The following is a 284,514-nucleotide window of genomic DNA, read 5'->3' as shown; positions in this document are numbered from 1 at the left end:
ATCACACACCTCGGCTGTTTGGAGCCCTCCCCGGACACCCTGCCAATGAGGACCTGAAATAAAATGTTTGGTTCCCTGGGAAAAAGCTGGGTGCCTCCTGGGGGAGTTGCGTGTGCAGGAACGAGGCTTTTCACAGTCTGGGGAAGAGCTCCACCAATCTGTTACTGCGGGTGCCTGCTTTCCGTGCCGAGGCTCATAGCGCAGCTGAAAAAACTTGGCAACCTGCTGGAAGAACTAATTTTGGATTTCCAGCTCCTTCCTTGGCTGAGCCGGTTTGGCGGAGAGGTGGCTGGTGCTGGGCTGCCCTTGGCTGTTGATGCATCTTCCGGCACCTGTTCAGCCCACGCGTGTGCGGACATGCAGGGATCGTGGCTGGTTTGGGTTTTGCTTTCACAAAATGCCACATCGCTCCACGGTTTGAACGCAGAGGAGGCCCTTCCCAGTGGGAATGTTGTCATTCTGGAGCAGGGAGGCTGCCTGCGCTTGCCAAAGATTCAGGTCAGAAGCAGCGCCTCCGTCGTTCACCTGACAATCTTTTAAACAGACTAGAGATTGTGCCGACTTAATGCAGTGTTTGCCGGAACTGTTTACGATAAAGTCATAAATATACCAGAAAAAGCCCACCTTTCCCTCTGCAATCCAGCCAGCAGAATAAACGCAACTACCTTGTAAAAGCTGGGGGAAATGAACAGGTCTCCCCCAGGCCCCTAAAAATATTCCTGATAGTTTCCAGTGAGCTTCCAGGGTAGGAGTCCCACAAGCAGGGTCCTGCCCCTGTTCCACCAGCCTGAAGGAGGACCACCCCAAGCGGCCAGAGTTTGTAGAAATCTTGGGGTGAATGTTGCAATCGCTCAGATAGGCCAGGGCCAAATTCAGCATCTTGGGCCTAGAAGGAACACCAGCCCTTGGATGGCTTGGGGGCTGGGGTTTTCCCACACAGACCCACAGTATTTTGTTTGACTTCCGTTCCTGGGCAGCCTTCAAAGGCAGCCCTGCAGAAACCACACTGCAGTAGTCTAGTCTGGAGATGAGGCAAGCATGAACTGTTGCCGCCTTTGTTCTGGAAGATCCCAGACTTAAGACAGGACCCGGGGGTGGATCTGAGTCAGCAAGTGCCGTTGAACTCAGAGGCAAGAGCGCAGAATGGATCCTTCGCGTGCAGCCCCGTCCTGGCGAGATGCCACCTCCCTGGCCAGACTAACCATGCTCCACCAGTGGGCCCTCTGTCTTGTCAGGGCTGCATTTCACTTCAGCGGGGCTCACCTGGCACCAGATGTGCTCTGGTAAGGGCACATGTGGGAGAGCAGCTGGGGATCCTCTTGAAGCGTTGGAATCATTCAGCGACTTCTGGTAAAACAGACCAAACTTAAGCACAGTTCTCTGAACAGCTTCCTGGCTTCTGGCAAACCACTAACTCTGTTTACAAACTCTACTGGCCAGGTTCAAACAACACACTAAGCCACCAACAAGCGGTCACGTTTTGGCTTAACATGCTGTATGACCTCAGCCTGGTGATCCCAGAAGCGGCACTACTGTGTTCTTTTCAGCCCAAATAGGTGAATGTGTGGTGGGAGGAGGGGGCTTTGCACACTGCTGCAAAGGCACAGGAGCCTGGCTTCTCTTTGAGCCCCTGACTGGTGGGGGCTCAGAAGAAAAGGAAAACCCAGGCTGGGGGAACGTCTGCTGTATTTCTCTCTCTGGGTACCCAGGAGTTTGCTGGCCACCACGCTCCCCCCCAGCTTCATCTGCAGGCTCCTGTTTTGGCATATAACCCCCCCTCTCCATTGGGTGTGCTGCACCTCACTCCAGCAATCACAAAGGCAAAGGGGTTGCATGGAACAACCACGGGGCGGGGGGGGGGGGATGAGGGGAAACTGAATCTCAGAGCAGCTGGAGGGGCAGTTTGTGGAAGGCTGATCCGGGGCAGGAGGGGCCGGGGATTTGAAAACGGGGAGATTAATTGCAAATGCTCAGATAAAGCAGATCTGTGCTCAAAAGCCCATTTAAACCCTTAACAAGGTTTCTTGGAAGACAAAGCCCTTTGTGATGTCAGATACGAAGCAGATACCACGCTTCTCTCTGGGCTAAAGCTATTTAGAGGTTGTTCCATGCAGGGAAAAGGCGGGAGCTCAGAGCCCCCCCCACCCCATTTTTGCCTTAATTCTCCTAAAGGTATACACAAAGGCCTGGGGGAAGGGGTCATAAAAGTCAAGAAGGCAGCTGTGACCGTGCAACCCAAGCCCCGGTACTTTTTTACACGCATTGCACGGATGACATATGTAAAAAGGGACAGAGCTTTGACCCTGCTGTTGCCACCTTGACTTTTTTTGTTGTGGGATTTTGCCAAAGCCAGAAGTGCAACACTGAGGACAAGAACCATGTTTATTGCAACATGGTGGGAGGCCTACTTTACAAGAAAAAGGCACCCCACACAACGGAAAAACAAAGGTTTTTATAGGAGTTGAGGGCTACAAGGCGGGAAATCCTAGGGATCTGACTGGCTGGCCAGTTTGGGGAAGCTGGGCAGGTCCTGGTCAGTGTACCTGAGTGAGTTCTCTTGTCAGGCAAAATGGGCCTTTCAGGTGGGGAGCAGAGCTGGGGAAGAAGGGGGTGGAAGGCTGGGGTCATCAGCTAGGAAGAAGATGGAAAGAAGGCTGGGGTCTCTCACCGGCTGCAAGTCCCTTCTTAGGGCTGCCCTGGGGCGGGGCTGCAGTGGGTGGCAAGGTTTCTCTTCTTTGGTCCAGACGGGATGGTGGCAGGGGGCTTTGTCTGGGGCAGGGAGGTCAATTTGGGTCTGATGGGATTAGGCAAAGGGAGGAACTGGGTTTGATCCTGGTCATATCTAAAGGACCTTTGTTTGCTAGGTTTATTTTTTCCGTTACATTTTACCTCCCCGGCAGACGTCCTGCTACACACCTGCTGATGTCTCCGTGGGGTTGCACCTGAAGAGCATAAACTGTGGGAGTCCCTTGGAGAGAGGCCAAAAACAGGCAAACAGGATTCTTCGCCATCCTGTTCTCTCCAGCCGGGCTCTGTAGGACCCCAATTCAGAGCATTTTCCTGTGAAATAATGGGAAGAGGGAGATCTGGAGGGTGTGTATGTGTGCGCACGCGCGTGTGTTAAGGTGCTGAATTGGCAGCAGGGTGACCCAGGACTAGTCCCGCTCAGCCACATAAGTTCCCTGGGGGACTTTGGGCCATCCCCTTCCTCTCAAGTCAGCCAACCTCACAGGGTTGTTGTTGGGGGAAATGGGAGGAGAGAGTGCATGCCATCTTGAGCTCCTGTACAAAAGGGGGGATATAGATAGAATAAATGAGGCTTGCTTTTGTCCTGTCCTTCCATGATTGCATTTCAGGGGAAGATTATATATATATATATATATATATATATATATATATATATATTTAACTGTATCCATTTAACTTCTACAGTTCTAACTTTATGGCTACCATAAACTCGATCACTCTATTCATGCAACTCACTGAAGTTGAACCCATTTTCTGGATTCGCACAGAACACTGAAGCATAAATTAACTGAGCAGGTTGGATTTGCGGATCACACTAAGATACAAAAAACTAATCATGACTAACACTGACCAACTTACTGTGTGAATGCAGCCACTAGTTCCTTAACTGACCAGGTTAAGCATCCAGGACAAATCGTGGGCCTCTACAGGGGGCATGTGATGTGCATATGATGACATCATTGTACAAATTGCATCACTGCATGATGGCATCCCGACATCTGGACAATGTGGCTGATAAAAAATGCCCCTGCACAACTAGAGCAATAGATATACATACTGTATATAATAGACCTCTATTAGATTACCCAACTTTTAGCCTAACAAGCTGTGTCCATGGTTGACTTTATGGCTCAGGGTTCTGTGCAAATCCAGAAATGGCATTGAGCAAAGAAGAGTTCAGATTACACGGAGAAGCAAACCACGTACACATAACATTCCCGTGGTTTGAGGAAGCCAGTTCACCTCTTGCTCCACTTCTCTGTCTCAACCAGCCTTCAAAGTTTTGGTGCTTTGTGCTCTCTGGGCCAGCCTTCCCACCAGGTGGTCCAGATGCGTCAGAGATGCTACCGAGCAGCGCAGTCCCTGGACTCTTGCGGAGGCTGCCCCGGATGGAGCAGCCATCGCTGGCCATGCAGTTATGGGCCCCTCAGCACCTCTGGCATCTCTCCTCAGCAGCTTCTGCCAGGCCAGCAGATGCGGCTTTTCACCCGCAATCTTGGCACAGAAAACCACGTATCTGGAAAGTATGCTTTGTTTCCTGCATAGCACCTTCCTTATGCGCCAGGATGAGCCTGTGGTAAGAATCTCCCTCCTCCCAGAACAAGCTTTCAGGGTGAATAAGCATCAAATAGAAAACTGAAAGAGAATGGCAAGTGAAAACTGACTGAAGAGGAGAAGGGCCATGTCCATCAAGGGCCACGTCCCCCGAGAGCAGGTTCAGACAACCAAGCGCTTTGCAACCCCCTTGAAAATGCCACTGGACCAGAGCTGGCTGTCTTGGGGATTTCCTGGAAGCAAAAACAAACAATCTCATGGAAGAAATCCAGGAGTCCAACAGAACCCTGGTGATACCACAGGTCCCCAAAGAACATGGAAGCCATGGTGGCCCCTTGGGAGCCTTGGTTCAGGAGATGACGTGTCCTTACAATGTGAAGCCCCCTTTTCCAGCCAGACAGCCCCTCTTGGCTCTGGTGCTTCAACCTCTGAAGTCTGTGAGTGGCCGTGCTGCGGTGAAGCCTCTAGTCGGGGTGGGGCTGACATCTGTGGTCCTGTTCTTCCATTTCCATGAGTGGCAATGGTAGTAAACTAAGAGGGTAATGCCTTGTGGATACATTTTTTAAAATATTACTTTTAAGAAAGAAATTAAGCCCAGTATATTTATTTATTTATTAAACAAATGTCTATAGCCACCCATCTACCTAAGGAATTCTTGGCAATGAACAGAAATAAAACATGACCAAACTATATACATCTAATTCGAAAGGGTCAAGGCCCCTACACATTACACTATCCATGTATCAAATAAAACCACACCACCCCAGAGCTCCATCAGCATCCTGGCCCCAGCGCCTGGGGCAAGACCCAGGCCTTCACAGCCTTCCAGAAGGCCAGCAAAGTTGGGGGCGTCCATATTTCAGGGCAGTGTTTCTCAGCCTTGGGCGCTTGAAGTTGGGTGGACTTCAACTCCCAGAATTCCCCAGCCAGCAAGGCTGGCTGGGGAATTCTGGGAGTTGAAGTCTACCCATCTTCAAGCGGCCAAGGTTGAGAAACACTGTCTCAAGGGGAGGCTGTTCCCCAAGGCAGGTGCCATGACACAGGAGGCCCGCTTCCTAGGGCCCCCAAATGACGCCGCTTCACTGATGGGACCCAGGAAATGCCTACTCTGCCCATTCTGGTGGGAGAAGCAGAAACCATCAGGGATAGGCAGTCCTGCAAGTACGTTGCCTCTTCATTCTTTTAGAAAAACAACTGCACCAGTGAATCCTGTCCACTGTTGCTGAATTTGGCAGCGTGACCCTGATGGTTCCACAAACCAGGTCAAGAGATGAATGAGAAAGGCTGGTGTCCAGTCGCTGAAGTTCTCATCTCTGATTTGGGTAGAAGAGGCTGTCTTGGAAGGTCTCCCGGGCTGTCAGCAGATCTGCCAAAGGCCCCGAACTGCTAACTGAGAGGTGGTCTTGTCTTCTGCAACTGTACCCACCAGATATGGCCCACCTTCCGCAGTTAGTTAAAACCAGCCAGGCACGTGGCAGGGGTGCAAAACCCGAGGCCCCGGGACTACCTGCACCCAGCTCCCCCCTCCCTACAAGCTCTTGTAGAACGTCTGAAGGGTCATTTGTCATGGAAAATGTTCAGTAGGTGGGGAGGACTCACATTCATACCTCAGCAGATGAGGGCACATCTTGGCTGCTCTCCGAAGCTAAGCTTCATACTTGGATGGGGACCACCAGGAAGTCTCGGGGCTAGTACGGGAAGGTGGAAAACATCCCGGACGAAGGCTACAGCAGACCAAAGAGGGCCAAGAAAACGGCAGGGATGCCCACCAGTCAGAGGCACTTTTAGCACTCGGGTCCACCAGCCTAGACCTGGGGAGGAGGCAGCCCTCAGGTGTCGGCCCAGGGAAGAGGACCCGGCGGTGGGATCCTGCCTAGGGAGGCCTTTCAGGGCCGGGGGAGCCCTTCGCAACGTGCTGGGACGCCCATTCCACCCGCGCGTCTCTCACTGGAGCCGCGGATTTATTGCCTGCATTTGCCTGCTTTATTCTCTTTAACGGCTGTAGAACTTTCCGTGCTGGGCGTGGGGCAGACTGCAAGGGGGACGACAGCAGGTGGCCCGATTGCGCGCCCAAGGCCGGGGGGGGACTCTCGGCGGCCCCGGGGCAGCGGCGGTCGAGTTCGGCTTCGCCGGCCCTGCAAGCTGCGAGGCCCCGCTCCACTCGGGGGGGGGGCGCAGGAAGCAAGCGCCCCGCCGACGGAGGGCAGCCGCGGGAGCCGCGACCCGGCCGCCCCGTCTCCTCCTCGCCGAGCCCGAAACGCCGAGGCTCGGCCCGCGGGGCCATTTCTGCCCGAGGGGCCGGGCTGCTCGACTGAAGATGCCACGGCCCGGGAGGGGTCTCCGGCGGGGGGCGGGCAGGGAAAGCAGCGACTCTACGGCAACCGCCTTCGCTTCGAAGGATGCGCGCTCCCTTCTCGGGAGCCCTTCGGCTCTTCGGCTCCGCCTGCCCCGCGCCGGACCGGCTCTTCTCGGCCCCCGAGGCGCAGCAGGGGAGCGGGGGCTCCGTCCGGGCGGAAAACCTCCCCCTCCGCCGCGACTCCTCCTGCGTCCCCAACCCAGCGCCCGCGCCCTACGGCGGCGAGAAGCGGAGCCGCGCAGCGGCCTCGCCCTTCCTTGCGGCGATCGTGGGGCGCCCTCTTGCGGCCGCCGGGAGAACAGCGCGAAGCTCTGGCGTCGGCTTTCGAGTTCTGGGGCGGGGGGCGGGCGGGGGAGAACAGTTTGGCAGGAAAAATGCCCGTTCCCGTTTGATGCGGTCTCCTTCCTGCATGAGAAAGAATGAGGAATCCTTTTGTAAAGAAAGTTCAGGGAGCGGCGTTTTGCCATTATCAAACGATTTATGTGTGTGGGTGTGTGCTTAAAGCATGCCTGATTAGCCAGAGGCATGCATTTAATTCAGCCACATTTTCGATTGAACTTTTGGTCATTCACAGAGGATTGATTGAGGTCTGTCAAGTCGGTGGGTGTCAACTCTTAGCAGTCTCGTAGGTGGACCTTCTCCAGGATGATCTGTGCCCAGCCTGGTCCTTCAGGTCTTCCAACAGTGCCCCCATCGCCACTGGAACTGAGTCCATCCACCTTGTTGCTCTTTTTCTCTTTTCCACCCATCTTTCTCAACATTGTGGACTTATCAAGAAAACGAGGTCTTCACATACAGTAATGTGTCCAAAACATAATTTGAGCCTTGAGTAAGAATTCTAGATTGATTTGTTTGATGATCAATATGTTTGTTTTCTTGACTGTCCATGGTATTCTCAGGCGCCTTCTCCAAAACCAAGGTTCAAAAGCGTCAGTACTCTTCCCATCCTACTTCACTTCCAGGGAAAACCATAGTCTGCACGATTCTAATCTTTGTAGGGATAGGCACATCACGGCATTTGAATCTCTTTTCCAAGGCCTTCATGGCTGCTCTACCAAGTGCTAGTCTGCGGCGTATTTCTTGACCGTGTGTTCCTTTACTTTGTGCAAGTAAAATGGCTAGTCGGATATAATTAAATACAAGACAAAGTAAACTGACAGTTCACACCCTCTGATGTCTTTCAAGCTGGAATTGCAGGTTTGCATCAAAGGAAACTCACAGGGGTTGTGTTACAATCTTCTGTTTTGGAAGCCCAGACGATTAACAAGCACAGCCCAGCACAACAAGAAACTTTCCCATGGAAAAAACAAATCTCATTACTACAAATGGAGTTTCGTAGAAAAATGAACTTCTAACAAATAAATTTTCCCTTTTCACTGTAAATAACTTTTAAGTCTTTTTTATCATCTCCTTGTCTTCTCCCAGAAACGTCCCCAGTAATTTCTCTTTGTCTCTTCCCAGGAACAGCCTCACCAATTAAACACATTCCTTTTGCAAATCCAAGATAAAATTTTTTTCCAAGCCACTCTTCTCCATTATTTGTATGTCTCCTTTAAACATTGTAACATCAGTTGATTCCATTTGTAAACCCATTCTGGCATCTTTTTCCATATTGTTCTTATCCTTTGGCCATTTCAAATCCATATTCGAATCCACAACTTCTTTGTTCGTGTCACCTCCATAGTCCAACATTTTTTTAAACTCCAATTCCACATTTGACTCAATCTCCACCTCTTTTTCAAAGTTAACTATCTTATCCACTCTTTCCTCTATCTTCTTTTCAGGGGACTTGAATTTAGCTCCTAATTCATCAAACATTGACTGGAGTAAACTTAAAGGAGTTATTTTATCTTTTAATGGCTGCTCCAAAGGACCTCTTCTATTTTATTCCCCCCAAAGCAAAGTTTGTAGCCATGTTCTTTTTATTTTTTTCTGTTTACACAAGTAAAACATATAGCCGGATATAATTAACTACAAGCAAAAGTAAACTGACAGCTCAAGCCCTCTGGTGTCCTTCAGGTTGGAATTGCAGGCACGCGTCAGAGGAAAACAGACAGGGATCAAGTTAGTCTTCTTCTATTTTAGAAACCCAGCCAATCAACAGACATAACCCAACAAAACAAGAGACTTTCCGATGGAAAAAGCAAACTTCGTTACTGCAAATGGAGTTTCATTAAAAAAAAAAACTTCTAACAAATAAATCTTTCCTTTTCACTGTAAATAACTTTTAAGTCACTTTTAAATTCCACTTGTTATCCAGTTTTTTGAGAGTTAATCAGATTCAAATTACTGCTCTATTTCTTCTTTTGAAAGTATAGGCCCAAAAGTAAGGATAAGCCCCAAGAGAATTACTTACCTGTTGTGAAGAAAGGTCTCTCTTAAGTTGTAAATAATTGTACTCCACAGTGTTTAGAAATGATGTTTGGCCGGATCTAGAGTCCATAAAAAGGCTGCACTGCAGCTTCGAACTCCTGGCCGCTCGACTTGAAAGTTGTTTGCGGAAGCTTCCATCTCCATGATTAGCTTTTGAGGAACGGCCATCCGAAGACCGTACGGGTTGATATCCTTGCTTCTGGAGCAAGTTGGGCGTCCAGCGCTTGCTGCCACCGATCCAGCGACGGTGCCATCTCCCCTCTCACAAAGAGATGACTAAGCCCCCATTGTCCCCACCGGAAGTCCTGTGTTCACTATTTCCAACTTTGGTGTTTGTTCTAGACTCCAACCACAAGCAGCAGTACATTTTGCTTGTGTATTCTGTTCATTTCAGATTGAACTTGACCATAAAGCTCATCAAATTCCTTCTCTTCTGCATCAGCGGTTGGGGCAAAAACTTGAATAATCATCAAATTAAAGGGTTGTCCAGAAAATCGATTTAATGTCATGCAGTCATTGACTGCAATGTACTCAATTACAGTTAGTGCTGTATCCTTTTTGATTATAAAAGCCATACTGTTCCATATATGTTTTGTGTCCTAAGCAGTAAACAGTCTGAAAGAGAGTGTTCAGTTCCAGCCCATTTCAATCTGCTGATGTGTGAGATGTCAGAATGTGGTAGATACATTTAATCTTTCATGTGCTGAGCTTTCCCACGTCCATTCTTCCATATTCTGTCTTCGCAGATGTCTTCACAGCTTCACAGCTTCTTTTCCTGCATAGCAATGTCAAGCAACTAAACATAATAAAAGCTTTAATTTGCTGCATCATAAAAAAATCATTAGTGCTGTAAAAGATCCTCTGCTGTTCTTCAGTAACACGTCAAGTGCCATCCAACCTGAGGGACCCATCATCCATCGCTTGATATTGTCCATCCATGTGGTTTTCTTGGTAACATATAGGAGTGATTTTACCATTGTTTTTTCCCCCCACAATGAAATGATTATGGGGTATGATCACTTTGTGTGAGATGGGTGGCTATATAAATACAACAAACAAATAAATAATAAATAAAATGATGAGATGTGCTTTTGAAACGAAGCTTTTACCATTGTCACTGAAGTGATCATCCATTTCCAACATCTTCCTATGTAATAGGTGCTACTTTAGCTGGGCATGGTCTCACGGTTGCTTGACCTTGTTGGTGCCTCTGCAGAGATAACGGTAGCACCTGGCTTGGGCGTCTTCCTCCCCCTTCTCTCCTAACTTTGATGGCAGGAACAAGCAAGCGGGCCCCCAATTAACCATCCTAACATTTAACCCTGTCAACTATGCATCACTAGTCTACATTTAATTAAGCTTTAATTTCTAGCTTGCACAGATCCTGACAGAGCAGCTGGGATCCCCTCCATGCCTTAAGTGGCTCTGCTGGGAATATATGCTCTTGGCATTCGTTCCTGGTATGCTTTGCTCGTTCCTCCCCCTGCCACACACACACACATACACAGAGATACAACAATGAGGTAGCACGGACCTGGGCTTCGTAGCTGAAAGCAGAGCCTTCTCCGAGACAACATGGACAGCGTCTGTAGAGGGTTGGACTTAATGGCCTCATTGTGCCCCTTTCCGCTCTCCAGAGTTCTATACTCTTTTCCCTTTCCTGAAAAGATACAATGGAAGCATTTCAAAATGGATTCTGCATCTGCTCTGTGAAAATATTTTAGATTTAGTTTGTCAGAAGCCTTGCAATCAATTAACCAATTTGCTAGCTAGCTTGCTTTGGTTCTGCCATTATGAGGAAGGGGGGGCAGAGAGTAGAAGACTAACTGTTGAGCACAGATGGACCGTTATCTGGCTTGCAGGAATGCCAAGGTCATACCAGCGTGAGACCAGGAGAGACCCAGGGAAAGGCGCAAGAAGGACTGTGGCTGGAAAGGGGGGTGGTAGGGGAAAAGGAGTTAAGTAGAGTTTGGCATACACAGGCTTTTTAGTTTCAGCAATCACTTTGCAAACTGTGTGTTACTTCTCAGTAAATGAATTTTTCTTTGAACTTATCTGAGTTTCAAGAGGAGTTACTTTTATTGGGGACTGAGTACCGCAGGTCCTGACGTAGTTACTGAATGCATCTGTTTCAGCAGCCAGCAACACGTTGCTAGACTCATCTGGGTTCTGAAGCAAAGCAGAGTCAGACTTCAGTAGTAGTTGGGTATGAGACCACCAGGAAAAGGCAGGGCTGGAGGTCACACTGGCAAGTCAAAACATCCTGGAAGACCAATCTCACTTCCGTAGTGTTGCTAGGAAAAGCGCAAGGCCGGGGAAGTAGAACTCCACCTTAGAACCTGCCAAGGGAAAGCAGGAATTGAGAGCCTCTTGTGAGAAGGCAGGGAGAAGTGAGGGCCTCAAACGAACCATGTTTGCTAGGGGAGAGCGCTGTGCACCATGGGGCAGCCCTGGGGGGTGGCAGGAGGGAGGATGGGCAAAAGGCACACTCGCACCAGAGTGGAGAGGGGCGGCAGGAGGGAGGAAAGACTGCAGGCAAGAGGCACGTTCGCTCCAGAGTGAAGAGAAACGGCAGGGGCGGCTGTCGGGTCAAGTGGGGATTGGAATGTGTATTGCGCTGATTGAATTCGGAAGTGGAATGTCTGCGGTTTTGCGGTTAATTAGCGGCGCTCCGGGGCGGTAAAAAAGGTGAGATTGTGAGCCAAGCCCTCGTAGGAGGGGGAGGACAGATAGGGGGTATAAAAAAACCTGTCAGACCTTGCTTCGGGGTTCCTCCATTGCTGCGGGAGGGACCCACCTTTGCAAACGTGCCCAATAAAAACTTCTGTCTACTGGACAACCGAACCCGTGTCTGTCGTTTTCTGACAAAATTGGCGAGCCAGCCAGGAGTCCTCGACGTGGACCGGACTGTGGGGAACCGGTGAGTAATCGGCCGTAACACCCCGTTGAGGTGTCTCCCGTTTTCCCCGGAGTCGGGTCCAGGACGGGACTCCAATCGCCAGTCAGACAGAAGTAAAGAGGAAGTCGGCCGACGAGGAGACCTCCGGGAGGTCTGGTGAGTACAGCCTACCCATAATCTCGGGGAGATTAGCGTGGTAACGAGGCGTTGGACGCCGCAAGGGGACAGAAGAGTCCGGGACCTTCTGTAAGGTGGGAAACGTAGTCAGGAAGGATGGGTAAGGCGCAGAGTAAGAGTGTAAGGCCAGGGGCCAGTGGGAAAAATGCAGTAGGGGGAATCCCCATGGATTCTCCATTAGGACAATTGTTGCAACAATGGGAGACACCCTGGTTGTGTCCATTCACCAGGGGTCTGGAAAAACCAACCATGATAACTTTGTGCACTAAAGAATGGCCAAAATATCCACTAGTGGACCCCGAATTTCCCTACCATTGGGATACTCTTGGAATCCCCAGTAATTACTGGGTGACCCAACTAAAAAACTACATTGTGGAGCATAAAATGTTAACACAGGAACCCTATGTGGAAGTCTGGTTCCATGTTCATTGGGAGGGGCCTCGACCCAAGTTAGCCAAAATTTTTGTCCAAAAAGAACAGGAGGATGAGGAGGAGGACCTCTGGCTGACTAGACCTCAATGGGGGCCGCCACCTCCTCCCCCTCCTACCGCTCCCCCTCCGGCGCCCCCACCCTATCCCGGGCTGCGGAAAGAGCTGGACCAGCTGAACCAAGACATTCAGAACTTGCCCTTTAGTCTAAGGTCGGCCAGTGCCTTCCCCGTCCGGGAAGTCCCGAACGGAACGAACGCACAGGGGGTGACCGTCACCAGTTACGTAACAGTTCCCATCAAACCCAGTGAGTTGAGGGAATTAAAAAGACCCTCCCTCGTATGCAAGAGAATGCCCATACCGCCGCCGAACAATTGGAACTTTTCTCGGCCCGGTGGAATACTCCTGGGGGGAACTGAATTACATTTTAGCCCACCTCTATACGCCAGAAGAGAGGGGCCAGATTCGGCGAGCTGCGCTCGGGGCTTGGGAGCGAAGGAATGCAAATGTCCCAAATGCCCCGGCCGCAGATACTAAATTCCCTCTGGCAGACCCAAATTGGGATCCCAATAATGCCGCACACCGGCAGAACATGAGAGACATGAAAGAGATGATTCTGGAGGGCATCCGAACAGCAGTGCCCCAGGGGAAGAATTTAACCAAGGCTTTTGAGGTAACCCAGGGGAAGGATGAATCGCCCGGAGATTTTTGTGAGAGGATCCGAGTTGGCCTGACCAAATTCTCGGGCGTGACTCCGGACACCCCAGCCTTTGAGACCTTGTTAAAAATGCAGTTCGTCACCAAAGCATGGCCAGACATTCAGAAGAAGATACAAAAACGGGAGGGTTGGACTGAACAGGGGATAGGGGAACTCCTAAGGATTGCTCAACAGACCTATGTGGGGAGGGAGGAGGCGAAGACCAGGCAGAAAACTCAAATGATGATGGCAGCCGTTCAGGCGGCGGCCAAGAATGAGACGAAGGGGGAGAGACTGAGGGAGGCGCGACCTTCTCCCCATCTGGTCCGGGGACCTTGGCCCCGGAGAGGTGGCGTCGACCCCAGAAGGGAGAGGTGGACTGGGGATAGGCAAGGTTGTTTCCGCTGCGGGCGAGTAGGACACTTTGCTCGGGACTGCCAGGTGGATCGCCCCACGGGTGAGAGGAGTTTCCCCCTGTACAACTAGGGGGTCATGGTTCCCCAACCGGGACCCACGGGGAACCCTTGGTAAACATCACGGTGGGTCCCACCGGCGAGGAACGGCAGTTCCTCGTGGATACCGGAGCTTCTCGAACATCGTTGTGCCAACCGATCCCAGGGATTGCGAAATCCCGGGGCGCGTCGGTATCGGTGATGGGGGTGGGAGGTTCTCCGGTCAAGGCAGACGTACTGGAGGGAGTGAGACTGGAGTGGAATGGGAAGGAGGTAACTGCAGATGTGTTACTGATCCCACAGGCAGGGGTGAACTTGCTGGGAAGGGATCTAATGGGTAGTCTAGGAGTGGAGTTGTGGAATGTGGAACAGGCAGAAAGGATGTGTTTGTTGCGGGAGGCGGACGTGGAGGTTGTGAACCCTGAGGTATGGGCAGGAGAGGGGGGGGCGGGTCGGTTCCGCATTGCCCCAATTAGCATCCCCTTGAAACCGGGGGTGACTGGTTTGCGGCAAGCCCAATACCCGCTGTCCCGGGATGGGAGGCGTGGGCTGAAGCCCATCATAGATGGGCTGAGGCGGCAAGGGCTGTTGGAGCCGGCTATGTCCCCCTTCAACTCCCCTATCTTAGCTGTGAAGAAGAAGGACGATAGTTACAGGCTGGTGCAGGATCTGAGGAGGGTCAACGATTTGGTCTTGGCCCGGACCCCGGTAGTGCCTGACCCCTACACTTTGATGGGGAAGATCCCTCCCGGGGATCGGTGGTTCACGGTGATAGACTTGAAGGATGCTTTTTGGTCATGCCCTCTGGCAGAAGAAAGTAGGGATCTGTTCGCTTTTGAGTGGGAAGATCCGGAGACTGGGAGGAAGCAACAACTAAGATGGACGGTGCTGCCCCAGGGGTACACCGAGAGCCCCCTCTTGTTTGGACAGGCATTGGAAGAGAAACTCCAGGGGTTCCGGGCCCCTGGGGGTTCTCGGGTGCTGCAGTATGTGGATGATTTGTTGGTGTCTGGAGAGAAGGAAGTAAAGGTGAGAGAGGATTCAGTGGCTTTATTGAACTGGTTGGCTGAAGAAGGATTGAAGGTGTCAAAAGGGAAGGTCCAATTTGTGGAAAGGGAGGTCAAGTATTTAGGACATGTACTCCGGAAGGGCGAGAAGTTGATTGATCCTTCTCGGATACAGGGGATAATGCAGTTGAAGCCCCCTCATACTAAAACGGAGGTGCGGCGGTTTCTGGGTTTAGTAGGATATTGCAGGCTATGGATAGATGAGTACATGAGCAAGGCTCAGTTTCTGTATGAGAAGTTGAAAGGATCATCTGACAGGGTAGAATGGACAGACAGGGACACAGAGAAGTGGGGGGAATTACGAAGGAGCCTGGTGACGGCCCCGGCTCTGGCTCTACCGAACTTGGCCCTCCCCTTTCACCTATACGTTACAGCCCATGGGGGAACTGCCATTGGAGTGTTGACTCAGAGACGGGCTGGGAAATATCAACCAGTGGCCTTCCTGAGCAAAGCCTTAGAACCAGTGGTGAGGGGATGGCCGACTTGTGTACAGGCAGTGGCTGCCGCTGCTGTGCTAGTGACAGAAGGGAAAAAACTCACTTTTGGGAGCCCCGTGATTGTCCATTCACCCCATCAGATCTTAAGTGTGCTTAGTCAGCAGGCGGCTGCTTGGATGACAGAAGGGAGGATGTTGAAATATGAGACAGTTCTCCGGATAAGTCCTGATGTGGTGGTAGGAACAGACAGGAATTTGAACCCAGCGGAGTTTCTTGCGGGGGAGCGGAAAGAATGGGAGCCGGCGGAGCACGAGTGCTCCACCCTGTTGCAGCTGCAAACAAAGACCCGGGAGGACCTGCAGGAGGTCCCGCTGGAAGAGGGTGAGGTCTGGTTCGTGGATGGGTCTAGCCGAGTAGAGCAGGGACAAAGGAAGTCAGGATATGCGATAGTGACGGCGGAGGGAGAGACAATAGAGAAGGGGGCACTACCAGGGGATTGGTCGGCTCAGCTGTGTGAAGTGCACGCTTTGAAACGGGCACTAGAGTTAGGAAAGGGAGTGTCCCTCACCGTCTACACAGACTCGCGATACGCCTGGGGAGTAGTGCACACTTTCGGGAAAATTTGGCTGGAACGGGGTTTACTCACAACTGCTGGGAAGGAGGTGAAAGCTCGGCAACTGATAGAGGGGATGATGGAAGCTCTTCAAGAACCCGACAGGATTGCAGTGGTGCATATAATGGGACATCAGAAGGGGGACTCGATGGAGGCAAGAGGGAACCGACTTGCTGATCGAGTAGCAAAGGAGGCAGCGGAGGGTGTCCCCATTGCCATCATGATTGCAATCCCCCAGATAGAAGAACCTCCGGCTTGGACGCCGGGGAAGTTGGATGAGGTGCTGCTGGAAAGGGAAGGTTGCAGGGAGGAAGCAGGTCGTTGGGTTACAACTGAGGGGACCCCAGTAGTGAGCCGTGCTGACATGAGGGGGATGTTGGAGAAACTGCACGAAGGGTCTCACTGGGGGGTGCAGGCTTTGATAGATACTGTAAAGCCGTGGTACTGGAGCCTGGGGATGTGGACAGAGGTGCAGGCTGTGTGCTGGAAATGCCTGATTTGTCAGAAAACCAATCGCAAAGCCATGAGGAGAAGGGAGAGGGGAGGAAGGCCCTTGGCAATATGGCCTTTTCAGCGAGTCCAGGTGGACTTTACAGAACTCCCTCCTGTGGCTGGGTTGAAGTACCTGTTGGTACTCAAAGATCACCTCACTGGCTGGGTGGAAGCGGTGCCCAGCCGGAGGGCGACTGCACAGGTAGTAGCAAAAGTTCTCCTGGAACAGATCGTCCCCCGGTATGGGATAGTAGAGAGTCTGGATTCTGACAGGGGGACCCACTTCACCCACAAGGTGCTGCAGGAGGTCATGCAAAGCCTGGGGGTTCGATGGGAACTCCACACCCCTTGGCATCCTGAATCCAGTGGGAAAGTGGAAAGAGCTAACGGGGTATTGAAGCAACATCTCACCAAACTGGGATTGGAAACAGGGCTACCTTGGACAAAGACACTTCCGGTTGCCCTGCTTCGAATGCGGACAGCCCCTCGCAAGGATGTGGGGGTCTCCCCATTCGAGCTGATGATGGGAAGACCTTTCCTGGCTCCAATGGGAGAGCCTATCCCCGAGCTAAAGGATGCCTTCCTGAGAAAGTATCTCCTGGTACTGTCACAATCTCTCTTATCTTTAAGAAAACAGGGACTCCTCGCTCAGCGGCCCCCCTTGCTGGAAGACCAACACCCCCACAAGCCAGGGGATTGGGTCCTGATAAAGACGTGGAAGGATGAGAAACTGAAGCCGTCTTGGGAGGGACCATACCAAGTTCTCCTGACAACTGAATCAGCGGTTCGAACCCGACAGGGGGGTTGGACCCACTACCATCGGGTTAAGCGAGCTCCCGACCCCCGACCGTGGACTGCCCAACCAGGAGACGGACTCAAAGTAAAACTTAAAAGGAACTGAACTAAGGCAGGGGAGGAGATGAACAACATGAAGGCTTGCATCCAGGTTATTCTATTATGTCACTGCTTAGATGCTCTACAGCACAGCTCTAACAACAATTTTTTTGTAGAATTGGCACAGACAGCTTTGAACAGCACAACTTTTTGTGTGGGGCAACTCTTGACTGTGAAGGGTGTCACTTCCACCTGTTTCTTTGGAATACCCATCAGTTTGGAAGCATTGAAGAATGTTACTCAGATAGCGAATATTGATATCACTGGGGATGATCCCCTGTGGGGGGGGATGTTCTATCATTTTGGGTCTTCTCCCACTCCAAGACCCTGGACTAATCAAAGGCAAATAGCTCTAAATCTCTTGGGGATAACCAATGCAACTCAATGTGTATATTTCAACAATACTCAGAACCGTACCCACCCACTGCCCTCAAAAGGTCCTGTTTTCACTTGTGGAGGGATCTATAATATCCCTTACGCCTCAACCCCTCTATACCTACCTAAAGGTTTCTTTTTGTTATGTGGACATGAAGCTTACACCTATGTTCCAGCCTATAGTTCAGGGGGCCCTTGTGCCATAGGACGCCTGACCTCTCTATATGCCCTGCCTCCAATACAAGCGCACCCATCAAAAGAAAAAAGAAAAAGGGAGCTGCCATCTGATTGTGAGAGTGATGTGACACTCTTGTCTGAAACAGAAGCCATGGCTCTGGCCCTCTCCTTAGTAGGGGTTCCTGCACTAAGTGGAAGAACTTACCTGGACCTAAGGAAGGTGGCCTGCCTCCTGGCTAAAAGTGTCAACCTTACATCCTCTCTCATTGCAGCCCTCACTGAAGAAGTCACTGAGATCAGGAGGGCGGTCATTCAAAATCGGATGGCTATAGACTATCTCCTATTAAGGGCAGGACAAGGCCGTGAATCTTTTCAAGGCCTTTGTTGCTTTAACCTAACCAACAATGAGAATTATATTGAAGCAAAACTAGCCAAGTTGAAGACCTTAGCCTCTCGCATATCCGAGGATCCAGAGGGATGGAATTGGTCGTGGCTCACTAGTTGGTTACCTAACTTTGCTTGGTTAAAACAACTTTTTGTACTAGCCATTTGTTTCATTGCCTTACTGGTCCTAGTATGTTGCTTAATGCAATGTCTCCCTGCTTGTGGGAATTACCTGTCCCAGTGTGTGAAGCCCCGGGTCCGGGACGAGGGAGCAATCCTGTTAGCCAGGTTTGAGGCCCAACAGAGGCGTGAAAAGAAAAAGGGGGGATTGTGAGAAGGCAGGGAGAAGTGAGGGCCTCAAACGAACCATGTTTGCTAGGGGAGAGCGCTGTGCACCATGGGGCAGCCCTGGGGGGTGGCAGGAGGGAGGATGGGCAAAAGGCACACTCGCACCAGAGTGAAGAGGGACGGCAGGAGGGAGGAAATACTGCAGGCAAGAGGCACGATCGCACCAGAGTGAAGAGAAACGGCAGGGGCGGCTGTCGGGTCAAGTGGGGATTGCAATGTGTATGGCGCTGATTGAATTCGGAAGTGGAATGTCTGCGGTTTTGCGGTTAATTAGCGGCGCTCCGGGGCGGTAAAAAAGGTGAGATTGTGAGCCAAGCCCTCGTAGGAGGGGGAGGACAGATAGGGGGTATAAAAACCTGTCAGACCTTGCTTCGGGGTTCCTCCATTGCTGCGGGAGGGACCCACCTTTGCAAACGTGCCCAATAAAAACTTCTGTCTACTGGACAACCGAACCCGTGTCTGTCGTTTTCTGACACTCTTGAAACCTGACTTTTAGAACAAACCTAGGGAAAGTTTTTGCAAGGTCTTATTTGTAGGAACCTTACCCTGCTGAGTCCAAATGTTTCCTTAAATGTTTCCAATTCCAGGGAATATAATTTGAGAACAACAACGTAAGAAACTAAAACCGATTTCCTGGGGTGGCGAATTCTGAATAACAAGCATTTGCATCTAAAGCCAGGAGGGCATAGAGCAAGGTTTTCCATGAGGATCTCAGTGGATTCCCCCAGGGGAGAAGTCCTTCTCGAAGCCTGTTCTCAGCTGGTTAGGGCTTTAATGGGAACAACCAGCATTTTGAGCTGGGCTTCACAACAAAACAGAGCAGTGTTTCTCAACCTTGGTCCCTTTAAGACATGTGGACTTCAACTCCTGGAATTCCCCAGCCAGAGTGCTGCCTGGGGAATTCTGGGAGTTGAGGTCCACACGTTTTAAAGGGGCCAAGGCTGAGAAACATTGAAATAGAAGTTGACCTCAAGTGGAGTCATATGCAAGCTGGAGAAGAAAAATCACACCAGACCTCAAATTCAGCATCGTATAATCCATTGTTGCTTTAATGTGGCCCACCCTCTTTAGCCACCTGTTTTGGAAGCAGATTTCAGCGTTGAAGTTAGGGTTAAAGTTAGTAACAGGGGAAGAGGGAAGGTTGAGAATAGAGAAGCCTGTTAGGAAAACATTGTGCAGGTGGCCATGACAGCTAAATCTGAGAAAAGGCAACTTCCAGTTCTTCACAATGTAAAGGCAGGAGAGTTAACCACAGCTGGGGTCTCTGCATACGACTGGACTCTTTAGCTTGGTACCAGCTACTCTTCATCTTCATTCAGACTGAATCCTACAGTAGATTTCCTGGGTGTGAGTGTGCTGCGTTCCAGAGACAATTATTGCAGAACCTGGGGCAGATGGTTGGCCCGATTTAAAAAACAAAAAACAAAAAAATTGCCAGATTGGACCTGGAAGCAATTGGAGACTGCATTTACTTTCTGAAATGTCTGAGGGTTCTTTTTTGTAAACTGGATTTTTCTGTAAACACTTCTTGGCACCCAGTGATCCCGGCCAGTGCTTGCGGGCTTCTCTCTCTCTCTCTCTCTCTCCCCCTCTCTACTCCTCCTCCTCCTCCTCCTGGATTTCCCACCCCACTGTTGGATGCTATAGGAAACAAGATGCCTGCAGGGTATGGTGAAAAAGAAAAGTTTGAAGCTCCACCTTTTGTTGTGTCACATGTGCAATGCACATAAAAAACAGGCAGCGCTTCATTGCACCATCGTGGTCTCCAATTTGACCATGCCCTACGGACACTTCTGCAGGATGCTGGACAAGGTGAGACTTTGGCCTGATCTCCTTATGCTTCTGTGTTCGGGATGCAATTGCAGTGTGGTGCTTTTCCATAGTGCTGCAGTTGCCTAGCACGCCACTCAGTGGCAGCAAACCCACATGGGTCCTTATTCCCTGGACTCAAGGCTGCAGCCACAGGGGTATTCGCCATCTTCCAGCCAGAACTTCCACAGGTCGATAAGGCCAACCTATCTTGCTATCCTGCTCATCCCTGTATTGCCACCAAGGCTCATTAGCCAATTTCCCCATGCCCTCAATTCCCCTTCATGATCAGCATTGCTCAGCTGCTTTGCATTCTTCCTGAAAGAAAGATATGACAGATCATTGTTGTTGTTGTTAAAAAACAGAAAGGAAAAAAATAATTAGATTTGCCCATTAGGTAAATTATTCAGAGTGAATCCTTCTGAAGAACGCTTGGGTTACAACCCAAACAAGTTTACACCCACCCGATCTCTAAAATGACCCTTGACTCAAAAGAATGCAGGGTCCAGAATAATGGCTTTAAATACAGGAAGGCAGATTCTGTTTGAATGTTAGGGGGAAAAGTGGCTAGCAGGAAGAGCAGCTGGAGGGTGAGGAGGTGGACCCCCTTGCAAATCTAATTATTTTTTTTCCCTTTCTGTTTTTTTAACAACAACAACAATCTATCATATCTTTCTTTCAGGAAGAATGGAGACTAAAGAGCCATTTCTCTGCCATGGATTAATGCAGACTCCTGCACTGAGCAGGGGTAGGACTCAGTGGCCTCAACAGCCCCTCCCAGCAATAGGAGTCTATGGTTTTTAAGGTTGTCCTGATGCCATGAAATATTACATTGGGATTTAGCCATCTATGGGGTGGGGATGGAGCAGGAATTCTGGTGCACAATGTGGACTCCAGGAATAACAACAGCAACATTGTTATGACAACAGATTCTGTGTGGCTTACAAAATCCAAAACAGACAAACAAACAATAAAAACAGTTAAAAACATAAAACAACACTGACGGCCTGGACTAAAACGTCCATGACAATAACCAGAAACCACAACAGGGGCCCCACAAACACACGAACCCCAGGCCTGGGAGCAGAGCCGGGTTGTCCAGGCTTTCTGGAAGCCCAGGAGAGGACACCTCCTGGATCTCTGGGTGATGACCGCGTTTGATAAAGTGGACCAACTCTTATGAACCTGGAAGACCAGGGAAACTGTGCATTTGCCTAAGTCGTTGATTTATTTCATGGGTGAACATTTGCAATGTTTCTTTTCCATGTTTCGGTACAACATTTTCCGTAAGCAAACTGAGGATAACACTTCAGAAGAATGAAGTGATGAGAAAATAACAGGACAACAATCGGGATGGTTTAAAAAAAGCACGTATTTCGCTACAAGTCCAAGGAAAAGAAAATGGTCTTCATCTGGAAACTGAAATTTATAAGAAATTACTTCAGCATCCAAGAATTTTGGGCCTCGGGTCCGTTGCTTTTAAAGTCCCCTTCCCCACCCTGAAGAATGACTTTAAGGAAGGGGGAGGAAAGTGGAACCTAGAGAGGAAATTTGAACCAGTAACAGCAGTTTTTAATGTTGTTTTTTTGTTTTTTGTTTTGTCTGAAGGTAACTTAATGGAGGAAGCAGCCTTGAGGAAAGGATAGGAGTGCTCCAAATAGTAAATAACAGCTGGACTGCCTGAACACTGCCCTGAAGGAGGGAGCCAGTTGCATGCAGAAGTCTCCTCCAGCAAGACCTTGGGTGCCTTGCTTTTCCTCCCTCAGCTACTTCTTCAGCTGGGCTCTTGAGCAGGATTTTACACTTTCATAGCTTTCCCCCACCCAGAAAGACATGGAGATGAGCTCAGCAGCCTGAAGATAAAGCCTGAAGATCATTTTGCAGCAGGACCTGTGACCTGTGACTGGAGAAACTCATGACCGGCTTCATGGTTCTTCCTGGGACCATTTCATGGACCATGTGAGGGTCCACTGCCAAAGAAGAGCACTAGACTGCGTCTGGAGACCACCATCCGGGGTGACAGACTCCTCTGAATGCCTGCTCTGCAGAATGTCCTCCTTTCAAAGCAGGGAAAGGCAATGGAGAAAGACTGCCAGGCACCTCACCCGTGACCTCACAGACCATCCCTCCTTTCAGATCCATAAACATGGATCTTAGAATTGGAAGGGACTATGTAGGCCATGTCTGTTGACAGCAACTGAACGATCCACCCTAGTTCCTAACACCATTGTCACGAAGATCCTTCACAGGACTGATTTTATACAAACCTTTGGAAACTGCTCATCAGCACAACATTTTTGGCAAAGACACTAATAAATGATACCACAGGGTATGACAGTTAATTCAGTCTTAAGACTGTTCTACCTGGATATTTAAAACATCTCGTTTTGGATTAGGGCAGGTGATCCACAGTGGATCCCTGGACAGTCCCAGCCCCACTGTTCCATGGGGCTCTCAAAATTGGTTGCTATAATAATTAATATACACATGTTTTATTGCCGGAGAGCAGAGATTAGGCAAAGCATTAAGCCTCAAACTAAATTCACCCATTTTTGTTTTTTAAAAAATGTACCTCCAATGACTTAAAAGGGTAGAAAAGTAGTTATGTCAGTATGATGCTACCTTGCTCCTTATAACCTTCCACTACCCCCAAACACTGCTTTATGAAGATGCATCTTGTTCCTTGTTTTAGGGAAAGTGAGAGTTATTACAGTTTTGCCTCAAGGAAAAACATAGAGATTCACTGGAAAATTTATTCCTGTTTTTTTATTATTATTATTATTATTATTATTATTATTATACATTTTAGGGAAGGTACATAAACAACACAGGTTAAAAAAACAAAAAAAATAAACAACTAAAGCACAAGTAAAAAAAAACAAGGGATCTAAACATGTCTAGGAGGTTACAATTTTCTTAGAAGGTTACCCAGTATGAATCACCAAATAAAGCTATAAATTACAATAAATTGAGTCAAAACTGAAAATCTGTTCTAATTTAAATATCCCATGAAATTGAAATATAGACTCAGTACACTGAAAATCCCAAAGCTTGGATGAGTTACAAACTGGAATGGTTTCCAGTTTGAATTAGAGTCTGTATCAGAGTTACTTTTAAGGTATGAAGTTACTCTGGACGTCAAGGCACCTTCACAGAACTTGCTTAACCGTTCTTCCAAAGAGGGAATCAGATGGCCTTTCCAATAAGCGGCATATAATATCCTTGCAACAGTTAACATGTACAAAGCTAATTCAATATACTGTACTTTGCAGGAATATATGATTCAGTAAAATTTAATAAGAATATCACAGGTTGAAATGGGAAATTCAACTTTTAAAATTTGTTTCATTCTAGGATGACTCATTTTCCAAAATTGTTGAGCTTCACAACATTGCCAGCAAATATGAAAAATGATCCAATCTGCTTATTAAATTACCAACAACTTTTAGAAAACGAATTACCCTTTTTAGCAATCAAAACTGGAATGATAAACCATACCAATTTTCTCTAAGTACAATATTCAGAGTAAATTTAATATTCTGCTGCCATTGAAATTCCCACTGGAAATTTTACTCCTTTATTTCTTCCATTTATACACTGCCAGACTCAAAAATCTTCCCATGTTGCTATGAAGTTTATGGATGTGGGCGATCGCTCTTCTGTCTAAACTTACACTCTGCAAAAAAGCCAAGGATTGCTCAGGGGCATCTGCACTGTGTGGTTAAAAAAGTCAAGATGCTGGCTGCAACGGTGTGGTTAAAGCTGTGTGTATTGCCTGGGATCGCTTTTTATTCTTTTTAATGTTTTTTTAAAGATATATATTTACTTGCCTTATACTATGACATATATATGAGGCCGCAGTTCAAAAAAAATTGCAGGAAAAAAATAGCAGAATGCAACAATTTGCCTACCATTAAGAATGGATCTCCCAACCTTGCGCAAAAATGTCACGGAAGCCACAAACAACCCACTTTCCAGCACGAGGTGGAAATGGATCTGGGTGCGAAAGAGGAAAACTTTCCCCACCTTATATCCTCTGGCCATGTTGAACTACAGTCCCCCTCATCTCCAGCCGGCGAAGGGAAGGAGCAGGTGCCCTATCCAGAAAATATGGGTGATGCAGAGTGGAATTGGGGGACAGCAATAGCCTGGCCTGCAAGCCCTTCTTAGGGGAAGGAGGTGTCAGAGTCTGCACACTCACTCCCAAAGTTCAGTAAATCTTCTGGAGTCTAATTAGTTCCATTAAAGATTTGTTTATTAAGAGAAATGCACAGCATCTATAGTTTGCTGAGTCTAAGCATTGCCAAGCAAAACCTTCCCTTTTAAGCCCATTTCCCCCCCCTTCTACTTTCTTTTCCCGCTTGAAATTCCTCGCGCCTTTCTCCTGGTCTCACGGTTGCTTGACCTTGTTGGCGCCTCTGCAGCGATAACAGCAGCACCTGGCTTGGCATCTTTCTCCCCCCTTCTCCTAACTTCAATGGCGGGAACAAGCAAGCGGGCCTGCAATTAACACTTTAACCATTTAACTGTTTAGTATGCATTGCTAGTCTAAATTAAATGAAACTATGGTTTGTAGCTTGCGTAGATCCTGACAGGAGGGGGGTCTGGGGGTCCATGGCAGAGGGTCAAAAAAGGCAAGACAGTGGCTTCAACCATGCAGTGGTGGCTGCCCCCTTGACTTTTGGAACCCCCTGGACATGACATCCTGCTAAGACACCAGAGCAGGCATTAGAGATGCCCCCCTGCATTTCCAGTGGGCCCAAAGCAGCTCCAACCAAGTTGGGTTGGCAGAACGTCCGAACGTGCCCTCACACAAAAACCTGTCATCAACCTTACCAACTGGGTGTAAGCCTAGAAAGAGAATATAGTCCTTAGGAATGCAAATGCTTGGACTCTGGCGATGTCTCTCTGCCTACCTATCCGTCTCTCTCTCTGACCGTCTGCCGTGCTTCTATCCTGCTTGCTCGTGGTCAAACCGGCCCCTAGTGGCTTCGTAGACAAGATGGCAGCAACATTTGAGCAAGGCCTACAAAGGAATGGAAACCGTCGCCTGCGGACCAACCATGCCCCCCCCCCTTTTGCAGCCTAGGAATAAACTGCCCAACTGCCAAATCACAGGATTTCCCATACATTTTCAATGGTAAACAATAGGCAATAAACAGTTAAACTTAACACGCGTATTATTCTTAGAAACAATTATTTCCCCTCTTCTTCCCAGTGAGAGAATGTGGGGAGGCTGGAAAGGAACGGATGGGAACAGAGAGATGGACGCTCAAGCGCTAGCAGGGGCAAGGCAGTTGGCCACTCGCCTCATAGATAACTTAGTCCGGGTGGAGAGAAGTCGGGGAAGAAGCGTTGCAAAGCAGCCCAAGAGACTCTGCCTTAGTTAACTCACCCTAAATGAGGATAGGACACTCCTCTTCTAATTTTCAGGATTCTGTATTTACCCTGTATTTAATTAGCGTTAAAGAGATCTTACTGAACGGTGTCCTTGCTCTCGGGGTCTTGCTAGACTGCTGGAGCTTGACCCTTTCCCACGAAGGAACTGCAAAGATCTACTAGATCCCTCCTGGTGAAATCTGGCCAGTGTAAATATCATTCAAGAAAGGTTGCCTGCTGCCCCCAGTAGCAGCGCCGCTTCTTCTCCGAGGCAAGGGTGTTCACAGGGTGTGGTAAAAAAGTCAAGATGTCACCAGTGACTGTGCCACACACACACACACACAGAGTAAGAGTAACTTCAAATGCCCAGTCGCAGCCACTGGCGTGACTTCTTTGACCATACCCTGCTCACAGCTCTGCTCAGAAATTAAGGGGGGCTAAGACAGAGTGGGGAGACCCAGAGGTCTGAGTCCCAGAGAAGAAAATCAAAGTCCAACCTATTTTCTCCCAAATGGATCCTAATTGTAGATCAGTAGACTTCCCAGTAAAAACAATCATTTGGCAGACCCAGGAAGGTCAGATCAGCCAGCCTTGCCACTCCTGGCTGGCTGTTTATCTCAGCTGCCTCCTTCCTCCAGGCCAGCTCAGCATAACATTTTCTGGGCACTTGGCCATTTGGGTGACGTGCTGGAGGCTGCACCCCAAAATAGGAATTGGTTGGACCAGGCCCACAAGAGTTATATTCTATTGTTATGCATCTTATTGCTGTTTTCTTTCTGCAACATTGCAAATGAGAGGAACTTCAGAAGGCCTGGAGGGTGGGCATCTCTGCCTCAGGTGGTCTGGGCAGTCGCTTCCTTTCCGCAGATGCTTGGGTCAGCTAGTTCAGAAACTGACGTCAGAGGGCATTTTCCACTCATGACCTCATGCCTCCTTCTTTGTAGCATCACTCGCTGAAAAGAGGTAGGAGGTGCTCCTACATACTCTCATTTTGGCCCAACAAAGGTGGGAGGCCGCTAGAAGCAGCTGGGGGGGGGGGGGGCTAGCTGGGAATAACCTCACTGTGCCAGCATGCTTCAAGGCTGTGGAGGGATCTGAACCCAGACCTCCAGCTCCCAGCACTCCAGACCGCCCACCATCCTTCCCAACCCGGAGCCCCGCAGGCTACTTGGCTAGCATAGTTGGACCTGTTCATTTCCTGCGTTGAATGGGGTGAATTGCAAGACTGTCTCTGTAGGACTTGTTCTTCTGGTTAAACCCACAATCCTTCTCTTCAGCATTACCCAGCAGGTCTTGCTTCTCCCATTGCCACGGGGCAGGAAATTGAGGTGAACTGATGCCACCCTGGGCCCGTATCCTTCCCTTATCACAGTCCAGTGAGACATTTCGGTTTCGAACTTGTGGCACGTCTCTTCCTTTCTCCAAGGCTGGCCTCTCTTCTGTAACTCATTTTTAAAGGAAAAGCCAGCTACAGTGGCTTCACACCCATCTCAGTGTGGCTCTTCCAACCCTTTAGTTTTGGGATTAGGCACTCAGACTCCGCACCCCAAGACCTTATCAGTTTCAGCATAAGTTAGAGCTCAAAGTACTTTGCTTCGATGCAGCTTGAGTGGAAATTGGTGAGCGTACCAATAGAAGTGAATATGTGTAACTCAGGGTTGAACTGTGGAGTCCTTGGGTTCTCTAAGCTTGGTTCTTTTCTTGCAAACGTTTCATTAATGAAATGTTTGTAAGAAAAGAACCAGGCTCAGAGAACCCCAAGGACTCCACCATTGGTGAGGGTGTCAGGAGAAAATCTGAAGTGTCCTGACTCTGGGGTGGACTCGGATGTACATGCTGTGGATGGATTCCAACGTGTTGAGGTAGAGGATATAATTCCAAACCTCTTACAAACCTGTGAGCAAGCTGAGCAGAAATGCAGAAGATGCCCACTGATGTTGCCCAAATGGAGAACAGAATCAACCCATTGTGTCTCTTTGGGCACTGAGATGGAGTCCTGGAAACAAGAGGTGAAGGGAAGGGGAGACTGCTCACCTCTCCTTCTTGAAGGTGGTCCAAGAATGACTTAGACAAGAATTCTCCCAAGTGTCCCCAGGCTGCAGGAACAATGGCCTCTTCCAAAGGGGGCTGTATCTCTGGTGTTCAGAGATCCCCGCCTCTCGGCTTCTCCAGACTCCGCCTGGTTCTCCACTGCAGCCACAACTCATGCGCGTGGTCAGAAATAGGTAAATCAGGCTTTCGTAGCCTGAAAATCATTTCTTTGGTCCAGGCATAGCAAAAGTCAATCAATAGTAGTGGATCTTGCAGCTGCATCCATGGTGGGTTTTATTTATTTATTATTTTTTTTAAAGCATCACTGCAATGCGCATATAAATGCATAGAAAGCAAGGAGCAGGGACATTTAGGCCATCAGGTTTCTCCCCCAGCCTGCTTGGGCCGGAATCCAAATTAAAGCAGCCCCAACAGATGGCCATCTAGCCTCCCCATGATGAACATATCCAGGGAAGGACAGCTCGTCACCTCTCTGGGTCTTCTGATGAACTGCTCCGCTAGAAGACGTGCCCAACCTGCTCAGCATCTATGTTTTCTCAATCTAAATCTGTTTTCAGTGGCTTCCACTGAATGTGTGCAGAGATCCTAATTCTCCAGCCCTCCAGATCAGCCTTTTAGAGCCTGGCAGGGGGTTTATCTGACCTGATTTTACTTGGCTTGGTAGTCCTTTACTAACACTTGCTTGAATCCTGAAGCTGCCATTTCATAACTGTGCACGTGAAATTATTCTTGCTAAGTTTCTGCGCCTCCCCTTTGGCATCTGCTGAAAAATGCGGAAGTTCAAAAGTTCCATACGGCTAAACTTGTAATGACACCTCTTGCGATTAATATGGGATTTAGACTTCACCACAAAGGAAAACAACAGGCAGGAAAGGTTTTGTTCGAGGTATCAGAAAAGCGTTTTCTGTTAAAAAGCCTTAAATTGGCTTTAAGGCTTAATTTGCAGCTCTACATGCTGGTGATTCTGGATCTGCTCACAGTTAACTTGATGTGCTTTTAGTTTTCTAACCAAATGTCACACATTCAGGATTAGTCTCCCTTAAAGGGTGCATTTTCCCACTCAGTCATTAGGGCTGCAAGCTTTAATTGCTTTAATAGCAGATTAATCAACTAATGACTTTAGTTGATTAATCAGCAGAGGCCAACTTTAATTAAGGAGGACTAGGACTAGGCTATCTGATTATATTTTCTGAGTCAACCTCAGGTCTTGTGTGTTTAGCTTTATAGGGGATGAAACAAAAATGTTAAAATGCCTCTTTTGTTCCAAAATATGGGGCAGTTTTTGTTTATGTAAATGGTCTGCCTCTTCCTTCTGGCTATTAATGGTACACGGTGATGTCAAGGGAGGAAAAGCTCCCAACTGTTAAGTTTAGCTGAACTAAAAATGTGGAACTTGGACTTTTCAGGCAGAAGGTTTGGATCTCAGTGCATCCATCTGAGCTGACAGGATTCCTGTGAGCACCCCAGAAGAAGAGCTTGGGGCTCTTTTAACAGGGAGAAATCAAATGTTGTGATCTCCACCAGACCTGCTGATTCCTCCAGGCCTTGAGAGCTTTACACACAGGGCTTGGGGAGGAGAATTACTGAATGGGCCCCTCCTGGCTGTTACTGTTACTGGACTCCCCAGTGGAGATGCCCAGGTGGATCCTTGGCATCATCAAGAAATGTTTTGAGCCAGCCTTCTTTGGCATCTCCAAGTGAGCCTGGCATCAGGGCCAGCCGGGACTTGTGCTGCAACCCCCATGAACAGGAGCCCCTTTGGGGAACCCCTCCGAGCCTCCAAGGGAAAGAGTTGGGGCTCTGCTGTCCTTGACTCACAGCCTCAGCAGAGTTATCTCCCTCACTCCGCCAGGTCATGAGTTTCTTCTGAGCTGCCCCACCACAGTTGCACCCCATGGGGAGTAAAACAAGGGAGGATCAAGTGGTAACATGCTGGGGCATTCAAAGGAGCTGCCCACGGCAGGCTTCTAGGGGCGGGAATTTTAATTTTAATCCCCCCTTCTGCATAAACACCTTTAAACACGTGTGTGAGGAAGGCATAATGAGAACTGGGTGAGTGCTGCTTTGAACAGGGAGGGGGAGTAAAACAGTATTCTTCAACCACAGCAGGGATTTCTGCAGGGCATGGTCAAAAAGGTCAAAGGTGCGGTCGGAGCTCTGCCTACACAGCCACAGACTCTGTAGTTCTGCCACAACCCCACTCCTGCTGTTTTGAAAAGAGAAGGCTAGCCATCGCCGGTCATCTGTGCTGACGCTCTTGGACCAAGGCTCTGGCATGATAGGGTGCCCAGGCTGTCCCTCTTGAGGCCTGGAGAAGCCAGTCTCCAGTCCAGCCCGGATAGCTCAACCTCCGTGTTCAGACCTCTCTGCTCCCCTCAGCCCTGTCCTTCCTTGAGGCTCCACTGATGCCCCTTTTGGGCTGACCCTCCAGTTGGCTTTAGTGCTGCCCCAGACTAGTGGGCTCAGCTGAAGTACAGCTCCTCTCTGGCACTTGGAGCTTTGGGGATGGGCTGCCCACCTGGGACAGGTGCAAACCGCTTTTCATCCCTAAGTGGAACATGGGAATACCCAAACAAAAGTGTTATTTTCCTTTGTCCCTCTGCTGCCAAGACTTCTCCTGCAGCATGCACTCCCAGTTAAGGAACAGCATTTCTCCTTCAGTGACACGCTGTGAGACAGCTCGTGTCTGAGAAGGGAAAAATGGCTTCTGTTCTTATCAAGTAGTTAATATAAATCTGGCCACTGCCAGTTTAATTAAGCTAAATGCACATTAATTCCAAGGCCCTGTCTTATACTCACACAACTCTACATTTGGGATATAGATTTCTGCACTAGCCACATTAATCCTTCTTGATAGAATAGTGCCATATCAAAGGAAATGTATGGTCAGTGAGTAGAGTTGACCCCAGGCACACACAAAACCTCACAATTTCAGTTAGAAGTTGAAAAATCTCATAAAACATAAGCAGTTTGATAGATGTGGTGGGAAATTGGCCTTGTAAACTGAGATCCAAGTCCATTCCTCTGTCAGATGTTTTGGGGCAGTCTCTCTGGAATGGCCTTCCTTCCTGTTCTGTTCATGTAAAATTTTATTTGTTTGTTTGTTTATTGCATTTATATCCCACTGCAAATCAATTTTACTGTTGGCAGCTTACATGATATAAGAAAGCAATTTAAAACATCCAGGCTAAACATAAAAATAGACATAAAATCAGATTTCAGTGAGAACAGAAATAGCAATTCAAATAATAAAACAGAAGCTGGCCCAGTCTAGTTAGAATGCTGCCTGAAACAGCTCGGTCTTCAAGCCTCTTCCTGAACGCGACAGAGGCCTGTTACCAGGAAGGAGCACCTCCTTTACCTCTCAAGCCCGGGATCTAAGAGCCGTTTCTCCCTCGATGATCTAATAGATGGGCTTGTAAGGTTTGCCCCGTTCAACAGAGAAACTCTCGTGACACGTGTGGTTCACAAAGAAGGTTTACTCAGGCGTAACGTAGTAGTCTTAACCCTGATTGTTCATTGGAAGGACTGATAATGAAGCTCAAGCTCAGATACTTTGGTCACCTAATGCGAAGAGAGATCTCTTTGGAGAAGACCCTGATGCTGGGAAAGATTGAAGGCAAAAGGAGAAGAGGACGGCAGAGGATGAGATGGTTAGATAGCATCACTGAAGCAATGAGCATGAAACTGAGCAAACTCAGGGAGGCAGTGAAGGACAGGAAGGCCTGGCGCAATATGGTTCATGGGGTCACGAAGAGTCGGACACGACTTAACGACTAAACAACAACAACAACGTAGTAGTCACAAGCAAAGCCAGGACTGGCTTGGTACAATTGCATCACTTATTATATTCCCCCCTTCCCGCGCTTTTTTCCCGCCCCGCGATCACGTTGCAGCTGCGGATTATGGGCCCCCAATAATCCCCCTTGATTGTTCATGATGGCAGGATCGGTCAGGGTCTATTGTCCTTGATTGCCAGTCCCCCTCCGGCTGGGTTGGTTCCTCCCCGTTACGTGCAAGCCCGCGGGTTCTGTGCTGCGTTGCGATCTTGTTTCGCTGCCTGTGGCCCCGTTCATTGCTGGCTCGCGCCGTTATCAGTTTATAGTTAAAAGCTTCCGCTGCGGTTTTCCAGTTTGGCTGGGCGCAGGTGGCTCGTTAATTAGCGGCGCTTTCAGTTCCTCTTTTCCCCGCTAGCTACCGCCGGTGGATTCCGCGTGGTCTGGCTGCGAGCTTCCCTGCAGCCCCGTGCTTCCCTGAAGCCTCGTGCTGACCGAACCTGACATGCCGCCCCCCTGAAGACAATTCCCCCCCCGGCTCTATTTCGGCTTCCCGGGGTATTTCTTGTAAAAGTCCCGCACTAGGTCCGGTGCCCTTATGTGGGTTTTACTCACCCATTCGCTGTGGGACTTGGGAAAATGTTTCCATTGCACTAGGAGCTGGGTCTGCCCCTTGTGCCTCCGGGCGTCCAGTATCTGGTTGATCTCGAAATGCTGCTCCCCCCCGACCATGATGGGTGGTGGCACTCCCTCTGTCTTGTGCCAGGCGTTCCCCGGCTGGTGCAGCTTTAGCAGGCTGCAATGAAACACCGGGTGGATCTTTCCGAGGCTTTTCGGGAGCGTCAGCCTGACGGTTACTGGATTGATGACCTCTGCAATGGGGAACGGCCCCACAAACCTCGGGCTGAGTTTTTTCGATGCCTGGTGCGTCTTTAGGTTTTTGGTTGACAGATACACCTGGTCCCCCACTTTCCACTGCTCCTCGGGGAGCCTCTTGTGGTCCGCGTGTTTCTTGTAGTCGGCTTTGGCTCTTTGCAATGCCGCATGCGCCGCTCGCCAGGTCGCGTCGATTTGGGCGAACCAGGCGTCCAGGGAGTTGATCTGGGATTCCAGCTGAGGCAACTCCGGCATGGGGACGAAGTCTCTCCCGGTGGCTACTTTGAACGGAGAGAACCCGGTACTCTTGTGGACGGCGTTGTTGTATGCCACTTCCGCGAATGGTAGTAGCTCCGCCCAATCGTCCTGTTGGTGCCCCACGTAGCAGCGCAGGTACTGTTCGAGCCCCCCGTTCAGGCGTTCCGTGGCTCCGTCCGTCTGCGGATGCGCCGCGGAAGAAAGGGCTTGTTTCGTCCCCACCCGCTTCAGGAACTCCCTCCAGAACCGCGCGATGAAGTTGCCGCCCCGATCGCTGACGACCCGTCGGGGCGCGCCGTGGAGCCGGTAAACATGTTGCACGAACAGTCTCGCCAACCCCTCTGCCGTGGGGACTCGCCGGCACGCTACAAAGTGCGCTTGTTTAGAGAATAAGTCCGTAACCACCCAAATGGCGGTCTTCCCCTTACTCTCCGGGAGCTCTACTATGAAGTCCATGGCGACCTCTTGCCATGGGCCGTCGGGTTCCGCTACCGACTGGAGTAGCCGTCTAGGTTTGCCTTTGGCCCCTTTCGCCATCGCGCACACCGGGTAACCCCCCGAGTACGCCTCCATGTCCTTACGGAGCGTGGGCCACCAAAATTGCCGCCGGATTAAGTGGAGCGTCTTTACGAAGCCGTAATGCCCCGCGCTCCGGCTGTCGTGGGCTCTTTCCATGATCTCCCGTCGGCAACCCTCGGGCACGTACAGCTTTCCTTCGTGCCACCACAACCCCTCTTGGCTGGTTAGCGCCTCTCGGTTCTGCTTGAGCCAAGCGTCCTGCTCCGCCGCCTCCACGAACCCTTGCCTTACTTCAGGCGCCGCGTCCCGTCGCTCCCCCTTGGTCTGGCTTCGGGTCACCGCCTTTGCAGCCAGTCTGCTGGCAGGGATGATGGAGTCCACGATCTCTTCCCGTAGGCTGTCGTGCTGGGGCATGCGAGACAGTCCATCTGCTAGGAAGTTGCGCTTCCCGGGGATGTGTTTTAGTGTGAACCTGAACCTCCCGAAGTACTGCGACCACCGCGCCTGTTTGGGGGATAGCTTACGCGGGGTCTTCAGGGCCTCGAGGTTCTTATGGTCCGTCCACACCTCGAACGGTTCAGCTGCCCCCTCCAGTAGATGCCTCCACGTGGCCAGTGCCCACTTGACTGCGTACGCCTCTTTCTCCCACACCATCCACCTTCTCTCCGTCTCAGTGAATTTGCGGGAGGCGTAGGCGCATGGGTGGATGGCCCCCTCCGGGCTGGGCTGGAGCAGGACTGCCCCCGTTGCCACGTCTGACGCATCTACTTGGATTATAAACCGCCGATCTGGGTCAGGATGGCGCAGGATCGGCTCCACTGTGAACCGCCGTTTTAGCTCCTCAAATGCCCCCTGGCATTCTGCAGTCCACGCAAGTGCCATGCTGGGCTTGGGGGGTTTCCCAGTGCCCTTGGTCTTCAGCAGGTCGGTTAGGGGAAGGGCGATTTGGGCGAAGTTCGGGATAAACTGTCTATAGAAGTTCGCAAACCCTAGGAAGCTTTGGAGTTGCCTCCGGGTTCGCGGCGCTTCCCAGCCCAGGACATCCTTTACTTTCGCCGGGTCCATCTCAATTCCCCGGCTGAATATTCGGTAGCCGAGGTAGTCTAGTTGCTCTCGATGGAACTCGCATTTCGATAGCTTCGCGTACAGCTGTGCCTTCAGCAGTCTCTGGAGCACCGTGCGCACCAGGCTCACGTGCTCCGCCAGGGTTTTGGTGTAGATGAGGATGTCGTCCAGGTAGACCAGGACGCCCCGATAGAGTAGGTCGTGCAGCACCTCATTTATTAGCTGCATAAATACCCCCGGGGCCCCTTTTAATCCGAACGGCATCACGGAAAACTGGTAGCTTCCGAGCGGCGTGTTGAACGCCGTCTTCCACTCATCTTTTGCGCGGATCCTGACTCTGAAGTAAGCTTCGCGCAAGTCCAGTTTTGTGAAGACCCTCCCCTTAGACAGATGCGACATCAAGTCCTTCATCAGGGGGAGGGGGTATTTGTACTCCGTGCTGATTGCGTTCAGCCCCCGGTAGTCCACGCACATTCGAAGCGAGCCATCCTTCTTCTCCCGGAATAGTACCGGGGCCGCTAATGGCGACTTCGCGGGTTGGATGAATCCCCACGCCAGGTTCTTGTCTATGAACTCCCGCAGAGCCCCCATCTCTCTCCTTGACAGGGAGTACATTTTCGGCTTAGGCAGGGTCGCCCCTGGCTCTAACTCGATGGCGCAATCACTGGGCCGGTGTGGTGGGAGCTGGTCGGACTCCTTCTCCCCGAACGCTGCCGCCAGGTCTCGATACTGCCTCGGGATTCCGCCGCCCGTCATGGGTTCCCCGGGCCCGGCCTCTCTCTTTGCGGTTGTCTCGCCAGTCGCCACTGCCTCCCCACGCCTCGGGATTGTTGCGGGTCTCCGGGGTCCCGGCGCTGCTGCTGCTGCTGTTGCCGGCCGGGTCTCAGGCTCCGTCTGCTCTCGCCCCGTCTCCCGGTGTCCCGGACCCTCCACTTGCCCGTCTGTGGTTGCGGCCGCACCCGTCTCCACGGCTCGGTCCCCTCGGCTTTCGCACTTCGCCGGCCTGTCGACCCCAAACCGCACTGCCTCCGCCGTCCAGTCGACCCGTGGGTTCCGTCGTCGCAGCCACGCCAAGCCGAGTACCACCGCGTAGTCGGCCACCGGGACCACCACAAATCTCAGTTCTTCCCGGTGACTCCCGATCGTCATCTGGACCGGCTCGGTGTAATACTGAGCTGGCCCCCCCCCGCCAGCGTGCCGTCTAGCTGGCTGAATGCAATGGGCTCCCGGAGGCGCCTCAGCTGTAGTCCGAGCCCCGAGACCACAGCTGGGTGCATCAAGCAGTGGGTGCAGCCTGAATCCAGTAGCGCCCGCAGCTGTGCCTCCCCTCCGGATCTCACCCCCCGGATGTGTATTCTCACCCGGAACGGAGGGCAGTCCTCATCTCCTATTGGGTCCGCGCGCCTCGACTCCCCTGCTTGCACTGGGACGCCGTTCAGTGCGAGCGCACCTTGTTTCCCGCCGGCTCCGAGTCCTCTCCAGAGGACGCCGTCTCCGGGGTCGACCACCCCCCGCGTCCTTTCTCGGTCACCGCCGCCACTGCCCCCTTCCGCGGTCGGTCGCCGGCCCTTTTCCCGGTCGCACGCGGGGGCTTGACTTCAGGCCATGGTGGGGCTCCTTCCCGCTCCGTCGGGCACTGCGCCGCTCGGTGGCCTCTGCCTCCGCACCGGAAGCACAGGTTCGGGGCTCTGGTCGCCTCTCGCACCCCGGTGGACTGCCGCCGACTGCTCCGCCTTTCCTCGGGGGTTCTCTCCCTCGGCTGGTCCCTCGTCTGGTCCCGTCGCCTCGCGCTCTGTTGGATCTGCCGCCATGCCGATTCCGCCGTTCCGGCCAGCCAGATCCAATCTTTCACTGTGGACGGGTCGTCCCGCCCCAGTGCCCGCTCCAGGATCTCTGGATTGAGCCCCCTCTTAAAATACTTCACCCTCAGGGACTCCGGCCAGTCCGTGAGCTTCTCTGCCAATCTCCGGAACTCCAGGGCGTACTCTGATACCGACTTGCCCCGCTGTCTGAACTGCAGGATGTCGTCCTCCGCCCGCTTGGCGCTCAATGTGTCCTCGAATCTGTCCCGGAGCGCCTGCATGAAGTCCGGGAAACTCCGTAGTTCTGCCGCGTTGGCATCGTATAGTCCGATCACCCAGCTAGCTGCTTGACCATCTAGCAGCTCGGCCACGTAGGATACTCTATCCTCGTCCCTAGCGAATAGGTGACCACCCCTCTGCATGAACCCCCTAACGTGCGTCAAAAAGTGCGGCAGCTGTTCAGGGTCCCCTGAGAACTTCCCAGTGATACCTCGAAGTCTCAGGGCGTCTGCCGCCCGTCGGTCCACCAACCGGGGCATCGTGGGCGGTGCCGGCTGAGGTGCCGGACCGCCACCCCTGTTGCTCGCCCCCTCGCTCACCGCAGGTGGTCCCACTCTCTGTAGCAGGGTCTGGAGCATCGCCTCCATGGCGTCTAGGCGCCGCTCGACTCTCTCCTCTAGTCGGGCGAACTTCTCGTCCCACTCGCGGTTCCGGGACCCTGAACCTCGGGTCATCGTGACGCCTGAACCGTCTGGCCCTTGGTTCACGCCCATCGACCACCGCTCGGCTGGAGGGCGCCCGGTCCTGGCCGCTGTCCCGTCGCTCCCGGGTGGCTCCGACCGTCCCTCCTCGAGCCTGGGTTCCTCGTGCTCCAGCTGACCCACGGATTCCTCGTCGCTGGTCATGCCTGTATTGGAAAAGGAAACGCTCCTCGGTGGTACCGGGTAGCGCTAACGGTGAGTCCTGGCTTTATGTAAGGTTTGCCCCGTTCGACAGAGAAACTCTCGTGACACGTGTGGTTCACAAAGAAGGTTTACTTAGGCGTAACGTAGTAGTCACAAGCAAAGCCAGGACTGGCTTGGTACAATTGCATCACTTATTATATTCCCCCCTTCCCGCGCTTTTTTCCCGCCCCGCGATCACGTTGCAGCTGCGGATTATGGGCCCCCAATAATCCCCCTTGATTGTTCATGATGGCAGGATCGGTCAGGGTCTATTGTCCTTGATTGCCAGTCCCCCTCCGGCTGGGTTGGTTCCTCCCCGTTACGTGCAAGCCCGCGGGTTCTGTGCTGCGTTGCGATCTTGTTTCGCTGCCTGCGGCCCCGTTCATTGCTGGCTCGCGCCGTTATCAGTTTATAGTTAAAAGCTTCCACTGCGGTTTTCCGGTTTGGCTGGGCGCAGGTGGCCCGTTAATTAGCGGCGCTTTCAGTTCTTCTTTTCCCCGCTAGCTACCGCCGGTGGATTCCGCGTGGTCTGGCTGCGAGCTTCCCTGAAGCCCCGTGCTGACCGAACCTGACAGGGCTGACTCTGGTTGGAGCAGGTGGTCCTGTAGGTGGCAAGTCCTAAATTGCTCCTGGAAGCCATTGGTAGCCAGTATCCACAGCATAGGTGCAAGATGTTTCCGGAAATGGGTGTGTTAGCACATGGGCCATTGCAGCTTCCAAGTGGTTTTCAAGTGAACTAACTGCAGCTTTCAGGTGGTCTTTAAAGGGAGCCCATGTAAAGTATATTCCAGTAGTTTAACTGGGTGGTAATGAAGGCATCAGTTACTGCAGCAAGGTTCTCTTGCACCAGGTATGATCACAACTGATGCACCAGCCAAAGCTAGGCAAAGGCCCCTCTAGCACAGCTTCCATCTGCTGTGCTAGCAGAAGCCATGACTCCAGATGGACCCCCAGATCCTAAACCTGCTTTTTCAGGAGTAATGCCTGCCCATCCATAGACAACCATGATGTCAACAGAGAACCCCAATGTACAAAGAGCAATTCAGTCTTACTTGGGTTCAGATTCAATCTGGTCTGCTCTATTCAGACCAGGACAGAGCCTTCCCTACAGCCCAGGGTGGTGATGTAAAGTTGTGTAACTTCAGGGTACTGATGATACCATTCCCCAAATGATTGGATGACCTCGCTTCATATAGAAATTAAGGAATAGGAGAGAGAGGACCAGCCCCTGTATGTCCACCATAACCTATGCCACCTGCCTGCTGTGGAAGGACAGTGCCTCCAAACCCCAGCTTCATATGGTAATCCAGTAAGATACCATGGTTGATGGTATCAAAAGCTGCTGAAAGATCTAAAATGACCCCATTTTAAATCTTTCAGCGGTGCACTATCCCACCCAGGTCCAGAAAGAGGTCATTAATAAGAGCAACCAGTGCAGTCTTTATCCCATATCCAGGCCTGACCCTGACTGAAAAGGATCCAGATAACTTACTTCATCTAAGGTGTTCTGTAAGTGATCCACCACCATAATCTCAAAACCTTCCCCAGAAAGAGAAGGTTGGAAACTGGATAATAATTACTCAAAATCATGGGCAAGAGAAGGACACTAAGGATAAACTTTGGGGTTTACACACACATAGGACCAGATTCTAAATCTATGCCCTTCCTAGAAGCTGATTGTCATCATAATTAGGATTGCTTGGGTCTGCAATGAAGTATCTTCCTTCCTCAGATCAGTTCTATCTCCTTTGAGAGTGCTGAATTTCAGAGAAGGAATAATTGTAGGGGTCTGGGGCAACCTGGAAAAAGAGTCAAAATGTAAATCTTCTTACCATTTAGCTACAGACTCCCTGATGGAGCCTTGAGGCCTCTTGTATTCCCCTGGCGTCAGTACCTTGGTGAACATTTCCCCAGATTCATTCTGATTCCCTTGTTTATTGCTGTTCAAACAAAGGGTGGCCTCCTTGGTGATTTCAACAGTGGAATTTCATCAGAAATCAGAAGGGAAATGCAAGAAAGCCAATTCTCTCCAGAAATGTTGGCCTCTGCAAAGCACAATAATAGAAACTCAGAATATCAGGTCAGAAGAGAAATCAGCACTGGGTAGAGTAGGGCACTGTGGTTAAGGAGCAGCGGTAGGCGAGCGGCTTCTTTGAGAAAATGGAGGTCTTGCCTTGGTGAGGAGAGGCTGAAGGAACAGAAGCTTGCACAAAAGAAATGCATGGGGAAACCAAGAAATGCTGCCAAAGAAGGGAGGAAGGAAGGAAGGAAGGAAGGAAGGAAGGAAGGAAGGAAGGAAGGAAGGAAGGAAGGAAGGAAGGAAGGAAGGAAGGAAGGAAGGAAGGGCCAGTAATTGTGTGTGTGTGTGTGTGTGTGTGTGTACACACATACATACATACATACATACAGGAAAACAGTTGGTGTGTTGGATAATTGGATAAGCATGGAGGAAATTGAAGACGGTTGACTATTTCACATCTATCTTCATTGCAGAAGTTGTAGAGCAGACCCCCATGGATGAGATGATATTTTCAGAGGGGAGTCATAGCAACTGAACTAAATAGTTGCAACAAGAAATGGAAAAATAATAGATCCCTTGGATCCCTTTGGCCTTGGCGTGCTGAGACATACCCAACCCTCTACCCACTGGGCGCCAAGCAGCACGTTGCTGATCAGGACTGAGAGACATTAGCCTCCGTCTCTCTGTCCTCTGTAGTGGCTTTTTGAAACATTTACTCTCCCATTGTGCATGGGGGGTGGGGGTGGAGGGAGATTGGCTTTTGCTGCATTCGAAGTCATAGCAGGAGGCTGGGAGGGATCTGGGCTCTTCGGTGCCCGCCCTGTCCTTTGGGAACTGGCCAAAGTCACGGGGAAGGGGCCATCCTTATGGGTGGAAGGGGAACTGGGGGGGAGGCAGGGGGCGGAAGAGAGCACTGATGCTGGATTCCCACACCCAGGGACAGCGCTCTCTCCTTCACGTTGAGCTGGGGAGACCAATCAGTTCAATGGCCCAGTTGCAACAGATGGGAAAGAGGTGTGGAAAATGATCCCAGCTTGGGGATCATTAAAGAAGAAATTGAAAATGAATGTCACCGTCCCAACACCTTTCTGCTGTTCCATGCTGTAATTGCTTCAGTATGCAATTACAGAGCTCACCTGCTGCAGAGATAATATTCTGGAACCAGAAACTCTCAGAAAAACCAAAGGATCAAGGGGCTGGGATTCTTGTTAGGAAAGGTTACAACATTTGAAATCTATTTCCTTTCCAAAAAGGTGAGAAAGTGTATGTGAGAGGAAGAAATATAATGGAGATGGAAATAACACATGATAGAAAGTGGAGAAAAACTTTTTCTTCTTTCACAGTCCAGAGAAATTGAATGATTCATAACAGATTGTTTTAATCAGTTGCTTTTAAAGTGCTGTTGAGTTCCTTTGATGTGCTTTTGTGGTGTATGTTAGGATAATTTTAACAGAAATGTATTCTTCGGGGAATAGGCAAAAAAATGAATATTTTAAAAGAAAAGAGAAAAAGAAAAGAGAGCATTTTCACATGGTGTGTAGTTAGATTTTAGGCAATTCACTGTCATAGGGCAGCCTGAAAAGGGCATTAGACAAACTTAGTTTTGATGCCTGAGTCAGGATGGCGAGACAGGGGCATTCTGCCTCTTTGGGAACATTTGCTGGGAAGCAACGGGGATGGTTGAAACCCTTCTCCTGTCCCGTGGCTGGCAGCTGGTTGCCTCTCATGAGGCCAAACGGTGGACTTGTTGGACTTGGTGTGATCTAGCAGAGCTCCCTCCCTCCCTCTTCTCCTATCCTTCCATGCAGGAGCCAGAGACTCCGGCCACATGTGCTTAAGGAGCAGGCGGCCTCTGGCTGCTCTTTCTGTGCTTGGGCTCCACCCCTGCAGCTGGCCAGAGCTGTTATTTAAAGGTGACACGAGTGGCCAATAGAATTTGATTTAGGTGTATCAGGCTAGATAAATCTTTGGATTTTGGCCTGATTCCTACTCTGAGCAAGGCGTTTCTTGAATAGAGAGCGAGCACAGATGAATTCCTGGGTCCTGTCTGTCTCTCTCTGCCTGGCCTCCAGCCCCCAGGACTGGACAGGCCCAGTAAGGAAGTCTCTGGATCACATGACAAAATGTCCAGCAGGTGCACGCCCCCTCCCCAGTCTCTCTTGTGCACCCTGCCTGCTTCTCTCTGTGGGGTGTGCCCAGTCCCTTGGGGCATTTGAGAAGGAAGCTCCTTCAGAGAGAATGTGCCATTTTAATACAGCTTTGCTGTACTTTTCAGGGCCACGGCATCTCCCTTATGGCCAGGAAGACCATCTTATAGCCAGTTTAGATTTTTTTTTCAATCCCACCATTATTATTTTTTAAATAACTCAAGGCAGCAAACATATCTAATACTCCTTCCTCCTATTTTCCCCACAACAACCACCCTGTGAGGTGGGCTGGGCTAAGAGAGAGGGACTGGCCCCAAATCATCCAGCCGACTTTCGTGCCTGAGGCAGGACTAGAACTCACCGTCTCCTGGTTTCCAGCCTGGAGCCTTCACCACAAGACCAAACTGGCTCTCAGGTTCATAGAGATTCATAGAGATGTGGCTGCTGGGACAGCTGAATCACACCCCAGGTGGATTCACTGAGAGAGGAAATTGACGGTTCAGCATGGTAAGATTGAGCAACTCTTAAGCACGGGGCAGTTTGACCTTGTCTGGCCCCAGCTGATCTTCCTCCCCAGAGTGTTTTCATGTCTTCTTCTCCTGGGGCTGGTCGATGAGCACAAATGGAAGAGGATGCTTTTAATTTCTGTACCAATTCCTCCAAATGTTGGCAGAGGGTCCATTTCCCTCCTCCTCCTCCTCCTGGTGCACATTGGGAGAAATCTTAGAAGGGGCTGTGCTGCCCAGTGGACCCCCCCCCCTTTCTCCTTTGGGGCTGCTATGTATCACAGCACCCACCCACCCTTTTGCTTGATTCCTCCACGCTCAGCCACCTGGGCTACCTGTGTGCACTGCTGGCCTTAGCCCCGCCCGTTCTCCCCAGCGGGGGTCCAGGATGACTCTCTCCACTCAAGAAGGGTGGGGGCAGAGTCCCCCCCCCAGCCGGGCTCCCGCCTTGCCTGCGTCTCTCCCTCCGTCTCCAGTCAGCCGAGACACACGCAGAGGAGCGCCCGCCACCAGGGGAGGCTTTTTCCTTGGCGTGCAAGGAGCCATCACGAAATGGTGCCCGTCAGCCAGAGCCAGCCTGAAAGGCTCCCCGTCCCCTCCAAAGCCTGTCGCTCTCCGACTCAGGTTAATGAGGGAGGGGCCAACTGAAGACCCCCCCGCGCGTCCAGCGCGCCCATCTCCACGCCAGGGGAGGGCGGTGTGACTCGGCCGGGGATGGTGGGGGGGGGCCGGGCTCGGCTGGCGGCTCGTAGCGTGGCGGGGGGGGCGGGGGGCGCCGCGCCGTGGCCAGGCTCCGGGGCCCCCACCTTCCCCCTCTCCCTCTCGCTCCCGTGAATGGAGCCGCCCGACTGAGGAGGGTGGAGGCGGCACGTTTGCATCCTGCAGAGACCGAGCGCCGCCGCCGCCGCCGCCGCCGCTCAGCCGCCCGCCTCTAGCTTCGCCTCGCCCGAGCCGAGCCGAGCCCCTCGCCGCTTCCGAGAAACTTTCCCCGGGCCCAGGGCGAGGCCCCAACCCCTCCGGCCTCCGGGGCCCGGCGCCGCGCCGCCCCCCGGCTGTCGCCCCTCCTCGCCGGGAGAAGCCGGGAAGCGGGGCTGCGGCGGCGGCGGCGGCGGCGGCGGCGGCGGCGGCGGGCGCTCTCCGCGGTGCTGAAATGTCCGCCCGGGGGCTCGGCGGCTCGGCGGCCGGGGCGCGCGGCGGGCTGGCGGCGCTCTGATCGGCGGCGCCCGCGGGGCCGGGGCTCCTCTCCTCCTCCCCCCATGCGGGGTCTGGACCTCCGGGGCTGAAGTGGCCCTTCTTTCCATGTGGACGCAGCATGGACTCGCGCGGGAGGAGGATGGCGGACCTGCTCCTCTACATCAACGCAGCCTTCCTGGCTTATTTCAGCTGTGCCAGCCTGTCCTGGGCAGATGCAGGTAAACGGGCACGGGCGGGGGAGGGGGATACCTGCGGCCCATCACAGGGGGGAGAGCAGGCTTCCTTCGGCTCTTGGTGGTGGAAGTGCCCCGAACCTCCCAGACCTACCGTGCTGCCACCTTTGAACGCCTCTCAGCAAATTGCCTCACTAACTGGCCCACCGTCCGTTAAGTTGAGTTGAGGCGACTCAACAGAAGAAGTATTTGTGGGGAGGCAGTTGAGGGTAGTGGGACAGGGAAAACGTTTCACTTGTGGAACTCACGGCTGCATGTTCCTGGAAAGATGAATAATACTCCACGGGGAGTATGGTGAAGCGATCTTTTTAAAAAAACGGAAGGAAGCAATCTCTGTGGCATAGTTTAGTTTAATAAGACCTCAAAGCAATGCACAGAGCCCAAGGAGATGTTAAGAGGAGCTCCTGCTAATGCTGTAAGATTTGGCCTCTGTACTAAATTTTGTTTTATTCAGCTGGGCTGGAGAAAAAAGAGCCAATCAATGACCCGGGTGACTTTCCTTCCAGTCAGCCAAGTGATTCATTGAAAGATCATATGATGCCATCTCATGTGAAGACAATCAACTCCCTTGCCTCTCTCAGGAAGGAATGGCCACTCACTGGACCTTAGTTTGGCCCGATGTTTTCAGAAAAAACCCAGCCCTGAACAGGGTGCCTGAAATATGGGGAGAGACGTGGCAGATATAACGGTTAACAGTTATTTTCTCACAATCCTATAAAGCAACTTTGGACAGGGGGTTCAAGCCACAGACTAGGCAGGGAGGCACCAGCAACTGAAGTCAAATAAGTCCCCAAATCATGCTAAGTGGTTCTCCAGATTACTAGCAAAGCAGGTCTGTGGATGAAGAGCTGGAGAACCCTTTCAGCCTCCTTCCTTCTTTTGCTGCCTTTCCAAAAATGTAGCTGTTCTCAACGGGGAGGGGTTGTGAAACCAATACAAACCTGTAGGTCTTAATAAAATAGGAGGAGCTCCAATTGTTTAAGCAAGTCCTGGGAGTCTGGTTGAAAAGATGAGAGGGGGTACCCAGTACTAAACTCACTAAGAGATGAGAGATGGGAGACAAAAGGAAGAAAAGACTGGAGTTTTGTCTCCTGTGACGGAGGGTAGACATCGCATAGGATGCTTCACAAGGTCGCATTGGCCAAGGAGTCAGTGAAAATACGTAAAATGATAAGCATCATGCTTATTCTAAAATCTGTTACAAGGAGCCACAGAATATGGCAAGAATATTTCCAGTATTGGAAAGTCAGCCCTTATTATTCTATCATCTTCATGGTTAATCTATTGCTATTTGTCAGACTAAAAAGAAGCCTCTCAGAATAATAGATTTAGAAGAAAACATACACACAGGGTCAGATTAAAACTATTAAGACCTCAGCAAGTAAACTAGTCCTCACCTTAAAAGGAGTTCAACTGGATATAAAGTTTAATAGAAAATGAACTTCCTGGAAACAGTAATTCAAAGTTGGGGAAACAGATGGGAAAAAAATTAGGTTGATGGAAAAATCCAAGGAAGTTCTGACTTACAAGTACAGCCGGGAACAGCCCTTTCATGAAACACAGTGAAGTACTTGAGTCAGACAGCAGATTCTGGAGTCGTAGAAAGGTAGAGATTTGTTTGTTGATCGTTGAGCTTATTATACTGCTGATTATTGAGATCTTTTGACGGTTATTGAAAAAATATTGTCTTTAACCTAGATTCAGAAATAGAGCCACAAAATTAATGGGATGTAGTTACAATGAACTGATTTCAGTGGTGGTTGTTTTTTTTCCCAAAGAATGACTAAGTCCAGATCCAGTGCATTGATACAACACACTCAGTCCTAAATCTGAAAAGCACAATTCCTTTCTCCACATAACCTCCAAATAAACTATAGTATGGCTCAATTCGCTGACTTGCTTCACACAACATGCTAATACAATGTTAGGCTTCAACAATGGATCACACCACAACCTACCTAACTCCATTTTCTACTAGGCAAGGAAAATACAAATTGCAGTGCAGGACAGGGTTGGAGAAGGTCATCCCTGAAATCAGCTGGTCTGAAGCCAAGCAGATTCAATAGGTTAAAACTAGAACCTTGCATGAAGACTGCAAATAACAAAATTAATGTGGCTTGAGAGGACTCATTTGTTGCATTGAGGTTAAGAAAATGCTGGGAAACATCTTGTATTCTCAACAAGCTTGCTCAATAGTGCCTCACTAGCCAGATCCATCTTTTGAAAGATATGGACTGGATCCTGGTGGTCCTATCAAATGATCCCTATGGCTCCCTATCTGTTTCACGTAGACATTCTTTCTTTTAAGCCACTGCAAGATTGATTGTCTTCAAGCTGATTCTGCCGTTGTCATTTTGATTGCACGTAAAATGTTAATCCATCCGTTCTATAAGTGAGAGAGCCTCTCCTGTTCCCGAGTGTGCCTGTTGTGACAATGCAAAGTGAGAATTCTGAGAGCTATGGTCTAGCACAAGTGGAGAGCCCCAGGTGGAGAAGCCTGCTTTAGAGTCTGTCTATTCAGTAGATAGAAGTGTGTCTTATGTGTGGCAGTAACATGCAAATGTGTCAGCTCCAGGTGCCGGGGCTCTGGGCCCAAGGCAAGCATTTGGACCTCGGGAGGGACACACTGAGCCTCCAGACCAGGCCACATAGCCCAGAACTATGACTTAGCCTGGCACTGGCTAGAAGTGGGATTCTAGGTCAGGCAGACCAGGGGAGCTGATCAAGACAGGTGGGTGGTCAGTTCTGCAGGCATGGAATTTGTAGGACTAGGTTCATGAGCCTAGAGGAGAAAGAACAGCCTGCCCAGTTCTCAAAAAAGGCTGGGAAGGACCCCCTTGCTCCCCAGAGTGTCTGCTGCCCCTTTTCCAACTCTAACAGAGAAGCTTCAGTCTGGCCTTTCCTCTTCTTGCAGCTGGTACAAAGAATGCAAATCAAGACCAATTCAGCTGCCATACAGACTCTCACGGTGAACCTGCCGGTGCCTTGTAATCTCCTGAGCATTGCCGTACCCCTGAGCATGTTCATTCTCCGGAGTTTTCTCCCGATGAGACCTGCTTCCCTTTAGAGCAGGGCCATAAGCTGGCCTGGCTACCGATGGCTGCTTGTTTAACCTTTGTTCCATTTGCTTTGCAATTAGTTCCTCCCAAGGAGCTCGGATGCGCAGTAATCTCAGATGCTCCTGGTCATCTGGGCCGATGGAGTTTCCCTGTGAACTGGGCAAATAATATCCAGACATAACCCTGTAACTTATTGAGGCTTCTGTTACTGCTGTGACTTCCGGCCACAGGAAATAGCATTCCAGAAAATGCTATTTGCAAAGTGCTTCTTCCTGAGGGCTGTTTAAGCAGCTGGCGACTAACTCCTATTTCAAAAGAGTTTGCTCGTTTGTTTGTTTGTTTTAAAATTCGAATTGAATTAAGTCCTGCTAAGAGGAAACGTGACTGAAGAGTTTTGCTTCTTGCGAATTTCACCCATTCGTGTTCTAAAGCAAGTTTCTAGTCTTCATGGTCACGCTGGAAATAATTGGATTGGGTTATGTTTTATAACTGTTCAGGCATTTTGGTTAAGCAACATCAATGCAATATTTCTATATTATACTTCAGGTAGATTTATATAAGATTTTCAACCATTTGTTTTTCCAAACATTTTCCAGATTTTTTTCCCCTAATATGGAATTTTGGTTTCTTCAGCACAGATGGGGATGAGAATCCTATTCGGTCACAGAGAGATTTTAAATTGTATAGTTGCTGTTTTTTGTTTTTGTTTTAATTATACACGTATTTTTATAGGAGAAGTTTCTCCAAAGAGTTCGTTAGTAATGGGTATCAAACACATTGGAACACAAATTATTTTAATATAGTCTTGGAGGTGGCCAGCAAGAACCTAAAAAGGCACAGGGATACAAGCCCCCTATATATGTTTATGCAAATTAGAATACACTTGGGATTGAATATAGCAGCATAATTTGTTTTGTCGTAATGTATGGTCAGGATGGTGAGACAATGAGGGGGGTGCTCCAAAGACAGAGGTCCCTTGAGTTGGGGCAAAGACTGTGCTCTTTGAGGTGCTACTTCCTCTAGGGGTTATCTCCCAGTGGCCTCCTTCCCCACGGCTGTTCTTCTCTCTTAATACCCTGATCAACATCCTTGTGTCTTAAATGTTTCTTTGGCTGAGTTGATAGTTTATGTTCCCAGGTAGAATGGATTGGGAAAGGGAAACAGGAGGGACGATTTTACTTGCCTTAAGTAACACAATTTTTCTGTTTCATTTTCGATAACTTGTTGAGGCTGATGTCTGTAAAATGTTGTATGCAGGTAAATAGGCTCTGGGGCTGCAGATGCGTGAAGGGTTGGCCCTCTTGGTGAGCAATGTCTTCATTTCTGTGGTCTGACTGAGGCAATCAAGTTGAATGGGCTCAGTGATACTGGACTTGGCTATCGGTGCTTCCCATATTCCAAGTCCTTGTGAAAGTGAAATAAACCACTTTTTTGCATGTACATAATTCACAATCCTGAGGTCTCGGGTGGTTACGTTACTACAAAAAAAGCAAGTAGACACATTATTGATAACAGACACAATGTGGTTTTAAGAAATTGCAGAAATCCACCTCCCCACCCCCCAACCTAAAAACATCCAGACTGCAAGCTGTCTTTTCCCGGCTGACTGTTGCCCCCAGTTTAATGAGGTGATATGCTCTGTCTCCCCAGTCGCGGCGCATTTTCCTCCCTGGGCCAGACCATCTGCTCAGTTTCTTGCTGCTTGCGCTAGGAGAGAAGTCACCCCCCCCCAAAATTAAAGGTGCCTTTGCATTTGACACAACTGTCCTTGACGATTCGGATGGTGAAAGAATGTGGGACTCCGGAAGTTGCAACGTCTGAGAGACACTGTGGAAGATTTATGAAGGTGCCTTTAATACAGTTGTCCATGGTGGTGCAAGGGGGGCAGAGGAGAGACGTGGTGCACGCTCACCCACCAAAGGCAGTTCAAATCGCCTGCCTGCCTTCTTCCCTGCTCTTCTTCTCCCCTTATCCTCAGCTCACCCCAGATGCAGATGAAATAATAACGCAAAGGAAGAGAGTCTCTGCTTTGCATTGGTTTTCTTCTCTCGTTCCTGGTCCCTTTCACCGATAGGTCAGCCTTCCCCACTGTGGAGCTACAGCTCCTATTATATCTTCCACTAGCCATCCTGGATGGGGGAGATGGTAACTGTAGTCCAGCCATCCGGGAGGCACCCTTTGGAGGGAGGCTGTTGCATCTTATGAATTCAGGCCCTGCTGAAGGCGACGTGAGAGAGTTCAGCAGCTGGAGCACAACATCTGGCAGGCACCCCCTCGCTCCTCCACCAGCATGTGAAGCCTTCAGAAAGTTTACCTGCACAGACTCTTCCAAACACCATCCTTAGCCCAGATCCTGCCTTCCGTTACCTCTGTTTCAAGATGTTCTTTGAAAAAAAAAGAAAACAGCTTCCACTTGGAAGAGGCAGAAAGGCTGGAACATGGTTACATGTCAGGAGCGAAGATGGGAAGGCTCATGGACACCTAGTCACACCCTTCCTCCTCTCTAAAGCGTGCCTCATCCCACCCCCTTTGTAGTAAAGAGATAGGCAGCAGCATGGCAGCGTGATCCAGTGTAGTGTGATGATAAAGGCTATGGGCTGGGACAAGGAGACAGGTCCAAGTTGGCTACAGAGTTCCCTGGGTGAATCTGAGACATTGTTTTCCAACCTACCTGTCCCTTTTTCACATGCATCCTGCAGGTCCCACATGTACAAAAGGAGTAGGGCCTCAATCATGTGATGATGGCTGCTATTTTGACTTTTTTGACACCCCCATGGAAACCTCTGATTGCTTTCAGCTTTCCAAAGAAATGGTAGAATATAAAATGTATGTGTGTATATATGTATTCCATTTGTGGGTTAGCAATTAACAGTATCCAGTATAAAATGGTATAATTAAAACATCTTGGTAATACAATAAAAATACTAATTTAAAGAAGCTGGATGAAATTATGATAATAATTACAAAATAAAATATTACAGAGCAAATCCCAAACCAAGAGAGACCCAGTTAATCAGCAGACACTCTCTAGAAGAGAGTCAACAGCTTCTGGAAAGCCAAGTTGAACTTCTAAGGGGAGGCTGTTTCATAGGAACTAGGGCAGTAACAGAAAAGCAAAACCTCTCGACACATCCTCCCTCACTTGGCAAAGGTGGGAGACAATCTGCCATTTCACCTGAGGTGAATGTATTGGATGGGCCAAGTCCAATCAGAGAAGGAGGTCCTGAAGCTAGCTAGCCACCAAGCCATACAGGGCAGTATAGGATAAGGCCAAAACTTTGAATTGCATTTGGGAGACTATTAGCAACCCCTGCAAAGGCTGTAGCACAGATGTAATCTGGTTCTGACAACCAGTAAACAGGCCACTGCATTTTGTACCAACTGCTGTTCTCCGGTGTTTCTCAAAGGCAGCTCCATGTTGAGTGTCTTGCAGAAGCCCAAATGATAGTGATGAGGGCATGAGTTCTCATTGCAAGAACTGTGTATCCTAGGTGGGGCTGCAACTAATACATCACCTGAAATTGGCCAAGATCACCTGCCCATGCCCTCCACCAGTCCATCCAGCAGTAGCTGTGAATCCAGGAGGTCCCCCAAGTTGCAGATCTGCTCCCTCAAAAGATAACTCCAAGTCTGGCCAAGAACCTTGATCAACAAACAGCAACTCCACTTTGCTTGAATTCAGCTTCAGCCTATTTTGTCCTGTTCAGACCCACAGCCTCCAGATACTGAGACAAGGCTTTCACAGAATCACTAGCATTAGTAGAATTACTAGCACTAGTAGTGAGGTACATCATCATATTGATGATATCACACTCCAAATCAACTTTCTCATCAACTTTGTGTAGATGTTAAACAATAGTGGGGAAAGAACTGAACCTTGTGGTCCCCGTGAGAAAGTGACCAGCAAACCAGCCTCTTCCTGCCCTCTTTATTACTGACTGGAACCATCCAAAGGGAAGGAGCAGAACCACTGCAGAATAGCACTCCCTCTCTGCAACTCTTGTAGGTGGTCCAGAAGGATACCATGTTGATAGTATCAAATGCTGCTGAAAGGTCCAGTAGGATCAGAAGGGGACACACTCCATCCAGGTCCCAATAAAGGTTATTTATTGGCATGGCCAATACCATTTCTTCCCCAGGGCTGAACTGAGAATGAAAGGGGTCCAGATAAGCGACTTCTTTTGGGCATGTTACAATTAACTCCCCTCTGTTCTCTCAATAACCTTCATGAAAAAGGGAAGGTTGGAGACTGGATAATAGTTGTCAAGTATGGCCAGAGGCAAAAAGGGCCTCTTGAGGAGGGGATGCATCATAGCCTCTTTCAAGGCTGCAGGCATTACCTCCTCCTGCAAACAAGGCATTGACCACCTTCCAGATCCAGCCACCCACTGCCCCATCTGCCCCACATAGAAACCAGGAGGAGCATGATCTAGCTTACAGATGGCCGACCATGCTGGAGAGCAGTTATCAACTTGATCAATGTCCACAGAGCAAAAGGAGTCCCAGCCAATATAGCAAGATACACCTCCAATAACCATGTCAGACCTTACCCATAAGGAGTCAAGTCTTTGGTGAATCTGTTGGCAAAATTCTATGCCAAATGTTCACAGCAGCCAAGCATGGATGAGACTTAGTTCCCACACTGTCAGTAAAAAGACGAGATAAGAGTCTGACAATTGCAAAAAACAAAATACAGATGGAAACTGGCAGCCCACTCAAAAGAAGGGCCATGTAGTCCATTTTGTGGGGTGGGAAGGAAAATGAAATGGAAGAGGTTTTGATCTTGTTTCTATAAATTGGACTGCTTCTTGAATCACTGCAGTTGTGAAGATGCTTTTGGTTAGGGCTTCCTAACTTTCTTCATAAATATTACTTATTCTAAGTTCTTGACTTTTCTTATGAGCTTATCTAAGTGGTTCCCATGCCGTTTGATGGAGTGAAGCCTGACAGCGAAGATCCATCTGCTCATTTTTCCCCCAAAGGGAGTTTGGCTACTCTAAACAGGGCTGCCAGATGATGCAGTAAGGGAGGTGAACTACAGTCACTTGGCCTCTCTTACGGCCACTCTCTGTACCAGAGCTCAAGTCGGGGTCACTTTTCATCTTCCTCCAGCAATGCTCCAGATGTTGTTTCTGCTGCTTCATCTCCTGGATCTCTTTAGTAAATCGAGGAGCTGTCTTGGATTGGTGAAAAGAGAGAGGTTACTCAGGAACAATCACCTCAAAAATCCAGATTATCTCCTGTTGCCAGTAGTGAACCAGACAACCCAAATAACTGCTTACCAGATCACTGGGAACTCCCCTGAGTGCCCACAGAATCCAAACATCTTGAGCAGGCCATTTGTCCTCTAGAGATCCTGGGCAGCAGTTCATCTCATCTGGACCAGAAAATGATCTGGCCATAATAAAGGGCTATGAGAGATGCCTTCTATCTCCAGATCATCACACAACTGCTCCGAGGTACAGAAGTGCTCCTGTATATTGCCACCACAGAGACCATTATTCCACAGCTATCCCATGTATGACAACCAGGTCATCAAGTCACTCAGCACCCAAAAGTAAGGGAGCTCCAATATCAGTCCTGAGATCAGGTCTAGAACTCAGGCAGTTACTCCACCAGACAGTGGGTAGTCAAGTATGCAAACAGAATCCTCACTCTGTCCCTACAACTCAACATTCGGGCACCCACACTTCATCACCCTGAGAGCAGCCCATGGGCCAAGAACTCCCATGGCCTACACTCTCCTTCTAAGCAAGAGCACTTTTCAGGCTCTCCATCTCACAGCCAGAGAGCCAACCAATCCCAAACATTAGCTGTCATTGTCCTGAGTATAAACCTAGCTGGAACCACCATGCAGCTGGTCTTAAAGAACTGGGGGGAGGGGCTTTTGTCACCTGGAGTCCCCAGCAACATGCACGGCAGCCTGAAATCTTGATATATTACCATCTCCTGATTATGCACAACTTCCCTGTTAGTGCATCTCACTGTACCTCCTGGGACCAACCAAGGTAGAAAGGGAGCCAGGAGCCAGTGCTCCTGCTCTGCCCTGCCCTGCCCTCCTTGGGTTCAAGGAAGCCATTTCCTACCACCACAGCCGCTGCTCCAAACAACAATAAGTAATGAAAAGCACATGAGGAATATTTCCTCCTGCTGAACAATTACACATGCTTGGTTTAGTGGGGTTGAATGGAAGGGGAGGGATTTGTTTTCGGAGCTGATGGAACTCTGACACCTTTCTTGACTCCACCCCAGAAAACATTCTGTAATGGAAGTACATTTAGGGTAGACCTATCTACTAGGATAGGTTTGCTTTCCCTGTGAGGACCTCCTAGCAGTGTGCTTTGAGATGGTCATCCTAGCCATGCTGGGCTTGGACTGACCCTCGTCTGAAGCCGTGTAGAGTTCCTACTGATCACTTTAGGCAACTGTCCTTCCCCAACTTAGTGTCCTCAAAGTATGATGGACTTCAGCTCCCATAAATTGGACTGAAACATATGGGAATTGCAGGGCAACACATCTGTAGACACCAGGTTGCAGAAGCTGGCCTGTGGCATAACGATATAGTTTCCTTCTTCGGTGGTTTTGACAATAAGGAGTAATAAGCAAGAGCAAGGAACAAGAAGGCTCCCCGCTCCTCTGGGCATCCTTTGGCAAATGGCAGTCGGCTAATTAGGTCACTTTATTGGTCTGCTTGGAAACTGAAAGTAAAGGAGAGAAACAGGCTCCTTTTGGTAGAGGGAAGGAAGCAGGAAGGGGGAGAAAGTTAACTGAGCAGTTGACTCCTCAGGCAATCAATGGCAGGGCAATCAGCACATTTGCAGGGATTGGGCGGGGATTCCATTAGCAACACTCTCCGCCACCCACCGCCTCTAATTTCCATTGTTGCCTGCTCAAGGCAATTGCCAACATCATCTTTAAGACGTTTTTAGAGCTTGGAAATATGATTTAGTTTTGCAATAATACCAGCCCCCGGGCTTTGGTGACCAGCCCTGGCCTGTTCCTTGAGCCGCGATAGAGCTGCGATGGAATGGCAGCCCATTACTCAAAGGTTAGTAAAAGGGGGGAGTGAATAGTGTAGAATATTTTAAAAATTGTGCTGAGATGCTCTGGAGTAGCAAAACACAAATGGGGCTCTGGGGTGCAGAGGATGAGGCAGTGCAATTGACTCAGACCAATGCAACGTGACAGAACGTGGAGGAGGCCTTAAATCTGTTTCTCTTTCTTTTGGTCCCACCGCAGGGGCATTTTCACTGTTTTGAGTTCGGCTGGAATTGTAGCCAGAGACTTGCTGCATTTGTAAAGATGCTCAGAAGAGGAGCCTTCTCTATGAGGAGAGCGGGAGTCTTTATTACAGTTGGATCTTAAGAGAGAGGCCTTAATTCTGTCTTGTTGACTACCACGGCTGAGCCTGGAAATTGTATTGCAGCATCATCTTCAAAAAGAAAGTGGCAACAGCAGAAAGTTTATCCTAAATTATGTAGACTATTTAAAAAACGAAATAACCCCAACATTTAAATGTTTGTATTAATTGGTAACCTTCAATATGCACCAACCTTGCAGTGACTTTCTGCCATCTTATTCATTTTCTGCTTCCATTCCTGTGCTGCCTGGCAGAAGGCACGTAAGATCTCACCCCAGTGAATGGGTATGCTTTTTGAGAACCTGCATTCAGCTTTTGTGCTGTCCTGTGTGGGGCAGGGGGAAATCCCCTTGGGTCTCGTCTCTTGCAAATACATTTCCCTCTCTCTTCCTTGGTTTGTTCAGGGTTTGCTTCTTTCGTAGAGAGGCGTGCACGTGAGATTTCCTCTTGCTGGTCTTAGCAAGATCAGGCGACCACATCAGGCAGGATATTTTGGACAGGGAACAAACGGTTAGTTAAAAGACAATGGGCAAGTTGAGGGGGTGGAATCAAAGAGATGATGGGAATATCCTTGGAAGAGCCATGCTTTAATGTTGGAGGCAGCATGAAATTCCGGGCTTGTGTCCACGCAGTCACAAATAGTTGAGCCCAACTGATGACATTTCACTAATGTTCACTGCACAGGAGGAGAAGCGTTTTTTGGTGGAAGTTGGTGCCCCGAATGTCAAAATATGCCAGCTCTGGGTGCTATGAAGCTTGACTGGGCAAGGAGGTCAAAAGCAATCAAGAACTTTGCAGTGGACAGGGATGACATATGTTTTCAGTACTTACAACATAAAATGAGTTTTGCTAGAGCATCTCTGGAAATGAACGTAGACAGACGTGCTCTTCCTGAACAGGTATTTCAGGAGATCATCTGCCATTAGTGTACATCTATATGGAACCCAAAAAGAATTAAAAGCACATTCACTTGGGCAGAAATATGGATGACTGTTTTTCAGCTCCCAGACTACCATCTCTCTCTCTCTATCCATCTCTCTTCAAGGCATCTGAATTTCAGATAAACGAATGGCTTTTGCCAATATGTTATTAGAATCTATTCTCTGGAGGAACGACCTGATTCCCTTAATTAGGGCAAAACATGCAATTTGATGAAAAGCTCATTAACGTGGCTGGAATGAGGGTCTCTGAGTTAACATGCTGCATCCCCACTGAACAGAAGAATACCCAGAGGGAACCGGGTGTTGTCTGTTATGAGCCCAGAACTGGAACCCTGCTGGGGAAATGTGTTACAAGGAGCTGCATTAAGCAAGCAAGACACTCCGAGTTAATTGGATTGTTTTCTGCTGTGCCAACTGTGTCCATTCCAGGAAGGGAGCCCAGGATGTAACCAACAATAGCTTTCCCTGCTGTCTGACTGTGGGATAGAACTGTCTGCGTTTCCATGAGGGATGGCATTTCATGAGTAAAATCTCTCACTCTCTAAGAGCATAAGGATGCTCGTCTTCCATTCTGCCCTTACTGTTCTGAGCTGGCTCACGTCTTACACCATCAGTGGTGTTTCACCAAGATGTGCATGTGCGATGGCACCAGAAAGATTTGGCATCTTCCTCTTCTGTTCATCAAGAATGTTGTCTCTTTGAAGAGCTGCACTTTCGGGATACATCATCCCTTGCAGTGTAATAGAAGCAAGAGGAGACATGGCTGCCCTGGAAAATCTGGATGTTTAGCATCACTGGGGCACAAAATGCAGGAAGACACTGAAGCGATAAGAAGCAGCTTCTGAGGAAGCTTAAAGAGGCAGGAGATTTCAGAAGGCACCTTAGGCAGAGAAGGCAGCGAGGAAGAATGGGCAGAGTCACTAATGGGAGCAGGAGAAGGAGAAGGAGGGAAGAGGAGTGTGGGGTGATGGTGTGGATAATCGGGGGAGCCAACTCAGAGAAGGGAGCTGAAGACGGGTGTGTGAGTGTGTAATCCTGTCTCCTTGAACCAAGCAAACCCAAGTTGTGGGAGGGCTGACCCTCTCCCCCTCAGTTTGTTTCCTAAGAAAATGAGCAGATGCAAGAGATGTAATGCATGGTGGAAAAAAAGAACAGACTTCACAAATCTCTCTCTCTCTCTCTCTCTCTCTCTCTCACACACACACACACACACACACGTGTGCGCACACACACACAGAGCTCTGCCTGCTTAGGCCCCACTCTTTTGGATGGGGGTTCTCTCTCAAGGGCCACCTGGCCTTCTGCCCTGAGGTTTCGGCCTGTTATCTCTGGCTACGCCCCCTCCTGCCCCCGGAGCCCCCCTCGGGAGCATGAATGGTGCTCCTTGTGCCAGAAGCTGCTGTGTTGCTTTTCAGGCTGGGCCTTTCAAGAGCTGAAATGTTGCCTGATGGGGGGCCCGTGTTCCCTCTCCACTGGCAAGAGGACATGGTGGGTGGCCTTTCAGTCCCTAGTCTATCATTTCCCCATTCCCTCCCCCCCCCCCCCCGCCACCCTGTAGTGACTCAAGGCCCAAAGGGCACAAGGTGTGTGTGTGTGTGTTATTCAAGCACTCTGGAAGTGCTTTCAATTCTTGCAAAGAGACCCCCTAAAGTGGACAAGCAATTAGACTCAGCAAGGGGAGCCCCACTGAGTGAGTGCAAAGAAAAGTTCCTAAGTAGCAGAGGGGGAGAGAAACTGCCTTTCTCCTCCAGTCTCTGCTGCAGAGAAAGGAAAAAGGACTCCTGCCGCACCAGAGGAGAGAGGAGAATAAGAGAGGAGAGGTCAGGTGAGCGAGGGAGAGAAGGGGGAGCCCAGGAGTTGGAAGTGCCACGGCACTTAGCGGCAGTGGTGGCAGCTCTTGCTCCCACGCCTCTTTTCTGCAGAAAAGGTCACAGAGCAGGAACAGAAAATGACTGCCATGACATTGCCAGTTCTCCAAAACGAAAGCTCTTTTCTTGGGAAATTCTGTTAGACCACGTTTGGAACTGGACATTGGCTGCCCCTGTTCAAAGTCCTAGGGCAGGCTTAACCCTGACCCATGGCGAGGAAGGGACAGCCCCAGCCGCCACTGCTTTGCCTGAACTGCAGTCTGGCTGTACCTCCCGAGATGGGGCCATTCCTTGTTTCTACCCGAAGCGCTCCAGGAAAAGGAGACTGAGTCTGGGATAGCCTCTAGGTGGGAACTTGCATCCGTCAACAGCCCCACTTCACAAATTAAAGGGGTGATGGTGGGGAGCAGGGAGCAACATAGAGGCTGCTTCTCTAACTGCGAATCAAGACAAGTGATGCTCATAACCATTTGAATAAGGGAGATGTAGGATCATGAAGTCAGAGACACACAATATTTAGACGCACTGGTTTCTCAGCATATGAAAGATTTCCAAGAATGTGAATTACACTGCATGAGATAATTTGCAACTGTCAAGTGTTCCTACATACAAAAAAAAATCAGATTTCTCTAGAGTACGTTACTCATAGCTTTCCAAATCTCTAACTTGGCGAAGCGTGTACTGAGCTGGGGAACTCCTAGTTCAAATAGTCTCCTAACTTATAAGCCAGAACTCTTCAGAGTCGCTGAGTGTGAGTTAAGACATATCCAGGTAGTTTTCTTGGCAGGCGTGGAAAGGTTATGCAGGATTATACTTCCAAGCTTTAGGTGTCGCTGGATTTTTACATCCTGAGGACTGAAGCTGCAGAAGAGGAAAAATCTGAACGGTTTGGTGTTAATACAAATGTCAGGAGACTTAGTGCTGTTTCAAGGGCAGCTGCCCCCCAGCCTCTGCATTCACGGGCTGATTCATGAAGCTCAGTGACCAGAATTGTGATCCAATGTAACCATCACAGTCAGAACATTTGTCCCTGTCTGAAGACTACAATCCTATACCAATTTACTGTGAAGAGGCCCCACTCAACTGAACAGGATTGATTTTTCAATAGATGCAAAGCTACGTTATATCCAATGATTTTTTTAGCCTGAACTTGGATTCTGTTCCTGACAATAACATTTGCCCACCCCAAATCATATACCCACACATCCAGGAGAATTTTTCTTTATCTTGCAGAGATAGGCGAGTTTTTGAAGCAGCATTATAGAATCATAGAATGTTGTAGTTGGAGGGGACCACTGAAGCCATGGAGTCAAACCCCACTCAGGGCAAGAATCCACGCCAAAGCCTTCTGGACTGATGGCTGCCCACCCTCTGTTGGGACACCCACAGCGCAGGAGAGCCCACCATTTCGTGGGGAATTGGTTCCACTGTCAAGCTGTTCTCACTCTTAACAAGTTTTTTCTAACATACAGTTGGCATCCGACTTCCTTCCTGTTACTTAAATTCATTATGCCAGATCTGGCTCTCAGAGACAACAGAGGACAAGCCATGGACAAAAATCAAATTTAGATTCACAGTTGGTTTTCTGATTGAGCTCAGTTACAAACTTTTGCACAAATGAGAATGGGGACTGGTGATCAACTTTAGAATGATGCTGTCCTGAACGCTCTGTGGTTTAAGGTCTGTCTAATCCCTCCCCCGGTTTTGCCTTGAGATTATGGGTTCAGTAGAGCGCAGACTCTTATCTGTAATGCACCAAGAGCTCTCAGGGTGGAGTGAGGAGAAGCACCACTATAATAAAGTTCCTATGGTTCTTCTTGATTATTTCTGCAGTTTGCATACTCATTGATTCTTACAATCCTCAAGGAAGTTTGCAAGATTAAGGACCTTTCCCAGTCAAAGAACAAACACACTCTATAACAACTTCATTCTGCCATGTTCTTTCCCGTGATGCTGCATCACCCCTTCCTCAGCCCACGTGAGACGGGTTTGTCGTTCTCAGCTGTGCTGGGGTTAAAGCAGGGCATCCCCCCTGGTTCCAATATTCTCCAAGGACCGCCTCAAGGTGTGCCAGGTTTATTTAGCCACCCATGACACCAGAGGCAAAGTCAGGTGATCAGTAATGGCGGGGGGGGGGGGGTCAAAGCAGCTCTTAGTCGTTATTTCAAGCTGAAATGGCATAATCTGGAACAAGCATTTGCTGAATATACCCCCCCCCCAAAAAAGTAGGGGAGAAAAATGCTCCATGAAATTCTGCTATGGGGTGTAAGAGGAGGGGCACAGGAAGGGACTCAGATGGTGGAGTCCTGCAGCCAGACTTGCCCATTTGTGCCACAGTCCTATGACTGGCGGAGGTTTCTCTCCACCCTTGTTCTCCCCTCCAGCTGATAATGTGTAGACAAGGGAGGATGGCAAAGCTGGAGAAATCCACTATTCACTTTGCTTCTCAGGCTCTGTGCATGCAAAGTCAGGACAGCCCCATTTGGCAGTGAGGGTGGGGCTGACAGTGAGCCCAAACAGAGGCAAGAGAGGAAAGAGGTTTAGCAATGGGGCATCAGATTTCATACTTGTGTAATTTTCTGAAGACTCAAGGATGCATGGAGTGTACTTTTAACTCAACAGTGGCATAGCTGGTTTGCTGATTTTTTTTTTTTTTTAAATAAAAGAGCAAGTTTTGGCTCCAGAAAAAATGGCTGAGTATCTCCTTAAAAGTGCCTTTGACAGGTCCCTCTTTTCTTAGGGAAACTGGAGCTGGTGAAGTTTCCATGGGATTTAATTATAACGACCTCATTTTGAAGGACAGCGTATACATTTTGAAAATACAAGCAAGTGCATGTGTTTTAATGCCAAACCCTTCTGGAATACTCTGGGTAGGAAGTACCTGAAAGGAATATTTCCCCCCCCCCCCAAAGTAGCTAGGATGATGCAATCAAGGGAGAGGCTGCTGTTTATCTGAAATGGGAGGAAGAGGCAGAGGCTGGGTATGAGACTCCAGACACATCTCAGAAGGGCTGTGTTCACTCTCCCCTCCCTCCAAAGGCTGAGTATGGTAATATGGTATAGTGGACTTGACTGTCTGCTGGAGTATAAACTATCTGCCTCCACTAAGGCTCAGTTTGAATATTTTTAGAAATCTAAGCTTGCCCATGACCTTCTTCTGAACAAGGCAAAGCTGGTTTAGTGCTAGTAGCTCTGGAACTTCTCATTGCTCAGAGAAGTGGGATGAGTGCAGCGGTATTATCCCCATTTCACAGACAGACACTGAGGCTGAGAAATATATGGCTTAAGGACACTAGTGAGTAGGCAGTTGGGATGGAGCATGAACTGAGGCTTCTGTGGCCCTGAAATAACTCTCTTAACATCAGTATTCACCTGTTTCTGCTCACCAAGTGTCAATAGAGACCCTTGAGTCTAGCTAGTAAGAAATGTGGAAGTGGGCACTGGGTTCTTGTTTCCAACAGTGGCCTGGAAGAGTCCCCAAGAAATCTACAAGGGAGTTGAAGGCAATAACCTCCATTACTGCCACCTGCTCCTTAAATCCCACCTGGCTAGCTAAGGCTGTCTGGGTGACATGTGGTTAGGTTCTGGCAGTGGTTAATTCATCTTTGAGAGAGGGGTTTGTCCCTTCACCTCTTAAAGAGACGTTGGTTCACCCCCTCCTCAAGAAACCATCACTGGATCCCAACATACCAATTTCCGTCCAGTGTCCAACCTCCCTTTTTTAGGGAAGGTTGTGGAGAAGGTGGTCACGCAGCAGCTTCAGCAATCCCTGGATGAAGTGGATTATCTGGACTCCTTTCAGTGAGGTTTCAGGCCTGGACGTGGGATGGAAATGGCATTGGTCATGCTTTTGGGGACCATCTGGGGGAGCAGGATGGGGGTAATGCATCCATCCTGGCTCTATTTGATCTCTCAGCAGCTTTCGATACCATCAACCATGGTATCTGTAATGGTATGTGGGCAAGACCTTGGGAAACAGGGTGAAGAGATGCTGCCTAGGTCAGATAAGAGACAGCATAGCCTGCAGCTGGATAGTAGGCAGAGAAAGAGGCTCAGAAGGGGCCCTTCCTAGTTTCTCGAGCTGTAAAGGAGATGGTGGGAGAATTTACTTTCAGACTTGCAAGATTCTGTTAATGTAGCTTTACAATAAAGTAGAATTAACTTATCTAGTTGTGTTTCCTGTCTGGTCTACCTGGTAGGGCTGACAGTATCCTTCTGGATTGGCTCTGGGGATTGGGAGTGGGCAGCACAGTACTGTGCTGGTTCTCTTCCTTCCTAAGGGGTCGATACCAGTTGGTGTTGGTCTGGAATGAGAGATCCCACCCTATGTGGGGTGCCACAGTGTTCAGTGCTCTCTCCACTCCTGTTTAACATCTACATGAAACCGTTGGGGAAGATTATCCGTTGCCATGGGGTGTGGTATCATTAGTATGCTGATGATACTCAATTATATCTCTCCACCCCTGGCAAATTAAGCAATGCTGTGGAAGTTCTGTCTCGATGCCTGGAGTCTGTAGGGGTCTGGATGGGGAATGACAGGCTTCAACTGAACCCTGGTAAGATGGAGTGGCTTTGGGTTTTAGAGTCTACCCAATCCAGAACTTTAGCATCTTTGGTTCTGGACTGGGTGGCACTGCCCCAAATGGACCCACTGCACAATCTGGGAGTCCTTCTGGACTCATGACTCCTGCTGGAGGAGCAAGTGGCAGTCGTGGCTAAGAGCGTCTTTGCATGGCTTTGTGTTGTGCCCATTCCTGGATCATGAGACTCTACTCACAGTTACTCATGCTCTGGTCACCTCCTGAATGGACAACTCTAATGTGCTCTACATGGGGCTGCCCTTGAAGAGCATCTGGAAGCTTCAACTGGTGCAAAATGTGGCAGTGCAGGCAGTTGTGTGTGTCCCTAGAATGGCGCACATTACACCTCTGCTCCACAAGCTGCATTGGTTGCCAGTTTGCTTCTGGGTCCAATTCAAGGTGCTGGTTTTGACCTTTAAAGCCCTACATGGCCTGGGGCCAGGTTATCTGAGGGACCACCTCTGCCTATTACATCTACCCATCCCATTAGGTCTGGCAGGAGAGGCATGTTGCGGGTCCCATCTATAAAAGAGTTTCATCTGATGGGACCTAGGAGGTGAGCCTTTTCTGCCATGGCACATACCCTTTGGAACATCATTCCCTCCTGAGGTGAGGTTAGCCCCAACCCTCATGGCCTTCCAGAAAGCTCTCAAAACCTGTTTTTTTCAGCAAGCCTGGATATGCCTTGGTAATAGGGAGCATGTTGGTTATATTGTATGTAACATTTTCCCTCTCATGATCTTGTTTTATCTATGCTTATTGGATTCTTTAGTAATTTTTATTGAACATTACAATTAAAAAGATAAGAACTAATACAAACTAAAAAAAAAGAATAAAACAAAAAAAATAGAAAGTGCAGAAAAGAAAGAAAAAAATATATAAAGAAATAACTTCCCCCTTCATCACAAGGATAAACAATTTTAGTAACTTATCACCTCCCCTTAAAATACAACAAATGATCTCTTCTCCCCATATCTCATCTCTTATCTATAAACAAATCTTTAAAGCCTCATTCAGTCCTGGTTAGCAAAAGTCCATTAAAGGTTACCAGAGATAACAACATATCTGTTTTAACAATCTTGATCTTTTTATACTCCTTCCTTTTATTTTTAACAGTCTTGATCCTTAATCCCCTCAAATAATGTCCTAGAACTTGATTTTTTCCCCATTTTTTCTTTGTCCCTTCTTACAAAATTCTTCAAAACTTTAACAAGTCTCTTCTGTAAATCCAATATAAGAAAGTCACTCTTTTGGTATGATAAGACATCAACCAGTTTCATTTGTATATCCAGTGTAGCATCTCCTTCCATAGCCTGTCATTTTTAAATCCACTTTCAAATCAGTCTCAGTCCTATCTGGTAAAGCTTGGTCCTCTTCCATATTATTTTCCAAACACAGCCTATCTATAATGGCAGACATTTTTAAAATTAATTTCTGGGTCCATTGTTCACAAATATCCTTCAATACATCCAGCGTTAAAGTATTTTGCTCCATTCTGTATTAGTAAACCAAATTTAAGTGCTCTTCTCCTTTAATTGTACTTTTTAGTTCCTTCTGGTTCCGTCTAGTGTCCAACGTTCAAAATCCTATCTGATCATATATCTTTTTTAAGTATTCAAAACAACAGTATTTTCCCATGGGAAGGATTCTTATAATGAATTTCAAAATCTTATTTCAAATCCATCTGGACCGTTAGTTTGTAACTTTCCAAAATCAATGTTCTAATCACCCTTTTGCTGTTTATTGCCCCCTCCAAAGAATGTTTTAGGCCCTTAACTTGTATAAAACTTCTTTCTCTAAGGATTGAAAGAAACTTATCCAGTGTAGTAAAACTTGCCGTTATGAAGGTCCCTAATATCTAAAAGCAGTTAACAAGCAATTTCCAAAGATGATTGAGAAAGGAAGTATGCAAACCCAGTGTCCTTACTGAAGGCGCCAAAGCACGGTTTGGGCTATGATGGTGTTCCCTCATCTCCCAGAGTTCTAAACCCACCAGAGACTGCTGTTTGTGGTCTTCTCACAAGGAGCAACTGTTTGCAAGCACTTGTCCGGAGAGGAATCTCAAAGAGTTGATCCATTCACCGGCTCTTCATTCCACCACAGTTGTTGGCTCCACTCCTAGCAGATCCATCTTCAGTTCTCCATTTCTTCCCCGGAAATCCATCTATGCTTATTGTTTTAATGGATATGTAAAATGTTTTTATTGTACACCAACCCAGAGTCACTTTGGGTGAGATGGGTGGCCATATAAATTTGACAATAAATAAATAAATAAACAAACAAATAAATAAATAAATAGTCCCCGGTATTTCAGACCACTGGTGGCTTTATATGCAGAACACACCATTTGGTGCCTTCTCTTGTAATTCTTCAGTAAAAATCAGTGTTCATGTCTGCAACCAAAATATATTCGAAAATTAAATATCTCCAATTATTTTGCACGCCCACAAAAAGTGGCCATGTGTCCATTTGTTTTAAGTTGCCCTATAATTGGAGAACTTTTGGGTCCAGTCCAAACACAATGAAAAGATTCAGAACAATCACCAGAGGGAATCTAGGCCTTGGAGGTGCCCTCACACAGTTAGCATCACCTGACTGATAACTAGCAGAGATCCACAAACTGCCTTGCCACAGACTTCCACACTGGAATGAGAGGCATTCTAAATTACTAGACTTATAATTATAATTATTTATTTCCAAATGTACATTTATATATACAGTTAGCCTATGTGAAAGTTCAACAGATCTGTGTACTCTTCAATTCCCTTTCATGGTTGTCCCTTGATAAGACAATGGCAGCTGTTCTAAACATAATTAATTTTCTATTATCTTAAAAAAAGGCTAATACAACAAAAATGTTTAGTATATATTGGATGCCTCAGAGAATGGTTCATAAGGCTTGGTTGCAATGAGTCTGCTATTAGAGATGCAACTCAAGAATTGAATGTTAACTTATACAACTTGGTCTTGTCCTATCATTGTCACATTTTAAGATTACATCACCAGGATAGCTAATTGACTTTGGGGCCCAACCCTTTAGATCAGTGCTTCTCAAACTTGGCAGCTTTATGATGTGTGGACTTCAACTCCCAGAATTCCCCAATCCACACCTCTTAAAGTTGCCAAGTTTGAGGAACACTGCTTTAGATGATGTCTAAGTGTCTACCCAAGGCATAGACCTAATGAAAAATATGTGTATTTTATGCTATGTTTCATCAGATTGGTATGCACTGATTGGTCAGAGTTCAGTCCTAATCTGCTCATAAAGACAGGGCGAAAGGTTTACTTGAGAATTTTTCTTCCTGCAACAAAGCAAAGCAAAGCAAAGCAAAGCAAGAGAGAGGGGATTTAAAGAAAACCCAATTTTTAGAAACATAGGCAGAGAAGCACAGAGGAAGATTAATTTAAGAGAACCTAGAGAAAGGGAAATTTTGGAAGAGGGAACTTCATGGAATTGCTTCTGAAGGCAGATGCCACACTTACTTAAATCCGGGGCTGCTGCTAGGCATGATCTTAGAAGTTGTCTTTGCTTATGGAATGGGCTTCCAATGCCAGCTCTGGGATCCAGCAACTAGGAAGAGCTCTTGGTTGACAAAGGTGAGGGACAATATTGCAGAAGCAGTGGATTAACATGGCTATGAATGGAACTGGTGCCACTAGTCAGGGACACCCTGACTTACTCTAAATAGGAAGGAAAATATTACCTTCCAAAGAACCACTTTTCTTCAGGCCACCTCAATGAATGATCAACCTGGCTTCCTATAGCAGCGTATAAGTAGCATAAACGGATAAACATCTCCATGGTAAATTGCTTCTCCAGGGACTATACCCTAGCCCCTCATTCTGCCTCCTTGCAGACAGCCCCTCCGCTCCTGTCAACGTCACAGTCAAGCTCTTGAAGGCCAACTCAGCTGTTGTCACCTGGGATGTTTTGGAAGAAGAAGTGGTCATCGGATTTGCTATTTCCCAGCAGGTAAGCCTCCTGCCAGGCTCAGTTTCTTACTTTCTTCATCATTCTTGGGTTCTCAGGATGAATTCAGATATTACCATAGCTGCCAACACCAACACCCCCCCCCACCCAATCTAAAGGACAAGGAAGATATATCAAGAAATCCCAGATTTCTAATTTTTCACCCCACACCTTGGATAGAACAGGTTGAAGTAGTTCTTGTTAGGTCTGGAGAGCAATATATGGACATTTTCCCAACCTACAACTCTGATTTGGTTCCTATCTTCCACTCACTGGGACCTTGCTCTTGGGGTTTTGTTTTTTAGATGTAGGGGAAGTATAATAAATATGCTGCTCTCTTCTCCCCAAAGAATGAAGCCTTCAGGAGAGACAGAAGAACGTCTCTCCAAAGGGTTCCAGGTTTTGTCTTCACTATAGGACTGAAAACTGGTACAGGCCTGTCTTGAGCTGGTTAATATCTGAAGGACCAAAGTACCTTTCTCTTTGGAAAGAGAAAGAAATCTACTATCTGTCTCCCTATCTGCATGTCCACCCCGTCCCTTCTTGTGCAAGGAAATCTCTTTCTGCATGGTCAGTATTTAGAACGCTTCTTCCCAGTCTTGTTCTTCTCAGCTTTGCATCTATTTGGAGCCCTTTTTGTCCAAGCCTAATGAAGGAAAGAGCAAGCTGTGGTTCACAGGGCTGAGAGGAAGAGAGGAGAGGCCCCTCTTCATATGACCTTTGGGGCACCCTATGCCACCCCCTTCTTGCATCATTAATGTTCTTTGTTCCTGCTGCAGTTCCTTCAGGGCTGTTCACAGTGGGGTAACTGCTGATTGGAGTGTTTAATCAGGGCTTCGTTTGAAGCACGTGTGGAGAGAGGAGTGGAAGGTCATTCCTTTTGGAGAGGAATGTGCTGTTCATTTCTCCAGAGCCTTTCTCTCATCAAGTCTGTACCCTTGGCCTGGGGACAGATTTCAGGAGTACAACCTCTAGGGAGAGGCGAGAGGGGAGAATGAGCAGGCCCTTGGCTCAAAAGCTTGACCTCTTCTTTCTGGCTCCGTACACAGGATTGGGAGAAGCCCAATTCTCTCCAACGAATGTGTGCCCTTTGAATTTGGATGTGAAGGCAACAGGTCATTGGTTGAAAATCACTTATGCCCTTTGGACAACATGCTTGTCACCCTTCTCTCTGCAGAAGAAGGATGTACGAATGCTGCGCTTCATCCAGGAAGTGAACACCACCACCCGCTCGTGCTCCCTCTGGGACTTAGAGGAAGACACCGAGTACATTGTGCATGTGCAGTCCATCAGCATCCAAGGCCAGAGTCCAGCCAGCGAGCCAGTCCATTTCAAGACCCCACGGGAAGCAGAGAAATTGGCTTCAAAGAACAAAGGCAAGCTGGAAGGGGTGGCCCAGAGGCTGAGGTAGAGCAGGTTTTGGAAGGGGGGCCAGGCTGGCAAAGTTGTGATGGTCAACCAAGAGGAAGCCAGATGAGCCTCAGCTGCCCCATTTGGCCAGACCTGTGCAACCTTTTGGAAGCCAAGGGCCATCCTTGGTCTTTGAGTAGTGTGCCAGTCCCTTCCCCCATCAAAACAAAGATGGAAACTAAATTTAATTTAGTTTACAATTAATTTTAGTGGTTAAGATGCTGGCCTAGAAACCAGGAGACTGTGAGTTCTATACCACCCTTTGGCATGAAAGCTGGCTGGGTGACTTTGGGCCAGTCACTCTCTCTCAGCCCAACTCACAGGGTTGTTGTGGGGAAAAGAGGAGGCAGGAGTATTAGATATGTTCGCTACCCTGAGTTGTGTGTGTGTGATAAAAATACAACAATTCTATTTGCATTTCCATTTAACTACAGTTCAATTTAGTAAACCCAGTAATTTAACCCAGTTAAATTAAATAAATCCACTGCATGTCTCATAATTTTACTCTTATATCACATTCGAAATTGGAATTTAAGTCCAACATTTGGAGTGATTCGGGGGGAGGGCTTAGATTCTGCCCCCAACTTTCAGTGGAGAAGGTTGTAGGCAGACAGATCAATTCCTACCTACTTCAAAAAAAGGAAACTCACCCATGGAACTTTTTTTCAGTCCTTTAAATTCTGCTGGCACAGGAAAGACAAATAGAAATCTCGTTTCAGTTCAGCCGAGAAACAGGAGCAACCATAATTAACCCCCGAGAATGGGCCTTTGCAGCATATGCCGCACAACTGGCCCTCCTGCTCTGAATCTATTAACCTTGCTGGTATGGCTTGCCAGGGGCTTATGGGCCCTCCTGGTTTCCTTCCTCAAAGTTTATCAAGCACCTGTTGCATATCAACCTTATTGCATTTGGCCTGGGGCTCAGCATCACTGTGACAGCCTGTGCAGGCAAGGGCCAGATGGCACACCTGTGACGCTGCCAGCCTGCTAAGAGGGATTTGGTGGTTTGGAGGGCAGGGGAGGAGGGAGATGGAGCAGAGTGACTGGGAGAAGCAGATCAGGCACTCAGGAATGCACAATGGGGCCCTTGTGTCAAGTGCAGAAGAGAGCATTGGGGCAAATGTGGTGTGTCATAAATGTGCAGGAAAAGCTGCTGCTGCTGCTGCTGCTGCTGCTGCTGCTGCTGCTAAAATTCCCCCTCCTCTGCCTCCATCTGTAGACTCATCTCCCGAGAGAGAAAAGATGCTGGGGAAGAGGAATGAGTCATGGGCAGTTGAAGAAAGGGGCAGCCTGTTCTTTGGGAACCACAGAGCAAACTGCAAATGTCTCCTTTTCTACCTTGCAGAAAAGATAGGGACTGTCCAGCACAGAATTTCCAAAGGGGTATTTTTAAACCTCAAGAGCCAGTTCAGTGTGGTGGTTAAAGGCATCAGGCTAGAAAGTGGGAGACCGTGATTTCTAGTCCTGCCTGAGGCATGAAGCCAGCTGAGTGACCTTGGGTCAGTCCCTCTCTCACTGCCCTAGGAAGGAGGAGGCCAGGGCACAAATCACATCTGAAATCTTGTCAAGAAAACTGCAGGGGCTTGTTCAGGCAGTTGTCAGGAGTCAAGACTGACTCAAAGACACACAATAAATAAATTTTTAGACACAGAGGCAAAGCTGGTCCCAAATATATTCCAACTAAACTGTGCCTTTCTCAATGGTTTTTATGCCTCAGATGCACACAAATCAGTCCTTCCTGATGCTTTGGGCCAGGAGGTATCACAATTGCCCTGTTGCTGACTATTTCAAGGCCAAAAGATACGTCATTCCCAAATCCCCCACAATCTTTTCCTTCTATTGTAGTTGTAATACTCAGAGTATAGTATCTAAAAAGATCCTTTGTGCATGACACATTTTAGAAGAAAAAATTAACTGCAAGTTTGATTCATAAAACATTTAATGGTGTAATAAAAGAGTAGAAGAAAGTGCAAGCTTCACCTCTCATTCTAAGTGGCTTCTTAGCAACAGCTATATTGTGGCTCCTGCCACAGAAATGGCCCTACAAGGGGTCATTGCCTTCCCCAATTGGATGCTCTCCAGATGTGGCCCTCATAATTCCCTGCCAGGTAAATAATTATGGACACTGTAGACTTGTGCATGACCTGAATGGCTGATATACCACCAGGAGAACACCAAGCTCAAAGATGAACATCTCTGAAGCATCTCCCTCACTCCCTAGATAGAGTGCATCCACAAACCTCCTGCAACTTCCATGGGAGATTTTGAGGCCTACACTCATTTCTCATGGCAGCCCTTGGCTCAGCCCTTGTTTAGGGGAGACAAAATCCCTGAGGGTAGCTAACCTTCTCCCCCTACCCCTGCTTCCTTCCTTTCTGTGCAGATGAAGTAACAATGAAGGAAATGGGAGAAAAAAATCAGCAGCTGCGAGCCGGGGAAATCCTGATCATCGTGGTCGTCTTGTTCATGTGGGCAGGTTGGTAGGAGTCCCTGCATGCATGCAAAAGGCCAGGCGGAGGGTCTCCCATTCTCAGCTGGAGGCTGCTGGGCACAGTCTGGTCCTGAGGATAGAGATGTGCAGATGTGATTGCCACTCACTGGCTGTTGAAACAGTTTAGAAAAAGTTCTGCATGCTCTTGGGTTCCAAGGAAGCAGAGAAGAGCATAGCAGGGAGCTAGTGATCTCATGAAAAATATTATTTTTCACAAATGTGAAGCACTTGTTGAATATCAACAAAAGGTTTACTGCACAAAATGGGCAGAGGAAGGGATCCAGATAATGATAACATGGTGCTGACTGCTGGATTCACCTTTGTGCATTCAGAAAGTACTAGACAGACCCAGTGGACAATTTGGGGGTCCTTCTAGACTCATGACTCCTACTCGAGGAGCAGGTGGCAGTCGTGGCTAGGAGGGCCTTTGCACAGCTTCATGGTGTGCACCAGTTGCATCCCTTCCTGGACCTTGAGGATTCAGTCACTCATGCTCTGGTCACCTCCAGAATGGATAACTGTAACATGCTCTACTTGGGGCTGCCCTTGAAGAGCATCCAGAAGCTTCAGCTGGTGCAGAATGTGGCTGCGTGGACAGTTATGTGTGCCCCTAGGAGGGTGAACATTACATCTCTGTCTGTGAGCTGCATTGGCTGCCAATTTGCTTCTGGGTCTAATTCAAGGTGCTGGTTTTGACCTCTAAAGCCCTACATGGCATGGGACCAGGTTATTTGAGGGACTGCCTCTCCCCAGTAACCTCTACCCATAATACCAGGTCAGGCAGGAGGGGTATGCTGCAGCTCCCATCCCCAAAGGAGCTCCATCTGGCGGGACCCAGGTAGCATGCCTTTTCTGCTGTGGCCCCCGCCCTCTGGAACATCATCCCTCCCAGGTGAAGTTAGTCCCATCTCTGTTAGCCTTCCGGAAGGCCCTTAAAACATGTTTTTTCATCAGTCATGGGGATCCCAGGGGGAGTCTGCAAGGTGGCTATATGAGGTCAAGTGAGTGTTGCTTTCCTGCAATCTTGGGTTTTTAATATTTTATGTATGTTTGACTGTTTTTAGGTTGTTACGTAGCTTTTAATTGTTGCTATGTTTGTACGCCGCCCAGAGTCACATCTTTGTAATTTTTATTGAAGAGGTTTTTCACAAAGTTAAAAGATAAACATGAAACAATATAGAAAAAAGTAAAAAAGAAAGATAAAGGAAAAAGGGTTGAAAACAATAGAAAGCAAAGAGAAAGAGAAAGAAAACAAACAGAAAAAATACTTACAGTAAAGAAGCCACTTCTGATCTTCTTCACAGCAGTTACAGACATACTTGAAACTGTTTACCCCCTTCTAAATTACGCAACGATTCCCTTCAATTGCAGTTGTTGTGTTTTCTTATTTTTAGTTTTCTGTCTACAAATGTATACACTGCTGAAATATTGTCCCTGTGCATTGGTACAGTTTTCTTGTAAAAGAAATCAAACATTTCTGTCCATCCAGCCCTTGGAGAAGAAGCTCTCTCCCTCTTTTCCACCCTATCTCACTTCACCAACTCTGTAATTAATTGCAATCTAACATTACCAGCAAACAGTCTGTAACATCCACCAAAGCCTCTCTGCTTTGTTTTATCGGCAGCATGCCACTTTCCTTAACGGGATCCTACAAGTAAAAGTATGAAACATGGTGCTCAACTATGCAAGAAGCTACAAATGCTGAACTGATAAAAGCAGTGGCGGGGGGGCGGGGGAATCATTTGTAAGGAAAAATTGTGTCAGGAAGATTTGTTGGAGTTTGCTTTATGTGTTCCATGAGTTTCAGACCAATCCTAGAGAAAGTCTGTAGAGATCTGCCCCTAGCAGCAAAAGGCTGCTTTAGTGGCTTTCACAAGTAATAATTAGAAGTCAATACTATATATCATCTCAGCCTGCAGTATAATAATTATTAGTCGTTTTATGGATCATGGAGAAAATCTATCTATATGGCTGCTAAGAGTCAACACCAACTTGATGGCACATAATCAACCAATCATGGAATTATTACGAGCTAAAAATGATTTGAATACTCCAAGGTGTTATAGAGATGCTATTCACAATAATATTCACAAATGTTCAGCTCGGTGATTTTGACGCGGCCAGTTATTTTTCTCCCCTATTGCAAAGTCTGAGGAAGAGAGCCTGTCCAAAGCCAAAAGAAACGTGAGGTCATGGCAGGGAGGAGGCCAGGCATTTGGTCTTTGAGGGCAGAGTGCTCTCCCTGTAACAGGTCTTGGCTACCCAGAGTTTATCTGTTTCTGGCATTTTAACAAGTTCTGGGGGCTGAGACTCCAGCCTCTTCTGCTCTGTCTTCTGCTCTAGTTTCCCAGCCTGGCCAGGATCTGCCAAGCATGATTTAGTGGGACATAAAGCTTCACCTTGTTTGCTTTTTGGGTTTCATCTCAGCCAAGGTCCCTGGCTCCGTTTGACAGCTGCTTTTGTCCCTTTACAAAATATAACATTTGTAAAAGCAAAAACACTCTGAGAGGTTAGCAATTCACTTAACTGCTTAGGTGAAATAAGCATACCTAAAAACTGTGTAATTCACATCCTGCTGGGGTAGGGAGAGGATCACTCCCTTCTTCTTTCTTTTTCTTCCTCCAGCTGAAGAACATTCCACTTTGTTTTTCTGCTACATACATAGACTTATTTATATGAATGTGAGAAAAACCAACCCGGTGAATGAACTTTACAGTTAAGATGAGAAGAGAGATACAAGGAGTCCCCAGTTTAAGAATGAGTTCCGTTCCCAAGGTCTGTCCTTAAGCCAAATTTGTATGTAAACCGGAACAGTATTATTGTATAATACTGTACAAGTAAGTTTTGTGTAATTAATTCAAACCATTCTGTATTTAACTTGAATAATTGTGTATTTAACTCAAATTTTGCTACAATAGGCTCTGTTCTTAACTATGGGTCATCCTTAAACTGGGCGTTCTTAACCCGGGGACTACCTGTATAACCTTCTGTGGTGCAAAACAAAAGCTACTGAAAAACTAGAATAGCCAACCATATGCAAATTTATTGCTTTAAATGTTGATTATTCTCTGAGACTTAGCAGAAGTAATAAATCTTTGGTTTATTCATCCACCTCACACAAACATATCCATCATGATCACTAGACAAGGTCATTTGCTGGGCAAGTCTGCAAACAAGCTGTTTTCTGTTCAGACATGTATTCTCTCTGATTCTTTCCAACAAGGGCACTACTCCATTTCAGAGGAGTTGTAAAGATTTATTTGCTTTGTACTATGACAGCTAACTTGCTAGTTTTGTATACTGACAGGTACACACATATTGCACTAGACCAAAACGCACCATTTGTTTAAATATGGTTTATAAATAAACCACAATTGTTAGGTCCACATAATATGCTATTACATTAACCATAGCTTAGAAACATAATATTCGGATTCATATTAGAATAGTTGGATTTCCATTAAAAGTATGGTATTTTGGCATAGTCTCTGACTATATGTCTGTTTATTTTTAGAGCATCTCCACTGAATTGCTCTAGCTCTGGGGCTTGTGACGTGGTTAGCTGCTTAGTTGCTAGGATTAGGCAAAAACTTCCCACCTATCTGGGGAACAGAGCTGTCAGAAAGTCTTGTATCTGAAGACTTTTTCTTTTGATGGAAAAGAAAGCATTAAAATCTCACCTAGGCCCTACAGCTGGAGAATTAGGGAGGGTGGGGCGGTAAAACTCTAGTTAATCCCAGGAGTTAGGGCTTTCTGTATCTTTTTGCTGCCATCTAGCGGTCATTCAGATTTCTGCAGCCCAGATTCAGCAGCTCTAAGGAGGAAGGGAAATACAGAACTCAAAGTCAACCGGTCTAAAGGAAAGGTACAGAATAGGAGAATGGAAATCTTAAGTTTTTGGACTTACAACAGTAAGTAACCCAGTAACACTTCCCTTGGCACCAAACAGGCTCCATAACTCTGCCTGATTTTAATATTTTTTAAAGCACTCTACAAAACAAAACAAAACAAAACAAAACAAAACCTCTCCCCCTAGAACATCTAACCCCAAGAATATTCATAGAAGACAAACATGGCCAGCTACAGTCCAATGCTTGGCTTGGAGTCACGCTGGCCTGTACAGAAAAGAAAAAGACAAAGGTAAACCAAGGTGACATCTTGGGGCTAAAGAGAGTGGCAAGGAGCAATCTCATAGGCTTTCCTTTTGGCAAATGACTGGCCATGTCCAAACATCCAGCCATTTTGTGAGTGTGTTCATGAATATTCCTAGAATTCCAAATGTGTGTATGGGCCCAAAAGAAATTGTGGACCCCCAGCTTAAGAACAAGGTAGTGAGAGCAGCTGGAAGAAAACCCTTTGGCTGTACTGACTTGCCATTCTGGGAATTGTAATCCCAATCATTATGGAGGTTGAACACAGCAAAGATTTTTTGCGGTACTTAGGCTAATTCATATAGCATGCTGGGCTAAACTAAAGTGGGTTTGGCAATTTATGATCCAGTGTATTGCAGAATCTGCCCATTGTCATAGCGTGCAGTGTGAACAAAACAATCCTCTTAAGCAATAATATGGTTTATTTGTATGGACAGGGCATATTATAGAATAGACCAGTTGTGTTGCTGCTAACTTGGGTTTAGCATGTGGTGTGAATTCCACCCTTAAGGACAGGAAGCTAAAGTTGCTAGCCATGTATGGTAGCTTAGTCTCAGGCCTGAGACTTAATCTTTCTTAGCTGCCATGAGGACAAAGGGCAAATCGATATGGACCTTGATGGAGCATGGGATACATAGTCCAACAATCCTGCTGACATTCTTTTCTGTCAGAAATTCTTCTCTTGATTTTATGAAACATCTTTTGAACCATGATAGTCTCTATGCAGTTTCTTGTGAGACCCTGTGGGGAAAGCAGAGAAATCAACCTGGGGAGAGTTTTTCTTCCATTGTAAAACTGACTAGAAGATATTATTCAATAGATGGTATCTAGCTAAGACTGAGTTTTGAAACTGAATTGTTGTTGTTGTTCAGTCGTTAAGTCGTGTCCGACTCTTCGTGACCCCATGAACCATATTGCGCCAGGCCTTCCTGTCCTTCACTGCCTCCCTGAGTTTGCTCAGTTTCATGCTCATTGCTTCAGTGATGCTCTCTAACCATCTCATCCTCTGCCGTCCCCTTCTCCTTTTGCCTTCAATCTTTCCCAGCATCAGGGTCTTTTCCAAAGAGTCCTCTCTTCGCATTAGGTGGCCAAAGTATCTGAGCTTGAGCTTCATTATCAATCCTTCCAATGAGCAATCAGGGTTGATTTCCTTTAAGATTGACTGGTTTGACCTCCTAGCAGTCCAGGGGACTCTTAAGAGTCTTTTCCAGCACCACAGTTCAAAGGCATCAATTCTTCGGCGCTCAGCCTTCTTTATGGTCCAGCTCTCACAGCCATACATTACTACTGGAAAAACCATAGCTTTGACTATGCAGATCTTTGTCAGCAAGGTGACGTCTCTGCTTTTTAATATGCTATCTAGGTTTGCCATAGCTTTCCTCCCAAGGAGCAAGCGTCTTTTACTTTCATGGCTGCAGTCTCCGTCTGCGGTGATCTTGGAGCCCAAATAAATGAAGTCTATTACTGCTTCCATTTCTACCCCTTCTATTTGCCAGGAATTGATGGATCCAGATGCCATGATCTTCGTTTTTTTAATGTTGAGTTTCAAGCCAGCTTTCGCACTCTCCTCTTTCACCCTCATCAAGAGGCTCTTTAGTTCTTCTTCACTTTCTGCCATTAGGGTGGTATCATCTGCATATCTGAGGTTATTGATGTTTCTCCCTGCAATCTTAATTCCGGCTTGTGATTCTTCCAGCCTGGCATTTCTCATGATGTACTCTGCATATAGATTAAATAAGCAGGGTGACAGTATACAGCCTTGTCGTAGTCCTTTCCCTATTTTGAACCAATCGGTTGTTCCATGACCGGTTCTAACTGTTGTTTCTTGGCCCGCGTATAGATTTCTCAGGAGACAGGTAAGATGGTCTGGTACCTCCATCTCTTTAAGAATTTGCCACAGTTTGTTGTGATCCACACAATTGAAGGCTTTTGCATAGTCAATGAAGCAGAAGTAGATGTTTTTCTGGAACTCTCGTGCTTTCTCCATGATCCAGGGAATGTTGGCAATTTGATCTCTAGTTCCTATGCCTCTTCGAAACCCAGCTTGTACATCCAGTAGTTCTCGGTTCGCGTACTGCTGAAGCCTAGCTTGTAGGATTTTGAGCATAACCTTGCTAGCATGTGAAATGAGTGCAATTGTGCGATAGTTTGAGCATTCTTTGGCATTGCCCTTCTTTGGAATTGGAACGTAAACTGACCTTTTCCAATCCCGTGGCCACTGTTGCGTTTTCCAAACTTGCTGGCATATTGAGTGCAGCACTTTAACAGCATCATCTTTTAGTACTTTAAATAACTCAGCTGGAATACTGTCATCTCCACTAGCTTTGTTGTTAGTAATGCTTCCTAAGGCCCACTTGACTTCACTCTCTAGGATGTCTGGCTCAAGGTCAGTGACCACACCAGCATGGACATCAGGGACATTAAGATCTTTCTTGTATAGTTCTTCTGTGTATTCTTGCCACCTCTTCTTAATCTCTTCTGCTTCTGTTAGGTCCCTGCCTTTTTTGTCCTTTATCATGCCCATCTTTGCACTAAATGTTCCTTTGGTATCTCCAATTTTCTTGAAGAGATCTCTAGTCTTCCCCATTCTATTGTTTTCCTCAATTTCTTTGCATTGTTCATTTAAGAAGGCCTTCTCATCTCTCCTTGCTATTCTCTGGAAATCTGCATTCAGTTGCTTATATCTTTCCCTTTCACCCTTGCTTTTTGCAATTCCTTCTTTCCACAGCTATTTGTAAAGCCTCATCAGACAGCCATTTTGCTTTCTTGCATTTCTTTTTCTTTGGGATGGTTTTAGTTGCTGCCTCCTGTACAATGTTACGGACCTCCATCCATAGTTCTTCAGGCACTCTGTCTACCAAATCTAATCCCCTAAATCTATTCATCGCCTTCACTGTGTACTCACAAGGAATATGATCTAAGTCATACCTGAGTGGTCTAGTGGTTTTCCCTACAATTTAAGCCTAAATTTTGCAGTAAGAAGCCCATGATCTGAGCCACAGTCAGCTCCTGGTCTTGTTTTTGCTGTCTGTATAGAGCTTCTCCATCTTTGGCTACAAAGTATATAATCAATCTGGTTTCGGTATTGACCATCTGGTGATGTCCGTGTGTAGAGTCGTCTCTTGTGTTGTTGGAAAAGAGTGTTTGCTATGACTAGCTTGTTCTCTTGACAGAACTCTATTAGCCTTTGCCCTGCTTCATTTTGTACTCCAAGGCCAAACTTGCCTGTTATTCCGATTACTCCTTGACTTCCTACTTTAGCATTCCAATCCCCTATGATGAAAAGGACATCTTTTTTTGGTGCTAGTTCTAGAAGGTGTTCTAGGTCTTCATAGAACCGGTCAACTTCAGCTTCTTCGGCATCAGTGGTTGGGGCATAGACTTGGATTACTGAGATGCTGAATGGTTTGCCTTGGATACACACTGAGATCATTCTGTCGTTTTTGAGGTTGTACCCCATTACTGCCTTTCCCACTCTCTTATTGACTATGAGTGCAACTCCATTTCTTCTAAGGGTTTCTTGCTCACAGTAGTAGATATAATGGTCACCTGAATTAAATTCACCCATTCCCATTTCAATTTGCTGATTCCCAAGATGTCGATGTTCAATCTTGTCATCTCATCTCTGACCACATCCAGCTTGCCTTGGTTCATAGATCTTACATTCCAGGTACCTAGGCAATATTGTTCTTTACAGCATTGGACCTTCTTTTCGCTTCCAGATACATCCACAGCTGAGCGTCCTTTCGGCTTTGGCCCAGCCGCTTCACTCTTTCTGGAGCTACTTGGAATTGCCCTCCACTCTTCCCCAGTAGCATATTGGACACCTTCTGACCTGAGGGGCTCATTTTCCGGCATCATATCTTTTAGTCTTTTAACATTGTCCATGGGGTTTTCTTGGCAAGGATACTGGAGTGGGTTGCCATTTCCTTCTCCAGTGGACCACATTTTGTCAGAACTCTCTGTCGTGGCCCTGCACAGTATAGCTCATGGCTTCACTGAGCTACGCAAGCCCCTTCGCCACAACAAGGCAGTGATCCATGAAGGGGGAAACTGAATACAGAATGAATTAAATATCAGGGGATCAAAGAAAGGGGCCCTCACCCCACCCCGATTCTGGCTTTCTGAAAGGCACTGATGAACGAGAAAAAACTCGTTTCCTTTTTGAAGGGATGTTGGTTCCAGCCTATGTGTATTCCCAAACAGAAATGTGGAGTAAAGAACAAGCACTGCACTAACTGAAACTGCAAGGGCATGAATTTGACCATAAAAAGTGTTCTCTGCACCCATGAGGTTACCACTTGCACCCAACTTTTAAACATGGCAGATGCAGATATGCCTCCTGGAAAAAATGCTCTCTTCAATGCCCGAGTCAAAAAAGGAGATCCTGAATGGAATCTGTCCAGGTCCCATGTGGGAAAGACAACCGCCGGGTATGGCAGAAACTGCCATGGGTAAGCTAGAGGCTGGCTGTGGAACTGGGCAGGGTGAGCCACTATCAGACAATTGCAGTCAGCCGCAGACTGTTAGAAGAGATTGTAAAGGTGCAAGGGCTTTAACCTAGTCAGCAGAGATCATTACAGTCCAGAGTTTCTCCTGATTCAGAAACTCTAGACAGAGATCTTCCCTAAGGACCTGTGAGGAACTGGTCAACAGACAAGGGGACTAAAACAAATGGGGTGAGATTCCCAGCCACCCAGAGTAAAGAAGGCTGGCCTAAGATCAAAGAAGAACAGTGAGCAGACAAGAGATGTATCAATGCTAAAGCTGCAGGGGGCTTAAGAAGGTTTGTTTGAGTGCTATACTGAAAAAATTCTACAATTATGGAATGGACTATCCTGGAGAAATCTGGTTAAGCTGGGAACCTAACTGACCTAATTAATTCTGACTGACATTCCAAGTGTTTAAATAACTTAGCATGGTTGCAAGAATGCATCACATTTGCCACCCTGATTTGCAAAGTAAGGAGAGATGCAACCTTCCATTTTCCTACCAGTTGCAATCAAACTATAAAGAGTCCTTCTCAAACATGCTATAAATTGTTTGTCCTGGTATCCATGGATTTTAGTGGCCAGACTCCTACCATCCACTCATTCCCATATGCTAAAGGGAGGGCTGGTTTGCAACACATTTTATCCAGTTAATTCCTTGGCCACCTTAAGTATATCAAAACTGTTCAAAATATGCAAAGAATTTTGAATAGAAGTTTGGGAAGCAAATTTGTTTTTACAAAGTTATCACTGATTTTGCTGTGTCACAGCCATGTAGTCATCCAACTATAAAGAAGCTATTAGTTGTCATTATTACATCAGGGGACAATAATCTCACACAGATTATTTGTTGTAACATAAAGTGTTTTATAATATTTCCATCATGAACTCCCCCCATTGTTTTCTAAATAGAAAATTAGGAAAATTGCTTTTTTGTTTAAAGCACATACATATATCACTAATACATTTTTACAGAGCAAAATACAAGATAGCCTTTTTTCCTGGAGTTTATATTCTAAATCTTATTTATTGGCTCGATTTATATCTTCCCTTTATTTATTTATTCAATATGTATGGCTGCCCATCTCAACAAGTGACTCTGGGTGGCAAACAATGTTAAAATAAATTAAACACAATTCCCATCTCAAATACAAAAATTAAAATACACATCAGCCAAGGAAGATATCACAATTGACAGTCACTAGCATAGCCCGGAGCCAGGACCCTTCATGTGCTCAGGGTCCCAGGCCCAGGCCCAGAACCAGGTCTTTAGGGCCTTACGAGAGGCCAGCAGAATTGGGGCCATCCTAAACTCTGGAAGGAGAATCTTCCATAGGGTGGGTGCTATAGCAGAAAAGACATGCCTCCTGAGCCCACCAACTGGCATTCCTTGGGTGACAGGACCCAGAGCATGCTCATTCTGCCACACTGGATGAGACGGTTAGAAACAACCAGTGAAAGACAGTCCTATAAATTATCTTATAGGGGATTTCTTTCTTTTATTCCCACAGCAACCACTCATAAGGTAAGTTGGGTTGGAGGGAGTGAATGGCCCACAGTCACCCAATGAGTCTCCATGACTGAAGGTGAGGTTGAACCTGCCTCTTCCTGTCCCAGTTCAACTTTGAAACCATGGCATCACCTTGGCTCTCATTTTGGCTCTTCAGATTTTGACCACTAAAGGAGAAGAAAATTAAAAGAAAACTAGTCATGTTTAAATGTATGAGTGGATCTGCCCCTCTCTCAGTTGTTCTTGTGGCCCTGCAGAACTTGAGATGTTAAGAGAGCCAAAAGCAGTGTTGCAGAGAAGTTCCCTTTGGGGAGTTTCCCTCCCTCTGCCAAGATGATGATTTGGAGCTGGTTGTGGGACTTTCAGGAAATGCTTGACAGCATGATCTGTGATGTGTTTTCTTCCCCTTAGGGGTGATTGCTCTGTTCTGCAGGCAGTATGACATCATCAAAGACAATGAACCAAACAACAATAAGGAGAAAGCCAAGAGCACATCAGAAAACAGTACCCCAGAACACCAGGGTGGGGGCCTTCTGCGAAGTAAGGTGAGAAAGGAGGGCTGGGGAGGATAGGCAAAAACAAGGCAACTGGTATCTCCAAATATAGCCTCTGGAAAACTCATGTTCTACTATCCCATCACCATCACCACCACCACCACCACCTTCCATCATCCTTCCAAAGAAGGATGGGCTGAGCAATGTGTGGGCTATAGCCAGAGGTAGTGTATAGTAAAAGAACCCTAAACACTCCAAGGCTTTCCTTGGTAGTAATCCTTGGTAGAACCTTTATTGCATTTGCTGTGACAATAAGAAGAGCTGAAGCACACTGAAGATGTCTTGTCTTGCCTTTCTAAATTCTTCTCTGTTTTGCATGCCAAGAAGGTTGCATAAATCATAAAATCTGAGTGAGGCAAGGCCAGTGCCATGGGGGCCAGGGATAAAAATGAGATTGCCAGCCTACTGTAGTAATGTGTGAGTCACTAATCAAGAAAACCAATGCCAGCATTTATGACCTTTGCAGCTTCTCTCTCTCTGTTATGTGTTCAGCATTACAGTCAGTTAATACATGTTATCCTGTGTAAAATTTAAGCACAGTCATGGTCACATGATTTTTCACTTAGTGACCACTTCGCTTAATGACCGAGTTGCCAGTCCTAAGTGTGGTCGTTAAACAAGGACTACCTGTACATCCTTCTGTGCAGGCAATACTTTTTTTTAACATAATAATTTTATTAAAAGTTTTAATTACAATGGTAAAAGATAATACAAACTAAAAAAGAAAAGAAAAAAGGTGCAAAAGGCAAAAAAAGAAAGAAAAAATTAAAAAACCCCTAAGAAACCAACTTCCCATCCTCATTACAACAAGTATAAATAATTTTACAATCTCTTCATCTCTTCTTAATTAACAGATATAAAACTCTTCATCCCATAATTCATCTCTTAACTACAGGGAAATCCAATAACTAACACCTTCTCCAATCCAGTGTCAGCAAAAAGTCCAAACAGAGCCCTAAAATAGTAACATTAACTAATATATATAAAACTCAACATTCCATATTTCAACTCTTAGCTGTAAGCAAGTCCACATTAGAAGGCATAATGTGAGGCTCAGCCCATGTGATGGAATGGACTTATGAAGGCCAGGCTCAGGGAGATAAGCGTGTTCTTAGCCCCCAACAAGAGCGTGGGAAGTTCAAGACAATGAGGCTGGCACCTCCCTAAGGAATTCACGGTATTGTGGCTGGTTGGCTTGGGAACTAGGGTTCAATCTGGTGAGATTTTCTGTCCTGAGGTTGAAGCTAATAAATGCAACAGAACTGTATTTGCATTGTCTCTTGGAGTTCTTTGGGCTGAACCTGACATCAATCTCACCAGACTGAACCCTAGTTCCCAAGCCAGCCAGCCACAACACCGTGAATTCCTTAGGGAGGTGGCAGCCTCATCTTCTTGAACTTCCCACGCTCCTGTTGGGGGCTAAGAACACGCTTATCTCCCTGAGCATGGCCTTCATAAGTCCATTCCATCATATCAACACGCTTATCTCCCTGAGCCTGGCCTTCATAAGTCCATTCCATCACAGCCCAAGAACAATGAGGCAATCCAGTCCAGTACAGTTGCTGTATTAGCTTGCACCTAATAGAATCTCATCAGACTAAACCTATGCTAAAGCAACTAGTGCATATACCCCGTGAGACTCTAGGGAGGGGCCAGCCTCATTTTCTTTCTCTTCCCATGCTCCTGGTGTGGACCGAGAAAGCGCTTGCTCTAGAATGTTCCCCCTTCCTCCTGATAACCTTGATCCTCCATCCCAGTATCTTCCTTGCTCAAGCCTTCCATTACACATAAAGTGGTCCTGGTATCCTAATGTGAACAAAAGACTAAAGTTTAACATGAAAATGAGGGGCAATTTCTCCTTTAAAGAGAACAAGGTCACAAATATCCCTTACTTTAAGTGGAAAGGCAATTAGATAAAAAGCCAATTTAAATGCTATCAGATTGGAATACATAAAGTAACTGTAGGGGAAAAGGCTTAAATACCATATTAACTCCAAACAAACCCAATACACAACATTTTTCCATTCCAGATGCCAGAGAACCAAAAAGATCCACCCCAAATAACAGCATGTCTCATTCACATATACATTCCATATCTCAGCTAAACAGAGCCCTAAAATAGTAACATTAATTAATTCAACATTCCACACCTCAACTCTTAGCTGTAGGCAAATCCACATTTAGAAGGCATAAAGTAATCCCAGTATCCTAGTATAAACAAAAGACTGGAATTTAACATGACAAAGAGGGATAATTTCTCCTTTAAAGAGAACAAGCTTACAAAAATTCCTTACTTTAAGGAAAAAAGACAGATACAAAGCCAGTTTAATGCTGTCAGATTAGGATACATAAAGTAACCATAGGGAAAAAGGCTTAAACACCATGTTAACTATAAACAAATCCAATACACAACATTTTTCCAGTCCAGATATCAGCAAATCCAAAAAACCCAAAATAGCAACATGTCCCATTTTTCATTCTGGTCAAATAAACTGACTTTGAGTTCCTTCTTTTTACATAAAACAATCTCACTCATTAATCCATTCAGATAACTGTTGATCCTTGTTTCAAATTTCTTCAATACTTTAAACAGCCTCTTTTGTCCAGCAAAAAGAAATTGTTCCAATTGCACTCTGGGACTGTAATTTTTATTTCCTTCTTAATTTTTAAAGCCTCATCCAATTATTTTTTAATATCTGATGACAAATTCTTGTTCAAATTCTCATTCATGTTGATCTTGAGTAGACTTTGTTGCGTATATTTTTCTGCCACATCAATCTTCTAGGAACAGGCTATTCCCAAGAAGACACAACACAGCTGACATTATTTATTCAAGGCCCCGGTACAGGTCCTCAAAAATATCTCTGAACTCTTGTTCAAAACAAAACAAAACTTGTTTTGTTATGGCTCAAATATCAAAAACAGTTTTTCTTTCCCACAAAAATGCATTTATTCTTTAAAATTAATTTCAAAGTCTTAATATTCAAAATCCAATATTCCAATGTTTTCTGAGCCCTTAATCCATTTTAAACTTTCTATAGCCAAATCTTGTCTTGCTTTTTGCTGTTTATTTTAAATTCTTAAAGATTATAAAGATACATCTTCATTTTCTTATATTAAAGATTGAATGCACTCACCCAGTGTTTCCAGCCTTGCCATTTTGAAGGTGTCTAACTTCTTTAAAGCAGTTAATAAGCAATTTCTGAAAGTGGTTAGCAAGGGAAGTGTGAATTTAGCATCCTTTAAAAAGGCTCCATTTGTGGCTGGAGCAAATATGGCAAATTTCCATGGCTCCTGGTTTTCCCACCCTCTGGAGACTGCTGCTTTGCAGTCCCCTCATAAGAAGCAACCATATGGAGCACAGCTTGGGCAATCTCACATCCTCTCTTTATCTAGAGAAGGTCGAAGGAGCCGATCTACTCGTCGGCTCCCTGTTCTTGGCTGCAAATGTTGCAGTCCGCCATTCTTCCCCAGAAGTCTCCTGTGCAGGCAACACTCTCAATAAAAGCAACCAGGTGCACTAAAATCTCTCCATTGTTGCAGGAAAAATTTGAATACATAAAATGACAGAGTTCCAGGGTTCACTACAAAGTTTTATATGGGGGTGGGAGGGGTCTGATTCAAGACTGTTTTGATTCCTTCTTTATGCGAGAGGCACAGAGACAATTAGAGTTTCCCAAAGCAGGAATACCAATTGTCAACAACTTGGCACTACGCCATGCAAAGCAAGGCATTCATTAAGTGATGGGGGAGGGGAGAGAGAATGGATTCAAGGAAATCCACTCTATATTGGCAGGGGCCATCTACTTCATCCTAGGATGGCCTAAAGTTTCTGATCTAGCCATTCTGTGTGGAGCATCTGGAGTAGGTACTGCTAGATTCAAGTTAGGGAACCTATTTGAGTGCTCATTTTGCATGAAGATACCTACCTAATAGTGTGGCTCTAATATTCAGGTACCCTGATGCAACTCTTACACTAATCTTCCCATCAGTTGATTTTGGAAGAAGAATCCCTGTGCAATGAGATTTGGACTTCTTTCTAACCAAGCACTCAACTGATTTAACACCTCTGATACACGCATTCTAGATTGTCCTAAGGTACAATGTCTTTGCATTCATGATTGTCTTCCTTCTTTTTCTCTCTTCCAGTTTCCAAAAAACAAGCCCTCAGTGAATATTATTGAAGCATGACGGAAGGGGCTTCATTTCTTTTCACCTTACTCTCTTCGTTTTCCTCTCCAAGATCTGGCAGCCAAGGAGGTGAAATATTATCAGATGGTCAGAAGTCCTGCTCAACTGCAGGTTGCAGGCTCATTTAAAGCCTCCCCATTTTTGCCATGGGAAAAAGAAAGTCTGACAAACTTAGGCAAAATGAAGAGAAAGAAACTGCAAGGAAAAACAGCCTAATGGGAACATTTCCATGAAAACTGTCCAAAACTTGGGGCCAATCTTCAATAACGGAACTAGTTTAGCTTTCCACAATTCCATGCCTTTCAGATGTACTAACTGATAACTCCCCTAATCTCCAGCAGGTACAGCCTTTGGTGGCTGGGGATTATGGGAGATGAAATCTACACATTTGGAGTGGACCTGAATAGGGAAAACGGAACTATATTTGCTGCTGGAGATAATAAGATGTTATATGTCTCTCTCTTGTCCTACATCCGACTCTTGGAAAATAGTTCATCTTGTTGCTATTTTGCTTTTTTGTTACCATGGCTAAATTTTTAAGGAGGACATGCTATCCTGGATTTCAGGCATCACTGCCTTGGTCTCTCCTTCTGGTGATAATACTGGCAAAACTTTTCCTTGGACAATAGACTAAACAAAAAGTTTGGCTTCATGATCAGTTCCATGCAGACATCTTGTCCTTTGCGCATTAAGCACATATAACTGTTAACAGGCATTCAATGTTCTTTCTTTAAAAAACAAAACAAAACGGAAGCACACAACATTTTCCACCTGGTTTCTCAGGGCTCCACTAGCTGCTGCTGCTTTCAGATTATTTTGAGCAGTTGTGTAAATCCTCATCTTATTCCCACATATTGTGTGTTTTCTCTACTGGGAAATCAACAGAGAATGCAAAAAAGTAAAAGAAAAAAAGTTTCAGCTCTACAGAACAGCAAAGTTTGACAACACCATAGACAAGAATTGAAGCACTTGCTGTTTTTTCCTCTTAAATAGGGAGAGGATAACATTGCACCTCTATTGCAAACATATTGACTTTATACCCCCTTAAGTATCATGGCTTCTTCAAAAGATTCTTGGGAGTTATAGTTTAGTGTAGTGCTGAAAATTATACAATCAGATGATCCACTGAATCAGGCTAAAGAGAGGTTATCTTGTTTACTACCTTGTTTCTTAGGAAGAATAGCCAAATGGATGTTTTGTAGGAGCCCTTAAGCATTTCTTGTTTGGCCCCAATGACTAATCCTCCAAATAAACACACTCTGAGTATCGATTTTATTAAACAATCCAAGATAAGGGCAGTGGTGCCTACCATTAATTTTTTTAGTCCCTTTTTGGGTGTGGTCATGATCACTTTGTGCCATGAGTTCATTGTCCTTTTCCAAAAAAGCGCTTGCACTTGCCTATGTTAAGCTTACTGTTTTCTTGGCCGCCCCTTAGTTTTGGGTCAACTAAAAAAGATAATCAACTTTTTTGTCAGAAGAACAAAATTGAGACCTTACCTGACTAGTTCCCTGGTTCCTTGGATAGATCATCCTTTCTAGTACTCCTTTTCAATGGGATCTGATATGATGCAGCCATAATGGTGTGCCAAGCAATTGCAATCTGGTCCATGAAAGCAGTGTTAGTGATCTCCTTATACTCCAATGTAATATTAACAGCATTGCATCTGAGCAGCTGGCACCAGGAAGAGTTTTTGCATTCTTGAAATCATTCCATGACTGTGTTTGAATGCACAAAAGCTCAGTTGGCGGAAGAGAAAATCCCAGATTAATGCGGGGAAGGGGGGAGACTTTACAAATAGAGTATCACTCCAACTTTCCTGCAAACGTTCAAGAAAAGCGAATGCTTGGAATATTAAAGGAAGTTGTTTGAGGGAAGGGGTTCAATGAACTGGATTTGAAGTGGACTTAAAAAATTGTGAATTTTGTTAGCACTGCCTTAACGTGTCTTATTAGCAAGACTTAAGTTTTTTTTTTTAATCAGTTAAACTTTACTGCTGCAAAATCAAAATGTGGGGGAAATCTATTTAATTCATGTACTTATTCCCTGCCTTTATCTTCTCTTTTCTTTTAATCTACCAGGCCTGTGAGGGGGATTAGGCTGGGTCTTGACCACATTCATCCACTAACCATGCCTGAGTTAGGACATTAACTCATTTCCTACATCCAAGGTCCACCACGCTGGTTACTGCATAACACCACCACAGACACCCAAGAACTGAGCCCAATCAGTGTGTAGTGGATGAAAAAGCAAACTCAAGTTGCCTCCTTCCATGTCTTGTTTATATAGTTCTTGTGCATATGCAGTTACAGATGGAATCTTAAAAACGTGTTCCTTTTAATTTTGTTTGAAAATTCATTACAGCTTTGCCCCCAAAATGCAGGCAAACTCCACCATCCAGGTCTATTGTTTTTGTAGACTGCAACTCCCATCATCCCCTGCCAAGTCTTGTAACCTAGCTTATCTGGAAGATGCCAAGTCAGCCTGATGACTGTCAGAGTTCCTTTATCAATGTGTGTAGATAATCTTCTAAGCCTTCATACAGTGGTACTTAAAAGTTTGTGAAACCTTTTGAATTTTCAATATTTCTGCATATATATGATCTAAAAGGTGATCTGTTCTCCACACAAGTCCTAAAACTAGATAAAGAGAAGCCAACTCAACAAATGAGTCAAAAACATAGTCTCCAGTTTAAGAACGAGTTCTGTTCCCAAGATCTGTCCTTAAGTCGATTTTGTATGTAAGCCGGAACAGTATTATTGTATAATACTGTATAAGTAGTATTGTGTAATTAACTCAAACCATTGTGTATTTAACTTGAACCACTGTGTATTTAAGTCAAATTTTGCTACAGTAGGCTCTGTTCTTAACTATGAGTCATCCGTAAACCAGGCGTTCTTAACCTGGGGACTACTAGTACTTGTATTCATTGAGGAAAATTATCCAAAGCTACCTATTTGTGTGTGGCAAAAGTATGTGAACCTTTGCTTTCAGTAACTGGTGTGCCTGCCTTGGGCAGCAATAACTGCAACTAAAAGTTTCATGTTTTAGGTCATATTCATGCAGAAATACTGAGAATTCAAAAGGGTTCGCAAACTTTTAAGCACTACTGTAGCTAAAAATGGACCCCGACCCAAGGGCTGCATGAAAAACAGGTGTCCTATTAAGGAAGGAAAAAGTAATGTGTTTCACTTCCTCATAAGATGTTTGCACACTGCTCCAGGAGGTCATTCAATCCATATTTTTATTTATTGATCATATTTGTATAGCCACCCATCTCACAAGAGAGTGACTCTGGGTGGCATACAACAGTCAATTAAGAATAACCAATATAAAACAATCATTAAAATGATATAAACTATAAAAAACCACACAAAACAGGAGAGGATGATGTTAATTGTAGTAAGGGAGCCATCACAAAATCTCCTCGGTCCCCTGGAACCCCCAGGCCTGATCACATAGCCAGGTTTTGAGGGACTTGGGGAACATTAGGAGGGATGGGGCTAACCTCACTTCTGGTGGGGGGGGAAGAAGATTCCACACGGCAGTGGCCAAGGCAGAGAAGGCCTGCCTCCTGGGACCCACCAAATCTAATTCCATGACAGGTGGGAGCTGCAGCATGCCTTCTCTGCCAAACTTCACAGGACGGGCAGATGTAATCAGGGAGAGGTGGTTTGGGGGAACAGTTGGATTTTTAATTGCTCCTTCAAAATGCCAACATGGGGTGGTTTGAGCTGGGTTTAAAATCTTGTCTGAAAATCTCCTCTGTGGGTAAAAAAAAAGTCAGTTCCACATTTTCAGTCCCACATTTTCAAGAAGGCAAACAATGTGAGACCTAGTGCTGCTCACTAATTACAGAGTTACAGTTATGAGGCAGTCACTATCTTTTTCTTGACCCTGTTCTTGAGGATTGTACTAGTACAGGTAGTCCTCGCTTAACCACAATAGGGACTGGAAAATTGGTCATTAAGGGGGAGGTCATTAAGTGAGTCACCACCTGACCAGACTTGATTTTATGACCTTTTTTATGTTAAGTGAATCACTGTGGTTGTTAAGCGAAGCCACGTCCCCAATGGACTTTTTTGCTGGAATTCACTTAATGACTGTGATTTGCTTAACAACCATCGTAAAAAAGGTTGAAAATCACAATCATGTGACTATGGGGAGTACAATGGTTTGTGATGGTCTTGTGAGTACGGATCATAAAGCACCTTTTTCAAGGCCATTGTAACTTTGAACCTGTGTTAAATGGTTGTTAAGCAAGGACTACCTGTATGTACGTATGCACAAACTAATAAGCCACTTTTTTTCAGCATTTATTTAAGCTTCCATGCCACTCCAATTGGCTGGACTGAGCACCTTCCATTCCATATTAATATAGCAATGGGAGAATATTCCTTTGTTAAAAGCACAAGTGGTGGAAAAATATGAAATGATAAGACAGTTGAGATCTCCAGCTAAATTTTATTTCAGACTCAAACTCAGTGCTAGCTGTATATATTCCACTGAGTCATAATGTAATTTGTTAAGTTTTGACATAATGAGAACTCCAGCCAGTATAGATTTTAAATAATGGTTTATGGCTCAGCATTCTATGATCCAGGGCATTATGGCTTGTTCAGCAAAGCATGGTTTCATGCAATATGTGAATCTGGCAACCTTACTTAACATGATCTTCTATGTTAGATGTGTTAGTGGCAAGGTGAAGCCTGACTATGTTCTAAGGTAGCCTGACAATGAATGCCAATTGTCAGGGAGAACACTTGAAGAAAGAATTCCTGACCTCCTTTGTGAACATCTGGTTGACCAGCACTGGAAGCAGGGCATTGACAGGACATCATAATCCAACACGGCTCTTTTTTTTTTAATAGTAATTTTATTAAAGATTACAATGGTAAAAACTAATACAAACTAAAAAAGAATAAAAAAATAAAAAGGTAAAATAGAAGTTGCAGAAAAGAAAGAAAAAAGAGAGAAAAATAAAAAGAGAAATAGAAAAGAAAGAAATAATACAGTAAAGAAAAAGAAAAGAAATATATAAAGAAGTGACTTCCCCCTCCATCACAACAAGTATAAACAATTTTAGTAACTAATTACCTCCCCTTAAAATACAACAAACGATTTCTTCTTCCCATATCCCATCTCTTATCTATAAACAAATTCATAAAGCATTGTCATTTCAGTCCTGGTGTCAGCAAAAGTCCATTAAGGGTTACCAGAAATAACTTATCTATTTTAGCCTTGATCAAATAAACCAACTTTATATTCCTTCCTTTTTTTGGAATCTTAATTTTTGGTTCATTCAAATAATGTCGTAGAACTTGATTTCTTTTCATGTTTTCTTTGTCCCTTCTCATGAGATTCTTCAACAAGCCTCTTTTGTAAATCCAACATAGGAAAATTATCCAGGTCACTCTCTTGGTTTATTGTTTGTATATCCCTTTTAATTATTAAGACATCAGCTGGTTTCTTTTGTATGTCCAATGTAACATCTTTTTCCATGTCATTCTTGTAGCCTGTCATTTGTAAATCCACTTTCAACTCAGTCTCAATCTTGTCAGGTAAAACTTGTTCCATAACATCTTTTAGACACAGTCTCTCCATAAAGGCAGATGTCTCTGTTGACACTATTAATTTCTGAGCCCATTTTTCAAAAATATCCTTCAATATGTCCAACGTTAGAATATTTTGCTCCATTCTGTAATTGTAAATCAAGTTTATGTGTTCTTCTCCTTTAATTGTAATTTTTAGTTCCCTCTAGTGTCCAATTTTTAAAATCTTAATATGTTTTTTTTTAATTCAAAACAAAAGCATTTTCCCACAGGAAGAATTCTTTATAATTAATTCCAAAATCTTATTTCAAATCTATCTGGACCCATTTGTAACTTTCTAAGATCAAAGTTTTAATCACCCTTTTGCTGTTTATTCCAAAAAAATTTTTTTAAGTTCTTAAACTTGTACAGGTAGTCCTCACTTAATGACCACAACAGGGTCCAGAAAATTGTCATTAAGTGAATCACCACGTGACCAGACCCAATTTTACAACCTTTTTTAAGACAGTAGTTAAGTGAATCACAGTGGTTGTTAAGTGAATCATGCAGTCATTATGTGATTCATGGGGTTAAGTGAATCCAGCTTCCCCAATGGACTTTTTTTGCTGGAATTTGCTTAATGACCACATGATTCGCTTAATAACCATCATAAAAAAGGTCACAAACTGCTATCATGTGACCCCTGGGGGATGCAATGGTTTGTGACGGTCGTAAGTGGGAGTACAGGTTGTAAAGCACTTTTCCCAAGGCTGTTGTAACTTTGAACCATCATTAAACAGTCGTTAAGCGAGAACTACCTATAATTAAAATTCCTTCACTAAGGATTAAAAGAAACTCATCTGGGGCTGTCAAACATGTTGATACAAAGGTTTCTAATAGCTGAAAAGCAGTTAACAAGCAATTTCCAAAAGTGATTAGAAAAGGAAGTATGCAAACTTAGTGTCCTTTCAAGAGTGCCAACCGCGGTTCGAGCAGGATGGCTATTCCCTCATCTTCCAGAGCTGTAAGCTCCTTGTGAAGAGCACCTGTCTGGAGCACTTATGGGCGATCTCAAGTCTTCTCCTTGTCTGGAGAGGTTCAAAGAGCTGGTCTACTCACCGGCTCTTGGTTCTTCACCACGGTTGCCGGCTCTTCTTTTTGTGGACCTGTCTTCAGTCCGCCATTTCTTCCTCCAGAAGTCCCAACAGGGCTCTTCTTAGGTTCCTTTAGCCTTCTTTTAAGTTTCTTATATGGATTGTCCCAAGTGAATTGCTTTGATACACCACACTGAGCATCCTGTAGTGCTAGGTAGTATTAATAGAGAAGATGATTTCATGATAACATCAAATATCTTCATTATGAAACATTCATGATAGCACATCTGTTTTCAAGCCCTCAATGTCTTCTTCCACCATGGCCAGCTTTCAGCTGTGGGAGTTACATCCAGAGGTAGAGAACTGTAGCTACTTCTTATGAGGCCGTTCAAAGCAGCATCACTTTTGTAGATGACTAAACTAGTGAGTCAAGCTTGAAACATTCCGTACACTGCTTTCCCCTACCTGGTACTCCTCATGCTCCTATGTTGGTCATGTTGTATGGGCATTCTGAGTTGCAATTCCAGGTTGTCTGGAGGGCACCAGATTGAGTAAGACCATTGTTAAGTCACCTTTGAAATGAGGTCCTGCATCTAATTCCAAACAAGGTACCAGCAGTTATGGGGCAATTCATTACAACCGTTTGCAAAATAAGATCTCACTCCACACTTTGCTCTGTTCAGTACTTGCCAAAAAGGAGGCTCGGAGCAAGTTGTTTGACTTGGGAGATAGATTGTTACCTGTGATAACAGTTTAAGCAATAAATCATATTTTTAAAAGTATTTTGAAGGGGAGATCTCCTTTAAATGGAAATATATATTGTATATATTAAAAAGGTCACTTATTCTCAGGCTGGCCTTGGGAATGCATGAGATATCAGGGTTTGAGTAACTATAAGGGGAAGGAATTATTCTCAGCAAAGCTTCTCAAGATTTATGCCTGAATTGACAGTATGCCCCAAAGTGCCATTTTTGAGCCCTTTTTCATATGTGGCATGTATGATGGAGTTATTAAGATTGTACCAGTTCAGCTGGCAGATCAGGTAGGGAAGGAAATTAATGTTAGTGATGAAAATGTTAACCCATCTACAGGATTAGCTGCATGTCAAATGTGTCATCTCCTTGAGTAGATCAACCCTCACAAGCTTGGAATTGTTTCAGTTGGGCTACAGCAATGCCCTATCTCTTTTACCTCAACTATGGATAAGCGACAACCAGAGATCAAGAGGGCAGATTGCGGTAAACTGTAATATGGGTTTACTTAGTTTTGGCTTAGTGCATCAGCTGTGGTTTCTATATCCATTTATGACTTAGTTCAGCCGCAACACAGCTAATCAGTACCTCTGAATTAGTGCTCAAATGGCTAATTTTTTAGTCCTAGATACTTGGCTCTAGCTTCCTCTTGCAAATACATGAGATTGTACTCTTTCACTGTCAAGTCCTAAGTAGCAAGAAGCTGGGCACTTGATCCTATTTAATTTCTTCAGTGTGATTCAGTGGCACTTATGAATTTCCTTAAAGGAAGAGGTATTCAAAGTTTGCTTGGATAACTAAGGCTTTTCATGCTGACTGGGGAATTCTGGGAGTTGAAATCCACACATCTTAAAGTTGCTGAGGTTGAGAAACACTGATCTAGATATTTCCCCAAGCTTTTGAATACCCGTTATTTCTCCTCAGCTCATAATTCCTCCACCCAATCCCCATTTTTACCCTATCCTAACCCTTAAACATGTCGTCCTCCTAGTTAATCACGGAGCAAATGAAAGCCATTTTAAAACTTCACTGCAGCATGGGAAACATTTTTAAGAAGTAGTCACTACTAAAGAGGGAATGACAACCATTTCATAATGTTGTGAACCCTCCCTTCCTCAGATCATCTCTCCTATGCTTGCTACAATGAAGGATTTACCTTTCTTTAACTGCAAATATTCAGCATCTGCTAGGCCTGGAATCCTGAAGAAGTTGCATCCAACCAACCATACAGCCATTTCCAGTTTGTGCTGGGTTCCTCAGAAAGTCAAAAGTAAGGATCAAGCAATGACAGAGGTGAGTAAGGAAAAACAGGTGGATGCAATTTTTTTTTTTTTTTTGGTGCCTTCGAGTAGTTTTTGACTCCTGGAGACTGCTTAGACTAGTCCCTGCAGCTTTCTTGGCAAGGTTTTTCGGAAGTGACTTGCTATTGGGTACTTCCTAGGGCTGAGAGAAAGTGACTGGCTCAAGGTCACCCAGCTGGCTTCATGCCTAATGTGGGACTAGAACTCAGGATCTCCTGGTATCTAGCCCTGGTGCTTTAACCAGTACACCAAACTGGTTTTCAGATGTATCTTTAGTCTCAAGAAGTTGGAGCAACAGCACTGATAAACCCTATCCAGGATGTTTAAATGTTGAGAGGCCTAGAGGCGGAATGTTAATTTAAACCTTCCCATGCCTTCTTACTGCATCCTACATCGATTTAATTATTTTTCTCCATTGAACTAAATGGCCAAGTTAAATAGGAGCTTGTGTGAAAACCCAAAACTCTGGAATAAGTTGGAATTTATATTAAACCTGATTGGATCTACTTCCTTAAGTTACAAGTATCATCCACCTGACTATTTCAAGTTTCAAACCTTTCCACAAGTTAGGGAACTGCTCTCTCCAAATATTTAACCTCATCTAATGTTCCCAGGACCACAATCAGAAGGGCCCTATGACAATACTTCTCCCAGCCCCCCTTGAATACTCTGGGGAGGAGAGGATTTTCATGATGTACTGGGCTTATGCAGCCAAGCAAAGGCAGAGGTGTACAGAAAGAACAAAATCAAATTCTGCAAATAATCTGCCCACACTTAGCAGCAGGCACTTGTGCAGTTGTTTTTCCAGCCCAGGCTCCCCGCTAGCATCAAAGAAAGAAGGTGGTGTTACACTTTATGTCATTAGCTCCGGTAATTGCACACTTCAAATATGGAATAATACTTGCTATTAGGGAATGACAGCGAGAGAAAAACAATGCTTCATGCTTCACAGAGAGGACTTTCAAGCTATCAAAACTAGCCACAGACTCACTGAGGCAACAGATTTAAAGAAGCAGGAATGCATTATGAGTTCACAAGGGTAAAGAAGGAGTTACATATTACACATTACATAAGCAGGAGGGAAGTTTCAGAGGGACAGAGCAAAATGCAAGATGGACATGAGACGCAGCATATCTCTGCATTATTTTAGAGAGGTCTGTGCTGAATCATATTAATGAGTTTTTATGAGGTCAGGAGATAAGACATTTAGCTCACAACAAAAATACCACAAAATGGTATTTTTGCTCCCCTGGAATACTTCCAACAATTGGATGGCTTCAAAAATTTGACACACAGAACTGGTGAAGTGATTTCACAAGTTGAGAAATCAAATATTTCAGCTTTGAGTGATTTTCTACTCAAGTTCTAATTAGGCATAACAGTACAGAGTAAACAAAATCCCACATTAAAATTGTTCTGCTACTTGTAGCTTATGTGAATGTAAAACAAGAATAGTACTCAGCTCACATAGTACCATAGCAGCAACATTTACAAACAGGATTATTTTCAAGTTTCAACTACTTAGTCATTGGTGCTCAGTTGGACAAAGATACAACATTTAAGTTCCTGCTTAGAAAATTAAGCTCTGTAGCACAAAAGGAAGATCCACAGGCTCTCAGAGATGGCCAAAATCTCTGAACACACACAGGGAACATGAATACAATACACTATTCCATAATGTGGTTGCCTAGTTTACAAATTAAAGATTTGTGTAAAACCAGACGATTCTAATTTATTTATGTCAGTGTGACGTGTGAACCCAGTCATTATGTGATTCTGTTTTGACATTCAAAAATCAAACCCTAACTGCATTTAACTTATAATTAGAACCCTTATTACTTCCCACAGTCAATGCCACATTGATTCCAGCACACTGATTCATAAATTATTTTTCAAGTTGATCCCTTCCCACAGAGCATTAAAACATCCATGATGCTGTCTAAACAGCTTCATAGGAGAGGGAAAGTCTGCAGAAAATTATGCAGCTACTTTCTGGCAAACAACAAGGTTTACCAAAAAAAAAAAAAAAGTTCCAACATAAAAAAAAATCACACACAAACATACCATCCTTTAATAAAATCAGTTGCTACAATTTTCTTATTCATCTCCTGCCTCCAACTGGTTTGAGTTTCTCTTCTGTTTCATCTTGTTTTAAGAAACCCCATATTAAATTTTAGTATTTGAAATGGGAAAGCCATATCTTGCCACGATCCTGCAGTTCAGTTGTACCCACCAGCAAATTCTTTTAGCAACTCCAGTAGAAATGAAAGGGGCTTTTATGAGAGGGTCACTGTTCAACTGAAGCCATGAATACGAACATTCAGAATGCTTTGTGTTTTCAGGGGATGAATGAAAAGTAATGCCTCAAATGTTAAAAGTCAGCAACAGCTGGCACTATTGATGCACTAGAACAGTGTTTCTCAACCTTGGCCGTTTTAAGCTGTGTAGACTTCAGCTCCCAGAATTCCCCAAAGTTGAATTCCCAGAAGTTGAGAAACACTGCACTAGAAGCTCTGACATGTTCTTTAGCAACTGTTTTTTCACTTCAGCTGGTGGGATGTTGCTGTTAGAAAAGGTGTGTTGCTATTGTTCGTAAAATGGAAGTTTGTAGTGAGCACTTCTCAGTGCATTTTAAGCAACACACTGTGGCTGAACTTTTGATTGTTAAAAAAAGTCCCTCCAACTGAACTTCACTGCTGAATGCAAGTTGTTTGTGGTAATGACTGTTGACATGAGTATTGTGCATCCCTGGGGCAAAAAGGGTAACAATGGTGAATCAGGAACAGCGGATTTGTGAGATCAGGAACAAAGTGAATGATCTGTGAGAGCAACTGATGTGTTTTACATGAGAAAAGTTGATGAACCGATTAAGGATAATCAGCAGATCACTCAAAAGAAAATTTTTGTCAAGTCTGGCATTCCACAGGAATATGTAGGTCACATTACTGATGTTCTTTGTGCAAAATGGGTTCCTCACATGCTGATGGCAGAGATGAAAGCTTCAAGAGTTTAAATTTGCCAGAAATTGTTGCATAAAGAAAATGAAATTTCTTTACAGCATTATGACATCATTATTATGACCCAGAAACAAAGCATCAGTCCATGGAATATCATCACAAAACTTCACCTGCAAAAAAATCAACTCTGATTTCCGCAGGAAAACTCATGGTCAGCTTTTTGAGAAACAAATGGTGTTATTCACATGGATTTCTTTGAACCTGGCACCAGTATCAACTCAAAAAGCTACATTCCAACACTCAAAAGTTTGAAACAACAATTAAGTAGAGCTTGGAAGCACAAGAAGGAAATTTTGCTGCAACATAATGCTAGGCCTCACACTTCACAAGGCAATTGTGAAGTTGGATCCCACCATCCAAACTTGGCACTGTGCAATTTCCACCCTTTTATTTGAAGAAATATTGAAGAAATGGGTATCTGTTTGACTTAGATGAAGAGATGGAAAAGACTGTCAGGACCTGGTTGAAGAGACCAAGTATGTTCTTTCATGATGGCTTAGAAGCTTGTCCATCATTGGCAAATGTTTAGCAAATGGTGGTAATTAACTGGAGAAGTAAACATAGATGACAAAAGAGCTCAGTTCAAGGAATCTTTTCCTATTTCATTTATCAAAATATTCCTAAACTAACGTTATGGAGGTGGAGGCATTACTTTTCATTCAGCCTTTGTATTTTGTATAATAAAGCCCTTTTTGTAATCTCTGCCTGTGCCATTATCCCTAATAAAAAAAAAGTGACATAATGGTAGCAGAGGATGTTTTTGATTCATTGATTTCTGGATTGTGGGCCCAGCATGCTTCTAATATTTAAGGCAGCGAAGGAAATTTAAGGATTTGAACCACCATAAGCAGCACTGGCATTGGCAGTGAGCAACCACCTACAGGTAGTCCTCAATTTACGACCATTCATTTAACCACTGTTCAAAGTTACAACAGCACTGGAAAAAGTGACTTACGACTGGTCCTCACATTTACAACCTTGGCAGCATACCTGTGGTCATGTGGTCAAAATTCAGGCACTTGGGAACCAGCATGTAATTATGATGGTTGCAGCAAACGGGGGTCATGTGATCACCATTTGCAACCTTCCCAGGGGGCTTCTGACAAGCAAAGTCAATGGAGGAAGCTGGTTTTGCTTAACAACCGCATGATATGCTTGACTATGGCAAAAAAGCTTGTAAAATCAGGTACAACTCATTTAACGACTGCATCACTTAATGACAGAAGTTCCGGTTCCATTTGTAGTTGTAAGTCGAGGACTCCCTTTATTTCATTTGGCTTTATTCTTGTTCTTAATAAAGATTCTTAACTAACTGAGCCATGTCTGCGAGATTTTGGTTAAGTCCTAGCCTAGGAGCCAATTTGTCATGGAACCAGAAGGTTTGTCATTTACTGCGAAGCTCAGGTCTAGAAGTCTGACCAGTAGCTCTAGTCATGCCAGAGCTACTGCTGGATACATTAATTTCCCCTCTTTTAAAGCATTTGTTCATCATTCACAACAGCTCAGTGAGCCTAAACAAGCCATGAGAGCCCAGTGTTTTTGCAATCTCCATCAATAATACCTTAGAGAAGACAAAGACTGTGAGAGACTGGCCATTCCTAGCAGTATTAGTTTAATGGTGTAAAGGCTGTTGTGAATCTGCAATCTCATTTGTCCAATCAACATGGGAATAATAGCAAGTGCTGCTTCCTCAGAAAGAGTTCTACTTGCATTCAGTGGGACATAGAAGTTTTGCATTTAAAACACATGATTAGCTTGATGATGTATACATTTAGCAGTTCAACAGGATCTTCTACACACACCAGCACCCAGGAAGCCTGCTGGTAACCAGTGCAGTTTATAGAGCAAAGATGTTAACATAGGCCTGACATGATACACCAGTAATTATCTATGCCAACCACATTCTGGACCAGCTGCAGCTCTGAATGGTTTTCAAGGGCAGCACTATGTAGAGTGTACTGCAGTAGTCCATGCGTGAGGTGACCAAAGCATGAGTGATTATCTGAAGAGCCTCCCAGTCCAGGTAAGATGGGCAAAAGATGGACTATGTTAACACCCTTGCTCTATAAGCTGTGCTGGTTACCAGCAGGCCTCCGAATGCAATTCAAAGTGCTGATTATTATCCATAAAGCCCTTCATAGCATAGGGCCCGGTTATCAAAAGGACCTCTTTTTTGGCTTCTGCCCAGCCTGTCAATCAGGCAGAGTTGGCATGCTCCAGGTCCTATCCATTAAACAGTGTCACCTCTAGAACACCTGCTTGCCCTCTAGAACACAATTCCCCCAAGATACGACTGGCCCCTATCTTGGCATTGTTAAGAAGAACTCTGGAAACCTAGCCCTTTTCCCAGGCCTTGGGTTAAAGTGGGTAGTGTATTTGATTGCCTTTTAATGGTTGCTTTTCTGCTGGCATTTTTGGAGGGGAGGGTTAATTATATTGTATGATGAAACCATATTGTAACTGGCCAGTTGTTACAGAGTTTGATGTCCTTATATATTGTAAATCAATCAATCTCCTTTCTCCATTTTCATTTCAGAAAAATGCTCCATGAGCCACCATTTTTTTCAATTGCACAGTTGCTCAGCAGGCTGCACAAAGAATGCCAGGTGGGTTTGTCCTACAGGTTGAAAATTCCCCGTAGTAACTTAGGTCTTATCCCAAGTTTACCAGGGCACTATCACACCCTGACAACTCCAATTTTCTTCCTTGGTCACACAACACTTTCCTTGTCTCATCCCCATCTTGCGAGGGAACTTTAAATTGTCATTGAGTGAACTGGAATAAAAGTAAATGTTTGCCTTTTAAGCTGATACTGACCACAGCTCCAAGATAGGTAAAATCTTAAGAGTTTGTGTATATAATGGGCTGTGAGAATAACTTCAGGAGACAGGAGGAAGAGCCACAGCCAGGGCAATGGACTGACAAGAGATATCTCAGCCCACAAGAAGGAATGGGGGTGGAGAAAGTGTCTCAGAAGGGATCCTCCGTAGTTCTCTGGAAAGTAAAGGCAAGGGAGGGGGGAGGTGCTTTCAGACTTGCAAGGTTTTGTTACTATAACCTTACAATAAAGGTATATTAGTACTGAAGAGAGACAGCTGCACAATTAGATTAAGTCCCCCCACCTTGCCTGTAATGAGTAGCTCACTCACAAACCAGAGCAATATGATTCAGAAGTGACTTGGAACAGAGATGACAGAGACAGGCGATGGGGACAACAAAATTTTATGGCAACTTTTTTGTGCCAACTGGTAATTCAATAGTGGGGAAATGCCTTTAGGCTGCTTTAAGCTTTGCTTTACTTATAATCTAGGTGTCAGCAGTTCTCAGGACAGAGATATCAATTACTAACCAATCAACAACTGCTGAGCTTCCTGATCAGTTTCAAGGCTATGAAGTGCAATACAAAGAGTCCATTTAAATGCAAGGGATTGATGAGGCAATCAATTTGAACTGCCCAAGGGTATAAGAGAGAATTTGCATCCTCACTGACAGATGGCAATCAACTGTTTTAATGGCTTCATCCTAATATGCAATAAAGATTATTATCTAACCATGCCATACCTCTGAGAGACTAGCCAAATTCAAGCCAAGCTGAGCCATGAGGCCAGACAGCTTCCACTGAGGATTCACCAGGAAGTCAACACTAAATTACTTACTATTGTAAAATAAGAACCAAATATAATAATACAGTAGATTGGATGCTTGGAGTTTCAAAATTAGAGAGTTGGATCCTTAATTTTTTAACTTGCAGTGGTTGAGGCTTCAACTGGACTGCTAGAGAGGTTCTGCATCAATGCAAGTTATTAATTAATAAATTAATTTTTGCATTTCCTCCGAGTGTAACGAAACAGCAGCATCCAGTTCCCCTTCTTTATTCAGATTGGTTCCCGGTTAATTGTTATTAAGGGTAGAAGCATCGCTGCCATCCCTTCTCATCAAACCACGGGCATCAGGCATTCCCTATCAGGGAAGGATCAGGTGCAGCAGATTTGAAATACTAAAATCCTCGAATCTGGCCGACCCGTTGAAGGTACCAGCCTTTTCCAGTTCTCTTAGTTCACTTGCATGTCTTGATTTCTCTCTCCTCCCCACCCCTCGCCCCCTCCCCTCCCCTCCCCTCCCCTCATCCACGGGACGAACTGTGTGCTTCCATCCACGCTGTGAAGAGACCTCCTCCGCTCTCGCTTTGGCTTACCGTAGAGGTACCTGCCAACCTAGAAAGACCGTCTGAATCTCTGGCTGCGGTTGGGAGGGAGGGTCCTGATCGAGCCGCCTTGCGCTGCCCTGGGGGTTGGACTAGATGACCCCCAAGGTCCCTTGGGGGCCGTTCTCCTTTAGGAGAACCAGCGGCGGCTCAGCCTTCCTGCATTGGCAGCCTTGGAGAACCACTCCCTTTGCCCGGGTGTTTCACACGTGCTCCGCTATCTCCTCGCAAACCCTCCCAGCCGCCTCCTCTCTCCTCTGGCTCCTTCCCTCGAAGTAGCGGAGCAGCGTGGGAACAGAACGTTCGTGCAGGAAGAGGGCTCTCATTGGTCATTCTTGTTGCCTGCAGCCAATCACAGGGCTGAGCAGACTCGCCGGCTGTTGACCCTGGAGACCGAAAAAGGCGGGAAAACGTTCGTTGAGGAGAGAAGCTCCGACGGCCCTTTGCTTTTCTGCGCGAGAAGGCAAAAGTGGATCTCCTCAGAAAAAGGCCGGGATTTAATGGCCTAACTGGTTTCCTCACACTTTGTCCTGAAAAGAACTAGCGAGTGGAAGCTTAGCAGAGAGAGAGATCCACATTTGAAATTAGGGGGAATTCTCTGTCAGAATTAGGAGAAGTGGAACACCCTAGCTCCTAGAGTAATGGAGGGTCCATCACTGGAGGGTTTCAAACGAAGATTGGACAGCCCCTTGTTTGGGTTAGTATGAGGATTCCTGCAGTGGGCAGGGGGTTGGACTAGATCAGGGTTCCTCAACCTTGGTGACTTGAAGATGTGAGGACTTCAACTCCCAGAATTCCCCAGCCAGCATATGCTGGGGAAGTTGAAGTCCACACATCAAGTCACCAAGGTTGAGGAACCCTGGACTAGATGACCTCCAAGGTCCTTTCCAACCCTAGAATTCTATAAGGAAAACTTCTGACCCTCTTTGCTTCCCTTGGTGTTCATGCTTCTGAGAACCGGGGAGAGAATGGGTGCTAACCTTTGATATTCTGAGGAAATTTCACTACAGTACCATCTTGAAATAAGCAGCCTGTCTACCATGCAACCTTTACACCAAGGATTTTATGTTTTGTGGAGACAAATCTGTACTCTCAGGCCAGATGCTCACAAACCATTACTGTACTGTATCCCTTTTCTCTGCCTCTAAGTGATGGGAGAAGGTGCCATACTCCCTCTGCTTCGGAGTAGGGTCAGATCAGGCTGGTGCTGCCAAGTTTTCAGTCCAGCATTAGCCCTGATCAGTAATGAGAATGGGAAGAAAGAAAGAAAGTCATTCCGCAGCCAAGATGGACAATAGTCCTGGGACGCAGCAGCCACACTCAGTAAAGACAGCGTCCCTGATTTATTTGCAGAGCCCAAGGTGATGCACTGAGCTGTCAAAAAGGAGAGAAGTGAATTCCACCTGGCCTCCTGTAATTCTGCTGCCGCCAAGAGGTCTTGGGTTCCCTTGAGGAACCCACACATCATTTTGGCACCACTGCAAAACGGCAGACACCTCAAGCACATGCCTTGAAAGCCAATGTTCAAGAACTAAAAAACGTGTGTGCCAGCAACTCGCATTGGTAGTTCCTCCAGGGATCTCATCTCTATTGGGGATAGAGGTGAGTCCACCACTAACTAGATCTGCTGTAGCTAAGACCAGAGTGATCACCCTGCTGAGGTTCCCAAGGAAATGGGGGAAAGCTGCTTTTGCAGAGGTTACAGCTCCTGAGACTCCCACCAGTTGTGGGCTGAGCCACGAAAGTGCCTGTCTGTCCATTTGAATTGTTTTGGAAGTGCCCAGTGGAAGGGCTGTGCTTTCCTCTCCTTTCAAAGAGCCGGTGACACTGAATGAGAAAAAAGATGGAGTTCCACAGATCTGCACTCATGAGCCAGGCAAACATTGCTTTTAGTCCTGCCTATTGGAGCCAATGACAGGAACCACCTTATTTTTAGGATTTCTGTAGGAAAATTCAATTTTTAATTAAGAGCCTTGGCATATCTGAAGCAGACAGCCTGGAAGTTATAGCTTTTGAACTGAAAGCTCAGTGAAGGATAAGAGGAATAACAGCAAGGTTAAGAATTATTCCATTTGAATGTGAATATACCACACATAATTTTGGTAGCAGGGAACTGTATGTGGGCCCACCCTTCTCTTAGCTGTCAAATTTCTTTTTCAGTAGACCAAGAAGATTCACACCATGCTCAGGTCTCCAGAACTGATTGTACATTTAACTATTTATTTCCTGCTTGAGACTTCCCCATCCACAATGAGACAAGTTGCTTTGTGTTAATATTATATTACATTCTTGGGTAAGCCAGTAACTTCTTTCTCTTGACCTTACATTTTCATTTTGCCTTCCTCTCACCAAATGCCTCTCTAGCATTGTATCGCCATTGCTCCCTTCTTTGGTTGCCAACCAATCTCATATATAACACTAAAATATAGTGTTCATTTTCATGGAAAGTAGTTAGTTTACTCAAACTAGCTACTTCAACTATTATAGTTGAATAAACTAAGATCAAGGAAGTTTCTGCCTTTCTCCAAGGAGACTTGCTACAAATCAGTTTGTATGTATGGCTATAAACCAAAAACCAGGCAACTGTCCCTTTCTAGCCAGGAGAAAAAGTATGTACCAGCAATCCTGTATATCAACTTTTTGTAGTTTTTTTTTTAAACCACTAGTAGGAAACATGCTCTGAGTTACAAAAAGTGCGATACACAGGACAAGTATATCTGCACAAGATCTAGGCAGTCTTTATTCTTGATACCAGTTTTATCCCAAATCTTTTTGCATATGCAGTAGACCATTTTCCCCAAATTCTGCTGGAAATAAGGAAATACTAAAAAAGGCCAAAAGCTTTTCACTTTTTAAATTTCTCTAAATTGTAGAAGGGAAAGAGCCAGTGTGGTGTAGTGGATACGGCACCAAGCTAGAAACCGGGAGACCGTGAGTTCTAGTCCTGCCTTAGGCATAAAGCCAGCTGGGTGACCTTGGGCCAGTCACTCTCTCACCCTAGGAAGAAGGCAATGGCAAACCACTTCTGAAAAACCTTGCCAAGAAAACTGCAGGGACTAGTCCAGGCAGTCACCAGGAGTCGTCAATGACTCAAAAGCAAAAATAAAAATAAAAAAACTGTAGAAACAAGAGGGCAGTTTTCCTCTGGCAAGTACAGTGAGCTACAGAACAATATAGGTCTTGGTCTATATAAAGGGGTAAGAACCACACCAGGAACTCTCCATCAAATGCTTAAGTTTAACAAGCCTCTGCTCCACTTGCTGGAACTTTTGAAAGAGACAAGCAGAAAAATAAATGCCTGCTCTTCTGTCACAAGGTACTGTCATTTTTGCTTTCTTTCTAGAACCAGACCATTTTGCAAACCGTTCAAGAGTTGTTCTTTTGAAGCTTCTGTACTTACTCAAAGACTGGGGAGATCTATTTTTTTCTCAACTATATTAACCTGGAGAACAGAAATGGGGATTTTCCCCTGTTATTTCTATCCTTCACTGTTTCCTGTAAAAGCACATAGAGTTCAAGAGAGGCCAGGGTTTGACTTCAGTTGTACAGCTGGCTGGAGGACAGAAAGAGCAAGAAATGCCTGCTTTCTTAGCAAAATAATACATTATGTAAGCACGTGCCTAAGGTTGATGAGCCTCCCTCTTTAAGCGACAACATTCACTAGCAGAGGCAATGAACACACACCTGCCCTAAATATGCACCAGCCATTACTTTACTTGCAACAACTCAGTTTTGATATTAGAGGGAATGATGTCCTAACAAAAGGCTTCTACATTGTGAGCAATCCTCTAAAACCAACTGTGCTGGATGATCCCCAATACACATGAGCATTTCAAGAAAGGGTGAATGATTTTCCAATTCATCCAATGCTACTTCCTTCATTTACTTGTAACCTCAAACCTTAGCAGTTGAATGTGTGAGTGGCCTCTATTAAAAGTCCTGTATCTGAAGGAACATGAGATGTTTGCCTATGAAATCTGAACTGGTGCCATTGTTCTTCACTGTCGTTGTATAACACTAAAATCAGTGTGTTTAGACTTTCCATCAAATCTCTAAAAATGGAGCAGGTATGCAATTAATCTGGACATACAGGACAGTCAACTAGTAAGCACAGAAGAGGAAAAAGGGTAATAGGTCCCAGAATTTTAAAACAAACATTTATAACATATTCAAGGTACAATATCAAATAGACTAGTAAAAAAACAAAATTTCTAAAACAAATATTTAGCCGTGAAAAAGGTCCAGGACAAAGTGAACAAATATTTGTAATAAAAACAAAAACATTAAACTAGCCTTAACATTAGTAGGAACACATAAAACACTAAATAAATTGAACTGCCAGCAGCTAAACATTCAAAGAGCAACTTCGAATAAAAATGTCTTCTAGCTTAGGATCGGGCTGCGCTTAAAGTGATCAGGGATTCCATCAAACCGGCCGATGTTGCGCATGTTACGGTCAACCCACTGGTTGAGATTAACTCTCTGGGTTGTGCTCTGACTCCGTTTGGCGTAGTTCCTGTATAGGGTAGGCATATGACCAAAAAAAAAAAAAAAAAAGTCAGTGCAAAATGTGGGAACAAAGAAGCAACAACCCCAAAGACACTCTTCATCAGGATTTTTCTGGAGCCCTGCACAACCTGGGACACCATAAAGAAACAGAGCATGAAACCAGTCGCTCCATCCCCAGTATCTTGTCTTCTATTCGCTTTTGTGCCTAATACCTGTAGCCTTCTCTTCCTTGACTTTATCCAGTCCCATTTCAAATATTGTAATCTCCACGCTACAGCCATTGTTAAACCCACAGAAGTAAATTCCTCAAGTAAATTGTTATTATTTTTTATTAGAAGTATGTCAGATTAACTTTCAACAAAACAATGTTAATCAAAATTCAAAAAGTATCAGGAAATCAGAATCAGGATTTGAGGGAAAGGGTTTTGGGTTTTTTTGCACTAGAAAGGTTTCCTTTATGAAAGTTCTGGAGTCTTCTGAGTCTCCATGAGTGACAAATTCAACTTTTCCCCAGGCAAAGAGAAGAATTTCCAGGCAAGTTCAAGTTCTGCTGCTTGTTTCTAAAAACATTTAACTAGCACGTCAAGGGACGATGCTGTTTGCTGTGAGCAGCAGCAGCAGCTTGGTCCCTGGGCATTACCAACAGCCTTCCTCTTCCTCTCCTGGATTTTTTCAGATATAAAGACTTTTTGGAGTCAAATAGATGCTTCAAGACATTGTCTTTCAAAGACTTTGATCACTCTTATATTATAAAAATCCTCTTTTCTTCTCAGTTTCTTTTCATCCCCAATTTCTCTTTTATTCAATTATCTTTCACCTCAGGAAAGTAAATACTCAAAAAGAGCATTTGTGTTTTTAATTCATAGGCATCCATAAATTTCACATTTCACCGCTATTCAACTATGCTGTGACCTCTGCCACCCAAACATCAATATGTATAAGTGAGGATATTTTGCCAACCTGGTGAAATAAATTCTAGTTCCTCAAAGTTGAAATAATTAACCTTATAGTTTTCAGGTGCTACAGGATTTTTGATTCTCGAGGAAGGTTTTACAGTAAAAAGCTTCAGTTTTAAGCAAAACCGTTTCCCAAGAAACTTGCCACTGGGTTCTGCCCTTAGTCTCATAAAGGATGGCATAGTACCTTACTGTCAGGTCTGTTGGGTGGCCATTTCTAGATTCGGAAGCGACCGTATCTACCAGCGTGCGCATCTCATGGACTGAATCTGAAATTTGGTACAGCAGAAGTTTAATCAAAAGTTTACAGTTTGTATCAGGTACAGTAAGGAGAGAAATTCTGCTACTAATAACACTTTGGCATCTATTTTTTGCTAACAGAAGAGAGGAAGTCAAATTTGAAGCAATCCTAATGGGCTTGTTTCAACAAATATTTCTACTAATGTAACTGGCAAAGCTATTGCGAAAACCCAAATTTGGTTTCCTTTACTTAGGATGCCTTTGATTAGAATGGGACTTTACATAAGGAAAATTGTATAGAATGTTAAAGCATGATGAATTTTTAAAAAAGGGTTTGCTTAAATGCATGTAAGCAAGGCATACAGAGAGACCCTGATCTTTTGCAGCATGCAAAAAAACTAATTTCAAAAATGATATAATAAGAGACAATGCTTAATGTAAGTTGAGAAAAGAAAGCAAGAGACAGCATAAAAGAAGATAGGGGCTTTGAATACAACATCTGCTCAGTGCCAACAAAGTTCCAAGTGCTGCTTGATTAAAAACATAATAAAGAAGAGATTCTTAAAATCAGATATTTTTCTTTCCAGTCTGTCCTCTAACCTGCAATCCAACACTATTTTATTTATTAAATTTCTCCCCCGCCCATCTCCCCCCAATGGGGGACTCTGGGCAGTTCACACAAAACATTAAAACCATAAATACATATAAATACATAAAACATAAAAATTTTAAAAACATTACTAAAAAAGAGGAAGAGAGTCCAAGATGACGAAGGATCTACGGCGGAAGACAGCAGGCCTCTATGCGGCTAGCCATCCCCATGCTTGAAGTATTCCCTCCCCACCCCAGGCCAAGCTGCAGAACCAGGTCTTCAAAGCCCTCCGGAAGACCAGGAGTGAGGGAGCCAATCTTACCTCCGGGGGCAGAATATTCCAGAGAGTGGGGGCTACTGCAGAGAAGGCCCGCCTTCTGGACCCCGCTAATCGAAGTTCTTTTATTGTGGGGGTCCGAAGCATGTCCTCTCTGTGTGATCAAGTGGGACGGGCTGAAGTCATGGGGAAGAGACGGTCCCTTAGGTAACCTGGTCCTATGCCATGTAAGGCTTTAAAGGTGATAACCAACACCATGAATTGGACCCGGAAGCAGACTGGTACGCACCGGGTCTGTCTGGGGCACTGCTACCCCAACCAGCACCAAAGATGACAAAGTCCCAGATACTGAGGAGCCATTAACCCACAGCCACTCCGTCTTACCAAGGTTCAGCTGAAGCCTGTTGTTCCCCATCCAGACCCTTACATCCTCGAGGCACCGCAAAAGGGCGGTCACAGCATCACTTACCTCACCTGGGATGGAGATGTATACTGATGATACCTCATCCCATGATGTTGGATGATCTCACCCAGCAGTTTCATGTAGATGTTGAAAAGGAGCGGAGAGAGAACTGAACCCTGCAGCACCCCACAAAGGAGGGGCCAAGGATGGGACCTCTCGCTCCCTAAACACCGATTGGGATTGGCCCTGAAGAAAGGAGGCGAACCAGCACAAGACCATGCTGCCCACCTCCAATTCCCTGAGTCATCCCAATAGGATACCATGGTTGACGGTATCAAAAGCCGCTGAGAGATCAAGGAGAGCAAGGATGGTCACACTTCCACCACCCTGCTCCTGCCGGAGATCATCCATAAATGCGACCAATGCCGTTTCCGTTCCATAACCAGGCCTGAAACCTGACTGGAAGGGATCCAGATAATCCGTTTCCTCCAGAACCCTTTGGAGCTGTGATGCCACCACTTTCTCAACCACCTTCCCCAAAAAGTGGAGGTGGGAGACTGGACAGAAATTGTCTAGTACAGTAGGATCCAGGGAGGGTTTCTTGAGGAAGGGGTGCCCCAATGCCTCCTTAAAGGCAGCCGGAAACACTCCCTCCTGCAAGGATGTAGTAACCATCGCCTGGATCCAACCACATGTCACCTTCCGAGCTGCTTTCACCAGCCAGGAGGGGCATGGGTCAAGATGGCAAGTGGTGGCCTTCACAGTCCCCAGGATCCTGTCCACTTCCTCAGGAGCAACAGGATCAAACCGTTCCCAGATAACTGGGTAAGAAGAGTCCCTCAGTGTCTCCCCGGACCCTGGCCCACGCTTGGAGTCTAACTTGGAATGAATCCGAGTGACTTTGTCCTGAAGATGCTCTGAAAATTCCTCTGCACGGCCCTGCAAATGAACCCCCACATCCCCCTTACCAAGGAGGGACCTAGTGATCCTAAACAGGGCCGTCAGGTGGCATTCTGCAGACGCGATAAGGGCGGAGAAATAGAGGTGCTTTGCCGCTCTTATTGCCACAAGGTAGGCCTTGATAGCGGCTCTAACCTGTGTTCGGTCGGATTCGGCCTTTGTTTTCCTCCAGTGGCGCTCTAGACATCTCTTAACCCTCTTCAGCACCCTCAACTCCTCCATAAACCATGGGGAGTGTCGGGGCTGATGTGGCAAGAGAGGTCGCATAGGGACGATCCTGTCCAAGGCCCCAGCCGCCTCCCTATTCCAGGCAGCAGCCAAGGCCTCCACTGGACCATGCAGATCCATGGGAATACTCCCCAGCTCCCTCTGAAACCCTGACGGGTCCATCAGGCACCAGGGGCAGACCAATCGCATGGGTCCAGCCTCCCTGCAGAGGGGGGTGGTGTAGGAGAAATTCAGGGTCACGAGGACGTGATCTGACCTTGACAACTGGGAAAGCTGTAAATCTTGCCTCAGATCACTTTGCCATTGCTCCAACAAGAAGACCAAATACGGCATGTGGCCACTGTCTCAGGTTGGGTCCCGCACAATTTGAGACAGGCCCATGGCTGCCATGGTAGCCATGAACTCCCGAGCCACCTCTGAGGACCGTCCTAAGGATGGCAGGTTGAAGTCCCCCAGAACCATAAGCCTGGGGAACTCTACCATCAGCCCCGAGATGGCCTCCAGCAGTTCAGGCAGGGAGGCTGTCATGCAGCAGGGAGGCTGGTACAGTAGCAGAACTCCCAACTGTTTACGGGAACCCAACCTAAAGAACAGTGTCTCACAGCCAGAAACTTGGGGAGCCATGCCCCTGAAGGCCACCAGAGAGTCCCAGATGACAACAGCCACCCCTCCTCCCCTGCCATCTCGGCTGGTGCTACACCATGAACCCAGTTGGGCACATTTCCGAGAGGGGGACCCCCCCTCGGGCCCCAGCCAGGTTTCGGTAATGCATGCCAGGTCTTCCCCCTCCTCGGTGATCAAGTCACATATGAGGGGGGCCTTGTTGTTAACCGACCTGGCATTAAGCAGCAGCAGCCGAAGACCAGGGCCCCTACGAACCTGCTAACCAGGGCCTGGGGATAAGCCAGGAGGGCCGGAACACGCCACCGGTAACACACACCGGGGGCGTCTTCCCCAAAGATGGCCCGCCCTCCAGCTCCCGCAATATCGTCCCCTGCCCGTCACCACCTTGATAGTGTAGCCTACCACATAGTCCCCAGGGGTTCCAGGCCCAAGTACTTCCATTCCTGGACCTTTGGGGTCCCTAATCAGGAGTAAAGGTCCCTCCTCCCAATCAGACATCCTCATTCAGAACCAGACACTCCCAGATGAGGGAAGATCCTGCCCGCGTACCAGCTCGCGCTCTCAGCGCCAGCTGGGACCCACCCCCCACCAGACCTTACACTACTATCACACTCTGCCCCCCTGCGCGACCTCTCTCACTAGTCGGCTTAAATAGTCCAACATTCTCTAAGCACCACTTTCCATTAACTAGCTAGACCAAAACTATTCACCTAACAGGATACTTTAGGAAGAGAGTCAAATCCTCTAAATCATAATGATCAGTAAAAGGACTGGGCAGGGAAGTGAGGAAGCAATACACCTTTCCTGTTCATTGGAATAAACAATGACTATGTTGGCTGGGAACTATGGGACCTGTGAGCTCAGCATCAACATATCAGGACAACACACACAGTCCCTGGATCTTTTCCCTTAATTCTCTACTCAATTATTTATTCTGCTCTATAAGAAAATAGAGGTCTTTAGAAGCCTGATTTGCAAGTCTTATTCCTATCCTAGAGACTGCTTCAGCCATATTTAAGCTTAGCAATAACATTATTATTCAAAAAGAGAGAGGGCTGAGAGACAGAAAGGGGTGGATTCTGTTGAGAAGTTAAAAAATTCCCTACATATGCTAGAAATTTCACTCACCACAAAGATTTCAGTATAGTCTAGGCCAGGTTAATGGCTGGAATAGATTCATATTTGTCATCAAGCGTTATTCAGTAAGGTTGCTTCTGTTACTGCCCGCCTTATAATGGATTTGCTAAATACCATTCCTAGCCAGTCAGCCAGCCAGCCTTTATTTAATCAAGTTTTTATGTCACTTCATCACATGATTCTAAGCTTGCCCAGCAAAGCTGGATTGCCATCAGACTCACTCTTATCCTGTTTGGCTTGGATAAGATGTTGGCTTATCCAAGCGAAACGGAAGAAAACCCATGAGGATGTTTGTTGTGCCAAATCTTTAAGGATGGTTTGACACAACATACTGAGGCAGAAACTAGCCAGCCATGTTTTTGCCAAGTGTGTTATATGAACCTAGCCAATGTAATAAGAGTGATCCTCTCTTTCAGAATGAAACTAAGTGCTGAAAAGGGAACTTCACATGATTAATAGATTTAATTAAATGTTGACTTCTGTGAACATTCTCAAAATTCTCAGCTGGGTATCAGTGGGAAAAAATGGAAAATTAAACTGTAATTAAATAAATGTTCAAATGAATACTATGTATGCAGGAAACAACGAAAATATGAGATTGTTACCTTCCCCCTAAATATAAGCATAACATTTTAGACAAAGAGTAAGTCACTGTGCTCACCCAATGGAATAGCATTCCCTCCCACCCACCAAGATCCAAATGGCCCTAATCCTGCCTTCCTTTTGAATGGCTTTGAAGACCCATTTTTTCCACAGGTCAGGAGGATTTCTGGTATGATTGTTCCATTGTTGAATTGCCTCAGTGGAATTTGTTTTATGTTCTATGATATTCGGAATATTTACTTCTTAGTGTTTTGCGATTTTATCTGTGTGCCACCTTGAATCATTCTTGAGAGGATGGCTATATAAATCAACCAAATAAATGAAGTTGGATTGCTGTTAGAATTCACTCCCACTTTGTCCAGACAAGCTGGCAGCCAGTTGACCCAGCAAAGCCTAGAGCAGATACCTACAGGGTATAGCTTGAATGCCCCAAACCAAAGTCAGTATCAGAATTTGCTCCCACTCTGCCTGGATGAGCCAGCAGCTAGCTAGTCCGAGCAAAACAGACAGCAAAGTTGGAGCCTGACTTAAGACACATAAAGCTAATTGTTGGCACTACTACCTTCTCTTCTGCTAGGCAGGCAGTTGGCTTATCCAACTAAAGCCTAAAGAAGTTCTGACAGGGCTCCAGCTTAGGTTGCACAGGTTTCAGGGCATGTGCGCCATCACTGTTAGAGTTTGCTCTTGTTGTACCTGGACAAGCCAGCAGTCAAGTCAAGTTCTTCTATAGCTGCTATTAATAGCAAATATTGATCCAAAATAAATTGGATTGAGAAATTAAGAGTTGCTATCTCAAAACTAAAACCCAAACTTTTTGAAAAATCATGCAAAACTAAACACGTTTATCTTATTAAAAATTATGGATACTTTTTTATTTCCAAGGAAAAGGTTTTATTTTATAAAGTTGAAGGTTCTATCATTACATAGATTAAAATGTAATTATTTAAAATGTGGTAATTTCTTGTACGCGCCTAACTCCAATGAAATTATTAGTTTTATTCATGGGGGAGAAGTCGCACCAATTCATCTATTATTTTAGGGGTCTCGTCAAACTTTGAGAACTCTTAGATTAAGGTAAAAGTATACACCAATGAAAAAGTATTCTCACAGGAACACTTGGAATGTGGAATTCACATGGTGTAAAACACCTCCTTTTGAGCTGTAGAAGGCTCTCTTACAAATACCATTTCCTCTCCAGTCATTCCCAATTCTATGAGAGAAGCCAGTTTAGATAATGCATGTCTGTGCTAATAAGCAAATAGGCTGTAATCACATAAACCGCTCACGAGCAACTTGGCACTGAAGTACCAGCGCTCTGACTCTTCTGTATTAAACTGGATACACAATGGAAAAAGAATAGAATCCTAAACTTTTTCTTTCACTTACACCAGTTATTCCCTATGTATACATGGTAAATATTCCAGGAGCGATGCATCTGTTACATGCGGGAAAAAATGGAAACTAGGATTACAAGTACTGCAGTATTATTTTCCTGAAAGGACCATATCCACCAGCAAATAAGCCATTACAATGAACTCAGTCCTTTCTGTTTAAACTCTAGGGCAGGGTTCCTCAACCTTGGCAACTTTAAGATGGGTGGACTTCAACTCCCAGAATTCCCTAGCCAGCTGGCTGGGGAATTCTGTGAGTTGAAGTCCACCCGTCTTAAAGTTGCCAAGGTTGAGGAACTCTGCTCTAGGGAGTTCTTAGATATTCAGAAGGAACCAAAATGCAATCCCCAATGGCCTGACAAATGAGACATGCCCTTTATGTCTCCCTGTCCTCAAACTATCATGATATTGTCCACACTGAATCATAATGAGAGTTGGCACATGACATAAAAATGCTATGCAATGTGTTCAACTAAAGAGGGGGAGGCACCTTGCCTCAAAAAACCCTACTGCAGTCCTGTAGCTAGAATTTTAATGTAGGGAGACATTAAGTTCTAACGCCTGTTCAGCCTTATGACCCTGGATAAACTCCCACTGTGCCCTTCTATGCCTGGTTTCACAAATTTAGTACACGATTTTCAGAGCTTTGGGACTGAAATGATCAATAATTACAAAATGTATTAATTATTACTGAATTATAGAAGTAAAATAAATAGTAAATTACACTAATTTTGTCAACTATGGTCTACAGAAATTGGAGTCAAACCAACCACATGATAGTTTTGTGGGATGTCAGCCTCAAGTAAACTTTTGCAAGAAGGTCCTCCTAGGAGGACAAGGCAATCGCTGACTGAACATGGTTCAACATGGTTAAGATCAGTTAAGACTAAGTGACTGCACTCATATAACATGCTAAAGTTTGGTTAGAATAAAGCTTGGTGTATTGTGTGAATCCAACCTGTTGCTTAATTTACATTTCAATGTATCGTACAAACCCACAAAATGGTTAATTCACTTATAAAACTAGGTGTATTCTGTGAACTCACCCACAAACTGTAAGCTTATCACAGCAGCAACATTTCTTCTGGACCTCTATTAGAAGACTGATAAAAATGGCCACACAAGCCTCCATGCCACCTGACCCCCATCTCTGGCCCGGATGAAATGGAAGCAAGAGAGGAAACCCATTCGGGAACAAATCCCATCCTGAATGTTCTTCCCAGCAGAAATGGTAGCAAAGAACCCTGGAATGTACCCATCTGCACTTTGATCTTAGTGATGCTTCTGCAACCCACAATTCCCCCTTTACCTTCACACTTACCTATGAGAAATGGGACAGAACTAGCGTGGGTAAGTACGGCATTGACGTAGCTTTCTTTTCTTGACTCAAGCTCTGCTTCTTGAATGCATATCCGTCTAGGCTTTACAGGACTAGGAGAGGAGGGGAAAAATAACAATCTGCATATGTATTATAAATGATCTTCTAGGAAAGACAAATTACTAGAAAAGTTCTGAAAGCTAAGACAAGCAGGCATAATTGCACAGAGGTTGTTCCTGCTACTTTAAAATAACTGAAAGCAATGATTTTATTCCTAAAATTTTTAAAGACTTCTAATTTGTATTCATGAATGCTGCATTGCTTCACAAGACATTGCATAAAATCTCTTTCTAAATAACAGACAATGGAGTAAATGTGCTCCATTTTCAGTCAAAAATTCAATTTTTACATTTGCTCTCAATGTAGCCCGTCAACAAACTACAAAATAGGGAAAGGAAAAATATCAGTATACCACTTGCTCAATGAAGAAAGGAAAATGCTAACAGGTAACAAAGAAAAGCCGGAGCAGTATTCGTTCAGGCTTCTCCAACAAAAAAACCGTGTTCCACCATGAAATCATGAAGGGTCAAGACTGAAGCTTGTGCTTGACAGAAATGTGCTCAGGGAATATGTCTTTACTTGAATTTAAACCTCCAGGATCATATGAACTGCATTCCAGGATACTGACTGAAGTAGTTTACTTTAAAAAAAATGCCGCCAAATTCCAAAAGGACACATGATGGTGTCCAAAAAAATGAAAATAAAGGAACAGTAATATAGAAATACAAAACTAATAATTTTTAAAACTGTCTAACTCACCATATTTTAACAAATTGAGAATAAGTCTTAGATAAATTTTCATCTGAATAGCTACTTTTAAGTGTTCCAAAGTTCAGTAGTGATACAGCCATCCAGATTTCTGGTGGGAGGCTGTTCCATAGGGTAGCGGATAAAGAAGTTTCTTGCTTTCCCGCAGACCTTACACCCCTATCTGATCTACATGCATCGGATAGGTAGGATCTACATGACAGGTGATCCTACAGATATTGGACCCCAAGCTATTCAGAGCTTCAAAGGTCTAAATCAGCATATGAATTGTACTCCTGTTGGCAACCGTTATTTGCCTGACCAAACTCTTGTGCTAATTACCAGAAGTCAACATGGATTTTCAAGAACAAATCTTGGCAAACCATTCTTAATTCATTTCTTGAATGGGTAATTGCCTTAATTGATTGTAGAAATGCTGAATAATGTATCTTGACTTCAGCAAAACATCTGATAAAATACATCGCGAGATTCCAATTAGTAAGTTAGTTAAAAATGGACAAGATGGCAAGAACAATTATTTGGATACATATCCGGTTCAAAAATTGTAGTAAAGAATCTCATTTTGGTAGTGCCCAAAGGAGTATTCCAAGTCTTCTACCTTTAATATTTTTAATAATGATCTGAATGCTTATCAAATCTGCAGATGACAAAATTTGGCGGGACAGAAATAAATAAATAAATAAATAAATAAATAAGCCAGCCAGCCAGCCAGCCAGCCAGCCAGCCAGCCAGAAATAAAATTTAAAACAATTTTAGTTGGAAAAATGGGCTGAAAGTAACTTTATGAATAGAGGGAGGTGCAAAGTCCTTCACTTAGGAAACAAAATTATCTGTTCAATGGTGATCAAAGGTATACAGCCCACTTGGATGAAATCTGCATGCTCCTGGTCACAAGGTTGTTTCTAGAGACAAGTGAAACGGTTAAGTCCATGTAGCTGGCAAATTCAAGAAACTAAGAACCACCCAGATTTCAGAAAGGTACCTTTAATCCTAATCAGGGCAAAAAAGTAAATGTGAAAACTGTAAATGTTCCTAAGCAGATTTATAGCAAGCCATTTAGGGCAGCATCTCTTTGAAACATTTCCTTCTGACAGCTCCCACTTTAGGGCTGTTACTTCTTTATACAGCCAGCGAACTCCTGCTACGCGTGGTTCCCACATTCTCCTACAGAAACTTTAAGCTGAGGTTGTTCTCTCAAGGACATTCTGCTGAGTAGGTTGTCTAAAGAATAAGGTGGACCTTAAATGGCCTGGAAGAGCTGCTTCCTCACTGAAATGGATGATCTGGATGATGATGCCATACGGAAAGGGAATGCTCTGAACCGAAACCAACTGCTCCTGTGCAAACTTGAGAGAACTCTGATGGAAAGTTGTGACTGGGATAGGTAGGTAGCCCCACATATTCACCAAGTCTAGAAAGTTGTCCAGGAAGAAGTCTTCCACCGTTTCCATCTTAAAGTGTTAATGCCTGATGGACTTATTCTGAAGCCCGAGATTCAGGATTGCTCTCCAATCTCTGTTTTCCTTTGGTATAGTGAAAAAGATAAGGAAAATGTCACATCTTCTAGGTATACATTTCATCATGTCCATCTTCTGTAAATGCTTCAATGTTCCCTTCATCCTGAGATTCTCTTGGAGGCAGGAGACAGAAGAATTTTTTTTTTTTTGCTTCAAGTTCTAGCTCATTCTAGTAAATGCAAGTGCATATCCTCCCTGGCAATTCTCTCCAATATCCATCCGTTTTGGCAGATGTGTTTCCAGGCATGTCAGAATTTCTGTAGTTACAGGCCTACCTGGGAGGCAAGGGAATCCTGCTGAGCAGCGTTTACATTGAATCTTGACTTTTACACTGAATCTCTACCGGTCTGCTGGATAGGGACTTTGGTTGTCGAGTCTAAGAACATCAGTGCACACTTTCCTGTCTGTTTCCTATCTGAAAGCTAAGGGTTCCTGGCCAAATGGTGTGGACAAATGGAAAAAACACTTTCTTTTGAAACTGGAATCAAGCACTCCTGTTCCAGAAACTCTGCTGAACCATTTTGAGCACTTTGATTGTCCTGGATTTCAGACAAAACAATATTCAAACAGGGTGAGCAGGGCAAGGCTGGTGCACTTTATCTTTCTGTTCAACAGCCCCCAGCACAGCATATCCCACCGGCTCACCTAATACTCAGTGCTCTCCACACCTGCCTTCCCTCCACTCAGCCACAGCTGGTATCACAGCAAGGCATAACCCATTGGCCCGCTTGCCCTTAGTCTTCCCAGCATTCTCCCTTCCCTGCCTCACTCAGCCACCACCACCAATGTCCTCGCCTGTTTTCCTGGTCTTCACACACCTAGCCCTATCTGTCCAAAACAACTAGAGCTGTGGGCAAGGATGTTTTCCTTATCTGATCACCTCTCTGAATAACTTCTTCCCCAAGACGGACTTTCAATTTGTGGTCCATCTCCAATGCCTGAGGCATAGGTGCATCGTGCCACCAATGCCTCGGGTATCCAACGCTAGTCCACTGTGGGCTCTCCTTTGTTTACTGGGATTTGTGAGCAGCTCTTCTTCATTCAGAACTACTGATTTTGAAAGTTAGGACTGTCACCACCTCATCAATGTTAGGTATTCCATTGATAGGAGAAACATTACAGCTGGAGGTACCTTGGTTAGTTCTGTCTACTCCCCCGACTATATTGGCAAGGAAATCCAAGATTTGGGCTCTAGCATTCATGGTCAGCACAGAACAGGAAAAACTCCCCACTGTCCATTGGGATTCTTCAGACACCATCTACTGAATTGTTATGGCCCAGGTTAGCATGTCAGTTTTTTTGTTTTTTAAAAAGGTCAATATTAAACAGCCTCTGATATGTCTTGTGCAGATAGTGGGATAACATTATGCAGTCTAATCTTCTCCTTGGCCTGAAGCCCTTGAAGAATGGCTGTCATGGGTTGTACCTTGATTCCACAGAGAAAATGGAGCTTTCCACACTGCTCAGGGGTTGACAAACGTGATGGTGTAGCCTCTTCCTCACTCTCTGGCCACTTTCTGCCTGTGAATAGGCAGAAGATAGGGAGGAACAAAATTTATTAGATGGGCTTCTGGAAGTAGAAGTTACCAACTCCTTATGAACAAAGTAGAAGGTCTTCTTTCATCACTATGGTCATGTATAGCTTCGCTTTGGAAAAAGCATAATGGTGGAGGGAGTAAAATGGTTGACGCTTCTATACCTTGCATGTATAACCAGTGTGCAACCAAAGCTTATCCCATCTCTCAGCCGCCACACTGGGCATCACTAGGTCAGTTTGTACCTTCCTTATACGTATCTTGAGGCTGTGTACCCGCCAAAACACCTCCACATTCAACTTCCTCTGGCCCTCCTGCCACCATCCTGTTGGTGGAGTAAAGGCAGGCCTGGTGGGCTTGCTCCCATTGAGACCTTGGGAGGTCAGTGCTTTCATGCCACTCCTCCAAACCTTCACCCTGAAGGTGGCTGATGGATAATGGCCACTTTGGTGTTGCTCAGCACCTTACCAGTCGCTGGGGGAGGAGTTCTAGGGGCTTTTAGCCCAGTTACCTCCTACCATCTCGCCTGCCCACTCTGGCAGCACTTGCCCCATAACTAGCCTCAGCCAATTTGTCTCTCTTTTCCAGCATCACCACCAACATGTGTGCATGCATATATAAATGTTCTTTCAGTCTTCTGAATGGTTGCCAGTTGATACCGCCCAATGCCTGGATTGTCAAGGGTCAGACAGGGGAGATTTTAGGGCAGGCTCATGGTTAGCACTGATTACCCTAGAAGGCCGTGTGTAAGACTAAAGTGAAAGTTCCTCCATGGGACAGAAGACCTTCTAAGCCCTGCTTTCTAGCTAGAAGAGATGGAGTTATCTCTTTCCTGTCACTTCCATTTCTGGTGACAGGGAACAGTGTCATCTCTCATCTAAGCAGATATATATATAGCACCATTAGATGGCCAGCAAGGCATGGTTTCATAACATCCACAATTTGTAAAACAAAGCAATCAGCGCTATGAGTAATTGGTACCACTGCCTAGCATCAGATATATGCAAGTTATCTTGAAAAGCTTAGATACTGGTTTCGAGGAAGTACAAGCTTTTAGCCCTCTGCAGGATGAAGACTGTTAAAGGGAGAATCTTGTGTCATATAGGTAGTCCTCATTTAACAACCATTTGTTAAGTGACCATTCAAAATTATGACGGTGCTAAAAAAATGGGACTTATGACCCATGTTCATAACAAGTTATAGCTGTTGCAGCACCTCTGTGGTCACGTGATCAAAATTCAGGAATTTGGCAGGCCGCCCACACTTATGACCGCAGGGGCGCTGCAACTTCCCCCACCCACCTATTCTCCACCGATCTCTGCCCTCTTGTTTCCCTGCTGCCCTGCACTTTGCCACCTCAGCTGACCTTTGCTGTTTTCTTGTTCCAAAAAGCCCCTTTGCAAAAAGCTCCTAGGCAGGGTTGGGCTGGGCTGGGCTTTTGCTTCACACTGCGAAAAAAAAAAGCAGCACTCCTTTCATCCCTCCCTCCTTCTTTTCTTCTTCCCCCATGGGTAGACCAGCCCGCTCCTGGGAACTTTGGTCCTCTGGCTGCAATAGGCAGGTAGACTCAGGCCCCCCTTTGATCCTCTCCCTTCTGTTTTGCACAGGTAGACCAGTCCCATCTTTGGCTGCCAGGTAGGCTGGGCCAGCCTTAGCCCTCTGTAGCTAAAGTTTTTTGGTGTGCCACACTCCAGGAACTTTTTGAAAGCTTCAGCTACAGAGGGCTAAGGTTGGCTTGGTCTGCCCAGCAGCCAAAGGCAGGACCAGTCTACTTGTCTTCCAGAGAATAGCACGCCTGTTTTCGCAAGACCTGGGGAAGACCAGGTTTCTGAAGGATTGTGAGAATGGGGCATGCAATTTGGAGAAGGAACGGAGCGAGCGGCTTGGAGAACGGTGAGAGCAGCCTCGGGAAGGCCTTGTGCGACTAGCAGCTGCCTCGCATACAGTAGGGTCAGGCCAGGCATGCCTTGTCAGCAGCAGGAGGAAAATGGCAAAGGTCAGCTGGGCATGGCAGAACCTATGGAGTGCAGGGTGGTGGGGGCAACTGGGGCTTTGTGCAGTGGTGCTGGCAATGTGAAGCTTGATGCAGCATTTCTCAGTGGCAGCAGCGGCGCTAGACCTGAAGTAGAGGCCTGGAGACAGTGGCAGCTGGCTGAGACTACTGAAGGCCCTGGGCCTCTACTTCAGCCCCAGCATCGATGTTACCAAGTGCCACTGTGCAGGGCAGCCAAAAGGATTGTGGGGGGATAGGCAGGTGGGGGCAGTTGCAGTGCCCCTACAGTTGTTAAGCGCTGCTGGGCCAGGCTGGGGCAGCTGAGGCTTCTGGGAGCAGCTGTAGCTTTGTGCCACACTGTAGCACCCCCTCAACTCATGTGCGGCCTATGCCAGGCCCCCGCACTCCTTACCTGGCACTACCTCTGCTAAAAGATCTGCAATTCTTGGTTAATGATGGCAACCGGGAGTGTCAGGATTGTGGGCACTAAGCGAAGCAGTCATGTGATGTCTCACTTTACGACCACATTGCTTAGCAACAGAAATCTCAGTCCCAATTGTGGTTGTTAAGCGAGGACTACCTGTATTTCAAACAGGAAAAATTCTTGCATCCATGAAGGAGAAAAACTGGGATTTTGTGGAGGATGGGGGGGGGGAGAGGAAAAACAAGGAAGGAAAATGAAATTTAAAAGAAAACCGAAAAATGTTAGTTGCTTCTAAAGCACGTAGGAAAGGAGAAGTCATCAACTTGAACGTGGAATCTGCATAGCACCTCTTAAACAGTAAAAGTTCAGTGCCCACCACCATCTAGTGGAAAGCACAAGGACAGAAGACAAGCCCCTCAAATGCATTTCCACAGATCCTGAAGATTAATCCAAACAACTCAATACATAACCTGTACAAAGCCAAAAAAAACAAGATACAATATGCCAAACTCCATGTGATTTGAGAAAGCAAGTCTAACAGCATATCACTGGAAGAAAGGGAAGGTATTCTGACCTATTTGTGCTTTTAGCATCAGGAACGCTCACACATTCCTCTCTTTGGCCACTGACACAAGTGGATACTGCAGCCTCTCCATGCAAGTCAACAGTATCTAATTCTTTGGCAGGCAGTGGGTTGCTTGTACTCTTGCCTCTGAGCTGCCTGTGATTTAGGGAAGTATGTCTCTCTGAGGACTGCTCACCCACTGCACCAAATGATTCATGTTCAGCCACTAGTTGGCTTCCTATTGACAAATCATTTGTCACTATTTTTATTACTTCTTTATCTATTTCTCCAGACGGATCTCTCTCTTTCTCCAGATTCAAAGAAGCTGCTATGTCTGAACCAGCTTCTGGAAATCTAAGACCATTACAATTTGCACCAAACTCTGCTTGATTTTGAGAGCTCTTATTCAAGTATTTCCCACTGTTTAGTTTCTCCGAATAATTCCTGAAAACAACACCCTCACTTGAGCTGGCTGAAGAACCAGTCTGAGGAAGAGGCTTTGTGCCTTCAACCTCATCTGGAGCCCTCAGAGTCTGTGCAGATTCAGGAGAAGCTAACATGCTATCACATAGCTTCTTCACATCCTCACAGCTATTTACTTCAACTGCTACAGAATTAGGGGAGGTTTCCAGATCCTCTGCTATGAGCTCATCCTCAGCTTCACGAGAGAGTCCAGTGGGAGAATCTGGCTTTTCCTCATCAGAACGATCCAGGATAGTGTCATCCAAGTCATCATCAATGTATCCACTGCTGTTCAGTAAAGAGACTGGAGAAGCTGCTCTTCCATTGCTTAGGGAATGTGCCTGAGAGGGTGAGCACCTGCATTTCATACAGCATTGTCTTTTCATGTCTGGTCGGTCCCCTTCTTCAAACTCTTCTAAATGCCTCTTGCTCCTGGAACCTAAATCATTTAAGAAAGTGACTTTAAGATTACAATGGAACCTGAAACTTCTATAAAAGCAGGGAATGTGACTTGACATGATGCTGCTTTTCTGACTACTGTATTTTAAGTATCTCACTTCTACCCTCCGCCCTGCAGGTTAAAGACTAAATAAGGATAACCCAACATTCAAAGCCCTCCTTTCAATCAAAGTCCCTAACTGCCTGCAATTTCATTTCTGAAAAAGTTCAACCATGGCTTTCTCCTTTTTCCTCCAAGATTGCACATATCTGGAAGGAGGCTTCATCATACACATTAAAATAAAGTCAGGCCACTTGCTTATTGCTCTTGCACTGTAATATTAAGCTAACCTCATGGAGGTGCAGACTTCCAATGGAACCTTCAGTATTTCAATAGGTAGCCTGAATAAATTTACCACCAGGGAGTGAAGATGAGATCTCCTTAGGGCTTCTACTGCAGGCCAGATTCTGATGATAAAAGTCTGTATACAAGACTAAGTTAAAGAATGCCAAGATTTAAGAAAATGGAAGAAAACAAAGCAGCCCACTGGAACAAAAAGAAAAGATCAACTTGTAATGGTAAGAAAGCTGCTACTTTAAACCCTTAGTATATCAGTTCTTTCTATTAAAAAAAAAAGTATAACGCTTTACTGTATTTAAAGGAAAACCATTTGGTGTCATGGTTAAGGCACCAGGCTAGAAACCAAGAGACCGTGAGTTCTAGTCCCACCTATGCACAAAGCCAGCTGGATGACCTAGGGCCAGTTGCTTTCTCTCAGCCCTAGAAAGGAGGCAATGGCAAACCACTGCTGAAAAACCTGGCTAAGGAAATTGCAGTCATGTCTAGGCAGTTGCCAGGAGTCAAGACTGATTCAAAGACACAAATAAATTTAAAAAATAAAACTGTATTTAAAAAAAAAACAAATGCTTTTGAAAGAGGAAAAATTTATTTATATATGGCTTATTGGTATTAGCAACAATTTAATTCAATGTGAACATTTTAATGGCTGCATTGGCACAATATACTAAAAATGTTTAATTAACTTTAGTTTTGCAAATAACTATGTTACATGAATCCAGATATTGTGGCTATATTATGGCTTAATGCACTGTGTGAACCCAAGATTAAAGTAACCAAGCTTAGTATGTTGATGTAAATATAGCCATTATGAATAGTTAGAAAGTTGGAACTAACCTGTATACAGTATATTTGTGATGATAGGATATTCAATTAATATGATCCATGTAATAGGGCAAGTATGCTCAGGATCAAAGCCCTAGTTTTTTGGGAGTTATAGCTCCTCTACAGGGAGGATATTTCTACTCAACAGTGACTGTTTACATAAAAAAGTTGCAAAGCATATACACGTTTAATAAAATAAACAACTCTTTATGCTAGTTAAGTTATGCTTCTAATAAAACAACAATACACTTTCAGGGCCTGAAAGATCTATTTGGATAGTTAAGATATTGTGAACTGTTATTGGGAGGTTATCTAGTAATAATAAAATAGCAACCACAGTGCGTGTGGTCAGTCCAAACACATCTGTATGCCCAGAAGCAAACAGATGATGATGCTCCTTGTCACCTTTTTAGCTTCCCAAGATGCTGTCTGCCACCTGAGCACACCTTGGCCATTTGTTTCTGGTATACTTTCAAATACACTGCCACTATTTTATTAAGAATGCCTAGGGGATATGCTTAGGGAATAAACTTTTAAAAGCAAAGACATCTACTGAAAAAACTAGGTGGGGTGAATTTTCAGATTTGCTTACAAGGACTTCTCTTCATGCATGGGATTGGCCTTCAGCTACTTCTGTGGCCCACCTAAGAAAGGAAGAGAACTAAAGGGTCTGGGACCCACTTCTTGTACTGAGGCTGAAGACAAATAATGTATTCCACCTTGAAGAGAACTTGATCTCTTTGGTTATAGGAGATCCAGACAAATGAGCTCCACATCCCCCCTTCTGAGAACCTGAACATGGGTAAAAATTCTTCAAAGTGCATAAACTTGGTATTAACCAGCGTTGGGATAAATGTAGGCTTCATTTTAAAAGGCAGATACAGTAATACTTTTTTTTTAATCTGCACTCAGTCGTTACCGACTCTGCAGTGACTGCTTTTGGACGAGTCTTCGAATTTATTGAGTTTGCTCATATAAATCTTCACTGAAATATTTTTTACCCTGATGGGGCAGAACCCCCATCACTACAGGCCACTGAGGAGCTCCCTTGCCCCACTCCGTTTTCTACAGCCTCCCTCCTTCTCGAGGGACGACGGGCACAAAATCAGAGACCTGCCGCTCACTTGGTTTCACTTTCCTTTCTTTTTCTTCCTGCCATTTATGGTGCGATCCCTCGCCGGGCCCCCCGCGGCCCTTCTCCCGCCAGAGCCCCCACCCCTCCATAACGCCTGGCAGCCCCGCCGGCAGGGCCACCCCTCGCGCAAGGAGGCGCAGGGAAGTCTGCCCGGCCGCTGCCCCCTCCTCAACAAGCCGCGACAAAGCCCACCCGGCTGAGCGCGACGTGCCCCATTGCCCGCCGGCCGGCCGGCCGACCTGCTCCCGCTCCCCGCCCTTGAGGAGAGGCGCTGGAGGCCCAGGCGCGCCCCGGGAGCCGGCCTCTCCCCCGCTCAGCGCCGGTCGGCAGGAGCAGCAGCCGCCGCACGCAGGCACTCACCCGCCGCCATCTTGGACCGAGAGGCGGCTGGCCACGCCCCCGCCCACCCCGCGGCGCCGATCGAGCCTTTCGGCGCTCGTCCGGAACAGGCGCCAGGCCGAGGAGCGGAGCGCCGAGCCGCGTGCGCGGAAGCTGAGGTAACGCGTGGAGCCCGGCCGGCGGGGGACGCGCCCCAGGAGACCCGCGCGCCGCGAGGTTCGCCCCTTCTGTCCGGGGGGCGCGGCCAGGAACCGACCGACCCCGCCGGCTCCCGAGCCGTCGCCCCGCCGCAGCCTCCGGGCGGCGTCCCCACCTGCTTTCCCCGAAGGCGCCTGGGAGCTGCGGCGGGGGGCCCTGCGCTTCGGGGGTGGGGGGGAGGCCTCGGTGCTGGGCGACGGGCTGACGGAGCCCGGCAGGCCCCTCGGTGGGCCTGGGCTCCCCTCGCTTAGGCCGGGGCCCTTCTTCCCTTTCTGATCTCGGGGCTCGGAGAAGGAGAAAGGGTCGGCGCCGCGCCTGGGCTGCGGGAGGGGGCTTCCTCCCCTTTAATAACGGCATTTCGTTCGGTTCCAGACTTCCGAGCCTGGTTGGTGAGTCAGCATCTGGCGGCACCATGGGCCATCAACTGACAGCCCAGGAGAAGTATCACCTGATCACCCGGAACTTGCAGGTACCTTGCTGGAAGGGGCGAGGAAGAGGGGAGTGGGACCTCGCGAGGAAGGCCCTTGAGTAAGGAGCGGCGTTTTGGCCCTCTCCGCAGGCGAATGCTGTTGGTTTCTTTAGATTTCCCTGCGGCTTCAGTTCTGCTGCTTGACCCTACCATATGCCTACAGGTAGCCAAAGAAAAGAAGAGGGAAACTTCTGGGTGCCAAAGATATTTATGATAAAGCCCACCCGTTTTGGAAAGATATTTTGCAAAAGGGCAACCAGGAAAAAAGATATTTCTGATTTCTAGTATAATAGTTTGAAGATTTTGATTTTTACTTACAGTAGCTCTTGAACATTCTTCTCTTCTTTTTGCTTTTCTTGTTCCTCCCTCCCATTGGTCATTAAAATAAATATAGATAATGTAGTGACTGTAGATGCTGCCTTGGCTCCCATAAGGTGTTTTTTGCCACTCACCTGGATCTTAAAGATTCATTTAATAAATGAACAGTTGACATACTGCCAAACAAAGTGACAGCTTTTATCATCTTTATTTTGAAGAATGTCTCTGCATTTTGCATGGGCCTCACAGGTATTGCTAGACAGTGAAATTGGTGAATGGCTACCGGCCTTATTGGAAATATGCCTACCTGTCAGATAATTGGCAAAGGAAAGGCGGCGTAGTAGAGAGTATCTTGTAGAGCTAGAAAGCCTGGTTGGGAGTAATTTCACCAATTTGTCTTGTAGCTATTTATTTGCTTGATTTATATCCCACCTTTTTGTTGAAACAGAACACTCAAGCTGGCTTTCAGTTTCACTCAACATTTTGAAAGAGTAATATTTTATTCTAAATGAAAAAGATAATAATGAATAAATTAAAACACAAATAATAAAAACAGTTGACCTGCTTTGAGGCATTTCTTGCTAATTGTGAGTAATTACCTTAGACTGGGGGCTGTCTGTAAGCAAGGACAGACCTTAACACTTACTTGTGAGAGAAGAGTGTCATTATTCAGGATAGACTTCTGATTATTTCGGAAGATTATTTCAATTGGAAATTTAGATAGATCAAATAATTTTAGAGAGCCACTTTGGTGTAGTGGTGAAGGTGCTGGCCTAGAAATCAGAAGACGGTGAGTTCTAGTCTTGCCTTAAGCATGAAAGCCGGCTGGGCGACTTTGGGCCAGTCCCTCTCTCTCAGCCCAACTCACCTCACAGGGTTGTTGTTGTGGGGAAAATAAGAGGAGGAAGGAGTATTATGTATGTTCACTGCCTTAAGTTGTTTATTAAAACATCATAAAGGCAGGATAAAAATATTTTTTTAAAATTAGTAATTCTTTCTTTTTTGAGGCTTCTGCTGAAGAACAAATGTAGGTAGGCTTGTGGGACCTATTCTTTCAGCTAGAATTTTGAATTCCCAGGGGAGCCAAAGGTGAAGTAGCGATTTAGGTAGGCACAAAATACTGGGTATTGCATTAGCCTATAGGCCTTCCTATATTGGAAGACCTTCAAATTCTGACCTCCCTTTCAGTTATTACAAATTGTACAGGGAGTCCCCAGTTTAAGAATGAGTTCCATTCCCAAGATCTGTCCTTAAGTTGAATTTGTATGTAAGCTGGAATAGTATTATTGTATAATGCTGTCTAAATCAGTGTTTCTCAACCTTGGCAACTTTAAGATGTGTGGACTTCAACTTCCAGGATTCCCCAGCCAACTTTGCTGATGCACAATACTGATATAACTAGTATTGTGTAATCAACTCGAACCGTTGTGTATTAATTCGAATCATTGTACATTTAACTCGAAGTTTGCTATAATAGGCTCCCTTCTGAACTATGGGTCATGTGTAAACCAGGTGTTCTTAACCTGGGAATTTAACCTGTATTCTAACAATTGGAGGGGGGAGGCTTTTTTTTGGTGATAATGTTGGACATTTGGGGAGTTGAAAAGCCAGGTCAGTATAGTCCAGGTCATCCAGCAATCTATAATAAATCCTCATAGGTCACTCTGTGGTGATCAGTTATTCCTCTGTATGAATCTGGCCTTGTCAGCAGCTTCCCAGGCATGCAGACCATCCATCCTATGCAAGGGATCCATAATAGGAACATACAGGCATTTACCAACGAACAAGTTGCTTTGGAAATGTGTTGCAAGTAGAAGTTTGAAAATGAAGAAGCTGTCTGTGGAAGGAGGATATACAGAGAAAAAGGAAAATGGCTCTTGTTTAAAGCCACTCGCCTCTCTACATGGGTGCAGCCATCTGCACTACTGAGCATACACCGACAGCGTGAAGAGCAGTGGCTATGATGGTGGAGAAGGTGTGGTACACAAAGGAGGGGAAGAAGCTGGGAGAATGTTGACTAGTGCCAGGAGCCAGTGGGTTTGATGGAGCCGCAGCAGCAGCCGAAGCCTTGGTGGCAGTGGCTGATGAGGGCAGCTTTGGTTGGAGAACCTCTGAGGGGCAGCTTGGGAGGGGAGCAAGGTCAAGAACCCCAGGTGGGTGCAGCAGCACCTGGAAGGATCAGACAGAGCTGTTGCATCAGAGGCTGGAGAAAAGACGGGGGGGGGGAATAGAGGCACAGGAAACAGCTTTGGACTCTTCCTTTTTCCCTCCCCTCAAGTTTTGAAAAAGCCTGGAGTGTTGGCAAGATTCAAGCATTTGAATTACATGAGACTCATTTTCGGGCAGGTTATTAGAAAGGCTGTATTCAGCCAGAACTGTAAATGCTTTAATACAAACCCCTTCAGTCACTCTAGAAATCTGTGCAGCTGTTCTGGTCAAAAGAGAGGAAATAACTCTCTTTTGAGAGGAACAAAGCATCCCTCAAAAATGCCACGGGCAGTCTTCCCTGAAAACTGATGTTGCTGCATGCCTGCTGCAGGCCTGATCAAGGAATGGCACATGCTCAGTGCAGTGGTGAGGAGTCATTACTTGCTCCCTGGAGGGGCAAGGGAAGAGCCATCCTCAGATCCCCTGGGCTTCCAGACAGGTTTAGTTATTTCTTGGGCAATTCGGCTGTTTTATGGATCCTAGGCTTTGGAACGCTTCTGCTGCACTCAAGGCATTTAACCTTGGCTTTTGGTACAGTTACTGTCCCGGCAGAGATACTGAACAATCCCATTTGTTTGCAGGAGGTTCTTGGAGAGGATAAATTGAAAGCCATCTTGAAAGAGCGGGAGCTGAAGATTTACTGGGGAACCGCCACGACGGGCAAGCCTCACATCGCATACTTCGTGCCCATGTCCAAGATCGCAGATTTCCTCAAGGCTGGCTGTGAGGTTGGGCTGGCTCTGCCTTTGGTTTGGACCCTTTGGCTGTTAGGGAGGAGTCGTGTGGTTGCTGCTGCCATATGGGGCAGGAGGGCCTGTGGAGTATCAGAGACCTCTGGAGAGGGAGATGTATGTGCAGGGATGCCAAAGGGAATTGAAGGAGCCAAGGCAAGGAAGCAGATGTTGTGTCCCTAAAGGTTTCCCTTAGCGTGTCTCTTTGGACCTCTCCCCCTGTGTGGGGTTGTGGGTCACTGGATAAACAAAACCAAGCTGTATCTTGGGCGGGAGGGGAGGAGGAAGCAGAAGAATAGTCTGTGCCTTGATAAAGTGATGTCTCTTTAAGTCAAACTTGACTCCTGCTGACTTAGTGGACATAGTCATCTATCTTCCTTGAACCAAACTATTTAAACTATGACCTGAAGCTCACAATTGCACAGAAATCCTAAATTCGTGGGAATTAACTCCCAAATCACCTCATGTTCTCAGGATTTTTATTCATTCAGCAAATAAAATTTGCTGCAGTTGGTAATGATAACATTTTCTGCAGTGGTCAGCAGGCAGCAGTACAAAGTAGAGGGGACTGTGATTTTTCAGGTTTGGAGGAAGGGTTGAGCCTTTAGAGTGTCACAGTCCAGTTGGTGGTGGTGGGAGCTGCGCTTTAGTTTTAGGGTTGGTGGAATCTCCAGGGCTTTCAAGATGGACAGTCATTGACTCTCTCTGTTGTTTTCTGTCTGAAGATTTTGGGGAAGGAGCAGACTTAGCCTTCCCCCAACTCAGTGCAAGGCAATCAGTGGGAATCATGTGACAACCCATTTCTGACCCCATAGCTGCCCAAACCTTGTAGTCCTTGTCCCCCCCCCCCCCAGTTTGGGGGTGGTTTAAGGAGTGAAAAGGGTGCCTTGGAGTTATGCAGACCTCTTCAAATGCCATCATCCCCAAAACTGGTTGATCTTTCATTCTGATTTTGGCTTGTGATGTCTCTGGCTGCACAGGCACACAGGTAAGGTAGGACACGTTGCCTACCCCTGCATAGCCAAAAGCACTGCAGCCCACATGCTTCTCTCCCTCAGGTGACCATTCTGTTTGCTGACCTCCATGCCTACCTTGACAACATGAAGGCTCCATGGGAACTTCTGGAGTTGCGCACTCAGTATTATGAGAATGTCATTAAGTCAATGCTAGAGAGCATTGGGGTGCCTCTGGAGAAGCTCCGGTTCATCCGAGGGACTGACTTCCAGCTCAGCAAGTAAGATTGATCAAAGAAAAGGAGTTCTGGGGGGGCAGAAGCCTTCCTCTTTTTACAGGTAGTTTCTCTATTCGACCGTTCATTCAGCAACCATTCGAAGTTACAACAGTGCTGAATGAAGGGACTTACGACCTGACCCAAAGTTACAGCAATCTGGGCCCTTACGACCAGTTGCCAAGCGCCCTGCAGTCACGTGATTGCCATTTGCAGTCTTCTCTGCCGCCTGCCAGGAAAGCAGCTGGCAGGGAAGGTCACAAGCCGCTGCTGCCTGCCGAGAGGACTCCCTCTCATCTCTGAGGGCTGCCTGAAAAAGCTCCAAGGATTTCAGCACAGGGCATTGTCAGGCAGCCCTGAAAGCTTTCGTGCTGAAATCCACGTAGGATTTTAGCACGGGGGAGTTTAGCTCACAACCATCAAATGCAGAAATTACAATAAAATCAAAAAAACATAAAAGATAGAAGATAAAAGATGCCAAGAGCGCCAGGCAGATGGAATGAAGCAAGGAGTCTCCCGCTCTGCTCACCAAACTCTCCAATGAGAGTTTTAGATTAAGATTGCAACTGTGTTACATTTGAATTAGCCACTATTAATTTCTTACTTCCAAGGAAGGTTGGTGTTGCCCTAGATGACAAAAAGTCTAATGCTAACTTAATTTGCACTGTACTGATTGAATAGCATTTGAATTTCTAATAGTAAATTCTCAATTGAAACAATAAACATGTTTCAAATTTATGCCTAAACTTTCATTAATGCTTTTGTTCATACTGTATAACTTGTTTAATCTTGGATCTTATAATTATATATAAACAAACAAACAATTATTTGCCTAGTATGAAAGTTGGGCCATAATTGCATTTTCCAATCCTTTGTAATAATTGTTGCTAGGTATTTCAATCCATCTCGACTGATATGAAATTCAATAACTTTCTAAAACTATGTGATTCTTATCACTATAAATTACAATTTATCCATACTTGCCATTTTGTGAAATTCATAATTGAGTTGAGATATTCTCTTTTTGTTTTCCTAAGAAAAGCATGCATGTAATCTACAAACAGGTTAATTATGTGATGTTAAATGTTCTTATTTTTTCTAATATTCTGTGCTAATGCTTCAAGAGGAAGACTGAACAGATAGGTGCTTGTGAGCATCCTTGTCTGGTATCTTTGCTTATTTGAAGAGTTAAGTATCCCATTCATTTGTCCCAGGGAACCTAAGGGTCAGCCACCCATCTGATAAAGGTCTGTGTATCCCACTAACTTCTGCAGTCCGAAGACCATTTGTATTTCTGGCAAAGGAAGAACATTCTGTCACACGGACTTACATTCTTTCTGCCTAGGGAATACACACTGGATGTTTATCGACTGTCCTCTGTTGTCACCCAGCATGATGCCAAGAAGGCTGGCGCAGAAGTGGTGAAGCAAGTGGAGCATCCCCTCCTTAGTGGTCTTCTCTACCCTGGGCTGCAGGTACTTCGTGATAACCCTGAAGTAACTTTCAAGGGCCGCATGAGGCCCTTGAAGGTAGAAAGAGACATCCGCATGTTTAGCCAACTGATAACATTTATCTATTTAGAAAGCGCGTTCAGAGTTTATAGTAGGTGTGCAGGGCCTAGCACTTGTAGAGCAGTGAGAGTAGTACAAATAGTCTGCTTTTAAGCCTATTAGAAGTGCTCCAGCCTTGGACTTCCCTAATCTTTGTAGAGTAGGAACATCCCAGGATTTGAGGGGCACACATCTTTGAGGTGCATATGTGAATTTATTTCCCAGCTGAGTTTCATTTGCAAATGTTCTGGGGACTAAAGAATAGTAGGCTGCATAAAAACTAAGACACTGATTATGGTTGAACATTTTGATGAAATAAAGGAAATGGTAAACATTCTTGTTTCTTCACGGTTAGCCTCTGGAACTCATTGCCTCTCAGTTATGGCCATTGCACATGGTATCTTATGAAGAACGAGCAGGGAGCGCTCTGTTAAAGTCAGTGGGTACCTAAGGCGTCCTTTCATCTTGATGTTGCTGCAGGCACTGGATGAAGAGTACCTGAAGGTTGATGCACAATTTGGAGGAGTGGATCAGAGAAAAATTTTCACTTTTGCAGAAAAGGTGAGAACAGAGATACTCTTCCAAGCAGCGAAGGACTGCTAGCCAAAGTTCTGTTGCCCTTGGTTGTAATATAGTGCCCCATGGCTTGGCCAAGATATTTTCCAGGAGCTCTGGCCTCCCCAGCATGGGATGAGCACGACCCCCTGGGATGTTCTCCCTGCCCAGAGAAAGACCAAGTGTGATGGCTGTGACCCACAACTGAGGCCCTGGGTTTCAGGCAGGAGGGGGCATTCCTTTGGCAGTCTGCCTTCCCTCTTCAGCCCTTTTCCTGGAGAAGTCTCTTGAGTCTCTTGAGCCTCTTCGTTCACTAAGCCATATCTCTTCCTTTGAGTCACTGGATTGGTTGTGTGTGATGCGTGCCTGTGTGTTTTTCTCTCTGCTGTAGTACCTTCCGTCCCTGGGCTATGCAAAACGCATCCACCTGATGAACCCCATGGTGCCCGGATTGACGGGCAGCAAAATGAGCTCTTCGGAAGAGGTGGGTTCCCAGCAGCCTGTGCCTGTGGGTGGGGGAGCTGTCCTGGGCTGACCCTCTCAGTGGTTTTCAGGCACGCTCATAGGGCAGGTAATCAATAAAACTGAGGGTACAGGAAGGGGAGTCATAAGCCAAGTAAAGTTATACAGAAAGTATATTGAAGAAATGAAAGGAGGAAAAAATTAAAAACTTGAAGGAATGAAGAAGAAACCAATATCCAAAACCATGTTTTATCAACAGTGAGACAGTGTGGCTAACATCAAAAGAACAGCCTCATTTTTCCAAGCAAAAGAAGGGTCTGCCTGTTTTCATGAACATATTTAGTGAATTCTTACATAACAGCGGAATCCACCCAGTTAAACGGCTGCTCTTTAAATCCAGTATATCTGGTGGTGCCCAGAATGTAGCCTGCAGTCTTCCTTGGTCAGCAGAAGGAGCAGACCGGCAGGTTCTTTAGGTTGTTGTTGCACAAGAGATGCAGGGCAGGTGGGACCTGCAGCAAAATATTGCAGGTGGATGGTTCAGATTCCAGCTGATCATTCACACAGTCAAAGGAAATATAATGAAGGAGAAGAGGCCAGGGAGTGATAATCAAGGATTCAGTCAAAATCACGGGGTAGATATTACACACATGATATTAACCCTGTAATGGCTTTATATAAATACACCCTATTCCAACCCTATCATGGTTCCTCTTATTTGTTTAAAAACTCCAAATAGTTTTGAGGCTTGTGTATAAAGAGGCTAATTTCTGAGCATCTTCTCTTTTTCTCTTCCTTTTTAGGAGTCTAAGATTGATCTCTTGGATCGAAAAGAGGATGTGAAGAAGAAGCTTAAGAAAGCTTTCTGCGAGCCAGGGAATGTGGAGAACAATGGGGTCTTGTCCTTCATCAAGCATGTGCTCTTCCCCCTCAGAGCAGGTAAAGACTCCCAAGCAGCCAAAGGCGTGTGGCAAGAGGGTTCACATTGGGCCTTGAGAAGGTGGGAGAGGAGGATGGGCAATCTGGCCAGGAGAACAGGGAGCCCAGAGACTCTTTTCTTCCTGCGCATTCTCACTACGTACTGCCAGCTGAAACCCTGAACAGCAGGAATGATGCATCTGCCTGGTGGCATTCTGGGATCCTGGGGAAGTCTCTTTAAAGCAGTAAAAGAAGTCAGTGGTGGGCCAAGTTAGGGATCTCTGTGTGAGAGTCCATCTGCCATGTAGCTAATCAATTCGGTTAAGATCCACCTTCTTGTAACTTCAACTTTTAGTATGGTCCTTCCTGTGGGGATAACAGAAATTTAAGTCGTCTTCCTCTTTTACATGGTAGTGCTTCCGGAAGTGTTACGTGCTCATTCTAGCTCCTCTGTCCAGGCTAAGCGGGTTCTTCCCTCCTCCCTCACTGAAATTATTTTCCATACCACTGTCTGCCTCTGAACCTTTTGTGATTTATCTACCACCTTCAACCCTGGATTGGTCATAGTCTTCCAGGAGAAGTTTGGCCTAACACCCAGAGCTCTGAAATGAAATTTAAATCTTTTGGACTCTGGTGAAGAACCTGTTTGGCCTGGAGTCAGTGATGCAGAGAGTCTGGTGGGCGTCAAGGGAAATAATTGTAGGTTGTTGAGATGCTCAGTACCCACACTGGATACTAAATGTGAACTTACGTGTGGTGGCATCTGCAGCTCTTGTTAACAGACATCTTCACTTTTTTGTAGAGTTTGTGATCTTTAGAGATGAGAAGTGGGGAGGAAATAAAACTTACACGAGCTACGGGGATCTCGAGAAGGACTTTGCTGAGCAGGTAACATCTGGAATGGCTCCAGGGTCAGAAGAGCTAGAGTTGCTTGCTTTGGGTTGTATGTTTGATACAAACTCTGATTTCCTTCACTGCACTCATGGAGAAATTTTGCTAGCTGTGCTTTACTCTCAGATGTTTGAAGGAAAACCATCTTTCATTCTGCATACTTAGTAGAGCTGGACACTGTCCAAACTGAGTCACAGAGAGGTGTGACTTAGAATTATATTTGACATCCTTCATATACCAACAGTATATGCAAGTCAGTTTAATGCAAACACAGATATTTTCTTATAATTTGCATCAGATTGATGTAGAACAACATAGGGCCAGTTTGCATATAATAAACAGAAATAGTTTAGAATTCTAGTTTATTGGGGACAAGCAGGTGAATCGGTACGTATTGCTTGATATCTCTCACTTGGTTTCTCTCACCAGCCGAAGAGGCTAAATAAATCAGGATGTCTACAGTTTATTCAGTTGTTAATCAGCCTGAAATCTCTGGTTTGTGAGGGTTGAGGCTGTCAAAATGGAGAGCAAAGAGACTAGATAAAATGGTTAAGCACAGTACAAGTGCCCTCCTTATTCCAATCTCTTACCACAAAAGGTGGGAGAAAGATTTAAACTCTGGGACTGATCTACTGTCTGTTGAATTAAAGTTGGGCATCATGGGGATTTATGTAATTTTTGTGATAACATCACCACATAAATGACATTATGCAAATGATGTAAATTGCAGCAAAAAAAATTGGACTGCTGCATGCAAAGTCCATGGTATCCAGTTTTCATAAATCTTCTGCGTCAGTAATACTAGTTTGCAGTAAAGCTATTATCTAACCATGCCGAGTCCTTAAAATTCTGCAGTTAGCTAGTTACTGAGTGCAGGGAATTGAGTATCTGAAGAGAAACTAAGGAGTGCTCATTCCCATCAAGCTTATTCAGTCACAGCAAGCCAGAATTCTAAAGTATTATTATTGCTGAATGAGACAAATACTTTTCTGTGGAACAAATCCTTTCTTTTTAAAAATGTTCTGTGTTTCATAACTAGCCTTCTAGCTAGGGCACATAGATGTAAATATGCACATTTCTCCTTCGTTCAGTTGGTCTTGTAAAATAAATTCTGATTTAATTGTCCCCGGTGTTGAGAAGGGAGGCACAGACAAAGGAAGACTACTAAGAAGCCACAGGGCAGTACAAGTATGGGGCGCTATGCAGACAGATGGCATCCGAGAAGGGCTAATTTGTTCTGCTTCTTCGATCTTGTGAGCAGATTGTCCATCCTGGGGACTTGAAGAACTCTGTAGAGGTGGCCTTGAATAAGCTCCTGGATCCCATCAGAGAGAAGTTCAGCAGCTCACAAATGAAGAAACTCACCAGCTGTGCATATCCTGATCCATCCAAAGCAAGTAAGGGCTGCAAGAAGGGTGGGAGCTACATCCAGTCTAGCCTTCCACATGCCTAGTGGGCAGGATGCAGTCTGAGGCTGGGGCTTAAGGCGGGAAGTCCTGCTCCTCAAAGAAGGCCCTACCCCGAGACCTCCTCCATTTCTCTGGGCAGCAGGAGACAAGAGCAGTTTTGCTTTGCATTCTCCAATGTGGAGAAAAGTACTCTGTGCCAGAAACCATGGAAAGCCATGCCCCGTGGGGTCTGCACGGAGTGGCATATCTGTGGTGCAGGGTCCCCAGTGAGAAAAGGTGACTGGCAGGAGCCACACAAAGGCTTCTCCATTAAGCTTCCAGCAGCTCCGGGAGTGTTTGCTGACTGGGTCATTCCTCAGCTGGGGATGGGCTCGGCAACCAGACCAGGAATGCCAGGAGGAGAAGCGACTGGCTGGCTGGCTGGACCAAGTGTTCTGAGCTAAAGATGCCTGCAGTGGTTGGCTGGGTTTGTGCAGCACGCTGGGTGAGGCTAAAGTGGGGTAAGACTCTTTGGGATGTGGCACTTGGGGGAATCAGGCAGCCATTAAGCAATAATAAGATTTATTTCATAGCTTTTTTTGGCTTATTTATTTGAAGGCAGAAAATCAAAAACAAAAGCACACCAAGTTAAAAGGGAAAACAACCAAGACGAGATACTGTTAATATAGATACAAATAGTTTGTGTTTACCCTTAACCTTAGGTCTTTTCAAAGCTCTTGATCGTGTTAATTTTTCAGACAGGCATCTCCCACCGATCCAAAGAGAGATGTGCTTACGGCTTTGCAATAATGAACCTAACGGCAAACAACAGGAACCGAATCCATTTTTATATTGTGTCAGTGTACAGGCATTGGGAATCATGCACACTGCACCAACAGTAGGGTTCACTGTAAAGATTGTTGAGTGGGTTTTTCCCATTTCTTCCAAAGCTTTTGATCAAAAGAACTAATTAAACATTTCTACCAAAGATTGTTAGATGTGCCAATTTGTTTGCAAGCCTTCCAGCGCAAGCCAGATGGGTTACAGTTTAAAATAGCATGATATGAGAGAGCAGAAGTTGACCCCGTAGGGTAATTTGCTCAGTCTTACCTCTTCCCGCATCTTCTACACCCCCCAAAGGCAATGAGGGAATCTGTTTTTGTGTGCCCATGGGTTTGATTCTTCTCTGCGCCCCCCTCCACCTCCATTTTGCCTTCTCACTCTTCCCCCTCCTCACTGGCGCATTGCGCAACTGTCTGTTTGAAGCAGAAGCATCCTATGCTTCAGTTGCTTTAAGGAGGCCAGGCTGGTTTGGCTCAGCATACCAAAGCAGGCTGTTACTTTTTGAAAATCCAGCTCCTCTGATGGAACCCCTTCCTTTCTCTGCTGTTTACTTGCAGAAGCTGCTGTGAAAGGCTCCACAAAGAACTCTGACTCCGAGGAAGTAGTACCGTCCCGAGTGGACCTCCGGGTTGGCAAAGTGCTCAGCGTGGAAAAGGTGAGGTGCTGGTGCCACCGTTTGTGGGTGCTTGCAGAGTTATGTCTGCCACGCTAGAGGCTCTTGTTTAAGTTCCCATTGCTGGACCCTGATGCTACTGTTCTGATGCCTGCAGCATCCTGATGCTGATACTCTGTACGTGGAGAAGATTGATGTGGGGGAGCCCGGACCCCGTACCGTGGTCAGTGGTCTGGTAGAGTTTGTGCCCAAGGAAGAGCTCCAGGACAGGCTGGTGGTGCTAGTTTGCAACATGAAGCCCCAGAAGATGCGGGGAGTGGAATCCCAGGCCATGCTGCTTTGCGCTTTCAGGTAGGCAAAGGAAGTGGGGCAGGGCTTGGGTGGAGTTGGGGAGCAGACAGCCTGCTCATGGAAGCATCTTCACTTTGTACTCGCATGTGTTCCCCCATGGATATGTTCTTTCTCCATTGTCTCAGTTCTGGGGATCCCTGCCAAGTAGAGCCCTTGGATCCACCAGCAGGCTCCTGTCCTGGAGAACGAGTATTTGTAGAAGGCTATGAAAACGGCCAACCGGATGATGAGCTGAAACCCAAGAAGAAAGTATTTGAGAAGCTGCAGGTAAGCAGAGAAGCCCCATCTTGGTGCAGATTTACCCTGAGTCCTGAGCAGCACCCACCTTAGTGGTTGGTCACCCAAACAACTCCCCTTGCCTCGGTGTGCTGTGCATCCTAAGGCTGGCTGGAACAGCCTTTGCAGAAGGGCTCAGGAGCAGTTGGAAGAGCTTGGGCATATGCACGGGGCTGCCTATCGCAAATCATACTGGAAGGACAAATGGTGCACATACACTTCCTGTGAAAGAGTGGGCTGGAGGTTTCTGCTTTAAGTGATGCCAGACCTGTGTCTTTGAAGGATCTCAGCACTTTGCATGGCCCATTAATTCTTTGCTCCCTTCGGAGAGGAAGAAGGAAGCATTAGGGATGGGAGGCACTGGAAATACTTCATAGCGTTATTTCCAGTTCTGGAATAAGAACAATGAGGTTGGATGTCCTGATCCACTTTTAATGGATGTTGGAGAATTGGAGAATGGCAGATTCAAAGTAATTAGGTTGATTATGTGGGGATAATAGTGTGATGTATACTCTTGCTCAGTCTTGGCAGTTGCATTCACACACAATGCTAGGTCATAATGTGCTTTGCTTATTCTTCACTTAGGGAAATTTGTGAAAGAGAATCTACTGCTTACAAATCACAGTAGCTGAATTCATACATCACACCAACTCAGAAGGCCTCTCTGGCTTAGTGTGGCCTCTGGAGCCCTTCCAGCGGTTGCCATCAAAACATAACTTTAATGTAATTGTAGAAAAGAAGGAAGATGACCTTGGTGGAGTTATGCCAGCTCCGTTGCCAAGGTAACAAGGAGCAAAACAAAGTCCACAACAGATGAATAATATTTGGAAGAAGCTCAGACAGACACTAAACAAAGTTGAGTTTCTTTCTGACACCTGCTTCAATCTCTCGACTGTGTAATCACTTCCCCAAGTCCCTCCTTCAATGGCTCTTTCCGACCTTCCCGAAAATCAGCTCAGAATTCCTTTGCCCAGGATGACCCTGCATTTCTGCAATTGGTTTTCCCCCAAAGTTGGGCTAAGAGAGAGTGACTCACCCCCCCATCACTCAGTGAGCTTCCAGGTCTGAGGAGGACCTTGAACCTAATCCTCCCATCCTAACCAAACTTCTTAACCCACCACACTACACCAGCCACATGTTGCAACTCAGGAGCTGTACCGTTGAGCAAACATGCTTAGGAACAAACTGTCTTTGACGTTGGGCCTGACGCCGTCTACCTTTTTCTCCTCAGGCTGACCTCCAGATTTCTGAGGGCTTTGTGGCCCAGTGGAAGGGGAAGAACCTTATGACCAATCTGGGGAACCTGACGTGCAAATCTCTGAAAGGGGGCAGCATCCGCTAGAGCCCCCAGCCTGCCCCTCTCCTCTGCCCAGTGTCATTTCCTGCCCATCACTCTTCTCTGTGCTTCCATCGGCCTCCCAGGCAGTGATCCTTGTGCAGCTGCCTTTGACCCAAGAAATCATGAACAGGCTGGACCTCCTGCCTTCAGTGCAGTCAGAAAGGAAAACAACTTCTAGCAGTGGCTGGAGCACTGGGACTCCTTACTCTCGCAGTGGGCTAAAGGTCTGTTTGTGCTGGGGAAGAAAGAGCCTGTTGCTTCGTTTCACTGACTGTTTGGTGAAGGTGATGAAAGCTTCTCCTTTTCAAATGTCCTGGGAGAATGAGAAGCCCCACCGTTGAGACTGATCTCCCCTCTGTGGGGAGTTGCTTCCCCCAAACGGTTGCAGTCTTAGGTTCAGGTAATATGGGAGGTCTCGCTTCTTTAACCTCTGCTGCTTCTGTTGAGCTTGGATCCAGGCTGGCCAACATGTAGGACAGTGTTTCTCAACCTTGGCAGCTTTCGGAGGTGTGGACTTCGGAGCCAGGCTGGGGAATTCTGGGAGTTGAAGTCCACACCTCCGAAAGCTGCCAAGGTTGAGAAACACTGAGGTAGGAGAAGAGCTCTGTCAGATTAGCAGATCACTTCGGCCCATCAGGAAATCACTGAGTGAAACATTGTCATGTTTGTCTCAAAATACAATGCTCCCTTTCCAAACGAACTGATTGTACATTGTCACCATTCTTTAAATGTTGTGTTGGTGTGCAAATGGTGTGTTTGCAAACCAGGGGTGAGGGGGTGAGTTGTGTTCCAGATATAAAAACTATTCAATTTCTGGGCAAAAGACATATAAGGTTTTTGTTTTGTTCTAGAATGATTGCACAAACCATATGAAGAAATTAGGCCACGCCAGGTCACAGTCTTAGCCAGAAATAAGCTGTAGGCATGCAGACCATAGAGGTTCTCTGAGAGTGTTCGGGGCCTGGTACCTTACCAGGCAGCAGTGACATTTAAAGCATTTGAATAGCCTGGTCTGTGCTTCGCCTTTTGTGGAAAGCAGTATTACACACAGCTCAGAAAGGGAATAAGACGGAGAAGTTAAAGATATAAGAGAAGGAAATATAGTTCAAGGTAGTTTACACCAATACTATCCATCATGCTGTTCTTCCTGTCTGGGCAAACTCCTTGCCTTCACCACTTACATACACCAATTTGATTAATTTGACATTTAAAGCATTTGAATAGCCTGGTCTGTGCTTCGCCTTTTGTGGAAAGCAGTATTACACACAGCTCAGAAAGGGAATAAGACGGAGAAGTTAAAGATATAAGAGAAGGAAATATAGTTCAAGGTAGTTTACACCAATACTATCCATCATGCTGTTCTTCCTGTCTGGGCAAACTCCTTGCCTTCACCACTTACATACACCAATTTGATTAATTCCTTAACCCACTTTATCGCTCACTCTTTCCATGTCCACAAACATGGTCTCGCATACATACCTTTGTCAATGACTTGTGGAAGAGTAAAAACGTCTTAGTCCCCCTCAGCCTACTCGTCATCAGGAGAGCAATAACGGTCTTCAGGGCAGGGGCCGGCTTCATACATGGGCTCAACAAGCTGCAGAGCTGCCCCATAGGCACGGCACGCCTCTAGTTTACCGGTTATACTATGTACATTTGCAGCCTTACCATTCTTCTAGAGTCTGCCACCCGTCATGGCATTGGTCAGTTAAGGCCTTTCTAGTGCTCTAGAGCGGGGATGTGACTGTAGAGCAGGTTAGCAGTTCAGCCATGCCCATGTCATAGGTGGCAGTCTCTGCTGACAGCACAGGTCAGTTTGGGCACTTTTTGGTCACTGCGTCAGAAACATGTTTTAACCTCCACATGCTAAAATCTCTTCGTGGCAGACCAACATTCTCCTGCCCACGTTTTGCCAATAAGGACAGAATCCTTGAAGGAGTGGTCTTGGAAGCAGCAGCGTACAGCTGTGGGAACTGGCTGTTGAGCAAGAGAAAGAGGCTCAAAGCCTTTGAATTATGATTTGGCAATTATATTTTTTTATCCCACCTTTATTCTTTTTCTAAATAACTCAAGGTGGCGAACATACCTAATACTCCTCCCTCCTCCTCTCTTCCCCACAACCATCAGCCTGTGAGGTGGGTTGGGCCGAGAGAGCGGGACTGGCCCAAAGTCACCCAGCTGGCTTTCGTGCCTAAGGTGGGACTAAAACACCCTGTCTCCTGGTTTCTAGCCTGGTGCCTTCACCACTAGACCATGCCCTGCAGCAGTTACTCCTAGAGCAATTCCGCTGAGGGGATGCACAGCAAGCAGAAACTGACGTATTGCAGGTCTGTGCTGTGAGCAGTGATGGATGAGGGAAAATGACAAGCGCAAGGTGAAGATGCTGGCTAAGGTGGCTAGATGGTGGGTGGTGTCAAAGAGCTCTGTAGAGCTGTGTGCTGAGGACAGATTCAGGTGGGCATTTATCCCAAGAGATACCAGGAGTCAGACTTGAGTCAATGGTACATAACATTAATTTCTGTTTCGAGTTTTGAGAAAAATATGCCGCTTCCTTGCTAAGGCTGGAAATAGATAACATTTAGATTTTAAGTTTCAAAGTTGGGAGAGTTCATGTTTGCTTCCTTGCTGGTTATAGAAGCCCTTGAGAAGTTTGGGTGCATTCGGACCCACTTTTCTTTCCCATTTGCTTTGTTTACCAACCTGCAGGAGAATAACTCGGCCCCAGAAAGCCTCTACACCTTGTGTAATTTTGAATGGGCATAAAGCTTGGGTTTGTGGAATCTTAAGATGAACTGTAATATTTGTTCTGTAAGTGACTCCAGTGGCAATGCTCCCTAACTGCCCATAACCACGTGGCTCTGTTTTTATTGTGGCCCCCGTTTTCGTTTCTTCAAGTCAGCGTTGACTCCTGGCGACTGCCTGGACTGCCTGCAGTTTTCTTGGCCAAATTTCAGAAGCGGTTTGCCATTGCCGCCACCTTCATAGGCCTGAAAGAGAGGGACTGGCCCAACGTCACCCAGCCAGCTTTCTGCCTACGGTGGGACTAGAACTCGTCTCCCAGTTTTAACGACCTAATTCTGCATTTCTTAATGCATCAATCACTTAAGGCAAGTACATTAATGTAAGAGTAGAGGAAATGTTTAAAAATAGTTGCCATGAATAAGCCTATGAGCTGCACTTGGCATTGGGCAGGCCTCATGCCCCCACCTTTCCTTCCATCTATACAGAAGTTGGCATAATCAGCAGCAGAGGCTTTGCTATGATGAATAGTATTCAGAACGGAGAAGCCAATCTGTTGTAATGATGAAACAGCAGGATTATCCTGGGTATGTGGCCGTTAAGCCCCTTCCCCAACCTAATTCTTTCAGAATAATTGTCATTCCTTTAAAAAAAATGTCAGCCCAAGCTTGCTTGGAGCTCCAGATCAGGTTGGGGCAAAGGCTTGGGGCAAAAGAGTATCCATTCCCCTTTTAAAATCAAACCCGCCAAAACTTGGCCAAATTTCTCCATTTTGTGGGGTTTCTGAGGAGCAAAATGGGAATCAAGCCTCTGTGAAACTCAAGGCACCTGTTTTGCCTCCCTGTTGAAAAAAACAATTGTCCCCAAGTGACCCCACTTGCCCCCTCCCTCACGGTGGCCAGAAGCACCTCACCAGGCCTGCCCAAGTGGCTGCATCCAATCTATTTTCCTCAAACTGTCATCAGGATCCTACGGCCAGAGGTGCTGCTCGAGCCTATTTCCCTAGCTAGGGGGAGGAATTGGGCCCTTGGCTCCCTGAAACAGCCTTGGGGTGGCCAGAAAGTCCCAGCCCCACAACTGAAGCCCTGCCCTTTTTTACGAGTTGCACATACAACAGATTTTAAAGAGGACAGAGCTTTGCTCTGAAGCACCATCTTGATTTTTTTGACCCCCCCCCCCCCCAGACAGCTCTGCAGCCCGGTGCTGCTGGTCTCTCACCAGCCCTTGGCATCTGGTCTTCCTTTCTCCCCATTCAGGGGACCCAACGCGCCCTTCCTCTCCTCCTCACTGCATCACAGGCAAGAAGTAAAAGAGTCAGCAAGCAAGCTTTTAATCATTCATTTTACAAATGCACATTAATCTTTTTTAAAACAATTGACCATCCTTTAAAAAAAAAAAAAATTAACCCTTCCCTTTCTCCACCGAGGTGGAAATCAAATCAAAGGGCCTGGGGTTTTTCAAAGGGTAGCTGGCAGCTGCTGCTGCTGCTATCTAAGAACAGGAAAGGAAAAAGAAAAAGAAAAAGAAAGCAAAGGGGGGTTGATTGGTTGGGAGACAAAAACAGACACAGAGCTTTTTGGTCTCGTTTGCAACCGTGACGTCCCACCCTGCTGGCTCTCCATGAGAGCACCCAAAGTCAAGACGGGTCTGCAACCACCATCTCGACCCTTTTCTTCCACCCCGCCCCCCACTGAAGCCCCTGCTCTTCACACGCCAGCCGAAGAACAAAGCCCCCATTTTGTCCTAGCAATGTCCAGCTGGGCCTGCATCGCAAAATTGAAACCCTGAACCCTTGAGGATGGTGGCAAGCCTCCCGCAGCGGTGCCCAGCAGCCGAGGGCCCGGGGGACATTTGCCACCTCAGGCACGCGTGGTTGTTGGGGAAGGAACCCAGGAGGGAAGGGGCGTGAGGAGGGCAGCGGTTTCAGCTCCACCTTGCCCATGTGCCCTTCTGCAGACGGTCCCTGCCAGCAAAATCCCCCCTGGGGCTGAGTCAGCACCATTTGCTAACATCTCAGCCAACCATGTCAACTATGGACGCAGTTAATAGTTTATTAAAATAGTTAACCGCACCCAGCCCTTTTCTTGCACTTCTGGCAGGAGGCCACAAAACAACCCTTCTTGTCCACGGCCACCTCTGCCCAAGCTGGCCTCCCTGTCTATAATAGCCCTAACCCCCATCATCCCCAGCCAGTACGGCTATCAGCCGAGACCATGGGCATTGCAACCAGTCTGCACAAAGGTCCCCCTCCAATCTGACTGCTTCAGTCTGGATGGGATTTGGGACCCGCAGCGCCCACGGCTTCTAGCGAGAGCGGCTTCTCGACACACCCACCCCAGCCACCCCATAGAAGGGCATCTAAATCAGATCCAATGACTGTTCATCTCCCTGTGCCCATCGGCAAGCAATGGGCAAATTCACCACAAGTAAAACACAAGTGCACGCGCCTTCTTGGACTTCTTGGCGGGTGGGAGAGAAGGAAAGGCCGGCCTGAACAGCTCCCCCACCCAATTTTCCAGTGGATCCTTTGTCCTCATGACAGGAGACTGGAATGTTTTGGTGCAAAATTCAATGTGTTTTTGCTCTTTTTTGGCAGTGAAGAGCTACGTTCTAGATTGTTGCCTCCGTCTGCCAAGCCTCAGCGGTATTTTGTAAGGTGTCTGCTAATTACTCATGTCCATCGCAAGACAGCTCAGAGATTCTCCCACCCCCATGAGGGGCACAGGCGGGGGGGGTAATAGTATCCCAAACCGGCAGCAAAGAGAGACTGGAAAAAAATCCACGTCTTTCGGTGGTTGCGCCGTTCCTCCCCACGCGCCATCTTCCATGCTGCCATTTGTGCTTTAGCAGGAGCATGGGGGGGGGTTCCCTACAGGCACCCTCCACCCAGAATCGGCTGTTTACGACAGCCACAATCTGCCCCAGGAGCCCGGCTGACACTGGGGATTAAGAGCAAGACCACCCAGCAGGGCCTCTCCTGGCGACCCTTCTGAGTCTGGGACCCAGCACCGTTCGGGAAGACCGAGCAGGAATTTTCTGCCACGGCCGTCCCCATCGAGTCCCGCTGCAATTTGAGAAAGTGCTTCCATGCCACGCAATTCCGGGTGTGCAAGCACAGGCCATTTTGTCTCCCCCACCCCCAAATACAGACAGAGCAGCAACAGACAATGCAACTCATCAAAAAAAGGCATCTTGTGGGGGGGGGACGGCAACAAGCTGCTTCAGCTTTGACCGTCTTCCCTGCAGATACCAGGGGGTGGGCGGGCGGGCGGAGAGGATTAATTGTCTTCATCTTATGCTTTCTTAAGCTGTTTCCTCACACGCACAAAAAGGGGAGGGGGGATTCAACACCACCAAGCCAAGCAGGACTGATGGCGCGAGGGTCTAGTCCAGGGAGAGACGGAAGTGTGGAAAGGTAATGTGCTCCTTCGTCTCCGGGTGGAAGAGCGCGCCGTATCGCTGAAGGCATCCAAAGCCCGACCACCGTTGCATAAATATCAAGGCCATGAGAGACTAAGGCTGTGTTGTTTTCTTCGGCGTCACTGGATCGAAGCCCCTCTTCTGGCCCTAATGAGGTCCCTGAGAATATTTTTGTTTTCAAATCCCTGTATCTTACGGGCAAGGGTACCGCAGGGCTGTCCTTCACGCCACCTCCTCTTTGACGTCTGCAACGAGAGAGCCGGGTTACTTTAACTTCCCAGAAACAGCATGCGGTTTTGCAGAAGAGCTCAAGAACCTTGTGCCACGCCTGCCCCGCTTCTCCCAACTTTCGGTACCGTTGTTGTTATCAGCATTTACTTGATTCACACAGCCGCCCATCTCACATACAGAAAACGGGCACCAGCCTGGCAGTCAGTGGCAGACCATCGAACCCACACCCGTGGGCGGCAGAGCAGGGGAGCGGCCTCCCAGACAAACTGACACTGTTCCCAGGATGATGTCACGGTGGGTGGAACATCCGTTCATTTGAATTTGGTGGCAACCGCAAAGTGCTTTGGGCCCAGCTCAGTTCAGCACATCTGACCAATCCGAGAATTATGAAGGGACCCCAAGGATCATCTAGTCCAACTTCTATAATGTGCAGGAAAATAAACCATCCATGAGAGGTGGCTGTCTCAAGACAGAGAGCCCACCACTTCCATAGGCAGATTGTTCCACTGTTACGTGGATTTATCATCAGGAATTTTCTCTTTCTACAGGTAGTCATTGCTTAATGACAGGAATTGGGACTGGAATTGCCATCGCTAAGCGATGCAGTTGTAAAGCGCAACGCCACGACCATGCCACTTAGTGATGGCATTCTGGCAGTCCCCAGTTACCGTTGCAACTTGCGATTTCCTGCCAGCTTTTCCATTGACGCTGCTTGTGGGAAGCTGGCAGGGAAAGTCGCAAATCACGATCATGTGACTATGGGATGCTGTGACAGTCAGAACGTCGAGGACCAGTCCTAAGTACTTGTTCAGCGCCGTCGCAAGTTCTGTCACTGAATGAGTGGCCGTTCAGTGAGAACCACCTGTAGTGACGTGAATAAGAGCTACAACTTGATATTATTTCTGTGGCCATGGAAAAGAACTCTTTACCCCATGACTCCCTTTTATGTATCTGGATGTGGATATCCACGTACTTCTGCTAAAGGTAGTTCAGCTATTGCACTAGGCCAGAAAGTGGCTTGCCTGGACTACGTGTGAATCCAGCAGCGATCTTACAGGCTGGTGCAGTACTGGAATTCAGCCATTATGCCTGAGCAGACACGCCATGCTTAACCAAGCCACGGCTTAGCAGCACATGTGACTCCAGGAGTCATGCGGAGGGTGCGTGGAACACCCCTCATTACGGGCTGCTGAACCGCCTGCTCAGCCACCCCACCCTCTATGGCTGGCCGGAACCTCGGCAGGTTTTGACAGCCATTTGGGGTTTGTTCTTGGAAAGAAAACAGCTGCTTTTAATGTGGATGTAAAGGCAGCCCCCTTGATTTCCTGCCTGAGTGGCAAATGGGTTCAAGGAGCTGCCTCTTCCTTGGCCTCTTCCCTGTACCTGCACCCCAATTGGTGCCCATGTCTGAATTGGTGGGGGGGGAGGCTGACTCCTATGCTTACCCATGTATTTTCTTGGCAGCAATACATTTTGCCACTGCCTGATTCCGGGATGTTCTTCCAACTAATCTACAGCCTTAGCATCTCCTGGTGGAGTCCCCCCGAAATGCTGAGGCAGCTCCACCAGGCTTCACTTCCAAGCCCAAGCAGGATTAGCCAGGTGAGTTTCAAGTGGCATAAAATATCCAATTGATCTCCTAAAGTTACAGGAAGCGTTTGAGGGTGACCTTTCTGAGCATGAGATGTGCCACCTGCTACCTCTGAGGAGCCCATGGGCAGGACCAGAGACCAATGATCCCATCTTGCCCTCATGCACACGCTCCAGGGCTGCTTCAGCAGAAGGGGGGACATGCCACCAGGCCCAGAGCAAACACTTACACAGAAATCCCCCCAAACCCCAGGAAAACACCCCCGTCCCACTCCCTTGCAGTTACTGCTCCACCCGCTGCAGCTCCCCTGAACCGGGAAGGGCCCCCACCGTGACAGATTTGCCAGCCACGCTGCTGCTGCATTGGGACCTTGCGTTTCCCGCCCCGCTCACCTTGTGCTGTGGGGCTCTGCAACTGGTTTTCGGGCGCTGCTGGGGGGCTGTCAACGCTGGACTCTGCGGGAAGGGCCCGGTTTTCAGAATCCACGTTCTCAGTCCTCTCCCCGACGTCTGGATCCTCGACTCCGGGGGACTTTGGGCTTGGGGGGGGCTGCCGGTGCCCTGGCCCGAGAGAAGGCTTCTTGGCAATGGGAGGGGGGATCTTCTGGGGCTTGGGGGCCTTGCCTGAGCCCTGCGGATGCAGCCCCGGGGCCGCTGTGGATCGCTGGCTGGAGACAGTCATCAGTTCAGCCACCAGACTCTTCTGCAGGCTGGCCTGAGCCTCCGAAGAGGACGCTGTCTCGATGACCAGCTTCCTGGGGCCTTTGGCAAAAATGAAGCTGGCGGTGGAAGCGGGCGACTTGCAGACTGGGGACACCGGGCCGTTGTTTGACTCGGCGGCAGGGACGCCCGGCAGCGCCACCCGGCTCCCGGCCTTCCTCTCGGCCATTCCGAGGCTCGCCGCTTCCCTGGAAGACAAGGTGGAGGCCTTCAAGCGCACGGCCTCGTGCAGCGGGTTCACCGCTTCCTTCGAAGCGGGCTGGCCCCCCCGCAGGGACAGGGACTTGCGGAGAGGCTTCTGGGGGGCGGAGGGGCCCATCTTCCCGTTGGTGGCCACATGCGGCCTGCTGGGCTCCGTGGGGGATCTGGTCCCGGCTGGGCCGACCGCGGGGCCGTGAGCATCCACGTCAACCGAGCGCAGGCGAACCATCTGCAGCAGAGATGGTGTAACGATGGGCAGACTGGCATCCTCCTTGGGCACTGAGCTGCCCTTGCTGCGAGGGGCGGGCTCCTTCTTGAGGTCGGGGTGGGAGCCGCTGGGTGGCTTCTTAGTTTGAACGGGGAGGCTGGAGGGCGGGGGCGCAGCCATCGCCGAGGCCGTGGGGTTCCTGGGGCCGAGCTGAGAGCTGGGCGGTTCCCTGCTTGGCGAAACTTTGGGTAGCGGGCAGGGCTCTGTGCTTGGAGCTGGCAGCGGCGAACTGCCCTCGACTCCCTGCTGCAGGATCTTGGCGGAGACCATGGTGGAGAAGGAGAGCGAGGAAGAGGGCACCGCATTGTCCTGCCCTGCAGGGGCTGCTCTCTGGGGGCCTGGGGGGGCCTCTGTAGTACCTGTCTCTGCAGAGGGGGCTTCTGCAGACTCAGCCTGCAAGAGCGGGGGGGGCAGCAGAAAGCAGGCCTCGTCTGGCGGAGGAAAGTCAGCCATGGAGAGATCATGCTCATCTGTCGGGGGTGGGGGCGGAGGGAGCCACAGGGGGTCTGCGGAAGCCCCCAGCTCAGTCTCCGAAGGAACCGGCGCGGCAGCAGTGTCCACAGGACTCGGCTCGGCCTTCTTCGCAGGGGGCGGAGGGGGGTGGTAGGCCGGCGGAGGGGATGGTGGGGGCGACCCCCTCTTTGCGAGAGGGCTTGGCTGCTTCGGGGCTTGGCTGCTGAGGAGCAAGGCGGCCACCGCCCCTTCCTTGCTCTTTGGCTCGGTGGGTGGCGGGGAGAAGGGCGCCAGGACCTTCGGGTGGGGAGGGATGACCAAGTGATCCACGTTACGTGGGGTGGCAGGAGAGGAGCCAGAGAGGGAGCCGGGAGTGGGCAGGACCGTCCCTTCGGGGGGCGCGGGGTCGGAGGCCGAGGAGGACAGGGAGGAGGAGGAGAGGGAGGGTCCCGGGGACTGCAGAGAGCAGACGCGCTCCGGCTTCTTCGGCTGGGGCCTCTTCTTCCCGGGCGAGGCGGTATGGGCGAGGAGGCCTTTGGGGTGGAGGGTGGGGGTGCCGCTCTGGCTCGAATACCCGCTCGAGGGAGACATTGTGCGGCCAAAGCGGTCGGGAGAGCCGGGCTCCTGAGCCTCGCGGCTCCCGTCGACCTCCTGCAGCGTGCTGATGGTCCTCGGGCTCCGGTGAGAGATGTCTGGAGAGCAGGCCGGACTGCCGGACTGCAGGCTGCTGGTGCCTCTCGGGGAGGCAGGGGAGAAGACGTCGTCCTCGCTGGCGCCTTCCCGGTGGGGCCTCCGCTCCGGCTTGGGAGGCAGCCCCATTCCTCGGGGCGCCCCTTCGGCTTCCAGCTGCTGAGCCTTCTGGTGCAAGGAGTAAGTCCTCCGGGGAGGCATGGGGGCCACCTTCATTTTCCTGAGCGAGACGCTACGGGTCGAGGACCGGTCACTGCGCACACTTGCACTGTCCGAGCCCTCAGTCACGCTGCCGGTGCTGTAAGCGGGTGAGGCCCGGCCGCTGCTCCCCGACGGCCGCACCCCCAGGAGGCTGGGGGAGGCGGGGGCGGCCTTGGCCCTGACCTGCCTGGAGCTGGCGGGGCTGAGGGAGCTGAGCTGGTCAGGGTCAGGCCTGCCCACAGAGGGGCCTGTGCTGCCCAGCCCAGCCTCATCCCTGTGGCCGCTGGGGCCCCCGTGGGAAGAGATGGTAGAAGCGTTGGAGACAATGGTCTCTGTGGACTGTGAATGGCTCCAGTTGTCGCTGGAGGAGGAGTGCTCACGGCTGCGGGGGGCAGTGGGGAAGTGGCCCGTGGAGCGCACCGAGAGCGCTGGGCTTGCGGTGGCCAGGCTGCAACGGCTGAGGGTACGCACCCGGTTGCGGGACAGAGCAATGACATCCACCATGGGCGGCAAAATGGCATTGGGAATAATCTTCGACAGGTAGGTACCCTGTGGTGAGATGGACATGACTGGGCTCAGGAGCTCAGAGGAGCTGGGCTGGGTGGTTATCCAGGGAACGGCCAAGGACCTGGGCCTGGCCACAGGAGACAGTTTGGCTGCCGTCTTGTGGCCCAGCACCGAGTCGTCGTAGTAGACATGGTTGATGTGCTGCTGGAGGGCAGCCTCTGAGGCGTGAGCCTCAAGAGCCTGGAGGGAGACACGGGCACCCCTCTCAGGGAGGGCGGTGGGCAGCGGCTTCCCATCGATGGTGGGGATCTGGATGGCAGGGCTGGGCAACTGACTCCCGTTCACCAGGGGTGGCAGGCCTGGGCCAGCTCTAACAGCAATGCTGCCGGGCCGTTTCTTGGAGTCGCACCCGTTGCTCAGGCCTGCAGGCAGAAAGAAGAATGGGCATTAAGGTCATCAACCCAAGACAGAAGTGAAGAAGGAAATGGGTTGGGACCAAGGCCAGAAAACCAGAGCCCTTACATCCCAGAAGCGCTTTGCCAGTCCCTTTCCATTCCTTTCGCTCAACACATAAGCGGGTGCCACACATCCCTTAAAATATCACGGCTGGTATCGGCTTAGCATGTTGCATGAACCCAGCCAGAATAGTTGCAAGGCATGTTTATGGCTCAATGCAATGTGTAAATCCAGTCCTGGTTGCGCACAACTGAGCCCAAAGGGAAATACTGTGACCACTCACAATCTCAGGAACAACCCCATCTTAATGCGCCATCTTAACGCAAGGAGGAACATCTCCTCAGTGCAAAGGAAACCAGGCCAACAAGTTGTCTGGTTCACACAATATGCTAAATACAATGGCTGTGTTTGTTGACTTTAGTCCCAAGTAAGTAAATCAGATTAAGGCATAAAAAGATGGTCTAGTTCATATAATACGCTTAGACAAGGGCTGGGTTCCCACAATAAGCTGAACCCCAAACTACTCAGCCCCATTTTAGCTGAGCTCAGCACTGTGTGCAAAGCCAACCAACATCTGGCTGTTCTGGCCATGCAGCCAACCTTCTCCTCTTGGTTGGCCAAGCAGGAGATAGGAATTGGCATCATGGCGTGGTGTCACCCCATGCCCTGACAGGCTCCAGGCAACGATCTGGCCCAAACCATCAACAGGTGCAGGAAAGGACCAACAAGAGGCAGCTCACGGGAAAGTCAAGGAGGAGAAAAAAAACCACATAATGGGATTTATGTTCTAGGAGCTTTAGGTTTGCCTTAAAAAAATCTGGAGTAAAAAACTGCTGCAGCTCAACTCAAATGCCATTTGAGAACAAGTCTAGAATTTTCCATTCTAGGCTAAGTTTAGATAATCGTTCTTCGCTTTAATTCTGGAATTTATATTCTGCATTGTAGCAGGACGTCTTCCACACTCATGAAGCTTAAAGCAAAATCTACACTGAGGTGGTAACTATAATGGTCAGTAAGTAAACGCTGCGTGCCTTGAAAGCCAGCCCAAATGGCAAGCTCCTACTGAAGCCAAGGAGCCACACACAGACAGGCCTGGTCAACAAAACCCAGCTCAGCTTCAGGGGCATCCTGTTTGGCACAGGGTGGGCTCCCCCAGAACAAATTCCGGGGCCACAAACTCAGTAGGTGACAGATTAAAGCTGTTTCTCCTCTCTAAAAATAACACCTGGTCAAAAACAAAGTGCTAAAAATTGCTCTGTAGGGCAATCACTGCTCCCTGTAGGAATGGGGCTCAGGAGGTCAACGGTCTCCATCTGGGAATCAGGGGGCCAGATCCTTTCTAGGGGCTGATGCTTCCCCAACGCCTTAGCTAAGCAAGCATTTTATACACACGGATTGACTTAAAGGGGGGCCTATTCCATCTTCTGCCCTACCACAGCATTGACTGTACCTGCACCAGAAGCCTTTCTCCAGACTCTCACCAACCACCCCCAATTTACCTAGCCAGGATCCACGATGCAAACAGAAGACAGGCAGTTGGATCTCCTTGCCATCTAACAATCCGGACGCAGGTCCCCCGCCCACCGCCTCCCCTGGTTCGTGCCCAGCCCGCGGCTTACCCAGCTCCTTCTGCACGTGTTGAGGCAGCCCCAGAACTGTCGTCCTCCGCTCCCTCCGCCTCTTTTCTCCCTTCCCAGAGGATTTGGGAAAGGAATCGTGTGGCCGGAAGGTGGAGCCTGCAAGCGGCCGAGAGAGACAAACCGAGTGAGGCCAGCAAAAGGTACAGTGATTGCCCAAAATTTGGCAGCAGAACATAAGCATCCATTGGCAATTTTTTTCCTGACAGGGCTTTTGCAAATATGTCAGATTGAATAGATGCGCTAAGACTCCACCTCAACACACTTACTTTGCTTAAAACTAAAAGGCAAGCCTTACAAAGCTTGAGGCAAAAGGGGGCAAAGGATTCAGACTGTTTCTTCCTGTAAGGGACCTCCTGTCGGCCTCAAGGCCTCCGAGGTCCTGGGGGGGGGCAAAATGGTGCCTCGCTTGGCTTATCTCCAGCCACATGTGCTGGGGGTGGGCTCGGGCCCCCCTTGAACTGAGATTTCTCAAGAACCACGGCACGGTGGGGCTGGGAGGGAGTCCCACCCGCTGCTCAGTGCAGGAATCAAACTGAAGCGTCCCAGATCAGTGGCTGCCCAGCCCCTCTTGAACCTCCCCGCTGAAAGGGCGCCCACCAAGCTCTCTGGGCCGGCGGCTCAATGGCTGAACTCCTCTTCCAATCCTTCTTGCCAACAGAATCTGCCTTTCTGTACCCTGAGAGCTTATCCTCAACCCTGCTCTCTGGACAACAGAGAAATACAGCTCTTGACATCCCTTCAGAGAAGGACATCCTTTCAGAGAAGGTCTTCTCTTCTCTGACTGCAAACACCCCAACTCCTCCAGTCCGTCTCCCCAGGCCAGCTCCCACTTCCCTGCTGCCCTCCCCTGGACCCAACCCCAGTCTGCCTGAACCCGCAGGACGGCAGCCGGCTCCACCCCAGGCAGGGGAGGTCTGTGGCCACCAAGAGGTTCGATGCCGAGAGGCTGCTGCTGTTCGGCTTCCGCCTGGCCCCTTCCTTTGGTTGGAGAGCAAACTCCTCTCGTGTCCCCGGCTCAGCATTGGAGCCCTCAGAGTCAGGAAAGAGCCCAGAGCCTCGGTTGTCCTTCCCACTCCAGGACGCCTGCTGGCCGGTACCTTTCCTCTGGATCATTTCAGAGCGGACAGACATGGCGTCCTCGGAGGCGTTCTCCGTGGTGCAAGAGGAGGCTTGACTTCGGATGGAGAGATCATCGCCCTCAGTGGACTGGGAAGACTGTGCGTCACATGGGAAGGCAAAAAAATAGGCAGTGTGAAAAGCCCTATAACAGCTCCTCTTTTTAAAAAAAAAAAAAAAAATTACATATACAAATATAATCAGAGAAAGCAGCAACAAAAACATTTTAAATAAAGAAAGTTTGCAAGCACTCTGAAGCTGATTAAAAAATTGAAACAAAGTTGATATAAACCTATGTATTAAAATGTCTCTGTCAATTTGGAAGCCGGAATCGGTGTTCAGATCCCACAAGCATATCCTCAGGCTTGTCCTCCACAACTGACACTTTCTGAAGGGCCAGGGGGCACGCCAAAACGCACACCGGCAATCTGCCACACACAGATGTTCAACAGCGCAGTGCAAGAACCTTTCCAGCAGAAACACGGGACAGGACCACGGACAAAATCTGCCAACCAGTTGCTTCCCTCTCTTGCCTTGCAGGAGGAAGCAAGCTCCGGACACGGACGGAAGCATTCCGCGTGCCCACCAGGTGGCGCTGCTTGGCTGCCATAATCTTGCTGTTGCTCCCACAGGAAAAGAAGCCTGCAGGCTTGTGCTTTCAAGGGCACAAATCCGTCTGACCCGAGGGCCACGGAAACAGGGCAAAACGGTCCATTAGACTGCCTTAGTTTCGCATGTTTGTCGGGACAGTTGCTGGGTCTCTCAATTCGAGCCCTGCCTTCCTGCAGAGACGCAAGAGCAGTGGGAAGAATCAGCAGCAGTGGAAAAGCCTATCCAGATGGGGAGTGGGCTGTACTTAGGGGTACACACCCCCTGGTTAAGCAGATGCCCACCATTTCCTATCAGAGAGTAAGATTAGGAAACACTTTCCCTTGACGCTTTGGAGAGCAAAAGGTGTGGATGAGGCCATCCTGGTTTAGACTAAGGATAAAGCAGCATGGAAGACGTGCGGATGACCCAAAGGCTACTGGACCCCCCTCCCACTCAGCCAGCATTTTGTGGGTGCAGTTCTGTGAACTACAGTGCTGTGCAATGAAAGAAGCTTGCTTTCTACACAACATTCAGCAAAGGGCCTCAACGATCATTTTGAGTCTTTGGGTTGCGAAGACAGGCATGCAACTGCATGCAACGTCGCCAAAATCGACTCCTGTGCTTGACAAGGGCTGGTGGGGTGGGGTGGGGGGTGTCAATGCGGTAGTTCAAGTTTTCTTATGTTCCCCCCAAGAACTCAAGACAGCAGATGTAGGACTCCCATTTACAGTGCCATCCCTGTGAGGTAGGCTGGGCTGAAAGAGAGTCACTGGGCCAAAGTCACACAGGGCGTTCCCATGGCTGAGGATGGGCTTGAACCCGTCCTATTCCAACGCCTTCACCACCACCACACGGGAAAGAGAGAATCTTTCCAAGCAAGATCGGAAGCAGAAGAACGTTACAAAAATAGTGAATGTTACACACAGGTGATGCACATTTGCTCCACTTGTTACACTGCAGGCAAGCTGCGGAGTTCAGGTATCTCAGGCTGTGCGATGGGAAATTGCTCGGTCGCACTTTGGACATAATACCCCTCAGAGAGGGGTTTTGAGTACCATGTTTTTGTCTTGATTTCCAGAGGGCTGCAATTTTCCAATGACTCAAGTTGCCTTTTTCAAATTTAAATTTTAAATGAGAGCCAGTTTCGAGTAGTGGTTCAGGTGGTGGATTAGAAACTGGGAGGTTGTGAGTTCTAGTCCTCCTCTAGGCGTGAAAGCTGGCTGGGAGACCCTGGGCCAGTCATTCTCTCTCAGCCCAGCCCACCTCACAGGGCTGTTGATGTGGGGAAAAGAAGAGGCAGGAGAATTAGGTATATATTAAAAAGTTGTATATAAAAAGGCAGGATATTATAATATTAATAATAATAATCCCCCAGTGAAGCACTATGTTGACGTGGTTCTGGGGCTTGCGTGCTCCGAGGTGGACGAGAGCTGAGCCAGAGGTTCAACCACACTGGACAGGTCTCATCAGAGGCCAGATGAAGAGTGTCTCTCCCATAAACAATATGGTGAGATACCATTTACAGAAACCTATACCGGATCGGTCATTGCCCAGGACGAGGACTGTGCTACGCGTTCTAGTTCCTGGGCATCTGGTGACAAGTGAGCTACAGGACTCAGGACTGCTGACTGAGCAACCAGGGCCAGCAGCTGCAGGACTACTGGAAGAAAAGTTGTTTACCCATTGCAAATATATGACGACTGAAAACAAATGTTCTGCTGTTACAAATCAAGTCCAACGAGAAGAGGATATCTGAAAAGAATGCACCACTTCTGGAAAGAACAACACCCAAAATCAGAAATAAGAGAACAGAGGCTAGCAGATCAATGTTGATTTATAACATGAACTAAAGTATTCGCAGAAGTAGAACTGCAAGAACTGCAAAGGTCTATCCAGGGCAAAGAAATCGAAGCCTTGCCAGAAGTAGCTCAGGCTGTAGAGGCAAACCAGGGGGAGTCGGCAGTAGAGGAAGCAGTGGGGCAAAAAAGTATTTAGTCAGCCACCAATTGTGCAAGTTCTCCCACTTAAAAAGATGAGAGAGGCCTGTAATTTTCATCATAGGTATACCTCAACTATGAGAGACAAAATGGGGGAAAAAATCCAGAAAATCACATTGTCTGATTTTTAAAGAATTTATTTGCAAATCATGGTGGAAAATAAGTATTTGGTCAGTATCAAAAGTTCATCTCAATACTTTGTTATATAACCTTTGCTGGCAATGACAGGGGTCAAACGTTTTCTGTAAGTCTTCACAAGGTTTTCACACACTGTTGCTGGTATTTTGGCCCATTCCTCCATGCAGATCTCCTCTAGAGCAGTGATGTTTTGGGGCTGTCGCTGGGCGACACGGACTTTCAGCTCCCTCCAAAGGTTTTCCATGGGGTTGAGATCTGGAGACCGGCTAGGCCACTCCAGGACCTTGAAATGCTTCTTACGAAGCCACTCCTTCGTTGCCCGGGCGGTGTGTTTGGGATCATTGTCATGCTGAAAGACCCAGCCACCTTTCATCTTCAATGCCCTTGCTGATGGAAGGAGGTGTTCACTCAAAATCTCACGATACATGGCCCCATTCATTCTTTCCTTTACAAGGATCAGTCGTCCTGGTCCCTTTGCAGAAAAACAGCCCCAAAGCATGATGTTTCCACCCCCATGCTTCACAGTAGGTATGGTGTTCTTTGGATGCAACTCGGCATTCTCTCTCCTCCAAACACAACGAGTTGAGTTTAGACCAAAACGTTCTACTTTGGTTTCATCTGACCATATGACATTCTCCCAATCCTCTTCTGGATCATCCAAATGCTCTCTAGCAAACTTCAGACGGGCCCAGACATGTACTGGCTTAAGCAGGGGGACACGCCTGGCACTGCAGGATTTGAGTCCCTGGCGGCGTAGTGTGTTACTGATGGTAGCCTTTGTTACTTTGGTCCCAGCTCTCTGCAGGTCATTCACTAGGTCCCCCCGTGTGGTTCTGGGATTTTTGCTCACCGTTCTTGTGATCATTTTGACCCCACGGGGTGAGATCTTGCGTGGAGCCCCAGATCGAGGGAGATTATCAATGGTCTTGTATGTCTTCCATTTTCTAATTATTGCTCCCACAGTTGATTTCTTCACACCAAGCTGCTTGCTTATTGCAGATTCAGTCTTCCCAGCCTGGTACAGGTCTACAATTTTGTTTCTGGTGTCCTTCGACAGCTCTTTGGTCTTGGCCATAGTAGAATTTGGAGTGTGACTGTGTGAGGTTGTGGACAGGTGTCTTTTATACCGATAACAAGGTCAAACAGGTGCCATTACTACAGGTAACGAGTGGAGGACAGAGGAGCCTCTTAAAGAAGTAGTTACAGGTCTGTGAGAGCCAGACATCTTGCTTGTTTGTAGGTGACCAAATACTTATTTTCCACCATGATTTGCAAATAAATTCTTTAAAAATCAGGCAATGTGATTTTCTGGATTTTTTTTTCTCATTTTGTCTCTCATAGTTGAGGTATACCTATGATGAAAATTACAGGCCTCTCTCATCTTTTTAAGTGGGAGAACCTGCACAATTGGTGGCTGACTAAATACTTTTTTGCCCCACTGTATGCTGGCTTCCTCTACTGCTGACTTCCCCTGGGTTGCCTCTACAGTCTGAGCTACTTCTGGCAAGGATTCAACACTGTGGCTGTTGAATCGTTTTCATTCCCAAACCAGGCACCCTCTCCTCTGCCTTCTCCCCAGAAAGAACGAAGCCCTCCAACTAAAAAACAAAAGGAATTGAAACAAAGAATAACTGAGCATCTAGAGCAGCACAAAAAGAACAGAATAAGGTTGCCTGCATTGAAGCTTGTTACAAAGAAACAGCTAGCACAAGAATTAAAAGATGCCAGTACTGTAATATCTAATATAAGCACCGGGTCACTGCAAGAAACAAACCAACTGATGTACAGCACAGCTGCAGTTATGACTGAATAGCTTGGATGCAAAATCAACAAACAAGAAAAAAAGCCAAACGATGCACCACCAAAATGGAAGATCAGGTTGGAAAGTAAGATCAGCATGCTAAGATCAGATGTAAGCAAGCTAGAACAGATGAAAGAAAAGAAGCTGAAGAACAAGAAGACCAAAGAATACCCGATCAAGAAATATCACCTAGAAACAAGGAAGATCAAGGAAGCACTGGAAATAATAAAGCAGCAAATAACAACCATAGCCAAGAAGATCAGCAAATACAAAGCTTGAATTGCACACTACAGGCAGAATCTCCAATTTCAGTCAAATCAGAAACGTTTCTACCCATCCATCAATGGAGAGACCGCAATGAACCATTCAAAACCTGACAAAGCAGCAACAGTGCAGTTCTGGGCGCAGCTATGGGACAACCCAAAGAAATACAACAAGAATGCAGCTTGGATAAAGGAGGTGGATAAGAATAAAAAAGGAGCTGAAATGAAAGAACCTGTAATAACAGCAGAAATGGTGGAGAAAAGGGCAAGAAAAATCAAGAATTGGTCAGCACCAGGTGGAGATGAATTGCATGGTTTTTGGTTTAACAACATACTGCAAGAAGATGAAATTGAAGATTGGTTAACACCTGGCAAAACCTACCTGATAATGAAAGATCCACCAAAAGGGATCAGGCAACTACAGGCCAGTTAACTGCTTGCCAACAACTTTCAAACTGCTAACTGGTGTGGTAGCTGATGCACTCAACAGCATCTAGTTGAAAACAAGTTCTTTCCATCTGAGCAGAAAGGAAACCACCCAAGCAGCAGAGGAACAAAAGATCAGCTCCTAATTGACAAGATGATTTTGGAAAACTGCAAGAGAAGGAAGACCAACTTGAATGTAGCTTGGATTGATTACAGGAAGGCATTTGACTCCCTGCCACATGACGGGATAATCAAGTGCCTAGAAATAACAGGACTTAGTAGAAACATCAGAAGCTTTGTGCAAAGATCAACGGCCCAATGGAAGATACAGTTGCTGGTAAATGGTGATAGATTGGGAGAGGTTAATGTCAACAGAGGAATCTTTCAAGGAGACTCAATATCACTACTATTGTTTGTCATTGCATTGATTCCTCTGTCAACAATACTGAACAAGTCAGGCCATGGCTATCAAACATCAAAAACATCTGCCAGGCTATCCCATCTCCTTTACATGGATGATCTGAAGCTGTATGGAGAAACACCATCTGAAATAGAATCGCTGCTCAATACTGTCTGAATATACAACCAAGATATTGCAATGGACTTTGGACTGGACAAATGTGCCACCCTTACCATCAACAGGGGAAAAATAGTGAAAACTGAAGGAATCAAGATGACCTATGGAAATAACATCAAGAATCTGGATAAAGATCACTACAAATACCTGGGCATCCTTCAAGCTGACAACATCAAACACACTGAAGTCAAGAAGAAGGTTAGTAGTGAATACATCATGAGAGCAAGAAGATCTTAAAGTCCAAGCTCAGTGGAGGAAATACCATCAAGGCAATTAACATCAGGGCAATTCCAGTCATTAGATACACAGCTGGAATAATGGACTGGACTCAAGCAGAACTAGAAGTCCTGGATAGGAAGGCCAGAAAAATAGTGACAATGAATCATGCCCTTCATCCATGCAATGATGTTGACAGATTGTAATCAAGGAGCATAGGTGGGCAGGGAAAGTTGTAGGTACACCAGACAGTTGAAGAAGAAAAAGGGGCACTGGAAGAATATCTGAAGGACAGTGAAGAAGACGCACTGAAGCTAGTCCACCATGAAGGCTTACTGAATACTGAAGAGACCAAACTGGCCTATAAGAAAGACCAAATGAAGAATAGAAAAGAGACATGGCAAGGCAAAGTACTACATGGCCAGTACACAAAAAAACTAGCAGGCAAAGCAGATAACAAGAAGACCTGGCAATGGCTAACAGCAGGAAAGTTGAAGAAAGAGACAGAGGGGCTAATTCTGGCTGCACAAGACCAAGCCTTAAGAACGAATGCATATGAAGCCAGAATTGAGAAGACAGCAACAGACAGCAAATGCCGCCTCTGCAAAGAAGCGGAAGAAACAGTGGACCACCGAGTCAGGTGCTGCAAGAAGATCACAGAGACCGACTACAAACAACAGCACGACAAAGTAGCAACACTGGTGCATTGGAATCTCTGCAAGAAATACCAGTTGCCTGCAAGCAAGAACTGGTGGGACACAAAACAGACCAAGTCAGAGAAAATGAAGAAGCTGAAGTGCTCTGGGACTGTAGAATTCAAACACACAAGCGTCTGCCACACAACACCCCAGACTTAACCATTGTTGGTAAGACAGACAAAAAAGTCTGGATAGTGGACACTGCAATATCTGGAGACAGCAGAATAGAAGAGAAAGAACTGGAGAAAATCACAAAATACAGTCCTGCAAATAGAAGTAGAATGTTATAGGCACCTTATGTGCAATCCCAAAACATCTGGAGCACCAGCTGAAGACCATCGGCGTTGACAAAGTCACCATCAGTCCATTGCAAAAGGCAGCTTTGCTTGGAATAGCTTTTATCCTGAGATGGTGTCTTTAACACCCTCAAACAACATCTACCTATCCCAGGTCCTTGGGAAGGACTCAACAGGTGGATAAAAATGCCAAATCCAGTCTAAACTTCTGGCTGACTATGCGACCAACAATAATAATTTTGCAACTGAAGCTGCAGCTGCTTAAATGAATTAAGAAACACCACATGATGGTTTCTGGCACACAAGGTTCTTCCCCAAACCATAAACCTGGAGAAGGGCAACTGTGGGGAGTGTCTGTGTGTGTCAGAAATGTCAAGATGGCAGTCATGACTATACACACATGGAAAAGGGGAACAGGGCTTTGATCATATAGTCATGCTGCCATCTTGACTTTTTTTACTCCTTTGTGGATACCCCTGCTTTCCTCCACATACCTGGTTTAGGGATTCTTGGTTTTTGTTTTAATAATTTTTATTGAAAATGTTTTAAAAAACAGTAAATAAAAGACAATATAAACTAAACTCAGAAAGGAAAAGAAAAATAAGAGAGAATAGAAAGTGTAAGAGAAAAGGAAAAAAAAGGAAAGAAAAAATAAGAGAAAAGAAATATTTAAAGTGACTTCCGATCTTTATCACAAGTATGAACAAACTTAGTAATTCTTCACCCCCTGCTAGGTGACATGCAAGTATCTCTTCTTCCCATAACCCATCCCTTATCCATATGCAAATCCATAAATCATTAACATTGCAGCCCTGGTATCAGCAAAAAGCCCATAAAGGGTTCCCAGAATTTTATAGAAACACGTCTTATTTTAATCTTGGTCAGACAAACCAACTTCATACCCCTTCCTTTTGCTTCTAGCAATCCTGATCTTTAATTCATTCAGATGTTGTTGTAGGATTTGATGTCTCTTCAGTTTTTCTTTTTCCCATCTCAAAGGCTTCTTCAAGGCTTTAGCAAACCTCTTTTGCAAATCCAGTAGGGAGCCCTTATCCAGGTCATTCTCTTGGCTTGTCATTTGTATTTCTACTTTAACTGTCATCTCTGTCTCATAGTCCACAATTTTTAAATTTTCCAGTCTTTCAACCATTTCTTTATATTCTAATATTTCTGCTTCAGATGAGGTTTGTTTCAGCTCTTTATCCTGGAGATCTTCCAAGGTATTCTCTTTCACACCTGTCATTTCTTCTTTAACATCTTTTGGACATAGCCTATCCATAGACTATGGACAGACATCGTTGCTGACACTGTAGCTGCTAGTTTCTGTCCCCATTCCTCAAATATCTCCTGGAGTATTTCTAATGTCAGGCCACTCTCTGTCATTTTGTCTCCAGGCTGACAAAAGACAAGCCTTTCTTTCCCTCTTTTTCTCTTTCCCTCTTTTTCTCTTTCCCTCTTTTTCTTTTTCCTTTAATGGCTGGAATCTTTAGTCCCCTCCAGTGTCCAATTTCTAAAATCATGAAGTCTTGAATTTCTGTTATGACTTAAGGTAGACTAAACAATTTAGTTCCCACAAAGGCACTGTTTATTTATATAATTATATTTCCAAAACCTTATAGCAAAAGTCCTAATATTCCAAAATTGCCTGGCCCCTTCATTTGTTTATAACTTTCTTGGATTAAAGTCTTGTTTATTCTTTGCTGTTTATTTCAAATTCTTTAAATTCTTAAGCTTATAGTTAATTTTTCTTTTATTCTGGAATGAAGGTAAACTCACCAGGTAGTTTTGAAGATCTCTATGAGCCTTAAGATAGTTAAATAGGTAATTTTCGAAAGTGAGTAGAAAGTGCAGTTAGCAAACCCAGTGTCCTTTAACAGGTTGAGAGCGTGATGGCCTCTCTTCCCTTCCCAGTGCTCAAACTCAGAGGAAACCACTATCCTGCAGTCTCCTCATGAGGAGTAGCCATCCAGAGCACAGGTGGGCAATCTCCTGTCCTCTTCTTATCCAGAGAGGTTCCATGGGACCGGTCTACTCGCCAGCCCTTTGGTCTTAGCCGCGGTTGTCATCTCCCCTCGTTTGGAGATGTGCTAGCTCACCATTCCTCACTCAGAGGTCCCTGGATTCTCAGAGGGTTTCTTTCCCCCCATTCTTTTTTCTTTTATGTTGTTGTAAATCTTAATACATTATATTTGTTTCGATGTAGTGATATTTATACAATATTAATTGATGATTTTTAACTATTGTTTAGATAACTTAGACTTTATAACTTTGAGGACAAAGAAAAGAGAAAGAAGTATTATATCAATATTAATTCAATTTAGGATGCCAGTGTCACTGAGCATAAGATTATTTAGCTTTTTCATCCGAAATTGAATATAACATTAGGAAAAAAAACCCACTGCTGATTGCATCAAAGTATTTGTTATACAATAAAGGTTTTGGTCTTGGCTAATCCCTTTGCATTCAGGTCTCCGTTGTATTGTTACTTAGTGATTTGTGTATGTACATGTTCATAAAGGAAAAAAGTAGAAAAAAGCAAATTTTAACACATTCCAGAACAAGGCACCTGGAAGAGGATGGGAGCAGCCAACTCCTGGGAAAGGGAAGCACTAGCGAGGTTCAGAGGCAAAGAGGGGCCACGGGGAGGGACAAAGTGCAGCTGGCTGAAGCCAAAGTAAACACTCCCAGAGACACAGCGGGGAGGGGAAGAGCCACCAGGCCCCCTCCGAAGGTTAAGCGCAGCACACCGGTGGGAGAGAGCTTGTCCTAAGCCAACACAGACCACCTCCTCGTTCCTCCTGCCCTGCCAGGCGAGGCTGACATCAATGGCGCCAATGAAAACTCTCCAACCATCTCCCCAAACCCGGGGCTGCCTCCAAGTTGCTGTGTTTGCACGACACGCTACATCTCAGGAATGGTGGCGCCCTAGAAGGAAGGTAGTCTAGCGAATCTGGGAGGGTCTCAGGAGGGAAACGGCTGCTGTACAGGTGTGCGCAGTGCAGCGAGGCGACGTGGGGGTCTGGGAGGCAGGCAGACGGCTTACCTGGATACTGCTGGTCTCGCTGTGGTCCCAGATCTTTCTGGCCTTCTTCTGTTTCTCTAAAACGCAACAGGAAAGACACAGCCATCTGTCAGCTCGAGAAGGTCTGGAGGCCCCCAAGCCCTCATCCAGGGAGTCTGACTGCGTAAACGGCAACACCAAAAGCTCCCGTGAGCTGGAAGCCCCCAACCATCGGTGACCTGAAGCTGCATCGGGGGGGAGCATGAAGGTGCCGGAAGCCGCTTGCTCTTTAAACAGCCGGGCCCACCAGCACCAGACTCTGCTGTGGCCCTGCGTCGGCCCATCCGCTCTGCGCAGCTGCAGAGGCTATTGCCCGCTTGGCAAATGCTGCTTGAGGGCGGAACCACCCCCAGATAAACGCTGCATCTAAAGCAAATGTCTGTGTGTGTGTGTGCGCACACGCAACACTCACAGAGCTGGGCATCCCCAGTCTAAATCTAAAAACAGCATGGTGAAGGAAGTGGATCGTGCATTTCTTTCTATCGGCTCTCATTTCGCCGGATGAAGGGGCATTGGTGTTTTGAACACTATTTCAAAGGAGAGGAGAATTTCAGGCAAATTCTCATGGGTGAAGTTCTTGCCTTCCCTTAGTTACAAGGGCGAGTGCGTCCTGACTTCCACTGTACAATCCCCTCTCAGGGGTCCGCAGCCTCCCAGGCTTCTCCCACTTCAATTAAAATCCAAGGGAACAGCCTCTTCCCCCTGTTTTTTTCAGATGGGGAGGGGGCAACCAGGAGAAAAAACGGGCAGAGAAAACACTCCCATAGGAGCCCCTCTGCTCCCTCCAACAATAAAGTCAGCTCAAAACCATTTATTTATTTGTTCAATTTTGGCACCACTCAACTCCAAAGCAAGTTTGGGCAGCTCACAACGTAACAATAAAATACAAAAGACAATAAAAATACAGTAAATGAAATTAGAAACAGGAATTAACAGAAAGGCAATCTGGACAACTCATGTCAAATATATAAAATATGAAGAACGCCTCTAACAAGGGGGGTGGGAATCCATCCACCCTGCCCCAAGGCCTGGGAGAACAGCCAGGTCTTTAAGGCTTTCCAGAATGCCATCAGGAGGGGTGGGGGGCATCAGATCTCAGGGAGACCCTCATTCCAGGCTCCCGGGGCTGCAACAGAGAAGGTGCGCTTCCTGGGTCCTGAGTGATGACGCTGCTTGATTGAGGGGACCTGGAGGGCGCCAACCTGGGCAGATGCCACAGGAGATAGGCCGTCCCTCAGATAACCAGACCCCGTCCCATGTAGGGCTTTAGCGGTGATCACCAGCACCTTGAATCTTGCTTGGATTCCCCAGTGGTCCTTGCTTAACGACGGCAACAGGGACTGCCGGCATTGCCGTTGCTAAGCAATGAGGTCGCACGCTTTACGACAGCATGGCTCAGTGATGGAAAGTCCAGCCCCAATCGCTGCTGTAACCCAAGGGCTCCCTGTAGTTACAGCCCTGGATTTTCTAGTGGTCTCCCATCCGAGTGTTAGTCAGGTCTGATCCTGCTTGGTTTTTTCATGATCAGCAAAGGTCAGCTAGCGGTAGTACTTAACCGGTCTTTTTATTATTCTTCCTCCAAAAACATTCCAGCTGAGGATAGTTCTAGTGAAAATCTAAAACAGGCCCAGCAAATTCTACACCAGTGTGTCTCAACCTTGGCAACTTTAAGACGTGTGGACTTCAACTCCCAGAATTCCCCAGCCAGCATGGCTGGCTGGGGAATTCTGGGAGTTGAAGTCCACACGTCTTAAAGTTGCCAAGGTTGAGACACGCTGCTCTACACTGCTTAAGCCTCAAATTAGGGCCTTCTGCTTCCCTCAAGGGCCAGTCCCTCCAAAGCCCACCATTGTGTGGCGTCTCCCCCCCTCTGCCATAAGGGCATCACCCTGTAGTTCCTCCCAGGGAAGGCAGAACCGCCTCCGGCAGAGAGACATATTTCAGAGCAAGGTTTCGGGGAAGAATTTCCTTTCCATCACATCACATCCTCTGACCTTACACAAGTTGCACCCAATTACATAGCCTAATCTAGCCCCTGGACCATTCGACTCCCAAAGAGGGGTCTTTGGGAAAGGGAAAAAAGTGGTCTCTGAAACACTCACTTCACCCACATGGAAAACCCCCTTCACCAATCGTGCGTAAAGCATAAAGGAACCCCTCCCAGAGACCAAAATAAAGGGTGACAAATGATGGGCTTGGCGTTTTCATTTCATTTCACATGCATTTACATTTTGGGGAAGCCTAAAAACAAAGACCCCCACCTTACCTTTACGTGAAACTTGCACGCTGCATTGTAAAAAAAACATTCTTTTTACTAATCCTAAGAATTTTATCCCGAGAAATCAGTGGAATTTTTGAACTCTGAAGCCGAGAGTTGGCAACACATTTCCCACAACGCTTCTAGATGGCATGTTCAGATTCCCAAATTATTATTTTAGGCGACTTTTTAATAAATAACCAGACTCTCCTGAGATTGCCTAATTTGGAGAGATCCCGGCATTCTTCACATGAGATATTCCAGGATTCCACACGAGAATGCTGAAATGGGTGAGATTTCAGAATTCCCCCACGTGAGCTCTGCAGAGTGACACTGCCAGAATCCCACAGGACTGAAAGGACTTTTTAAACCACAAAGGGGCGACCACAGGCTCAGATGAAGAAAACTGCCATTCTAGGCTCCCTTCAGGCTCACCAAGGATGGAATTAAAAGACAGGAAATTCTGGCCGGATATTAAGAGGAATTTCCTGACTGGAGCCGTTGAGAACAGGGCTGGACTCCCCAATTGCCGCGGGCCCCCTTGTCAGGGGTGGCTTAACAGATTCCTGCACTGGACTGGGCTGGACTAGATGACCTCTGAGAGACATCCAAATCGTCCTTCTGGGATTCTACGATCCTATTTTCTACATACACGAATTCAAGTATGGAAGTGTAGACAGCGGTTGAGTGTTTTTGGCAGAACTTTTCTCAGGCTAATGCCATCCGGAATGGGAACTCCACGACTTCCCATCCCATCACACATCCGGAGGGCACCAGGCTGGCAGAGGCTGGCCAGCGCCACGTGCAGAGCTTCCCCAGCTCTTTGCTTTGAGAGGCGATGCTGAGCAAGGGAACCTGCAATGTCAGTGTAGGGCAGTGTTGTCCAAACTTGGCCACTTTAAGATGAGTGGACTTCAACTCCCAGAATTCCCCAGCCAGCATGGGGACTGGGGAATTCTGGGAGTTGAAGTCCACTCATCTTAAAGTGGCCAAGTTTGGACAACACTGGCGTAGGGTGAGCACTCCAGGACCAATAAGCCCCCCCAGGCCCCCCAGCCACCAACCCAGCCAGCGCTACCTTGGTTCTGCAAGGACTTGAGTCCCTCCTGGGCCTGGATGTGGAGCACCTCCAGATGGGGCGGGCGGGCGCTGGGGAAGAAGACATTGTCCGGCTGCTCTTCCAGCGCCTTGTACTGGACGCTCAGCCGCTTCTCGTTCTCCGCCTTGGCAGCAGCACCTGGGGACACAGCGGGTGGGGGGAGAGTCCTCAGACTGGGCAGGCACAAGGAGGGTCCCTGTCCCCCCCACTCGATTCACACAGGAGCCAGCCGACAGCAGAGGAAGCTCCACAGCCTTTTCCTGATCTGGCCGGGCAGCAGCTCTGCCGGGTGGCAGAAGGGAAGGTCCTTCCCATCCAGCGCTGCCCAATTTTGGGCAGACAAGGCCGGGCCCTGCACCCCACGCAACCCAGCACGCAAGGCCCTGCTCGGCTGCTGAGCCGGTTCCCCCCCACCCAAAACATTCCCTAGGCTGGTGAAAGGTCCAACTCTCGAGGGAAGAGACTCTTTGCTTTCCCTCAGGAGCATCGCCGGCGCAGCGAGTCAATGCTGACGCAGCACCTCACCCCGGAGAGGAGGACGGGGCGTTTTCCCTCAGCCCAGCTGCCCTCTTGTAGCACTAAGTGCTATTATTATGTTCCACCACCTCTGGAGACACAGCTGGGCAGGGCTGATCTCTATAATGGTTAATAAAGGCTGTCCTAAACTTTGTACTGTCACCCGGTCACGGTAATCAACAGCGCCAGCCCTCAGCTGTGCAGCTTAACTTCTTTTAATGTCTGTGCTTTAAGGCTTGTGAATGCATCTGTTACGACAGGCCTTTTAATTAAACCCGCGGATCCTACCAATTTTCCTTGCATGCAAGGCGCTTACAGCAGCATTCAACTATGCAGCCCAAACTTTCTCGCAGAAATAATTTCAGTTAAATCCAGCAAGGCTTGTGCTGCACAAGACTGGGTCTCAGGCCTCGTAACACAGTTGGATTTGGTTTTAATGGATTTATTGTGGTTTATTCCTGTCCATCTAGGGCAGTGTTTCTCAAACTTGGCAATGTTAAGGTGTGCGGACTTCAACTCCCAGAATTCTGTAGCCAGCATGTGTGGAGTTCAACTCTCAGAATTCTGGCTGGGGAATTCTGGGAGTTGAAGTCCACACATCTTTAAGTTGCTGAGGTTGGGAAACACTGCTCTAGGAATATCAGTGTCCAGCTCAGCCAAGCAAAAGTCTCCTGACCAGCCCTTCTCCTTTAGGAGAACAAGTCCAGAAACCAGGACAATCCTCTGCATTGCTTTAAAAGCCTCTGGCTGGACAGAGATGCGGGCCCCTCTTCATTTCCCCCACCCTCAGCTCCAGGCTCAGCCTGTTTCCATTCGAAGCCTGTGTTTCTAAAGTGTGCAACGAAGAAGTGAAAGCGCCCACAGCAGAGTCACACGACTGATACCAGAACTATTGCGCCACCCGACCTGGCGATCCAGCTTAAAGGGCAACACTCTTCTCCTTTTATTATTGAATCAATTACAGAACCCAGCCGCTCCCAAAATGGAAAGGGGAACACTCTGGGGCAGAAGACAGGTCCGAGCAAAACCGGATCAGTTCTATTTGCATGGCTTCATTTTCAAACAGAAGCAGTTTGCCCCAACGGGAGGAACGTCGGTCACTGGTCTGACACTTCCGCGCCATCCATACAGGGTTTCATTTAGAAGTTTCACCTGGGAATGCCCAAGACTGAAACTGGTATTTGGTGGCTGGATCACACAACACACTTCACCTGGTTACTGAATTAACCCATCCTCCAGGTTTACCCAACGCATTAAATCCTAACCTAATCAAATGGGAAAGCTTCATGCAACATGACAAGCTACCAAAAAAAAAAAAAAAGTTAAACTTAGCCTAATTTAGGCCGCTGTAGGAAGGCAGACGCTAAATGTTTAACTGCCTCGGCTGACCAGTGGGGTGAGCCCAAACTCCGAGCACCCAGCATAGCTCTCCCACCGGCTCCTGAGCTGTGCACACACGAGCCACTTCTAGCAGGCAAGGTGATGGTGTCGAAAGGCACCCCGCTGACTTTGGCCCAGCAGAGGCCAAGGACTGCCCAACCCATCCGCACTGTTTATTTAAGCCGTTTCCTCTGGGATGATCTGGGTCTATAAATAGACCATTTAGCAAAGTCAGGCCTATGGCTGATCTACTGACTCCTGGAGAGGCGCCTCTAAAAATAAACCAGCAATCAACCGCCGACACTATGCGTGGCAGAAAACAGCAGCCCCCCCATTCCACCCCCCTCTGGTTTTTTAGTAAAGATAACTTGCTGCAGGCAAGATGGGTGGGGCAATGTAAGTAATTGCATAATACTAGAATCTATATCTGACCTGCAGCAGGAGACGGTCGATGTGCATGGTTTATCGAGATCTGAATTAGTTTTTCTTTCCATGAAAGGACAAGCAAGCCGCGTTTTGACCATCCATCTCCTTTCTGGGAATGTTTCTATTTCTGTATCGTTTTCTAGACCTTTTTTTCAAAAAACCCGAATTTGATACTATACTATAATGTTAATGGTTATTTACGGATGCATAGTTCCTGTTACTTTGATACAATCAAACAAAACACATGGGGGGGGAGGGAAGCCAAAAACCAGGCCTGCAGCTCACCCATCATCTTCACAAGGCTGACCGGCCCATTTTATATTGAGAACTTAGGTGTGTCACCCTATCTTTGCGTAAATCTGCCTCCCCTGCTCAAGGTTTTGAAACAAAGGCGAGAAATCCAGCTAAAAATGGAAGCAGAGCTGAAGGGGGGTCACTGTGTAAAACAATGGCTGTCTTGAAGCTCAAGGAAATCACTTTTCACACTCTGGCATCCAAGCAAGCCGACGCCCCCCTCCCCAAGGAATTACCAGACCGCCTTGCCACCCACGTAGCTCTTAATGGCTGTTTAGGTATTATTGAAAAGCACAACCTGCCTTTTTAACCTGATCTTCTAGGAGCGCTTAGACGATTGATCTCCTTGTGTGGGGCGAGATTTTGCCAAATCCCAAGTGCCAAATCCCAAGTACCGGGCAGACAAACATCTCACCAACCATTCCCTGCAGCTGACGACAAGAATGGAGCTTAAACCGGTGTGTTGGCTGCTCCGTGGAAAAGTGGAGAACCCTGAGACATCTTGGGCACAACCCATCATGGCTTCACAAAGAAGTTCTGTTGTCTGGGAACTGGGTCTGGGGGACTCAAAATAAGCAAATTGGAGAAATCTGCTTTCAGGTCCAAAGCAGATCAGTGACTCAGACAAACTGCCGATCCGCTTTGTCAGCATCACCTGCTCTGTCCCCAGATCGCTAGCGGAATGAAGTTTCTTGATCCGGTTCCCCCAAATCCTATTCAACTGGAGATGCCAAGGTTTGAATCTCAGTTCTTTCCACTGAAGTAAGTCTGCCAAGGAGCACCTGGACTTCAACGCAAGCGTTCACATCTGGCACTATAAGGTAGAGTGCTCCTGAACACAAAGCCAGGTATAAAGACCTCCATCGCAATCACGCAAACACATGGAAGGCTAGCAAGGAAGGCAACACAGTGTCTTGAGGATGGGAGCCTCAGTTTTAAAGCAGAGAAACTCAGCCCCCCCAAATCACGTACTTCTTGGACGGCGTCTGCTTGTGCACCTTTTCCCAAGGAGGCAAGGCAGAATGAGATTACAGCCACCAACAAGAAGCAATTAAAGCTACGATATGGATGAAACTTATCTGTCCTCAGATGATCAGTACGATCCTGCCTGCCTGAAACCCAGGAGTGGCCAAAGAGCAGCTATTCGACAAAGGTCATCTCCCCGCAGGCTGAAAGTGCTGATTCGGCACTCACTTTGTTTCTACCACTCTCCTCTTCCCTCGCCACAATCTGGTTCTCCGTTTACAAAATCAATACTGAGGGAGCCTCCCTCCCCAAGCATCTCTCGCTCATTCATCCTTCTTCTCAGACCAAGCCAGAAGCCAAGCAGAGCAAACAAGCCCCCCCCATCCACCCCCCATTCCCTCCTCCTGTCTCTGAAAGTCAAGGCAATCTGGGAGTCAGAGAGAGCCTCATTCGCCACAGAAGACAAAACAGCAGTATTTAGAGTCTAGCCTTTAACGTTATGGCATGTAGTTCAGCCTCCCCCAGTCTGGAGCCCTTCAGATGGATTGGACTACAATTCACATCATCCACAGGCACCTGGTATAAACCACAATGATCTGAAAATGACAAAACATGCATCACAGTGTGACGACTCAACCCAGCCCTTTGTACTTATGTCCTGCTTGGACACAAAGCATATGTCATGTGTTTTGCGTTGCAATGTTGAAAAGCACACTTCGTGCCCTGCCTGAACAAGACTCAGTTGGGGGGCCCCAATGGTTTGGAATGATGGAGTTGTGGTCCAACACATGTAAAAGGAATCAGGTTGGGCAGTGGGCGTTTAATCAGTGCATCAATCCATTAAAGGCGGCTTGTAATCAGATAGCAAAAGATTTAAGTTTTGTAATAACTCTGACTACAAGTTCTTAAGAGAGCAACAGTGGGGAGATCCCCCTTTTTCCCACATAGGAAATCTCTCTTCTAATTCTAGGACCTGGATTGCACCCTTCTCCTTTAAAGTAACTCACACCTTGATCACCACACACTTGGACTACTGCAACACACTCTACATGGACAACTTCTGGAGATGACTGAAATGTTCAACTTGGTCCAGAACACAGTGGAAAGTCCTTTGGCAGGACCAGACCCACCCTGGCTGATTCTGAAGTCAATGCACTGGGTTCCTCTCAGCTTCCAGGCCCAACAGAGTTCCAGTTAGGTGCAGCACCAAGTTCTATCTGGCACTGCCCTGAAAAGCCCACCCTGTTCATCCATCCATTGTTTTGAGAAGACCTTCCAAAGATCCTTCCTTGTGAGATTCATGGGACTTGGATCTTATGGAACATGCTTCCCCCAGCTGCCCCCTTCTCATATTCAAGAAGATTGTTCGCTTTTATTTCGTCAGGCATCCACCTCTAGTTAAATGGGGGGGGGGGATGACTCATCTATCTATCTGCTTGTTTTATGTAGTTTGGGGAGGAGGATATATCATTTTTATTTTCTTTTTAATGAGTTGCCTACCACCTCAGAGGTGCATGACTGGGGCAGTTAACAAACATGGTAAATAAAACAAATAACTAGGGTTTTTTTCCTTCCTCACAACTACTTTTTTCAATACGTAAATGTATGAAGCTGTACTCAGATCATTATGGAATGGAAAGCCATACAATTAACTAAGACTTCTTTAAGCATGATGTAGCACTGAATGCTGAAACAACCTATTAAGGGGACTAAGCTGACTGTAGGAGCTCTGCATGCTTGAATGTCTAAAAACTTCATGTCTTAAAAGTAAATCTGACACAGAATTTAACTGAATTTGGAAACTATTTCCAGATTACAATTTCTTTTATTTATTTATTTATTTAATTTTTCAGTTGCCCATCTCCCCCCAATGGGGGAACTCTGGGCAATTCACAACAAACATTAAAAACATAAAATATATAAATACATAAAACCTTAATTAAAAACATTACTAAAAAGGAGAAGGAGAGTCCAAGAGGATGAAAAATCTAAGGCTGAAGGTAGAAGGCCTCTATGCGGCTAGCCATCCCCATGCTTGAAGTATTCCCTCCCCACCCCAGGCCAAGCTGCAGAACCAGGTCTTCAAAGCCCTCCGGAAGACCAGGAGTGAGGGAGCCAATCTTACCTCCGGGGGCAGAATATTCCAGAGAGTGGGGGCTACTGCAGAGAAGGCCCGCCTTCTGGACCCCGCTAATCGAAGTTCTTTTATTGTGGGGGTCCGAAGCATGTCCTCTCTGTGTGATCAAGTGGGACGGGCTGAAGTCATGGGGAAGAGACGGTCCCTTAGGTAACCTGGTCCCATGCCATGTAAGGCTTTAAAGGTGATAACCAACACCTTGAATTAGACCTGGAAGCAAACTGGCACCCAATGCAGCTCGCGGAGCAGAGGCGTTACATGGGCCCTTCTTGAGGCTCCAACAATACCCCGCATGGCTGCATTCTGGACCAGCTGAAGCTTCCAGATACTCTTCAAGGGTAGCCCCATGTAGAGCGCATTGCAGTAGTCTATCTGGGAGATAACAAGGGCGTGAGTGACTGTTTGAAGGGCATCCCGATCCAGGAAAGGGAGTAACTGATGCACAACCCGAAGTTGTGCAAAGGCCCTCCTGGCCACGGCTGCCACCTGCTCTTCAAGCAGGAGCCATGAGTCTAGGAGGACCCCCAGAGTACGCACTGGGTCTGTCTGGGGCAGCGCCACCCCCTCCAGCACCAAAGATGACAAAATCCCGGAAACAGAGGAGCCATTAACCCACAGCCACCCCATCTTACCAGGGTTCAGCCGAAGCCTGTTGTTCCCCATCCAGACCCTCACAGCCTCCAGGCACCCCGAAAGGGTGGCCACAGCATCACTTACTTCACCTGGGATGGAGATGTATACTGATGATACCTCACCCCATGATGACGGATGATCTCGCCCAGCGGTTTCATGTAGATGTTGAAAAGGAGCGGAGAGAGAACCGAACCCTGCAGCACCCCACAGAGGAGGGGCCGAGGATGGGACCTCTCACTCCCTATCACCACCGATTGGGATCAGCCCCGGAGAAAGGAGGTGAACCAGCACAAGACCGTGCCGCCCACCTCCAATTCCCTGAGTCGTCCCAAAAGGATACCGTGGTTGATGGTATCGAAAGCCGTTGAGAGATCAAGGAGAGCAAGGATGGTCGCACTTCCACCACTCTGCTCCCGCCAGAAGTCATCCATAAGTGCGACCAATGCCGTTTCCGTTCCATAACCAGGCCTGAAACCTGACTGGAAGGGGTCCAGATAATCCGTTTCCTCCAGATCCCTTTGGAGCTGTGAAGCCACCACTTTCTCAACCACCTTCCCCAAAAAGGGGAGGTGGGAGACTGGATGAAAATTGTCCAGCACAGTAGGATCCAGGGAGGGTTTCTTGAGGAAGGGGTGCACCAATGCCTCCTTAAAGGCAGTCGGAAACACTCCCTCCTGCAAGGATGTATTAACCATCACCTGGATCCAACCCCATGTCACCTCCCGAGCTGCTTTCACCAGCCAGGAGGGGCATGGGTCAAGATGGCAAGTGGTGGGCCTCAAAGTCCCCAGGATCTTGTCCACTTCCTCAGGATCAGCAGGATCAAACTGTTCCCAGATAACTGGGTAAGAACAGTCCCCCGGTATCTCCCCAGACCCTGCCTCATGCTCAGAGTCTAACTTGGAACAAATCCGAGCGACTTTGTCCTGCAGATGCTCCAAAAATTCCTCCGCACGGCCCTGCAAATGAACCCCCCCAAGGAGGGACCTAGTGATCCTAAACAGGGCCGCCAGGCAGCATTCTGTGGACGCGATAAGGGCGGAGAAGTAGAGGCACTTCACCGCTCTTATTGCCACAAGGTAGGTCTTGATAGCGGCTCTAACCTGTGTTTGGTCGGATTTGGTCTTCGTTTTCCTCCAGCGGCGCTCTAGACGTCTCTTAACCCTCTTCAGCACCCTCAACTCCTCTGTGAACCACGGGGAGTGTCGGGGCCGATGTGGCAAGAGAGGTCGCATAGGTGCGATCCTATATATGCATTCATATCACCTCCAAAATTTGGGTTTACCTTTATATAAATATTAATATTTCAATTTTATAAGATTTTTAAAATCAGGAAACTTCTAGTACTATGAACAGAATGCATGCCAGTTTATAATTATAGTTTACAATCTTATTTTATGATTTATACTGTGCTAACTATTGTTCCTGATATTTTTTTCTTTAGAGCTTAACAGTGATTTCTAGTTTTTTTAAAAACCACACAATACATTTAGTTACAATCAATTAATGAAATGCTGAAAAACTAAAAAAAATTATGATCAACAATGCTACAACCATATGCACCCCAACATCCAGTAACCTCCACAATTAAAAAAATTAATTACATTTCTTTTAGGGACCTTTAGGAATCTTCCATCTCCTGAAAAGGTTGCTAACTTTTGAACAAAAGCACCCAGCTGAGTATGGCTGACCTTGAAAAGTTAAGGAGGCTCTTATCTAGTCAATTCTTGGATGGAAGGCCACCATGAAATCCCCAGCCTGCACACTAGACCATGAAGTCAAAAAACATCCTGAAAGGTGGCAATGGCAAACCACGTTTGTATGGTTGTCAATAAAACTATCTACGTGTATCGATGAAGTCACCAGGAATCCAGCTTAACTGGAAAGAGAGTCTGCACATATCAATCCTCTATCTCCGTTTCTCAACTTTAGCAATTTAAAGATGTGTGGACTTCAGCTCCCAGAATTCCCTAGCCCACACATGCTGGCTAGGGAATTCTGGGAGTTCAAGTCCACACATCTTAAACTTGCCAAGGTTGAAAAACATGGGTCTACCTGAACTTCATCAGCTGATCCTGGTCCAGAGCCTCCCTGCAGGTGCATTTCGAAGGTCCTGACTGGTGCTGCAGGTTCTCTTTCATGGATAAAGTTCTTAATCTGCAAAATTCGTCCCAGGGTTTGATCGGTAGCCACTTTACCATTTCCAATTCGCACACGGATCACTGAGCATGAAAGATGAATGGTCGAACCCAGGCCCACTGGATCTTCTCCCTCCCAGAAGGTCGGTCGTCTTTCCAACACCCTTCCCCAAATCCCCAGCGGGGAAAGCGGGGCTGAGGGGCCTTTTTCGTCTTCCGAAAAGGAAGAAAACGGGGGTGGGGGGGAGAGTCAGGGTTATCCCCAGAAGTGCGAAAAATGCCTGACTCATTCTCACCTCCAGCAACTGGAGAGAATAAATTCTCAGCGGAGAAGCCAAGCTCAGCCAGGAGGCTGCAAGACCTTGGGGCGGGGCGGGGCGGGGGGGAGGCAGCGGAGCCCCGTCCCCAAAGGCGCCCTCGGCCAAGGGGGCTCGTCTCCCCACCACCACCGGCCCCGGCCCCGGCCCCGCCCGGGCCGCGCCCTCTCCCTCCGGCACAAGCTTCGGGCTGGAGATGCCGCGGCCAACAATGGGGCGGGCGAGCCCCTCTGGGCTGTGCCGCGCGGGGGAAGGAGGGTGCCGGGGTGGGGCGGAAGGGAGAGGGGGAGCAGCGGGGAGGGGGAGATTCTCCACGGAGAGCGCCCAACTCCGCGGACCCGCCCGCGTATTTTTATCACCCTTCCAGCCGGGGGGGGGCGAGATCCCAAGGACAGCAAGTGCGCTGCAGTCCTCCCCGCGCGCTCGCGACCCCCAGCGCTGCGCCCGATCCTCTCCCGCGCAACCTCCGCGCCTCCCCGCAGAGGCCGAGGCCAGCCCCACCCGGCCCGGGTGAGTACCGGGATGCGCCCGCTCCCGTCAGCAGGGCTTGCTCCCGAGGAAGCAGGCACCGAACTGGACCGAGCCGCGCCCGGCCGCTTTCGCGGGTCTCCCGGGATTCGGGAGGAGACGGGTCCGGCTCCCATCGCGGCGCCCCCGGAGGGCCGGGGCCGCGGCGCGCTCACCCTTCTTCTTGAAGAGCGCCAGCAGCGAAGGCAGGTTCCTCCCGAGGAAGACCACCATCCCGCCGCCGAGGCCCCGCGCCGGCCCGCGGGAGCGCGAAGACGGCTGGCTGCTCCGGGCTCGCGTCCCGCTGCTCAGCCCCGCGCGCCGCCGCCCCTGCCTCCTTCCCTCGGCCTCGCGCGCCCCCTCCCGCGCCGCGCAGGGGAGGGGGAGGGGCCAGCCCGCGCGGGGGGCGCCGGCCCCGAGGTCAGCGGCGGGGCAGCCGGGGAGGGGCCTCGCGCGCGCAGCTCGGCCCGCCTCGCCCCTCGCCCCGACTGCGCGCGGGGCCGAGAGACGGTCCGCTAAGCCAGCCCGGGCGCGCCCGCTCCGGCGCCCCGCGGCCGCAGCCCCGGTGGCCCTTGCAAGCCCCGGGAGCCGCTTCCGATTTGCCGGCCAGAGGGGGAGCCCGGGGCTTTCCGGGGCACTTAGATTCTCAAGTTCCATCAGCCCCGGCCAGCGCGGAAGGGCGATGGGAGGGGGGTTGTTTACTAGCACGTCCACCCAGGCGGTCGCTTTTTGCCCGACCTGCTCATCCTGGTTAGGCTCGTGACTTAGCTTTGGGTTAATTAGCAGGTAAACGCAGAAAATGGGTTACTCCAGGAATCCAGTTAAGCGTGTTGTGGGATACTGCCGAAAAGTCCGTACTAATTACGGGAGAAGCTTGATTAGTATAAAGGCCGGTATTGCAAGATGACCGGCTGATTCAGACGCGCTAATGGGTCTCTGCGGGAAACGGACATCTTTCTAATGCCTTGAACCAACAGCCGGCCAGCATTACATGGCTGAGTTCACACAACGCGCTAAACCTGTATTCACATGAACTCGAGTCCAAACAAACTACACTATGATTTACTGCGATGGCCTGCTTCCCACAAGGTACTCATCCCAGTTTCACCTAGCCTAGTTCTGCGAATCCAGCCCAAAAGACGAGGCTCAGATGCGCGTCTAACTCCACCAGTTCTTGAGAAAGCAGCTTTAGGGGGCCGCAGCGTCTGTCTTCCAGCAGCAAAAGCCAGGTGTAAAACCTCAAAGGCAGCTCCGGCCGCAGGGACCACGGGGGGGGGGGGGAACAGGGGGCAGGGGGGTCATCACGAGAGGCAGTAGAAAAAGCTGGGCCTGGGGTGCTCCCCAGCGGGAAGGGAGGAAGCTGCGGGGAGCCGGGCAGCCTCCTTTGTCCGCCCGCAAGCAGCGAGCCGCAGCTGGGAACTCAGGGCCGAGGGAGAAGCTGAGATTTTCCGGGATGACGAAGCAGAAGCGCAACAGGGACGGGCTGCCAAGGGAGCCTCCAGCGGCTTTGCCCAGGACTCGGGGCAGGCGCTCGCCTTCCCCTAGGCTGGTCCCTCTCAAAGGCTGCTGCTGCTCAGAGGCTGGCTGGGAGGCCAAGGCCTGCCTGGGATGTGGGGGCTCCATCTCCCAGCAACCCACCAACAGGTGTCAGATCCTCATCCTCCTCCTCCTCCTCCTCCTCCTCCTCCTGCTGCTGGGCATTGGCCATTTCCCTCCTCTCCTGAAATCAGCCACGCAAGGCCCTCGGCACAGGCAGTCCAGCACGGTGTTCCTCAATCTCAGTTACTTTAAGGTGTGTGGACTTCAACTCCCAGAATTCCCCAGCCAGCATGACTGGCTGGGGAATTCTGGGAGTTGAAGTCCACACACCTTAAAGTGGCTGAGATTGAGGAACACTGGTCCAGCGCATGGAGATGCTCAGGGTGGGCCCTACCCTGCAGCCCAAGGAAAGGAAGCAGGCGTGGTGGCCGCGACGGTTGCCCTGATCTCCGAGAAGGATGGCTGCACCCAATGGGTCCTGCTGCGTTCTTGATCTGGAGGGGGCCTCATCCCGGGAGACGTCACTGAAGGTCTACAGGACTATACCAGCTGCAGTGGCTGGTAACCTTTGGGGTGTTGGGGGAAGCATTTAACAGGACCACTGCATAGGTCTGGAAGGGCAGATCCTGTTGCTGGGCAAGACGACTGGACTGTCTAGTTCAGTGTTTCTCAACCTCGGCAACTTTTAAGATGTGTGGACTCCAACTCCCAGAATCCCCCTGTGCTATGGCAGACTAGATCTGCATCTTCCTGCTCTGAGTCCAACACCTTCACTATAATCAGGCAGACCACGGGGGCAAGTTTCCCTGCGTCCTATTATCCCTCCGGTGCATCGTCACACCTAGATCCGTGAGCAACTACGCACCCTCACCTCCTGCAACGAATATGTTTCTCACAGGGAAAGGAAAAGGGTCTCACATCAATGCCCCCCCATGGTCCACATCGCCACAGCAGAGCCTAGGATAAGGTGAACCTTCACCCCCAAGCAGAGCTCACTGCCACCAGCATCCAGCCCCAGCCAGGACAATCTTTGGGACAAGGCCCACCGAAGATGGCTTCAGGGGTCAGACATCAGGATGGTGGCTTAACGTGCACAGCTGCAGCTCGGTCTCTGACTCCCCTGCGGATGCCCTGGTGGCTTCCTCCCTGGCTCCCATCCTGCACAGCCAGAACTCACGTGCCCAGACACTGATCTGGCCTGGCTGCTTCTGCACGCGTTCAGAATAGAAGTCTTTCAGCCAAACCAGCCTCAGCCGCCAGCAATCAGGAACCGGAACAGCCGAGCCCCCGAGATGCGTGGCAGCCATCTTCCTCTTGCTCCATTCATTGCCAGCTGTCCTGCTCGCCATTACTCTCCGGGAGAGCCCTCCCCCTTCTGAATATTCATCGGTCCCTTAGAAAGAGGGGCGCCCAGGCAGGTCAGCCACACCATCTGGCATGTGGCAGAAGGGGCTCTTGCCCATACGCGACTCCCAAGAAAGCAGCGAGGCACGGCTGCAGCTGGGAGACGGGGAAGCTGGCTCATTCTTCTGTTCTGGGCAGCAGCCGTCTGACCGTGGGGATGGGGGGAGCATCCCAATGAGGGGCCCCAAGGAAGGGGCTCAGGTGAGGAAGGTGGAGGGGGGACTCTGCTACAGGCCCGAGGAAGCTTCCAGTGCCCGCTCAGCTTTCTCCCACCCCCTGCCCGCCTGCCTGCACAGACCGGAAGGTTTGCAGCCTGTGAGCGAGCGACACAATTTGCTCCATTAATCAGGAACTTTGATTCCTCCCTGATCCAGCAAAATCCAGTTCGAAGGCCTTGCCGCCTCCAGAAGCAATCCGCCTGCAATGAAGGTACAGGGTACGGGTGCCATAATTTCCATTCCCTGCCTTTCGTGTTATTTGGCAAACCCAAAAAATGCCCCCAACCGGGCCTTGGCTCTGGGGCTCTGCAGCGAAATGTCCACAAGACGTCTCCCGACAACAGCAGGAGATTCTCTCTGCCAACTGTCCTAATGAGCAACTCCACTCTGGTAAAAAGGCTTCCTTCTTACCAAGCTCCCTCCAGAAGGCTGGGTCCACACCACCGCCACCATGTGCTAAGCCAAAAAGGCCCATTATGGAGCCTGGTGGCACTTCTCCATGGCAACCTGTCACTCCGCCCTGACGCCTAAGAGAATTCTGAGCATCCTCACTGAACTACAAGTCCCAGGATACTTTGGGATGAGCGCTGATCTTAAGAAGACACACGTTTGCATTGCACATATACTGCTAGAAAGCCACTGCAAACATCTCTGAATAAATTGGTGGAGGCTGCTCTGCCCGTTCTTTGCCACTCTGGAAAAGGAGGCGTAAACTGTTTCGTTCTCCCCCCTTCCCCTTCAACAGCTCTCCCCACATTCAACATTGCAGCTGCCCCAGAGGCTGAATGCAGGGCAAGAAAGGGCACTGAGCCTCTGAAGCAACTTTTGCTCCTGCACGTCTCCAGTGACAACTGCTGGCACCCTGGTGCTCCATCTTCAGTCCTTTGGCCTGGCAGCTCCAATACCTGGACTCCACAGTGATGCTGGTGGAGCTCAGGGGAACCTGAGTCAAGGGAAGAACATTGTTCTGAGCCACATTCTCATGACTCGGACTCAAGATACAACCCTGATGGCCAGAGCACAGATGCCAAGGGCGACAACCGCAGCAAGTCAAAATTGGGGAAGGGGGCTTTCCGCTCATCACAGAAGCTCCTGCTAAATGCAACTCAACTCATCAAGACATAACGTGCTTGTTTGGATTTAGTCGAGCATGCTGTGTGAATCCAACCAGTTTGATAAAACATGGTTTATGGCTTCTTCACATGGTGGTGGAATGCAGCCATTACGGATTGTCCAAGAAATCACGATTAAAATGAACCATGGCTATGCTCACGGCCTTAGGCTTCTCACCACTACATTCCCTTCTCCAAAGTAGCACCAGTACTCACCTAACCATGCAACCCTGCTTCAAAGCTAAGGGATTGTTCAAAGGGATCTGCAAGGGAGAGAAGGAGGAAGACAGAGAAGGAAATGGGGGGCTTTCATTGCAAACATGGGTGTCCTTTCTGGTGCAGTGCATGAACCCCCCCCCAAAAGCACCTGCAAGACAAGGTGGGAGTGGTCTCTCAGGTGAGTCTGTGGTGCAACTGGACTTGCAACCAGCTGGTCCCGAGTAGCCCATCTTGGGCCAGTTTCAGTGATGGGAATTGGGTGAAGACACCAGCACTGGTGCATTTGAGGAAATAGTGGCCCAGCCAGTTAGCAAAGCATCATTCATCACAAGGGCAAAACTTTATCTTATTTGTCTTCAATTATTTATATCCTGTTTTTAACAGCAGCTGTCAAGTCTCAGCAGAGAGGGGAATTCACGATTGCAGGGCCACGGCTGAGAAAGTTCTGCCCAGATGGCAATCTTAGGATCTTAGGCTTATTCTTCTGGGTTCTTATAAAACTAAAACATATTAGTAGTGTGTTTTTTTCGTCATTTTATATGCAACACATGTAAAAATGAGGCAGGTCACAGCTACCACTTGGCTTTTTCATACCCACAAACACCCCTGCTTGCACTTGTAGTTAGTAGCCCAACTGCACACCTATTATGCCATTAACCATTCAAGGTAGACCAGATCAGGAAACACACTCCCCAGGAAGACCAGAACTCTACTGAAATAAGTTATAAACCCAGAATTTTGCAAGTCTGATTGTGCCTCTCCTCCCCTCCCTCTTCACCTCCTCAGGGAGGTGGGGGGGGCAAAATCCCATCTGAATCTCTTCTTGCTACTCCTCCCTTCCCAGGACTCCAGGAATGCGTCTGTCCTCTTCGTTTACATAACTTTTTCTGAGTATTTGCTTCAAGGCCATCTCCCTGCCTCTCTACCTATGCATCCAAGACCCAACCAGCTGATTAACAGTTCCTGAGAGTTACAAATGCTGTACTTTCCCATAACTTCTAGGTGCAAACATCAGCCCTGGAGTTTTCAGACAGGAATTCAAGGTTACTAAATCCATGCCAACTTTTTCTGGGAGTAAAACCCACCAGATTCAGCAGGGTTTACTTGGAGTGGACATGCACAAGAGCATATCCATAGTCCTATCGCAGCAGAACTCTCCACCCTGTATCTTCCTGGAGTTTGCATAGGCTTCAACAGACCAGGGTGAAACCCCCAGTGCATGATGAAGCTACAGAACTAGGAGGAGGAAGACCCAGGTTCAGTTCTACCTTACACCACAGCTCACCAGTTGATTTGGGGCCAGTCCCTAACTTTTAGCTCAACCTACATTGCAGGCTTATTGCTGAGAAAATTCAAGGATGGATTACTATGTACACCGCCTTGAGTTCTTGAAGGAGAAGCAGGATATAAATCTAACAAATAAATTACAATGAATGTTCCCACTGCAGACACTCTTCCCTTTTTTGCAGATGAAAGACCCTGATTGTCTAAGGCAGTATTTCTCAACCTTGGTGACTTTAAGATGTGTGGACTTCAACTCCCAGAAACGTTAAGATATGTAGACTTCAAGAATTCCCCAGCCAGCGAGATCCACATATCTTAAAAGCCACCAAGGTTGAAAAACACCGGTCCTTCCCCAACCAGCTGCCCACCAGATGGGTTGAACTACAATTTCCATCATCTCCATCAACCGTGCTTTTTAGCTCTGCTTCTGCGAAGCATGAGAATTGCAATCCCACACATCTGGAGGGTGCCCGGCTGGGGAGGGCTGCTCTTTAAAAACCCTCCTGAGCTGTAGCAACAGCAGGCACGAACATCCGCCACGTGCTTCTCCTGGGAAGCCGTGTTTCCATACAGTCTCGTTTAGGAGCGAGTATCATCTAAACGAAGAGCAGTTGGGCCAAGCCCAGCTGCTGCCCAAACACTGCAACTTTCACATCCTCTTCCAATTCCAGAGCATCCCCAAACTCCGGCCTGGCTCGCAGCCACAGCAGGAGCTGAGCAGCCAAGAAAACCAGGGAACGAGCTAATAGCAAACCCAGGACAACTGGACTTGGGTGGCATTGGGGCTACAAAGTCCTGCTCCTTCTCCAAACTGCCTAAACGTGAGACAAGGAATGTTTGGGCTGGGAAGGGAGAGGGACATCCTTTGGGAATCTGCACATCAAATCCAAAATGCCTTTTGAAAAACCTCAACATCCTCCCCAAAACTGCAGTCAAACACCTCCTGAAGCCATTTCCTTGCACGCCACCCATCTGGCTGGGGAGGGGGGCCAGCCTGGAGATGCGTTTAGATGGTTGGACTAAACCTCAGCCTTCAGATTCCCTCACTCCTTCCAGGGGTGTTGTAATAAAAAGGAAAGGGGAAGAAAAACCGTATATGCTGCTCTGGCCCCTGGAAAAGTGGGGTATAAATTGAATGAATGAATGATCGAATTATCGAAGTTTGCCACTGTAAAATTTGAGGGGTCAAGGCAGGTCCTGTGGAAGAGGGGGCTTACCGAAGATTCCCTCTTCAGCAACAGGGCCTGAGGTTTGGTTCCCCATTAAGAAGGTAAAATCTCCCCCCAGTTGAGCCCCTCTTCCGCTGCTTTTTCAGTCAGGATCTTCTGTCTTCACGTCCACAAAGGCTCAGAGGGCAGAACTGCTAGAGGGGGCTGAGATTTGAAAAGGGGAGGGGGGACAAGTGACGCTTACAATCAGCTCTTCCACCGGCTGCTTCAAGATTATTTAAAAAGGGACTTGTGATGCGAGAGACAGTGGTTTGGACAGGAATGAGGCTGGTCACAGAGGGGTATAAACTTTTCCCTCCATTCATTTCCCCAGTAGACTGGAAGAGAAAGCAGGCATTTCTCCTTATCCAATAACATCTCCAGTTGCAGCGAGAGAGAGGATGGCTGGAAAGGGGCCCTGCGTCCTCCCCACCTTACTTCCTCCTTAGCCATTCCTAGAACGGAATATGGAGCAATGAAAGGATTCTAAGCTGGAACGGTTGCATGTTTCTTCAATTTAGGGGCAGAATATAGCACGGAAAATCCTGGACCAGAAGAAACTGGAATTAAAATCACTGGGAGAAACACCAACAACTTCAGACAATATACATGGATGGCTGGAAGCTCAATATTTTAAAAAATGAAGGTTATGTCTGCAAGCTGAGCTAACCCAGCATAAATAGGTGGGGAGGAAGTTGGAATGGCAACGGACTTTACCTTCTTAGGCTCAGAAAAATCACAGGGATGGAATCCATCACCATGAAATATGGAAATACCTGCTACTTGGGAAAAAGAATGCCACAAATCTAGACAAACCATTTAAGTGCCGAAGCATCACGCTGACAACAATCGTACATATTATCAAAGCCACACTTTTCCCAGTTATAACATATGGCCGTGGGAAAGTCGGACCATCAGAAAACCTGAGCGAAGAACTGATGCCTTTGAACTGCGGTGCTGGACAAACTATTGCCAGTAATACCTTGGACTCCAAGAAGAAGAAATAATTGGTGAAGTACAGCCAGAGTGCTCAGAGGAAACGCTAATAATGAAGCTAAAGCTTAAACATTTTGGACCTGCCATTTGGCAAACTGGTCTGAGCGTCCACAGATTGCCCAGCGGCGAGAGCACAAAATGCCGGCCCGTTCATTTCAAGGCGATAGAGCAGTGTTGTCCAAACTTGGCCACTTTAAGATGAGTGGACTTCAACTCCCAGCTGGATTCCAACTTCATGCTGGCTGGGGAATTCTGGGAGTTGAAGTCCACTCATCTTAAAGTGGCCAAGTTTGGACAACACTGTGATAGAGACTGGGGCGGGGGGGGGGCTGCATGCAGCCAGGCCATGTGAGAAGGTCTTTGAAGCAAAGCCTCCCAGGAGGAGGACCCCCCCAGCAGCTGAGCCCCAAGGCTCCGTGCCCACTGAGTACATCCTCAGCCCATTGCCAGGAACATTTCCCATGGAGGCAGGAAGCTGTGCAGGGCAGCGATCCCTGCCACATCCACAAGGCCAACAGCAGGTCTTACTCCTCCTTGCTCTCTCCACACCATGTAAAGCTGCTGTCTTACTCATCTTTACCGGAAGCCTCAAAGAAATGCTCCAGGACAGAGTTAAGCTTTAAGTAGGTCGTCAGCACGTCCATGCATAGAAACAGCCACCCAACTGTGAACAATGATTAACCAGCAGCACCGGATCATGGCACCAGGCTGGATTCCCGTCCTCATGAGGCTAAGCTAAAACGCCAGGACATTTGGTACCGGCCACCTCTGGGCAGAGATCAGAGGCAGTACCGTCCAAGAACTGCAGAGGGGGGCATTTCAATGTCACTGCCCCGACGGAGGGCAGCGTTTTGCAAAAACAATTCTTTGATAAAACAGCTGAGCTGGAGTACAGTGGGAGGTTTAATCCTGCTGCTCATGGATTAAACAGAGAGGAATGTTTCTTATCACAATGCATGCGTGAACAAGCTCCTCGGTGCAAGAATGCCCATGTCAGAACTATTTTTATTGTTGTTGTTTATGGTTATTATCTAGAGGTAATTTTGCCTCCTTTCTTCTTTTAGCAGTTCCCTCTTCTCCCTCAACTGGGGTGCCTGTGTCTGGAAGTGGGGAGACAGACGCACTTTCTCAGGATTAAACCTCGTGCATCTAATGAAATGGTTTAATGCTATCGATCTGTAAATCTGCTTGTCCTTAATGAACCACAATTGTTGGTTTGGCTGCAAGAGACTGACAATGCTCCTCTCTGGAAACGATGGTTTCTCCATATCTGCCAATATTTTTTACAGGTAGCGATGGCTTTGATTCAGGGAGCCGTCCATCAGTGAGTGATGGGCTTGTGGCTCTCGGAAAAGCACCGCGCCCATTAGAGCAATTACGCAAATGAATAAGAAGAGCTAAGGAGGTTCTCAAGTTATTCAAAGCAACAGAATTTGGGGTGAAGAGTAGAAACAGCAGCTTTCAGATTTGTACTGCTTTCCCTGTGAGTGCACGGTTTCAACGTGACTGCAGCACCCAATTCAATTTTCTCTTCTTTCTCTCTCACATGCCGTTTTTGAATCAAGCAGGTTTTGGATGTTATTTATAGCAGGGTTCCTCAACCTTGGCACCTTGAAGATGGGTGGACTTCAACTCCCAGAATTCCCCAGCCAGCCATGCTGGCTGGGGAATTCTGGGAGTTGAAGTCCACCCATCTTCAAGCGGCCAAGGTTGAGGAACCCTGCTTTAAACAACATCCAAAACCTGTTTGATTTGATTTGAGTTGAAGTCCATACAGATTAAAGTTGTCAAGGTTGAGAAACACCACGCTGGGGATAAGAGGGAGAGGAGAAGCACAATCAGACTTGCAAGATTCTGTATTGTAGCCAATCTCGATAAAATACCATTCTGGTCTCCCGTGGAGTTGATTTCCTGGCCTGGCCTACCTAGCGGGGCTGACAGGGACTCACTTCACCCCTTTCCAGACAGTGCTGCCATCGGCTGAATCATCCCAAGTGATTCAGAGCTGAGAAAGGAACCGCAACCACCTCTCTGAAGCCGTGCCAAATCCAAGGGGGACCAAGGAAAACCATCAGGCTGGGGGCCCGTGCTGAACCAAGGGCCCGTGGAGCTGAGTCCAGAGGGGCAGCCCGTCCCCCGTGATCCCTTCCCAGGACCAAAAAGGTCATGGGGTGTTCTCTGGCTCCACGTCATCCCTAAAGATCCGCCAGGCCCTGCTTCTAGTGCCAAGGGCTGTTCAGGAGTTTCGTAGAGAGGAGGATTTTTTCCCCCTGCCTTTGAGCTGGGGGCGTTTGATGGCCAAACCCTATTCTACCTTTTCAAATGGCTGCAAATCGAAGCAGAGGTTTTGCCGACTCCTCCTTTTCTCAGTCCGAAAGGGAACGCTTGCCCGGGCAGGATGAGACAGGTTGCGATTGTACAACCCCCCACATAATCAGCCAACTATGCATACCTGCGCATCAGAAGGCATTTTGCAGGGTTTCCCTTTCCAAGGCCCTGGAGGCAGGAGGCTGAGACTCCAGGAGGAAATTCGTCCCCAGCCCCGTTGCGGCCACTGCTCTCTGGTGCTTCTTCAGACGCTCCCTGAAGGGAGGCTGGTTTTGCAGGAGAATCTCTCAGCACAAATGTGGGCCCTGTCCAGACACCCGATGCCACTCTATTGACGTCAACTATCATACTTAGCACACAGTCCCTGGGCTTCCTGGGCTGGCAGGCCCATTTGGAATTTGGCAAACCTGCTGAAGGGTGCTGTCACAAAACAGCTTGCCCATTTACAAACTAGGCAAACTGGTAAGGGAGCGCCCTCTGCTTCCCATTCTCCTGTTCCTTTGGGAACAGATTGGCACGCCCTGGATTGCAGCCATCCACCATTTCTGCCCTCTAAAAACACTTGGGGGTCTCAGATAAATGCCTATCTTAAATCTCTCTGTTGTGCGTTTCTGCTGAATGGATCAAAATAGAGAGCTTGGCTGTACACAATCCATTTTCTGGCAGGTTCTGGACAAAAGTGAGAGGCTTCTAGATATACGTGGCCGTCAGTTGATTTCCTGCATCAAGCAGTGATCAAAAGTCCAGTAATCCACTTTCCTGATGCAGAGTCCAGAAAGTTAAATAGGCTGGTCTAGGCTGTGAATAAAACTGAAGTCCAAGAAGTCAAGAAACGCAAGTATGTCCCCAACAAAAGAGATCGTCAATAACTCTCTCGTGCTAAATGATTACCAGTAGTGGAAATCACAGTAAAATGCATATGCTGTTTTCCATTCTTCCGCTGATTACGTTCCGTGAGAAGTCCCTTCTCCTTGCCTCCTTATCTTTTTACCCACTTTTGGTCAAGATGTCTAAGGGATTCAGCTGTATCCTATCTGAATGAATGAATCTGTAGAACTCAAACGTCTTTGAAAGTTATACCCCCTCACAGGCACCCACACTCTTACTTCTGGACACATTTTCCTCTTGCAGGCTGCCTATAAGAAAATGCTGTTTCCCCATGCTCAGAGGCACCATCTTCCCTGCTCCTGCTGCTCGCACACCAAGGACGTGTGAGTTGCCCAGGTTACATCTGACACCGAGCAGCTCCCACCAACCCCTGCTGCAGGCAGAAGCCGCTGCAGAAGATCTGCATCTGCTCTGGAAGAAAACACCTCTGTGTTTCCAATCACTAAGCGGAAAGAAGGTCCCCCCCGGTACTGACGTCCTGCTCCCCCAGGAAGCAATTTGGCACAGGATCGACTCCACGCCATCCTAAAGGGAGACTGATTCTTTTCTTCCTCCGCCGTGGCCGTTAAAGGCTGCCCTGGACATCCCAGAGAGCATTATTGCTGCTAGATGTTTATACTGCGTCAGTTCAAGGCAGGGTGCGTACCTAATGCTCCTGCCTCCTCTTTTCCCCACAACCACCACCTTGAGAGCACCACCGACCCAAAGCCACTGGCCGGCTTCCGTGTAGCGGAGGGCTAGAAACCGTGGTCTCTGGCCCTCTGGTGTCTCAGCCGTGGTGCTGGCAGCGTTAAGAAAAGAGATGCAGGAAAAGTGCACATTCATAGTGGTCAGCAAGAACCCGTCCAGCTCCGCAGGGAATGCAAAGAGGTGTGTCGGTTTCCATGGCAATGCGAGCGAGATAAAGTGCGTGGGGCACCAGCCTGGGGTGGTGCCAAAGAACAGAACAGAGTGTCTGGCTGCAAAGACCCAAGCGCCACGTGGAGGGAAGAATCGGGTTCCGGTGCCTGAAGGTAAACAGAGGAGCCCCACCTTCATCACACACACGGGATCCCGTCTCCTGGCCTCCTGGCCTCGGTTGGCACCAGGACTTCACTCGGCACCGCTGGGCCTGCCCAGAGGGCCCTTCCCGGATCGCAGCCCGGGCTCTGGAGACCAGGTCCTCGGGTCACAAGCACAAGGCTGAAGCATCCTGGGCCCGTTCAGCCGTGCCCAGCTCTGCAAGCAAGCAAGCGGCTCCTACAGCGAGAATTATTAGAGGGGGAGAGTGGGGTGGTGCATTTCCCTCGCTTGGGAAAGTGAAGGCAGCTGAGTGCCTGTGCGGGGATGAGCCCCCCAACTGCACCGGTCCCCTAAAAGGGAGATCCGGCCCCTGTGGCTGCCCTCGCCCGGCCAGGGGAGGAGATGCAAGCAGCGTCCCCTCCTTGCACACCGGGAGGGAGGAATGGATGTCAGATCAAGGAGAACCATTCCCAGCATGGGGGGGGGGGCAAGAGAGGATCATCAGCAGACGCTCCCGCCACTGTCCCAGCATCAGCCAAGCCAGGCACTGAGCCTCAACCTCACCAAGGCTTACGGGCCTGACCTCTTGCACAGGCCAGTTTTCCACCCATCTCGGTCGAGCTTCTAGGTGATCCGAGCAAAGTTCTTTAGCATGGCACTTCCTCCTCCCTTTCATTTTATTCTCACAACAAGCTTGTGGGGTAGGTTAGGGCAAGAGATCCCTCAGGAAACTTTGGGACTGAGCAGGGGTGGGCTTCAACCTGGCAGCCTCCGTTGGAAGTGCAAGCGGACCAGCTGGCAGTTGGGGGCAATATAGCCACCACACTTTCAGAGGGCACCAGATTGGGGAATGCTGCCCAATCATCACACACCACACTTGGAGAGATGTGAAACCGGAACACAGCTCTGCAGTGCCCAGGATCCACAGGTCTGCAATTGTTCCCTGGTGCTCCTGCAAGTCTTTTGATCTCAGGGTGCGGCGGCCGCTTCTTCAAACCAAGATCTCCCATTTTCCTGATTCCTGAAGCCCAAAACCCCAGGGCTGCCCTAACCCTTTCCTCCCTCCCAGCCAGAAAGCGGCCAGGCGGCCCTGATGCCAGCAGGGCACCCGTCCCAGCCCCCACCCCATTTGCTGGGTGCCTGGAAAACGCTGAAGCAACACAGTGCGCATTCTTTTGCTCTGTGGCCTCTGGTCGGTTGCCATGGGGCTGGGGCTGGGGCTGGGCTGTCCCCCCACCACTCTCCCCTCCCCGAGGTCCGCCCACGCAGCTCAGGGCGCCTGATCAGATGCTCTTTCACCAGGGGAAGCAGACGGGATTCAAAGCAAAGGCCCCCAGGTTTGGGTCTTCTCCAGGTTCCTGCTCTGGCAGGTGGGGCACGCCGGCAGATCGCTCCTGGCCCAGCATCCACATGCTGTGGGGCTCTTGCACACAGTGCACTAACTAACGTGCTGCAGTTTGGGCCCAGCACCAGGGCAGGTGTCTTCCACGGCTAGGCTGCCCTGTGCCTTGGACTGGCTCCAAGGCTGCAGGAAGAGGGGCGAGCAAATCAGGCGTTATTTACCCTTAAACTTAATCTAGATTAAATCTCATTAATCTGATTGCTCTCCAGTCGTGCACTGAAAGTTCTTCCCCTTTGCTCACACTGAAGTTTACAGTCTGAGAGGAGCTTCCAAGGGATGCCTGCAGCCCAGGGACTTAGCATCTTGTGCGAATCCAACCACCCTGGTTTATAAGCAATGGTTATGGGTCATGGCTTAGGCAGGGGAGCCTAATCTCTTTGGCCATTGGGCACAACTGGACTCGTGAGAGCAAGTTGTGGGCACTAGCACTGCCACTGTAAGAGGGGGGATAGCGTGCCCATGCTTAACATGGCTGCTGTGGAAGCCCAAGCCCTCCCCACCTGGGGCGCAAAGCCAGAGCCAAATTCCGGCCCGTGGTCACCATGCTCGGGATGAGGGGCTTAGCCGTGGTGAATTCAGCCCTCTGCGGCCCATTCCATAAACCCAAAGCCAGCGGAGAACCTCATCATTCCCTCTTCCTCGGCCTAATCCCAGAGAAGTTTCCGGCAGGGCTCCCAAGAGCAGCCCTGCTCTCCAGATGTGCTGGACGGCAGCTTTCCACATTCCAGCTAATCTGACTGCGGAGGGTGGGAGTGGAAATTCAACGCATCTGGAGGACTTGCCAGGAGGGGAAGTGACCCAAACGTCAAGGCAGGGCAGAGATGAGTTCCAAGAAAGGCCACTTGCCCACAACTACTCAACATGCCATCAGCTCTCTCTCCTTGGCAGCCTCCTATACCCCTCACATGGGTGTCCACAGGCAGGCGGGGGGGGGAATGACATGTGTCATGATGTCATGATGTGGGTGACATCACTGTGTCTTGTCCCAACACCCAGGAGGGTCGGTGGGAGCTGCTGGTCTCTTACAAGGTGGTGAATCCCAGATGTTCAGAAAGTTTACTTGGGCTGGGAGTACCCAATATGCTTACCCAAGTCAATTAACCAGGTTTCCATGTTATTCTTTGGACTCCTTTGTGTCTCATTGCAAAGTGTGAACCCAGAGGAAAATAAAAAGGATGGAGGACCCAGCCAAAGAATCTGATTCTTGGTCCATCTACTGCAGAACTGCCAAGGATTATTCCAGAGTTCCCACTTTCCAGACCAACCAGGAAAAGTTGCGCTCAGTTACATTAAAGCGCTGCCTTTCCCTATAACAACCTTCCCAGCTGAAAAGGGAGATGAAGCAGTGCCCCCATTTCATCTGTCCTAAAGAACAGGGCATTTCCTCTTCCCTGCCCATCCCTTTTTCCTTGCGTGTTATGTCTTTTGTCTTTTTACTTTTAGTTGGCTATATGTAAAACAGCATTTGGCTAAAGAGGGGGATAAATATGACTTAAATAAATAAATAAATAAATAAAATGCACAGAGCTTTGCAGCATGCATGAAAAGGCAAGTCTTGGCTACAAAGAAGCTTTCAGGATACAACAAAGCAGCTGGACCCCATATCTCAATTCAGCAACAGAGGATAAAGAGTTTTTTTGGCAGGATTGAATGTTTTTAAACAGTTTTTTTAATAGCCCCTGGAAGTGTCTCTGAGCACAAGAAGAGTGCATTTGCCTTAGCACAGCGGCAACCTCTAGTTACACATTTATGTTGAACAAATCCAGATCATGGGGTGCAACTTCCAGCAGTGATGAATCTCCCCCGCCCCCCAATCACAGGCTGAAACAAATTTAAAAACTTTTAAAAGCACAAACTATGAAACAAACCCAAACCCTCTCTTTTAGGCTCTGTTTGAAAAAACACAGCCATAAGTAGAGCAGCTTCACCAACCAGGTGCCCCCCAGATGTGCTGGACTTCAGTTCCCATCGGCTGGGAGAGCTGGCGAGGGGTTGTGGGAGCTGAGGTCCACAGCACCTGGAGAGCATCAGGTTGAGGGAGACTGAATGAGAACCATTCCCCCAAATTACACCACTCACTTCTCCAACATGTCAGCCTTAACTTGCTTAACTTCCCTACCCTTCTCTTCCCTGTTGTGCAGATGTGAGAATCCCACAAGCCTAGCCAGCGTGGGCATCTGTGAGGGGCAAGGGTGTCCACAGGTAGGGTCAAAAAAGTCAAGATGGCAGCCACAAGGGGGTGATCAAAGCTCCGTCTCTTTCCTATGTGCACGGGGGCCTTGACTGCACCAGAGGCTGCCACCCTGGCTATTCCGTTCATACCCTGCAGACGCTTCTGGGGGGGAGAGGGGGGGAGTGATGTCACACAGCCATCAGGCCGTTTGCAAGGACCTCACTGAAGCTGCAAGCCGGCAGGATCAGCAGCAAAGCTGAAGCTGAGCCCCGAAGCTTCAGGTGGGCATCTGGCTGCCTGTCTCTGAACCAAGCGGTCAGTGCAGCTTGGCTCATGCTCTCTCCCCCACCCCCCACCCCCCAGCTACAGCCAGACTCTTTGCCTGGGCTTCACTGCAAATCGTGAAACAGAAGAAGGAGCCGTGGGTGGGTGGGTGGGTGGGTGGGTAGAAGGAAGGAAGGAAGGAAGGAAGGAAGGAAGATGAACCTTGGCTAAACAGGAAGAAACAGAAAAGATTCTTTGTGGCCCTCTCAGCCTTCCAACACCCTCCAAGACTCCTAGAAAAGACGGTTGTTCCCCTCCCGGCTTTGATGCAAGATGAAGATGAATGGGAGGTGAATATCCTTGGTTTCCTTATTTCCGTGTTTCTCAACTTCCACACATCTTCAAGTTGCTGAGGTTGAGAAACACAGGTTTATTTGTAGGTTGCAGGGGAGCGCAGCAGGGGGGCAACCTTGTCTGGGCCCAGAATTAGGTTGGGTTGGTCAGCTTGGGAGGGCCGTGCGCGGCTTCTAATTCCACCTCCAAAAGGGGCGCCGGAGGGCGCAGGAACGCCATCGCCCCGTCCGCGCCAGACGCAGCACAGCACAGCCCTGCTGGCCAGGACAGGAAGGGAGACTCCCCCAGGACCCCCCGGGAGGTCAAGAGACCCACCGCGGCAAAAGCGATCCACCCTCCTCCGTACTGCCGCCAAGGAAATGGTGTGTCCGCTGGGTTAGGCTTCAGTCGCCCCAAGTCAGCTGCAGCTCACAAAAGCATCTGCCTTTTGAGAAAACGCGCTAGTCTGAAAAGGCGCTACCAGGCCCCTCCTGATTTCTGCATGTCCAACGCCTGCAGTCACGCTTGACTCAAGGGAGAATCCCACCTAGGTAATAACACCTGGCTGATCTAATCTGGTGGGGAAGGCCCGGTCAGTGTTTGGATAGGGCACCACCCAGAAATCCAGGAGGGGTAGGCTAGACTGATACATCGGGGGAGAAGGCAAAGCAAAGCACTTCTGTGTTACTACACAAAACTATACGAAGACTTGATCTGGCAGCGGCAGAGGCTGGCTGCACATTCGGGAGCTGGGAGGACAAACAAGCTCTATTGCATCGACACAGTGTGTACTCCTGGCTGACTTTACAGGGCTTTGGGAAGGGTTACAAGATACGCTTTCAACGCTCTGAAGCACGAGCGATTATCTCTTCATTGATGGACTGATAGGAAGACTCCTCTCTCCCACCGTGGTACATACGCCGGAACTATTAAATAAAGAAAAATAAACTCTGCCTGTTTCCAGCCAAGATTCCAGAGCCAGGTGGGAGGTCAGCTTCTAACTAAACAAGGGTGTCCGGAGGGGGCAGGGGGGAAGGAGGATCGATAAATTCAAGATAGTAGCTGCAACTCTGCAACTAAAGCTCTGTATATTAAAAAAAGGGGGTGGAACTTTGATTGCACAGCTGCCATCTTGACTTTTTGGACCCCCCCTGTGCCCCCCCACTTCTAAAGCAGGGGTTTGCAACTTTTTTTTTTTTTTTTTGGCAAGGCATTTCATTTGGCTTTTCAAGGGCAGGGGAAAACACTTAGTGGCATCAGGAGTAAACCTGAGTTTGATTTCACTAAAGAAATGATAAGTAAATACAGGGCATATGAAAAGTTATGAAAGCCAGTTTGATGTAGTGGTTAAAGGTGCTGAATTTGAAGCTGGGAGACCCTCGGCTCTCATCCTGCCTTAGAAGCCACCTGGGTGACTTTGGGCTCTCTCTCTGCCCTGGAAAGGAGGTGCCAAGGGCAGACCACTTCCAAAAACCTTGCCAAGGAAACCGCAGGGACTTGTCTAGGCAGTCATCAGAAGTCAAGACTGACTTGAAGGCCCAAAGAGAAAAAGAAATGGGGGGATTCTGTCCTCCTGTCACCTTAAAACATCCAACGGTGTGAACTGGGGGGCTCATATCTCCCTGGGGCTTCACGTTCAGCACCCTTGACAAAGAGGTTCCCTTCTGGTGGCATTTACGCGCTGAATTTTCATCAGGTGAATGCCTGCTGCCCCTGCCTGCGCTCCTGGGCATCTGGCGGAGGAAAGAGTTGGGGAATAAACCCCGGCATGAAAAAGAGCAGACACCAAGGTCAATTTTTTATTAATCCCACTAGGGCCCTTTTCACATTTTTCCTATTTCCTTCCCCCCGCCCTGCCCTTCCCTTCCCTTCCCTTCCCTCACTGGCACCTCCGTGCCTTTCTCATTCATTATGCTCGGTTGCTTCCCCAAGTGGCCTGGGAGGGAGGCTTTGAATGGGGTCCCACCGCTGTGTTTATCTCACCGGCTGCTTTAGCAACCAGCCCCGTCCCAACCGCGTATCACACGCCCAAAACTCAGAAAGGAGACGCTGAGACGGACAACAGCAGGAACTCCTCCACGCCAGCCCAAACAGCCAACACTCGAACCAGCTGCTCCAAGGGAGTCCCGCCGATTAGGACTGCCAACTTCCTTCTCCTCTTCAGTCTGGAAGGGCAGACTAAGGTACCTTGGACTCATACCTGACCACGGCTTTCAGCATTCATAGAGTTTTAATCCACTTTCTGCATGTGCACAGCACACTCGACTATACACTAACCAACCAGGCTGAAGTTGAACAGCATACTAGCCCACCAAAAACAAACCAAGATTAAAGAGAACCACAGTTAGCATGTTGAGCAAATACAGCAGCTAGGCTTGTGCCTGACTTAAGTGTGCTGGGTAGCACACTGACATTAAGTCACAAGGTAGTGGTTTGGTCTTGTGCATGTTTTGTAAACTAACACAGTGTCTGAACCATTATTTATGCCTTCTTATTGGGCATAATAATGCCCAAGAATATGAACCCAGCCAATTGTAGTTGCTCAATAAACCTTTGTTAAGCCAACTGCATCAGTGAACCCAATCAGACAGTAAGATCCACTGAAGGTTTTTCCAGAATGACAGAAATTGTAGGGAAAGCTTTAGCCTCCAAGTTTTAGTAAGTCACGTTCCTTTCAAAGATCAGGAGAAAGAAAACTGATCAGAGAATAAATACTAATAGCCAGAAATCCAGGACTTAATTTGACCCATGCTTGGCTGCAGATTCATTTTCACAGCTGAAGGACTATGACTGCAGACAAAACTGGTAGACTAATTCTTGTCCAAACACAGATGCAATGAAATATTTAAATTTGTTGTTCTGTTTTCCAGTACAGCTTGTTTTAGCAGCTGGGTAAATCAGCAACTTGGCACAGGGTTTTATTCAGGGCAAAGTTGCAAAGCTGACTTGGAAATCAAGTTACCCAGGGTAATACCGGAGCACTGGCTGTCTTGTGGGAAAGGCTCCCAAGTCCATCCTGCTTTTTGCAAACTGGCACAGACTGTTAGGGGACCTAAGTCTCTTTTGCCAGAGCAAGCACAAATCCTTGTGCCAGCTTGCAGAAATGTTGGGGACACTCAGCGCTCTTTTTGCACCAAACCTCTCTGGAACAGAGGGCCATTGATGATCTATTTCTCTAGAGGCAGACAAATCCAACTTTAGGGAACCAGTACAAACCCAACATCCGGATCAATCCTAATTTAACAAATGATGCGTTGGTACTAATCTATGCCAGAATAAAAATCAAACAACTTTCTCATTAAATAAAGGGAAGGGAGGTCCACATAAAATTCAAGTTAAGGAACTGACTTACACAAGCTGGGGGTATTAATTAGCCTTAACACGAACTACACCGACTCCTGTTTTGTGGGGAAGGTTCATGTGAGCGAGATGCTGGTTTCTCTTAATCAGCAGCAGCACCCAATTAACACAGCAAAATAACACCCTGAGCTCTCCCAGGCACATGGTCCAAGCACGGGACCATCAGTAGACCAAAACGTAAAACAAAATTTGGGTTTCTCATCCTCTGGCTATTAATTAGGCCAATCAGCCAGGCTGGGAGGGAAAAACCCCACAGCTTACATTCCAAAGGGTCAGCATTTTTCATACTCCAAAAGCTTAGTGCTAGTTAGCGTGTCTCAATAACTTTGAAACAGTAGTTAGCCAGCTGGGGAAGGGGGTTACCTTCCCTTTTATTCACACTGACTACCACTCATATAACATACTCAACACAGGAGTAAATGAAATAACAACAATTAAAGCCATTTTATGCCATCAACATAATTATGCCAGGGTAGGGCACGTAAGCACCTGAACAGCCTCTGAAGTTTGCAGTCTAAAGCACGGCGGAGGGGAGAGGCCCAAAGTCACAAAGCATTTTGAGGACACAATTATGCCCAGGCAGAAGGGCGCTGAGCTTCTTTCTGACTTCAGGCAATGTGCAAACCTGGCTGCTGAAAGGAGGGAGTGCACCATACACATTGTGATGTCACGTGCGTGGCAACATCCTTGTGCAAAAGGTGCAAATTACATGATTTGCTGTTGAGTTGGGTGGCCTTAGAAATGGAAGTAATTAACCAATCCATCAGCTGCATAAGATGGTGCACCCAGTGTCCCGCCCCTCCCACTGCGGTGCTTCATAAACCATAGTCTATGACACAGTCAGTATAAACACAGCCAACTGTGGCATGTTCTGTAAACTAGAGTAAACCAACCAGGGCTTAGTACAACGTGTGTATCAGGCCAGCCTCCCTCTGCTTTGGGCTCCTCAAACACACCAAGACGAAATCAAACACGCGGCATCAGCGGTGCTGAGGGAACCCGGCCTGCACGGGGAGGTCTTTCACGATCCTCAGCTCCCACAATTCGCAGACTAGAAACAAAGCCACTTCCAAGACTACTTATTTCTGCATGTTCTCCAGGCACAAGCACAACTGTTTGACTTTTACGAGGAGGAGGGGAGGGGAAGCTGCACCCACCAGGAGGGTTAAGGAAGGGCCACCATCCTACCTGGGCCCTGCCTGTGGCTTACCTGAGGCTTAATGTGTTGCCCAAACTTTGGGGGATTTCCAAATCACATTTTGCACAAGTCCCAAGGGGTGTCCATAAGCAAAAGGGCCGCTTCCCTCAGGTGGGCAGGGAACGCAGAGACTGTGCGCAGAGGGCAGCGCTGGCGGGTGGTCCCCCAAAGGCAGAAGCCGCTCTCTGGGTCTCGGAGCTGAGGCCGGCAGCCTTGGCCGGCCGTCACCGCCACCGCAATGCAGCCGGTCTGCCGGGCACCAGGCTGCTTGAACGGCCGCCACACAAGAGGGCCTCTGAGCACATGCCGAGGGTTTCCCTCGCCAGGGACCCTTCCAGCTTGCCCGGGCCTCTGCAGTTCCCAGGCGGAGCATCAAGGTCACCCGGATGCCATCCGCGGGCATCTGCCCAGCCTCGCCCCGCCTGCAACAGGCTCCCCACCTGCCCAGCCCTACCTGTCTTAGCCCGGTCGGAGCGGCCGAAGTTCCAGAAGGACCAAGTCCGGGCGCCGGAGGGGCTCCGTTTGCGGTAGGAGTTGCCCATGGCGCGCCTGCAGGTGCCCGAGCGCCCCTGCCTGCCTGCCTGCCTGCCTGCCTTCCTCCTGCCTTCCTTCCTGCGCTCGCTCGCTCAGTCGCTCCCCCCGCCCGACCCCACCCCTGGCTGCTGGCAGCAGCAGCAGCAGCAGCAGCAGCAGCAGCAGCAGCAGCAGCAGCAGCAGCAGGAGGAGGAGAAGCCGGGCGCTACATGGCGGCGCGGGAGCACCGCCGCCCCTCCGCCTTGGGCGCCTTCCAGCTGCGAGCGGAGACCCGGCGCGCGCGCCAGGCGGGAAAGCCCGCGGCGCCCCGCTCAGCCCGGCGCTGCCCCGCCGCCGTGCCCACAGCCCCGCGGGGCTGCCGCCGAGCCAATCAAGCGGACCGAGGGGAGGAGCCCGCAGCCGCCCCTCCTCGGCGTCAGGTGGCCGCTTCCAAACGGCGGGGCTCGGCCGGGCGTCCCGCCGCACCTCCCGCCCCGCGGAGTTGGGAGACGCAGCGGTACGGGGCCGGCCCTCTGCACATGCTCAGGGGTGCCCCTTGCTTTGCACCCCTGGGACTGAGCCCTCCAGTCAGCTGGTTTTTCCGGGGGGGGGATCAGAAGGCAGTTCCCGTTTCACCCACTTACAGCAGCAGGGCGGAAATCTACCCGCCACCCCCCACCCTAGTTTTGCCAATCCCTGGCCACTGGCCATGCTGGCTGAGACTCATGGGATTTAGAGTCCAACCACACATCAACTAGGCTTGCATACCCGTGGACCAGGGCTTCACATTAACCCCAAATATGGTTCATTTGTTTAGGCATCCAGTATGTTATGTGAACAAAGCAATGGTGTTTCATTGACCTGGTTTAGAGACCAGCATGTTGTGTGAGCCCACAACTAAAAGATCCTGTTTTCCCCACCCATGATTTACATTCAGAAATGAAATTATCCTTGTGCAATCCAACTGTATATTGTTATTACATCCGGGCACTACAGAGTTAAGATTTATGGATCTGTAAGTGCCGGGCATCCTAAGGAATCTACGGGGTAAATGTCATAATAAATCAAATATATCAATTTTTAGTGTTTAATTTTAGATTGCCAGGTTTGTTTTACTTCAGCCAGGGATTCCTGTACATCATTCGGTCCGCTGAAGGGTCTTGTCATCCCTTCTTGCTCTCAGACATTTTCTATCAGTGCTTCCATTTCATGGACACGACCTTGACCAGCCATAGAAATTACTATTATGCAAACATTGAGAAACCCACCGACTCACCCCCCCACACACAACTCTGACCCTTTCCCCCATTGGTGCTCCAGCCTCCCCTAACCCAAATATTGGCCTCCAAGCAGAGGCATCCATAGAGAGGTCAAAAAAGTCAAGATGGTGCCTCCTTCATCAACACATATAAAAAAGGGGCAGGAACACAAGGGCCATCTTGACTTTTTTGACACACGCAGATGTCCTTGCTTCCAAGGGCCACAACAACTTTGACCGCATGTGACGGTGTTACCAGAAGGGAGTAAATGTCTCTGGGGGCAGTGTGATTTTTTTATTAAAAAAAAAAAGTAAAATGGTCCATTAGGTTTAGTAGAGACTTAATGCACCTATTTTGCTTCTCATTTTAGCTTTTTAAAAACCCCAAAAACCACACAACCAATTTCGACCCTGTCATCCCGAGGCCACAAAAAAGCTTCCGGGCTGAGAGCTGACCAGCAGGGCTGCCCACCCGTGTATTAAAAAACGGAGAGAGAGAATAATTTTGGTGACCCTTCCCTACCCAGAGACGTTGGTGGAATTCCTGCTTGCTTTCGGTGCGGCCAAGAAAACGACAGTTTATAAGTCGACCTTGACCTCAGAGGAGGTGCAGCCAACCCAAGAAAAATGGACTCCTCAGCCGACCTTCTGCACAGCTTCCTCCTTGAAGCTACTCTGCTGTACTGTATTCTCAGTCCGGCCGCAAACACAGCAAAGAGAATTTCCATCACAGACCCGCTCATCTCCATCTCCTTGACCCGCGGCCACGCTTGGCTGCGAGGACTTGCCTTTTTCCTCCAAACGCGCTTTCCTGTGCCGCGCAGCTGGGCCATGGCTTTACAACAGCATCCATAAAATACATAATAAAATACCCGCAATGAAGCAGCACATTTCCAAAGACCTTTATTCGTAAGCCGGCATGAAGAGAAAGGAGGAAATTCTCCCAGGGACTTCCACTCTACGCAGTCTTGTTCAGAGCTGGAAAGCCTCACCTCACGCCAGGCTCTCCTGCTCCCAAGCATCTTCCCGGACACATTTCCTTTGGTCAACCACCTGTGAGTGTCGGCATATTTTCCAGGAAATCTACCAAGCTATATGGTCAACATGGGCCAATCCTGTCAGATCTGACCAGCAAAAATATTCTAGGGTGTCGAGAAGGGCAAAGTCTTCCCTTGAGCTTCCTTCTCTTCTGCCTGCGCTCTGAAGTGGAAAGAACGTCTTGGAAGCCTTGCATTGCCCCAAACCTGGGTCCAGAATCAGAAGGTTACTTGAACCCGCTCCGCTCCGAGGGGACTGATGCTCCCACCCTGGCTGAGAACTGGAAAGGGAAAGGAAGGGAAGGGAAGCTTCACCGGCTGAGCTGATTAAGTGAAAGTCTTGAGTAAAGTTATGGGTCACTGCAGGTTTGCTGGCGAAGCCAAGTTTCAGGAGGAGCCTCATCAGTTTACAAAAGGGCATTCCAGCCTCTGGCCTCTTAAAAAGGGAAGCAAAACGCTTCTGAATGGAAACAAAGGCCTACCTGCTGCTAAAACAAAAAACAGGAGGTTAAGATCTGAAATCATTAACAGAAACAAGCTAGGAGGCTACCAGCCCTTTCCGGCTGAAACCTGATTTTGGGCCGCAGGCGCCTGCCTCCTTCCTCCTCTTGCAACCGAGAGCCACGGAAAGAAGAGACGTGTGTCCCTTCCACGGGATTTGCCCTGGGGTGAGGTTGCCTAAGATGACACACTCACAAATTGTCCCTGGATTCCTCATGCGCAAAAAGAGCCTGCAGAAACTCCAGCACCGGTTGGACGAGTCCCTGTCGTTTGCTGTGGGTATTTGCTCAGATCTTCCCCTTCCTCTCTCCGCGTCCCTGGGCCAGACACCCTCTCAAAGATCATATTGTCCTACGAAAGAAGCCCTCCGTATACACAGAAACCCGACTCCAAATCCATTCTGGATTTTAAAAAGTCAGGTATCACTTGGTGCTGTTCCAAAAGTGCTTTCTTGCCCTCCTTCAGGTGGAAAAGACACACGGCTCTTTGTTAGCCAAGCAACTCCCTGATTTTCCAGCACAAACCAGGTACAAAGTTCTTATGAGTATCCATCTCAGAAATGTCACGCTGGGCCTTCATAATCCTGCAAAGTAACCACATGATTTCCCAACAAGGAACCCCTGGAAACCAGTTTTGCAATTCAGGCTCAGGGTGCCGACAATATGCTTCATCCAGTTAAAGGAGCCAATGCACACGCACGCACGCGCACACACACCCACAATGGCCGTAGACCTTTTTAGACAAGGACCCCTTCCTTGCTTCTTGAGGCGTACCAGCCTTCTCCAACACAATGCCCTCCACATCTGCTGGACTACAAACCCATGATTCTCAGCCGGTCACTGCAGCTGAGAACTACAGATGTTGTCATCAGCCATAAGTTAATTAGAGGCTGACCATGAACACGACTACATTTCCCCTGCAGGACCAGACAAGACCACGCCAGGGGCTTTCCTTAGAAATCCAGGAATCAAATCAAATCAAATCTTTTTTATGGTCATCGACCAGCATACAGAAATCCAGGAAGTCAAGCCAAGCCGGACCACCCTTCCTTCTCACCTGAAGCCTCCTCTACCGGAAAAGGGCTTTTCCCACCTGCGGTGCTGGTGATGCTCTGACTGTCGCTTGACCCCCTACAAAGCCAGAGCGTGACGGCAGGAACTGTGATCAATGGGAAGATGTTTGAAAGCCAGCAGCCCTGCAAGGAAGAGCAGTGTTCGAGCCCACGAGGGGAGGAGAGAGACTGGCTGCCTTCTGCAACATTTTAAATCATAAACCTTGGCTTTTACAAGCCAGAATGGCCAACACAAGCCGAGCACGCCACATTATGCCTTAGCATGGTTTGAGAAGCCACAAGATACTTTGTGCATTTTGAGTCACATCAGACTGAGGGCAGCAATGGTTTAAAAAAGGGCAAATTTGGGGGGGGGGGAGATGACGGCTGACTTGTCCTTGTTTTGAACACTTACCGTTCAAAGAAGGCCTCACACAGACATCAGCTGCCCTCCTTGCCCAGCCCCAGAATGGCCATGGACAAGGCACCCGCAGGGGAGGGGCTAAGGATGACATCAGCACACAAGGGATGTGACGTATTTCGTTGCAACCTGATATCGCGATGTGACTGACGCAAAACTGCATCATTCCATTTTGCTACTGTCACGGCCCGTAATGGAGGCCAATGACAGGCACAGAAGTCGAAGCGCCTGCGAGGAGGGCCCGGGACAAAAGCAGCATCAGGTCCTCGGCTTGCCACTGTGATGTTGCACACGCGTACAAAAGGGCTGGGGCTTCCACGGTGACGATCAAATGCCGCTTTTGTCCTATGGACAAAGTGTCGAATCCTGCAGACCCCTCTGCAGAGCAGCTCCCTCTGGTGCCCCCTTCGCTGCCTCTGCCAGTGACTCAACTGGGCAGCTCTGCAAAGCACGGGACCCGTGGCTGCGATGGATGCTGGGCCCTGGCACCACAGCCCCCCCCCTTGTCATGCCCACCTGCAAGGGCTCTCCAGGGGTTTTGAGGGCAGCCTTCCCCAGCTGTCTCAGGAGTGCCAGGCCTGGAATGGGGATGCTTTTCATGCCAACACCCACTCTGCCTTGGGCCCCAGCCCTTTTCCAGCCCTCCACATGCTGAATGCCGCCCCTCTCCCCGCTGGAATCGGGCAAAGATCTTTTCTGTCGCTTGGGGTGCTGCCCTTCCACAACCACCCCAACGCCCTGCACCCACCCTCACAGACACCACGAGGGACTCTTGGAAAAATGAAGATGATCATGACTGTTCACACGCCATGCTTTATGTAAGCCATGGTTCAGCCAACTAGAGTTCTTGCGTAAACACAACTGGCTGGGTTTGCACCACACCCCAAACCATAAACCACTGTTTACAAGCCTCATTGTCTGGGGACAAACAGCTAAGCCACAAACAAGCAAACCAGGTTAGGACTTGACGTACATGCAAACTGAATCAGAGCAAAGCGATGCGTGCCAAAGGGCTAATTTTTCCCCTTTCTGCCATAGGAGAGCCACTGGGCCTAGCAAACGCCCTCCCGGATCCCTAGCACAAGACCCCTCGCTCCAGTTCCTTCGGAGGCGATGCTGACCCCAAGACCACCTGGGCACAGACAGGGCTCTGCCACTCGGCCAGGCCTCTCACTTTTAGGGCTCTGCCCTGCTGGGTTCGATATCTTCAGGGCTGCAAAGCTCCAAAGCAGATAAAGCCTGTGCCCAAAACCCGCCTTATCCCCACACTGCACACACGGCCACTATGCTGGCAGGGGATGACGGCATAGCGAGAGAAGATGTGCGACGCAGGCCAAAAAGAGCAAGCCTTGGCTTGCATGATTGTCCACCATCTTGACTTTTTTGACCCCCCGCCCATGCCTCCTGGCCTTTGGGCCAAAGCAGCAGATCTCTGTCACCCCCTATCATTCCCCAGCACAACTCTAAAGGTTCCCAGCCACTCCTAGCACGAACAAGGAAACCTTACAGAGGCCTATGGCGTGCCAATGTTCTCCATATGAGCCTAGTGGGTTAGGGAGCACGGCCAAGGGTCAGGCTCGCTGGGGAAGATTGTATATGTATTTATTATTTATCTATTTACCGAATGTATAAAGCGGCCCATCTCGCAGATGTGACTCTGTGGTCCTCCAGATCTGGAGACCAAGCAGCTGAGACGCGCCACAGTCTGAAAAATCCATCTTTTTCACTAAATGAGCTGAAGTCCCAATCCTGCCTAGTTTTAAAGGGTTAACTGGACACGCTTGCCTGGGAAGACAAGAGGTCACAATGGCATAATTTATTTAGTCTCATAAACAGAAGAGAGGAACTCAGCCAGGTGTGGCTGTTGGCACAAAGACTGAACAGTCAAAATGTTGGGATAAACCTTTGAATAGGCAGGGAGGGACCCTGACAGTTTCAGGAAAGAAAAAGCTTTAGTAGCCTGCTTAGACCCAAGAAGGAAGGACATTTCATTGTACAACCTTAACTTGTCTGCTCAGAAGAAAACTCTGGGTACTTTTTCCAGGTAACTTTTTCCAGGTAAAACTGACGTCCCTGCCTTTGGTAGAAACTGCAATGACATCATGAAGTTACTGCACAAATGATACGAATTACATGATCTGCGTCAGTCACGTGGCATCATTTTGACATCACAGCGGCTTATAAAGGACACCTGTGATTGGCAGGGAACCCGAACACGACCGATATAAATTACATAATTTGCATCACTGGCGCAACGACATCATGTTATGTTTGACATTAGCTCTCTCTCCATTCCTGCCTTGCAGATCCCCACAATTACCACCTAAATCAATTATCTGCATTGGGCTGAAGGGCCAGATCAGTTTTTATGCCCTACAGACCATGAGTTCTTTTCAACTTCCAGTCTAGCCTACAGTCATAAGACTTCCTGGTGGTCTCCCATCCAAGGACTAATTAGGGAAGACCTGCTTAGGTTTTTGAGATGAGTCAAGCGGCCAATTCTAAACGGTTTGGTAATCAGTTGCGTGGTTTTTAATCCATGAGATTTAAATGAGCTATAACACTGGAAGATGGCTCCTTCTGAGGAAAAAAAAAATAAAGTACTGTAACCGAAGTGATTATGTTGCTCACCAAGGATGCGAGAGAACAAGCGGGGGGGGGCACAAATTTGGGACCCCTCATGTTGGGCAAGGGATCTATTCTATCAAGGGATTTCCACACATGAAACTTCTTGAGGCATTTTTATTTTAGAAATAGTAATGCCAGCCCACTTCTGAAGGGGTTAAGTTTAAGGGGAACATTTCTGCTGCTAACGGTGGTGGGAATAATGATGCCAGGACAGCCCGTAACCTAATTTTCTCTTTTGAAAGCAACAGTCCAATTTTAGCCAGGTGCATCAAGTTCCAGCCTGTCCTCCGAATCTTCGAATTGGGCAGTTGAACCAAGAAATCCTGATTCATGCCTGGTTTGTGGGCAGACGGTGCTGCTGGAACATTTCTGCAACTCTCCGCTTCAAGGCTGCACCTTTGGATGCTGAACCCCCAATCAAAATCCTGAGAGGGCGAGGAAGGAGCGTGACACCAGCACCCCACGTACCTGCTGAACGGTGAAACCCACGGCTACCTAATTCACACTCTCCTGGTCTGTCCCGCCCTGCAGGGCAGGAAGGAAGAAAAAGCGTGCTATAAATCTGGAGGGTCCATGGGGAGGGTCCAGCAAAGTCCAGATGACAAGCATACGTGCCCCTGTTTTAAACAGAAAGTGGCAGGTTCACTCCCTACTCACCACTCTGGATACATTCAGGAGTGTCTGCAAGGCACGGTCAAAGAAGTCACAGTGGTGTGACTGAAGCTCTGCCCGTTCTTATGTGCTCCTGACCTTTTTGACCACACCCTACAGACGCTCCTGGACGCAGAGGAGAAACGTTCTGCCGATCTCAAAGCTCCTTGCGTGGCACAGCAGCCGGCGTGTGGCTGTCCAGAGTGGCTGGCCTCACGCGCCAGCATGGCGTGTTTGAATTGTGGTGGACGGAGCAGCCCTGGCCAACCTCCGTGCCTCCCATTCTCACCCCCAGCAAGGCAATATGGCCAGCGATACTGAAGGCCATCAAGAGGGGTGCAGGGGCCCTCCCGAGCCCCAACGGCGGTCATCCACCAGCACAACTAATGCCTCCTCCATCTCACATTCGGACAAAAAAGGTTCCAGACAATCCGCTTCCGAGAGCGTTCTGCAGATGATTCCCCTCCTCCCTCCTGATGACCTTCCCCATAGTTGGGGGTCCTCACTGTCAAGCTCTGCTGGATCCAGGGAGGACCTCTTAAGGGCAGAGGGCACCCCCCCTCCCCAAGAGAGGCTCTGACAGCCTCCCAGGCCTGGCTCATCAAACACACACCCCACAGGAGCCAGGAGGGTGGAGGTGGTGGGGGTCAGGCCTGAGAGGACCCCTATCTATTTCCTCAGAGTTCAGCGTGAGTACAACCAGGCAGTTGTGCTTTAAACAAACCATGATGTGACTGTGGTGTAGACACGCACAAGCAAGCCAAGGCATTTTTTGGTAGGGAGGGGGGACACTGTTTGTACTGGTGAAAATCAAGTGGCAAGGGATCCAAGAGATGCGCAGGATCCCTTGCAAAGCTGCAAAGCACCTTGGAATGAACCTGAAGGCCGAGGTGCAAAAGCCTGCGTGGCCTTGTGGCTGAGAGATTGGCTGAAGACTCGGAAGGCCAGTTCAACTCTAACTTCAGCTATGGAAACAGCGCACCGGGTGCCTTTGGGCTAGTCACCTCCCGCTCAGCTTAACCCACCTCAAAGGGCTGTTGTGAAGACAAAGCGGAGAGAGATCCCCAGCCAAGCCCCCTTGCGGTCCAGGGGAAAGCAGTACACAGAGCTCCTGGACTCGTTCTGGGGTGGGAAGATGGGCCTGCCTCTTCCCTCGCGGTGGAATCCTCTTTGCCCCCCCCCCTTGCTGCCCTTGCAGGGGACACCACCCTCTGCTGGCAGCCGGCCCGCCAGGTTCCTGCAGTGCAAGTTCCTTCTTCCTGCCCAAGCTGTCCCTGCGATCCCGCAGGCCAACATCTGCCCAGAGTGCAGAATCGCTATTACGGCCCGGAGGCAAAAGCAAGCCTGTTGACAACCCCTTTCCCTTTTATAGGGCTTTCTCTCCATTGTCAGGAGTGCTGTAGACCCATTCCAGCGGTCAGTCCCTTGCCCTCTGGGATGCAACTCCAGCCAACCTCACACACACACCCCCGTAAGGGGGAGCCCTCCCGTCAAGGCCACACTGGATCACTGGTACCCTCCAGCCGCTGCAGCTGCTGAGCCACGTATGAGCACCCGGTGCTGAAAGAGTTGAACAGGGTGTGGCCCATCTGCGCTCGGCATTTTGGAAGCAGAGAGTATGTTGTGCTGGGAGACGGCGGTGATTTCATCTAGCAAAAGCTTGTTGGAGTCATAATGATCTGGCAAGCAAAGAACTTCATGTCTCCTTGGTAATCCAGGGAAACTCACATGTACAGCTCCTTGCACTCACGTGTTTCAGGCGGGTTTCCCCAATAGGAAGAAACCTCATTCTTCAACATCTATCCCTCTTTACCTCTCCAGTGCCCCAGATTCTCACAGTCCGGTGCCATTCTCTGCGCTCCTTTACTATTAACATGCAACAGCCCCAGCGTGCCTCTGTTTAGATTATTTGCAACAGCCCCAGCGTGCCTCTGTTTCCCTTAAAAGCCCCTTGAGTAAAAAGCTCCTTAAAGGCCTTCTTGCTGTGGCCTGGGGCTGGGGAAGAACTCTGCAGGGAAAAGGTACTAATTTTATTGGTATTCCAATAAATGAATTGGTATTCCAAAATGAGGCCAAAGTAAATATATTTTGAAAAACAATTGAGCAGGACAAACTAACCAGCTTTCAGGGGCATCCACAGGAGGATGTCAAGAAAGTCATGGACGTATGTAAAAAGGGGACAGGGCTTTGATCACAAGGTCATGCCCACCATTTTGACTTTTTTGACACACACACACCCCGTGGACACGCCTGCCTAGCACCGTGTTGTGTTTAACCTTCTTGTTTGATCCACCCCAACAAACGGACTGCAGACCCCAAGGCAGGCAAGCTTCGTTCCCCAACTTAGCAGCCTAGGTCTCCAGTCACTCGCCTGCTGGAGTAAGGGATGCATATCCTGAGAGAAAGAAAACCTTCAGAGAATCCCTGCAGCCAGATCCAGTCTAGTCCGTTTGTACCATGATCCGCTCCGTTCTGACGCTTCTGGTGTCTAAGGGAGGGGCCCAACTGCAAAGTAACCCCAACTGTCTATGAGAAAAGGAGTCTGTTCTTGCTCAGGTTCCACGATGGGGGTTAGTTGCTCATATCCTTGCAAGATGTAGCTCCCTCTCTTCTTCCAGTCCCCTTCTGACTAAGAATCGGAACTTTAAAAGCCAAAGTAGCAATAATGTCCCATTTTTAAGAGTACAAAAAAAGAAACTTGCCCAATACAAAAATCCTGTTTAAAGGAAGCTACCGTCAGAATATACATACGGAGGTGCTCGTTCGAAGTGGCTCAAAAATCAAATCACAGAATTGCCAGTAAAGGATTCCTTCTCCAACCAGGAACTGCATGCATGAAACAAACAGCAGATCGTCTCCTACAAGCGCATAGCTTTTTCCAAGATCCAGCGACATCCCAAATAGCAAGAAACAAGAGGCACATCTACCTTTGCAACGCTGTACAATTTAAGCATATCTCCCTCCCTCTGGCCTTTTTCTGAACAAAAGTGCTGAGAACACTGGAAACAGCCCATGAGCCAGGAGAACAGCAAGACGGCAGGAAGAGGTGGAGATCCCCCGGATGGATGGTGAATAACCTTGCTTGAGAAAAACCGTAGCCAACACACTTTCTTGTTCCTATGGAAAGTCCTTTGACTATAGAGAAAGGTACATTTTTCTACGGGATATACAAAGTTTTGCCAATGTATTTTATTTCACAGCACGGCTTTTCCTTCCAAGATACATAAAGCTTCTAAAACAGATGTCCAACTCCTGCAAATATAATTCCAGGTTTGTGCTGGGACCCACAACTCTCTAGGAAATTGCCATTATGGCAAATCAGGCTGATTTCCTCATCTGTACAAGGAAAATAACACTGATACAGCTCCCAAAGTTATGGAAGGGTGTGCAAATATATCCAGATTGGAAAGCCACTTCCCAACGGAAAGCGCTGGTGATTTTTGAAAAAGAACACTACCTTGTGCCTGAAATTAAAAGGTACCATCAGCCAGCCAGTCATTTTTCCAGCCTCCAGGGAATCTTCCAAACTCCCAAACATTCCAGAGAAAGAGCTGTTAGCATATTAGCAGAGCTCCATTCCAATACCTGCCACTTTTTATGCAGCCAGGGGAAGGAATCCTTTGCTATCTTGCCAACAAGAGACAAAGGAGAGGCATTATCCCAGTCCTATTTCAAGCATTTTGAAAGCAGATTCATCACAGAGGAATACCATTTCTCCAAACCCTGGAGAAAAAGCGACCAGGGAGAACATTGCTTGCACGCTGCCTGGGGTAAGGATGCAGAGGGAGGAACAGCATCAGGATCAGCCTTCCCCACCTGCTGCTTCTAAATATAAGGGACTACAGATCCCATCATACTCCCAACCTCTGTGAGAAATATGACCCAACCTATCTGAAGAGCACCAGTTTGGGATAGGATTATTTAACTCAGTGTTCCTCAACCTTGCCCACTTTAAGACATGTGGACTTCGACTCCCAAAATTCCCCAGCCAGCCATGCTGGCTAGGGTATTCTGGGAGTTGAAGTCCAAATGTCTTAAAGTGGCCAAAGTTGAGAAACGCTGATTTAACTGGACAGCACTCCAATACTCTCTGTCCTTTGGATGGCCCTTGGATTCTCCACATCTCTGACAGCAGAAGCTGCCCTTCTCTGGACTGTTCCCAGCGTATCTTCCTTGGAACTGAGCAACCAGGATGAGGTCTGGGTTTAGAGTTGCACTCAGTCCTCCCTCGCTTGTCTGATGCCAAGAGGAGGGGGAAATGCCGCTCACAGGCCTTACTCACATTTCCCAGGCAATGCACAGAAGCTTTTGCTTCCACTGATCCACCATCACTCCTGCATTGCTTGGACTTCTGGTGGCCCCTGACTTCAGCGTTCCAGGTTGAAAGGCATGAACACAAGGGAGCCTCTGTCCGGGCAAAAGCTGGGGGCCAGGAGATAGGGTTACACACAGTGTGAGGCTCAGGGTGGGGAGGCACGTTCCAGGCCTTGAATAGGCTGACACTGGAAGCTGTTCTGGGTGGGCCAAAAGCCAACTGCCAACTGATGCCCACCAGAGGGCTGGGAGGGCAATCATCAGCTCACAGGTGTCCATAGTCAAGCAGAAAGCTACGACATGAAAGGGGACGTGGGGCAGGGAGGGCAGTATTGAGTTGCTTCAGTGAGGATGAACCCACCAAAGGACCAGCAAAAATGAGGTCCTGGAGATTGGGAAATCCCAACTCACACCCAGCCCGCAAGAGAAGAGGACCACCTGTCCTAATATAAAAGCACCCAAGCAAGACTTGCTTCTCTTCAAGGCAGATGCTCTACTGGGACATTTCCCGGGGGGGGGGGGGTCAAACATGGCTACCTTCAACCTAAAGCAAGGTGAGGGTGCATGTTGTCCCAGACGACAGAGACAGCGGCACAGAAGAACTGCTGGCTTCCTAGATGGGCTCATTTTTCAAGTAGCACTGATGTGCCCAGAATGCTTTCCACCCTGGCATCAACACCCTCACCCTAACTCAGCTGGACAATCCATATAAGTTGTGGATTTTTAAAAGGCGGCAACCATACTAGCTTATCCCAGCAGAAGTATAAAAAGCCTCATGACACCTTAAAGGTTGAACAACTATATTATGGCATCAGGTTGCATGGGTGACAATGTGCTTTGTCAGTCCCAAAAGTATTTGTTTAGTCGTTAAGTCGTGTCCGACTCTTCGTGACCCCATGAACCATATTGTGCCAGGCCTTCCTGTCCTTCACTGCCTCCCTGAGTTTGCTCAGTTTCATGCTCATTGCTTCAGTGATGCCATCTAACCATCTCATCCTCTGCCGTCCTCTTCTCCTTTTGCCTTCAATCTTTCCCAGCATCAGGGTCTTCTCCAAAGAGATCTCTCTTCGCATTAGGTGACCAAAATATCTGAGCTTGAGCTTCATTATCGATCCTTCCAATGAGCAATCAGGGTTGATTTCCTTTAAGATTGACTGGTTTGACCTCCTAGCAGTCCAGGGGACTCTCAAGAGTCTTCTCCAGCACCACAGTTCAAAGGCATCAATTCTTCGGCGCTCGGCCTTTTTTATGGTCCAGCTCTCACAGCCATACATTACTACTGGGAAAACCATAGCTTTGACTATGCGGATCTTTGTCGGCAAGGTGACGTCTCTGCTTTTTAATATGCTATCTAGGCTTGCCATGGCTTTCCTCCCAAGGAGCAAGCGTCTTTTAATTTCATGGCTGCAGTCTGTGTCTGCGGTGATCTTGGAGCCCAAATAAATGAAGTCTGTTACTGCTTCCATTTCTACCCCTTCTATTTGCCAGGAATTGATGGGTCCAGATGCCATGATCTTAGTTTTTTTAATGTTGAGTTTCAAGCCAGCTTTTGCACTCTCCTCTTTCACCCTCATCAAGAGGCTCTTTAGTTCTTCTTCACTTTCTGCCATTAGGGTGGTATCGTCCGCATATCTGAGGTTGTTGATGATTCTCCCTGCAATCTTAATTCCGGCTTGTGATTCTTCCAGCCTGGCATTTCTCATGATGTACTCTGCATATAGGTTAAATAAGCAGGGTGACAGTATACAGCCTTGTCGTACACCTTTCCCTATTTTGAACCAATCGGTTGTTCCATGACCGGTTCTAACTGTTGTCCCAAAAGTATATGCCAAAACAAATGGGTTAACTGTTCATATTTTTGTGGGGTTTCTAGCTAACTTAAAAAGTTGCAGCGTTTGAGTGATGACATCGTCATTCCCAGGTCGTCACTTGCTCCCCATTCTCCTCCGTGGATCTTCAGGCCAATGGACCTTTTTGGCCAGTTTTTCCTGAGGCGGATCCACAACGGCCAATCTGCCTGGCACGCTGCCACCGGTCAAAGCGTAATGCTCCACTCCATCTGTGCTGACACACACCCATGCAGACTCCTTTGGCAAGACTCGCCCTTGAACCTAGTGAACCAGGCAGTAGGAAGTTGCAAGCTCACGCAAGACAGTAGCTTCAGCCCAACGCGTGGTCCCAAGGCTCCCACAGGCCGCAGCTGCCCAGGTGGGCCACAGGCAGTGGGTGCCAGGAGCTCGGCAGCCTCTGGGCCACGAGTCGGCCTGCGTGGACCGGCCACGCAAGAGACTCCCGTGCACCTTTCTCTGTCCCTTAAGTACAAAGTACTAAGAACCAGGCAAGAGAGTGCTGAGTACTAAGTGCTAGGCAACTTCAGCAGAGCAATAACCTCAATTCTCCCCAACTTAGTGCCTCCCCAGCAGAACGACCGGGTCAGGGTTGGGCCTGAGTTGCATCACTCCTTGCAAAGCTCCCTCCCCCGCTCCCTCCTCCGTTAGAGATCTGGAGCTGCTCCAGAGCTCTCTCAGGATCCCTGACCTCATGAGTCAGAGAAGGAGCAGCCCGCGGAGCAGCGGCGGCCTGGGCAGGAAAGGATGTGCAACGGGGAGCGACGAGCCCCACACCTGGCACCGCTGCCAGGAGCCAGCCTGCCGCGGTCGCTCCGAGAGCAAGACCTCCCGGTGGGTGGGTGGGTGCGCGCGCGCAGGCTGCTCCCCAGCAGGGGGGCGGCTGGCGGCGGCGGCGGCGGCTTTGCCCACCTCGCGAGCCCCACTGCTGTGGCGCTGAAAGACCCCAAAGAAACGGCCCTCCGGCCAGCCTCGGCCTCCCCCACTGCTCGTTCGAGCAAGGGGAGCCCCGGTGGCGCCGGCCGCGGGGAGGAAGCGGGAACGCAGGTTGGCGCAAAGGCTTCCGTGGCAGCCACATTTAGCGGGCTTCTGCTCCGGGAGGGGGACGCAACCCGCAACCGGCGAAGCAACAGGACCCCCTGCAACTTCGGGCAACGAGGGCTCAGCCCCGCAGCGCGCGTGCAGCCCGCTCGCTTTGCGCGCCATCAGGTGGAGGAAGAGTCCGGCGGGAGCCCGCAGGAGAGGCCCGCTTCAGGGACCCCTCCTGGACCCCCGCCCCGCCGCGACCCTCTGCCAGGCTGAGCCGCGAGGCACCCCGCCCCGGCCCAGCGGGCGGCGGCGGCCCTCGGCCTTACCTTTGCCCTTGCGCCGCTCCTCTGGCTTCTTGCCCTCCGCAGGGGGCGCCCCGGACTGGCCCGCCGCCGCCGCTGCCGCCGCCGCCGCCGCCGCCTTCTTCTTCCGCCGGCCCCGCAGCCAGCTGAAGGCCCGGCGCAGGCTGGACGAGCCGGACTTGGGCTTCTTCTTCTTGGGGGGCGAGGCGGCGGGGGAGCCGTTCTCCTTCTCCGCGGGGATCCAGCTGTCCTCGGGGGCCGCCGCAGGTGCGCTCTTCCCGGACATCTCCGAGGGAGGCCGGCGGGGAGGGAGGCAGGGAGGCGGCCGGGAGGGGCGAGCGGGCGGCCGAGGCGCGGCGCGGCGCGGCGCGGGGGAAGCTCGGGGGGCTCGGGCGGGCCCGCCTCTCCCTCTGCCGGGCTCACTGGCCGGGGGGAGCCGCAGCTGGCGCCGGGACCCCCATCGGAAGCCCCGCCCGGTTTCGCGCGCCTGCTCTCGACCGCGCGGCGGCCCGGCCGCTGCGCTCCGATCCCCGCCGGCGCTCAAGTTTCCCCGGAGGAGGGCGTGTGGTCCCGGCCCTGCGGCGCCGCGATTACTTGCCCTGCGGCCGGCGATCCTCGATCGGCAAGGCGCAAAGAAGACGGCGCTGCCGCCGCTGCCGCCGCCGCCGGAGAAAGTTTCTGCCGGACCGGAGGGCGTGTGGGGCGGCCGGGCGGGGCCTGCGGAGCGCGCCGGGGTGTGGAAAAGCTCCCCCTCCAACACTCCGCCTCCGCCGCGCTTTCGCTCCAGATCTCCCCCTGCAGCCGCCGCCGCCGCCGCCGCCCTCCCGTCTTCTGATCCGGACGCACGCGCCGCCCCGGAGCCCGTGTCTTCGGCTCGGATGGGGCTCCCCCTGCCGAGGCGAGAAAGCCGCGCGGCGCGGCATGGCTCGGCGCGGCTCGGCTCGGCGGAGTGAGCAGGTGGGACCGGAGGCGAAAGGCTGGTTCTGGCCAGGAATGGGCCGGTCTCGGCTAGCGGGGAGGGATCCCATGGCTGTATTCGGCCCTGGAGCCCGCGTCCAGGACGGGAGTGACGTTGAGCATGGGCAGAGTTCAGCGGGGCGTCTGCCCTTTGATCGTTGAAGCCCAGCTGCTCCGCACCCTGCGCGGTTGATGCCGGGGCGAGGGGAACTTCCTGGCCGGGCTGCGGGCTGAACGTCGCAGCTTAAGCGCGGGGCTTGCTTCCCCCATCCCCCCCCGATGCTCTCCGCTGCCCGATGTCTGCGAAGGCGGAGCAGAGCCGTGGGTCTTTCGCTCCCTCCTTCTCGGAGGGGCCTGGGGCCTGGCCTGGCGCCCTGGAGGGCCGGAATCTGATCCAGCTGCGGTGCGGCTGAGCGGGGGCTGGATCACGTCCCCCTAGCGAAGGTGTCGATAGACGCATCAGCTGCAGCCTGGCCCATCTTGGGGGGGGGGGGCGGTGATCCAATGATCCTGCCAGCCTCTGGGTCAAGGAGCAGGTGCCAGTTGGAGCCTTTGCCCCTTCTCCTGTTGTAAATCTGTCCTTGGACTGTCTCCTCCAGCACTGGCTGGTGCAGCAGGTTCTTTTCCCCAGATGCTTTCCTGGGGGGGTCGGTTTGTGGTCCAGCAGTGCTTTAGCCAGTCTTTCTTGGCCCCACCTGATTAACCCTGAACACAAGGCAAGTGCCTGTTAGCTCTGGCCTTCCTCCCCCTGCCCCCTGCCCCCCCAGAACTCAGGCAAGACCCTTCTGTGGTGCCTGAACAGAATCCTGCTGGATGCCTTCAGCAGGAGGCCCCCAACCCAACCTCGGATACAAAATGGGATGTCAGCCGGGTGCGTGTGCAATTTTGCAAGGCAGATGCGTAACTTCTCTCGTGATTAGCTGAAGTGTTGATAGAACAGGCAGACTGTGAGCTGCTGGGGATTGTAATAGAGGAGGTAGCCAGGAGGGGCTGGGAGTAAAACTGTCGATGTGACTCAGCTTCTCTTTGCAGGCTGTTTGCGCTCAAGACGCTATGGTGCCTCCTCTCGCAGTGGCACAGCAGTTCTGTGGGCACGATGCAGCGCGGCCCACTTCTTTCTTGCCTCGGAGCAGCATCCAGGCAAGACAGCACTCAGTGTTCTCGTCCGTAGAAGTGCTCAGGGATGGCTGTGTGAATGCATCTCCCAAGAGGCTGTGGTTGGTTTACTACCCGGTCCCACCTGGCAGAACAGGCAGTCTTTTGGCCACGTGCATCTTCTGGATCCCAGAAGGGTGGCGGGGAGGAAAGTAGCCACCCCAGTACCAGGCCTGACAAGGGAGTATATGAAGGGAGGATTTTCCAGCTTTGGGAGAAGCCGCTCTCTCTCCAGGTGGCCAAAGACACCTGGGCAGGCAGGGAGAAAGGGGTGAAGCAGACATGGGGCTTGTCATAGTGGCAGGAAAGAAAAAGGGAGGAGATGCTCTTGAGCGTCAGCCTTGGGAAGAGGGTCAGCCGAAAGGTTCCTAGGGCAGTAGCTGAACGGGCTGATCCTCGCTCAGGCTGATTTCTCCCATCTAAGGGTTCTGCGAAGTGACTGGCACAACACCGGCCTCTTTGTCCTTGGAGCATCTTCCACCTGCCACCAAGAACAGCAACAGGAAGGGTGGATGTGCCCCAGAGCTATGACAACTCCAAACCACGAAGGAGCTTCTTTGAACATGCCTCAGTATGTGAAGCAGGTCTGGTGTGGTTGCGTCCACCCATCCCACCCCCAGGTTTGGCTGCTGAGTGCTGAGGTCTGAGGACCGGGAATTACCTTGGAACCAACATCTGCAAGGCATTTTCGAAGTCTTGGGAAGGAAGCTGCTGGAAGCCCAAAGGCTTCGTATGGGCCTGCAGACAGACATCGCTGGAGCCCTCTTGTCCCTTTCTTATTGACACAGGAAGTTTGGGGCCCTCTCGAAAACAAAGCCACGTTCATTGCTGGGGCTCTGTGCAGCAGCCTGTCTCAATTACGGCTGACCCTGGGTAAGTTCAAGGAAGGATCATAAAGTGTTTTTCTTGAAAGGGAGCTGCACGGAGGGACCCAGCCTCTCCACCGCAGCTTTCGTGAAGTCCTGTGTCCACGGCAAAGTCTGCGGACGCTCCTCACTCCGTGGGACCAGTTTGAGGGGGGATGTTTTGAGAGGCGGCAGAGGCTCAGGCCCCACACTTCCTGAGGGACGTGGAGAAGCTGCAGTATGTTCAGAGGAGAGCTACCAGGGTGACCAGGTTGGGGGGCAAAGCTGACGGGGGTGCTGAGCTCACGCGAGAGATGACTAAAGGGAGCTTCCATGCCAGTTTGTTGATATCTAAAAGGCTGTCACGTGCAAGAGAGGATGGTCTGAGAGCAGGACAAGGATCAACGGGGTGTCTGCAGGGGGAGTCCAAAAGTCAAGATGGCTGCCGCCACCGTGCAGTTGAAGCACCCCTCTTTTTTACACGTGTCGCAGGGGGGCTTCAGTCACATGGTCCTGGCCACCATTAAACTTTTGGGACCACCCCTGCAGAGAGGTTGAAATTAAAGGAGATTTAGGCTGACTATGAAGAGGAAGGTCCTGAATAAGGCTGTTAAGCAGGGAAAGAAACTGCATGCCACAGGGGTGGACTCTCCCTTGCTGGGGGTGACCGAAGGGAGACTGGATGGCCATTTGCTGCAGGGGGGGTTGACTGGGTTGACTGGATTCCTGCACTGAGCAGAGGGTGGGCTATGCGACCTCGAGGGTCACTTCCAACCCACACGTTCTATGATTAGAAATGATCACTTCCTTAAGAAGGTGTCCTGCAGGAGTTCTTCCATCTACCTCAGTGTTTCTCAATCTCTGCCACTTTAAGATGTGTGGACTTCAACTCCCAGAATTCCCCAGCCAGCCATGCTGGCTGGGGAATTCTGGGAGTTGAAGTCCACACATCTTAAAGTGGCAGAGATTGAGAAACACTGATCCAGCCTGTCTGGCCATCTGGAGCTGCCTTCTCCCACCCCCAATTGCGCTGGACCTTTCTCTCTCCCTCTCCAGCTCAGCGTGGCCTGCTCTGGCCTACTGGTGCCTCTGCCAGGGCTGACCCCCAGCTGTGTGGGGCTCAGCATTCCCCTCCTTGGGTGAAAACTTCCAAAAGATTCACCACGTGGTTCAAATGTCCGGACACGATTCCTGCTGTGAGGATTCCTTCATCTTGCTATAATGGCAGGGCCAGCTCTGATGCTGAAATGGGGGGGGGGGGACACTTCCAGGGCTGCTCTTAAGAGAATCATAAATGCATTAAAGTTGAAAAAAGCAGCAGCTTTCCATTCAAGGGATATGGGTGGTGTCTCCCCTGCCGCTAATATTATGAAGGGGGCCTGCTGGGAGGCATCTCGCCCATCCTCAGGATATTCTCCTCCTCTTCAGAAGCCTGCTATTCCTTGCAGTGTGGACTTTTTTCCTAATTGCACAAATCAACACTCCTATTTAATATACTTGGAGGACAATTCACAGTAAGAGAATGGCTGCTCTTCATCCAGACCATAATTCTTGTGGGTTCCAAACCCAAAGCAATCAACGTCTTCTTGTGATCCTTCCAAAACATTGAGAAGACTTTTTCCAGAGCCAGAAGCTTCGGATAGGCAATGGATTGTGGCGCTGTGTGCAGAAAGTGCCCCCCCCGTGAAAATGTCAGAAGGGGAATGGCTGTGCCATTCATTTTGCAGTGCCCAAAATTGCCCGCTTGTTTGTTCCCCTGATCTCACAGCTCCAAAGATCAAGACTGGAGAAAGCCGTTCACCATTTCCGCAAAGCAAGCGGAACACAACATTTCCAGCTTCCGCTTTGAGCCAATCCTTGTTGATGTTTAAACCCTTTGGATGCTTCTTTGTGCTTTGAGGGATCATATCAGAAGTTAGTCTGGAGTCAAGCAGTGCCTATACTGAAATAGCAGCAGCAACAAACCATCGAACGAAAACATCTGCCTATCCCGGGTCCTTGGGAAGGACTTGATAGGTAGATAAAAATGCCAAATCCAGTCTAAACATCTGGCTGACTGTGCGACCAACCATCATCGTAACAACAACAACAACAACAATAATAATAATATTGGGAGCAAGGCAGAAGTACTGTTTTCTTCAGAAGCTCAACAGAGAATGCCCAATCCATGTAAAACAGGCAGAGCTTTGCATGGTCACGGCCACCATCTCAACCTTTTTGACTCTTCCTGCAGATCACCCTCCATGTAGTTAAAAGGTCCCGGGACAACCTGAGGAGACCACCTGCCTAAAATCCTGCAGAGCCTTGACGATGGGCCCAGCCAGACTCCCACAGACCGTGATGCAGCTTCGCCGTTCAGAGCACCGATGGGCAATCTTTATGATGAATTTCTTTTGCCTCCCAAAACACTTGTATGGCAGTGATCAGTGGTGCACGGGAGGAGGGAACACAGTTTGAGGCCCAGTTTGGGGTCTGGGATTTCTGAATTTGTTTTCAGCTTGCTTTAGAAAAGGAGGAGGAAGAGGAAGGAGAACAGCGGCAGCATACTTCGCCGCCTTGCTGCTAAATCTCAATCCCATGATCTCAACATCATGGATCACTGGAGGGTAGGTACAGTTGGTCCACCCATAGCTGAATTGTACAGCTCTTTAATGATCATTTGCATTTCTTCGGCTTCATTTTTAAGGGGTTTTGTTGGGGTGATTGTCTGACAGGAGGTGAAGTCCAGCTCTAGAAAGGCTGCCCGCAAGCCATCCTCTGCCCAGCTCCTACAGCAGCAACGCCTGAGTTGAATGTTTGTTGCAGGCTGCTTGGAGGAACCAGGTGGAAAAATGCCGCCACCCCCCATTTCTGTTAATTTTTACCCCAGCAGTATGTCAAAGTGCCCATTCCATTCATTTCTTGTCTGGGCCTGTCACGGCTGGAAGCGCTCCAACAGGACTGCAGCATTACCGGAGTTTCTTTGCCTTTCAAAGCTGAACCATGCCTTGTGATTGCACCGGGCTCCAAGAAATAGCATTTGGTTTTCTGGAGGCCAAGCTAGTTCCAGGTAACCGGAAGCAGCTTGGCTGACGCGCGCAACTGGCAGTGGGAAAATTTCTTGAAGTTGCAGTCTTGAGCACGTGAACCAGGATGTAAATTCCAGAGCACTCAGCGGGACTTACTTCAAGTAAACATTCTACTTTATTCCGTTTCCTGGGGGCTATGCTTGTTGGCTTTTGGGCTTGCATTTCCACGAAAAGCAAGAGTCAAAACAACTAATAACTATAAAAGATGAGCCTGCAATGGGTATCCTGCACTTCTTAAAGCAAACACTGAACTGAGGCGCAAATTAACCAGCTACATTTATCATAATGCATGAATCCAGCCTGGGTGCTTACTTTGTGGTTCAGTGTGTCAGGTGAACTTGGAGAATTGGATTGAGTAAACCACGGTTCAGCTCACTATATGTTAGGGGGTCATGAGAACTGCAGCCAAGTCAATCTTAGCCAGGCTATAAACGATTTGGGGCTTTAAAGGAAGGAACCAGCATTTGGGTTGGTTTGCATATTGCACTCCGTTGGGTTTATTTTGGCTTGCTGTGTGAGCCCAGCATGAACCACGATTAAACAAAATATGGCTTAATGTGATATTTAAACCTGGGCTTTCAGGACTCCAGAAAAAGAGATTGATTCTTGCACATCCTTCAGGGTGAGGTTGATATGTTCCTGATAGCGGGCACCCGTTAGCAACTTGCCAGCTACATTTTCCAGATGCCCATCAAGCGTAGCTCCCAAGTGCAGCGCATTGCATAATCTAGACCCGAAGCAATCAAGGCTTGGGGAATGAGTGTCAGTTCAGGGACAGCCACAGCTGGTCCACTAAGGCATTTGCATAAGGGCCTTTTTCAACACCAGTAGCTAACTCTCCACTTGTTGCAGATAAGACAGACTCCTAGCCTGCCCAGAACTGCCTGGAAAAAAAAATTAAAGTGCCACTTTCATCTTTTAAGATTTGAGAGCTATGGATGTTGCATATGAAGGCAGCAGAAGTTGAAAGAGATTTTAGTTTTTAACTTTACAGTAAACTAAATACCTGGAATAGTGTTAGCAACAACTAAACCATTTTTTCTTGCCCTTACGCTTTTTGGAAGAAGGGTTGATCTTCAGTTCCCATAATTTCCAACCATCATGGCTTTCAGGTTGAAAAGGCTGGTTTAAGCACTTGCCTCAATCCATGGGGAAGTCCTCCTGCATGGGGTCTCCAGAACAGGACTCTTGCACAGACTTGGCTCTGGCCTACTGCCTCTCGGAAAGGAGCTCTGGTTTTATTGATTGTGTGTCTAACACAGTATCTTTACTGCCTTTCCTCCTCCCACGTGGTTACTGTAGGGTGGGAAAAGCAAGAGAAAGCAATTCTGATCAGCTTGCTTTGCCCAGTCCGTTCTGTGCATGGAGGTGTCCTCCAACTCCTCATCAGATAAGTAGCTTGTACTTTCTTCACTCAAGGGTGGGGAACAACCTTTTCTCCATCAAGGACCAGGTTTCTCTGGATCAACCTGATGAGAATTACATAGTGGGCAGAACTGAAGCAAGCAGTAGATTGGGGCAGAGCTAAAACTGAGTGGAGCGATCACTGGCTTTGATCCTGTATTGTGTTATATCATGGTTTATTGGAATGTGGGATATAAATAATTGCAATTAACTTGATTTTAAACGATCACTTGGAAACCACAATGTCTTGGTTCACACATTGCAGTAAGCAATACAAAACAAGCCATATTACGGTTTTGTGCATTGTGCAAACCCACCCACTATTTCTCTTCTTCCCATTATTACTTTCTTTTTCTGACACTTTTTTCCCTTCTCTGAAGTAGCCTGCAGGAAAGGGGCCGATAACTCTTATCGGATGTCTAAATAGATCTCTTGCAGACGGGCTTTGTCATTGCATTAAGAGCCAAGGTCTGCGTCTGCCCTGGGGCTGCAGGTTGCTCCCCATCCTAGCTCCTGAATCCGGGCAGCACCACCATTCTCTCAGTCCCTTGGCACGAAGGACAAGGGAGGATGTCAGCCTTCCCAGTAGATCAAATGGGAAACACGACCAGATGAGCTAATTCGGCTTTATTGTAAGGCTGCATTAACAGAATCTTGCAAGTCTGAAAGTACAGTTCTGCCGCCTTCACCTTTATGGCCTGATAACTTAGGGAGGGTCCCTTCTGACCCTCTTGCTCCATGCACTGTCCAGCTGTGGGCTATGTCCTCTCTAATCTGACCATTCCCTAGGCAGCATCTCTTCGCCCCATCTCTCAAGGTCATTCCCACATACCGTTACGGAGGAGGAGGAGGAAGCCCAGATGTGCAACAGGAATGATGTGCACAGAGGTGCAACAGGTGAATGATGTGTGCCTCTGCACACAGATGTGCACAGAGGCGCAACAGGAAACTTAGTCCCCCCCCAGAGGTCCACAGATGCCTCCTGCAAATGGTCAGGATTTTATGGAAATGGGTCAAGCTGCTCAGACAGAGCATGGCCGGTGCGTCCACCTTTGCTTCTGTCAGATGGTTTTGCATATGTGAATTGCAGTGGAAATGAAGCACTGAAGGGCAAGGAAGTTTATGTGTTCTTTGGCTGTCTGAGCATGAACCGTTCCTCGTAGCGCTGTTTGGGATGAAGGTGGCTGAGTCTGAAGGACTTAAAGGGCAGCTGTCTGCTCCTCCTGGGCCGCTGCTGAGCATGGGAGGAGGACATTTCCAAGGGGCCTTCTCATGGATTCATTCTGCCCTGAACCCAGAGCGAGCTGCATGGACCATCTGCAACCATAGACATTTCTCTGGTCTTGCTTTTGAAATGTGTGTAAGAAAAACCACTGGAAGGTGGCTAAGAGTCATCTTCTGCAGAACAAAATGTTGGTGATGGGGAATCTGCATCAGGACTGGACCAGCCTTTTCTAAGTAGCAGGATGGCTGGATACAGAGTCCTGGTGGCAGCAGGCGGTTGGGTATACGGGGCGAGTTCACACAGAACACTGAACCCAGAGACTGAATGGCCTGGTTTGAGGCCCAGTATGAGCCACAAAAAACATCAAGGTTAAAGCTAACCAAACGATTGCAGCCTTTACGCTAGTAATTTACCTGCTGCACCAACGTGAGGTGAAGACCTCATAATGGGCTATCCCTCAACTGAGTAAAACATGCGACGTGGATGCGTTCAAAGTATTCTTATGGGTTCTGCATTGCAGTGAGGCATGTCTGGTTTTAGCCATGGCGTACTGAATAAACAACAATGGCTAGGCTCAGTACAGGATGCTAAGTCTAAACTAAACAAACCCCATTGCAGCTTCATTGCGATCTGTGGATCTCCCCAGTAGTTCCTGAGAATATGTGAACAGTTTTGATCTACATTATGTGCAGGACATGGGATGGGAGGCCAGACCGCAGATAGCCTTTGGACATTTCAAAAATCATGGCTACGACCACATCACCGCATTTTAACAAGCTTTTTTTTCTTTTACTTTATTTTTAGTTTATATATCTCATATCATTCCCTCCTTTCTGACTCAAAGGGATAATAGAGTGTATCGCTTGTTGCAGACTCCGAAATGTTGCAGTTTTCTGCCTCTTTCCTGTGAATAACCCCACTAAAATAGTTGCATTTCAAAGTAAACGTGCACAGGACTGGAAGATTGCAACCTTTCTCTGATTAATAAGAGTCCCATTGAACTCAGAAAGAAGCGCTCTATACGCCTCTGGCTGACGTTGAAAAGCTAAACAGGTGGGGTAAGAGACTCCTAGAAAACCCCAGGCTTAGACTGGGAAATTTCAAAGCAATCCCCGATGAAGGTGGAGCTTTCCAGTCATTACCCAAATCACAGTATGGAGGCCTCACCTCCAGAAAGTCATCGGAGTGAGGCTGTACTCAAAAGCGTCCTCACCATTTTTTACATAACGCAATTCAAGCAGAGGGATAAAATAATTTGCATGTTTCTCATCCCTTCTCATTCTATATAACAGCACAATGTTCAGTGAATAAACGAATGCAGACCTCGCCAGCGATTGTGTTACTTTCTGCTGCCTATAAATAACCTTTTTGCCCACGCACAAGAAATCCCAGTTCTTCCCAGCACCCGCCTGCGACGGTATCGCAATTGCTGGCCTGGAATCGAAATGGCTGATAAGCACAAGCTACACTGTTTACACACGAAGCACGAAGCCTTCTTAGAGTCGGTCCTTGGAACTGGGTGAAGGCGCAGGTCCCAGGCCAAGGGCTGGGCGGCAATCCCCCGTCCGGAGAAAGGCCGGGCCGCTTGCTGCCAGTGGGGTCTTCCTACCCCGACCTCCCAGAGGCTTAAGGCCGACTTAAATCTGCTTCTCTGTTCCCACACTCTGCAGCCACCCTGACAGCTTCCGCCCTGCTAAATTTTAACATCTCCAGGGTTGTGCCTAAGGCACAGGGACCTATTAAATGGGGGGGGGGGACTTTCCACACTAACTTTCTCCTCCACTGGGTCTCCCTTTCCTACTTGCGGAATAGAACAAGTGAAATATCTGATTAGTGATCAGCTGGGATGGGAATTTGCAGGCTACAGATTTTTGAGTGCAAAATTAGCGTTCAGTTTTTAATGTTAATGTAATTGCCACCCTTCTGTTGGAAAGGAGAGAAAACACGCCCTTTTGGCACCACCTTGATTATCTGTTGCCAGATAAATACCCACCGGCGTTCCTTTCTCACAGAGAACACAGGGTGTGTGTGTAAGAAAGTCAAGATAATAGCTGTACCTGCGTGACTGTAAGCCCCGCCCCTTCTTACCTGTGTCGTGCGTGCAACGCACAGAAAAAGGAGCAGGGTTCCAACTGCATGAGCACCATCCTGACCTTTTTGACCTTCCCGTCCTGTTGAACATCTTCCAGCACTCCTCACCGTTGGCCCTGGAACTGTTCAGGAACCCTTCCAAGGCCACGATGGAGCTTGCTTTGCTGTCCCTTGCAGCTGCATCGATCCGCTTCGACTGACAAGTCAGACACGCATGTAGCAAACAGAAGAAACCTCAATGAGCAATCCTCTTAACAGGGATACTTTAAATAGGAAGGGCAGGAAGTACACACAATGACCACTGAACACTGAAACAATTGCAAAATCACTTTCCTTGATCCCAGAAGCCAAACTATTGCCAAAACAATCAACTGAGTAGCAAAGGGGTTTCCGAAACACAGCGTGCTCCAAGGACAGATAGTAGATGCAGAAAGTAGCAATTTTATAGGCCGTTCAGAGTTAGAAAGCTGTACGAGGAGGAAGCGAGTCTCATTCAAATGAGTCGGTTGTCTCTTTGCAAAGTCTTCTTAACGGACAGACGGATTTTAGCGCCTTCAATTTCTCTTCCCAGGACTGAGTTGCTAATTTGCTGATCGTCTGTATTGTTCTTCTCTAAACCTGCACAATTTCCTGGATCCTTCTTTCAATTCAATTCAAACCTTTATTGGCATTGGATCCTTCTTAAAGTCTGGTGTCCCCTATTCAAGGCAAGGCTTGATCAATGGTGAATAAAGTGGAATGTCTCCTTCCCATTATTTGGAAACTCTACTTTTGTTGGTGCAGCCTAAAAATGTGTTTGCCTTTTCTGCAGCCGCATCACACGGTTGGCTCATATTTAGTCTGCAGTTTCAAGTACGATTTCCAAAGCAGGTGTCCATCATTCTATACACATGCATTTGATTTGTTTCCTTAGTGGAGAGCATGCTGGCTGGGGAATTCTGGGAGTTGAAGTCCACACATCTTAAAGTTGCTAAAGTTGAGAAACACTGCTCTAACCTATCAAGATCATTTTGATTTTTATTTCAGTGTAGGTATTAACTGGCTCACTCGGTTCTATGTCACCTACAAATAAGATAAGTATTTCCTCCACCTCTTATTTATTTATTCATTCACATCTGTGACTCTGGTCAGCTTACAAAGTTAAGCACAAAAAACAGTACAACAAATAACTGAAAACACGACAACAACAACAAAAATTAAAAAGCAGTAAAACCATCAAAACCATAATTTGCAGAAGAGCGCAGTCAGTTTCCCTAACAATACAACCACCTTACAGACTCTGTGCCCATGTTACTGGATCCCCGGGCCAGATGACGAAGCCACATCTTCAGGTCCTTCCATAAGGGCAAAACCTCTTCCCTGAAGTTATTAATATAAATAGTGGGGGGGGAAAAGGTTCCACTCAATACTTCTCACCAGTTTGGTAAGGAACCACTGATGCGTATCACTGTGTTCTCACAATGCAATTAAAACATAGTTGGGCCATTCATGGTTACTGAAAAACCACAGAAGTACATTTTGGGATGATCCTGACAGAGTTAAAAAAAGATGTCTGCATGGCATCTGGAGAAAGTAGCCCCACAAGTGCTAACACCCTCCAAACATCGTGGGCAATGTTTGCAATCAGGCAAGGGACTCGTAAATTCCTGCCTGCCACTTTGCCAACAGAATCAATCGGGACCTAATCTATTTCACTACGTGTGTAACTTTTCAAAACAGCAGCAAACTCCATAGCAACAACATTCAGTATTGAGCCTCCCATAAACTGTCAGGGGGAAAGTATGACGATTAAAATGCATATTGAATCCATATCCTGTTGGCTTCACGCTACTGTCTATTGACGGCATGGTCGAAAGAGCCTCTAGCAGGGTTCACACTTTGCTGTAAATCAGAGGGGGGCTGTTAGTACCTGTAGACACACACACACACACACACACACACACACAGATATCTCCCGTGGTCCCACCAGGCTCCCCGCCCCCCCCCCCCCATTTTAATAAAAGAAAACATCTTTCAAAGCTATAGTGTGAAAAGCGCTGTGCCTTTTTTGTGGTCTCTAGAAGCCTACTAGGAATGGATTGGTTCAAAAATGGGAGCCCTCTTTGCATTTGGGGGTGATTTAAGGACAAGAACAGGAACCTTCTGCCTCCCAGGTGCCAATGGCAGCCGGTTCACCCTTTAAAAGTCCGGAGATCTTCACCATCCGTTATCTGATTTGTCTGTTAATTTATACAGCTGCCATCTCACAGCCGTGACTCTGAGTGGCTTACAAAGTTAAAAACACAAAAACAATACAAAAAATAAACAGAAACATAGCAACAAAAGTCATTAAAAACATTAAAGACAATAAAAACTATTTAAAGAGTATATAAACATAAACTGTGGGAGAGCGTGATCAATTTCCTTATCGTACAGCCACTTTGCAGGCTCTACACCAGTGTTTCTCAAACTTGGCAACTTGAAGATGTGTGGACTTCAGCTCCCAAAATTGCGGTTGGCTGGGGAATTCTGGGAGTTGAAGTCCACACATCTTCAAGTTGCCAAGGTTGAGAAACACCGCTACACCACCATCAATAGGCAAGTAACTCCCATTATGGCAGCTGCTTCATGACCCACTGCAAGGTCTCAACATTTCAACAACACCCTTAGCCAGGAAGTGTGTAATCTGGGGGTCCTCCTGGACTCACGACTCCTGCTTGAGGAGCAAGTGGCCGTCGTGGCCAGGAGGGCCTTTGCTCAGCCTCGTGTGGTGTGCCAGTTACATCCCTTCCTGGATCAGGCAGCCCTCCGGTCAGTCACTCATGCCCTGGCCATCTCTCAGTTAGACTACTGCAATGCACTCTGCATGGGCTACCCTTGAAGAGTATCCGGAAGCTACAGCTGGTTCAAAATGCGGCTATGTAGGCAATCTTGGGTGTCCCAAGGATGGCACATGTAACACCTCTGCTGCAGGAGCTGCATTGGGTGCCAGTTTGCTTCTGGGTCCAATTCAAGGTGTTGGTTATTATCTTTAAAGCCCTACATGGCATGGGGCCAGGGTATCTGAGGGATCCCTTCTCTCCGATTACCTCGACCTGTCCCATCAGGTGAGACATAGAGGGCACGTTGCGGACCCCATCAGCGAGAGAATGTCGGCTGGTGGGGCCCAGGAGCAGAGCCTTCTCTGCCGTTGCCCCCCCTTTGGAATATTCTCCCCCCAGAGGCGAGGCCGGCCCCCACCCTCCCGGCTTTCCGGAAGGAATTGAAGACTTGGCTCTGCCAACTCACATGGGGTGAGAAGAGATACGACCAACCCTGGGGGTGGTTGGCACCTTGAAGATGCTCCCCGAGTCTAATAACTCCTCTTCAACATCAGTCTCTTGGAAGTATTATATAGGAACCTTGTTGTAGTAGTGTATTTTAATTAATATTTATTCTATTTTAATTAATATTTATTCTTTTTATTGTAAACCACCCAGAGTCACTCTGCAGTGAGATGGGCAGTGACACATTTGAAGTGTAAATATAGAAATAAATAAGGAGCCTGACCTTGCTGTCAAGAGTAATTGTGCTTGTTTTCGTCTTAACTTGATGTGCGACCTCAGCCGTAATCATTTAGCTTTATGTGACTATGTATGTAATCATACAGCTTTATGCGAATCAAGCTGTTATGCCTTGTTTCACCAACGTCTTTTTAAAGAAGTGGCTTGGCGTGATGTGTGAATTCAGGCAACGGTTCTGAAATTGCTTGGGTGATGCCTTCTTGACAGAATATTGGATCAGTGCCAGGAAGATAATGCTGATATGATAATACGGTTTACACATGTTGGACTTTGTCTCCTGTGGGGTTCGAAGGGCAATCGTTTTTTTTTTCAGACAGCAAAAAATAAGTATGGTGTAGCCAGTATTCCACTTTTAAGAGTAAGACGCTGAGTTGAGGCTTGATTGCTCTACTCCATCTGCAGATGTGAACAGTCCTTTGTGAAAACGTACGCCAAAATACACGTGCTCGTCCTGACAGAGTTACAAAATTCTTTGGGGTTTTTGCAGCCACAGACTAGCGTGGCTATCGCTTCAGGAAAGTCCTGCTAACAGTTTGTCCTGCCGCCGTTCTTTTGCGAAAGGAGTCCGTCCGGCACAGTCGATTTCCTTCTCTTCTGCTCTGTTTCCAGTCCGCAATGGAGCCATCACCTTCTGGCTGTAACGTTGCCCACTTCCTCTCCTGCTTCTCTGCTTACCAGCTTAGCTTTCATCCTCTTTGAAACCCTTGGAAGATGGCTGATTATTTTGTGGCTTTGCTAGTCCGAGTAAGTCACGCGTTCTAAAGGCACCGCCCCTTGGTCAGTTTTGCTAGGTCAGTGTTGTCCAAACTTGGCCGCTTTAAGATGAGTGGACTTCAACTCCCAGAATTCCCCAGCCAGCATGGCTGGCTGGGGAATTCTGGGAGTTGAAGTCCACTCATCTTAAAGCGGCCAAGTTTGGACAACACTGTGCTAGGTTAATTCAACCGATCCAGGACACTTGCTAAGATTCACATTAGGGCTCTTAAAACAAAATAAACTTTAAATATTTTGCCTGTTGGACAAAATATTCCCCAGAGCTGTATATAACCAAGATCCCAAAAGACGAACATAATCGGTGCCCGATTCACATCCAAATTAAGTTTCTGACTGTGGTGCGGATCAGATGACAGGGATCTGTCCTCAGCAGAGTGCAGAATCTCTTGAGACCGCAGATAAGAGTCTTCAAGGCTGCTTCCTGCCAGCTTAATCTAACCCCGACGCAGCAGCATTTTCAAACTTTGGATCCGTTTCCCCATTCAGCAAGGCCGAGCGTATCTCGCTGCAAAGGATGTGGGCCTTGGCTGATCTCTCCTCGCCCTTCTGCGGCCCCTTCGTCCCACAGAGTCCCAGGCTGTTGCCACCGAAAAGTGCCGGTTTCCAACGCCTCTCCCTTGGGGTCGGTTTGATGGATCAGAGACCGAGATAAACTAGGGAACCAAATGGCAGCTCGGCTGAGCCTTTGTTTCTGTGGGGCACAGAAGCACATAGGGAGTCCATTGTCAGGCAAAATCTCCTCCAAGGCCCTCCAGGACGTGGGTAGGAGTGGGAGGATGGCTGGCACGGATCACCAGCCTCAGCTTTTTCATCTTTCTCCACCAATGCAGAGCAGAATCTCTGAAGCTCTTTTCCCTTCTCTTCTGCCTGCCTTGCCCGCCCTCTTCAGTTCTTGCTTGGATCCCCAACTTTTTGTCCCCCACCCCTCCAAAAAACGTCCGATTTGGAAGATGAGGAGCATGTCCCACCTACTAGACTCCCAGCAAAGAAAACCTCGAGGGGGGGGCTGACAATAAGGGCCTCATCTAGGCTAGCACAACACAAGATGTTTGGCATAATTTGCAACAGCTGCTGGAAACAAACTGTATGGTTAAATCTGGGGGAGGGGATCTAAGCAAGAAGGCAGGAGAACTATTTGGCTCAGAACCTGGACACAGAAGAGCGGCTCATCCATGCCTTCGCCGGCTGTCAAAGCCTCCCTGCAGAGGTGAGCCTGGTCAACATCAACCATCAACCGCTAACCATCAACATCAACTTCAGCTGGAAAGCTTCTGGACAAACCAGTCTGGAAGGAGACAATGGCAAGCCCATGCTGTGTCACACCAAGGAAACTGCATGGACGTGTGTCCATGTGGGTCACCTGGAGTTGAGGTGACCCTGAAGGACTTTTAGGGCCTTCTTCAGCAGCACCTCTTCAAGTGGTGTCGTCACAGGGCCTGGGATCGCCAAGAACAAAGCAAGAAGTCCCCCACCCCTGACTGTTTCTGCTGGTGGGGACAGGCTGAGCTGAAGGCAGGCTGAACCTTCCTCTGCTGGGCGGATGCGAGGAAGTTGGCAGGCCGAGGAGGCTGCACTGATAAGTCAGCGGGGCAGGGACAGAGACAGAAAGAGCAGGGACTGCCGAGGGAGAAGGTTTCCCTAACTCAGCGATTCCCTGAGCCTTTGAGTGTCAACAGTAGCGCTCCAGGCCTCAGCGTGGTTGGTTTAGCTGCTTTCATTCCCCCTGCCCAACCCCACCTGAGAGAAGGGGCTCTTGCCCAAAGCCTAGCTGGCACTGTTAGGACACCCTCTGTCTGCCTTGGCGCCTTCAGAAAGACTCTAGATCTCAGCTGTTCTGCAAATGACTCCAGCAATAATTAAAAACCCCACTGCTGCAAATAACCTAAAATCATAGGTAATTGAGGAAGCCAAAATGCCAATCCTGCGTAAACAGGCTTAGGATGGCTGACAGAAGACTCCAGGCATGACCTCCCTGTTCCTACAGGCTTTGTGACTCTGCTGGAAGTCCCAGACTGGTGGGGGACATTGAGCGCTGTAGCCCAACACACCAGGAGGACACCATGCAGCCGAAGACTAGAGTGTGCGTTCTACCAGTGTGAATGGTATATTCAGATTATGGGTGCTGGAGATACTGAAAATGAGTTTTGCAGAGTTTCTGAAAATGCCCTTAAGATTCAGGCCCTTCTCTGTTGTAGACTGTCCCATGCAAATTAGCCTTGAAGTAAGACCCACTGGGTTCGGTGGGCTTTGTTGCCAGATACAGATACAAACTGACAGCCTTCCCCAACCTGTGCTCTCCAGACATGTTGGAGTATAACCTCCATCGTCCCCAGCCAAACGAATCACAGCTTTTACAGGCCGAGTCTTACCAGCACGGCCCATGCTGTTGTTGCAAACGGTGACTATATTTATCCAGCTCGTGGGGCAGCAGGTGCCTTAGAGTCTCACGTCTTCATCACAGGCTTTAGCAAGCTGAGTTTAGATACTGGTTCTTGCCAGATATTTCTTGTTGCTAGGAATCGGTTCCAAATACATACATGCTAGGGCTGGCAGAGCCCACGCACAGAGCTGGAGTCTGGGGCCCTGAAACCTTAGCATGAAGGAAACACGCTTGGAAGTCTAAGAATATACTGGCTTGAGAGCAACCTTCTCTTCCTTGGGGGCCCTTGCCTCTCCCCTGCCAACGCTTCTTCCACCTTCCAAAAACGTTCTGGGGAAAATACGCTCTCCCTAACGAGAATACGGTCCAGCCACGCAAAGAGATTCCAGCGCTTGCGCTGGCCCCAGAGAAGTCACCTTTGCAAGCCAAGGCCACCTACGGCATCTGGAGGAACAGGAAGATGAGTCTCCGTTATTGTGCGGGGGGAGGCCTTGGAATAAGGTCACAGCAAGGGTTAGGGTTAGGGTTAGGGTTCAACTCCATGTTCAACTCCATGCAGAGGCCGGAGAGAGCCACGCTTGCCCCGAGGCCCCTTGGAGAGGGCTCTCCAACTGAGCGGCCGCAGCATGAAGGGGTGGGCAGCAACCAGAGATGGAGACGGAGCCTGGCCAGGGCTGGGGCACAGGGGAGAGGCCTTGCCCTGTTGACCAAGCTCTTGGTGGTTAGGCCTGCCTCCAGGGAGTCATGAGGAAGCTCCGGGCAGGAGAGGGAATCTGGGTCCTGCGTCCAGCTTGGGATGCAGCCGAGAGTCTCTCTCAGTGCAAGGAGCACCTCGGGGTACAGCAAGGAGGGATGAGGCGAGATAGGGAAGGCCTCCTCCTCAGCGTTCATTCATTTATATCCCCCTCCCCGCCTTTCTATTCACAGAGTGCTCAAGGCAGCTTTTCCTTCCCAGGGAGACTGCCCCTCCCTGCCCCATCTCATCCTCTGTCCCTTGCAAGGGTGGCTACGACCTCTCAAGCGTCCCACTCTTTCACGGGGTTCATGCGCACCTTTCAAACAGGTGTCTGCACCTCACCACGCCCGTGGGCACCTCCCAGCAGAACCGCTTGGAGCAGCTTGTGAGACGCAAGCGGGGGGGGGCGCCTTCGGGAAAGCTCAGCCAAGCGCTAGGAAAGCTCCAAAGAACCTTAAAGAGGCCCAGGACAATGGCAAGGGGTCTGCAAAAGGCAACCTCTCCTGGGAAGACGAAGATGGGGGCCTGATGGGGCCATCAACGCTCCACCCCCGCCTTTTATGTGTGAGCTTTGACGGCCCCACGGCGATTGCCATCTCATCTTGTGGGGCCCCCAGGGGAAGGGGTAACAAAGATCACGTGTCACACCTCAACATCCGGGCCTGCCCTGAGCCCCAACCCCCCGCTTTGCTGCTGAATGGCTCCCTGGTAGAACTCAGGGTCTTCTGCTGCCTTCCTGCACGTGGGAAAGGAAGCCCCTCAGATTGCTGCTTCGTGAGGAAGAGAACAATTAGGGGCATCACAGTTGCTCCGTGCCACGTTCGGTCGCAGGGCGTTTGGGGAGACCCTTGGGGGAGGGAAGCCAGAGCAAAGCAGTCTTGCCCCACCCCTGGAATGCCCCTGCGAGAAGACCCAGGAAGAGGGAAGGGCTTGTGCTGCAGGACAAGAAATGCCCCCCCCCCGCCCCCGGCTGCTGCGGGCTTGGTGTGTCCCGGGCAAGAGAAGAGAGAGTCTCCAGGGCAGAGGCTTGGATCAAGCCCAGAACACCCCCTGCTCCCCTTGCTCCCTCCCCGGCCAGAGCGGATGTCCTCTCCATGCCAAACCCCCCCCCGGAGGACAGGCCGGATTGCGCTGAGAACAAAGCAGCAAGTGGGTGCCCCACCCTGAAATTACAAGAACAAGGACTGCCCTGAGTCATCTCTCTCTGCACCCGCCCTGGAAGGTCTGGGAGAATCCTGGAGGCTTTGGGCATCTGGGGGGCGGGGGGCGGGAGGAAGCCCACCCACCGAGCCCAAGCCGTGGAAGGCCTGCACACCCACACGCGCAGAGTCACGGAAACACCACATGCGCTCAGACACAAGGTCAGGCCGGATGGGAGGTAGCATCTGGGCAGGACTACGGGCCGAGGACGGGCCGCCGTAGCAATCAGGCAGGCAACGTGGAAGGTGAGGACGCCGTGCCCCAGCGAGGCTGCTGAACGGGGACACCCCCAAGGGACCCTGGTATCTTCCCCTTTCCTTTTCCTTTCCCGAGGCTTCTGCTAGGAAACGAGCAGCCCGCCGATTCTGCTGATTCACCTTCTGGGCGGGTGAGTTCTTCCTATTAGCAGTATGGTTTTGTTCATTTGTTTTCCTTGTCACAGATTGCAAGCCGAATAATGGATTTTTTTTCCAAGAGAGCCGAAAGAAAGATTGCAGCGAGTGCTGTGTGTACAGTACGACTCTTGCCTTGGACACGTCCAGAATCGTCAGGAAAACCTGCAGAACTTGTTTGCTGGGGAGTAACTGGAGGGGAAAAGGAATATGCCCGGGGTGAGACTTCTCTCAGCCACGCTCGTTACCTTCTGAAACTGCTTTTCGCAGCCTGCTGCCTTCCAGATGCATGATGCCAGCTTCCCCCAACCCCCAAGCTCAGGTGCTGCCGGACGGGAACTATGGGGATTGAAGTCCCAACACCTCTGGAGAGCACTAGGTTGCAGAACCCTGCTTCTATATGCGGATGGGGATTTCTCACACAATACTCAAAACTCAGTTTAGCTTTATCACTTTGGACACTGTTCACAAGAGCAGCCTATTTCCTCTTGCTGCTGCCTTCCCCAGCTTGGGCATCTTTCAGGGGCGTGAACTGCGACTCCCACAATATTCATCCATTTCTATGGTGGCTGAGAATTTGGGGAGTTGAAGTCCACACGTCAGATGGACAGCCATGTTGAGGAAGACGCTTGTACAGGGGTGTCTGCAGGGTATGGTCCAAAAAGTCAAGATGGCGGCCGCAACAGTGTGATTGAGGCTCCAGATATACAACACCCACAAAAAACAGGTGGAGTTGCAATCACACTGTTGCGGCCACTCTTTTGACCGTATCCTGAGGACACCCCTGCTCTCGTATCAGATATTTAGGATTAAAAAAACCCTCAGATTAAACTCTAAAACAGACTTCAAACAGCAGTCTCCTCATCTGGAAAAAAACACACCCCAGAGGACACAGTGCAGGAGGAGAGCCGTGTTAATCCACAGTAGCCAAACTTCAGGAAGTATCTTATGAAAGCTTTGGCCTTTTAATAAAATTTGTTAGTCCGAAAGGTGCTTGCAGGTCCTTCTGATTTTTAATAGAGAACACATCACTAACCTTTCGAACAGCAGCATCTTAGCACAGAGGCTGGGCTATTGTGTGTGTGTGTGTGTGTGTGCCCAAATCATTCGGTGGACTCGGGGAGGCCAATGGCTTTGTCTGCACATCTGGCAAAGTTGCAATGTGGTTTGCTTTATTTTGACTTAGTGGCTGCGTTCACACAGGACATTTAACCAGGAGAGTTGCAAACCTGGTGGCTGCATTCGCACAACTTTGTTTAATTTTGGTTACTTTTTTGTGGCTTGGGGTATTGGGCAACCCAGAAAATGGATTAACCAGGTTCGGTGTATTGTGAGAATGTGGCCAATTGGTGTGTGAACTTTTCCACTGTGGCTTGTAAAATTATGTTTCTGGCTTAGTGTTATCTTTGACTTACTGTAGGCCATAATGACATCAACAAACCTTGGTTAAATACCGCCTTGGCAAAATGCCTTTCTTAGTCCTGCTCTTTCTCCATATCAGCCTCCTATTGTAGTATAAGAATAATTATTCTGGTCTTCCCCACAAGAGGGTTATTTATCTCTTTACTTACCTATTTAAATTATTTATATGGCTGCCTATCTCACAGCAGTGACTCTGGCTGGGGCACAAGGTTCAAACAATAATTTAACAACCTAAACCGGTGTTTCTCAACCTTAGCAACTTTAAGATACGTGGACTCCACTCCCAGAATTCCCCAGCTGGGAATAAAAGCCAACGTTAACCATCAAAGCTCGCCTGACCTCTGCGATCCTCTGTTGTGAGAATTACAAGGTAATGCTCCTGAGCAGTGAGATGTCGCTTATAAATTGCAAGGCACAGGGTGCGGCAGAGGATGGCACTTACTGAAAGATGGAGCATTGGGGGGTGGGCTCCATTTCCCCCGAGAAAGCCCCATCGCTTCAGAGAAGTCTGCACCACAGCAAATATGCAAAGAGGCCACCCTCTGGAGAGGCCCACGTGCCTGGCCTGGCCCAGCCTTCTGGCACCTGGCAGAGGCCTTCCCTGGCACCTCCTGGCCGGAATGCCAGGGGTGGGACCTTGTGCAAACAACGTCCGGCAGACAACCTGCCAGGGCCTCGTTCGTGTTGCTTCTCTAACCCCCTTCCAAGCGGGCCAGCCAACTTGGCACATCAAGGGGTCCCCGGCCACTACAGCAGGACGAGGTGGAGCCTGGAGCCGTGGCCAAGGGGCATCAAAAGGTTTGCCAATGGTCAGTGCCCCAGAGGATGCTCTGTCCACCTGACTTCTTGCAGTTAAAAGTAAACGGATATCCTGCCTCCTTGCAAGAACACACATTGCCCCCAGTCGGTCCACTTTGGGCTTCCTTTGAAAACAAAGCTGGTGGGGAGCATGGTTAGAAACAGGCCACCTATCCAGAAAAAAAGGGGAGAGGGGGCTGTGGAAGGTAGGATCTCATTCCCTGGGGGGAAGGGGCAGCATCCCCTGTCTCTCTGGGCAGCTACAAGACTCTGCCTGGAGCTTTCTCCAAGCCAACGTTGCCCATGGTAGAATCTCGGACTCCCTGTGCTGCCATCCTCTGGTACCCCCTCAACATCCCACCTGTTCCCTGGCGATGCCGCTCACCTTCCTGAGCACTGATTGCCAGCCCTGCCAAGAGCTCCCGCCTCCCAGCGCCACGTGATTGGCCCCGCAGCCAATCCCAGGCTCACCTGTTGGAAAAATGTCCTGCCAGCAGCAGCAGCAGCTTGGAGGGGTTCCAAGGCAGGTAATAATGCCTGGGGCAAGGGGAAGGGCGGAAAATCCTAGGCTGCACCCAGGCGGAGAAAAGCAGGCTGCTGGGACTGTTGACAGGGCAACGTTCTGCACACACATACACAGGCAGACACAATGCATGGTGTTGCTGCTCCCAGGAAGGGAGGAAAGGCAGAGATCCATATCTAGTGTTCTGGGTCTCTCTCTGGCCTCCATGCACGATACCACGAGGATACAGGCGCCCTTCGGTGGACTGAACCTTGGAGGATGCTCCTCATTTTAGCCCCTCTTCGCCTCTCCAAGGAGCTCGGGAAGCGTCTCTAAAGCAGCCTCCCACCCAGCTGGAATGGAGCTCCCAGAATTCCTTAGGCAGCATGGGGGTGTGGGGGAGCGACTGTCCTGGCACATCTGGAGGGCCCAGGCGGGAAGAGGTGTGAGACTGATAGCACATGGCTGGCTCTCTTCCTTCCCCCAGACCACACCTTTCCAAATCATCCAAGCTTGGCAGAGATTCTGCAGCTGCAGAATGAAAAAGTTCCAGAAGCTGCTCTCGCTTGCACGTTTTTAAGGATGAGCAGGAAATATACTTCATGGGCTCAATTTCCGCAGAATGTGGCGCCTAGAGGAACTGTAGTGGCCGAGGAGAAGGTACCATTTTAGCAGGGGAAGGGACCTTTGGGGGTAAACTGGGGAACAGGGCATCAGTGAGGAGCGGTCAAAAAAGTCAAGATGGCAGCCGCAACTGCACAATCAAAGCAGCCATGTCATTTAAACATGTACCACGCATATAAAACAGAGGCAGATCTTGGATTATGTAGTCCCAGCTGCCATGCTGGCTTTTTGGCCACCCTCCCAAAGATGCCGCTGCACAAGAAGTCTGGGTTCAGTTCGCAGATACGTCCCGTCCGGAGAGGAAGAATGTGGGGACCAGCTCTGCAGTGGTCCAGATCCCCATCCTCAGCTTCCATTCAGGACATTCTGGGTTCAGTGAAGAAAGAGCCTCGTCTAAACCAGCCTCCCTCCCAAAGCCTCTGCAGCGCTGGCAGCTTCTGGCCCGTCGTGGAGACCCCAGAGCCAAGAGTCTGTGTGAGACCTGCACCCCACAAATCCTCTCCCCAAAATTGCACTGCCAAAATTCAAAATTCAAGCTGCCAAACCAGCCATTTTTGTCAGGGAACAAAGGAAAGTGGATGCATCACACCTCCAAAGGCACGCAGCGTTTTAACCTTAGGGTCCATGAGATAAAACCAAAAGAGGCCGAAAAGCAGGGCAAGAAGTCCTACTCCTGCCCACTCCTAGTGGAAAAGTCACCTAAAAGTGCCATGCGCGTCATCCCCTTGCTGAGCCAATGCCCCAGGAGGGCAAGGAGGGCCGGAGAGGGCAAGAAGGGAAGGCGGGAGAGACCCCAGAGGAACGGGGAAAGAGAGGGGCAGGAAAGGTGGCTTGGGGTCCCGGGGGAATCCACAGGCATGGGGCAAAGAAGGCTACAATCCTTCCTTCTATATTTACTCTGCCTCTGCGATTTAATTTCTGTGGTCCAAAGACCTGGAGGTAAATTGAAGGAGAGCGTGCTCCAAAGCTGTCACCTTGGCTGGAGTTTATTGATTGTCCTGTGACCGAAGCAGAGCCCTGAGAGGGATGATCTCCAGAGAGATCAAGTGGGCTCGTGGCGCCCTCCAGTGGCCAAAGGTGGCCCTGCTCTTCCAAAAAAAGCATCTTTGGGGGGCTGGACCCGTCCTCCCAAGGCAACCTATTGCTCTCCTGCAGTGGCATCCAGAGGGGAGGAAGGGCCCAGGCCTGGAGGGGCTGTCCTGTGGGAAGAGGCAACGAGGGAAGCTTTGCCAGGAAGCGAAGGAATGGGCAGAGTTGGCCATTCTTCCCTCCTTTGGAAATTATTACCCAATAGATGATTCACATCTCTGCTGGAATGAAATTCAAGTCCTTGCGTAAGTGCGTCTTTGGACTAGGCCCCACGTTTCACTCCTTTCATTAAGGAGAAGCAAGGAACGCTGATGGCTTCCACCTGGATGACCCCAGGCGATTTGGATTAAACTCCCAGGGCTGGGCTGGACGGGAGAATGAACGTGGAGCCCAGAACATCAGGGAGGGCCAAGTACCTGCCACAGAGTGTGGAAGGAGTGGGAATGTGCTCCAGTCTCAGGAGCCCTAACAGAGCTGCAAGTGTCCTCCTGCGCTTCAGAGGCAACTGTGACTTTCGGGCCTCAACGAGGATGAGTGGTGAGAAGATTCCATGAATGTCCAGAATTAGTCCATGCAGGTGACTGGCATCTCCCACAAGACTCATCTCTCCACCTCAGATGAATGTGATGAAGCCCATTCCCCAGAGAGTGTGTGACTGAGGCACAGAAACAGAAGGTCCCCTACATACGAACTTTCAAGTTGCAAACTTCGGCTGATACAAACAAGATGGACCTGGAAGTTAGAACCGGAAGTTGGGCCACAAGTTGGGAGAAAAAGCACTGAAAACAAACCCTTTCCCACTGTCTCCTGACTTCTGGTCCTGACTTCTCACATGGTCAGTTGTGTTTGGTGTGTTTGCTGCAAATTGCTTAACTGCAAATGTCTGCAATTAAGCGCAAGAGTCCTGAAGGGGAGGGGGTAGCGCGAAGAAGTGGCAATCCATTATGATGCTCACAAAGATGGAGATATTGAAAAAAAATGGGAGGGGAGAAGATGGTGAACGTGGCACGTTCCTACGGCATGAATCGTTCCACTATAGGAACGATCCTTAAGAACAAAGACAAGATCATGGAACATGTGAAAAGTTCAGTGCCTATGCAATCCACAATAGCCACAATTCTGGGAATTGAAGCCCACCTATCTTAAAGTTGCTAAGGTTGAGAAACACTGGTGTAGATGGTCCAAAACTCTGTGCCCACCTGAGCACTCTCAGCTCAGGGGCTTTCTTGTATGGCATGGGCTACAACAAATGAAAATGTCATGTTTCCCAACAATAGTGAAAATAGAAGTTTCCATCCAAGACATTACTGGTGAGATGGCCAAATGGAGAGGCCATGGATTCTGTACTAAAAAACATGCTGATTTTTTGGCAAACTCTTCCAATCTGATGTTCCAGCTTCAAGGATAGGAAAAATCTGGCCAGAAATTTTCTGCAATCTGGCTCCAAGGCATGATTTAGAAGATAGCTCAACTCCAGAGAACTTTTCAGAGATGAGGAGAGCTTGAGATGCGGCCACCAGAGGTGAAGAGATGATTCCATCAGAGTTCCTTTACTCTGGAAAGGCTCATTGCCACTGTGGGAAGTGTTGTGACCAAAACCTAGCATTGGGTGGCACTTCAGATCAGCTGCATGTGACAAACAACGGAAATTTCCTTGAGACTGTGGATCGATGACTGCGTGCAGGCCCATCTAAGAAGAGCCACCACTCAAGAATTCTGCAAAGACCATGACCTTCAAATGACAATTCAGAATGAGATCATACAATTGCGGGCAACGAAAGTCAAATAAAAGATTGTGGCAGATCTCAGGTCGGCAGAACATTACTTTCTTATTCTTCAGTCTGACATTAGCTGTACAGAACAAGCGACTTTAATAGTGTGTTTTGTAATCACAACAGACAGCAGTGACAACTGTCATTTTCTAGAACATATTCATATTGGTGATACCACAAGAGCTGTTATGAAAAGATGCCGCTAAAAATGCTGAAAGATGTCAAATGAAAGAACGAAGGAATGCAGATAAGAGTTTAACCCTTGAGGTTTTTTGCCCGATGCAGGTTTCCTTCACTGAACTTGGCGATCAAAGATGTTGCATCAGATTCCTGTGGGGCTGCTGAATGTTTTAAATGTAATTCATGTTTTTATGTTTCTCTCTGTGCATTGATACATAGATGGCGATTTTTAAATTATTTTTATTTAACATCTTTATTTTTGTAAAAAAGCAGTCTTTAATATTGAAAAAAGGAACTTAAAAAAATAAAAGTACAAACTAAAAATACAAACTAAGAAGGAAAAGAAAAAAATCTATCATATGTTTGATAACTTATCAACAGTCACTGATATTAATGAATTCACTACTATGATATGAACAATACAAGATATTATTTTAAGATATCATAAAATATCTGCCATAGTAATACATACTGTTGTGTCCTTTGATTGGTAGAAAATATTGCTTTTTCCAAAACAGACAGATCACACATTTCTGACAACCATTCCTTGACATCTGGAATAATATCACATTTCTCCTTTCTTAATATAATTCTTTTTGCTTCCCTCCTGCTCTTTACAACCACAGTTTGTGATAAACAGTCAAATCCCAAAACTTTGGTATATAATTAAACATTACATTAACATATGTAACATTTAAAGATTTTTCCCATAAATTTACTAATATACATTAATATACTATTCCCAAAAGATACCAAATGATCATGTGGGTCAGTGAGCCCTCAAATTTCTTACACCTCCAGTATAAAAAAATCTGATGTCCAACCTTTCAAATACATTCTTTGGGGAGTCCAATATGCCCTAAATACATTTTTTTTATGGATCAACCTTAATCTCAAATCTGTACATACCATTTAAACATTTTTAAGGTAATATACACTTTGACCCTGAAACCACTGAGTGCCATGTGAGAAGAAAGGCTAGTTCCATAAAGCCGATCGAACGCCAAATTGCAAAGACAGGTGAAGGACAATGTTTGGCAGGAGCTGTTCATGGGAGAGCAGTGATGGAGGGACATGGAATCACCAGAAACTTCACAAATCCGAAGTGTGTGTAGTGTTATGGCATGAGAGACTGTCTGAAATAAATGTTCTGAGATATTCCGAGGTGCTGGCTTTGGTATCTCCAGAGTGATGGAGCAAGTGGATAAAGCGGCGTTTCTCAACCTCAGCAACTTTGAGATGTGTGGACTTCAACTCCCAGATTCCTCAGTCAGCATGCCAGGAGCTGAAGTTCACCCATCTTAAAGTTACCGAGGCTGGGATAAAGCAAAGTCATTTTTTCGTCTTGCAATGAACGCATAAGAATGAATCTTAAACTTGTGTACGTTTCCTTACAGAAAGCTGGATTAAAGAAGACATACGTGGCAGCAACTGGAGCTTGAAAGTGCTCCAGAATCAAGTGGTCCTCCTCACCCTTCCAGTTATGAGGCTCGGGCTAAACGCAGGTGCTGTCCTGTTGGACCGCAAGAAAAATCCTGCTTGGGAAGGAAACTGAGACTTTTTGCATTCCGGCCAAGTGTTTTTCAACGGCACCAGAGCAGCGTGAGTGGAGCATTTGCCCATCATGCACTGAGAAGGGTACTGGGGGCAAAGCCTCCCTTTTGCTGGTGGGAGCAAGCGTGCCACTGCATTCCAAGAGTGACTCAGGAGGCATTTGTCCTTGCCACAGCACTGCTGTATCTGTAGCAGCAGAAACAGCAACAAGACACAATGCTACACGCAGCAACCCTCTCTGGGATTGACAGATGGCACATTTGCCGCTACAGCCAACACGCAGTAGTCTGTTTTGCCACAACTACTGTTGTTATGACTGCTCTGATATGGTGCTTTTGATGGAGCTGCTAGACCACCACAGGATATCCAAAAATTACAATGATCTAATTGACACTCTTGTGCATACAGGGTTGTCCTCAAATGCTTCAGGTACTTACGAAGTCATTTTTTTGCAACTTGCGAGAGAATAACGCTTTGCCTGTGGGTCACATTTTAGCGCTGAAAACCCTTCAGTTGCTTTAAAGTGTTTATAATCCAAACAACAAATGTTTATGTTCAAGTTAAAGCAGTAGTATTATTCATACCTTGCAGACAGCAGAAACCAGCACTGTGGCTGAAACGTGGCTTGCGAACTGCACTTAAGGTAAAAAATTAATGGATCAGCCGCTCTGCTGCTATTTCATGGAATGTAAAAAAATCTATTTAACTTTAAAGGAACTCTTCAGAAAGCTACAGGGAAAATTTCCAGTTCTCTTCCATCAAAGCACTATATGCCTTCCTATGAAATGTCAGCTGAAACACTTAATAAATTTAATTAACCATATGAGGTTATGAATGAATTTTTAAAACACTGGTTAAGAGGAGACATACAAACACACAAAGATCCAGTCTGAGTAGTGTGTCAAAACATGAATCACCTAGACACCATCTACTATCTATAGGGTACCAGGTTAGTCCACATTGTTTAAAATAAAAATAAATTATGAAGAGCTATAGACCCTGCTTAACCAACGTCAAAAGGATATTTAGTTATCCTTTGACTTTGAGAAATAAATGGATGTAAGCTACATATGATTCAGAAATCATTTTGTTTAATCTAAGGGCCTCGTGAGTATGTGTGTGAGTTTATAAACATTTTTTTAGGAGCTGAAAACTGTGAACCCCATTGATTGGATAGCTGGTAGGTAATATTAGCTTTACTTCTTTATTTGATTGATACCCTGGGTTTGCATTCTATCTGATATGGCACCTAGTAGTGAGTTAAAGGCAAAAACAAGCCGTATGAACAATTAATTTGCTTTTCAAAAACAGCATCTATAAGATGAAATGAGGTTGAAGCCATCAAGCCTGTGAACATATTCAGGCCTGAATTAAAGACTTGACAAAGTTCTCTTTTAAACTACATTGAAATCTTAAACATTTATTATTATTAATAATGTATTATCCCTTATTACGGGACTATTACTTTAACATGTTTATATGTCATATAAATTTAAAAGCATCCCAAAGATTTACCTCTACTCATGCTTGTTAGCATAAAACTATTTTTTTTAATCAAAAAATAAAAAGCAAACCTCAAAATAAATTCATCATATACTGTATGTATATATTAAACAATAGTATCTATATCAGTGTTTCTCAACCTTGGCAACTTTACGATGTGTGGACTGCAATTCCCAGAATTCCCCAGCCAGCATGGGCTGGCTGGGGAATTCTGGGAGTTGAAGTCCACACATCGTAAAGTTGCCAAGGTTGAGAAACATTGATCTATATTAAACAATAGTAAGTATAATAACTATTAAACAATAGCAACTGTATTAAACAATAGTAATTATAGAAGGATTTTTTTTTACTAAAATCGAAAAGCCAAAGCACGTATGCCTTTCAGCTGCTGCCAGTCCTAAGTCTTAAGTGCCTAATACATTTAAATAAATAAATATCCTCTAATGGATCGGATGAACTCGCTTGAGTGGAGAAATCTCCAGCCAAGATGCCTCTTTCGGAATGAATTACGGCTGGAGAAAAAGCTCCGATGAGCAACTTGAAAAAGATCCAAGAGACCTTTTCAGCCTGGATCTTCCAGCAGGCAAAAGCAGGAAAAACTGGGCACAAAATAAGCAAAACCGTCACCAAAGTGGCCTGAGGAACAAGGAAAAAACACAACAACGAGACAACGAAGGAGACGAGGCTCCCAGGAAGTCAGGAGGGAGGGTGTCCACAGGGTAGGGTCACCAGGGTGCAACCGAAGCCGGGCGTGTTTTTATGCGTGTGGTGGACTCTTCTAGAAGAGTGCTAAATCTGTATTCCAAAGAACCATTATTATCTCTGAGAGATCCTGGAGAAGCGCCAGGCAGATGGAGGGGAGCCAATGTGGTCTCCCTCTTCGAAACAAGCGGGAGCCCACGCAACCGCAGGCTGCCTGACATTGGCATCCGGGCAGATGCTAGAGCAGAATCAGGCTGCAGCCCCCTACAAGCAACCGGCTGACCACCAGAGATCAGCGTGGACTGCCACGACTAACTTTGGCAGGGTGATCCCGTTTTCTGATCGTGCAACTTCCGTAGCATAAGAGAGTCTGCTTTCAGCAAAGCGTCCGATGGAGAACCTCACCATATTCTGGTGAACAAGCCGGTTAATGGTCAGTGCCTCCCAACCCACATAGAAATGGAGATCTGGCTGACTCAAACCTTGTACTCTGACACTGATATCCACGGGGGGGGGAGGGCGAGGGGGAGTCAGGCTGATGAAAGCCACTTTGCAACACAAGCCGGCCCCTTTTCTGCTTGCGTTGCAATGTCACCCTCGTACCCCAAAGGGGTAAAGCTTGTGCGCAACACTGCAATACTACGTTTGTCATTTTGACCAAAGCAGGAAGGTCTTGCAGATACCACTGTATTTAGCAATTCTTCATCACGCTGGAGGGAGACATTGAGCGGAAGGCTGTAAGATTCAGCCCCGAGCCTTCGACTTTTATGTTTTGATTAACAGACAAGAAGGCGAAGGGGACATCGATCAGTTTTTCAGATGGCACAAAACTGGAGGGAATAACCAAATAGGCCAGAAGGCAAAGGCAAAATTCGAAAACAATCTTTACAGGGTTGAGAAACGGACTGAAAACCATGGAATGAAATTGAACAGGCTTACATTAAAAAAAAAAACAAACAATTCACTTATTTAGGAATCAAATGCACATATAAAAGATTGGGGATACCTGGCCGAGGTCTCGTGGGAAAGTTCTTGGAATAATTGCTGATTACAAGCTGAGTATGAATCCGCAATGTGATGTGATGGTGTGATGTGCTGTGGCTACACCTGGATGTGTTCAAGCAGACAGCACTGAATTTGGATTCCTGCACTGAGCAGAAGGTGAGATTAAAAAAAAAAAATGAACCCCAGAAATTTACAGAGTGCTGGTACATTTAAAAACGCTCATGATGTTTGATACAACAAGTTTCCAGGATGCTTATAAAATTCTACCATTGCTCGTAAAACAATGATTCAGTTCTTCGGCTCGTCATACAATGGATTTTTTCAAAAACTTTTTAAGTAAAGCTACATACCAGATCTTGTCATGCCAACTCTCTACTGAAATAATATCCAGATTTTTCCATTGTTTAGCAATGATTAAGTTAGTTACTATAAGTAAAGATTTAATGAGGTTTTTTATTTTGCAACTTTTTATTCTGGCCCTTAAATATGTGTAGCAAACCCAGCTTTGGAAAGATTCATATTCATTTTGTTTAGTTCTGTAAGACATTTCTTTAAACACATTCTTCCAAAAGTCTAATACTTTATTGCATTCCCAGTTACCAGAGGTGAGAAAATGTTCCCTTCGATTTACAGACTTGCTAGCATCTCATTGTATATTGAGAAGATACTGTATCTGTAAGATTCTTACTGGTGTTTGATACGCAGATGTAAAAAATTATGACATATTTCCTGTATGGATGCTGATAAAAATCCTTCAAGGTGCCAGAGGGACTGTCATGTATTATCTTCTAATTATTCCTCTAAGTCTCAGGCTTCTTTTAGCCCATATTCAAATAAAATCTGATAAATTCTTGAAATTATACCCTTGGCTTCTATTAAAAAAAATTACTTTTTCAGAAAGATATATAGATGTCTATTTGCAATTTATCTTGCAATATTAGATTGATTTGAGACTTTTTTGTCCTAATTGTTGTTCAATTTTCTCCTAAATTATAAGGCTTGGAGTTGTTGTTTTTTTTAACTCTTTTATTCTATAAAGGTCTGAACACTAACACTGAAGATGTTACCTAGCCGGATAATAAAATGTCTGCAACAAAACAGCCAAGCTCAGAGAACTCCAAGGACTCCATAAAGATCTTTCTTTTTCCATGGCTTCAACTGGATAGCTATATCTTTGTTATAATTTGGGGATGTTATCAGTGGAGTTATCACAAGATATGGTGCTGGCTACCAGCTTGGCTGGCTTCAAAAGTTGGTCGGACCGACTCATGGAAGTCCTGAGGATCAGTGACGATTAGCCTTGATGGCAGCGTGACTGCCTCTGAAGGCCATCTACTGGGAGACCAGGGGGCTTCCTTGGGCAGTTGGTTGGCCACTGGGAGAACAGACTGCTGGATTACATGGGTGAGGGGTCCAATCCAGCAGGGCATGGCTGATGTTCTCATGTTCTTTTGGCACATCACCTGCATAAAGTTATTATCAAAGTCTTTGATTTTATAAAAATCTATGGGGGAGCAAAGATTTAAGTTCTTACCTTGGAAGTGAATAATTTCTATGTCAATCCACTGTTTTGTTGAATCTTCCATTATAAAAGGAATATGTGCCAAGTGGGCTGTTTGATAATATATTTTTAAGCAGGGGATACTCTTTCTTCCTTTAGTTTGTGGCAGGTGTAGGGTGCTTCTGAGCAGAAGGTTGGACTTAAAGTCCTAAAAGGCCTTTTCTAACTCTAGAATTCTGGAGAGCCAAATGTCCTCCAATGATGAAAATGTCATCCAGTCCCTAAACTTGATGCACAGGAATGTTATCAGTTAGATGGGTGAAACAGAAGACAAATCTAAATCACAGTCACCAACAACTGAGAACTTATTGGGAACAAGATCCTGCTGCAAAGTCAGTGTGATACAATAGATAGATTGGTCCTACATCCTAACAGGATGAAGCTGTGACTGGGGCTGGAGTAGTAATGGATGATCTCCCGTTTTCTGAGCCATGTTTTTCCCCCAGCGATAAGGCAGATGGCAAATGGCTAAGAGTGCTACATGGACAGAGGAGATGGTGCATCTGTTCTTCAAGAAGACTGCAAACTTTCTGACACAAAGCTGTGGGATGTTGCATGGATGGGATGACCAAGAATAGCAATGTTATTGGCCCAAGTATGGCAAATGGAATCAACCATGCTGTGTTCAGGGTGACAGTAAGAGAAAGTAAAGGAGTGCAGAGCTCCACTCCAAGCTCAGAGAACGAAGGGGAAGTGATTGAAAAGTGTGAGATGGCAACTTCCCCCTTATTTCCCTATCTAACACCAGCTCAATGGGACGTTTTCAGTTGTGAGAAGAAGCACCTAAATTTAAGTAATGGTGAAAGCATCAGTCCAATGCAGCACTAATTATCAACTGGGGACTTCTTAGCCTTCCAAACCGGTAGATTACATACCTATCACAGGTCTGAGAGTGACATAGCCTTCCGTATAGATCGAGCTGTCCAGGGTTGGTAGAGCTACTTGGATGGCAAGAGTAGGATTCACTGATGGCCAGTTAGTGTTCTAGGATGGACCTGTCATTCCAGGCATGACTTCTACAAGACCTGAGAACAAATGAGGGGACAGCTGGAAGCAGCCTTGGGCAGAGTTGTCTTTGTGGAACCCGTCATGGTGAGTCCTTGCGCCTTAGAGAGATGCTCTCAACCAGTCTCCATGAAGACCCAACACTTTCAGCACTTTGAGTTTACCACCTGCCCCGTCCAGGCAGTTAGTAAAAGGGAATACCTGTCAGATGGCAGGAATTTTCCAATACTCTGCTGGCATGTTCTTAAAATAGCTTGGGAAGAACACAGGAAAATAGCCAAGGAGCAAAAAAAAAGCAGCGTTAGGAAATCAGCGATGTTACTTTTGCAGTGGCTGAGAAAGGTTGGAGGAGTTTGATTGCAGTTTCCCTCCCCTTCCTTTTGTAGGAGCTCTGAATTGGGCGAGGCTCCCACAAAAACAAAAACAAAACAACAACCCTAGAACGGTTCAGTGTTTTTCTGCACAGGCCCAGCAACACATCTGTGTGAATCCCAGGGAAGGGAAGGGAAGGGAAGGGAAGGGAAGGGAAGGGAAGGGAAGGGAAGGGAAGGGAAGGGAAGGGAAGGGAAGGGAAGGGAAGGGAAGGGAAGGGAAAATACAGACCCAGTGTGTGCCACACCAAACAAATGTAATCTTTCACCCAAAGACTCCCCATAGAAGAACATCAAGCATGCCCTTCACACACAAAAAACACTTAAACATAGACCCCTCCCCATGTACACACACAAGCACAGACAAAATAACTTTAAAAATCAGAGTAACAGATTTTACGAAAAGTCATAACTGAACTGAAAGCGAATGCCTTTTCACAAGATATGCTAGTCTGAAAAGGTCCTACCAGCCTCCTCTTGATTTTTGGCTGTTATAGATTAACATGGCTCTCCTCCTACAATGCCTTCTTTAAAGATCCTGGAACTCACACAGGCACCCAAATCCTGTGTAACGTCTGGTCACCACAACTCAAGAGGGACATCATGGAGCTGAAGGTGGCACCAAAAAGGGCAACCAAGATGATCGCAGGGCTTGAACACATCCATATGAAGACAGGATGCCATGGCTGGAGCTGTTTCACCTTACAGAAAAGACATTTATGAGGAGATGCAATTGAGGTTTATAAAGTTATGCATGGCAAGCCTATAATACCGGGAAAGATGGAAGAGAAGACCAGAACAACCAGCAGCAATCACAGTGCACCATTGGGAAACCCGAAGGACCAGGTTGGAGACAGATCATTCTGGAGAAAGTCTGTTTATGTGGTTGCTAAGAGCCAACACTGATTGACGGCATATAATCAATTAATCAAAGAAAGGGTGACAAGGGAGTTTTTCCCATAATACTAGAACTAGAAACCACTCAACAAAACTGACCATAGATTTCCAACTAATAGGAAGGAAATCTTTTTTCATGCCATTTGTAACCAGCCTGTGGACTACATTCCCACAAGCTGTGGTCTTGGCTGCTCATGTGGATGGCTTCTGAGGGGGAATAGACAAAAGTAGCCTTGGTCTACTTGGGGGGCTGCTTGGAGCATAGGCGCAGTCTGCTAGGTACATGGAAGCAGCTAGGGAAGAGGAGGGCTGCCTTCTCGTGTATGTATGTATAAATAAATAAACAGAATGTTATTTATAACACATATAAGCATTTTTTTATGCCTTGGTTTCCTATTTGTGGGAAACCCTATTAGAAGCACCCAGTAAGCCATTGTATGAGACAGAAAGTTGGCTCATGGGCCAAGGCAGATCCATTCCCATTCAAGCAAACACACAAGAATCAAACCAACAGAATTCTCACATACATACATACATACATACATACATAAGAATGTAAGAACAGTCCTGCTGAATCAGCCCAAAGTCCTCCTGTTCAGCAGTTTTCAATGAGATGCCTCTAGGGAGCTTGGAAACTGGAGATGTAAACATGCCCCTCTCCCCTTGATGTTCCGCTGCAACTAGAATTTGAAGGCATATTGCCCCAACCTGGAATATTCAAGATGATAGTCCTCAACAGGCTGTCCTCCATAAACTTATTCAATCCTCTTTTAAAGCCACCCAAGTTAGTGGCCATCACCACATCTTGTGGAAAGAGGTCCACAGTCTCTTGAAGTGCTATGAGAAGAAATGTTTTCTTATGGGCAAAATACACAACAATCCTATAACCTGTTACGGAGACAGACTTGGTCATGCTTGTAGATGACTTGTGGTGAAGCGAGGATGGGGGTGGTGCGTCTGTCCTTGTGCTCCTTGATGTTTCAGAGGCTTTTGATATCATCACCCACGCCATCCTTCTGGGAGTTGTTGATAAGTTGTTGTAAGATATTGTAAGATGTTGGGAACATCTTAAAGTTCCCAAGGTCGAGAAACACTGACTTTGGTAAAGGTGTGACTCCAGCCTTTCTACATTTTCTCGTGCTAACTGCATTGGGGATGTCTTGGACTGGTCCTCCCCACACTAGAACTGTTTTTTTTTTTTGGTTTTTTTTTTTTTGCCATTGCCCCTTGTTTCAAGCAATTCTCACTCAGGGGTTCTTTGTTTCTGGCATTAAGTGTCCCCTTAATGTAGGAGTTGAAGTCCACATATCTTAAAGTAGCCAAGGTTGAGAAACACTGACCTAGCGTGTGCTGTGAAAGTAGGCTCCTATGCAAAATCCTAGGCATGATGCCCAGGGACCACACTAAGCAACCTTCCTTTCCTGCTACTAAGAAGCTTTCGATACTATCTGGGGATTGACCCCAAAGACAGAGAAAATTAATTGGGATTGATGAGCAGGTCCTGATTCCTTTACTTATCTGCTTTTCTTCAGCAAACCAGGCATAAAACAAATCTTGCATTAGGCAGGACTACAGACATATGCCAACTGGATGCAAAATTTGAGGGGCCTGTGTAAAGGTATCCTAGCAAAAATAACATAATAAAATAAAATAAAGCAGCAAGTAAACCAAAAAGAAAAAAGAAAAAAAATGAGGACATTCCTAGAGAATGTTTAACTGGAGATCATCCAGAAGGTTACCATAGCATTTATTTCCCCGTTTCTTACCATAATCTCAGCTGCTGCCCCAAAATAGACCATCTCGCTGTGCCTCAGGGCAGGACTGTGTGTGTTTTGAAAACACCCCGTTTAGGATTTGCTACAAGAGGCCACATTGTTCTTGGAAACCGTAGCTGCCTCGGGCGTGATCAAACGCTCGGCCCCTTCCGCTGGCCTGACACGGGGCCAGTAGCTGCCTGGCTGTGTCACCCGGGCGCTCTTCCCTTGGCATCCCCCCGCAGCTCAGAAGGGCCCTCTCCCTCCCTGGCTCCCCCCCCTTCACCCCAGGACCTCCCTTGGCATAGGTGCGTGGACTTGCCGGCTCAAGGTGCCGACCTTTTGGATTCCTTTTATGCCGTAGAAGGCTCTTTTTGCCAGCTGACCCTTTGGTGTAACTTTGCTGGAAGTTTCTGCACTAAGATAGACTTAGCCGGGTATTTATATACACAGGCAGCATCGCCCAAGTTAACAGCATTCCTACACTATTGAGTCAAACACCTCTCCACAATCAGAGGGGGGGGGCGCGTGGGCTGAGCCGCACTCTTGAAAAAGTACAAAAGCACATTTAGTTTTTTTTTTTTTTAAAGAGCACTGTAGTTTATTCCTTTTAAAGCTGCTTTCTTGGTGTTTACCCAAGTTTCCGCAGTGCAGCTGTACCTTGAAGTGAGCAAGTCAAGGAAGCCTTACACTTGGACGGAGGAGGAGGAGGAGGAGGAGGAGGGGGTGGCTTCGTGCCACTGGTTTGTTCAGGAAAGCTTTTTTGCTTGGTCAACTCATCAAGCAGATGGAAGCCAGCAAGTGCTGCGGGTGGCTTGCGTGGGGCTGAGTCGCTTTGCGGAGGCCACAAGATGCCTCCTTTCCATAACGATGATGCTCTTATTAATTATTCCAGGACAGTGTTTCTCAACCTCGGCCACTTGAAGATGTGTGGACTTCAACTCCCAGAATTCCCCAGCCAGCATGGCTGGCTGGGGAATTCTGGGAGTTGAAGTCCACACATCTTCAAGTGGCCGAGGTTGAGAAACACTGTTCCAGGACATGAAGCCTTAAACCACAGTCCTTCATACACTAACTTCCCAAAAAGAAAGTGCGCCATATCACACAGTGGGGCTTGTAGCGAAGTGAACAAGCACAGGAAGGTTGACACACCAGTGCCTCTCCTCACATTCTTCCATCACGTCACCTCTTCCTCCACCTACCTGGCAGGGGTTGGGCTCCCCTGCCCTTTCGCCAAGGGGCTCCTCAGACGGAGCGTCTTTAAAAAGGCAGCGTGCAGGCAAGTATGTGCTATATTGTGGTTGCTGTTTTAGAAAACAGCACAATTGAGCTCTTTGGCTTCGGACACAAACATGGTTTCGGCGTTCTTTGGTTACTCCCAGGCAGCATCCGGCTTGGAAGGGGCATTTAGGCAAGCGAGTCTCTTGCCCTTCCCAAAAGCCCCTGTTAAGATCCAGGTTGCATTTTCACAACACAGAGAACCATGGCAGACTCAACGATGGCTTGTATAATCAACTGGCCGAGTTCAGGTTTTGCCCTAGGGTGTCCCAAGAACCAGGCTGCGGAGCGCGGGCTTTTTGAGGCAGAGACTACCAACTTCTGTTTAGAATGGCAACACGCATGCTGCCCCGTTACCCCCTTTAGGGGGACTGCAGCTGCACTGTCAGAAACGCTGTTCGGGGTCCAGGCATTGCTGGGTCTTTGAAGACCGCCTTGCGTGTTGCGTGGCGCACCAGCGCAGGATCTGCGGCTTTCACGAGCTGCATCCGAGCGCTTGTGGTAAAACTTGTCGTTGGAAAAGATGCTGCCGGACTCCTGGTTTTCTGCGCGTTGCCCGCCGGGGCTCACGCAGCTCCCCTCCGCCGACGGCACTTCACGCGCGCCTCCACGGCCCCCGGGGTGGGGGGTGGGGGGCAGAGCGGATTCGGAGGGCGGATCTGCAGGGCGGGCTCCGCCGCCCAGCCTTCTCGCCCGGCAGATCTGGGCGGCCGCTGCCCAGCCCCGGCCTCGCGGCCTCCAGCGGCGGCTGGCAGGCTGGCAGGCGGGCGGAGAGCGGCCCTCCTCCTTCCCCGCCCTCCGCCCCCCCAAGGGGGGCCCCGCCGCTGCCCTTTCGGCTGGCATCCCAATGGATTCGGGCGAGGGCGGGCGGGCGGCGGCGGCGGCTGGGGGGTTTCGGGTTTCTGGCGCGGTTTATTAATAGCCCAGCCCGCGAGTAATCCCCGTGCAGAGCGAGGCTCGGCGGCGCGGTTCCTGGAGAGGCAGGTAAGAAGCGCGGCTCCTCCTGCCCCGGGCTCGCCCTGGGGGCTGCTGGAGGGCAGGAGCCGCTGCGCTCCCGCGGGAGCGGACGGGGCGAGCGAAGCCGGCGCCTGCCCCGCTGTGGGGCTCGGAGTCGCCGCGGGTGTCTGGGTCCCCCTCCCGCCCAGAGGTCTCCGCTGAGATTCAGACGCTCCGGCGAGACTGAGTCTGGGGGGGGAAGGGCAGCTCCGTGTCTTGCCGTCTCCTGCGACCAGCCCGAGCCCTTCGGACAAGGCGGGGGAGCACCCCCGACAGTCGGTCCGTCCGGCTGTGAGCTGCGCGGGGGCCTTTCCCAGGCGAGAAATATCCGCCTGGATGCATGCAAAGGTTCAAGCCGCCTTAGGCAAACGGGCGGGGGGGGGGGGGTCGGATGAGCACTCCGCGTTGCTCCTTGGAAGCGGGGAGTTCACTTCCAAGCCCCCGTTTTTAGCTGGTGACGCTTTTGCAGCCAGCCGTTGGGAGAGCGGGGCACGCGGCCGGCAGTCTTAGAATGAGTTTGCAGATGGGAGAAAACCGCCTTATTTGGGAAAAGGGACAGTTTATCTCTGAAAATCTCTGATGATGCTGCCTGCTGAGCAGTCTGCCCTGCCTGGCTTCGGAGGGGGCCCTCTGGGGTGAGGCGCTCCCCTGCACAAGCCCCACTGGAATTCCGGCAGGGCTGGTCAGAGGGCTGAGGCGCCGTGGACCAAGAGACCAACAAGGGCGTGACCAGCCGAGCAACGTCCCTCCGAGCCAGGCCTTCCTTGACCACATGTTGCCGGAGACCTTTGAAAGCACAGTTCAAAACCGGGTGGGGTTCCGGCTCCCCACATTCCAACAGCCCTGGTTCTCTTTGAGTATTTCCTTCTGGATTTTTTTCAGATTCTCTGTTTGCTCAGATAACGCAGGTTTGGCACGCCTAATCTGATCACTCAGAGGGCGCATAGACTCAACCATCTGTCTTCAGCAGCTGCAACTCACTTGCTCTTCATTCAAAATACTTTGGAATCTCCAGTCCAGAGATACCTTCTCTGTTTGCTGGAATATTTGGATTCCTCTCCAGCCATTGTGCAGAGAAGGCTCGCTGGTTCTTGAGAGGGCGCATCCTATACATCTGAGGCTGGGAAAGCATTTTTAGGGTTATTTTTGGAAATTAGCGACTTTCTAGCAGCATGTATCACCTGTTTTTTAAGCCCAACTAATTTTCTCAGATTTGTCAGGGCAGTATAATGCCTTCTGGAATTCTATCACATGACCCAGTGCTAAACATTAGATTTGTCCCATCCATACCAAATCTTTAGTCATCAAATGACACCTTGTATTACAACTTCTGGCTTCCTTGCTCACAGAATAGGTATGTTCTCCTGACTCACTTTCCTCCATTAGCACAAATTTCTGGTTTGCCAGTACTGTATCCCTCTGAACCAGAAATTGAATGCATGAGGTGGGTTCAGGCTTGGCAAAAAAGTAGTCTGGCTTCTTTATATGTACTGGAAACAGAGCCAGTAGGTCTCTATCCCAGACGAACTACAACCTAGTCAAGATGCAACAGAAACAATGGAAAAAGAAGGAAGTGAAGGCAAATGGGAAGAAGAAAAATACTGCTGTACTCTGTATTTTGGTTTAATCACACTGTGGGCTAAGGGAGGGCTAGGAGGAAAGAAATACAGGCACTTTAGGGGGTGGGAAGTTGCATATATTATGCAGAGAAAATCCAACATAATGCGGAGAGTTCTTAAATTTTTGGAGTTACATAACATTGACTCAGGTTTCCCCAATCTGGCACCCTCCAGATATGCTGGGATTAAAATCCCCTGAATTCCTAGCCAGCAGAGCTAAATAAATCACATCAATGTCACAGAACCACTAATGGGTTGGAAGTTTGTTCAATATTTATATATTAAAAAAATGGCTGCCAAGGAAAAGAGAAGATATACATTTATGTGTCAGGTACCAGAGTACGTTCAGCCATACCGATTCATCACACTTTTCTGCCTAGACCATAGTCCTTACATGCAAGAAAGGGTGGGTGAGTATGCAAACATTTGAAGCAACTGGCAATATTTTTCCACATAAAGATTCCAACCTCAAAACAGCTGCTAAGGTTTATTGACAGAGGAGAAGCTGCTGACTTCTCAGACAAAGGGTTTTGCACTGCCCAGCACAAGCAAAGAGAGGAGAAAAGGGGGCTCATCCTTGGAAAACAAAGATATGTGTATGTATGGTTGTAGGAGGGGAGTAAGCATATTACGAAGAGAAGAGTGCCAGGTCCCTCCCGGGGATCACCACCCTTCCTCTTTCTCTAAGTCAGTGTTTCTCAGTCTCAGCAACTTTAGGATGTGTGGACTTCAACTCCCAGATTTCCCCAGCCAGGAGGCTGGGGAATTCTGGGAGTTGAAGTCCACACATCTTAAAGATACTGAGATTGAGGAACACTGAACTATGTTCTGGGGTGTTACAGATCATTACATTGCCAGTCCTTGTTCTTGAATGAGGAGATGCCCCTCCCTTGGACCTGGATGGGGTAGAACAGAAGATCCTACTTCCCCAGGACTTTTTCAATAAATGGCTTCAGTTTTCCCTTTTTTAAACAGGGCTATGAGGCCCCAGCAGGTTTGAAGCCGTGGTGCTAATACAAACTCAGTGCTCACAAAAAGTAAAGGATGTTTAACTTAATAAACACAGTGAAGTAAAGACTTCAGAAAATAGCTACATCATTGCTTGAGACTTCATCTGCCACCAACACTGGCAATCACTGACCTGGAAAAAGGAGTAGACAGACTTGAGTAGGAGCAGAGTTAAAACTATCTGCAGGGTCTACACTACCCCTGCCAACCTCACTTTATTAGTCTTAGTTCTCCTAGGACTTTGGGGGCACATAGCCTGTCTCCTGGGCCCAGTCAGGAAACCTGCTTCTAAAGTTCTTGCTTCGAGGACCTTCAGCCAACCACTCCTTGGCCCAAAGAAACTTCTAACTTCCTCTTTCCCTAAAGCCCACTCTTCTGCCTCTTACTGGAAGAGGACAGAGTCTTTAGAAGGGTAGAATGCTAACCTGCAAAACCATAGACACACTACATTAATGCACAACCACTGTTTTCTAGGAAAAAAATAATATATACACCAGTGTTTCTCAACCTTGGCAACTTTAAAATGTGCGCACTTCAACTCCCAGAATTCCCCAGCCAGCATGGCTGGCTGGGGAATTCTGGGAGTTGAAGTGCGCACATTTTAAAGTTGCCAAGGTTGAGAAACACTGGTATGCACTGTTCTCTCCTTCCCATATTTAGTCTCCACTGAGACTGACTGTTAAGAGCCCACCAGCACCTGCCTGTGAAGAACACAACATACAGAGATTTTAGAAACAAGTCCAGAAATTCTTCAATTTGTTTTTCTAAGGCCCACATGCTATCTAAAGAAGGCCACATATGTTGAGTCTGTGCGTGTGTGTGTGCGCGCGTGTGTGGCAGGTACTCCTGCGGGATTTTTTTTTATACCTCCACCCAGACTAACCGTTGTTCGAAAGTATTTAATCGATTCTGCCTGTCTGTGTCTCTTCTGCATTACGCCCATCTGCCTCCCTTCCCAAAAATCGAAATGTGAATCATTTTGCTGAGAACTTTCCCTGCTCCAGGATGACATCATGTTGAAGCTGTTCAGATAATGGGTTAGAACAGGCCTTGCCAAATAGTGGCTGCTTCGAGTTTTGTGGGGAAGGGACTACGAGGGGCTGCAGGAATTCAGAGGCAGACTGCAGGATTGATGGTCAGAGGACAATTTCATAGCACACCCCATATGTTGGACCACAATGCCTGCCAGCCATACATCTCCCAGCCATTACGTTTGGAAAATGGATTTCAATTTTTGGAATTCTGTAACTCAAAACATCAGAACTGCAGGGCAAGAAAGCTTTTAAGAACATTTTAACAGCAGAAATGCCATGCAACTACAACTCCTTTTCAAATTCTCCTTTTCCTGAATAATAAAGACCCTTAAAGTCTTTTTATGATTTATTGATTTAGTGACTTTAAATCCCCACTTTCCTACTCTATTTACAATACAAAGTAATGGCGTCTGTTTGGCACCAGGACATGCCTATTTCCCCAGATCTGATTCACGGTTTCTTTTCTATTTTCAAGGAAGGAATGGCAGATTTTGAGCTATCCGAAGATAGTGAAGAAACCTTGGGTCCAAATGCCAGTGCAGGAACACTGTCAGCATTTAACCAAGAAAATGTCCCTGAATTGTTCCACATGGATCCCATGGCTGTTCAGTTCCCGCAAGATCCAGATACCATTGGTGCCTCATTGGAGCTTCAGGAATCCATGACTTGCCAAGGCTTGTGTGCTGCTGAGAGCCAACACATGGGCATTGAAGACCTTGGAGAACGGTTTCAGGAATGTATTGAAGCAGTTGAGCAGCTGGAGAGGGAGCGGGACCAGCTCATTAAGGAACTCACACTCTTACGCCAACCAGCTCTTGAGGAAATCCAGCAAGCCCACGAAGAGATCCTGGAAGCATACAGGCTCCATGCCAAAGTAGAACTTGAGAAGGATAACTTGCGGGATGAGATTCGGCAAGTGAAACGGAAGCTGTTTAAGGTGACGCGGGAATGTGTGGCCTGTCAGTATCAGCTAGAAACGAGGAGGTATGAAGTAGCTCAACATGGGGACTACCGCAAAGAACTGGAAAACAGAGTCAACCAGCTCTCAGAAGAGCTGTCCCAGCTGAAAGAGACTTGTGAGGAAGAGAAGGAACATTTTAGGCAAAGGCTGGCGGCTCCGTGGCACCAGAGGAACAGCCGCCACCTCCAGGAGAGTCGGCGGCTTTCCATGGAGTTTGAGAGTTTTGTATTGGAGAATCGTCAGTGCTTGGAGGAGCATTACGAACCTAAGCTGATGCGCCTCCTGGAAAGGAGAGAAGCCAGTAGCAAGGCTTTGCAAAAGACACAAGGTGAAATCCACAGACTGAAGGAAACCCTAAGGCCGTTGCAGGGAGAAGTCAGCAAGCTACTACTGCAAAACAGGAACCTGGAGGAACAGATTCTGCTGATCAAGCAGAAACGGGATGAAGAGGTTCTACAATACAAGGTATGCCCTATGGCCTGCCCAGTGCCCTGTTTCGGCCAGCTGCTCTGCCAGTTGATGCAGTACTTGCCTGGCCAAGTAGCTCGCTGGGGGCAAAAGGAGTTCTGAGCTAAACTCGGTTATGGGGGGAGAGCTCCTTTGGGCTGCAGGTGAGTGAATCAACTGGTTAAGAGAGACGTCATCTCAGGAAGAATGGCTCCGTAATGCTTTCCCCTGGAACGTTAGCCTCGCATTTATAGTAAGCTTTGCGTGTGGGGAAATATTTGAAGGTGTGCCCCATCTTTGACACACACGGGAATCAAAGCCAAGCATGTGGGTCGTAATGGCAGAGCAAGTTTTGGAAAGCAAGCCAGAGAAAGGCTGGCTCATTTTCTATGCCATCTTATGTATACCTCTGTGATTGCCTTAACTGACAAGCCCTAAAACTTTATTGCATGTATGTATGAACAACTGAAGAAATTAATCTCTGCTTTCCTCAAAGGAGGCGCTGTAACCTCCTATTCAGTTTAGAAAGGAACCCAAATCGTTTTAGTTCATGAGAAAAAATCTAATTCACGATCGAGCTATATCTTTATTAGGGCTTCCACATTCTCAAGGCACTATAAGCAGGCAGTTATTTTAAAAAGGGGGTGGGAGAAGCCTTACCCCCTGCCATTCATCCGGCTCAGTTTCCTTGCTGCGCTATGGTTATTTGCAGGTCAGAAGCAAAGGCAGTGACGGTGTTTTATATTTCCTCACAAGTTCTTTCAAGAGCTGGGTTTTGTAATAAACTATCATTGTTTATATGCTGTGTGGTTGGCAGGTTACCGCTATACTATATGGGGGACAAATGTTGTGGAACCAGTTAGAAAGGGATGAGACTATTGAACTCCTGAATACACTTATTTTTGACATCTCCCTTTTCTGTTTACAGCAGCTTTCCAAATCCATAGCCCACCTCCCAGATGCTTGGGGATCGACACTCTAGAAGATTAGGGAAAGCTATTTACTTGTTCAGTGAGATTTTAAAACCATGTGATTTGATCCTTCTCTGGAGACTATATAAATAACTGCCTATTTTTGTGGCCACACAAGCACATTTTGTTGTCTATGAATAGGACTGATCTGTAACATATCCGGCCAAATAGGACCTTGAGGGAACCCTGGATCTTGTGCAACATCAGAATAGTAGAGTTTTGAACACGCCGGGGCTCAGCCTCGACTTTTCTTTTCAGGAACAGACTACAGCGAAGGAGCCACAAATGCGCCTGACGCAAGAACCAAGTGCGATCACGCCAGCTCCCTCAATATCGTGAAGCATCAGCACAAGTTAGTTAGATATATCATTAAGCTAGTAACACATCTTTAAGACAGCTTAGCCTCTCTCATATGCCAGGTTAATCAGAATGGACAAAATCATGTAATTTCATGGTGGTAAAGAAAATTTAAAGCAAGGAAAGGATGCCACTTCTGCAAGCGGGCAGACTTTACAGGGCCGACGTGACTGTAAACTACACGACCATCAGAAGTCCCATGGAAGGTTCATATTTCTTCTTCTGGGACTAAGGCCATGCTGCAGAATTGTTTCCAAGATTATGTAATTACTTGCACTTTTGGAAACTTGAAAGTTTTCATGTTATTTTGCAAACTTTGATTTGGCCTTAAAAGGGTGTTATAATTTTTTTCACCTCATGGCTACGGTCATTCGTATTTTTCATGTAATTCTAAAACTAAAAAAACCCAAACCAACCCACACAGAACATATAAACATCAGTGTTGTAAATGCATTTTTAAGAAGTAATTTATTTAGTATATCAAGGATTTATATGTCATGTATCAACTAAGCCTACGCTGTTGGTAAATGGTGTCTTTGGCAGCCATTTTAAGTTACTGTAGTCATTATATGCATTTTTTAACTTTTGTCAGCCACCCAGTCACATTAGTGAGATGGGTGGCCATATACATCAATTTAAATGAAATAAACCACAGGTAGTCCTTGCTTAGCAACTGCCTTGTTTAGCAACTGTTTGCAGTTACGACAGTGATAAAAAAGCAACTTTACGATCTCATACTTACAACCTTCACAGATCTGTAGAGCAAAGGAAAGCTGAAGTAAGATCATAAGCAGTCATGGTTTCACTTAGCAACTGCCTTAACGACTGAGTTGCTGGTCCCAATTATGGTCACTAAACAAGGACTACCTGTAATTTATTCAAATTATTATAAGCTTATAGATTCCATCAAAGACGCTGCTTGTGATTTTTAAGAAGTAAATAAGATGTAAATATCTTCCGTGCTTGCAAGTGTCTTTCAGTTTACTTGCCCATTCCCCAAGTTCACAATGGAGTGTTCACTATCGCAGCGTAGCAAAGCCACGTCAACCTTGATTGCAACGTAAGGCAATGAATTAAAAGCTGCTCCCTTTTTTAGAAGACAATTTACATGCCAGTATTTTCCCATCCACAGGAGCAGGTTGAGGAGATGGAAAACAGAATAAGGGAACTGAAGAATGGAGTTCAGCTTCAGCAACGAAAGAACCAAGAATTGGAAGAACTGAAGGCCAGCTTACATCAGGAACTATCCATTTACAAGTAAGTTCCGTTTCTTTGATCAATACCCGTGTAAAAGCAAAATAAGGAAGAAAACACCATTACTAAAGAAGGGTTTGAAAATAATTTAAGAAAGATGCTTTGGGGCCAAGAAGTCTTGATTTCCTATTCTCTACTATCTTTGTACATCACTTCTTGGCCTTTGCACTAAGATAGTATCTAGCTCTGTATAGAATACAGTGTATAATCTAATTATTTTATGCACATAGACAGGATACATTTTTTGGACAGGATTCAAATTGTAACTGAAATAAAGACATCATGCTTTTAACATAAAAATGGTTTTATGACTTTTCGTACTCTCTAAACTCAAGTTGCATTCTTTCGTTAGTCACAAGTAGGGTCTACAGATTCAAAGCGTCCTGAGGGCAAGGGTCATTTTGCAATGTATCATTTCTTGTAACGTAGAATTGGTGTGAAATATTTCCCTGAGCAACCGGGTAACCGAGTTTCAATTCTCACAGAAACTGCTTAGAAATCTACGGGCAACTCTGCCAATCGGAAGTTAAACAAGATGAAGAATGAATCCTGTGCATGGCCACCATTCCTCCTGCTCACAAATATGGACTCATCTCTCCATCCAATTACTAGTAACAACCCACAAGCAAGATTTCTAGGGTGACAGTCTGCATTTTTACTTTGTCAAAAAGAATTACAACATTTGAGATGTGGTTGTTATGACAGATCTGATGTTAACAGAATGCCAGATATGCATTATCAACAATTCAGCTGTTAAATATGACATATCAACACCTTTGTCAATATTTAATTTTCTGTATAAAACTTGTTTATGAATAGCGAAGCCAGCTTTTTGTAGTCTTGCAATTCGTTATTAGGAAACAAATTCAAAAACAATTGATACAAGAATTGCTTTCCTTTACAGGTAGTCCTCAACCTATGATCATTTAGCCAGCCGCCATTCCAAGTTACGACGGCACTGAATGGTTATAAACAGTCCTTGGAGTTCTGGCCATCCCAGCACCCCTGAGGTCACATGCTCGCAATCTGGCTGCTTGGCAATCTGTTCACACTTACAACCAGTTGCCAAGTACCCCACAATCACGTGATCACCATTTGCAACCTTCTTTGCAGGCTTCCCGAGGAAGTCAGTGGGGAAGCCAGTAGGGAAGGTTGCAAGTAGCTGGGGTAAGTGTCCCCCACCTGTGCTCCCACCCTCTGTGCTCACACCAGCCATTCACCCTCCCTGACCTGTGCATGCCTCTTGCGCACCCTTCCAGACCCTCCCCCACCTGGCAACAGCTATTTACCTGCCTGTGGGCCTGGGACTTGCAACTTTCTAGCTGACTTTGGTTGTGGGAAGCCAGCAGGAAGTTGCCTCACCTAACGACTGTGGGATTCAGTTAACAGCAGCAACTGGGACTGCAGGGATTGCCATCACTAAGCGAGGTGGTCGTGCTTTACAACCGCATCACTTAGCAATGGAAATTCCAGTCCCGATTGCCATCATAAGTCAAGGACTACCTGTAGTGACAAATAGGGTTACATTAATTTAAAGCCCACTTTTAGGACCATAAGCCAATAGATTCGCCCTGTCGAGACATCACCAACAGGAACTAGAACCTTAACCGTTCCTTCTATTTTCTAGGTCAGAAAAAGTTAAATGGAAAAATGTTATACAAAGATATAACTACAGTTTTAAAATCAAAAGGTTTCCAGAGTCCGTGTACTGAATAGAACCACAGCAAAAAGCTGCATGAACCCAACGGAACACAGCTCCCAGCAGCCTATCACCCTCGTGGTTTAGCCAGTAACACATAACTACTCCATTTTTATTCCTAGTGGCTAAGAACAATTTACAATTTACTTCTTACGAAACCTAGAAGACAAACTTTTCAATACATAATTTGGTAAAAAATCCACACATGTTCAATTGAAGAAAAAAAAGACAAGTCACATTCTACATAAAAAACTGATTTATTTCACTTGAAGCTTTTGTACAGGGTTCATGAAGAGTTAATATTGGGTGCTGGTGAAACAGTTTATTAAATCCACACAGCAAATATTTTGAGACAAGCTGAAACAGTATGTTATCCACATTTTCATCATTCCTTATTATGTATACCTGCTACCAGTGTGCAATTCCAGGAAGCTGGGCACAAGGTCTGTGGTCTATCACTCAGCTGAAACAAACACCTTTTACAACTTGGTCTCCCAAGTTAAAACACAAAGACAATTAACAAGAAATGAAAGATAAACACATTTCAAGAAAGAGACAGAGCGCCAAGCAATGTGCAGGTATAGGCTATCATCGTATATTCATGTCCTAACATCCTAAGTTGCCTCATCGGAAGATGATAGAGGGAACAAGATGTTATAGAGAAATTTGGGAAGATAGTATCACTGACAGCAGCTAGAGACAAGGATGAGAACTGATGAACTTGTATTGGATTTATCCATGGTGAGAACTTGAGGACTAGAGAGCAAAAGCAACCCCAACTCTCTTATTGAAGGGCATCAAAAGTATTTATAATAAAATAAAAGAGAATCCTCTCTGCTCTTAAATTCACTCAACATTTGTACTGCAACAGTTCAAGCATACCTTGTATTAATTATTTTTTAAAATAACAAATTAATCTTGTACTTGTGGCAATAGACCATTCACGCTAGCATAACTCACAAATTCTTCAGAAGAGAAATGGTCAAAAAACAGCCAGTCTGTCAACATTCAACAGCAACCTTTTACATTCTCAGATGAACAGCATTCACAAATGAGCTGTTGAATGCACAGTGTGTGATTTGTCTCTCTCAAAACAGCAATGTTGTCAATCTTAGGATAGTTAGAACAAGGCAGGAAGAGGACAGTAAGAGGGAAATAACAAGAAAAGGGGCCAAGTATCTAGGATCCTTGCCCTTCCGGATCCACACTTCCTTCAGGATCTTCATCATTATATATGTTCTCTGCCTACAATGGGAGATGAATAGAGAAAGAGAAGTATTAATATGGTGGACAAGGATACCAATCCAGAGGACAACTGTTAACCATTCCAGTCAAAGAGAATATCTGTAGCTCAGGGTTGAACTGTGGAGTCCTTGGTGCTCTCTGAGTTTGGTGGTTTGCTTGCAGACATTTCATTACCCAACTAGGTAACATCATCAATGCGACTTATTAACCATGGCAGTGACAGGTAACATTTAAATAAGCATTAAGCAGCTTCAACATCCAACATTGTGTATTTGTTACTCATAAGGATTCTATTATTCTTTCCCCAGGTACTTGTAAGGTGATAAATTCCTTTCATTAGCACAAGATAACTTTCAACAAGCACACCCTGCTGCACCAGCAAAAGAATGTCTCTGCACACAGAGACATTCTATATGTAGAGACATTACCATAACACAACTACTTCCAGGGTCAACACTTCATGCAAGGAATGGCTAAAAGATTACAAAACTAACAAAGTCAGAGAACATTCATCTAAAATCTATACTTCAGTTAAGTTAGCCTTGAAATAATCAGCTGAATACTTACCATCTGCCAAACTTGCATTATATTGTCTTCTGATACAGAACAAATTACCCAGGGCTCATTGGGATTCCAGGAGAAGTCAGATATCTTTGCAGTGTGACCCCCATGAATAAACTAACGCCAAGATCAAGAGACAGCAATGTAAATATACAACATCAATGGAGCATACTAACAGAAGCAACATTTACAAAATCCAAAGTGACTTGCCAATATAAAACTCATTAAACTTCAATAGACTTACTCCTAAATTATATCACTTTTTAAAAGCAGATTCTAGAATACAATAAAGTAACACCCTAGCAATGAAGTTTTCTATTTTAAATTACATGGTAATAAAAAGTTAACATATATGTGCAAACCTATCGCAGGTGAACTTTCAGACAAACCCCAGACTAGTTCCATTTCTTCTTCAGATCACTCCATCCTAGGCGTGGCCCAGTGGTTTTTCAGAACTTAATCCTCAAAACCAAAATGGTTTATGGTACTCCATATAGTTGGAGACAGATCATGGCCAAAATGCTATGAAGTGCTTCCTGTTTGGAGGAGTAACTTCCTGGAAATAACAGGACGAGCCCAGGAAGGACCAGATTGGTATGGCCTGGAGAAGAGATGTTGCCCAATGTGATCTGGGCAGTAGCTTTTGCACACCTCTCAAAAGTAATTATAGGGTACATGAGCAAGCATCACTCAGCCGTACACTTCACTCTCGTTTTACTATCTCTCTCTCTTTTTCAATCAGCAAGAGATATGCTGCAGAGTAGGTTCAGAAAACAACTTCCAGATTCTAGGACAAAAGAGATCATACGGGAAGATGGCAAAAGCAAGATGTTTTTCAGTCAGACTGATTTTGGCATTTTCAGACAAAAAATGGAGGGGGGAATCATTTCAAACAGGGAGAAGTAGCAGAGATATTGTTGTGGCAAGATTAAAGTATTCCACTTACCAGCAATTCAGGTGGACCATCTTCTGCATCCTCAGGAGACTGTTCTTCTCCAATTTTACTAGAAAATAAGACAGGATTATATGAAAACCATTTCTGATAAAAGTAATTTATATATGTATCATTGTACTAATTTGCTGCTCACCTCAAATCCCAGACATTCAACCTGCGATCAGTACCACTGGAGGCCAAAATAGTTTCATTATGTGGTGACCACTGAACCTGTGGAGTAGGATATACAAAACACGTTGTAGTACAGGTAGTCCTCACTTAATGAGCACAATGGGGACTGGCAACTCCATTGCTAAGCACTGTGGCCACTAAGTGAGACATTAAGAAAATCACCTGCAGCCATTAAGTAAGACATCACATGACTGTGACTTGAGATTTTACTGCTGGCTTCTCCATTGACTATGCTTGTTGGAAGACAGCACTGAAGTGTACAAATGACAATCATGTGCCCATGGGATGTTGCAATGGTCATAAACACCCACCAGTTGCACAGCACCCAAATCTCAATCACAGGACTGCATGGATACTGCAATGGTCGTAAAGTTATTTTTTCAGTGCCATCATAACTTTGAACAATTGCTAAACAGGGCAGCCGTTACGCAAGGACTACCTGTATTTAACATTAATTTTTGGCCTTTAGCATAATTTTCATGCTTCAACAAGAACTGCTCTGTCCCTCCCTATCTGATTTATTCCTTTTGCTAAGCCATTAAGATGCCAAAATAGTAACACACTAAAAAGAACCCCATTTATCAGTCACTTCATTAAAATCATAAGTATTATAAACTAAAAAAAATACAAAACTAATATAAAATCCAGGAATACTTGTCTAACTAGACTGGCTCTTCCATTCAGCAGCGCTGTATTAGGCATACTGCCAAGCAAAACTGCTATTTGCCATATGATTTTAGGGGCTGACATAAGGACTAAATACTAAATACTAAATAAATACTATCCTGAGGAACTGAACCTGCTTGCTTTGGGGAGCAAATCACAATTCTGCAGATATCTCTGGAGAAGACACAGTACAACAGAACAAGGAGCAGTGTTTCTAAAGCACTGCCCACATGGCAGTGTTTTTATATCTGCTACCAAGCATTGCCAAAAGAAGGATGTTCGAGTGCACTGGGGTAAATGCTTTGTGGTATTTTGAGTAAATAAGTTGTGTGAGATATTGGGCTGGCTAGGGGGTGTGCAACCAACTCCCAGCTACCACACTCGCAGAAATTCTACCCTTGTCATCTTGTGTTGTGTGTTCATACCTGCAAGTCACTGCTTTAACATCTCTCTATTTCAGTCATATCCTGTTTCTATCAGCCACTTAGGAGAAAGCCCACATTCCAGTCATTTCCGTTCTTCCATGTGTTTCCAAGGAGGAAGGAAAGAACCCACCAATATTGGTGGACTGAGACCACAGGATAAGGAATACAGCTTTACACAAAAGTTAAATATCCCCATCCAGGCCCCTGTTTCAACCCTTATTAGTCATTCTCTAAGCCAAGTCCTCCATTTGGGACACAACATGCCACTTGGGGGACTTTCCTCAGAAATGTGGACTACTTTGGTTAGAACAGTCTTATTTCCTAACCTTAATTCCATTCCATGGCTAGGTATTTGGCCAAAAAGTTCAATGGCAAGTGAACTATTGTGCACTCCCCTTGAGTAAAAAAAACAAAACAGTACATTAACCAAGTGTTTATGCTTTAACTACAGAACTTTTGAAAGGTCTTCTTAAAAGCACCCAACTTGTCAAATGATCAAGAGCAAGGCATCCCATAATATTATGAGAATTACCTGAAATATTTCATCTTTATGTGACTCAAAGGAATGCAGCTTTAGTTTCAAGTTTCTCAGATCCCACAATGCAACAGTCTGCCCAGGAAAATCAAAACACAGGTTGACAAATTAAAACATTCGCCCTTTATTTCATGTGCAGTAGTCAATACAGTGTAATCGTACTTATTATTGACAACAACTCTCCAATACAAAAAACCTGCATAATATGCTGATCCAAAAGGAAGCCCCCTTAACCTCCAACCATGAATTTAAAGGCATAACACTCTACATGATATTGGTCAGGTACCTTATCAGCTGATCCTGTAGCCAGGATGAACTCACTGTAAGGATTGAAAGACAGGCAGTTCACTTCAGCAGTGTGAGCGTCCACTGAATGGCTTGGTTTGGAAGTGTTGTTTGAACGGGTGTCCCAACTTAAAGAAAAAAATTAAGGAATTCAGGATGAGAAACTGTTCTGATAGCTTATAATATACACATTATTGTAAGCGTGATTAACAAAACCCTCTTCTCTTTATAAAAAAATTAAACAAGAAATTCAGTTTGAAATGAATGATACTGCTTTGCTTACATCATGAGTTTCTGATCATCAGCAACAGATCCAAAAAGAGATTCATGGAGCAAATGCCAGGAAACATCTTCTACCACAGCTGTATGACCAGTGAAGATAGTTTTAGCATCCACCACTTTCCCCTCCTTTGGAACAGCACTGATGTCCCACAAGCAAATAGTCTTAAAGAAGAAAAAGGAGAGAAATTGTACTTTGTTGGGATAATTTACCTGGCAATTAATACATGTAATGAGATGTGCTAACTAAGCACATAACTACTCACATGATCATCAGACGCACTAAGCAAATGCCCACTAAGGTTTGGGTTCCAAGACAGACCATAACCTTCTTTTTGATGCCCCCGAAGGCGCAGATCTGGATTGCACTCCCCAGAAGGATCTACAAAGAAAGCAGTGTCTGAGCAGAAGTAACAACTTAATAAAATAATAAGCATCGCTTCTCATTTAAAAAAAAAAAAATAACACTAGGGAATTGCAAATAGCAAGCATGCAGCTACTGTGAAAAAATGTCAGCTGACTCCAACCTGAAGCAGAAATTAAGAAAACCTGACTGTCTAGTTGAACAGAATTAAACTGTCACTCAAAATCCCTCCCTAGCAACCACTGTCATACACTTTTCCTATTTGCCTGAATGCATAAATATATATTAAGTTTCCCTCAATAAATGTTAATTATTTTTTATTTGTTCCAAAATTGTTCAAAGCTCTCAACAACCAAATGCTAGTTTCTGAAAAAGCAGAAGTTTTGATAAGGTATGTACAAGCAAAGCATTAACCTGTTATATCAATTGAATTCCTGACTCAAAATCTCAAGATCCACCATCCAATATGAATATAGAGAAAAAGACTTTGATGGCAACACTAATGAATTCAGCTTCAGCATGAAATCTAATTGCACAATCACATGTCAAGTTTTTTTCAATAATTCAATAATCAATAATTCAATAAAGTCTTCTTTCCACCAGTGAAATTAAATTAAAGAGCAGTACATGTAGCAAGTAAACAATTACTGACATTCAAATAGAGATTACCTGGCCTATCATAACATTCTGAACATTATATTCCCAAACTGCATATGTAAAGACATGAAGATAGGCAAAAACCTGGTTTAGACGGATGCTTGGTATAATCAAATACAAGAACATCACTAGATGGAGTTTTTGTGGCAATAATGCAAGGATTCTGAGGCATGTAGCGTGCTCTATTCACTTCTCCTTCATGGTTGATCTTTATTTCAATTTCGATTTTTCCACTAACAGATCCAAAGCCCCCAAACTCTGGAAATAAAGATAAGGATCATAAAATCTATTTTATTGCACATGATAGGATATGAACTGAGAATATCACAAATATAAAAGTTAATGCAGTAACACAATCCAGTGATCTAAATGGAAAATACTATTGCTGACTTCTAAACTGTGCTTAAGCAAATGTGACATTACAAAGCTTTGCTATTAATTGACCTCTTTACCTAACAAAATCAATTTCATATTAATAGTGTTACAATAGTAATCTTTTCTACTAGCACATTATCAGATGTTTTATATGCACCAAACACAACTGAATGATTTTAAACCCACTAGGCAATAAAATCAAAACAAGAAATTAGGGACACTACATATCAAACAGGAGATGCAATTATACACAAGCCCCGTTTTAAACAAAGAGTCTAAACCCACAACTAAAAAATTATTTTGTTCTCTTACCTCCCTTTTCACTATCGTAATGTGAGGCATCAAACTGGGCGTCATCGTTAGGGAGCTGGACACTGGCTATCACAAGGTGATTTTGCTCATCAGAGGTATGGGTCCCAAGAACTAGCCGATGAATACTGAAATCTTTGCCTTCAGGTCTGTAATGCCATTAAAAAATGAAACTGGGTTGAACTTAAAAAAAGAAAAAGCTAGACTGATTAAATAGGGTCACTGAATATTGTTCCAGGCAACACTACAAAGGAAAATCATCCTTTGACAGTTTAATGCACCCATGAGTGCTCAGAATATTTTGCTAAGAAAAGGAAAAAAGAGCCCAAAGCTCTGGCTGCTTTGTACATTTTCAAAAACAAGGTAGGCTGATTATTGGGGGGGAGGGGGGGGAGAAAGACCAGCCAGATTTCATTTCTGCTAGAGCTCAATCCACCATGGCTCCACTGGGTACAAAAAAAAGCAATCTGCTTGCAGAAAAATCTGTGGAGAAATTCTTTTGCCGCCCAAATACCATTCTGTGCAGGGAAAAGCTGTGCAACAGAATATGGTCTGACTGAGAGAAGGAAAAGGAGGATGCCAAGCCATTACAGAAAAGATATGCAAGTCCCAGTAAAGTACAAAGTACGAGAAATAAATTCAGAACTCCACATTGATTGGGTTAGTGTTACGTTGAAGTAGAGAGGGGCTCTGATAGCTTCCTGTTACAACATCCTAACTGCATAAAAGTTTGCTCCAAGACTCCTCATGATTCCTGTTTCTCAACCTCAAAGATCTGACATTATTTTCCCAGTTATCTTTTCAGTAACAGCTCCCCTCTCCCCCTTACTCTGAGTGATCACTATCAGAATTGAACCAAAAGACAACTGTTCTGGGCAGAAGTGTTTTGAGGTAGGATGAAGAACAAGAAAAAGGCTGGAAGGATCCAAAGACCATGTGAGTCAGTGGGGTATGCGATGCTGGTAACTGCTGAGGGGAAGAAGGACAAACACACCCTAGCCTTGCCCTATTTGCCCCATAAAACCACTCTGGCAGGTTTTATCAAAACCCAGAACAAAAATGTTCTAGATTTTGTTTCTGCCAAACCATAGCTCATCCATAACGGTTTAGCAAAATTTTCTGGAATAAGATTTATTTTGGTTTAAAATAAAACATGTTTTCCTTTTTATGCTCACCCCAACTTATTATAATAACTTAATAAATAGAACAGTTGCAGAAGAAAATTAAAAGTATGGTGAGTACTACTGTATCCACAGAAGTCTCACCCCCAATTTACATGTTAGAACTCAATTCCATTCTACAGAATGTAATGCGCTGTGCATGAGTATCTGCTAAGGAGGACTAGGAAACTGAATGCAAGAGGAAAGAGGAAAAAACAAAACACTCAGATTGCAAGAAACATGTGCACACAAAGATTACTGGCACCTAGAGATAATGGGAGCAAGGTCCTAACGTTAACTCTAAGCTAAATACTGATTACAACTACAATTCCAGCATGTTTACTCAGAAGTATTCACTGTGTTCAATATATTTTATACACAAGGGTGCTTAAACTGCAATTCTTAGAGAATTACCTGGTTACATCAGGAAGCCACTGAGCAGTCAAGCTGGGCCATTCCAAGGCATGGGTCATTACAAGATCATAAAGAAAGGGAGTATTCTTTTTCCATATTTTATATTCTTCATTGATCACACGTTCCTCCACTGCATCATCAAAGGCAGCTAATAATGTTTAAAGCACACATAGAATCAATGCAAGCCAATGAATCTTGTAACTGCATGAAAACAAATCATTACGAACAACACAAACTATTTAGAATATGAGATAGAAGGGAAGTTACTTACTTTTTACATATCATAAATTGTATTACAATAAGTACTTATGTACACTCACAGCCTTACTAGGAGATGCAAAAAATCTAATAGTTAAAGATGTGATCCCATACTCATGTACTTCAAAATTAACCTTATTATTAACTCAAAAAGAAATACTCCCTAAGAAATATGCATAGGAGCACACCATCAATTTTTGTCATTAAAAATTATTTTCCACAATATCAGTATCGTCGTTCCATGTCTGTCAACAGCATAACTTAACTTTTACATAACACAAAAAACAACATGATCAAGTCATGTGTTTTCTTTAATGCATCAAAAGGAAACCCAGTTCTAGTGCACAGTGCAACCATGGCTAAGAGCATTAGTTTCCAACCTAAGAAACTCTGCTTCAAATTATTTTAGCCGAGAACTCTTAGGCCTTCGTCTTAGCTATCAAACGGCGGTATTTCCCAGTTTGCTTTGTTTCAGGAAAAACAAATGAACTGTGCGGAGAACTGTCTGCTCAACAGCCATATTCTCAGCTCCTCGCACGCAGGATACACGGTGGGCTGGCCCAAACAATGGCAGCTCAAGGATTCCCGCCACCCCCCAGTATAAGTGGGGCTGCGGGGCCCAGGAAGGCAAAGAGGGAAACCCAAGCGCTCGTCGGCCTCCATTTACTTTCTCCAGGTGCCGCGAAAGAGCTGCCTCCCCGGCCCTCCTCCCTTCCGCCGCACGGCTGGCGCTGGGGCAGCGCTACGGCCACCGCGCGAGCCTTGCTCTTCTACATGGGGGGGGCGCTTTAAAAAAAAAAACCCGACCCAACCGCTGTTGCGCCCGTAAAAATCCGCCGGGAAGCCTTAGGCCGGCGTGGAGCCGAAATGCCGGGGGGGAGGGGAAGGGAAGGGGGGAGCGCGCGCAGCTCCCGGCGGGGAAAGGCGGGCGACCAGCCAGGGAAGCCCTCCCCGCCCGGGACGCGCCCCGGCGTCGCCATGCCCCACCTGAGCCGTCGGGAAGCCCGGCCCGCCTCATCCCAGCGCGCTCCCCGCCGCGGAGGGACCCAGAAGCGCGGACGGGCCGCGGCGAGGGAAGAGTTCGAGCGGGCGGGCCGAGCGCGCGCGGCGCACCCCACTGGGCGGCGCCGGGGCAATGGGGCGGGGCCAGGCCGACGGGCGCTGGGATTGGCTGAGAGGCTCCCCGCCAGGGCGGGAAGGGAACGTGGGAGCGGGGCCTGTTCCGGCGGAGCCTTCCTCTCAGGGGCGCCCGCCTCGCTTACCTTCTTTATCCGCCATGATGCCGACTCGTTGAAGGGGCGCGTGCGGCGTCGCGGCTCCCGGTTCCCGGGGGCTGGCTGGCTGGGCACGCCCCTATTGTTTTGCGAGGCCGCCGCCGGTTCCTCTCCCCCCCCTCCTTCGCCCGTCGCCTCAGAACCGCAGCGGCGCGCGACGCGTTCGCGCCAACGACAGCCAATCGCAGACCCTCGCCGCCGCGGCCTCCTCCGCGAATCACGAGCGCAGGAATGGCGGAAGGGGGCGGGGCGCGGGGGGCGAGGCGGCCGAGGGAAAGGCCGCGCGCGCCGCGCCGCCCCCTCCCCCAACTCCCCTCCCCCTCCCCCATCTCTCCGCGGGAGCCGCCATTTTCTTTGGGGTGAGGCGGCCCGAGCAGGAGCCGGGGCTGCACTTCCAGAAGGGAACGGCCCGAGGAGCCGAGGCGGGTCTGCTCCGACTGCCTCTTGAGGGACACGTGGGGACTCAGCTTGCCCCTCTGTGAAATGGGAGTAATGGAGCCGAAGGAAGAAATACGAGACGCGGGAGCGCCTATTTATAGATTGCCTCGGTCCCGTGGGAAATAAAGATGCCGAAGCACGTCCCCCTTTCGGCTCCTTTCCCGAGGGTTTGGAGTTAAGGCTGGCTAGCTGAGGATTATGGGACTTGAAGTCCCAAGGAGGTCTAGCGCGTCCTCGAGCGGCTGAAGCACCTTGGAGGAAGAGCAGGATAATTTAGGGAAACACGCGTTACTACGTGACCAACCTTGCCAATAATTCTCTTACTCGAAGGAGGGTGGGGTTTTTTGCCTTTCAGGGCAGAAATCCAGCAGGTAAAGCTGCTTTGGCAAAGGCAAAAAAAAAGGAGATCTGCTTTACTTCCTTTTTAAACAAGTGGTAACCCTGAGAAGGGGAACAGCTGGTCCTTTGTAGTTCACTTGACAAGCTGTCTGGGTTTTGGAGCTAAGTAGGATCAGCTCTGTTAGTGCTTGGAAGGGAGACCCCAGAAACCTCAGAGCAGACTAGGAATTAAAAAAAAAATCCCCCCAACAGGCACTGGTGAGCCACTTTCATATAGTTGCCAAGAAAGTTCTGTGGGTATGTCTCTGGAGTTACCAGGACTTGGCTGTCATCATATAAAATCTTACTCCACAGAGACCCTTTCAACTGTGCAATCTTCTCCCCCCCCCACAACACCTCTGAAGTGGAAGAGGAGGAGTCACCTCCATCTGAGCTAAAGGTGTGCTGTTGTTCCTTTTAAATGCAGGCATCGGAGGTTGCAAAAGAGGTTGCAAAAGTCAACCGCTGAAGCGGAGGCCATCTTTGACCCTTTTCCAAACAGGAAGGTAACCCCTTCGCAGGCCAGCCTTGCTCCATGGCAGATGATAAAAGGGACTATGATTTGACAGAAGAGCAGAAAGTTACAAAAGCAAAATATCCTTCCATCCAGAAGAAATATGAATGTGAGTGTGGTTCTTTAAATGTTTCTAGGATAAGTTACTTATTTGTGAGTAAAGGCAGGGTGTGGTGTAAATCAGAATTTTCTCAGTTTGGAGCTGTGGGGAGGGTTAGGCATAGACTATGAGAAAAAATACAGTGATCTGATCTTGCACCTCTGATCTGCCTAGAGAATACATAAGGAATATTACTGCATTTATAACAAATGTAAATAAAAATCAACATGGATGGATAGAGAGAATCATAGCAAAGTTTACATCTTCAGGGCACACAGAAGTATAGCAGAGTTGGTCTGTGGAGAACAGAGAAGATCCAAATCTACAGTAAAATAATCTTTACATCATGGTTTAATTCTTTATATATTCCTTTGGGTGGTTGTTTTTGTTTCTTTGCTTTTGGTTGGTCTTTGCCAGCTATAGTTTTAGCATTGCTAAATCAATGGGTTCCTACTTCCCAGTCTGCAAAAACATTGCTGAATTTTTGAATCTGGGATGATTACTTTTTTCAGTACTTAATCAAAACCTGTGAATCCTTGAGGTTGAGGCCTTAACGTGATTTCTGTGGATTTCACTTTGATTTAAATCACCCAATTGATCTTATGCATTCTTTTTAATCCACGTTTAGATCTGGATCATACTGCTGATGTGCAGTGAGTATTTTCTCCTAAGCATATAATCTAATAGAGGGAAGGGGGAGAGATAAATTATAGGATGCCCATTCTTTCTCTAGTCTTCAGGAAAGCTTTTTTTCATGTCATATTTCCTCATTAGTAATTCTAATCTTAGTGGACTCTCTGCTGGATATGCAAGACCAGCAGTTTAGGTCAAATCTGAGTAGTCTACAAAGCACTGTATCAGGTTAGGCCACTTATTCATCTTGCTCCATATGTTGTCCAAGTTCCCACATATTTAATGGACTCTTAATTTATTAAAATCCAACTAATTCAAATAATTAAACATGCTAAACCAAGATGAAATAATATTATGGTTTAATATTTATTTATTTTTTATTTTATTTATTTTCAAATTTGTATGCCGCCCATTGGGGGAGATGGGCGGCATACAAATTTTAAAATAAATAAAATAAAAAATAAATAAATATTAAACCATAATATTATTTCATCTTGGTTTAGCATGTTTAATTGTTTGAATTAGTTGGATTTTAGTAAATTAAGAGTCCATTAAATTAATTAAATTTATTCTATTATGGCTTAGCAAATTTTGTGACCAGGCTGTTAGGGGTTAGTCAGGAAATTATGGCTTACGAAAATTATGCCTTGGGGACAGCAACTCAACTGACAATGGTTCTCCAGACTGGAAGCTTCTCCAGTTCTATTTGGAAAGGGTAGGAGCTGAACAGGGACTCCCTGCCTGCAAAACAGGAGTTCTGTCACTAAGATACATCACTTCCCCAAAGGCCTCTAGCTTAAAACCATTTTATGAATTTGTATGTGTTGGAGGATTACATAATCTAAAATGTTCCTCTGCAGATTGGGAAGGAAGGTGGATGGGGGCAAAGATTTTTCTACAAAGCAAGTTCTTGGTTGTGTAAAGTTAGTTGTTGAACACATGTAATAGAAACCACAGAGTTAAAAGGGAAACTACTATTTATTTTTTACTGAAGACTTCAAAATATAAATCATTAATTATTTTTCCTGTATGTCAACTGAATTGTCCTTTCTGATATTCTGGTCTTCAGATTTCTCGTCTGTGTATTTTATTCTGATGCTAGGGCCACTATGCCAAGAAAAATTAATTCTGATAAACTTTTAGGTTGCATGCCTGGGGTGATACCTTGGAAGAGGCATTTGAACAATGTGCTATGGCCATGTTTGGGTACATGACAGACACAGAGACAGTTGAACCTCTTGACACTGTAGAAGTGGAAGCAGAAGGTAAGAAAGTGCTTTGGAATCAGGCTTTTCTAACTGGATGTTCCCCAGATGTTTTTGCCCAGAACATCCCCAAACAGGAACAACATTAAAGAAGATTGTTTTGAATTATATTAGGGTTTTTAAAGAGCAAAGCATTAGACAAAGACCTGCCAGTGTATGAATGTACTGATTAAATATATGAAGCTGCCTTCTGTCACAGTGATGGTGAACCTATGACACGTGTGTCAAAGGTGACACGCCACGACATTTTGGGTGACACGCCAGCATTCACCAACACCTGACGATAACTATTCTCCCTGTTTGAGTTACCAAAGAAACTGAGTTTGTTTTACTCATATTTTATTTTTGTAATTATTTGACGTTTCTTTATATAATACATGGCACCACACATGGTTGAGCTGTATTTTTTTTAAATAAATGAGTATGTGAAGAATGGTTTCTCTTTTGTTTGGGATGCCAGCAGAATCAAGTTAGGCATTTTCTGAATTTTTGACACACCAAGCCCAAACAGTTCACCATCGCTGTTCTATCGTGTTGTCTATGAGCCAGTTCTCAGATGGCCACAAGGAAAACGTCTAATAGAATATCAATCCCTTACCCCCTCTCCCCCACCCCAAAAAACCCCAAACAGCTGGAAAACATTACTTCTACCCAAAAGAGATTAGCTTCTAGTCTGTTACATCATGCAGGTGAGAGAAAGTTATAAGAATTTGAATTATAAATAGGTCTTGCATTTGATACACTGCAGTCACTAGAGTTATTTTGTAATAGCTTCTTTACCTTTTCTACAGTAAATCTACTCATTAGAAGTTTTTGTATCCCTGAGTGCCTATTTATGTTTCCATTCCAGCTTGCCAAGAGAAGCCTGACAATTTGGATTCTATTTTTATATTGCAGGATGCACAACCCTTTTCAGATCAAAGTCAACACTCACCCTTTCATTGGCATATCAGAAGCTTCTGTATAAAAAGTGGCAGGGCCAGGAGTAGGAAGGCCCAGGGCAAAGAAAATGAACTAATTTGAATATTAAATGTGCTTATAATGATTATCCCAAAGTATTTAAGAACGTCATTTTTACGAATTTAAAAGGAAAGATACACTTGAATTGAGCTAAATTGCCAGCGATTGCATCCATACAGAGTCCTTATGAAAGAGGCTTGTAGGATGTTTTTTCAGCTTCTTAGCCTTGTCATAAAACAAACTGCAGTTGATTGGCAGTTTTGGAAGACCTCAGGGAGCTTTTTGTGCATACCTGCAGTATGGTATGTGCCAGAGATTCCAGGCAGGGAGCGCAACCTGAAATGAAGGAGGAGGATAGAGAACAGTTTTCTCACTGTTAACTTAGCTTAATGTGATCCAAACTAGTTCACATAAGAGGAACCTAGCAGAGTGTTTTTTGGATCTCTGACTCAATATGGATAAATTCTTACCATTCATCAGGAGCATAAGATATCAAGCTGTCATCCTTGCATAGACAATGGTGATTTACCACTGAGTAAACACTGTAGTTGGAAACTACAGCCTATTCAGTAGCAATTAAAATAGGAGTTCTTCAGTTATAAAAGACCTGTAAGCATAGTTGCTGATTCCTACAGGTAGGCAGAAAATTTAGCTTTGCGTTCAGACCAGGACAACAAGCAGAAAAAAGAATGTTTTTAGCATAGTTAAGAATGTGTAGGAAAATAATGAGCCACCCAGCATGGTTCACACAAAGATTAGCTTTCATGTTCTTTGCCCAGCCTAGATCTGTCTAGGGAGAGGATCAGATGTGTTTGGGTGGGGAGGAATTCTGCATTGAAAATCCACCTGAGGGCTTCTAATATGTTTTTCCATAGGACATGATATGCTGTCTCTTCTCTTTCATTTCCTTGATGAATGGCTCTATAAATTCAGTGCTAATGAGTTCTTCATTCCCAGAGTGAGTATTTACTGTCTCTCATCTTAAGGAATAGGGATATTTTCACACTGGCTCTTTGTCTTGTTGACCCGTTCAGTTCATCCATTCTAATGATGCTGAGGTATCTGCAGCCAGCCAATAAGAAAACCCAAAGATGAACAGTACTGTATTATTTAAGATCCCATTGGCTGCATTCTACTTGAAAATCAGGGACTTTTTATAGATTAACTAGATTATATTTGTTGGTCAAGATGCCAAAGCAGAGTGGAATATCAATTTGTAGTCTCTAAGAAGTTATCAATGTGCCTTGAGATATATAGAGAGTTGGGAATCATTCTTCTGCTTTGATTAAGAATCTTGGTACTTTTAGATGCTACTGGAGCTGTGTGAAGGTGTATACATTTTGTACTACGATTAATTTCCCCCCTATTTATAGGAAGTAAAGGTGCTTCACATCGATCGAATACGTTTCAGGATACGATCTATTGGGTAAGTGAAAGCATCCAATTTAAAATAGAAGTATTGAAGTTCTAAAAGCTGAAGACGTGACTTTTATGGAAGATTCTGCACACAGTCCACATGGCTACTGAGAGTCATCTCACTGCCAGGTTTCTTGTTCACCATGATTTCTCATTAAGTTTTGGGAAAGGGAATGCTGGTCACGAATGGGGCCATTGTGGTCAGTTCATTTGCCTTAAAATGACCCAGGAGGCTTCCCCTTCCTTCAGTGGTGGCTTTTTAAAAAAATGCTTTACTTTGGTAATCTTCTAATAATTGTTTTCTTTTATTTTCAAGGTGGGGAGAAGAATTCTCTTTGCCAAAGCATCCCCAGGTATGCTCTAAACTAGCTTTAATGTAGTTCTTGTGGACTAGTGAACCAGAGTAAAATCTGGCTTGGTTGAGCATCCTTCTGAGTTCTAAGAAAAAAAAAAAGTTTAAATCCCTGCATTCCTTGGTCAAATGCTCACAACCCCCACCACACCCATGAAGTATATTCTAACCTTTCAGCTGAATGGGCAATTACTCAAGGAGGACAGATTCCCCTGAAAATGGCAACTTCTGCTATTGCTTGAAAAAAGCAAGCCCTGATGTTGTTGGGTTCACACATTACCCTAAGCCATAGTTTGTTTAACCATCATTTATTGAATAAGCCACACTGGTCTAGGTTCACCTATCCACAGCTAAATGACCCATGCCTTACAAGCCACAACATTTGGATTCACACATTGCCCCAAACCAAACCAAACAAACGGCGGTATGGCTTGGCATGATGTGTGAATTCAGAAACTGCATTTATTTTCACCCTGACTTGAAGGGAAAGCGAGCGTGCAGTCACTGCCTCCAGTCTGGCTAAAGAGTTGGCTACTGAGTCTTTGGTCCAGTGCAAAGAGACACTGTTACCCAGACGTTAACATACGATTTCTCTAGAAGAGAAAGCTGTTTGCAGAATTAATGGGCATCCCACTGAATTCTGCCTCTAATGGTGTAAAAAGTCTATTTCTGTATTTAAGATAAATATATATATTTATACTGCTTCTCATGTATAAGGATCTCAAAACAACATACATAAAACAAAAGCTACTAAAAGAACATAAAATCAGAATTTTGGGGGATAGTTTAAATACCACACTAATCCATAAGGTGAGTGGTTTGGTGTTGGCATTACCTTGCTGCATAAATGCAGTCTATAAATTATAAATTAGCCTGTTGTGTGAACCCACTCTGTTGTAGCTTACTGAATAAGCCATGGTTAAACATGATTTGTTGAATTACCAAGTTATTTACTCCTTTTCATTTCCTTGTTACATCTCAGGGGACAGAAGTCAAAGCAATAACCTATTCAGCAATGCAGATCCATGAAGATGAAAAACCAGAAGTTTTTGTCATAATTGATATTTAAACAAAGGACATCCATAGTCAGTGCATTTCAACTGCACAATTCCTCTGCGTTCTGCCCACTGAATTGCTAGAGCTGCAGCTCTCTTAGTTGCTCTGCTGGACAGACTTACTTGAGCAACATGAATCATTTCCCAGAGGATAAAAGCTTTAACTGCAAGTATTTGCTACTACTGCCCAAAAGTGGGGCTATTGCATTGAATATAGGTTCAAGCAACAAATATTGAAAAGATAATTAGACCAAGACTCATTTGGCAGGGTAACCTAGACAGCTGGAGATGAAATTGTTAGTTGTTTCATTGACAAGATGCATGATGGAAAGGAGCTAGGATGAATTATTTTCTTGTTTTAATTACACTATTTCCTCCACTTCCTACTTTGATATGATACCCATTTAAATAATTTGCATGGTGCTTTGGCACTGACTGCAGCCATTAAATTACACTGAGTTCCTTTTCCCCCTAATGTAGCCGTATTAAACATTGGAGGATGCGGTCTTCACGAAGTCATTCTCCAGTCACACTATCCATGATTAGGTGGCTGTGAAAGTGTGGCTTATATCTTCTGCTGTTCTCATTTGTAAATCCTTTTCTAGCCTCCATGGTTGCTTCTAACTATGTGGTAGGACAGCATCAGCACTGGTGCAATTCTGGTTCGCATGGATCAGAAATAAAACGAATCTTAGTTATAAAGAGAATCTGTTATTCATACTTGTTGCTGTTGCAGATCTTACACCATGGTTAAAACAGATACTGAAGAGAATGTGCGAGTTGTATCATATGACTAATGTCTGAACTATAGTTAAAAATCAGAGCAATGGTAGCCTCACTAAGGCTAAGAAGCTGTTATCTTCATGTAAGATAATATATAAAGAATGTATATTGTGGACACCCTTTGTGGTGGTGAACTGGGTTGCCTAGCATGAACCACATGTTTGAGATCTGCCCAAAGTGGCCCAGTGATGTTGAGGTCAGGAGACTGTGATGGCCACTCCTGGGCCTTCACTTTGTTCTGCTGTAGCCACCGAAGGGTTGACTCGGCCTTTGTTTTGGATCATGGTCATGTTGGAAAGTCCAAGTGGGCCCGCGTGCACCTTCCAGGCTGGTGAATGCAAATTGTCCTCCAAGATTCTCTGATAATATGCTGTGTTCATCTTGCCATCAATTCTGACTAAAATTTCTGTGCTGCTGAAGCTCCCCCCGCCCCGCAAAACAGCAGAGATCCACCTCCAGGCTTGATGGCAGGGATGGTCTGCTTCTCTTCACAGGCCTTGTTGACTCCTCTCCAAATACAGCGTTTATGGTTGTGACCATAAAGTTCAATTTTTGTCTCATCGCTCCAAATAATTTTCTTCCAGAATTTTTGAGGCTTCTCCAGGTGCTGTTTGGCGTATTGTGAGTGGGCTGCTTGGCAACTTTACCACGCAGCCCATGTTTGAACAGTGCATGCTGAAACAGCCACCCACATGGTTTCAGAGAAGCATGTATTTCCATAGAAGTTGCTTTTGGGTTTTTCTTTGCATCCTGACAAATTTTCCCAGCGGTTGTGTTTGACATCTTTCTTGGTCCACCTGACCATGGCTTAGTATTAACAGAGCCCCTAATTTTCCACTTCTTGATCAGAGTTTGAACAGTACTGCTTGGCATTTTCACATCTTTGGGTATCTTTTTACATCCTTTTCCTGATTGACGAAGCTGAACTACTGTTGCTCACGGATCCTTTGACAGCTCTTTTGCTTTCTCAGGCTTCAGTAACCAACCAAGTCAGCACAGCCCTGGATGAAATGCACAAGGGCTTCTCAGGAGCAAAGAAATGCATGGCCTATTTATATACAGACACTAATTGCACTCCAACAAGGCACAGGGGTGGATACTTACCCTTCACTGCCCTCCCAACCTGTGCATGTCAGCTAGAGTGTAAAACTGTATTATCAGCCCAAACAGTCAAGGCTATGCAAACTTGAAATATTTCAAAATAAATACTCTTTATTTCTGTGGTTTGTTTAATGATTGTGCTGTTCCCTAATGCCTGATAGTTTAATTTGAATCATGTTACAACTTTTAAAAATGTGAATCATGTTACAAATTTTAAAAATGTGTTTTGTCTGCTCGCTCATGTCCGCATCTTAGGAATTCTGCAAGGGGTATAAAAACTTAGGAGCACAACTGTAAGACCTCTGGGAAGAAGACTAGACAGGAAGAAAAGGCTTCTACTATTTGAATGTTTTCAGCAATCTAGGATGACCCATGTTAAAAATGCATTATCTGGGGAGACAACTAGTGCTCCTTTCAAGTAAATGCAATAGTTAATAGATAGACCATTAATACTGTAGAGGGACATGGTCCATGAATTTGCCCAATCCTTTAAAAAATTGAATTACGTTTTGGGTCAGATTAACTCCCAAGATACAAAGTTATTCTAGATGTCAAAGCATACTCCCAAAACCTGGTTAACCATTCCTCCATAAAGGGGTTCAAAGATAGTGGTGCACAGTCTGGGGGTCCTCCTGGACTCACCTCTCCTGCTCAAAGAGCCTTGGCAGCCGTGGCTAGGAGGGCCTTTGCACAGCTTAGGGCTTTGCATCATTTGTGCCATTCCTGGACTGGAGGGCCCTGCCCTTGTGACTTCCCTATTGGACCACCGCAATGCACCTTTTGTGGGGCTGCCCTTGAAGAGTATTCGGAACCTTCAACTGGTGCAAAATGCAGCAGTGCAGGCAGTTACTGGTGCCAGTTACTTGGCATGTGATACCACTGCTCTGGTGTGCTTCCAGGTGCAATTTAAGGTGCTGGTTGTCATCTTTAAAGCCCTTCATGGCTTAGGACGGGGTTACTTATGGGAGCGTCTCTCCCCACTTGTTTCCACCCATCCTATCTGATTGGGCAGGTCGCGCAGGCTCTGGATGCCGTCAGCTAGGAAGTGTCAGCTGGCAGGGCCCAGAAGGAGAGCCTCTTCTGCCGTGGCACCCGCCCTTTGGGACATCACCCCCCTGAGACTGGCCTGGCCCCGTCCCTGTTGGCCTTTCGTAAGGCCTCGAAAACTAGAGCCCATCTCCTGGTTGTATGGATGATAGGTTAGATCATGACTGGCTGCTGTGTGGTTTTAGTTTTGTTTTCTATTATATATTTTGTGTTTTTATTTCCTTTATTGTAAGCCACCTATAAAAAGTGAGATGGGTGGCTATATAAATAAAATACATTTTTAAAAAATTAAAAATAATAAAAGACCCTTGCAGTTAGCATGTACAAAGCTAATTCAGTATATTTTGGGGAGATGTATGGTTTCATAACATTTAGTAAAAATATCGCAAGTTGAAATGGGAATTCAACTTTTAAAATTTGCTTCATATTAGCGTGAATCCAATCCCGCTCTGCCCAGCCCAGTCAACGTGAGTGGGCCGAATCATTCGGTTGGAGGTGAGAAGTGCCTTGGCAGCGGCCCACCTGACTGGAGCTCTTGCCAGCCTGGATCGCAGTGATCCAGAGTGCGGAAAGACACCTTCCCACAATGTCCTGGCCCTGCAAATCCAGTGTACCAAGTACTGAGTGCCACCCTTCAGATTTCCCTGCACATCTGGAAGTGCATGGGGGGGCATCCTTAGGGTGGGGGCAAGGGAGGGGGTGGCCACGGGGCCCATGGGGAAGTGTCCGGGGCCGGCCCAGTGGCTTCCTTGCCCATCCCACTGGGCGCCCTCTTCCTCTCCAGCCTTGGGGCTTGAGTGGTACCAGGACCCCCTCCTTCTCCCACCCCCCTTGCCAGGCCAGAGCTCCACTGGCTGCCTTAGTTGAGCTTAAAAAGACGGAATGGTTTGTTGGCCTGATTCATATGTAACATTAAGCTGTTAATAGGCTTTGTTCTTGGTTTAGTTTAATGCATGAACCCACTCATTATGACTTAGCATTATGTGAGAACCAGGCCACAGTAGGTTGTTCAGTAAACCAGTTTAAAATCTTGGCTTAGTGTGGGTTTTGCTTTGGGTAGTCCCCTCCAGTGAGCCCTGATGCATCTAATACTACATCAGTCCCAGGAAATGCCACAACCCTGGCTGTGCCTACTCAATAAACCATTGTGGCTAATTCAAGTCATGGTTTGTTTTAACCATAATTGTATAGATGAACTCAGGCTTTGTGAAGATAGCATTGGCAGGAGCTGGAGGTATAAGACTAACGTATTTCCATGCTACCAATGTTTGTATATTTTCAAATTTTTAAAATTTTTGATAATGTTTTCATTTTAATAATCACTTTTTAACTTTTTATAATGATCATTTTTATCTATTTGTTATTTAGTTGTTGTATGCCGCCCAGAGTCACTTTGTGTGAGATGGGCAGCTCTATAAATGTGACAAATAAATAAAATAAAAACCCCTCGCCAGAACCGATTACAAGTGACTAGCAATTGTTTCTGGGTTTAGAGATTGCAGCATCCTCAAAACCTAGAAAAGAGCATTTTTTCTTCTTAAATAGGAGAGTAGAAGAGAGTCACGTCCCTCCCCTTGGAGCTGCCATCACATATGGAAAAACAAATGCCCTCTCATCCCTGGTCCACACCAAAAGGAAATAAAATAAGTGCTTTCCTGTCTCATGTTTTTTTAATCTATGCTTTTCTCTGGAAGTCTGCAGAATGGCCAGAGGCGGCTCCCGGTGGAACCCCTTCCAGAGAAGGCTGCAAAATGCCAACCAAGGGGCTGAAATCCCACAAAGCTGCTAGGCCACCTGCTGACATCACCGAGTTGCATGAAAAAGCCTCTGAAGGATGGATCTGAATGGGTAGCACCCTGCCCTTTTCTCAACCAGCCGCTTTTCCCAATTACTCAGATCATTTTCCTTCCCAGGAGGAGTTGGGAGAATCGGAGGTAAATGCTAGACTTGGCATGCAGGAAGAGAGGAGTTAAAGGCTGGCTCGAACCCAAGAATGGGAGCAGAGCAAGGCCAAAAGGTCTGCCAACCTGGGCCGCCCACGAGAGCTGCGGAGAGGGAAACGGTGGTTTGCTGGGCTTCCAACGGGCCGGAGCGAAGGTGGGAAGGAGGCTTGTTCTGGAAGAGGGGCCATGTGTGCTCTGTCAGGTCTGAAGCTGATCCCAGAGTGGGGGCAGTGCCTCCGGCCAAGCTGGGCTGGCCACTGAAACTAAAATATTCATACCAAGCGGGCTCTTGATCCATCCAGAGGTAGTTTGAAAGGGCGGCTGTGAGCAGACAAGGCCTTTCCCCTGGTTGTGCACAGCCATCAGCCCTCTAATGCAGTGTTTCTCAACCTCAGCAGATGTGTGGACTTCAACTCCCAGAATCCCCCAGCCAGCATGGCTGGCTGGGGGATTCTGGGAGTTGAAGTCCACACATCTTAAAGTTGCTGAGGCTGAGAGAAACTGCTTTGATGTAAAGGAGGGAAAAGGCCAACTCCCCCTGGTTTTCTGCTGCCCCCAGAATCCAGAACAGACTCAGAAGGAACCCTTTTGCCATAGGAAGAAAGACGAAACTAGCAAACAGATCACTCACTGCAGACTCACAATCCGAGTAGTGTTTGTGGTGCTCCGGGGGATCCATGGCTATATTCAGCCCTAATCCGGCAGGGAAAGATGTCACACCACCCTGGTTGTGCCAAACCTGTCCCTCCAGAACAGTGGCCCATTCTGGTCAAAGCAATGGGCTCAGAGAAAGGCAAGGGGGGGGGGGGGAGTTAATGGGGGGGGGAGATGCTCTCTGCAGCAAGGGGGTTTCTCTTGTCAGCTGGGAGCCCGATTCTTGGCAATGTTGCTTGGCACGGTCCAGCTAGCATTGAACTTTGAGTTTCTGCCATTTGGCATCGCAGCAGTTCTTCCTATGCTCTTCTCTGCCTGTACCATGTGGTTCTGATATTGTTGGTTACTCAGAAGGCCAAAATAATGCTAACGGTCAAACAAACTACGGTTTATAATACTGGGGGGGGGGCAGAAGAGATGGGATAGTCAAGTACAACTCAGCAAGACAGAGACTGCCAGCCATACCCCACCCCATTTCCATTCCAACCATCTGAAGGGTTGGAGATCTGGTGCTCAATGGGCGCTCAGGCCTGGATCCCTTCTGAACCCATTAACAGAAGACATTAAATCTGGTGTGTAGGAGGAGAACCATTTTAGTCTACGCTAGCCAAAAATCAAAGGAGTCTGGTCGCCCCTTTTCCAACTAACCAATTTTAAAAGGGCATGAGCTCTCGTGGGCTGCTGCTGACTTCATCAGATGCATGGAGTGACTAGACTGATGTGGAATGAGGCCACGAATGAGACCATGACGTCCACTTTCCCTCAAGCTCTCCGGATAGAGATATCTCTCTCTGGATAGATACCTCTCTCTCTCTCTCTTCTGTCACATCCCCCTCTACAAAGTTTTACATGACTTCCCCCTTCCCCTCAGGTGTGGGAGGAATTTCTCCCTTTTTACCCAGTGTCTATCCTGTGCGATGCTTTCAGCGGCCCTGACCACCAGTTGGCAGCGCACAGCCGGTTTCCTCCTTGTTGGGACTCGTCAGACACACGGAGCCGGAACGGTTCAATCTCTTGCTCAATTGTGGTGGTCTCTTTTCCAAAATGCTCACCTTGAGATCTGCCACAGGGTGTCCCAGGAGAGTGAAACACTCTCATCTATGGTCATGTGAAGAAGAAAGTACACCCTCTTTGAGTTCTATGGTTTTACATATCAGGACATAATAAAAATCATCTGGTCCTTAGCAGTTCTCAAAAGTAGGTAAATACAACCTCAGGTGAACAACAACACATGACATATTACACCATGTCATTTATTTTACAAAAATAAAGCCAAAATGGAGACGCCATGTGTGAAAAACTAAGTACACCCTTACTGCTTCCATAGGTATGAAGAGGCTAAGTAGCAGCCAGGTGCTGCTAATCAAATGCCCTTGTTCAACTGATCATCAGCAAGTTTGACTACCTCTATAAAAGCTGAAGTTTTAGGAGTTTGCTGGTCTTGAGCACTGAGGTGTGTGTTAACACAATGCCAAAGAGTAAAGACATCAGCAATGATCTTAGAGAAGCAACTGTTGCTGCCCATCAATCTGGGAAGGGTTATAAGGCCATTTCCAAACAAGTTAAAGTCCATCATTCTACAGTGAGGAAGATTATTCACAAGTGGAACATTCAAGACAGTTGCCAATCTTCCCAGGAGTGGACGTCCCAGCAAATTCACCCCAAGGTCAGACCGTGCAATGCTCAGAGAAATTGCAAAAAATCCAAGAGTTACGTCTCAGACTCTACAGGCCTCAGTTAGCATGTTAAATGTTAAAGTTCATGACAGTACAATTAGAAAAAGACTGAACGAGTATGTTTTGTTTGGAAGGGTTGCCAGGAGAAAGCCTCTTCTCTCTAAAAAGAACATGGCAGCCCGGCTTAGGTTTGCAAAGTTGCATCTGAATAAATCACAAGACTTCTGCAACACTGTTCTTTGGGCAGACAAGACCAAAGTGGAGATGTTTGGCCATAATGCACAGTGCCACGTTTGGGGAAAACCAAACACAGCATAGCAGCACAAACATCTACCAACCGTCAAGCACGGTGGTGGAGGGGTGATGATATGGGCTTGTTTGCAGCCACAGGACCTGGGCACCTTGCAGCCATTGAGTCGACCATGAACTCCTCTGTATACCAAAGTATTCTAGACTCAAATGTGAGGCCATCTGTCCAACAGCTAAAGCTTGGCCGACACTGGGCCATGCAACAGGACGATGATCCCAAGCACGCCAGCAAATCTACAACAGAATGGCTGAAAAGAATCAAGCTGTTGCAATGGCCCAGTCAAAGTCCAGACCTCAACCCGATTGAAATGCTGTGGCGGGACCCCAAGAGAGCTGTGCATAAACAAATGCCCACAAACCTCAGTGAACTGAAGCAATGTCATAAAGAAGAGTGGGCCAGAATTCCTCCACAATGATGTGAGAGACTGATAAAGTCATACAGAAAAAGGTTACTTCAAGTTATTGCTGCTCAAGGTGGTTCTACAAGCTATGGAATCATAAGGTGTACTTAGTTTTTCACACATGGTGTCTCCATTTTGGCTTTATTTTTGTAAAATAAATGACGACATGGTGTAATATGTCATGTGTTGTTGTTCATCTGAGGTTGTATATACCTACTTTTGAGAACTGCTAAGGACCAGATGATTTTTATTATGTCCTGATATGTAAAACCATAGGACTCAGAGAGGGTGTACTTTTCACACGACTGTACTTTGTCTTTGTTTTGCGCCCTGGTTCAGAGTTGTGTCCGTTAATTCTCTTGCACAAATTAACGAAGTAATGACTTTAACGCCGTCATTGAGCTGAGCTCACACACATCAAGAGATTTCGGGCTATCTCCGAAGGTCTCAGCAAACA

General features: G+C 47.4%; 7 protein-coding genes across 20 annotated transcripts; 4 read left to right on the top strand and 3 right to left on the bottom strand.

Annotated features, from left to right (window-relative positions):
• Positions 1-64,367: 64,367 nt before the first annotated feature.
• Positions 64,368-83,627, top strand: FNDC5 (fibronectin type III domain containing 5). The gene is made up of 6 exons (XM_088153321.1): positions 64,368-64,457; positions 64,681-64,833; positions 66,008-66,206; positions 68,624-68,716; positions 79,294-79,427; positions 83,586-83,627. Exons 1-6 carry the CDS (start codon positions 64,368-64,370, stop codon positions 83,625-83,627), a joined length of 711 nt encoding a protein of 236 aa, XP_088009447.1.
• Positions 83,628-101,679: 18,052 nt separating this feature from the next.
• S100PBP (S100P binding protein) lies at positions 101,680-123,240 on the bottom strand. Of its 4 annotated transcripts, none has more exons than XM_088153827.1 (5): positions 123,205-123,240; positions 119,636-120,527; positions 112,768-112,877; positions 105,179-105,260; positions 101,705-104,042 (listed from the first exon to the last, which is right to left on the bottom strand). In XM_088153827.1, the coding sequence occupies exons 1-5, from the start codon at positions 123,212-123,214 to the stop codon at positions 103,910-103,912; spliced, it is 1,227 nt and encodes a 408-aa protein (XP_088009953.1). In that variant the 5' UTR covers positions 123,215-123,240; the 3' UTR covers positions 101,705-103,909. The 4 variants fall into 4 exon arrangements, with proteins under 4 accessions (XP_088009955.1, XP_088009953.1, XP_007440207.2 ...); XM_088153831.1 differs by having other exon boundaries at positions 101,707-104,042; positions 120,446-120,527; positions 123,205-123,239; XM_007440145.4 differs by lacking the exon at positions 123,205-123,240 and having other exon boundaries at positions 119,636-120,826.
• Positions 123,195-137,789, top strand: YARS1 (tyrosyl-tRNA synthetase 1). Of its 2 annotated transcripts, none has more exons than XM_088153819.1 (14): positions 123,195-123,341; positions 123,754-123,850; positions 126,958-127,104; positions 128,166-128,341; positions 129,681-129,810; positions 130,366-130,446; positions 130,832-130,924; positions 131,706-131,841; positions 132,623-132,708; positions 133,973-134,108; positions 135,500-135,597; positions 135,713-135,906; positions 136,032-136,173; positions 137,414-137,789. In XM_088153819.1, exons 2-14 carry the CDS (start codon positions 123,794-123,796, stop codon positions 137,522-137,524), a joined length of 1,587 nt encoding a protein of 528 aa, XP_088009945.1. In that variant the 5' UTR covers positions 123,195-123,341; positions 123,754-123,793; the 3' UTR covers positions 137,525-137,789. The 2 variants fall into 2 exon arrangements, with proteins under 2 accessions (XP_088009945.1, XP_088009937.1); XM_088153811.1 differs by having other exon boundaries at positions 123,256-123,399.
• Positions 137,790-141,555: 3,766 nt separating this feature from the next.
• NHSL3 (NHS like 3) lies at positions 141,556-211,739 on the bottom strand. 3 transcript variants are annotated; one of them, XM_088153801.1, is made up of 7 exons: positions 210,992-211,739; positions 165,153-165,311; positions 161,800-161,855; positions 151,735-151,852; positions 150,617-150,733; positions 145,895-148,963; positions 141,556-143,925 (listed from the first exon to the last, which is right to left on the bottom strand). In XM_088153801.1, exons 1-7 carry the CDS (start codon positions 211,251-211,253, stop codon positions 143,903-143,905), a joined length of 3,804 nt encoding a protein of 1,267 aa, XP_088009927.1. In that variant the 5' UTR covers positions 211,254-211,739; the 3' UTR covers positions 141,556-143,902. The 3 variants fall into 3 exon arrangements, with proteins under 3 accessions (XP_088009927.1, XP_088009932.1, XP_088009921.1); XM_088153806.1 differs by lacking the exon at positions 210,992-211,739 and adding an exon at positions 195,870-196,057; XM_088153795.1 differs by lacking the exon at positions 210,992-211,739 and adding an exon at positions 174,664-174,878.
• Positions 211,740-249,455: 37,716 nt separating this feature from the next.
• SYNC (syncoilin, intermediate filament protein) lies at positions 249,456-258,227 on the top strand. Of its 2 annotated transcripts, none has more exons than XM_088153761.1 (4): positions 249,456-249,737; positions 253,890-254,836; positions 257,279-257,403; positions 257,886-258,227. In XM_088153761.1, the coding sequence occupies exons 2-4, from the start codon at positions 253,892-253,894 to the stop codon at positions 257,944-257,946; spliced, it is 1,131 nt and encodes a 376-aa protein (XP_088009887.1). In that variant the 5' UTR covers positions 249,456-249,737; positions 253,890-253,891; the 3' UTR covers positions 257,947-258,227. The 2 variants fall into 2 exon arrangements, with proteins under 2 accessions (XP_088009887.1, XP_015745951.1); XM_015890465.3 differs by having other exon boundaries at positions 249,457-249,737; positions 253,886-254,836.
• Positions 258,228-259,337: 1,110 nt separating this feature from the next.
• Positions 259,338-269,160, bottom strand: RBBP4 (RB binding protein 4, chromatin remodeling factor). 2 transcript variants are annotated; one of them, XM_088153750.1, is made up of 12 exons: positions 269,021-269,160; positions 267,501-267,648; positions 265,930-266,075; positions 265,327-265,500; positions 264,488-264,603; positions 264,226-264,386; positions 263,944-264,070; positions 263,655-263,732; positions 261,994-262,070; positions 261,852-261,909; positions 260,912-261,022; positions 259,338-260,344 (listed from the first exon to the last, which is right to left on the bottom strand). In XM_088153750.1, the coding sequence occupies exons 1-12, from the start codon at positions 269,034-269,036 to the stop codon at positions 260,279-260,281; spliced, it is 1,278 nt and encodes a 425-aa protein (XP_088009876.1). In that variant the 5' UTR covers positions 269,037-269,160; the 3' UTR covers positions 259,338-260,278. The 2 variants fall into 2 exon arrangements, with proteins under 2 accessions (XP_088009876.1, XP_088009873.1); XM_088153747.1 differs by lacking the exon at positions 269,021-269,160 and adding an exon at positions 268,746-268,903.
• A 90-nt stretch (positions 269,161-269,250) lies between these two features.
• On the top strand, positions 269,251-278,145 carry TSLIG1 (tRNA splicing ligase complex subunit 1). Of its 6 annotated transcripts, none has more exons than XM_088153777.1 (8): positions 269,251-269,391; positions 270,276-270,471; positions 271,091-271,115; positions 272,239-272,360; positions 274,196-274,278; positions 274,694-274,746; positions 275,053-275,089; positions 276,071-278,145. In XM_088153777.1, the coding sequence occupies exons 2-8, from the start codon at positions 270,384-270,386 to the stop codon at positions 276,155-276,157; spliced, it is 495 nt and encodes a 164-aa protein (XP_088009903.1). In that variant the 5' UTR covers positions 269,251-269,391; positions 270,276-270,383; the 3' UTR covers positions 276,158-278,145. The 6 variants fall into 6 exon arrangements, with proteins under 6 accessions (XP_088009903.1, XP_088009911.1, XP_088009904.1 ...); XM_088153785.1 differs by having other exon boundaries at positions 269,265-269,454; XM_088153778.1 differs by having other exon boundaries at positions 269,265-269,458.
• The last annotated feature ends 6,369 nt before the right edge of the window (positions 278,146-284,514 follow it).

Source organism: Python bivittatus, unplaced genomic scaffold, assembly GCF_059951505.1.
Source record: "Python bivittatus isolate LINGU-HERP-01145 unplaced genomic scaffold, Pbiv_v1 ctg000040_np1212, whole genome shotgun sequence".
Classification (NCBI taxonomy): Eukaryota; Metazoa; Chordata; class Lepidosauria; order Squamata; family Pythonidae; genus Python; species Python bivittatus.
The sequence above is the reverse complement of the archived record's forward strand: the minus strand, read 5'-3'. Positions and strand labels throughout refer to the sequence as shown.

What these genes read in the sequence shown, in the direction of transcription:
- FNDC5 (XM_088153321.1), top strand. Translation starts at nt 64,368, where the DNA reads ATGATCTTAGAAGTTGTCTTTGCTTATGGAATGGGCTTCCAATGCCAG. An exon ending in GATTTGCTATTTCCCAGCAG is followed by an intron (nt 64,834 to 66,007) that starts GTAAGCCTCCTG and finishes TTCTCTCTGCAG; the next exon opens with AAGAAGGATGTACGAATGCT. An exon ending in GGGGCCTTCTGCGAAGTAAG is followed by an intron (nt 79,428 to 83,585) that starts GTGAGAAAGGAG and finishes TCTCTCTTCCAG; the next exon opens with TTTCCAAAAAACAAGCCCTC.
- S100PBP (XM_007440145.4), bottom strand. Translation starts at nt 120,606, where the DNA reads ATGTCAAGTCACATTCCCTGCTTTTATAGAAGTTTCAGGTTCCATTGT. An exon ending in GATGCTAAAAGCACAAATAG is followed by an intron (nt 112,878 to 119,635) that starts GTCAGAATACCT and finishes CTCCTCTCCTAG; the next exon opens with TCCTGTAAAGCCTAGACGGA. An exon ending in CCAACAGACCTGACAGTAAG is followed by an intron (nt 104,043 to 105,178) that starts GTACTATGCCAT and finishes TACCCTATACAG; the next exon opens with GAACTACGCCAAACGGAGTC.
- YARS1 (XM_088153819.1), top strand. Translation starts at nt 123,794, where the DNA reads ATGGGCCATCAACTGACAGCCCAGGAGAAGTATCACCTGATCACCCGG. An exon ending in TGATCACCCGGAACTTGCAG is followed by an intron (nt 123,851 to 126,957) that starts GTACCTTGCTGG and finishes ATTTGTTTGCAG; the next exon opens with GAGGTTCTTGGAGAGGATAA. An exon ending in TTCTCTACCCTGGGCTGCAG is followed by an intron (nt 129,811 to 130,365) that starts GTACTTCGTGAT and finishes ATGTTGCTGCAG; the next exon opens with GCACTGGATGAAGAGTACCT.
- NHSL3 (XM_088153801.1), bottom strand. Translation starts at nt 211,253, where the DNA reads ATGTCCGGGAAGAGCGCACCTGCGGCGGCCCCCGAGGACAGCTGGATC. An exon ending in GGAGCGGCGCAAGGGCAAAG is followed by an intron (nt 165,312 to 210,991) that starts GTAAGGCCGAGG and finishes CTGTGTCCCCAG; the next exon opens with GTGCTGCTGCCAAGGCGGAG. An exon ending in TGAAATGATCCAGAGGAAAG is followed by an intron (nt 150,734 to 151,734) that starts GTACCGGCCAGC and finishes GGCCGCTTGCAG; the next exon opens with GCTCCACCTTCCGGCCACAC.
- SYNC (XM_088153761.1), top strand. Translation starts at nt 253,892, where the DNA reads ATGGCAGATTTTGAGCTATCCGAAGATAGTGAAGAAACCTTGGGTCCA. An exon ending in AAGAGGTTCTACAATACAAG is followed by an intron (nt 254,837 to 257,278) that starts GTATGCCCTATG and finishes TCCCATCCACAG; the next exon opens with GAGCAGGTTGAGGAGATGGA. An exon ending in CAGGAACTATCCATTTACAA is followed by an intron (nt 257,404 to 257,885) that starts GTAAGTTCCGTT and finishes CAATTCTCACAG; the next exon opens with AAACTGCTTAGAAATCTACG.
- RBBP4 (XM_088153747.1), bottom strand. Translation starts at nt 268,776, where the DNA reads ATGAGGCGGGCCGGGCTTCCCGACGGCTCAG. An exon ending in TGGCTTCCTGATGTAACCAG is followed by an intron (nt 266,076 to 267,500) that starts GTAATTCTCTAA and finishes ATGGCATTACAG; the next exon opens with ACCTGAAGGCAAAGATTTCA. An exon ending in CTACAGGATCAGCTGATAAG is followed by an intron (nt 263,733 to 263,943) that starts GTACCTGACCAA and finishes TTTCCTGGGCAG; the next exon opens with ACTGTTGCATTGTGGGATCT.
- TSLIG1 (XM_088153777.1), top strand. Translation starts at nt 270,384, where the DNA reads ATGGCAGATGATAAAAGGGACTATGATTTGACAGAAGAGCAGAAAGTT. An exon ending in TGTAGAAGTGGAAGCAGAAG is followed by an intron (nt 272,361 to 274,195) that starts GTAAGAAAGTGC and finishes GTTTTTCCATAG; the next exon opens with GACATGATATGCTGTCTCTT. An exon ending in TTCAGGATACGATCTATTGG is followed by an intron (nt 274,747 to 275,052) that starts GTAAGTGAAAGC and finishes TTTATTTTCAAG; the next exon opens with GTGGGGAGAAGAATTCTCTT.